Below are 288,358 nucleotides of genomic sequence, written 5' to 3'. Positions count from 1 at the left end.
TATGCTTTTAAACCCCTTAGTCATTGCTACAGGCTTCCGCAATGGATGTGCAACTTTCCAGGCATATTTGACTGTGTGTGGAGGCCAAGGACACCAGCTGCCCACCTAAGAGGAGGCACAGAGACAGGGGCAGGAAGCAACGCTTGGGACCTTGACCGATGGGGAGATACACTGGCATCCCCGCAGGGCAGCCACATTTAGCAACTAAAAATACAGAGCACGTGTTTATTTAACAAGAACCAGGTATAGGGCTTCCCAGGTGGCGATAGTGGTAAAGAACCCGCTTGCCAATGCAGGTAGATTTAAGAGAGATGGGTTCGATCCCTGGGTCAGGAAGATCCCCTAGAGGAGGACATGGCAACCCACTCTAGTAATCTTGCCGGGAGAATCCTATGGAAAGAGGAGACTGGCGGGCTACAGTCCATGGGGTTGCAAACAGTCAGACATGACTGAAGTGACTTAGCACGCGCCCAGGTTCTATGCCATGTGTATTGGTCAAAGATGATGTCATTTTAATGTTCCCCTGGCGGCCTGGGCCTGTGAGGGGACATCCCCAGTACTGAGGCTAGAGCTGAGTGTTTGGAGCAGGATCATTGCAGAGGACCTGCTTCGAGCCCGAGCCTTGCTTCTTGCTCACCTGTGGCCTTGCCTGAGTTCCTTGGCCTCAGTTTCTTTATTAAAAAAAAATGGGTGGGGAGAATAGTATCACTGTATTTAATTAGGTGAAGATTAAATGAAGTGAGGATGGTTCTGAGCTGAATTCACTATTTGGCATGTATTAAGTGCCCAGTGAATAAAAGATATGCTTATTACTTGCGTTAAAAGATTTTTTTAAAACAGTATTTTGAATGTGAGACAGGAAAGTAAACAGTGATAGAAGTTTGAGGAGTGAAGGAAAGGTAAGAAATAGTTCTTGCAGTGGTGAAAGAATAATTTTATATTTGCAGTTGGGTGGACCTTGTGCTGGTCCGCCCCAAAATATTTTGCACAAGGAGGAGAGGCAGGCAAGTAGGTGTATCCTGGGTGTGGCCCTCTGGATGAGTATCAAGGAGGGAGAGGCCCCGGTAGGGTCCTGGTGATCCTGGTGTGGGGGAAGGAGGCAACCCTGATAGAAACAGTGGGTGGGGCGTGTGTGTTGTTGAAATGGAGCTTTTCCAGTGGGAATGTTGGAGCAAGTAGGCAGGGGAGGGGAGGCTGTTTGGCTGAAGGGAAGGAGAGGAGAGGAAGTGCTCTAGAGATTTTGAGATTGGGAAACGCGAGAGCCAGCTGGGTTGTCTGCTTCGGGCCTGCGGGCCCTGCATCAACACTTCCTCCTGTTTTCCTCTCACTCAGGATTCATCAGATGTTGGGAAAAAATTACTGATACCTTTTTTTTTGGTTAAAAAATTAGAAAAAAAAAAAAAAAAAAACAACTGCATCACCTGTTGACTGAAAAAAGAAAACAAAAACTCAACCTAAGAGTTGAAAATGATGTTTTATTCACTGGTCTTACTGAAGACAGTAGCCCAGGAGACAGGCTCTCAGTTAGCTCTGAGGAACTGCTCCAAGGAGGTAAAGAGGGAACCAGGATATACAGAAATTTTTGCCTCAAAAGCCAAAAAACACCTACATAGTTGAATATCAAAAGATTACTGTGATTCACAAAAACCAGACATCTCAAGTTAATGAATCTAAGGCTTTTCTATCTATGCAATTCGAAATTCTGGGCCTTTTATAATCAGTCCTTCAGTATGCATCTTGACTATCTAGGGCCAGTATCCTGTTTTTCTGTTCTGAATTCCCCTCAGGTAGGGAGTGGCTGTAATGGCTGATGGCTTTATGGCCATTCTGTTTACTGAAATGACAGGTGACATTCTTACATTCTCAAGCCTGGCCTCTAGCCCAATCTCTTCAGCCTCAATCTCCTCTTTTTACCATGCTGCATATGCATTTTTGAAGCCAAAATGCATATCTATTTTTAAAATCTCTCCTGTGCGTTATCTCCCCACTTGACCTCTCCCATATTTGGTGAAGTACCTACAGTGCCCACTCCATTACCTATCTATATTCCCGTAATACAGGGGTTCTGGGTTGTATCCCTGGTCAGAGAACTAAGATCCCACATGCCTCGGAGCGACTAAGCCTGCATGCCACAACTGGGGAGTCTGTGTGCTGCAATGAAAGATCCTACACGACCCAACCAAGATCCTCTGTGACAACAAAGACCTGATGCAGCCAAAAATAAACAAATAAAAATAAATGACTTTTTAAAAAGATACCTTGTGTGTGTGTTAGTCGCTCAGTCATGTCTGACTCTTTGCGACCTCATGGACTGTAGCCCACCAGGCTTCTCTGTCCATGGAATTCCCACGCAAAAATACTGGAGTGGGTTACCATTCCCTTCTCCAGGGGTTCTTCCCAAGCCAGGGATCTAAACCATGTCTCCCGCATTTGCAGGTAGATTCTTTCCTGTCTGAGACACCAGAGAAGCCCTTAAATATACTAGATTTTCTTTAAAAAAAAATATGGACTGCAAGTAGATATCTGACTACCTAAGCAACACCTCTGAAGTTTAAACATTCAAACTGTTCACATTATTTTCTTCAAGATCTCACTGAGAAATCGGGAGATCATTCTCTATTTGGAGCTGTCTTATTGTTTAGCCTGGAGATAACTCAGAGCCTGGTGTGTGGCTTGGACTTATTTGCCTTTTCTGATGTGTTCCTTTTTAAGGCTATTCCTGCTGCTGCTGCTAAGTCACTTCAGTCGTGTCCGACTCTGTGTGACCCCATAGACGGCAACCCACCAGGCTCCTCCATCCATGGGATTTTCCAGGCAAGAGTACTGGAGTGGGGTGCCATTGCCTTCTCCCAAGGCTAATCCTAAGCCTGTCTATTTCATCTTCCATCCCAGACAATGACCTCTGAGAGCAAGCCTGTCCTCTTTTCTATTAGAACCCTCCTGATCGAGTTTTTCACTCCTGTTTCACTTCATTCGTTCATTTTCTCATTTTCTTTGTCTGCAAGGGTAAGACTGAATAAAATAGTCTGTAAGGATCCATACTGGCTTTCCTTTTTTTTCTCGAATTTTTGTTTTTTGACTTGCTGAATGTATGTGCTGCTTTTAAACAGCTTTTGCCCTTGGGTAGGGGTGGAAGGGGGTTGGGGATGGAAATCAGCAGAAGCTTTCACATTGGAGGTGGAGAAGAGGGCAGGTTTCTAACTTCCCATGGCGCTATGCAACTCTGGGTAAAACAGAATCTGAGACACACACTAAAAATTAAAAGAAATTCACTAATGAATTAAAAAGTCTGTTCTGTCTATACATTCATCCGGCTCTTTTTATAAACAAGATTTTTCAAGCACCTATAAATACCAAACACTACACTAGGTGCCAGAGATTTAGAGACAAGTAAGACAGGGACCCTGCCTCCAGGGGGTTCAGCTCCCTAGTCAGAGAGAGAGATAAACACTGGCATCGATCTGGTCTCAGGACACAGGAGGCCCTTAACTCCATGGGGAAGGAGAGAGGAAGAGAATGGAAAAGGTCTCACCCAGGAAGATATGTGTGAGGCTTTTATTGGTGAGTAGGTAAGAATTTTCCAGTTGAGCTACTTCAAATCCTAAAAGATGATGCTGTGAAAGTGCTGCACTCAATATGCCAGCACGTTTGGAAAGCTCAGCAGTGGCCACAGGACTGGAAAAGGTCAGTTTTCATTCCAATCCCAAAGAAAGGCAATGCCAAAGAATGCTCAGACTACCGCACAATTGCACTCATCTCACACACTAGTAAAGTAATGCTCAAAATTCTCCAAGCCAGGCTTGAACAGTATGTGAACCGTGAATTTCCAGGTTTTCAAGCTGGTTTTAGAAAAGACAGAAGAACCAGAGATCAAATTGCAAACATCCTCTGGATCATCAAAAAAGCAAGAGAGTTCCAGAAAAACATCTATTTCTGCTTTATTGACTATGCCAAAGCCTTTGACTGTGTGGATCACAACAAACTGTGGAAAATTCTGAAAGAGATGGGAATACCAGATCACCTGACCTGCCTTTTGAGAACTCTGTATGCAGGTCAGGAAGCAACAGTCAGAACTGGACATGGAACAACAGACTGGTTCCAAATAGGAAAAGGAGTACATCAAGGCTGTATATTGTCACCCTGCTTATTTAACTTATATGCAGAGTACATCATGAGAAATGCTGGGCTGGATGAAGTACAAGCTGGGATCAAGATTTCCGGGAGAAATATCAATAACCTCAGATATGCAGATGACACCACCCTTATGACAGAAAGTGAAGAACTAAAGAGGCTTTTGATGAAAGAGGAGAGTGAAAAAGTTGGGTTAAAACTCAACATTCAGAAAACTAAGATCATGGCATCTGATCCTATGGCAAATAGATGGGAAAACAGTGTCAGACTATTTTTTTGGGCTCCAAAATCACTGCAGATGGTGATTGCAGCCATGAAATTAAAAGACACTTGCTGCTTGGAAAGAAAATTAGGACTAGCCTGGACAGCATATTAAAAAGCAGAGACATTACTTTGCCAACAAAGGTCTGTCTAGTCAAGGCTATGGTTTTTCCAGTAGTCATGTATGGATGTGAGAGTCGGACTATAAAGAAAGCTGAGCACCAAAGAATTGATGCTTTTGAACTGTGGTGTTGGAGAAGACTCTTGAGAGTCCCTTGGACTGCAAGGAGATCCAACCAGTCCATCCTAAAGGAGATCAGTCCTGAATATTCATTGGAAGGATTGAAGCTGAAGCTGAAACTCCAATACTTTGGCCACCTGATGTGAAAAGTGGACTCATTTGAAAAGACCCTGATGCTGGGAAAGATCGAAGGTGGGAGGAGAAGGGGATGATGACAGAGGATGAGATGGTTGGATGGCATCACCAACTCAATGGACATGAGTTTGAGTGAACTCCGGGAATTGGTGATGGACAGGGAGGCCTGGCGTGCTTTAGTCCCTGGGGTCACAAAGAGTCGGACGCGACTGAGTGACTGAACTGAACTGAGGTAAGAATTTTCCAGCTGAGCTATGGATTGTGGCCAGGAGACCATTTTAGAAGAAATTATATGCATGGGCCAGGAGATAGGAAGAAACACAATAAGGTCTGGTAACTAGCGAGTGTATACCTGGAGAGGATGCTGTCTGAAGCTGGAAAAACAGGATCAGAAGATGAAGCCTGGAAAGCAAATGTCGACCTTTTGGTTTGAGCAGCAGTACTCTTGCCTGGCGAATCCCATGGGCAGAGGAGCCTGGTGGGCTGCAGTCCATGGGGTTGCTAGGAGTTGGACACGACTGAGGACTTCACTTTCACTTTTCACTTTCATGCATTGGAGAAGGAAATGGCAACCCACTCCAGTGTTCTTGCCTGGAGCATCCCAGGGATGGGGGAGCCTGGTGGGCTGCCATCTATGGGGTTGCACAGAGTTGGACAGGACTGAAGCGATTTAGAAGCAGCAGCAGCAGGACCTCAGTGGGCCCTTCCTGCTGCCAATGCTGCCCTCTAGTGGATTAGCTGGAGTTGGGCAGGTACAGCTGGAAAACCACTTTGAAAAAAAGGCCTCTGAAGAGGTCAGGCTGGGAGGCGGTACCTGTGCTTAGCAGCAGACACGTGAAGTTCATGGCAGAACCAACCAGCACAGGAGGAGTGTGATCCAAGCACTCAGGAAAAACGCCCTCCCCTAGATCTTTTGGTCACTGGCTGCAGTTGTCAGTTTCCACCGTTTAGAGTTGTTTTTTTTAATAAAGTAATGAGACTACTTGGGCTTTGCTGGTGGCTCAGATGGTAAAGAATCTACCTGCAATGTGGGAGACCTGGTTTTGATCCCTGGGTTGGGAAGATCTCCTGGAGGAGGGCATGGCAACCCACTCCAGTATTCTTGACTGCAGAATCCTTATGGACAGATGAGCCTGGTGGGCTACAGTCCATGCGGTCACCAAGAGTCGGACATGACTGAGAGACTAAGCACACACACAGTGAGAATGCGGAAGCTGTGTTAACAGGCATTGTGCTTGGGAAAGAGGGATGCCTTTACTTCTCTCTTAGGTCTTTCTACATGTGGCTAGAGCAAATGCGTGTGCTGAGGGTGATCTCCACAAGGCAGCCGTGAGCAGTGGTGTGAAGTGAGATCTTAATTCCCTGACCAGGAATTGAACTGAGGCAGCCTGAACATGAAAACCACAATCAGAGAAAGTGAACCAACATGATCACATGGATCACAGCCTTGTGTAGCTCAGTGAAGCTATGAGCCATGCCATGCAGGGCCACTGAAGATGGATGAGTCATGGTGGAGAGTTCTGACAGAACGTGGTCCACCGGAGAAAGGAATGGCAAGTGACTTCAGTATCCTTGCCTTGAGAACCTCATGAATAGTGCTAGGCTTCTCAGGCAGCACTAGTGGTAAAGAACCCACCCTGCCAATTCAGGAGACTTAAGAGAACGCAGGTCGGGGACTTAAGAGGATCCGTGGGTTGGGAAGATCCCCTGGAGAAGGAAATGGCAACCCACCCCAATATCTTGCCTGGAGAATCCCATGGAATGAAGAGCATTGTGGGCTCTTCCATAGTATCGCACAGAGTCAGACACGACTGAAGTGACTTAGCACAGCACAGCTCATCCTTGGCTCAATAACCCCATGAATAGTATGAAAAAGCAAAAAGATTTGATGCCAGAAGATGAGCTCCCCCAGCTTGGTAGTTGTCCAACATGCTACTGGGCAAGAGCTGAGAGATAGCTTCAGAAAGAATGAAGAGGCTGGTCCAAAGCAGAAATGACACCCAGTTCTGGATGTGTCTGGTAGTGAAAGTCCGATGCTGTACAGAACAATACTGCATAAGAACCTGGAATGTTAGGTCCATAAATCAAGGTAAATTGGAGGTTATCAAGCAGGTGATGGCAAGAGTAAACATTGACATTTTAGGAATCAGCAAACTAAAATGGACTGGAAATGGGTAAATTTAAATCAGATGGCCATTATATCTACTACTGTGGGCAAGAATCCCTTAGAAGAAATGGAATAGACCTCGTAGTCAAGAAGAGTCTGAAATGCAGTACTTGGGTGAAGTCTCAAAAATGACAGAATGATCTCGGTTCATTTCCAAGGCAAACCATTCAACATCACAGTAATCCAAGTCTATGCTCCAACCACTAATGCTAAAGAAGCTGAAGTTGAACAGTTCTATGAAGACCTCCAAGACCTTCTAGAACTAACACCAAAAAAAAAAAAAAAAATGTCCTTTTTATCATAGGGGATTGGAATGCAAATGTAGGAAGTCAAGAGATACCTGGAGTAATAGGTAAGTTTGGCCTTGGAGTACAAAGTGAGGCAGGGTAACAACTAACAGAGTTTTGCCAAGAGAACACACAGTCATAGCAAACACCCTTTTCCAACAACACAAGAGAAGACTCTACACATGGACATCAACAGATGGTCAATACTGAAATCAGATTGATTATATTCTTTGCAGTCAAAGATGGAGAAGCTCTATGCAGACAGCAAAAACAAGACCTGGAGCCGACTGTGGCTCTGATCATGAACTCCTTATTACAAAATTCAGGCTTAAATTGAATTAAGTAGTGTAAACCATAGGCCATTCAGGTATAACTAAATCGAATCCTTTATCATTATTCAGTGGAGGTGATAAATAGATTCAAGGATTAGATGTGGTAGACAGAATGCCTGAAGAACTATGGAAGAAGGCTCACAACACAGTACAGGAGGCAGTACCAAAACCATCAAAGAAATTCAAGAAGGCAAAAGGGGTCTGAAGAGGCCTTTGACTGAGAAGATAAATAGCTGAGAAAAGAAGAGAAGTGAAAGGCAATGGAGAAAGGTGAATATATACCCAACTGAATGCAGAGTTCCAGAGAACAGTCAAGAGAGATAAGAAACCCCTCTTAAGTGAACAATGCAAAGAAAGAGGAAAATAGTAGAATAGGAAGGACTAGAGATCTCTTCAAGAAAACTAGAGATACCAAAGAACATTTCATGCAAAGACATACAGAATAAAGGACAAGAATAGCAAGGACATAGCAGAAGCAGAAAATATTAAGAAGCGGTGGCAAGAATCCACAGAACTGTACAAAAAAGGTCTTCATAACCTGGATAACTATGATGGTGCAGTCAATCACCTACAGTCAGACAACCTGGAGTGTGAAGTCAAGTGGGCATTATGAAGCATTACTATGAACAAGGGCTTCCCTGGTGGCTCAGTTGGTAACAAATCCACCTGCAATGCAGAATACCTGGGTTCAACCCCTTGGGTTGGGAACATCCCCATTCCAGTATGCTTGCCTAGAGAATCCCCATGGACAGAGGAGGCTGGTGGGCTACAGTCCACGGGGTCACAAAGAGTCAGACATGACTGAGCAACAAAGTAGCTAGTGGAGGTGATGGAATTCCAGCTGAGCTATTTCAAATCCTAAAAGATGATGCTGTGAAAGTGCTGCACTCAAAATGTCAGCAAATTTGGAAAGCTCAGCAGTGGCCGCAGGACTGGAAAAGGACAGTTTTCATTCCAATCCCAAAGAAAGGCAATGTTCAAAGAATGTTCAAACTACTGCACAATTGCACTAATTTCACATGCTAGCAAGGTAATGCTCAAAATCTTTCAAGCTAGAGTTTAACAGTATGCGAACCAAGAACTTCCAGATGGAAGCTCTGGACTTAGAAAAGGCAGAGGAACCAGAGATCAAATTGGCAACATCTGATGGATCATAGTAAAAGCAAGGGAATTCCAGAAAAACATCTACTTCTGCTTCATTGACTACACTAAAATCTTTGTGTGGATCACAACAAACTGAGGAAAATTCTTAGAGATGGGAATAGTGCTGTGGACAGTGACTGCAGTCAAGAAATTCAGACACTTGCGCCTTGAAAGAAAAGTCATGACAAACCTAGACAGCATATTCAAAAGCACAGACATCACTTTGCCGACAAAATTTCGTATAATTGGAACTATGGTTTTTCCAGTAGTCACGTAGGGATGTGAGATTTGGATTCTAAAGAAGGCTAAATAGCGTCAGAATTGACGCTTTCAAACTGTGGTGCTGGAGTAGACTCTTGAGTGTTCCTTGGACAGCAAGGGACAAACCAGTCAATTTGTTGATCAAACCAGTCAATCCTGAAGGAAATCAATGCTGAATATTCATTGGAAGGACTAATGCTAAAGCTGAAGCTCCAATACTTTGGCCACTGATGTGAAGGGTCGACTCGTTGGAAATAACCCTGATGCTGGGAAAGATTGAGGGCAAGACGAGAAGGGGGTGACAGTGAGATGGTTATGTTAGGTAGTTAGAATAGGAAAAAGGAGTCCAAAATGGTGGTGTCTAAAAGAAGCAGAAAAGCCCTCGAAAAGGGAACAAAGGAAAAATCCACAGACTGGAGTGAGAACCTCAGATGAAACAAACATGCCCACTTCCTGGCTAGCCCTCATTTGCATAGCATGGGCGGGGGCAAAGGGGTGGGGGAGGAGGAAAAAACGTATAAAAAAATGGGGAGCCGAGATGGGTTGAGACCTCTCCTTTGGGGTCGGCCTGCCCTCATGCCTCAAGAGTGTACTATCCTTTGTTTATTGAATGAAACTCTGAGGTGTAACTGAGCTATCACACTGGTTCACCATTTCAAATCTTCGTTGAGGCAAGACAGAACCGAGGAAATTATACACTATTCCAACAGTTGGATGGCATCACTGACTCAATGGATCTAAGTTTGAGCAAACTCTGGGAGACAGTGAAGGACAGAGAAGCCTGGCATGCTGTGGTCCATGACATTGTAAAGAGTTGGACACGACTTAAGAGACTGAATAACAACGAAGCCTGGATGAAAACCAGGAATCCTAGCCGTCAGACCAATAAAAGCTAAAGGCTAGAAGCTGGTTTTCCCTGGATCTTTGGCCCCAGTGAAAAATGCATTTATCACTGAGGCAAAACTGTAAATGCAGATATTATACAAAGTTTATTTTTAGAAACAGCACAAGTGGGAGAGCACACAGAGAAATTAAGACAGGTAACGCAGAGATGCACACCCAGAGGGAAAGCATGTGAGTGTCCCCTCTGGTGAGAAGGAGCACAGAAAAGAGGCTGTGCTGTGCTCAGTCTCTCAGTCCTGTCTGACTCTCCAACTCCATGGACTTGCAGCCCTCAAGGCTCCCCTGTCCATGGGCATTCTCCAGGCAAGAATACTGCAGTGGGTTGCTATGCCCTCCTCCAGGGGATCTTCCCAACCCAGGGACTGAACCCAGGTCTTCCGCATTGCAGGTGAATTCTTTACTGTCTGAGCCCCCAGGGAAGCCCATTGACCTGGAATCACTACATGCTTCCCTTTGCTTCTCCACTTCTTTCTCTATCTCAGGTCTCCTTGCCTCCTTCTCTTCTGTACTCTGTTGAGTAGCCAGACCATGTTTATCTAGACTTAAACATGGAAATCTGGAAAACTCAGCAGTGGCCACAGGACTGGAAAATGTCAGTTTTCATTCCAATCCCAAAGAAAGGTAATACCAAAGAATGCTCAAACTACCACACAACTGCACTCATCTCACATGCTAGTAAAGTAATGCTCACAATTCTCCAAGCCAGGCTTCAGCAATATGTGAACCGTGAACATCCAAATGTTCAAGCTGGTTTTAGAAAACGCAGAGGAACCAGAGATTAAATTGCCAACATCCACTGGATCATGGACAAAGCAAGAGAGTTTCAGAAAAACATATATCTCTGCTTTATTGATTATGCCAAAGCCTTTGACTGTGTGGATCACAATAAACTGTAGAAAATTCTCAAAGAGATGGGAATACCAGACCCCTGACCTGCCTCTTGAGAAACCTGTATACAGGTCAGGAAGCAACAGTTAGAACTGGATATGGAACAACAGACTGGTTCCAAATAGGAAAAGGAGTACATCAAGGCTGTATATTGTCACCCTGCTTATTTAACTTACATGCAGAGTGCATCATGAGAAACGCTGGGCTGCAGGAAGCACAAGCTGGAATCAAAATTGCCAGGAGAAATATCAATAACCTCAGCCATGCAGATGACACCATCCTTATGGCAGAAAGTGAAGAACTAAAGAGCCTCTCTGAAAGTGAAAGAAGAGAGTGAAAAAGTTGGCTTAAAGCTCAACATTCAGAAAACTAAGATCATGGCATCCAATCCCATTACTTCATGGCAAATAGATGGGGAAACAGTGGAAACAGTGGCTGACTATTTTTCTCAACTCCAAAATCACTGGGGATGGTGACTGCAGCCATGAAATTAAAAGACGCTTGCTCCTTGGAAGGAAAGTTTTGACCAACCTAGACAGCATATTAAAAAGCAGAGACATTCCTTTGCCAACAAAGGTCCGTCTAGTCAAGACTATGGTTTTTCCTGTGGTCATGTATGGATGTGAGAGTTGGACTGTGAAGAAAGCTGAGCGCTGAAGAATTGATGCTTTTGAACTGTGGTGTTTTAGAAGACTCTTGAGAGTCCCTTGGACTGCAAGATCCAACCAGTCCATCCTAAAGGAGATCAGTCCTGGGCGTTCATTGGAGGGACTGATGCTGAAGCTGAAACTCCAATACTTTGGCCACCTGATGTGAAGAGCTGACTCATTTGAAAAGACCCCGATGCGGGGAAAGATTGAGGGCAGGAGGAGAAGGGGAATACAGAAGATGAGGTGGTTGGATGGCATCGCCGACACAACAGACATGGGTTTGGGTGGACTCCGGGAGTTGGTGACGGACAGGGAGGCCTGGTGTACTGTGATTCATGGGGTCGCAGAGTCAGACACGACTGAGCGACTGAACTGAACTGAAACATGGAAAAGACCCTAATGCTGGAAAAGACTGATGGCAGAGGGGGGTGACAAAGGATTAGATGGTTGGATGGCATCACCGACTCAATGAACTTGAGTTTAAGCAAACTCTAGGAGATGTAAAGGACAGGGAAGCCTGGTGTGCTGCAGCACATGGGGTTGCAGAGTTGGAAACGACTTAGCGACTCATCAATGAAACATGTATGTGGGCTTCCCAGGAGGCTCAGTGGTTAAAGAATCCGCCAGCAACACAGGAGACATGGGTTTGATCTCTGGGTCAGGAAGATCCCCTGGAAAAGGGAATGGCTACCCACTCTATTATTCTCGTCTGGAGACTCCCCATGGACAGAGGAGCCCCTAGGGCTACAGTCCATAGGGTCGCAAAGTGTTGGACATGACTAAGCACACATGCAATGCAGACGTATTTAAGAGCACAGTTTGTACTATTCTTGTTTGTATTTTGAGAGCATTGAAGGAAGGTTGTATATTAAGAAGAATAAAATTTAAAGCAGAAGTTAAAATTGTTTGTCTCTGGGCCAGGAAAACTGAATGCCTTTTTGGCAGTAGGATGGACTGGACCCATAATATAAATTAGGATAAGACAAGAAGTATCACAAAGAAGTCATGCTATAAGAGCCTGTAAGAGACCTAACCAAAGATTTACATGAACACATAGCCCCAGGCTGAGATGCTATTTCTACAACCTCTAGTATATGTATGAAAGGATGAAGTTAATTTGTGTGTGGATTTTTCACTCCCTGCATATTTAGATAAAACCACAATGTGAAGTTACAGAACTCTAGTCGTTCAGATTTCCTTCCAGGTGGAAGTAGTACTTTTATACACTATACCCAATAAGCTCAGGGGAGCAGTGGTGGGGCTGGATCAATCGGCTTCACGCCTCACAGTGACAAGACTCCAGGAGGGTGTGGGTACACACAGGCCACGAGGTGGCACAGCACCTCTGTACTTTTCACGGGCAACCAGGTGAAAAATATCCAATGAGGGGTGAGATTCTGGGATTCTAGAAATCATCTTGTAAATCCAGAAAACTCATAAATGAATTTGCCATCTCCAAGTCAATTCTATATTTATTAAGGCTGAGGTAGGGTGTTGATTTTCTTCTAAATCCTGATCCATTATGTTAAATGAGGAATTCAGAAGCCACAGAACCCTCCAAAAGCACCAAGCTTACACAAAGCCTCAACACCAATAATGATAAAATTACCTTAAATATTATGTGTAATGACATCAAATGGTAGTGACCACACCCAGAAAAAATTTGAGTAAGAATTTATTACATTTACTTAAAGGATTAGAGCTGATATATGATAGAACATTTAGTTATGTCAACATAAAAACAATAGCTGTGGTTACGATTTGCACATGCAATTCATTCTGCAAAAGTAAAAGTACACACTACTCTTTCTAGACAAGCCTTCTATATGAAGTTAGAGTAGGGCAAGGCAAAAGAGCAAGTGAACTTGAAAGGATTGCACTTGTAATTAAACGGGACACAGCCAGGGTATAAAGAGGAGACATACCTAATGCTAACCACTGTATTGCAGTACTAGCAAATTGCACACTTATTTTTAGAGTATACTATTCAACATATATATATATATATATATATACTAAGACTAAAGAAATTTCAAATATCCACCTTTAAATTATCCCTTTATTTCTGACATATCACATTTTGATATTCATGTAATAGCATTTGAAATATGTAGTTATCATTGTCAAAGCTTATGTTTAAGGGATAAAAGGTCTGTAACATCTACCACCATTGGCCTCAAATGCACTTTCATCATGATCTATGAAGTGTAAAGAAGAACTGGGTAATTAAGTTAAACTAACCTGCTTTAACAACAAAAAGCCTTTAAAAATTTAGGAACAAATATGTAACAAAAGGGCTCATCCAGAGCCACCTTTTCATTTTTAATGCAATGTATATTAGAATATCATGTGAATACACATACAAATAGAATATACAATGAAAAAAAAATAGATTAACTCCAAAGATCAGTATTTGGATTTGGAAAGTTTTGACTTGCATCTAAATTCTGCTTATAAATAGCCTGAAAGGAACTGCTATCAAGGACCAGTCTAAAGAACTAGGCTGTTAAGTCTGCTGGTTTAAAATTTCTTAAACCTAAATATCTTGCCATTGTATGGCTTCATATTCTTTTAGTTTACAAAAAAAGTGCAAAAAACTTTTTAAAGTAATCTTAGAGGGCAACAAAATCAAACAGAACCTACAACAAAGTTATCCCAATATTTTTAAACAACTGAACTTTTAAGTTTTATGTAGCTTATTATGTTGACATTTTACCCATTTCAACAAACAGAAGTATAAGGTATAGAAATTTGTTCTTGACACCAGAGGAAGAGATTGGTGTACAATAAAATGGAATTGAGGAAGAGCTTTCCTACTTGATTTATAGTTAGTCAATACATGCCAGTTAACAGAAATATTTTAGGGAATGCTACTATATAATTATTCTACTTCTAAATTTATGTCATGATTATTTAACTACTTAACTATGTGAGCAGAAAAAAGACATATTTTTAAAACTTGTTTGATTGATATTTATAGAGCTATTTTAGATGTTCCACTTCAAATGTGAATTTTCATAAATAAATGTTTTCACAATAAACTAGGGTCACTGGATGACTTCACATGTTAAAAAAAAATCTCTCATCAAAGAAAAAGGCTGAACTTAAACAACTAGGTGAAGAGCACACGTGAACACAACACATGTGAATGACTCTGCCTTTTCCCTTGTTTCTACTCATGTGTTGGGTATATTCCCCAGTGATGAATGATCCATGTTAAAAAAAAGGATTAAACTGTTAAGGTTTTAGTAGGTTTGAAATCTGATAGTTTTCCAAGAGTTATCTAGCATCGTGCCTTTATGAAGGATGAGGGTAAGATATCAAAGACACCAGTAATGAATAATCAAATTACAGTAACAACAAATGTAACATGTGCTTGATTATTATTTTAATCTTACAAGAGGGTAACTGCATCAAATTTTTGGATACTAGATATTTAATGAGTAATAAACCCACTATCTTAAACACAGTCTAATTTTCACATAAATTAACCTAATTTCTCTGCCAACCTAAAGTATAATTCACATGTATCAAAACAGATTATTCTATGACATGCCTTATGAAAGTAATTTTGTACTTAGATCAAGTTTCATGACTGCTTTTCTCTTTTGGGGCAAAGACGTATATAAATATTTCCTGAATGAATTTTTGCACAGTATCCAAACATCCATTTAATATGCCTAAAGTGTTTTTGTGGTTAGAGGGCATTCACTCACTGCACCATGGTGTATGTTAAGTTTCAACATCAAATCTACTTATGATGATGTCCTTTCTTAAATAACTGTTTGTTCTCATTCCTTTAGATCTTGAGTTCACATTTTATAACTTCCCTCCCGCCATGTATAATCATTACACTAAAATGTTCTTCACAACACTGCTATTTGTTAGGAGGAAGGTCAGAGCTAAACATGGTTATAACAACATGACTACTTATTTTGAGGAAATAAAATGTAGTAGATATAAATTTGTTGACATTTAGCAAGACCAATCCTTTCTGATATGGACCAGCCTTTGATGGTCAACTTAAATGGTGGTGGTGCTATTACCTTGTAGAGTGTGAGTTTGGGGTCTGTCCCTACTTTTCCTCATAATTCTGAGTCTACCAATCTCAGGTTGGTTTTGCCTAAAGAAGAACTGGATATTTCAGAATACAACATCTGCTCTGTCTCACAAAGAGCATATATGTGAAAGAACTCTGTGAAGTGTTAGGCAAGAATACAAAGGATAAAGCATAACAGGAAATCCACTGTGAACAATACTGATGAGAGAGTAATGAGTAGACTTACATCTCATCTGTAAATGTGCACTAAATTTCCTCAACCTTTTATTCTTCAATAACCTCTGCAAATATTTTAAGTTGCCCTGGCTTCTGTATCTTAAATATGGCAGAGAAACAAACTTACTTGATAGCAGTAGTCAATACATGATCTATTTCTTCTTACTTACTCAGCCCCTGGCTTTAGCCCTGCCTCCTTGTCAAAGATGGTGGGTAGAGGATAACGTGAATGTGAAAGTGAGTTTAGCACTAAACTCTGGAGGCTCAACTCACTTTCCCCCTGAAGAACAGAACATGTGGGAAGAGGTTTAAAATATTCCTAAATCATTGTGTGGAACTAAGTTCCACCTACCTCAGGACTGGCAGACATTAAATACTATCTCTTCATTAAGTGCCTCTACAATAAGGATATTTGCTAACTGTGATACTTACGAAGATCAATATGTATATTTTGGGGGTGGTGTTTTGTTTTGGTGAGTATCGCCCAAGTCCTATAACTTATTAGTCTGCTTCAGATACCTACTAGGAAAAAAAAACAAACTCAATCTTGGCCTACTGAAAATTAGCATATTAAGTCAAAACACATTTTAAGGTGAAGATATATTGTATAAAGTGCTTAATCAACCAAATTCTCTGATGTCTTAAAAAGAAGGGTCAATAAAGTTTATATCAGGTATAGAATGTTTGAGATAGTCTGTCAGATTCATTCCTAGCTCTTATCCGGACACTCTGCTGAGTTTGTGAAGTGTATCTTCAAAGGCTGTCAATAACAATAGAAAGCAAATGCTTGAAAACTTACTTAATTATTGATTGTCTAATATTCAAAAATTAATATTTTTAGTTTGCTGTGTTAAAACAGAATTCCCTTTCTCCAGCAACTGGCAGTGTCACTACCAATGGAAGAGGACTAATATCTTACATGTTGGTATGATTATAAATGACCTGAATTTTTTCTGGCAGACAACAAAAGCTGGGCTCATCTTAGCTGTATCATCTGGATTCTTTTTAAATCATGTTGTCAGCCAAAGTAGAGGGTCTAAGACCTTGCTCTTCTAATTTTTGTTAATTCTCTCCCTAAGATTTGATATTCAATGACTATTCTCATTAAAATCAGTATAGCTGTTTATGACTAGCTTTAATTTAAATACCCTCTGTTTTCTAGACAGCAAAACAAAAAGTTTCACTTTATAAATTTTAGACAAGCTTTGTTTTTCTTCAGTGCAAACATCCTGAAACAGCACAAAGTCATTCAGCTATTCAGAGGATGAAGTCAGTTTATGTAGTGCTTAAAACTGCATCCCAGATACACTGGGATGGAAAAAGCCCATGTGGCAGGACAGTACATTCTTGTCCTTAAGGGCAAATGATCATCTTCAGCGAGTGAAGATCTGAAATCACAGATAAAGTATTTTTAGCTTTACTTTACAGGTACTTCTGAAGATGTAACAGGAGCTGGTCTTTCACTGAGGCATGTAGCCACCTCGTCTCACAGTCTGTGGTAAGTAACTTTTAGGCATTCCTTCATCAACTGCATCCTCCATCCCAACTGTTTCAAATCTCTCTACTTGTCCCTCAATGCCTGGACCAAAAGCATCCACTGCAGGAACTTCCTGAAACATTTTCATTTTCCCAGATCCATAGGGTTGTGAAATATGATCTGAAATCTGCTGCTGTTTAAGTCTAACAAAATCTTCTTCATTGACTGAGGAAACTTGCTGTGACCTTTCAAAATGCGAAATATCTGGACTGGTTTCATGTTGACTGCAGTTCTGTTTGAAATACCGCTGCCTGGGCAGAATGCCATCACTGCCATCTACATTATCTACCAGCTGTAAATCTTCTGGCCGTTCTTCAGAATCTAACAAGGGCTGGGTGGACTCCGATCTTGAGAAGACTTGGACTGATGGTACCTGGTGTCTATAGCCACTGTGAACCACTGTGGAATATTGGACAGTGCTTGAAGTGTTCTGTGCAGATTCATTTTCATCACTGCTGGAAATGCTTGGCCTAGAAGATGACATGCACGAAGACCCTCCAATACCACTACTGTGTCCTTCAGTATTAACTTTTTCTTTCTTGAATAGGTCCAAAGACTTTAGATCCTCTGGGAAAGGCTTTTTGTCATTTGCTTCTATTTCCACAACACTTACATCAGTGAAATTGCCATCTGGATACATTTGATCTTTTGAATTAAAATGCTAAGAAAGACAGAAAATGAATTATTATCTATGGTACACATTCATTTAGAAAATCTGAAATAATTATATCTAACATATTAAAGTCATAAAATGCATCTCTAAAACTTCTCAGTAACTTAATAGTGCAAAGATAATCTATATCACTAAGTCACTGCTAACTATTTGAATCATGGATTTTGTGAAATTTGTCTAAAAGGCAAGAATTAGACTGTATTTCCTCAGAATTCCAAATCAATATTGTTGGGGTGTTACATTTTTATAAACTAACCAACTCAATGGACATAAATTTGAGCAAACTCCAGGAGATAGTGAAGGACAGGGAAGCCTAGTGTGCTGCAGTCCATGGGGTCGCAGAGAGTAGGATACGACTTAGGGACTGAACAACAGTAACAAAAGTCCAGAAGTAATATTTCATTCCTAGTCTAGGCAGCCTAGGATTAACTGGATAGAAAAATGAAGAAAACGTTAAGAAAAATCAAACTCAAGTTTCATAGGTTATGAAGGACTGTCAGAAGTAAAAAATACAAATAATCTTCCCTTTAAGGAAATTTAAGAAATTTATTATAGGCTTCCAGAAGTCATTGAATCATATTAAAATCATAGCCTTTAAATTTGATTTTAATATACAATCTAAAATGCTTACCTTACAACAGAATTATCACATAGCTGTATTAAAACACTAGGCTTTCAACTTACAAGTTCAGTCAAATATTTTTAATGTATACTAAATAGAATTAGGAATATAAAGACAAATATGCTATGGTGATAATAAACTCCTAGAATATGTAAGTACTATTTTTAATTTTGACTAAAATTCTAATTTACGTACTATTTTATTTTCATTTACTTTTCAATTCAGCCCGATTATTTTTTGCTTAAACTCTACAAATATATCCTAATATGTGCGTGTATTCTAAGTAGTCAGAAACATTTTATCTTACCCTTGGAGGTGTGTGAGGTGACCACTGGGCAATATGACTCTTTGAAGGATCTGGAACATTAGGCCAGATGTGTTTTTTAATTCTGGAGAGGAAAGAAATACTGCTTATGGAGAACTGCTTGTAATAAACGTGATCATCTAAATCTTAAGAATAAAACCAACTAAACAAAAAATACCTACTGTACTCCAAAGCTAACAAAAACATTTTTCCTGTAACCAATAGAATAAAATACTATTTAAAAATGCATAAGGATCTGAATCTTTATCCTTAAAGAAAAACTGTTTGTTTATGACTAAAGCTGGTAATCAGTATTCAATTTTTTAAAATCTCTGAAATCAAATTCTGCAATAAAAACCACTTAAAAACTTTAGCCAGGGGTACAAAACATTGTGGCACACCTCTGCAAAACAAAAACCCCAAAATGTTCAATTTCCAACCTAAATAATTCTGACAATGATAAATTATCACACTGGTACAAGATAAAATAATATGATTTTTCACAAGGAAGAAGAGGCTAACAAAAATAATTAATTCAAGATATCCTTCATCAAAAACCTATTTAAAATGTTTAATATAGTCCCTAGCACAACATGAGACGTTCACAAGTGTATGTAAGCACACAGGAAATGAGTCATCTTGAGAATAAGTTCAAATAAAAAATAAAGATGGGCAGTAAGATCCTAACAGATTGTCTAGCAGGAACAACTATGAAATCTGGACATAACAGAAAAAGCAATAGAGTTAACCACCTAAATAAACTGACCAACCAAAAAAAACGAATTCCTTGAAAGTCACCAATTACTGAAACAGACTGGAAAAGAAAACGTCAATAGCCCTATACTTATAAGAAATTCAATTTGTAATTAAAAATCTCCCTACAAAGAAAAGAGCAGCCCCAGACAGCTTCACTTGTGAATTCCATTAGACATTTAAAGAGGAAATAATACAAACCCTATACAAACTCTCCCAGAAAATTGAGATAATATGTACTGATTAAGAGGGCATTCATTTGATGAGATAATCAGTATTACCCTGAATCCAAAATTAAACAATGACACCACAAAAAAAGGACAAGTCAATGCCACTTTTTAACATAAAAATACAAAAACTGTTAACACACCGAATCTGGCAAATTCCAAGGAATGCAAGATATAACATCTGAAAATCAATGATAAAATTCACCATATTTATGAAAGGAAAAAAAAAATCATAAGCTCATCTCGACAGATGCAGAAAAAGCATTTGACAGAATTAAATACCCATTCATGACAAAAACTCTTAGCAAAACAGAAATATAAGAACTTCCTCAACTTAGAGCTAATATAACATACAATAGTGTTAAGAGTGAATGCTCTCTCCCCTAAGATTGGGAAGAATGGGAAGATGCTGGCTCTTAACACTTCTATTCAACATTGTACTTACTGAAGGTCTTAGCCAGTAGAATAAGAAAAATAACTAAAAGTATAAAGACTGGAATAACCATCTTTACTTGCAGGCAGCATGACTGTATATGCAGAAAGTCCTATGGAATCTAAAAAGTGACTACAATAAATTAATTTATCAAGATCTCAGTATATAAGATTAATATGCTTAAAAGGATCAATTTTCAATATACCAGCAATGAACAACTAGAAAACAAAAACATGTAAATTCCATTTATAATAGCATAAAAAAAATTTTAGGAAGGAATAAATTTAACACAGCCTGAACACTAAGCAACACTGCAAAAGGAAACAAGAAATGTACCATGTTCAGGTACTGAAAGATGTATGTAACTCATGAACATGTGAACTCATGTTCACACTGCATTTCCCCTTAAACTGATGTATATATTCAATAAAATTCCACTAAAAATTCTAACAGATTTTTAAGGGAAATTTATAAGCTGATAATTTTATATGAAAAGGCAAAGAACCTAGAAAAAATAATTTTGGGGGAAAAAAAAAAAAACTGGAGGAATTCTGCCACCCAGTCTTATTGCAGAGCTATAATAAATCAAGACCATGTGGTATCAGCACCAATAGACATATATAACAAAGGAACAGGCTTAAGAGTCCACAAATAGATTTAGACTTATACGAATAATTGATTTTGGTACAGGTTGAAGACAATTCAACAGGAAAAGACAGTCTTTTTAATAAATAATGCTGGAATGACTAGATATCCATGGAAAAAATTCTTTGACCCTGACTTCACACCATGCACAGACATTTATTCTAAAAAGATCACAGCATAGGGTTAAAATCATTAAATTTCTAGAGGAAAATATAGGAGAACATATTTGTGACACTTGGTTAAGCAAAGATTTCATAAAAAGGAGATAAAATCAACAACCATTAAAAAATAAAAACCCTAACAAAATGGACTTGATCAAAATTAAACACTTTTGCTTTTCTGAAGTCACAGTTAAGAAACCAAAAAGGCAAGCCACAGTCCAGAAATGCAAAACATTTGTGACAAAAAGTTTGTAACAAGATATATAAAGAACTCTTAAAGCACAATATGAACAAATCACCCAATTTAAAAATGGGCAGAAGATTTCAAGACATATCACAAAAGAAGATGTAAGGTAGCACATGAAAGTATCTATTACTAGTCCTCAGGGAAACAGAAGTTACAGTCACACTGAGATAGCACTATAAACCCCTGAGAAAGAATGGTTAAAATTAAAAACCTTGACAGTACCAAGAACTGGGGATGATATCGAGCAAATGGAACTTTTCACATTGCTGGTGGGAATACAAGATGATATGGCCACTTTGAAAAACAGTTTGACAGTTTCTTATAAAGTTAAATATGCATCCAGTAATCCTGGATTATAGGATCCAGCAATCCCACTGCTAAATATTGACTCAAGATAAATGATAATCTATGCCTACACAAAGATATGTATGTGAATGCTCATAATAGCTAAAAATCAAAGAAACAACTTAAATTTTCATAACAGATGTATGGGTAAACAAATTTTGATTCAGGAATAAAAAGAAGAAAAATATTAGTATATGCAACAGTATGGATGAATCTCAAAAAAGTCAAGTGAAAGACATCATACACAAAAAATTACATGCTACTTGATTCCTATATATGTGAAATCCTAGAAAAGGCAAAAATACGACCACAGATGATTGACGGCTGGGGCCAGGGGCTGAAGGAGAGGACAGACTACAAAACAGAAAGAGGAAGTTTCCAGGGTGATGGAAATGTTCTCCATCCTAAGTGTGGTGGTAGTTAAACATCTACTTACAGCTACAAAAATTCATCAAACTGTTCACTTCAAATGGATGAATTTCACTTAATGTAAATTATAGGTCAATAGAAGTGGGGGAAAAGGCAAAAATATGAACAAGGGTACTTACAGGTCTCGCTTATTAAAGCAGAATAAAACTCCCAAAAGGGTTGTCAATAGGAATGCTAAGCAAACAGGTACAACAATAGCTTCAATTTCTCCTTGAGCTAAAAAACAAAAAGCGGAAAGAAGGAAAATAAGCATTGTTGACACATATGCTACAGACAAATAATGCAACTTTCCAACCAGATTACTGTTGAAAAGATGAAATACCATCCTTTTTTTTTTTACAACCTTTTCAAACTTACAGGTGTTTCTCTCTCCCTACCCCTCACCCCTTGGTAAATCATATCCTAGTAGCTTACGCCTTAGGTCATGGTAACCTGACCACAAAGTATACATAAAATAGAAGTTGGCTGGGGGAATAAACGGATTAGTTCAGTTTATTGGATAGATAATATACCTGGTAAGAGCTTTCAAACCTAACTATTTATTACATTTATCATCTGCACTCAGCAGAATCTTAGCAAAACTTACTTTTGAGTTCTAGGAGCAGAATTGTAAAAGCTCTAAATGATTTCAATAACTGAACTACAAATGTAACTTTCTATAAGGAATAAAAATGTAAAATTCAGGTAAAATTTTTAATTTTTATTTACTGATATAGGGTAAGAATTTTAGGAGAACCTTAACAGGCACAAGGAGTGGCAGAAGTAGGAATAGTATCATCTAAAAAGCAGCAAGCCTCAGATTCCTAAATACCACATGAATCCCTCTCTGAATTTGAAAGACAGCTTAGTAATCAAATGAATCACTAATTGGGAGAATTTATATTAGAGATTTTTTAATGATTTGGTTGTTTCTGTAAACTCCTCCAACCCTCCTTCAATTAGTCTTTTACAGGAGAAATGTATCCAAGTAGTACGACAGCTACACGTTCCTCAGTCTTACCTTCCCACCACACATATCCCTTTGTAAGTAACGTTACCTCCTGTGAAGCATAACAGGAACTGAGCAACCAAAGGAATAAACTATAGGTTGGAGAATATTAATTCCTGAATGTGAAGATTCTCATGCACACAACACATCAAATCCAGGCAGACCTGTCCTTTACTGGTGCTGAACTTCCTTCTCAGCTGCCACGCCTTGGGCCTTTCGCTCACACTGCTCCAGGATGCCTCCTTCTTCCTATCTGTCCACATCTTAACTTCAAAGCTCAAGTACTGTCTTCTCCACAAAAATCTTTGAAGGTGAAACTTCCCACTACCAGTATCTTTAAATTCTTGCTCTATTTACTAGTAGCATGGCTCAAATGGCTCTCTGTATTGTTTACTTATACTTTATTTCTTCAACTAAGCTATATGGTCCTTGAGGGCAAAGTCAAAGCCATGTGAAGTAGGTATAATGGATCCATAAAACAATAAGTCAGAGGGAAAAGTGGATGAAGCAATATTAAGTATGATCTCAGTTTTGGGGAAAAATGTATGCATAGAAAAGACTAGGAGGATATATAAATATGTTAAAAGATTATTTTGGATGAGGGATTAGGAGTGATTTTTCTTCATCTTTGTATTTTACTTTACTGTCTAAATTCCTTATAATGAACATTACTTTTGTTAACAGCATAAATTTTTAAAGTTAATTACTTTTATTTTTCTAAAGATCATGGCACAAAATTTTATTTCAAATATTACAGGTATGCCCCCACTTTCAGAAAGTTCCCATTTTACCACTTCACTTTCACAAAAGACTTACACTTATATACTAAAAAGCATTTTTCATAAATTACATTGTCTGTTTTTGCTATCAAAAATAAATTTATAAAAAAAGCTTGTTACTGTATTAATGTAGGTCTTTCATGAAAATGAAGTGGCATAATGCAAACTTGCCAAAGGTGAGAGATACTCTGCTCTAAACCATTTTGGCTTATAAAAGGTTTTAGAGGAATGCTCAACTTTTGGTTAGAGATGGAAACCTGTATTTGTTACATATATATTCTACAAACATGTCACCACAAATCTTATCCCACAGACTACATTCATTATTGGCCATCACAGAAAAGCTCAGGATCTTTCAATATCTATCTTATGTAGTAGTCACTTATCCACTTATTTGCTCATGCAGCAAACATTCAACCAACAAGGAATATGGAGCTTACTATTTATCATTCACTGTGTTGGTGCTTGGATATGACAAAAACAATTATAATAAAATAAGGTAATTTAATAATGATTCAAAATGTAGCAGTTACAGGAAAGAATGCATTTTAAGTCTGCTGTAGGGAGGCCACTGCTGCTGCTGCTAAGTCGCTTCAGTCGTGTCCGACCCTGTGCAACCCCATAGATGGCAGCCCACCAGGCTCCGCCATCCCTGGGATTCTCCAGGCAAGAACACTGGAGTGGGTTGCCATTTCCTTCTCCAATGCATGAAAGTGAAAAGTGAAAGGAAGTCACTCAGTCATGTCCGACTCTTAGCGACCCCATGGACTGCAGTCCACCAGGCTCCTCTGTCCATGGGATTTTCCAGGCAAGAGTACTGGAGTGGGGTGCCATTGCTTTCTCCGAAGGAGGCCACAGGAATAGCCAAAACAAGAAAAGGTATAGGGGAATGTACTGGGAAAAGACATAAAGGCGGGGAAAATGAAGTTTAGGGTCAAAGAAAGAGATTATGAAAGGGCATGCACAAGCAGTAATTAGAAAGCATGAACAACTGAACTTTAGTTTATGTAAGTGAAAAAAGAGATGAAGACATTTACTACAACTAACCCTAAATTTCTGGGTTTGGCAAAGAGCTGTGACATAGAACAAAGAAACCTGTTTGGGAAGAGCAGAGAGGGTGGCTAAAGTCTTAAACAGGGACTCTGAAATGGAAGATAAGAGAACAGTGCCAGGAACAGAGCTCTGGAGAATACAGAACATTTAAAAGAGCAGAAAAGGAGACCAAGAAAAAAGTACCACACAAGGAGGAGACTCAGGAGACTGCTACTAGAAAAATAAACCAAGGGAAGAGACTGTTTCAAGGATGAACAGGCCAATAGGAAGGATCAAATGTTGGCAAGTGTAAGGAAAAAAGATGACTAAAAAAGCATGCACTGGACAGGACGAATAAGAGGTCTTCCACGTGTGACAGCAGAGAGGCTTCAGTGGAGTGGTGGGTGGGTGGGTGGGAATCTGGTTTCAGCAGGTTAAAAACTGAGCTGGAGGTACAGAAATGAGACTGCAAGCGTGGATTAGTCTTTACAGCCTGTGTGTGTTAGTTGCTCAGTCGTGTCCAAATCTTTGCCATGGACTGTAGCCTGCCAGGCTCCTCTGTCTGTGGAATTTTCCAGGCAACCTGCCCATTAAAGGAAGAACAAGAGAAGAGACTATACCCAAGTTTTTTAAAATAGTTGAAATACAACTTTATCCTGATTCTAAATGAAAAGGAATAAGAATGACAGTAACAAACAAGATTTCACCTCTCAATATAGTCACGTGACTACAGCAGTCTTATATTTGAAACTCAAGGAGGAAACAACTGTGTTCCAAAACGCCTAAATACGCAGGTCCAAAAAATGAAGCTTTTTTTTTAAACAGCCACATTCATTCCAAAGCCCATCCATCTCCTTCAGCAACAAAGATTAAGCACATGTTCTGCTTAGCTATGTAATAAAGTGGCAAACACGCTGCGCCAGTGACATCACAGGACAGTTGCCTATATAACTAGCCTTCCGACGCTGCGCCCAGCTTCACTTTCTCACAGGTCAGCATTTTCCTCTGGGAGAGCAGTCGTGTGAGCAGCCTCTAAATCATGCTTGTACTGTGCTGCCAAGGCTGGGTCCATGACCACCTCTGGCGGGGCAAGAGCAGGCATGGTGACATACTCCAAGTTAGGGTCTCCGATCAGTTTTCTAGCAAGCCAGAGGAAGGGCTTTTCAAAGTTGTAGTTACTTTTGGCAGAAATGTCATAGTACTGAAGATTCTTCTTTCGGTGGAAGACAATTGACTTTGCCTTAACCTTCTGTCCTTAATATCCAGTTTGTTGCCACACAACACAATAGGGATGTTCTCACACACACATACCAGATCTCTATGCCAGCTAGGCACATTCTTGTAAGTCACTCTTGATGTTACATCAAATGTTATAATGGCGCACTGACCTTGTATATAATAGCCATTTCTCAGTCCACCAAATTTCTGAACTTAATCAGTCCTCTGTTGGTATGGAACACAAGAGGATGGACCTCAACACCCAAGGTAGCTATATACATCTCAAATTCACCAGTCAGATGACGTTTCATGAATGTAGTTTTTCCAGTACCACCATCACCAACCAATACAGGTTTGAACTTGGGGCTCTCCTTGGGCAGCCAACTCGATGTTACTTCCAGAAGCGTCTCTGTGCCTGTCTGACTAAGTGAGACCATACCCAAGTTTTGCCAGTGAAAAAAATGAACCCATTTAGAAAGATAAACAAATTATTTTTGGATTTATAGAGTACAGGTGAAATTAGAAGCAGTTGAAGAACAACAGCAAAGTATGGAAAAAATTTTCTGTAGTTTAAAGAAATAACCAAACAACAAAACAAAAATTTTATGAACACATCATTTATATGAATCCAAAGAGAAGGCGATGGCACCCCACTCCAGTGCTCTTGCCTGGAAAATCCCATGGGCAGAGGAGCCTGGTGGGCTGCAGTCCATGGGGTCGCTAAGAGTCCGACACGACTGAGCGACTTCACTTTCACTTTTCCCTTTCATGCATTGGAGAAGGAAATGGCAACCCACTCCAGTGTTCTTGCCTGGAGAATCCCAGGTACGGGGAAGCCTGGTGGGCTGCCGTCTATGGGGTCGCACAGAGTCGGACACGACTGAAGTGACTTAGCAGCAAAGATGCACTTTAAACAAAATTTTGGCGTGTAAGTTAAGCCCATTTTTAGTCTGATTAAATTTTTAAAAGAAAAGAGAAAAAAGGAAAACTCAAGCATGATTATTCCTTACCAAACTTTGGTGTAGTAAAAGTGAATTCTGGACCATCCTTTCCACCTTCATCTGTGTAGGCTGCCATTCGTACCATGTACAGAGTGTCACTAGTCAAAGAGGACAGTGTGTATTCTGTGTGGGAAGAATCCACATTCACAGCTGGAAGAAAGCAGTAAGTGCACTTTAACCAACTACTCTTGCATGGTTTGGCCTATATTTGACATTGGGAGAGTACGAAAAAGGAATCAAACCATATTTCACTAGAAAACAATGTATTTTTAGTAGGATCATGAAGGCAACCATAAGGCATATTTTCACGTATCTCTTTTCTGAGCATAAAATGCTATATTAAGATGTAAAAAACACAAGACGACTTATATTAGTATTTAAAAGCCTAAGAAAAAACACCTGATTCTTAATAACTGATATAGCTTTATTACCGATTTCATTTCCAATGACGGTTCTATAAAATATAGTATAATTTCTGATAAATCCATTCTGAACATCAATAGGAAGGTGGTCCCACTCCAAGACAGCTTCATTTTTCCCCACTTTTTTTGTCCGAACAGTAGGTCCTCTGGAAGGTGCTGAAACAGAATAAGGTATTTACGAACTGAAAAGCATAAGAATTTAGTAAACCATTAGAACTTGGTAAAATTTCATTATCATGGAATTATTTGAACATAATGAGACATACCCTTATTTAAAAAGGAAAAATGTCTTTGTCAGTACAAAATGCAATGGTTTTTCAAAGAAAGTATGGCTGGACTTACCAGCTTGTTTAAGGTATGCCTTTATATGCTCAGGGCTTCCTGGTCCATCATCATATACTGGAGTAACTGTTATCAAGTAACATTTGCTCTCTACTAGGTTTCCTAAAGTAAGAATAGTAGATTAAGCATTTTCTTCCTTATAATGAAAAAAAAAAATAACTCTACTGCTTACTTTTACATTATAGTTTCATGACCACTGAATTTTCTTTTATTTATTCATTTATGTTTTTAAAATTGAAGTACAGTTGATATACAATGTTAATTTCAGGTATCAGATCAGATCAGATCAGTCGCTCAGTCGTGTCCGACTCTGCGACCCCATGAATCACAGCACGCCAGGCCTCCCTGTCCATCACCAACTCCCGGAGTTCACTGAGACTCACGTCCATCGAGTCAGTGATGCCATCCAGCCATCTCATTCTCTGTCGTCCCCTTCTCCTCCTGCCTCCAATCCCTCTCAGCATAAATTTGACATCTGCTTACATTATGAAATGATTACCACTGAACTTTCTTTTAAAACTACAACTTTTTAAGTAAACATTGCCTTTTGTGTACTAGATTCAAGTTTAACAGAGTAAATCTTTATGAAAATAAAAGGTTATTTTTATTGCCAGTAAGTGAATAAAAATATTTATACTGTCAATAAAAGTAACAAATGACTGCATTTATATTCAGGATTTATCAAATGGGTCTTTCTTATAGTTTGACAATTTTTGTACATTTTACCTAATTGAGAACTGCCTATGAGCAAGATGTCACTAATCAGAGCTAGGGAAAGCACAAATGGCTGTGGTTGGACCGGTGACTGGGGAAAAAGAGAATTAGGTATTATTTCCCACAACAACAGAATTTTAAAAGAAAAAATTATCTTAAATACTTCCTTTCTTTATAGTCTTTCCAAATTTACAAAGTACTCTGTCTTTAGCACACAACAACAAAAAATTTATTTTTGTTTATAAACTGCAGTTTACACCTTCAACAGGAACTTACATTTCCTTAACTGTTTATTCATGAAGTTATATATGCTTCTTTGTCTTCATAAACAGTCATTTTCTTAATGATTCAATATTATCAGGAAGATAATTTTTATATTCTGCTTATACAGTGATGTTTTACCAGGCCTACTGAGCTCTGTGGGAATACCTGCACAAACGGAAGGTCTCCAGAGCCTTTGCTCTATTGTCCAGCTATTGTCCAGCTAGGGCTTCCCAGGTGGCACCAGTGGTAAAGAATCTGCCTGCCAATGCAGGAGATGCAAGAGATGCGGGTTCAGTCCCAGGGTGGGGAAGAGCCGGAGGAGGAAATGGCAACCCACCCTGGAGAATTCCATGGATAGAGGAGCCTGGTGTGCTACAGTCCAGGAGGTCGCAAAGAGTCCGACATGACTGAGCATGTATGCCATCCATGGTCCAGTTATTAGCAATCTGTTTCCTCTCTAGCTCTACTTTGCTTTTACTTGGACAAGACTGATCAACTAGACAAGTGGGATTAGTAAAATTATATGTTAAATAATGGGCTGCTGCTGCTGCTGCTAAGTCGCTTCAGTCGTGTCCGACTCTGTGCGACCCCACAGACAGCAGCCCACCAGGCTCCCCCGTCCCTGGGATTCTCCAGGCAAGAACACTGGAGTGGGTTGCCATTTCCTTCTCCAATGCGTGAAAGTGAAAAGTGAAAGGAAGTCGCTCAGTCGTGTCGGACTCTTAGCGACCCCATGGACTACAGCCTACCAGGCTCCGCCGTCCATGGGATTTTCCAGGCAAGAGTACTGGAGTGGGGTGCCATTGCCTTCTTCAAAATAATGGGTTAATGAGGGCCAAACAGCCTATGTTATGAATAAAGCTCTTTATGGCTATATATAAACAGTATATTTTTAACACCTTTCCTGTGACTAATCATATTATTTATAGCTGAATGCAAATGGTAGCTAAATTCTAATGGTTATCCTCTTTACACACATACAAACTAAGTGCTTTGTTTTCTTTTTAAAGTTGTTCTATCACTTTAAAGCTACTTGAAAAGTAGTAACTTGCAATGAGAGCAATCCATACTGGAGCGCTTACTTTCTGTCCTTCATTAGTACTTCCAGTTTAAAAGACAAGAAAATCTAAGTTCTGATTCTGCTTCCCTTGTTCAACAGCTATAAAAAGTTAACAAGCCATCCAGATGCTCAGGGAAATTTTTCTCATTAAAGGATGAAGTTAAATCAGGTACAGAGAACATACTAGTTAGGAGCAGAGATTGGATTACCTTGTGTTTTTCTTACTTTACAGTTTTGTGAGCATTCCTTTGATGATCAAAACAACAGGAGAGTATTACAAGAAGATAGTATTAACCCCAATTAGCATTGGAGAAGGAAATGGCAACCCACTCCAGTGTTCTTGCCTGGAGAATCCCAGGGACGGGGGAGCCTGGTGGGCTTACGTCTATGGGGTCACGGACAGAGTCGGACACGACTGAAGAGATTAGTAGCAGCAGCAGTCCATAAACAGACCCTGCAGTTTAGTGAAGTTAATAAGTGTGACTTGCTGAGAGTCACAAATCTAGTAAACATGAGTTAACTAGTAAGTAACAATGATAAACTGGAAGTCTTTTCAGTGGACCACAAAGCCTACAAAGCAGAAAAGAATAAGTACAAGAAAAATCTGTCTAAAGAACTAGAAAAAGGACATCGACTTAAGTGTTTCTAGCAAGATATACCTCTTAAATAGGTGTGATGTACAATACCATCTTCTTGTTGCCAGTCTGGGATACAGGGCGATTTATCAGATAACACACACCACTCAAGTATGTATCTGTTTACAGATTCATTTGGAGCAGTCCATTCTACCCAAAGCACGTTATCTTTGGGAAATGCTTTAAGATCAGTTACGGGGTGAGTAGCTTTAAAAAAAAAAACAAAGTATGAACACTGATATGATAAATGAACATTTAAAACTCTGAAGTTCCAACATTTTACATTCATTTTCATAAGCATGTGATCTATCTTGCTCTCACGTTTTCGTAGCACATAAGATTAAACTGTATTTCCATGAATAAAAGCACTAATTTATAAACAGTCAATTTATTTTCAAACGTTAATTCCTTTCCCAAAATTCTGCAAGTATTTTGTGTATATAAGTTGCATTTTCTTCTTCTTTGAAAGCTACAGATAAAGCTATAGAAAAACAATATATTTAAGTTAAATGTATATAATAGGTTCCTCAAACCTAAAAAATATATTTTTTTAAAAAGACAAATAATCATAAAATGCTTAAACGAACTAAGTAGCTTAGTGCAAAGTTTAAGTGAACCACAAAATGATGGAACGGTTTGGCTGCTGATTGATTTCTAAAAATTTAACCACCGTAGATACTGAGAACATAGTCTTAGGATACTTATGTTTTTACAGGAGTCCTGTCCATACCTAACTACCCTTTACCATTCGTAAGTGAGGCTCCATCTTAGGGACAAACCTTGAAAATCCCAGGCAGGGATAGTTAAAACAGACGCATCTGATTTGCCAACAAGATTTCTTGCTGTCAGAGTTGCTACATAGCGATCATTTGTGAGGTTTACTGTCAGTTTTGTGTCTTTAACTGTGTAATTTTGTGAATGTGATTTCCATTTTGTGAGAGTCACTTCATAATCCAAAATTTTTCCATTAGCTTCGAAAGGAGGCAATGTCTGTAATAAAACAATTTACTTTTAAAACATATTTCATAAATCTTGAATAAAGGTAATGTTTTTCTTCATGTTCACAAATTCTATTACGTCAAATCTCTGAATATTTAATTGCAAGGGGCTGGCAACCTTACTTTGCACTCACTACTGAAGGGAAACTACTTCACACCGAATGAAGAGTAAAAGCATGGCTTCAACGAAGAGGCAAAGTAGCACCATTCTGTTAGCTATTAGTTCTCGATACAATTCTTCACTGATGGTATGCTGGCCTCAACTACTTTAAGTCTGAATATTTTTCTTTCTACCTTATTTTAGCATGATCCACTCATGACCATTTATGGAGTGCACAACAACTTTATTTCCTATTACCAGCATACATTCTGACTACCCCAAATGTTAATTATTTTTTATGAGGCACTGAGGAAAGTTTGATAAAACACAGGCCCCTTATAGAACTTTCACAGAATTATGCTGAAATATCTATGAGGTATCACTGGCAGTTTATGAACCATTTTTTTTAGTATACATAAAGCTTTGCATTTTTAATAAAGTTATCAAATACTATTTGATACCAAAAATTAAGTGCCACCCATGATACCATATAAAATATATTTATGAGATAAAAGGATATAGTCAATATTTTTTTCTTACCTTCCATTTGAGTTGTATAGATCTAGTGCCATGAGCATGAGATGGCTCTATCTTATACCAGAAATTTGGTGCCTTGGATGGTCCTAAAGAAATGATATAAAATTTTTAAAATAAAAGTTTCTATTATAACAAGATAAGCTAAAATCCTAGAAATTATTCTTACTTTGTTTCTAATATTCTTGCCCTTCAATGATATGGTGTCTCTATTTCTTTGTTTACACCAGCATTTTCCCACCTCAGCATATGTCTTGGACTTCACACCTTTAATCAGGGTAATAGCTAGGCAATTTAGATTATATTGCAACTCTTTAGTAATCTTAAAACTGTAAAGGTACAAATATATCCTAAGCAATAACCAAAGATGCATCACTTTCTTATTGCTAAAAGTCAAACTGAAATATATTTAAATACATGTGTACAATCCCTAAAAGAATATATTTAAGGATATAAGACAAAATAAATGGAGTAAGCCTAGTATTAAGTTTATTACCTTATAGTGGGAGTCAATGTAATGGAATATAATATAAATAAATTCACAGAATTGTTGTAATAATCACCAACCATGTGAAAAAGCACTTTACAAAACACCAAATCCGATTGCTAATTAGGTTTTAAAAATTCAAAAATTTTATAATTGCAAAATATGGCATTAAATAGAATAAAAAACAATCTGAGTAAAATCTAAGCAGTGTTGTGCTGACTATGAAGAAGTTAATTACAGGCGGACAAAACAAAGAGGAAAGGCACACCAGAAAGGCTGGGGGAAAGCTGCTGGTGCAGGGGGTCGAACAGACACATACATGAGTGCAGTGCAGTGCCCCGAGAGAATAAAGAACACAAAACTATAAAGGAAATGTTAGAGGCTAGAAATGGTCAAAAACTGATGTTTTTTAATATCAGATGTTAAAAAAACTCTGGCTTCTTTCACTAATTTGAAGAAATGCATAATCCAATTGTTCATAGCTTTCTGGACACCAGGAAATCTCTTTTGATTTGACAAAGGTTATGTGCCATCTCTTCAGAAAATGCACACAAGTATGAACCCCAATATTTCGTCTACATCTTAAAGTAGTTTAGGAACTCCTCCAAACTGATCAACGTACTTTTAAACTCTTCAAGAATACCAGTTTCAAAATACTTAGCCAAGACAAAGGTATCTGACTCCCAAACCAGCAAGAGTAGGATTACTTTCTTTCTTGGCATTTTTCAGAATAAGAGAAAATTTGTAGTGGAGAATGGTACTTTACTTTTCTGCGTTTGACATTCTCAATTCACATAACTTTCACGAAACCTTTGGCAGAGCTCTGTGGAAGTGAAGGCATTTAGGAGGTAGGGAAGGTTTCAAAGTCATAGCTGCTGCCACTCACACCTCAAGAGGGTGACCGTGACAAGAAAATGTTCAGAAAAAAATCTGTATTCCATAGAATTATTTTAATTGAAGGCTAACTGCTTTATAATATTGTGTTGGTTTCTGCCATGTAACAATCTGTATAAATCAGCCGTAAGTACACACATGTCCTTTCCCTCTGGTACCTTGCTCCCACCTCCCACCCCATCCCACTCTGGATTGTCACAGAGCACTGGTTTAAACTCCCTAAGTCATTCAGCCAATCCCCAGTGGCGATCTGTTTTCTACATGGTAGCATATATATTTCCATGCTACTCTCTCCATTCGTCCAGCCCTCTCCTTCTCCCTGGTGGCCACAAGCCTGTTCTCTTATGTCTGCATCTCCATTGCTGCCCTGCAGATAGATTCATCAGTACCATCTTTCTAGATTCCATATATATGTGTTAATATACAACATTTATTTTTCTCTGACTTATTTCATTCTGTATAATAGGCTCTAGGTTCATTCACCTCATTAGAACTGACTCAAATGTGTTCCTTTTTATGGCCGAGTAGTATTCCATTGTATACATGTACCACAGCTTCTTTATCCATTCATCGATGGACATCTAGGTTGCTTCCATGTCCTTGCTACTGTAAATCATGCTGCAATGAACACTGGGGTACATGTGTCTTTTTCAATAATGGTCTTCTCAGGGTATATGCCAGTAATGGGACAGTTGGGTCATACGGTAGTTTTATTCCTAGTTTTTAAAGGAATCCCCATATTGTCCTCCATAGTGGGCTGTATCAATTTGCATTCCCATCAACAGTGCAAGAGGGTTCCCTTTTCTCCACACCCTCTCCAGCATTTACTGTTTGTAGATTTTTTTGATGATGGCAATTCTGACTGGTATAAGGTGATTTCTCATCGTAATTTTAAATTTTGATTTACATTCCTCTAATAATGAGTGATGTTAAGCATCTTTGCGTGTATTTATCAGCCATCTGTACGTCTTTGGTGAAATGTCTGCTTAGGTCTTCTGCCCACTTTCTGATTGGGTTGTTTTCCTGGTATTAAGTTGCATGAGCTTCTTGTTTATTTTTGAGATTAATCCTTTGTCAGTTGTTTCATTTGCTATTATTTTCCCCCATTCTGAGGGTTGCCTTTTTGCCATGTTTTTAGTTTCTTTTGCTGTACAAAAACTTTTAATTAGGTCCCACTTGTTTTTATTTCCATTATTTAAGGAGGTAGGTCATAGAGGATCTTGCTGTGATTTATGTTAAAAGAGTGTTTTGCCTATGTTTTCCTCTAAGAGTTTCATAGTTTCTGGTCTTACATTTAGGTCTTTAATCCATTCTGAGTTTATTTTTCTGTATGGTGTTAGGAAGTGTTCCAATTTCATTCTTTTTCAGGTAGCTGTCTAGTTTTCCCAGCACCACTTACTGAAGAGACTATCTTTTCTCCATTGTATATCTTTGCCTCCTTTGTCAAAGATAAGGTGCCCATAGGTGCGTGTGTTTATCTCTAGGCTTTTTATCTTCTTTCATCAGTCTGTATTTTTGTTTTTGTGCCAGTACCATACTGTCATGACATCTGTGTTTGAGTCTCCTTTTCCCAGCCTTTATAAAGGGTTGTATTCCTTCTTCCTTTTGGTTTCTGCCCTTTGTGGGTGAGGTTGTTCCAGTGGTAGGCTTTATGTTGGGAAGGACTTGTGCCTGCCTTCTGAGGGGAGGAGGTGAGTTTTTTTCCCTCTGATGGGCAGGGCTGTGTAAGGTGGTATTCTCAGGTGTCTGTGGGGAGCTGGTCTGCCGATGACTGGGTTTGTCTTTGTTTTGCTTGTTCTTTGGGTGAAGAATCCTGCACTGGGTGCTGCTGGGTCCTGGATACAGGTGGAAGTCTTCATGGGAATTCTCACTGATTAATACTTCATGGGGTCAGGAGTTCTTTGGCAGTCTAGGGTCCTGGATGCAACCCTCTCACTCCAAAGGCTCAGGGCCTGATATCTGGCCAGGGAATCAAGACTCCATAAGCCATTTGTTATGGCATTAAAGAGGACTGAAACAAACACAGGGCTTCCCAGGTGGCTCAGATAGTAAAGAATTCGCCTTCAATGTAGGAGACCCAGGTTCTATCCCTGGGTCGGGAAGATCCCCTGGAGAAGAGCACGGCAACCCACTCCAGTATTCTTTCCTGGAGAATCCTATGGACAGAAGAGTCTGGCAGGCTGCAGTTTCATGGGGTCACACAGAATCGGACATGACTGAGTGACTTTCACTTTCACAACACACACACAAAACAGAAAACAAAACAAGAAACAAAAAATGAATCCCAAATAGTAAATACAAAATCAGACAAATGTCAAAAACAAAGGTGCGCACACACACACACACGCAGAACAGTCCAAAGAAAAGAAAAGAAAATATAAGAGAGTGACCTGGTGGTGAACAAAGGAAACCAAAAATGGTATCAACCAATTAAAAACAAAACACAAATCAGAAAACAAGACAAAAGCAGACTGCCAACTGGGGAATAAAGCAAAAAAAAAAAAAAACCAAAACAGACTAATGAACAGGGTGAAAGAAAAGGAAGGCAAAAGAGAAGTATATTTTTAAAAAGGTTTATATATATTAAAGAATATACCAGGAAAAGAACAATAAGAAAAATAAACAAGCAAAACAATTTTTAAAAGAAAAAACCCATAAAACTGCAAAAAGACAACACAGACATAGAAGTATATAAAGGAAATATAAAGTGTGATTAAAAAAAAAGTTCTCCAAAGCTTAGAGTTAATAAAATGAACCACTGCAGCAATAGGGAAAAAAAAATCCAGAACCAACTACAGAATCAATCAGAATAATAATGTTTTTCTCTGATCTCAACTGTCAGCATCCTTCCCCTCACTATGAATCACCTCTGCCTCCCTAGGATGCCCTCCAATATCGGGCTGGTCTCTGGACCTGCTGTGGGGACAGCTCAGACTCTATAATCTGGCCCTATTCCTGAATGTTCTTGCCTCCAATGTCCACAGCTGCCAGAGTGAGGCATTTTCTTTTGTGGGAATTCTCATTCTCCTTTTATATATTCCGTACACACAGAGTCTGCCTACTTGACTGTGTAGGTTTAATCTGCAGCTTGTACAGCTGGTGGAAAGGTGAAAGGTTTTCAATCCTCTTCCTTAGCCACACTGCCCCCACAGTTCAATTGTGGTTTTATCCCCTCCTCTGAATGTGAGTTGTCCACAGGAGTCTGCTCCTGAGGCTGCCTTGGAGGACTTGGGTCTGCCTCAGTGAGGTCAGGGTGTAGAGGTGCTTCGATTATGGGGACCCTGGCAGTGCCAGGAACGTAGGGGAGCTGGTAGTCACGGGTACAGGAGATATAGTGCTCTTAGGGTTTTTCTAGCCTCTGGCCACTCTGCCCCAGAGAGGATAAAGCATGGAGGTGGTGAGGCTACTTGGATCATGGGGACCTTGGCAGCACAGGGGAGCCTGTGGCCATGGACACAGGAGGTTTGTTAGGGTTTTTTCTAGCCTCGGGCAGCTCTGCCCCAGTAGGGATCAAGTGTGGAGGTAGCATAGTTGCTTGGATTGTGAGGACCCTTGAAAGGTTGTTGCTGGGCCATGAAAGACGCAAGGATTCTTGGCCTCCAGAGGAGAGGAATTCAACCCAGGGCCAGTAACGAGGCTTGATCGCTCAGAGCTTTTGTATAATAAAGTTTTATTAAAGTATAAAAGAGACAGAAGACTTCTGACATAGACATCAGAAGGGGGCAGAAACAGTGCTCCCTTGCTGGTCTTCAGCAGGAAGTTCTATATATATACACCTACTAGCAGGCTGCTAATTAGAGAAAGGAAATGTCTCAAAACTTCAGAGAATGGCACCAGACCCCTCACCCACAACATTCATTCTGAGATAACACTGGCACAAGGTGAGTCATCCTGGGCCTTAAAATGATTGACACGAGTCTTGAAGCAAGGCAGGTTTCCAAAAAAATACATAGTCTCATTAACATAGATTAGGAGAACAATTGTATGAGTAAAACATACCGGTTTGTTGAGCCAGTATCGGTTGTGTGTGTGTGTGTGTGTGTGTGTGTGCGCGTGCGCGCGCGTGCTTAGTCGCTCAGTCATTTCCGACTCTTGCAACCCCATAGACTAGCCTGCCAGGCTCCTTTGTCCATGGGCTTCTCCAGGCAATACTGGAGTGGGTTGCCATTTCCTTCTCCAGGTGATCTTCCCAACCCAGGAATCGAACCCAAGTCTCCTTCATTGCAGGTAGATTCTCTACCAACTAAGCTGTGAGGGAAGCCATATATATATATATATGGGTATATATATACACAAAATGTATAATTTTGTATAGAGAAGAGAAAAAAAATCTTGTCACTTGTAGTTTGTTTCCTCCTGCCACTTGAGAGAAAAAATGTCTGACTCTTGCAGCCTATTTCCTCCGTCTGGAGACCCCTAGCCTTCCTGCCTGTTACCCTCTCACCCTGGAGGCACAAAGTGTGCAGAGATGCCAGATGCAGGAGCTGTGGCACTATTAAGAGTTTTTTTCTAACCTCTCGTGGCCTGTAGCCTCAAAGGGCCTCCCTGGCTGGTCCTTTCCTTGTTTCTTGGCAAAGAAGGCACTCAGAGGTCCCCCCAGGGTGGTGATGAAGTGTGAAAGTGTTAGTCGCTCAGTCATGTCTGACTCTACAATCCATGGACAGTAGCCCACTGGGTTCCTCTATCCATGGAATTCTCCAGGCAAGCATACTGGAGGGGCTTGTCATTCCCTTCTTCAGGCAATCTTCCCAACCCTGGAATTGAACCCAGGTCTCCAGCATAACAGGCAGATACTTTACTGTCTGAGCCACCAGGGAAGCTGGCTGGGGTGCTTCTCTGTTGCTCAGTGTGTCAGGCACTCAAAGGGCCACCCTCTCTGGGTTCTTTCTCTGTTAATCAGCTGGCATGTGGGGAGAGAGACTACAGTGATGGCTGCATCCCCTGCATGTGACTCAGCAGTATCACCTTACCTCCATGACTACCTGACTTTCCTCCAAAGGCAATCCCCTCTGCAATCTCCTCCCTCACGTCCCCAGGGGCCATCTCCCTGCAGTCAACAGCAGACCTCACCCTGGGATTGCTCCCCAATCCCTACATTTCAGCTCCCAGCCACCATGCATTCCAGAGGACTTGCACTCCTGTCTGGGATACATATGGATGTGTCGAGGATCATCTGTGTGGTTCTCACTCCATTCAGACTGTCACAGATCAATTGCTGCACTCTCTAACAGCCTCAAATGCTTCCCTGCATCCCAAACAATGCCCCAAATGTGGTGATCTGACCCCTGCTTCAGTTCCCTCACCCTCCAAGTACAGGTCCAGCCCTGCTTACTCTCCTCTTTCTCACTTCCTTCTTTCATCTTGCCAAGTTTTGTGTGGATCTATACATTCCTTTCCAGGGATCAGGGACTCCTGCCTGCTCTCAGCTGGTGTTCTGAAAGATCTTCTGAATCTGAAGATGTATTCCTGAAACATTTGTGGAGGTGTACTCCATGTCTACTACTCCTCTGCCATCTTGTCTTCCCCCCTCCATAGGATTATTTCTTGATTGTTATAGATGAAATTAGTAACATCAGATGCTTTGGGGAAGGAATCTTACTTCATATTGTGTATCCTTTTATGCCTTTTGGATTCTACCTATATGCATTGTATTATCATGAAAAACAAAGGGAAAATGAAAATAAACCAACTGATCAAAATGCAATGATGCTTTTTCAGGGGCTTATTAAGTACTGATAAAAAAATGAATAAAAACTACAGTACAGCTATCTTTTTGATAGTGAAGGTCTAATGCACATTTTGGTAGGTAGTATGATTTTAAAGACTCAGGATATGATCCTCTAGTTAGAGATATTTCGAGACTCCTCTCCTTTAATAAAATGTTCTGGATTTACCAACTATTAATGGTTTTCTCATTGTAGCTAAGATACCATTTCACAATTTCCTTTAATTATATTAAACAGATTTGTACTATCAATAATGTATATTAAATTTTACATCTTGAGGTCCTTTAAAAAGTATAAAATATCAGTTTGAATAAAATGATCACAAAAGATGCAATGAAGTCTATATTATTAAAAGTAGATAAAATTTATAGTCAAAATTTTTTTTCTTCATATATTTATTTACTTACTATCTTCATATGTGATACCACTTGCTTCTTCACTCCAGTCACTCCAATATCCTTTACCATCTTCCTTCATACAACGAATCCTAAACACATATTCTGTAAAAGGTTTAAGGTCCTGAACAGTGAATGAAGATCGGGTAGATGATGTATCTTCAGGAGGAACCTGAAAACAAAGCAAATTGACCAACAAAAAATCCAGAGGTATTTATTACAGATCTTCTAAGTTGCCTAATATTTAGAAGCTAATTAATGAAACAAGCCTAATAACTAATGAAAAAAGACTAATTTGACTCAAGCTCTGCAGAGAAATAAATTCAAGTGAAAAAAGCAGTCAAAATTAGTAAAACTTAATAGGTTTGGGAAATATGGAAACAAGTATTATTAATCTTTTTATCCTTTTTTTATTTCTTTCTTCTATGCTCCTATAACACTCATGGTCTTAACAGGAAAAAGAGAAATTCCAATTAAAATTTAATTCAAGGAGGGCTTACTAAAGGAAATATGAGCAGAGTGTAGGAAACCTTATTAGACAGTACAGGCAGTACTCTGGGGCTTAGTGGTGTTACCACCTTTAGAATCAAAGGGAAGAGGGGTGGTACCAGAACCTGGAAGAACAGCGTCACAAAGGGTTAACTTGAGAGAAGTAGTGACTTTAGGTTGAGACAGGAAAGCTTTAGGGAGGAAGCAGCACAAAAAATATGATCTCACTTCTCTCTCTCCTCCCTCTTGCCAAGACCCCTCCACAACCAACAGATAAAATCCATACAGGTCTGCATCCCAAGACAAAGAGTAGGTGAAGAAAGGTAGAATATAAATCTAGACGGGCAAAAGGAAGATAACCAGCCCAATTACGAAAAACAAAAGCTATCTTTGTAGATAAACTTGATTTTCAGAACAAAAAAGAGTAGACTAAACACAGATGTAGTGATTTGCCTGGTGGCTCAGGCAGTAAAGCGTCTGCCTACAATGCAGGAGACCCAGGTTCGATCCCTAGGTCAGGAGGATCCCCTGGAGAAGGAAATGGCAACCTACTCCAGTATTCTTGCCTGGAGAATTTCATGGACAGAGGATCCTGGCAGGCCCCAGTCCATGGGCTCGCAAAGAGTAGGACACAACTGAGCAACTTCACTTCACTTCAAACATAAATAACAGGTTCTTTCTACCACTCTGAGATTTCAATATTGAATACAAAATGTGTCAGTCTTTTTTCTACAAGTGGATTAAGATTCTATGATATTGAAAAAATTTTGAAGAACTTCTGGTATGTATCTTCTCTGTACAATTCTCATGTACAACATGAAGCATTAATCCACTTTAGTTTGTTGCTTTTTCTGATTGTATTCTGAGTCCATGTGGAATGGAGGACAGAAGCAGGAAGGTCACGGGCTCAATTCCCTTCGGAGCTCATTATTGCAACCAGAGAAACAAAGCAAAGGCATACTGTTAATGTTAAATGGAGTTACAGCAGAGAGTAGTATGCAGATCTCAATGCTATGATGATAACCTTTTAAATTAAAAGCTCCTAGTATTTCTTCTGCTTGTAACATCATCTGTTATAAGATGGGTGGTGGTGGTGGTATTCAGTCACTAAGTCGAATCCGACTCTGCAACCCCATGGGCTGCAGTATACCAGGCTTCCCTGTCCTTCACTATCTCCCGAAGTTTGCTCAAATTCACGTCCACGAAGTCAATGATGCCATCCAATCATCTCATCCTCTGTTACCGCCTTCTCTTCCTGCTCTCAATCTTTCCTAGCATCAGGGTATTTTCCAGTGAGTTGGCTCTTCACATCAAGGTGGCCAAAATACTGGAGCTTCAGCTTCAGCATCAGTCCTTCCAATGAATATTCAGGGTTGATTTCCTTTAGGATTGACTGGTTTGATCTCCTTGCAGTTCAAGGGACTCTCAAGAGTCTTCTCCAGCACCACAGTTTGAAAGGATCAATACTTTGGTGCTCAGCCTTCTTTTATGGTCCAACTCTTACATCTGTATGTGACTAGTGGAAAAACTATAGCTTTGACTAGATGGACCTTTGTTAGCAAAATGATGTCTCTGCTTTTTAATACACTGTCTAGGTTTGTGATAGCTTTTCTTCCAAAGAGCAAGTGTCTTCTAATTTCATGGCTGCAGTCACCATCCACAGTGATTTTGGAGCCCAAGAAAATAAAATCTGCTACTGTTTCCATTTTTTCCCTATCTATTTGCCATGAAGTTACGTGACCAGATGCCATGATCTTAGATTTATGAATGCTGAGTTTTAAGCCAGCTTGTTCATTCTTCTTTTTCACCTTCATCAACAGGTTCTTAAGTTCCTCTTCAAATTTCTGCCATTAGGGTGGTATTATCTGCATTTCTCCCAGCAATCTTGATTTCAGTTGGTGACGCATTCAGTCCAGCATTTCACATGATGTGAAAGAAAGTTAAAATTACTGTGTTAGTTGCTCAGTCGTGTCCAGCTTTGCGACCCCACGGACTGTAGCCTATCAGGCCCTTCTGTCTATGGAATTCTCCAGGCAAGAATACTGGAGTGGGTGGCCATTCCCTTCTCCAAGGGATCTTCCCAACCCAGGGACTGAACCTGAGTCTGCCATACTGCAAGCAGATTCTTTACCATCTGAGCCACCAGGGAAGCTCAAATGATGTACTCTGCATGTAAGTTAAATAAGAAGGGTGACAATATATAGTCTTGACGTAGTCCTTTCCCAATTTTGAACCAGTCCATTATTCCATGTTCAGTTCTAACTGCTGCTTCTTGACCTGCATATAGGCTTCTCAGGAGGCAGGTAAGGTATTCCCATCTCTTTTAAGAATTTTCCACAGTTTGTTGTAATTTTGGGTATACAGTCCTTTTATTTTTCAATCTTATAATCCCTCTATTTCATGGGTTGGCAAACTTTCTATAAAGGGCTAGACTGTAAATACTTTAGGCTGTGGGCCAGATGGTCTCTGTTGCAGTTATTCAATTCTTTCTATGTAGCACAAAAATCATCAGAAAGAATATGTAAACAAATGTTTGTGGCTGTGTTTCAATAAAACTTTATTTACAAAAACAGATGACAGGCTGAATTTGGCCTGCAGATTTAGTTTGTTAATGCCTGCTCTACCTTACCCATATAATCTCTTCATTCTTACTCCTCTACCTAATCTGCTTCCTCTTATCTGTGGTCCTTTCACCTCTCACTAGAAATGCTACTCCTTCTCATTCTGCATCACTTCCATATTTCACTTAAAATCTACTGTGCTGAGCAAAATTGTATTCTCTGTCTGGATGTCTTCCTATTGGTCCTTGCTTGAAATACAGATCTAGAAATGTCAAGCAAACTACTTCACATAACCAGAAATTTAAGACATTCAGAAAATGACTGAGACTTTTAGGTTAGTGGGTTAAAGAAAAGACTATTTGAATAAACAGTAACTTTCTATTTACCTGGTTCCAAGTTGAGGCATCTTTGGTCCTATATTGAATGTCATATTTCAGCGTTATAAAACTCTTAAAACGTGAATCAGTCCATGTCAATTTTAAAATACTAGACAGTTCCTTTGAACTGTTGACTGATAAAATATGTGGTGGATTGAGCTTCACTGAAAAATAAAAAAGATCCTAATGTTTACCATGGTTTACTTTTACAACTTCTTACAAAGTCCAATATACTCTTTATATTTTATTTCATAATATGCTATGCATTTATTCTCACCAAATGAACAAATTTGTCTAAAAAAATGCTATACCATACTACAATAATGGAAGGAAAAGGTTCCTAAAGAAATTCTAGTTCTTTTCCTTGTCAATTTATTACATTTGTTAATATTTTCAGGTTCAGACATTAAGTTAAATAGTGATGACATATGGAATTTTTAAAAAGTATAAAAATGAAGCATATACACTATGACTATAATGCTGTAAGATGTTTGATATCTGAATAGATATAAGAGATAATATTAAAAGTAAAAACAGCTGTCAGTGTGGTTGGATTATGGATATTTTTCTTTTCCCAAAGTATTTTTAATGTTGATAAAGTTAGTTTGTAGAAGTCACTAAGAAAATAAATGCTTATTATTTATATATTAAACTCAAAACTAATTTATAAGACACTGTATATTCTAATGAATTCTCAAATTTAGGTTTATAAATACCTTTATCTATAGGATCAAAATTGATATGATCTGAGGCAACCTTCCCAAGGGCGTTCTCTGCTTCTACCCAGACTTCAATGTTGACAAAATACACAGGAGGATAGTCAACAGTGCATGAGGTGGGGGTGTCACGTTTTGCTTTACAATCATCAAACTTCTCTGTTGCCCTAAATACAAAAATGGTAAAATCAGTAATTAAAAATGGATTTGAATAAATTAGAGTGAAAAACTTACTTGAAAAGAGTTTGATGAGACCCAGATTATCATAGCTTAGAATAAATAAGTTAATTTCAATACATTTAAAACAAACTATTGAACACTAGAAACAAAATCTGTTAAAAATTCACCTGTTTTTCTTTAAAACTGAGTTTGATCTATATCTTAAAACACAAGATTATTTTCAAAATTTTACTCCAAGAATATCATATTTAGAATCTTATGCTCTAACCCAATGACTGTTCTTCAAAACTTATTAGTGATATTAGTCCAGTTTTTTTCCTTTCCTTGAACAGAATCTTTACAGTATCAGCAATGTTTTTCTTTAAGCAGAGTATGCTTTTTCAAAACACAATATGCTAGGAGGTGATAGAGCAGGGATAGAATTTCTATCCTTCCAGAAAATTCCCTCAGCCCCTTTCCAACCACTCAACCACTTTCTAATTTCTATTACCATAGAAAGTTTAAAGTGATATGACTAAATTTACTCACATACGTTTAAATCATGCATCAATTAAGAATATATATGCATACGTATGCATATATATATTAAATCAAAACCAAACCAAAACAGGTAACCTTTGGAAGGAGCGGGTAAATAAGGTAAAGGAACAGGGAACGGAGACTTCTATAAACATACTTTGTCTTAGAAATTTGTGTGGATTAATTTATTACGTTATACAATGAAGAAAATTCTTAAAAACCACAAGCAAAATGAAACAGCTCGAAGAAAGGAGATATAGATGTTAGATAGATAAATTAACTAAAAACCTATAGTCTGGATTTTAAATTGGAAATACCAGTACGAGTTCATGATGTATTTTATCTTAAAAACATTTTTAGTTCTTTCCACTAAAAAAGCCTAGAAATAACAACCCAGTAATTAATTGTATTCCACACTAAGTGGAACCATGACTACTTGGGAATTGGTTGATTCTAGGTCTGGAACAGAAAACATATTAAGATGAACCTGGAACACCTTGTCACTTCAGAAATCAGGAAGGTATCAAAGAACTCATGAAGTTGTGTTAAAAGGATAAGCCAATCTGAAAAGTTCCCACTAACCAAAGATGGGACAATTTAAGTATTAAGAAGAATAACTGTAATGGATTAAAACACATCAAATCAGGAATTCCCAATGGTCCAGTAGCTAAGACTCTGCACTCCCAATGCAGGTGGTCAGGGTTCCACCCCTGATCTGGGAACTAAATCCCACATGCCGCAACTAAGAGTTTGCATGTTGCAACTAAAGAACCTGAATGATGCAAAGATGATCAAAGATCCTGCATGCTGCAACTAAGACCTGGTGCAGCCAATAAATAACAAGACATCAAATGTTTAAATATGAATTCAGAATGAGGAGAAAAATCCCTTACATCTACCTTTGGAATTTGGAAGATGCTGCTGCTGCTAAGTCGCTTCAGTTGTGTCTGACTCTGTGCGACCCCATAGACTGCAGCCCACCAGGCTCCCCCGTCCCTGGGATTCTCCAGGCAAGAACACTGGAGTGGGTTGCCATTTCCTTCTCCAATGCATGAAAAGTGAAAAGTGAAAGTGAAGTCGCTCAGTCATGTAGGGATTAATTAATCTAATTAATGATGTAAATGCTCAAGTGATTAAGGGTGGAAGTATATGGATGTCTCTCACTCTGAAATTCATTAAAACAAGATGGGTTGGTAGATGGAGACAAGTACAATAAAATGTTAACTGTAGAATCTATGTAATGAGTATGTATAAATGTTCACTGTAAAATTCTTTCAACTTTTCTTTATATTTGAAGAAAAAAAACTAAAGGGAAATTCTGTAATACCTGAAACCATTGCTTAAATTTTAATATAAGAAAAACAAAAACAAACATTATATGGTAGTTCCTAATGAAAATATATATAACTACTATGAATTATTTTTTTGGGGGAAAAAACTGATTAAATGTATAGATCTAATGGAAAGTTATAGTAAATAAAGGGACAGAAGAATGTGTTAAATAATGTAAACCATTATTTTAACAACTGAACTGCAAAGAAAGAAGGTAGAACCTATGGTTAAGACAGACAAGATATATGAATTGGCAATATACGGTGATTACTTAAATCTTGATTTGACAAGTATAAAAATATATACATACGTTCATGAGACAACTGGGAAAATTTGAACACTAATTAAAAATGTAACAATATGAGAGTATTTTCAATTATATTTGGATTTTTTTTAAAGTGTCCTTATCTTTTCCATAAAAGTACTAAAATATTTATGGATGAGATGATGTCTATTTCTTTAAAACAATTTAAGTGTGGGGTATATATAAAGTAAGACTGGTAATGGGCTGATAATTACTGAAGCTCGGTGATGAGTGTGAGGATTTCTTACACTATTCTTTCTACTTTCATGTTTCAGGTGTTCTAAAATAAAAAGTTAAATAAAACATTTAAAACTTTGCATTTAATAATACTACGTCACAAGATAAAAATTCTACCACAAAGGCAAACTTAATAAATTGAATGTACAACAAATTTAAAATAACTTGCCACTCGGATTTTAAAGTGTAGTTTGTTTCCAGGTGTGTTTCCCTTCCAGGATCCCACTGACACATCATTTTCTTTCCTTCATTCACAATGCAACTCAAATTTTTAGGTTTTTCAGGAGGCACTAAAAGGGAAAAATTAGCAATTTTCAAAAAGCTTCATATTCACAAAAAGCATGCAATTTATATACTCCTCTAGACATTTAAGATAACCAAAATCAGACAGAAAAAAACAAAACCAAGAAAAGACATCATGAAAAACTGGTGACTAAAAAACTAATTTCTTTTCTAAGTAAATTCAAACATTTTAGATAGTAACATACATTTTCTATCATACTTGTCATTAATAGCTATGTTTCAAATTAACTTTCTACACAAAGTCAACTTTCATTTATAGCTGGAAAGCATTATCAACTGACTTCTCAAGTGTATTTTAGAAACTAATACTTGAATGTTAGTAAGAGGCAAGTAAATAGAAGCAAAAATGATTCATTTATATCTCTCCCTTCCCAAACTCTGCTGGAGAGAAAGCAAATGCTAAAATTATAGTGTTAGATGATCCACAAATTTGGCAATACATTCTTGGATCATAGTAAATTTATTTGTCTACTTCAATGTAAAAGGATTCTCCAGTATTGATTCACTTTCTTCAGATAGTTGCTTTACACTGTGTTTTCTCCACAACTAAGGGATATTGAAAGTTACTATGAGCTCAGTCACAGATTTCAACTCAACATTTTTGGTGGGTATATCTTGTCAAAGTATTTTTCTAGAAAGCTGACAGATGCTTGACTTTCAGGAGAAATATTAAACTTGTGTTACTCCTTAGGCTTTTATATATTTGTAATGCAAATGCAGTTCTACTTCTAAGCTTATTTTTTTTAAAACATTAAAAAGAAAAAACAGTTCAAAACTCACTGAGCTGAGAGTTACTGCATTTCAAAAAGACCAAAAGAAAATGGACATTAAAGATATAATTCAACAGTCATGACAAAGTCTGAAATAAACAAAGTAAAACAAAACTTACAGCCTGAAATGATTCTGATTCCATAAACACTCCGATTAATCTGTCCAAACATACGAATGTTGCAAGTGAGCAGAGCATTTATTAAAGTTATATTTGGAAATGTGACACTAGATGCTGTTCTGTTTATGACACTATATTGTTCATAAGGAATAGGTACACGGCCTGTTTTCCAGAAAATGTCATTAGCAGTCACATGATAATCATCCATACATTTTTCCTTTAGCACACAAACTGCCGTGAAATTCGAACCAAGTTGTACAACTGAAGATTCAGGGTGGATATGAGCACATGGAACTATAAGTTCACCTGGAAAGGAATAATAACAGAAAATGTAAGAATAGACTGCATTTTTCTGGTACAAAATGACATTCTATATCAGTACAGTTCCTCAATCATCATTAAAATATCTCTAAAGACACAGAAAAAGAAGAAACACAGTGAAAGTTAGTATCACCAGAATTTAATGTCTAAATTTGAAAATAATTATATCAATTACGTGGCAGATGGAACTGGATTTTACCAAAAAAAAGAAAAAAAACCTATGCAAATTTCAGCCCTTTTTATAACATTCTACCTTGCTTTAGGAAATAAGTTTGCCTGCAGGGGGATTCATATTTGCTCTGCCACCAATTCTGTTTTTCAACTCACACTAAATAGACCCACCAGAAGACAGGCAATGATCTCTGCTTCTCACCAGCCCTGAATGCTTTGAGGGTGCAGATGGGGGCATGCAAAGACAGTATATGTTGTTCATACATCAAAATCAGACAAAAAGTAAAGAGCAAGGGTGTAGCAAAATAAAAACAGGAAGAGTAAAATAATATGACCAAATACACTGGTTTTAACAATAAGTATATGGGATATAATCTCATATTAAAAAACAAAGAACCAAATTATATAAAAAAATTAATTCCTATGACCTACTCCATGTTGATGACATATAAACCCCTCTTTCTGACTCTAATTTCCTGTTTTCAGTGGCTTACAAGATATTTCCTAAGTACTTTAAAATGAACATGTCTAAAATTATATGTATCATAGTTCAGTTCAGTCACTCAGTCATGTCCAACTCTTTGTGACCCCATGGACTGCAGCACGCCAGGCCTCCCTGTGCATCACCAACTTCCGGAGTTGACTCAAACTCATGTCAGTTGTGTTGGTGATGCCATCCAACCATCTGATCCTCTGTCATCCCCTTCTCCTGCCCTCAATCTTTCTCAGCATCAGGGTCTTTTCAAATGAGTCAGTTCTTGGCATCAGGTGGCCAAAGTACTGGAGTTTCAGCTTCAGCATCATTCCTTCCAATGAATACTGAGGCCTGATTTCCTTTTGGATGGACTGGTTGGATCTCCTTGCAGTTCATGGGACTCTCAAGAGTCTTCTCCAACACCACAGTTCAAAAGCATCAATTCTTTGGCACTCAGCTTTCTTTATAGTCCAACTCTCATATCCATACATGAATACTGGAAAAACCACAGCTTTGACTAGATGGATCTTTGTTGGCAAAGTAACGTCTCTGCTTATTAATAAGCTGTCTAGGTTGGTCATAGCTTTTCTTCCAAGGAGCAAGCATCTTTTAATTTCATGGCTGCAGTCACCATTGTAGTGATTTTGGAGCCCCTGAAAAGAAAGTCTGTCACTGTTTCCACTGTTTCCCCATCTATTTGCCCTGAAGTGATGGAACCGGATGCCATGATCTTAGTTTTCTGAATGTTGAGCTTTAAGACAACTTCTTCACTCTCCTCTTTCACTTTCATCAAGAGGCTCTTTAGTTCCTCTTCATTTTCTGCAGTATCTGAGATTATTGGTATTTCTCCTGGCAATCTTGATTCTAGCTTGTGCTTCATCCAGCCTAAGCAGGGTGACAGTATACAGCCCTGACGTACTCCTTTCCCGATCTGTAACCAGTCTGTTGTCCATGTCCAGTTCTGACTGTTGCTTCTTGACCTGCATACAGATTGGTCAGGAGGCAGGTTAGGTGGTTTGGTATACCCTTCTCTTGAAGAATTTTTCACAATTTGTTGTGATCCACATAGTCAAAGGCTTTGGCATAGTCAATAAAGCAGAAATAAATGTTTTTCTGAAACTCTCTTGCCTTTTCAATGATCCAGCAGATGCTGGCAATCTGATCTCTGGTTCCTCTGCCTTTTCTAAATCCAGCTTGAACATTTGGAAGTTCTCAGTTCCAAATGGTGAAGCCTGGCTTGGAGAATTTTGAGCATTACTTTGCTAACATGTGAGATGAGTGCAATTGTGCAGTAGTTTGAGCATTCTTTGGCATTGCCTTTCTTTGGGACTGGAATGAAAACTGACCTTTTCCAGTCCTGTGGCCACTGCTGAGTTTTCCAAATTTGCTGGCATATAGAGTGCAGCACTTTCACAGCATCATCTTTCAGGATTTGAAATAGCTCAACTGGAATTCTGTCACCTCCACTAGCTTTGTTTGTAGTGATGCTTCCTAAGGCCCACTTGACTTCGCATTTCAGGATGTCTGGCTCTAAGTGAGTGATTGCATCATCATGATTATCTGGGTCGTGAAGATCTTTTTTGTACAGTTCTTCTGTGTGTTCTTGCCACCTCTTCTTAGTATCTTCTACTTCTGTTAGGTCCATACCATTTCTGTCCTTTATTGTGCCCATCTTTGCCTGAAAATTTCCTTAGTATCTCTAATTTTTTTGAAGAAATCTCTAGTCTTTTTCATTCTATTGTTTTCCTGTATTTCTTTGCATTGATCACTGAGGAAGGCTTTCTTATCTCTCCTTGATATTCTTTGAAACTCTGCATTCAAATGGGTATATCTTTCCTTTCCTCCTTTGCCTTTCACTTCTCTTCTTTTCATACCTGTTTGTAAGGCCTCTTCAGACAACCATTTTGCCTTTTTGCATTTCTTTTTCTTGGGGATAGTCTTGATCAATGCCTTCTGTACCATGTCATGAACCTCCATCCATAGTTCATCAGGCACTCTATCAGATCTAATCCCTTGAATCTATTTGTCACTTCCACTGTATAATCTTAAGGGATTTGATTTAGGTCATACCTGAAGGGTCTAGTGGTGTTCCATATTTTCTTCAATTTAAGTCTGAATTGGACAATAAGGAGTTCATGATCTTAGCCACAGTCAGCTCCCAGTCTTGTTTTTGCTGACTGTATAGAGCTTCTCCATGTTTGGCTGCAAAGAATATAATCAATCTGATTTCACTATTGACCCATCTGGTGATGTCCATGTGTAGAGTCTTCTCTTGTGTTGTTAGAAGAGGGTGTTTGCTATGATCAGGGCGTTCTCTTGGCAAAACTGTTAGCCTTTGCCCTGCTTCATTCTGTACTGCAAGGCCAAATTTGCCTGTTACTCCAGGTGTTTCTTGACTTCCTCCTTTTGCATTCTAGTCCCCTATAATGAAAAGGGCATCTTTTTCTGGTGTTAGTTCTAGAAGGTCTTGTAGGTCTTCATAGAACTGTTCAACTTCAGCTTCTTCAGTATTACTGGTCAGGCATAGACTATGTATCACAGTCCCTTCCAAACTTATTTTTTCTTCTTCTCACTTTATTGCTGCTGAGACACTACTCCCATCCGGTCGCCTAGGCCAGATAACCTTGCAGTCCTCACTCTCTAATTAGCCCCCTCCCACACTCCCTGGGTCTTTTTGTTTCTATATTCTTAGTATGTATAGCAACCTCTTCTCATCAACCCTATTTTGGCTGCTGGCACTCAGGCTATCGTATTACACCACAATCTGACCTCCTTCTAGTTTATCTTAAACATACAGCTCCCAAAGTTAACTGTTCAAAAATGATTATGCCATTTACCTATTTTAAATTATTTAGTGCCTACCTATTACCATCAAGATAAAATGCTCAATACCTGACATGATTCTATGCTCCTTCTCTATTCTCACTATCTAGAAACTTAAGGCAGTTTTCTTGAGTGAATCTCATTTGCCAATGGAATTTGAAATTCTAACAGCTTTAATTTATTCACTTGGAAAATGAAGATAATAATGGCTATCTTGAGAGTTTACTGAGATCAGATATTAGTTATGGAAAGAACCTACTACAGTGCCTGGTCTTCAAAAGGCCTCCAGTAAATGGCAGCCTGTCACCACTGCTTGGCTTCCCTGCTGTCTCAGTGGTGAAGAATCTACCTGCCAGTGCAGGAGATGCAGCTTTGCTCCCTGGGTCGGGAGGATCCCCTGGAGAAGGAAATGGCAACCCCTAGTATTCTTGCCCAGGAAATCCCATGGACAGAAGAGCCTGGTGGGCTACCGTCCCTGGCGTTGCAAAAGAGTCGGATATGACTTAGCGACTAAACAACAACAAATCATCATTACTACCACTATCCAGAGACAAGTAATTTAGTCACACTGACTCTGGAAAGGCCTCTCAGAGGTGACTGGTTCTAGCAGTTAAGGTAAAAGATGTATAGAACCAGAGAATCAAAAAACTGACAAAAACCTTAGAGAGAATTTACTTCAATTGTTTATTTTATAAAGAACGCTGAGATACTTCTATGGAGTAAATCTCAAATATCAAACAGATTCTTCCAATTCTCAACTTGGTCCCAGGCTAGACTGCACAAAGGATAAAAGTACTTTTAAAAACTAAACAATTAACTTCTTATTCCATATCTGTCATTAAGCTCATAAGGCCCAGAGTTAAAATGTTTATTTCAAAGCTTATGCTGCAGCCTGTCTGAGTGGCCTTCCATTACTGATGCATGGCTGTGGCAAGTCCTAGCGCACAAGCTCCTTCAATGTCCATCCTGTGACAGACTAGTAAGTTACCCTGTGACAATGAGCAAGTCCTTAAAACTCCTCCAATTGCACTTTGTTCCTTGGTAAAATCATTCCTGTTTGACTTTCTCTTTAATAATGAGAAGGAACCTTACCTAGGAAATATACTTCAGAGTACTAAAGAACATGAGATATAGCCAGAGACTAAATAACAGTTTTTTATCACACAGAATAAGAAATACTAGAAACAGGCAAATGTTCCAGTTTTCGAAATGAAGCACAGGCTCACTGAAACCATCCTGTGCCAAATGAAACCTACTTTTACAGGGTTACTAGGCTGATTTTTTTACTACTCTTGATCTATAAAAACAGATATTTTGTAACTTCAAACTAAAACATTTTCACTTGATTGATTACCTACATATAAAAAAAATCACTGACTAAAATAAGTCAATGAGAGGGAAGCTAAAGGAGTATGCTGAAGTGCCTCCCCTCAAACCTTGGGGCAGACTGTACTTTCCAAAGGTCATACTTATAAATGTATCCCATTCAACATGCTCATCTTACAAAGTGACTAATACTCCTCCAAAGAAATGGGATCTAGGTTTCCCTTTTGCTCTCAGATCTTTAAGGGTGCTTATGCCTGCCCCAGCCAACAGAGTGTGCTAAGTGACTTCCAAAGCTAGATCATAAAAAAATGCAACTACTGACTAGCTCTCTTTTTCTCTTGCGACATTTGCCATGGAACCCAGCCACATGTAAGGAAGCCAAGGCCGCAAGGACAGACCACATGTGGTGTTGTAGCCAAGAGCCCCAAAGCCCTGAATCTACAGCCAGCATCAACACCAGACATAATAAGTGAAAGAGACTTCAGATGACTCCAGCTCCTCATCTCTGAATATTCTAGCTGAGGGCCCAAATATCACAGAGAAAAGAAGAATCTGTGTGTCTGACTGAGCCTGTCACACATAAACCATGAGAAATAATAAGTAATGCCATTTTAAGGCATGAAGCTTTAGAGTAATCTGTCTGGCAGCAACAGATAATATAGTCCTGTTATTTTCAACCTTTTTATCAACAACGTAGGGGAAAAACAGACACACACACTTATCAAATCAGCAAAAGATTATAATGGATTGCCCACAATTTGGATAATGTCAGGATTCAAAATTATGCTTAAGGACTAGACTGATAGGCTAATAAATTTGGCAAAATCATCTTCTATTTAGGTTGATAAATAAATATAGAGTGAAGGGGAAATGGCTTAAAAGTAATTGACGTGAAAACAATCTGAGAATTTTCAGTGACTGGTAGATGGCTTAACATAAAACTACAGTGTATCTTAACTGGCAAAAAATTATGCTGCTTTAATAAAAATGATCCTTCAAAAGTAAATAATAAAATCACTATACTCAGAATATGTCGAGTTCTGATATATTTTTTCCTTAAGTGCATTTTATTCAAACCTTAATAATAAATATATTATTACATTCCTTTTTATAAAGCATACTATGGGCCAGGTACTGCTCAAATGCCTTCTGTGTATCAACTCATTTAAATCTCACAATAACCCTAGAAGTTAGAGACATTACTATCCCCATCTTACAGATCATGAAACCGAGACACAGATTAAGTGATGGCTAAAGTTTCATTGTTGTTAACTAGAATTAAGTGGGATGGTATTATATGTTAAATATGATATGGAAAATCAAGGGAAGAGTCAGGAGGGTAATCAGTGCATACAGACTGGAAGTCAAGTCCTACAAAGAATAATTAGGATAACTAGGTAAATTTAATTTGGGCAAGAGAGAGGTTAGAAAGCATTCCTTCAATACTTGAAGACTTGAACAGTGGAAAAGGAAAGTGGACCTACAATAGAAGCATTTTTAAGATTAATGAGAAAAGTTACAAGGAAGAAAATTTGGGTTTAAGACTAAGGAAAGACTTTTAAATGAGAAAAAATTTTACCTTAAGGTTTGTATCATTTCCAGTGTTTAAAAAGAGGCTGCATTCTTGAATTTGAAGAGGGTTTGACTTAGAGCAATGCTTCTCAAATTATCTGGGGTGAAGGATCAGTTTAGGTTTTCTTCACCCAATCCTTTACAGACATACACTTTTGTTTTATATTATGTTTGATGAGGCAAGTCCATTGATCACATAGCCATAGATATCATGGCTATGTCAAATTGTTAAAAGTGTTTCTAAACCTTTATTCTTAATTTCTGTACTCAACTCATTATGGACCAATAATAACCAGTTCTCAGGCTGTGGACCAGTTGGAGCAGTATTGCTCTAAGTGATCTTTCTTCTGATATCACAATCTCACTGCTGCTCAGTGACATCTTTGGCTATTAAGGAGTGAAGTGCTAAAAGTTAACAAACCTGATTCTGTTTCTTTATTTAAAAAAATAAACAAAATCCTCTTTTTTCCTTCTCAATATTAAACTTACTATTAGTACAGCTGAACAAGATTTAAGATTACTGACTGCTTCAACTCAAATTATACAAATTATAATTTGTCAAGAGCATTTTAACTTGAGTCCATTTTTAAGGCAACATCGTTCTTTCAATAATGATCCTAAAGAATAAATATGTAAGCATAATTATATAATTATTCAGCAATACACAAACCTAATTTGTGGGATTGGGAGGTAGGATATCTCATGAACCTTACCTATAGATTCAGTGGTGAAGAAAATAAACAAGGCTTGCACTATCCAAGTTTGCAATGTGAACATCTTGCATAGATATTTCTGTAAAAGACACATGCAATATTATTTTAAATATTTTTACTCTTACTATGCATAATAAAGACACAAGTTCTAAAGCTCTTTTGTTTCCATTGTATAGTTGTTTTCTAAAAGGTGGTAAAATTCTTGTGAGAATGCAGAAAACAAACTGAACTCTTCAGAATATTTTTCTTTATTCCCCCTAATGTTATGGCTACATAAAATACAGCTGGGAAACATACTTTATACTTTGGTGGTTTTAGTCACTAAGTCATGTCCAACTCTTGTGACCCCATGGACTGGAGCCCACCAGGCTGCTGTGTCCATGAGATTTCCCAGGCAAGAATACTGGAGTAGGTTGCCATTTCCTTCTCCAGGGGATCTTCTGGACCCAGGGATTAAACCCAGGTCTGCACTGCAGGCATGTTCTTTACTGACTAAGCCACCAGGGAAGCCCAATTTATACTTTAAGGTCAATTAAAAGAGCAATCCTGTTTCTATATTATGAAGTCTTACATTGCTAGTAAATACTCTGTGAGACTCAAGAGTTCAGAGAGACAAATTTCTACATGGCAAAACCTCTCCATTGGCAAGTTCAAAAGATAATAGCCAAATAAGAAAAAAGAAGCTTGTAATTCATAGCCTGACCAAAATTATCCCAATATATGAAGAATGCCTACAAATCATTACAAAAATTCCAACACCTCACCTTCCCTGTTTAGAAGAAAACATGCAAGATGAGCCAAACAGGCAATTTATAGAGAAGGAAACACAAGTAACTCAAACATATGAAATGATACTTTCAATCTCACTCATAATGAGATACAAATTAAAACAAGCCAGACAGGAATGTAAGATGATACAAACACTTTGGAAAACAATTTGGCAGTTCTTTAAGAATTAAAAGCACATCATAAGACTTAGCATTTCCACTCCTAATAATGTATCCAAGAGAAATAAAAATAAATGTCCACATGAAGACTTATATCCAAACCTACAGCAGTTTTGCTTATAATAGCCCCAAACTAGAAACAATCCAAATGTCAATCAACTGGTGAAAGGATAAACAAATATTCAAACAGTAGTATATCCATACAATAGAATACTACTCAGCAATAAAAGGGGACGAACTAGTGATACAGGCAAGAGCATGAACAAATCTCAAAAGCACTATGTTGAATGAAACAAGCCATACAAAACAGGCTATATTCCAAATAGGGAAAGGAGTACATCAAGGCTATATATTGTCACCCTGCTTATTTAACTTATATGCAGAGTACATCATGAGAAACGCTGGGCTGGATGAAGTACAAGCTGGGATCAAGATTGCCAGGAAAAATATCAATAACTTCAGATATACAGATGACACCACCTTTATGACAGAAAGCAAAGAAGAACTAAAGAGCCTCTTGATGAAAGTGGAAAAGGAGAGTGAAAAAGTTGGCTTAAAGCTCAACATTCAGAAAATTACGATCATGGCATCCAGTCCCATCACTTCATGGCAAACAGATGTGGAAACAGTGACAGATGTTTATTTTGGGGGGCTCCAAAATCACTGCAGATGGTGACTGCAGCCATGAAATTAAAAGACGCTTGCTCCTTGGAAGAAAAGCTATGACAAACCTAGATGGCATAGTAAAAAGCAGAGACATTACTTTGCCAACAAAGGTCCATCTAGTCAAGGCTATGGTTTTTTCAGTAGTCATGTATGGATGTGTGAGTTGGACTATAAAGAAAGCTGAGTGCCAAAGAAGTAATGCTTTTGAACTGTGGTGTTGAAGAAGAGTCTTTGGAGTCCCTTGGACTGCAAGGAGATCAAACCAGCCCATCCTACAGGAAATAAGTACTGAACAGTCATTGGAAGGACTGATGCTGAAGCTGAAACTCCAGTACTTTGGCCACCTGATGCCAAGAACTGACTCATTCGAAAAGACCCTGATGCTGAGAAAGATTGAGGGCAGGAGAAGGGGATGACAGAGGATCAGATGGTTGGATGGCATCACCGACACAACTGACATGAGTTTGAGTCAACTCCGGAAGTTGGTGATGCACAGAGAGGCCTGGCGTGCTGCAGTCCATGGGGTCACAAAGAGTTGGACATGAGTAAGCAAGTGAACTGAACTGATATAATGTAAAATTCTATGTATGAGAAATTCAACAAATGGCAAAACTAGAGAAAGGGGAATAGATATAAAGGGGCACAAAGGAGCTTGTGGGGACAGAAATGTGCTATGAATTGACTACGGTGGTGATAAGACTTTATACATTTGTCAAAATTTACCAAATTGTGTCAAGAATTGTGAAGGCTCTGAGATTTGATCCTGCTTACAAGTTAACCTGCTAGTTCCATGGACACTGGCAGAAGACACGAGACTCTTGAGTCAGCTACATACGATTTTATTACCCATACCAGGAACACCAGTCAGAATTAACAGCATTTTCCTGTGCCAGTTGCCCAAACCCCAATTCACAGAACACTGTGAAAAGTGTCATGGAACACCTGTACACGCAGAGGGTTGTGTTCCAGGAGAGGAAGACTAAGCTTATTGGAAACCTGAATCTTTTAAAATGGCAGGAAGCACACCTGCTGGAGAAGGAAATGGCAACCCACTCCAGTATTCTTGCATGGAAAATCCCATGGATGGAGAAGTCTGGCAGGCTACAGTCCATGGGGTTGCCGAGAGTCAGACACGGCTGAGCAACTAACACACACACACAAGTACACCTGCCCTCTACTTTGGAGGGAAACATGGCATCTGTTTTCCACGGCTGTCAGACACCTGCTCTTTGCTTTATGAAGAGATACCATTTCTGTCTTTCAATATCCTTGAAAAGATAAGTCTGGAAGAAAAGGCAGTTAGAGCTATTGCTCATAAGACATGCAGAAATTCAAGAGACCCAAGGGAAATTGCTTTCTAAATAACTGTACACTAAAAGTTAGTGAATTTTATTGTTTATAAATTGACCTCAATTAAAAACAAACAAAACCTATGCAGAAAACATGTCCAGGCAAAAGAAATGAGTGCTAAATTTCTTCAAGAAATGTACAAGAATTTTCACAGAAGTTGTATTCATAAAAGTTGAAAAGTAGAAGGAACCAAACCAAAAATCCACAAGCAGTAGAATAAATTGCAGTATATTCAACTAACTAAATCACAGCAATGAAAAAGGATAAATTAAAGGTACTCACAGAAACATAACTAAATTTCACATATAATACAGAAGAATCCAAATGCAATAAAAGTAGGGTCTATATGATTTCCTTTATATTAAGTTCAAAAACAGGCTACCTTAAATCTAAGGGGCTAGGTCCTGACAGTGGTCACTTCTGTGGGGAGGGCAGTGCAAGGGCAGAGAGGACGCGCTGGGTTAGTGGCCATGGGCTCTATTCTATGATCTGTGGGCTTCACTGTGTGCGGACTTCATTGTGTATAAGTTGTATTTCGTAAAAACAGTAAACAAACAAAATTACTGCAATATTCTCACCTTGAGTACTGGCAAAAAAATTAAAAACTAAAAAGTAATTAAGTGTTGTGAAATATGACATAAAAGCATTCTTATACACTGATAGTTACAGTGTAAACTAGCATAGCCTTCCCCTCACATCCTACACCTAAAATTATGAATTTCATTGTTTGTACATTAGACCTCAGTTAAAAACAAAAACCCTACCTACACAAGGTGTATGGCCAGTGTTGCTCTATCAATCAAAATTAAAGTACACATGTTTGAATCTAATTATTTTACTTCTACTACAGTATCCTATGGATATAAGCAAAACAACACATATACAAAGTTATTCACTAAAGCATTCAATTTAACAGTAAAAGGCAGGAGCAACCTAAATGTTTGTGAATAAGGGACTAGGTACACTATGACATATACAAATATAGTATGCTGTAGTCATAAAAAATGTACAGATATAGAAGTGCACAGATAGAAGTGTATCTAAAATACACTGCTAAAGTATAAACAGTGTATTTATTATTCATGGACAAAGACACAGCAAAAAAGACAAAACACATACTAATTTAAATATGTGCATAACATATCTCAGGAAGGATAAAAATTCAAATACTAGCTGCCACGGGCTGTTTGAGACACTAGACTGGGAGGGAACCTCTATACAGTACAGTCTTTGTACCTTTCCAACTTAGTACCCTGTGGCTTCAGTACTAGAAAGTAAATAAAATTTAAATTAAAAACCACTTAATGTGTTTTTTAAAACTGGGAAGTTTTATCTCTCCCAGATAAAACTACTAACTTCTTGATGAGAACTTCACAGTACTACACATGAAACACAGTATTATTTTATGAAATATTAATACTAACTGCACTTTTATATTCCCTAACCAGGTAATAGTCAATCTATAACAAAGCAATTTCATAGTGAACTCTTTAGACTGTCTCAGGTAAAGCTATAAAAAAGAACTAGTTGCAGGATCCCTTTTTTCTACCTGTTTTACTCCTTCACTTCCCAACTTTGAATAGTCCTAGAATAGAAAAATCTACCATGTCATTCAACTGTTCATCAAAGCAACAGAACAAAAAATACATATATATGAGCATGTTGGTAGAGTACTATGAGGGGATTCCCAGGTGGCTCAGTGGCAAAGAATCTGCCTGCCAGTGTGGGAGACATGGGTTCAATCCCTGGGCTGGGAAGATGCTCTGGAGGAGGAAATGGCAACCCACTCCAGTATTCTTGCCTGGATAATCCCATGGACAGAGAAGCCTCTGGGCTATAATACACAGGGTCACAAAGAGTCGGACACCACAGCAACTGAGTTTGCATGCAGAGTACTATGTGGTCATGTCATCTTGACCCACTACCCTAGCAAGTACCTTGTTCACACTGTAGAGAGGTTCTCTATAGTTTTGAAAAAGGGCAATCTTTCTATTTATGCACTATAGTCTCATAACAAAACTCTGAAACAAGAAGTCCCAGTTCATTGTTCTATGTCGGGTTCTAACTATTGCTTCTTGACCTACATACAGATTTCTCAGGAGGAAGGTAAGTGGTCTCGTATTCCCATCTCTTGAAGAATTTTCCACAGTTTGTTGTGATCCACAGAGTTAAAGGCTTCGGCTTAATCAATAAAGCACAAGTAGATGTTTTTCTCGAATTCTCTTGCTTTTTTGATTTGAGGGCTTATCCTGTTTTAAAACCGACAGAATGGTTCAGTTTAGTTGTCGCTCAGTCACGTCTGACTCTTTCTGACCCCATGGACTGCAGCAAGCCAGGTTTCCCTGTCCATCACCAACCCTCAGAGCTTACTCAAAACTCATGTCCATCGAGTTGGTGATGCCATCCAACCATCTCATCGTCTGTCGTCCCCTTCTCCTCCTTCCTTCAATCTTTCCCAGCATCAGGGTCTTTTCCAGTGATTCAGTTCTTCACATCAGGTGCCCAAATTATTGGAGCTTCAGCTTCAGCATCAGTCCTTTCAATGAATATTTAGGATTGATTTCCTTTAGGATTGACTGGTTGGATCTCCTTGCTGTCCAAAGGACACTGAAGAATCCTCCAACACCACAGTTCAAAAGCCATCAATCCTTCGGCACTCAGCTTTCTTTATGGTCCAACTCTCACATCCATACATGACTACTGGAAAAACCATGACTAGACCTTTGTCAGTAAAGTAATGTCTCTACTTTCTAATATGCTGTCTAGGTTTGTCATAGCTTTTCTTCCTAGGAGTAAGTGTCTTAATTTCATGGCTGAGGTCACCATATGTAGTGATTTTGGAGCTCAAGAAAATAACTGTTTCCATTGTTTCCACATCTATTTGCCATGAAGTGATGGCACTGGATGCCATGATCTTCATTTTTTGATGCTGAGCTTGCTTTAAGCCAACTTTTTCACTCTCTTCTTTCACTTTCATAAAGAGGCTCTTTAGTTCTTCTTTGCTTTCTGCCATAAGGGGTGGTGTCATCTGCATATCTGAGGTTATTGATATTTCTCCTGGCAATCTTGATTTCAGCTGGTGCTTCATCCGGTCCAGAATTTTGCATGAAGTACTCTGCATATAAGTTAAAAAGCAGGGTGACAATATACAGCCTGGATGTACTCCCATCACAATTTGGAACCTGTTCGTTGTTCCATGTCTGGTTCTAACTGTTGCTTCTTAACCTGCATACAGATTTCTCATGAGGCAGGTAAGGTGGTCCAGTATTCCCATCTCTTGAAGACTTTTCCAGTTTGTTGTGATCCACACAGTCAAAGGCTTTAGCATAGTCAATGAAGATGTTTAGTCACTAAGCCATGTCCAACTCTGCCACCTCATCAGGCTCCTCTGTCCATGGGATTTCCCAGGCAAGAATACTGGAATGGGTTGCCATTCTCTTCTCCAGGGGATCTTCCTGACCCAGGGATCAAAATCATGTCTCCTGCATTAGCAGGAGGATTCTTGTACCACTGAGCCACCAGGGAAGCCCCGAATTAAAGTATATGTATATTATTACAGCAGTATATGTTATGCACCTGCTTCAAAAATGAACTCAGTTTATTCATTCAACAAATAAATGATGGACAGGGAGGCTCGGCATACTGTGATTCATGGGGTCGCAAAGAGTCGGACACGACTGAGCGACTGAACTGAACTGATGCTGAATATGATTCTAGATACTAGGAATATAGAATGGAGCAAAACATACAAGATCCTGCCTCATTTGCTTACACTCTATTTTGCGGACACCAAGAAAGTATTAGTTTCCTAGGGCAGTTGTAACAAAGTACCACAAACTTAAACTTATTCTCTTAAAATTCTGGAGATCAAAAGTCCTTCTGAGACTCTAGATAGATTTCTTCTTCGCCTATTCAAAACTTCTGGTGGCAGCTGATAGTTCTTGACATATCTCAGCTTTTTACCTACAGTGCCACAGAGTAAATATTTTGGCTTTTTTGGCACTATTGATAGACGTCTCTTTCCCCATTCTTTATGTTTAGACTGTTTATCTCTTCATATTTAGAGTACTATCTTCTTTGTTGCTGGTGTTTGTTTTGCTTTGGTTTTGTAAGCAGCATGTATTTGTTTCCTGGTTTTTGTTCTCTTTTTTTTTTTTTTTTTTTGCTGCAGGGTGCAGTATGCAGGATCTTAATTCCCTGACCAGGGATGGAACCTGTACTTCCTGCAGTGGAAGCACAGAGTCTTAACCACTGGACCACCAAGGAAGTCCTGTCATTTTTGTTAACTGAGCTTTTTTGTGTGTTTTTCACTTGTCACCTTTGGTTGACTTATAATCTATAATTCTTTGTTTTGTTATTTTAGAGGTTGCTTCATGGTTTATAATATACATTGTTCCACGGGATCACAGAGACAGATTAAGCGATTAACATTTTCACTTTCATACATCTTAAACATATCACAATCTTTCAGCATGTGATACTGTTATCACCTCATGTAAAGTAAACTCTTAAGAGTAAACATACATTTCTCCTCTCTTGACTTTGTGCTATTTTGGAATGTAACTTTTGTATGTTACAAACTCCCCATGCATATTTTGTTTGAACAATTATTTTAAGAGAGACTTAAACAATAGGAAAATTTTATGTATTTACCCACGTAGTTACCATTCTCAGAGTGTCTAACTTCTTTGTAAAGAGCCACATGTCCATATGATACTTCCCTTCTGTTTGAAGGACTCCTTTAACATTCTTTTCAGAATATGGGTCAACTGGTGATAAATTTTTAGAATTTTTGTATATCTAAAATATCTTTCATTATCATTTTTTTAAAAAGACGTTAATAGATTTGTTACAATATTGCTTCTATATTGTGTCTTGGCTTTTGGCTTGGAGGCATGTGGGATTTAAGCTCCCCAACCAGGTATAGAACATGCACCCCTGGCACTGGAAGGCAAAGTCTTAACTATTGGACTGCCAGGGAAGTTCCAGCAGTTTCCTTATATGCATCCACTGGTCAGTACTTGGCTCAATAGTTGAAGGGGGGAGCTGAAGCATTCAAGAATGCTCTTACTTCAAGAGCTCTCCAATATTCTCTTCTATGAACTCCACCCATCTTGGGGTCCCTAGTCGTCATCTTCAACTCAAAGAGTATCCACTGGGCTTAGCCTAGACCTGGATTTCCCCTACCTTTGACGTGATTTGGAAACTCAATGTAGTGTGTGTGTGTTCACGTGTACACGCTCAGTCATTCAGTTGTCTCACTCTTTGCAACCCCATGGACAGTACAAGCTCCCCAGTCCATGGAATTTTTCAGGAAAGAATACTGGAGTGGGATGCCATTTACTTCTCCAGGGGATCTCAAACCTGCATGTCTTGCATCTCCTGCATTGGCAGGTGGATTATTTACCACTGCACCACCAGGGAAGCCCTCTCAAGGTGGTAAGCCAGTTCAATCACAGGCTCACTTGTTTCCCATCTTGCAAGATCATTGCTTTTCACCACCAAGTGTTGAGTCTCTCGATTATGACTATTCTTTGTATGCTAACAATTACAGAAAACTAACCAAACTGATCACTTGGACCACAGCCTTGTCTAACTCAATGAAACTATGAGCCATGCCGTGTAGGGCCATCCAAGACAGATGGGTCACGATGGATAGTTCTGACAAAATGTGGTCCACTGGAGAAGGGAATGGCAAACCACTTAAGCATTCTTGCCTTGAGAACCCCATGAACAGTATGAAAAGGCAAAAAGATAGGACACTGAAAGATGAATGCCCCAGGTCAGTAGATGCCCAATTATGCTACTGGAGAAGAGAGGAAAAATAACTCCAGAAAGAATGAAGAGACGGAGCCAAAGCAAAAACAATGCCCAACTGTGAATGCGACTGGTGATGGAAGGAAAGTCCGATGCTGTGAAGAACAGTATTACATAGGAACCTGGAATCTTCGGTTCATGAATCAAGGTACACTGATAGTGATCAAACAGGAGATGGCAAGAGTGAACATCGACATTTTAGGAATCAGTGAACAAAAATGGACTGGAATGGGTGAATTTAATTCAGATGGCCATTATATCTACTACTGTGGGCAAGAATCCCTTAGAAGAAATGGAGTAGCCCTCAGAGTCAACAAAAGAGTCTGAAATGCAGTAGTTGGGTGCAATCTCAAAAATGACAGAATGATCTTGGTTCATTTCCAAGGCAAACCATTCAACATCACAGTAATCCAAGTCTATGCCTCAATCACTAATGCCGAAGAAACTGAAGTTAAACAGTTCTGCTGCTGCTGCTGCTGCTAAGTCGCTTCAGTCGTCTCCGACTCTGCGCGACCCCATAGATGGCAGCCCACCAGGCTCCGCCATCCCTGGGATTCTCTAGGCAAGAACACTGGAGTGGGTTGCCATTTCCTTCTCCAATGCAGGAAAGTGAAAAGGGGAAGTGAAGTCGCTCAGTGGTGTCCAACTCTTCGCGACCCCATGGACTGCAGCCTACCAGGCTCCTCTGTCCATGGGATTTTCCAGGCAAGAGTACTGGAGTGGGGTGCCATTACCTTCTATGAAGACCTAAAAGACCTTCTTAGAACTAACACCAAAAAAAGATGTCTTTTTCATCATAGTGGACTGGAATGCAAAAGTAGAAAATCAAGAAAAACCTGGAATAACAGGCAAATTTGGCCTTGGAGTACAAAATGAAGCAGGGCAAACACTAACAGAGTTCTGTCAAGAGAAGACACAGGTCATAGCAAACACTCTCTTCCAACAACACAAGAAACAACTCTACACATGGACATCACCAGATGGTAAATACCGAAATCAGACTGATTATATTCTTTGCAGCCAAAGATGGAGAAGCTCTATACAGTGAGCAAAGACAAGACCAGGAGCTGACTGTAGCTCAGATCATGAACCCCTTATTGCCAAATTCAGACTTAAATTGAAGAAAGTAGGGAAAACCACTACACCATTCACGTATGACTTAAATCATATCCCTTACTATTATACAGTGGAAGTGACAAATAGATTCAAGGGATTAGGTCTGATAGAGCACCTGAAGAACTATGGACGGAGGTTCATGACATTGTATAGGAAGCGTTGATCAAAACCATCCCCAAGAAGAATAAATGCAAAAAGGCACAATGGTTGCCTGAGGAGGCCTTACAAAAAGATGAGTAAAGAAGAGAAGTGAAAGGCAAAAGAGAAAAGGAAAGGTATACCCATTTGAATGCAGAGTTCCAAAGCAAGGAGAGATAAGAAAGCCTTCCTTAGTGATCAATGCAAAGAAATAGAGGAAAACAACAGAATGGGAAAGACTAGAGATCCCCTTCAAAAGAATTAGAGATACCAAGGGAACATTTCATGCAAAGATGGGCATAATAAAGGACAGAAATGGTATGGACCTAACAGAAGCAGAAGATATTAAGAAGAGATGGTGAGAATACACAGAACTATACAAAAAAAAAAATCTTAATGACCTAGAAACCACGATGGTGTGATCACTCACCTCAACTAGAGCCAGACATCCTGGAATGCAAAGTCAAGTGGGCCTTACAACGCATCACTATGAACAAAGCTAGTGGAAGTGATGGAATTCCAGTTGAGCTATTTCAAATCCTAAAAAATGATTCTGTGAAAGTGCCGTACTCAATATGCCAGCAAATCTGGAAAACTCAGCAGTGGCCACAGGACTGGAAAAGCTCAGTTTTCATTCGAGTCCCAAAAAAGGCAATGCCAAAGAATGTTCAAACTACCACTCAATTGCACTCATCTCACATGCTAGCAAAGTAATGCTCAAAATTCTCCAAGTCAGGCTTCACCAGTACGTGAACTGAGAACTTCCAGATGTTCAAGCTGGATTTAGAAAAGGCAGAGAAACCAGAGATCAAATTGCTAACATCCGCTGGATCATATAAAAAGCAAGAGCATTCCAGAAAAACAGCTATTTTTGCTTCATTGACTATGTTAAAGCCTTTGTCTGTGTGGATCACAACAAATTGTGAAAAATTCTTCAAGAGATGGGAATACCAGACCACCTTATCTGCCTCCTGAACAATCTGTATGCAGGTCAAGCCAAGAGGCAATAGTTAGAACCGGATATAGAACAACAAATTGGTTCCAAATTGAGAAAGGAGTACGTCAAGCCTGTACACTGTCACCCTGGTCATTTAACTTATATGCGGATTACATCATGCAAAATGCCACACAAATGAAGCACTGGCTGGAATCAAGATTGCTGGAAGAAATATCAGTAACCTCAGATAAGCAGATGACACCACCTTTATGGCAGAAAGCAAAGAGGAACTTAAGAGCCTCTTGAGGAAAGTGAAAGAGGAGAGTGAAAAGCTGGTTTAAAACTCAACATTCAAAAAAAAAGATCATATCTGGTCCCTTCACTTAATGGCCAACAGATGTGGAAACAATGTAAACAGTGACAGATTTTATTTTGTTGGGCTCCAAAATCACTGTTGATGGTGACCTCAGCCATGAAATTAAAGGATGCTTGCTCCTTGGAAGAAAAGCTATGACAAATCTAGACAGCATATTAAAAAGCAGAAACATTACCTTACTGACAAAGGTCTCTCTAGTCATGGTTTTTCCAATAGTCATGTATGGATGTAAGAGTCGGACAATAAAGAAAACTGAGCAGCAAAGGATTGATGCTTTTGAACTGTGGTGTTGGAGAAGACTCTATGAGTTCCTTGGACAGCAAGGAGATCAGTCCATCCTAAAGGAAATCAATCCTGAATATTTATTGGAAGGACTGATGCTAAAGCCAAAGCTCAAACACTTTGGCCATCTGATCTGAAGAACTGACTCACTAGAAAAGACCCTGATGCTGGGAAAGACTGAAGGGAGGAGGAGAAGGAGATGACAGATGATGAGATGGTTGGATGGCATCACCAACTCCATGGATATAAGTTTGTGTAAGCTCTGGGAGTTGGTGATGGACAGGGAAACCTGGCATGCTGCAGTCCATGGGGTCACAAAGAGTCGGACATGACTGAGTGACTGAACTGAAGAAGTATTCTGCCTAAACAACACAAGTATCTTTCAGCACAAGAAAATACGCCAATGCTATCCCCTAGATTTATTAAAAGATTAAAAAGAAAACACCACAATCATTGCACTAGATGCCTGAAAAGCAACTCATACTATTCAACAACTGTTCACTTAAGATTTTTAAATAACAATAAAGTATTGAAAACTAAAACTTAAAGAGATGGATATTTATCTTGATGAAATAGATAAGAGGATGGACTCTATAATCAGACTGCCTGTATTAAAATTCTAGATCCTCTATTTTTTTGTAAAACATCTTAATCAAGTTATTTATTAGCTCTAAATTTCATTTTCCCTACCTATAAAAATGAGGATAATACCACCACCTACTGAAATGTCAGGAGTAAATAAGTCAGCACACACAGACTGCTTAGAATCCATTTGCCTCATACTCAATAAACAGTAACAGCTGTTAGCAGTGCTGCTCTTGCTGTTTCTGCCACAGTACTTTATCAGAAACCTATAGTAAACATTATATTTAAAGATAAAAAGAAGCATTTATTAAGGTCAGGCTTCAAACAAAATGCTTTGAGTCATCATTTATTCAACATTGTTCTAGCAGACTTAAAAAATAATAAACTGATAAGATATAAAGATGGAAAAAGAAAAACTTGCAGATGATATGAAAACAAAGGGAATCAATTAACAAACTACTAGGACCACTGAGAGCATAACAGAACAGTTGAACAAAAAGATAATGAAAAAAAACCTCTCCCATACACTGGCAATATCCAGTTAGAAAATGTAATAGAAAACCAAAATCCTATTAACAAGAGCATTTAAAATAATAAAATATATCTAAGCAAAACAGTAAAATCAGAGCAATGCAAGAAGTTTATGGAGAAAACTACAAAACTTTACTAAAAATTGTTCATTAGTAAGACCTAAACACCATGGAAAGAAAAATTATATATACACACATATAGACACATCAGTTCTTCACAAACATATTAATACAATACAATTTTAACTCGCAATGTGGTTTACTTTACAAACCAACTTAAAATTTTACATAAAATATTAGAGAACAGCCAGAAGCCAATTTTCAAAAAGAATAAACAGAAACTTGATGTTACATCTATTAAGACATACTATAAAGTTATAGTAATTAAAACATGGCATTGGCATAGAAACAAAAAGTCCAGAAACAGACACAAGTGTGTATGTGTATGTCTCTGTGTATATAAGAATTTAATATTTTATGGGAAAAAAAGCTACTGATATCACTGGAGAAATAGAGGAATACTCAACAAATAGCATTGAGACAACTGGTTCCACAAGCAAAAAAACAAAGAGCATATATCCCAGATTGATTAAGGATCTAAATGCAAAACCAAAATTGTAGGACTACTGAAGAAAATACAGAGTATATTTTTGACCTGAGAGTTGGAGAAAGCCTTTTACAAGTTATTACTATAGGGGAACACAGACCACAGAACATCCAAACAAAAACAGACTGCTAAGAAGACCAATATGAAATGCATTATTCAGAAGTAATGATAAAACCAATCTATCTTAGAGCAAATGGTGAAACTAGTTAATTTGGGTCAAAAACAAATGAGAATTTACAAGCAGAATTTTCAAATTTTCACAGGGCAACAGATTCATTGTGCTGAAAGGAATGAAGCTCCTTCTATGGATATATATACATTCAGCTTTAAAACAATAATCCATAATGTACCACATTTCAAGGGATGGAGCTCTCTTACTCATGTCAATTGGCTAATATTTCTCATGAAATTGCACTAAGATATGATAAATAGAATAAAAAAGAGACTATGGCCATTTTAACAATATCATAAACATTCTGAAGCATTTCACATTATCTCTGCTTCCTGAATTTTCATATCTCTCAGTTTCTATGTAACCATATCAGTGGTTGAATTCTTTCCTTTATTCACTTTACTGTCTCATTCACAGCATTCTCTGCTAGGTCTTATCTTCTGGCTATGAATGTACCCAAAAGTATTTGACATCTATTCTTCTTTTAAAATACCAACTTCTTTGAAAATGTATGACTTCACCTGCTACCTTCACACAAAATAATTTCAAATATTCTGAGATCTTCCTTCTAAGTTCAGTTATATATCATCATCTTGGATATTCTGCCTGTAACTCAAATAAGTTTAATAGGTCTAAAAATACATATTCAACACACACATAAATATATAAATGCACCCACTTAAAAAAAAAAAATCAGCTTTCTGAAAGTCACCCAGTCCTGTCCGACTCTTTGCAACCCCATGGACTATACATACAGTCCATGGAATTCTCCAGGCCAGAATACTGGAGTGAGTAGTAGCCTTTCCCTTCTCCAGGGGATCTTTCCAACCCAGGGATTGAACCCAGGTCTCCCGCATCGCAGGCAGATTCTTAACCAGCTGAGCCACAAGGGAAGCCCAAGAATACTGGAGTGGGTAGCCTATCCCTTCTCCAAGGAATCAAACCAGGGTGTCCACTATTGCAAGTGGATTCTTTACCAACTGAGCTATCAGGGACTCCTCATCTAAAAACACATCCTTCTTGAATTTTCTACAGTAGGATCCCTCATTGTCTCTTGCCTACCCATTACATTCTGGCTATTCTCAGTTACAAATCTTATTCAATCTTCTTTCATAATCTTTTCCACTTGTTTTTTCTTTTCTACCCTCTTCCATGACCAACTAATTCAGGCACTGATCACCTCAGTTCTTACAAACTGCCTTCCTCCTTCTGGTCTCTTTCTTCCCTCCAACTCATTCTGAATATTATTACTGATGGGTGAAATATCTCTAAACATATTTCAAACTTGTCACTCTTTTCCTCATAGCTTTTTAAAGGGTAAATAATAATGCCCAATATTTTAGCTATTTAAGAACTTGAAAATTTGGTTTCAGTGTGCTTGTCCAATTTCTCTTTTTTAATATTTAAATCTATTCTTCAGTTCAGTTCAGTTGCTCAGTCGTGTCTGACTCTTTGCGACCCCATGAATCGCAGCACTCCAAGCCTCCCTGTCCATCACCATCTCCCGGAATTCACCCAAACTCACGTCCATCTTATGAAAAATCAAAACCCTCTACTCAGATTTTGCCCTCAAGCTCTATGTTTTTCAGAGTGTGCTTCCACAAATGCTATCCTTGACTCTAGAAATGTCTTTCCCCAAACTCTGCTTTGTACTAATTGTTTATAACTCAGAAGAAACATTATCTCTTCTGTGGAATTCCTCCCCACTCCCATAAACATCTTTGCTCCCAAAGCACTTGTATACAGTTCCCTAACAGGATCCACAGCATTTGCATTGTAATTTGTTTATATTTTTTATATCCTGAGAATCTAACATACTTTAAAGCACAGACTGTTGCTGTTTAGCTGCCAAGTCATGTATGATTCTTTTGCAACCTCATGGACTGCAGCCTGCCAGGTTCCTCTGTCCATGGGATATCCCAGACAAGCAGACTGGAGTGGGTTGCCATTTCCTTCTCCAGCAGATCTTCGAGACCCAGGGATTGAACTCACATCTCCTACATTGGCAAGTGGACTCTTCACCACTGAGCCAAGAGGGAAGCCCTCTGAAGCACACAGTGGACAATTAAGAGTGGGTTTTAAAAGACCTCCTGGAATGGCCATATTATTCCAGCTGTCACTCAAGTATACTATATGAAGAGGCAGTATACTTACCAGTTTTAGGAGCTCAGATTCTGAAGTCAGGATGTCTAGGTATAAATTCTGGATATACCTCAGAAGATATCACTTCAATGGCAGAAAGAGAAGAGGAACTAAAGAGCCTCCTGATGAAGGTGAGAGTGAAAAAGCTGGCTTAAAACTCAACATTCAAAAACTAAGACCATGGCATCCAGTCCCATCACTTCATGGCAAATAGATGGGGAAAAAGTGGAAACGGTGACGGATTTTATTTTCTTGGGCTCCAAAATCACTACAGACAGTGACTGAAGACATGAAAGTAAATGACACTTGCTCCTTGGAAGAAAAGCCATGACAAACCTCGGCAGTGTATTAAAAAGCAAAGACATCACTTTGTTAACAAAGGTCCATCTAGTCAAAGCCATGGTTTTTCCAGAAGTCATATATGGATGTGAGAGTTGGACCATAAAGAAGGCTGAGCACTGAAGAATTGATCCTTTCCAACTGTGGTGTTGGAGAAGACTCTTGAGAGTCTCTTGGACAGTAAGGAGATCAAACCAGTCCATCCTAAAGGAAATTAACCCTTAATATTCATTGTAAGGACTGATGCTGAAGCAGAAGCTCCAATACTTAGGCCACCTGATGTGAAGAGCTGACTCACTGGAAAAGACCCTGCGGCTAGGAAAGATTGAAGGCAAGAGGAGAAAGAGGTGACAGGGGATGAGATGGTTGGATGGCATCATTGACTCAATGGATACGAGTTTGAGCAAACTCTAGAAGATAGTGAAGGACAGGGAAGCCTGGCTTGCTGCAGTTTACGAGTCTGCAAAGAGTCAAAACCGAGTTAGCAAATAAACAATAACAACCACCACTTAATAGCCCTGTGGCACCGGATGAGTTAATTAAGCTCTCTATGCCTTAGCTTCTTTCTGTATTAAAGGAAAATAATAAGATCTACTTTATAAGGTTATGAAGATTAAATGAATTAATATAAGCAAAGTGTTCAAAACAGTGACTGACACAAAATAAGGATTACACACACATTGTACTACTATGATTACTATACCTGGATTATTTTTGACCCTTTCCACATTGACCCCTATTTGGAATGGGCTCCTTTCATTTTTCCCTTTATCCAAATCTTACCCAGGTTTCACCCACTCCAGTATTCTTGCCTGGAAAATCCCTTGGACAAAAGAGCCTGGCAAGCTACAGTTCACGGGGTTGAAAGAGTCGGACTTAGCAACTAAACCACCACCTACTCAGGTTTCAAGGTTGATGACCTCTGGTAAATCCTTTGATCATTTCAACCCATAAATGATTACTTCCTAATCTGGATATTTATACCATCTTCTGTATCACTCTGCATTTAATTAAAACTACCTTGCATCCTTGTTGTTTTTCACAAAATGTCTACCCAATTGCTGTAAACTCTTTGAAGGTCCTAAGGACAATTCATGCACCTTTCTGAGTTTTTACAGTAACTAAGTGCTTAGTACTTGTTATGCAAAATAATAAAGCTCAGTAGAAACTTCAACTCTGATCAAAATGTCTTTGCAATCAAAGAAATGGAGAAGACTGGGAGAACATTCCATGCTTCTCTAAGAGCCAAACTGCAAATGTATTAGCGCCAGGGAATTCTGAGTCCCATTAAAATAAGCCGCTCTCAAATAGCTTCTGGGAGGAAAAAAACCCTCCCTGCAGAGGAATTTTGGGGAGTTCTTCCCAAACCAAATTGTAGCAGTGGACCCTCCACGAGAAACGTGTTAGCATGACAAAATGACTGATTGCGAGTGCAGGATTTGGAATTACAGATCTAGGTTTCAAAGGGACACTGAGCTTTAGTTTCCTTCTTTATAAAGCGTGTACTGTAACATCAATTTCACGGGTATAGGACAATTGACATCCACCCTAACATTTAACTGAAATGTAAATTCCCTTGGAAAAATTTTAAATAAATTGAAAATATGGTAATTCATAAATAACTGAACACATTTTTCAGTACGTAAGAAAATGTATTAAATTAGCCATGTATATTCTAAATTACCTATGAGAAAATTAAACACGTAGAGTCAATAACACAGAATTGGGATGAAGGAAAAATTCTACCACAAAATTCATCTTTTATGACACTTTCTCCATCCAGTAATTTTTTCTTCCACTTGTGATTAAAAACAAGTATTCAAAATTGTCCCCAAAGAGAAATATTTGGAAAGCACAATTTAACCTAATAGCAAGTTGGTTCTATAATTGTAGTATTCCAGTTTACAGTGCAAAAATACTTCCAAATAGGAATTAACATGAATTTAAGAAATTATGATAATGGCGAATAGCTCATATGATGATCTGAGTCAGTAATTTCAAATTAAGAGTTGTTCCAACTTGAAGCTGGCAGTCACACAGTCTAAAGGGTTTGTTTACAGTACTGACTAAACCAAACACTCCAATCTTTTAGAATTTCATCCTGGCATCCTAACAATTATTTTAAAGCAGTATAATCACTGAAATGCCCAATACTACACAAATTAAACCGAAATGGGAAGAAGAACAAAAGTGGCAGGTCTTGTCTTTAAGCTGAGATTTTGTTCTTTTTCAGTTCGAAAAAATACTGAAAAACAGAACTCTGCTGCTTGGAATGATCTTTAAACTTGGGGGAGGGGGTGATAGAATTTTTTTAAAATCCGGCGCCTTTAGGATACAGTGATATGTGGGGTTCATTAGGGCCTGGCTCTGTAAGCAATCAAAAGATGAAAAGAGGCATTAGTGAAGACTTTTAGTACACGGTGTAACTTTCAGCAATGCTGAAGCGTTACAATGATGAAAAGGAAATTAATCTCCGAGATGAAAATGAAGGGTCAAGTGCGGGGCTAATGGAATTTAAGGGAGATAGAAGAGGAACCGAAGGAAACCGGGGACTTGGTAGCCAAAAGGGGTAGAGTCAAGAAAGGCGTTGGAAACTAGAGGCTTAAGAAGGGGTGTGTGTGTGTGTGTGTTTGTGTGTAAGTGAGGCTTTTTTTAGCGTTGGGAAATCTAGGTGATAAACTTGTGGAGATCAAATTCGGAGATGTGGGAACAGGGAGAGAAAGGAATGTGGGGATTTCCAGGCTGGGGTAACAAGAAGTTTGGGGCGCGCGCTGTCGGGGCGCCCCACTCCTGGAGAAGTACGGCCCCCTCGAGTCCCCCGACCCGGCCGCCCCCACGCAGCCCTCACCCTCCGGCTACACGGCCCTTCAACCCGGCCAAGGCCCCTCCTCACCTCAGGCCGCGGTGACTCGCTCCTCCGCGTCTCCACAGAGCACGTCCCACTCGGCGCCCGGCCCGGCCGACTCCGTCGGCCAGCAGCCCCGGCCCCAAGCTCAGCTGCGCCCGGGCCTTCCCCGCGCGGCTCCGCGGGCCTGTCGGCTCCTCGCCCCAAGCTCCGGCTAGCTCCCCAGACCTTCCAGCAGACGCGGCACGCGTCCCTCCTCCCGCTGCGGGGCAAGGCGCCCCCTGACCCCGCCCCGCGGCGCCCCGTAACGCCCCGCCCCCGGACTTGGTCCTGGACTCTGTAAGCTGATTGGCCTCTGTGATACCCGGCGCGCTCCGGCATTGGCTCAGCTGTAGCCCGAAGGCGAGGAGGCGGTACTCCGAGCGGCTGCTATTCCCGTAACGCGGTTCCTGGCGTCCCGGATTCCGGTGGCTGCGCCCGCGTCGCCTCTCCCAGACTAGATCGAAGGGTTCCCCCACCTCCCCTCTGCGGGCGGAAGGAGCGGAATGTTCCATTTTTCCGTGGAATAACGGGGTCGTGAACTAAAGCTCGGGTGCTACCCGCGCCGTCCGTCCTCACTTCTTGCCGCGGCTCTTTTGGCCTGCGTTCAGTGCCTTCCCCAGGGACCTCGGAGCCGCGAGGGACCGCCGGCTGTCCTTGGGGACTGGGGAAGCGTAGGAGTTCCTCAGGGAACGTGAAGGGCTCGGTGACAATAATTCCATGTGAGATTACCGCAGATAGTGGCGGCTTCGGTCCAAGTCTTACATAAAAGAACCTTGCCATGATATATATTTTTAAGTTAATAAATATGTTTGGGTGTGATCGATCAGAGAACCTCAGAGTTGGTGACATGCTAAAAAACTAGTTTTTCTTGCAATTTGTACCTCCCAATCTGTGACAAAAATACCAAATAAAAACAAATTTCATTACAACCTTTCTCTTTCCCACTAGTGGTCTGGAAAATGAACCTTTAGGCTCACTTTGATAAATATTTTTTCAAAGTAAGATGAGAAGCTTAAAAGATAAATGGTGTGTGTATCAAGAAACACACCCAAGGCCAGCGCCTTTTGTGGAAGAATGGCAGGCTATTGGAGGGCAATAATGATTTAATAGACTTGAACACATTATACCCATAAATTAACAATTGTAAGGTTCTTCATTATATTGAGGATTCAGATACAGTAAAACACAAAGCAAATTATGATCTCCTAGTTGATTAGATAATTTTTAAAACAGGAAAGTGGGCCTGTTTTGTGTCTAGCTAAGGGAGTGAGTCCCAGGCCAGCTCGGGGGTTGTGCTGCAGAAGAGACAAAGCTCCATTGTGTGTTTGGTTCTTGCTGCTTCCTGTCATCCTGTATCTAACCTCCAGAGAGTGACTGGATTGTATTCTAGCTCAGCCTTTTATGGGTGTATTTATTTTAAAACAAAATTATAAAATGTTAAATGAGGGGGGATAAATTAGGAGTTTTATATGCACACTACTATATATAAATCAGATAACCAAGGACCTACTGTATAGCACAGGGAACTACAGTCAATATCAACAACCTCAGATATGCAGATGATACCACCCTAAAGGCAGAAAGTTAAGAGGAACTAAAGAGTCTCTTGATGAAAGTGAAAGAGGAGAGTGAAAAAGCTGGCTTAAATAAAACTCAACATTCAAAAACTAAGATCATGGAAAAAAAAAAAAAAAACCACTAAAATCATGGCACCCGGTTTCATCACTCCATGGCAAATAGATGGGGGAAAAAGTGGAAACAGTGACAGATTTTATTTTCTTGGGGTCCAAAATCACTGTGGATGGTGACTGCAGCCATGAAATTAAAAGACACTTGCTCCTTGGAAGAAAAGCTATGACCAACCTAGACAACATATTAAAAAGCAGAGACATTACTTTGCCAACAAAGGTCCGTCTAGTCAAAGCTATGTTTTTTCCAGTATTCATGTATGGATGTGAGAGATGGACTATAAAGAAGGCTGAGCGCCAAACTGATGCTGTCAAACTGTGGTGCTGGAGAAGACTCTTGAGAGTTCCTTGGACTGCAAGGAGATCAAACCAGTCAATTCAAAAGGAAATCAGTCCTGAATATTCATTGGAAGGGCTGAAGCTGAAGCTCCAATACTTTTACCACATGATTTGAAGAGCCAACTCATTGGAAAATACTTTCATGCTGGGAAAGATTGAGGGCAAGAGGAGAGCGGGCAACAGAGGATGAGATGGTTGGATTGTATTACCGACTCAACAGACATGAATTTGAGCAAACTCAGGGAGATAGTGGAGGACAGGGAAGCCTGGTGTGCTTCTGTCCATGGAGTTTCAAAGAGTTGAACACGAGTTAGTGACTGAACACCAACAATAAGGGAAAATAATCTGAAAAAAATAGTATATGTAACTGAATCACTTTGCTATACTCTTGAATCTAACACAACATTGTAAATAAAGTATTATTCAATTAAAAAAATTAAAATTAAAAAATACTTGGGGCTTAATGGCAACCCACTCCAGTACTCTTGCCTGGAAAATCCCATGGACGGAGGAACCTGGTAGGCTGCAGTCCATGGGGTCGAGAAGAGTCGGATACAACTGAGCGACTTCACTTTCACTTTCCACTTTCATGCATTGGAGAAAGAAATGGGAACCCACTTCAGTGTTCTTGCCTGGAGAATCCCAGGGATGGGGGAGCCTGGTGGGCTGCTGTCCGTGGGGTCACACAGAGTCAGACACGACTGAAGCGACTTGGCAGCAGCAGCACCAGCTGGTGGGTCAGTGGTAAAGAATTCGCCTGCCAATGCAGGATACACAGGTTTGATCCCTAATCTGGGATCATCCCAGGTACTGCAGAGCAACTGAGTCCGTGTGCCACAACTATTGAGCCTGTGCTCTAGAGCTGGGGAGCCACAATTACTGAGCTCATGTGCTGCAACTACTGAACCCTGCACTCCTTAGAGCCTGTGCTCTGCAACAAGAGAAGCCACCATAATGAGAAGCCTGCGAACTGCAACTAGAGAGCTACAGAGTAGCCCCTGCTCGCCACAGCTGGAGAAAAACCCATGTAGCAGCAAAGACCCAACATAGCCAAAAAAAAAAACTTAAAAATTTCATTTAGATCTAATGGACATTTATTTAGGAGCAATATATACCAGTTACGTGTATTTTCTGTTTTCAAATTGCATGGGTTTGAATACTGGTGCTGCTACCTTCCATGTCTATGAACTTGGGCAGGTCTTCTCAGATTCTTCAATCAAATGAGAAGAAAACAGTACTGTCAACTTTAAAAAAGTGTAAAATGTGAGAGTTGCAAGTTAAGTTTAATTTGGGGCAAAATGAAGACAATTGCACTGGAGAAGGCAATGGCAACCCACTCCAGTACTCTCGCCTGGAAAATCCCATGGATGGAGGAGCCTGGTCGGCGGCTGTCTATACGGTCACACAGAGTCGGACACGACTCTGCAGCAGCAGAAGACAATAGCACAGGAGACAGCACCTCAGATACCTCCGAGAAACTGCTTCAAAGAGGTAGGGGAAAGATCCATATATCCGGGATTTTGGTGAAAGGGAAGTATGTGCACTAAAGCACTTTTTTTTTTTTTTTTTTTTTGCAGGTTTCTGCTAGTCACAAGGAGCAGTCATCACCAGAAAGGATTTTAGTGCTTTTCTAGCTATGAAGAGATACAAGAATTGGGCTCTTGAAATCAGCTCCTAAAAATACCTAACCATCTGAAGACCTGTCCTGCCAATTTTTCCCAGAGCACAGAATGCCTCATTTCTGCTCTGACCTCCTGAACTCCTTTCAGGAGGCATTGAAAATCAGCAGCTGCAGCCATAAATGATTTAATCTGTGTAGAGATAGATGGCAAATGCCAATTTGTAGTTGACAGTACCAACCTAACAGAATTGCTACCAAGGTTAAATGAACTGAAATACATGAAATGTTTGGCACATAGTAGATGCTCAATAAACATCTGCTATTAACTTTCTTGAATGTCTACTATGAAAGTGCTTCCTCAACCTTTTTGTTTGTATTGCAGTGTATACTGAAAATGACAGTACTTCTCTGGCATAGAAGTAGATAGAGGGAATCAATATCTCACAGCACACTAGCCTGTATTGTACACTAGGCAGGAAAACAAAGAACTGAGTTAGTTCTTTTGTGGATATCTTTATATTGGCTAACACTAACCCATAAAAAAACTCACATTTTGTGGGGAATGGTTAATTTGTGCGCTTCACTCCATGGTGTCTGACTCTGCAACCCCACGGACTATAGCCTGCCAGGCTCTTCTGTCCATGGAGTTTTCCAGGCAAGAATACTGGAGTGGGTTGCCATTTCCTCCTCTGGGGGATCTTCCTGACCCAAGGGTCAAACCGCATCTCCTGCATTGCAGGAGAATTCTTTACTGCCAAGCCATCGTGGAAGCCCTGGGAATGGTTAAAGTCCTTGGCTAAAACAATAAATCAATATTGGAGATAGATTTTTCAGCACAGCAAGAGCACATCTGCCCTGGGGTGGAATGACATGACTTTGCAAAACCTGTGTACGGTACTGGTCCTGAAACAACCACTTTCAGGATAAGGATTTGTCATTAGAATGCCCTGTAAAATGCAAAGAAAAGTGGGAAAAAGTGATATAACAATTGAGAACTTTCCATTTGTGCTTTGAGACTTATTCAGGATTTTAGATATATCAGAAGCAGAGGGGGAACCTGTACAGTGAGAGGACAACCTGAGAACTTGGAGGCTACTTGAGAATAAATGAACAAAACTAAGGGATAATGCTACAGAACAAACAAAGGTGATAAATTTCAAAGACCAACTGCCTGCCTTTCTATTTGCATAAATCTGGCCCTGCCCAGGTTGGCCATCCACTTCCCTGCCTGTGCCCAACTGTGTTTCTGAAACTCTGTGTCAGCCTTGAACTATCCCCAAGTCCTTCATCGACCCAACAATTTCAGCATCCACAAAAATGACTCATTAGCACCCTGACCTCACAATTTCTCATCTTTCTTTTTTTTCAGTCATCTTCAACTTCACTCTATATCTGGAACCCACACATGTAGCCACACCTTGAGGCCAGTCATCAGATGAAAGTACACTACCTGCAAAATTTTGGATTGTGAGTTTCCCTCTCTACCCACAGCCACCCACCTTCTGCCTCTCTTACTTACTCCCACTGAGTCTGTCATTTGTCCTTAGTGTGACCTCCAATCTTTTTTCTCATAGTTTATCAGTTACTTCCCACCTTCTCTTATCTTCCTAAATTCTGAGAACCCTTTTATCAACCATTTTAGTTGCACTCTCACTAGTATCTTTAATTCTCTTGACCTTCAGCCATGGCACCTTTTCAGCGTTATATCCTAGTTCCCTGAACTGGCAGCTCTGCTGCTGCTGCTGCTAAGTCGCTTCAGTCATGTCCGATTCTGTGCGACCCCGTAGACGGTAGCCCACCAGGCTCCCCCATCCCTGGGATTCTCCAGGCAAGAACACTGGAGTGGGTTGCCATTTCCTTCTCCAATGCATGAAAGTGAAAAGTGAAAGTGAAGTCGCTCAGTCGTGTCTGACTCTTAGCGACCCCATGGACTGCAGCCCACCAGGCTCCTCCATCCATGGGATTTTCCAGGCAAGAGTACTGGAGTGGGGTGCCATTGCCTTCTCCAGAACTGGCAGCTCTATCCCAACACTATTGCAGAGCCTTGTTTCATTTTCCCCTGGAAAAACCAGGACCATCATTTTTGAGTATCTTTTTTTGCCTCTCTTCTGAATGCCCAAGAAGAACAATCTTATTCTTTTAAAAGTTTCCCCTCTTCTAAGTTTTTGGTCTTGCTTTTACTAGGTTCAGTCCCCTCAATTCAGTTCAGTCGCTCAGTCGTGTCCGACTCTTTGCAACCCCATAAATTGCAGCACACCAGGCCTCCCTGTCCATCACCAACTCCCGGAGTTCACCCAGACTCACGTCCATCGAGTCGGTGATGCCATCCAGCCATCTCATCCTCTGTTGTCCCTTTCTTCTCCTGCCCTCAATCCCTCCCAGCATCAGGGTCTTTTCCAATGAGTCAACTCTTTGCAAGAGGTGGCCCAAGTATTGGAGCTTCAGCATCAGTGCTTCCAGTGAACACCCAGGACTGATCTCCTTTAGGATAGACTGGTTGGACCTCTTTGCAGTCCAAGAGACTCCCAAGAGTCTTCTCCAACACCACAGTTCAGAAGCATCAATTCTTCGGTGCTCAGTTTTCTTCACAGTCCAACTCTCACATCCATACATGACCATAGGAAAAACCGTAGCCTTGACTAGACGGACCTTTGTTGGCAAAGTAATATCTCTGCTTTTCAATATGCAATCTAGGTTGGTCATAACTTTTCTTCCAAGGAGTAAGCGTCTTTTAATTTCATGGCTGCAGTCACCATCTGCAGTGATTTTGGAGCCCCCAAAAATAAAGTCTGACACTGTTTCCACTGTTTCCCCATCTATTTGCCATGAAGTGATGGGACCAGATGCCATGATCTTCGTTTTCTGAATGTTGAGCTTTAAGCCAACTTTTTCACTCTCCTCTTTCACTTTCATCAAGAGGCTCTTTAGTTCCTCTTCACTTTCTGCCATAAGGGTGGTGTCATCTGCATATCTGAGGTTATTGATATTTCTCCCGGCAATCTTGATTCCAGCTTGTGCTTCTTCCAGCCCAGCGTTTCTCATGATGTATTCTGCATATAAGTTAAATAAGCAGGGTGACAATATACAGCCTTGATGTATTTTCCTATTTGGAACCAGTCTGTTGTTCCATGTCCAGTTCTAACTGTTGCTTCCTGACCTGCATATAGGTTTCTCAAGAGGCAGGTCAGGTGGTCTGGTATTCACATCTCTTTCAGAATTTTCCACAGTTTATTGTGATCTATACAGTCAAAGGCTTTGGCATAGTCAATAAAGCAGAAATAGATGCTTTTCTGGAACTCTCTTGCTTTTTCAATGATCCAGTGGATGTTGGCAATTTGATCTCTGGTTCCTCTGCCTTTTCTTTTTTTTCTTTTTTTATTTTATTTTATTTTTTAACTTTACAATATTGTATTGGTTTTGCCATATATCAAAATGAATCCGCCACAAGTATACATGTTGCCTTTTCTAAAACCAGCTTGAACATCTGGAAGTTCACGGTTCATGTATGGCTGAAGCCTGGCTTGGAGAATTTTGAGCTTTACTTTACTAGCATGTGAGATGAGTGCAATTGTGCAGTAGTTTGAGCATTCTTTTGCATTGCCTTTCTTTGGGATTGGAATGAAAACTGACCTTTTCCAGTCCTGTGGCCACTGCTGAGTTTCCAAATTTGCTGGCATACTGAGTGCAGCACTTTCACAGCATCATCTTCCAGGATTTGAAATAGCTCAACTGGAATTCCATCACCTCCACTAGCTTTGTTCATAGTTTTATATTTTTCATTATTAGCATAAAATACCTTGGAAAATTTAAAAAATTAAACATCAGCTCAAAGAACTGGAGACAGTATTGCTGTATGTGTTAAAATCTTTGGAACCTAATAGCATCTAATTCACTGAAAAGAATTAAAAGTAATTAATTCAATATATGTTTCAAAATGAAGCTATTTAAGGCACATTGTAATCCACTTAATAAAAGAAGTTTGTAATGAAATATGAACTTAAATCAAGTTTAGGTAAATTTCTAAGCTGGAAAACAGGAAAAATTCATTTTATGGCAACAAAAGTTAGCAACATTACATCTCCATTTCAAAAATGCTACTGAATACAAAGCTACTGTAATGAAAACAGCATGCTATTGGCATAAAAACAGACATATGGATCACTGGAACAGAATAGAGAGTCCAGAAATAAACCCACACACCTACAGTCAATTAATCTTTGGCAAAAGAGGCCAGAATATATTAATACAATGAAGATGAGACTGTCTCTTCAGCAAGTGGTACTGGGAAAGTCTAGGCTTCGATAGTGGCTCAGACAGTAAAGTTGAACAGCTACATGTAAATCAATGAAGTTAGAACACATCCTCACACTGTACACAAAGATCAACTCAAAATCGCTTAAACACTTAAAATATTACTTAAGGATAATATATATTCAGAAAAATGAGCATACTATAAGAGTACAGTTTGAAAAATGTTCACAAACTGAACACAGCCACATAACCTGCATCTAGATCAAGAATCAGAACATGACCAGAACCTCAAAATGCCCCTCCTCCTCCCTTCTAGTTACTGGAAGGCCACTCATATTATTGGTGACCATATTCAGACTTGTAATACCTGAGTTTTATGACTGTCATTTTAAATTGAAATGTTAGCAGAAATGTCTTAATGTTATTTCTTATTTGATTTCATTTTAATGAATAACTATAGTAAAGCAAGAGAGTTTGAAATGAAATAAGTACTACTCTGTCGAAGGTCAAACAACACAAATTGAAGCAGAGGGAGTCTAGCTTCTTGTAACTCTGGACTTCTGGGAAACCCTGTCAAATGGCCCTGCGCTGGTTAATAATGTTGTATTACCTTTTTCACAGGGAGCTTGGCTCCAGAGAAGGAAAGGCTAATGCAGGAATGAGTAGCAGTTAGGTTCATACTGTTCCTAGGCAGACATATAGGATAAAGAAGTCAGGTATTGGGACCATAGCTTTGGGATGGCCCAGACTGCTTTAGGAACACCATCCTGAGGAGTTGGAGCAGATTTTCTTTTTGCTTACTCTGACAACTCCTACAGAAGAAAGGGCTCTCCTATGTTGGCCCTTGTTTGAAGGAATCCTCCTCAGTTACAAAATACATTCCTTAGCTCCAAGTCTGATACTTATACTAAAACCAGATAGGTGAGAAAGTACCAACATGAATGTTTAAAAATATGTGCTTTGTGGGCTTGTATGGGTAAGAATTCCCAGCCCATTGGTTAGGAGTTGGATAAAGATATGGTACTAATTGCATTAAATGGTGGCTTACGCAAATGCACGTCTGTCTCCTCAAGGGAAGATGGCAGTGCCTGATGAAAAGGCAAAAATTAAATAACACTACTTTCTGAGATAACTGGAATGTTCTGAAAACTGTCCGTCCTGACTTTTCTTTAGAATTTTAGGGGTTGATCATTTTCTATGATCAACAAATAACAAATGGAATTCTGTTTCAGAGTCCAATTACACTGGAGAGAAAGCTAATCTACCTCATATTTAATTTTATGAGAATCATAATGTTGCTATAAGCAGCATGGTAAGCAGACTCGTAGGGTGAACTCTCTGACCCCCTGCTTTCCAGTGCTCTTGGTGTGATTTTCTTCCCAGGAGTTTAAAGGGATATGTGTGACTATGTTGCATAGATTTTAGTGCCGTCTTACTAGTCTCTTCATTGTGGCTTTGAAAAGTCAAATTTCTATGTCATGGCCTCTATATTACTTGAGATTATAGTGCTCATCTTGTGAAGAGACTCTTTATTTCTCCCTTGCCAGCTTTGATGAACAAGCTACCACATAGAGAGATCCGTGTGTCAAGGAACAGAGGGTGGCTTCTGGCCAAATGCTAGTATAAAACTGAAGCCTTCAGTCTCACAACCTCAAGGAACTGAGTTCTGCCAACAAAAGCAGATCCTGCCCCAGTCAAACCCCAAATGAAGCAGCATCCCCAGCCGACAACTTGATCACCACCTTTGGAGATCGAAGGGAGAGAATCCAGTCAAGCTGTGCTTGGAATCCAGACCCATAGAAACTGTGAGATAAATGTGTGTTGTTTGAAGGTGTTAAGTTTTTAGTAGAATTCTGTGCGGGCCTGTACTTATGGGCTCCTGGGACACTTGCTCCAACATGGTATGGCCCTGTGTGGGGCCCTGCTGAGCCAGGAAGGACTGCTCAACCTTCTGCTGCTGGCACTTGGAGACAAGGACCCTGCTGTGTGGCGTGGTGACACTTTGGCTATGGGCAATGCAACCTACCAATCTGGTCCCCAGGGACCTGCCCTGGTGGCCGTGATACTCAGTGTGACTCAGTTACTTGGAGATCCTCAGGTTGGTATCCTGCAATCAGGATGCAATGCTCCAAGGATGCAGCTGGTATCCTGCAATCAACGCTGCATCAGCTGTGGGCAACTTGGGGCCTGAAGGTTTGGGGGAGGAGTTGTTAAGTACCAAGTACCCCCGAGGTTCCTAGAGAAGGCATGTGGAGACTCCCAGGTAAATGTGAAGGAGGCCACTCTCCCGCCCTTCTTTTCCTCCAGAGCCTCTGACAAGAGCCCTGCCTCCATTAGAGGCTGGTGTTATCCCACATTAGAAGACTAATACAGCCAGCAAAAGCTGAACGTTCTTCATGTAAATGTTCATAGTGAGTGTTATTTTTATACATTCAATTCAAGCAGTTCTTAAGTCAATTAGAAGATCTGTATCTGGTGAAGGAAATTATATCAAACAGGAGGCTGCTCTGGTGCCCTAAAGACCCAGAAATTAAGGGGCTCTCACCATTTCAATTTATCCAGTTTATTTTTTCCATTTAAATTTTTCCAAATTAAATGTTTATTGAGTATCAACTATGTATCAGACACTTAGATTTGGATCTAAACAAGATACATATTTTTCTTCCCTTAAAATTTAATGAGAGAAAGAGGGATTAAATAAATCGTCAATTATAATAAAGTAAGAGAGCTTTCTATATAAAAGCATTCTGGGAATATGTGCACATCAAGTTGCTTCAGTCTTGTCCGACTCTTTGCGACCTGAGTCCATGGACTGTAGCCTACCAGGCTCCTCTGTCCATGGAATTCTCTAGGCAAGAATACTGCAGTGGGTTGCCATGCCCTCCTCCAGGGGATCTTTCCAACCCAGGGACTGAACCCGTGTCTCCTGTGGCTCCTGCATTGCAGGCGGATTCTTTACGACTGAGCTATGAGGGAAGCCCATTCTAGGAATATTCCTGCACAATACTTCAGGAACTGGGGATTATAGGGACTCTGTACTCTTCTCTACCTCCAATCTCACATCCTCAGACTGTGGTGGGTTAAAGATGGCCACAAATTTTTTTGTGATGAGGTCTATTCCCCTCCTCTCTCACTGACATAGGCTTGAGTACTGCACTGATTATTCAATAGAGTGCAGAGAAACTGACAGTATGCCAGTTGGGGTGGGCTAGCCTTTTAGAGGAGCTTTCACTTTGGTCTCTGGAAATCCTAAGCTATCTTTATAAGTCCCCCTGCCTTGTTAAACCATATGGAGAGGATTGACCTGACACGGAGAGGGACCAGGCTCCAGGCACATGTCCTGGCAAGAGGCATGTGAATAAAGCCACCTTAGAACCTTCAAACTGTATCAGCTGCCAGGCGAATATTACAGTGATGCCAATCAGGGCCACATAGAGCAGAAAATCTGCCTTACTGAGTCTTGCTCAAATTTCTCACCCATGAAATTGTGAGACATAGTAAAATGTTTGTTATTTTCAGTCACTAAGTTTTGTTAGGAAGCAGTAAATATCCAGAATGAAACCCTCACATCCAAATGCACAGTGCTGAAAATCTGACCATCTCACTCCCTGAGGGTCTGTCAATGCCTTCCTATTATCTTAGCCCTTTTTCTAAGTCATAAAAGTCCCCCTTCACCTGACCTCTACTCACTTCTCTAGCCTTATCTCTAATATAACTCCTGGCCATCACATTACCAATTTGCTAATGGTGCCCAGGCCAGCCTCCAGCATACAATTTCCTGCTTCCATGCCAAGCAAAGATAGCTTATGCTGCTCCCTTGGCCTATCCCTGCCTTCCTCATTCTCTTTATCTAACCTGATCACTTTCCTTCAATATCTTGGGAGTTATATCCTCCTTCCAGAAGTCTTTTCTGACTTCTCCCAGCTCTAGGCCCTGAGAAACTCACAGAAAAAGAATGCAAATAATTCTAGGCATTATCCACTATCGCCTTTTTGCCAGAATAAGCTGACTTCTGCGTCAGTAGGAGAGGTCTTCTGTCCTCAGTCTTGACATGCCCTGGCATCTGTTGAGATAAGCAAATAGCCCTGTGCTTAGGTGTCATCACCCCCACATTAGGCATCTATAGAGATGTCTTTGGCCCAACTGGACTCTTGATGTACACTCCATGCCACTTTCCACTTTCATGACTCGTTGTCTCAATTACGTAGCCTCTTGGGCCTCCTGTCAGCTAAATTCTGTGCCCTTTTTGGGCGAAGAGGGGCAATTTAACTCTTTGCCTCTGCCTCTCTGGGGCTGCTAGAGATTTAGAAAAGCTGTCTCAGGCTTTCCCTACCTGCAGCACGCTATGTGGTCATCTTTAACTCACCACTCTCACAACCTTGTGCATGAAGAAACATCTACTAGGCTCTTGCCTCCCAGGATTTCATACAGTAACAGATTCCTGACAGCATCATGAGCCTTCATCATCTTTCCCCATCTTGGAGCCAACCTCAAGGTAAGAGGCATAGCGAAGGACACTTTTTTACACCTTCAGTACCTTGAATTCTCTTGCTTACCCTCATTTATCCACTTCTGTGATCCTCAACTTAGAAAGTCTTTATCTAGTCTGAAGATGAGGATGGATGGGAGCTTGATGTTAGTAGAGGGGCAGTTAAAACTGATCAGCACACACTTTTCCCAAGTCCCTCTGTCTTATACCTGGATCAAATCTTCTGAACTTGGATGTTAAGAGTCTGACAACTTGATTATCTGCTAATGATGAACTAATTTTTCTAAAGCAATGGGGAAAATTTAGTAAAAGGGGAGGTCAGAGAGAAAAAGCATAATTTGGAATGAATACTAAAATATTGTAACATACCAGAATAAAGCTTTTAGCTCTTCCAAATCTAGGCTTCCTCATCTCACATTGGCCAACACAGTCATAGGTGTTGACCTGAATGAAGTCATACTGAATTCACACTGGAATGAAGAGTGTCTACTTCTTTAGTCCGATATCTGCTGTGTGGGTTAAAAGAGGGGAAAGATCAACTAGATGAAAACTTGCTTTCAAGTACCTGCTCCAGGGGCTTCCCTGGTGGCTCAGCGATAAAGAACCTGCCTGTCAATGCAGGAGACATGGGTTTGATCCCTGAGTTGGGAAGATCCCCTGGAGCAGGAAGTAGCAACTCACTCTAGTCCACGAGGTCTACAGTCCATGGAGTTGCAAACGAGTTGGATACGACTTAGCAACTAAACACCACCACCACCTAGGCCAGAGCTTAGAACGGGATATTTTCCCAGGGGTTGATTGACTTGGGACTGAGCCTCAGAGGTCATGTAGAAAATTTCCCAGTGACATTCAAGGTAGGCCACACTCTCTATTGTGGTAAATAAAGGGAAACTGAAAAAGCTGCCTGGCACCAGACTTCTTTTGTGGCTCAACCAGTTGTGCATTGTGCAGCTGTGGGAGCAAGGATCCCTGTCACACATCTCTCCCCCTTTGGCTTTCTTCATGCGTTCCTTTCTCCACACTCGCTTACCTCTTAACATCATAATCACAAATGTTTTTCCATATCCTGTCTTTTGCTGCATGTGTGAAGGCAGAAAAAGCAATGAAAGAATGAGCAATAGCTCTGAAGTGTTTACCTGGCAGGAGGTGATAAGAAAGCTGTTGTTTGTTATTTAGTCTTCCAGTCATGCCTGACTCTTTTGCAACCCCATGGATTGGTATTTTTCAGGCAAGAATACTGGAATGGATTGCCATTTCCTCTTCCAGGGTGTCTTCCTGAGTTAGAGATTGAACCTGCATCTCCTGCTCGCATCTCCTGCATTGCAGGCAGATTCTTCACCTCTGAGCCACCAGGGAATATCTTTAAATCTCTCTAAAGACTAGCTTGTTTTTTTGTTTAGTCACTAAGTTGTGTCTGACTCTTTTTCGAGATGAAAAAGTACAGATAAACTAAATAACCCAACCTGAAATGCAGAAAGCTATTCTAAACCATTTAGACTGTGATTTTGATTTTTTTTTTTTGAAAAAGATAATTTTTTTCTAGGTAGAAATACATTATGCTGCGTTCTCTAACTGATCAGAGACAAATTTTCAATGCCTGAATAACAAGGGTAATCATAACAATGACCATTTTCTTGAGCATAGCTATGTGACAGGAACTCACCGTATTAGGTACTTTATGTCCCAATGAATCTTTGCAATAAACCAATGTGGAAACTGTTGTCATTTCCATTTTATATATCAGAAAGCAAAAGCTCTAAGAGTTCAAACAACTGGCCGTGGACACACAGAACTTTGTTTGTGGAGACTGAAACCTAAGTCTGTTTTGCTGAAAGTCTATTATTTCCTGATGCTGCATTGTCACCTCACTACATGTCTCACAAATGCTTTCTAATGATTTTCATTATTTTGAGCTGCTGTGCGTGCTCTGTCATTTCAGTCACGTCCGACTGTTTGTGACCCCGTGGACTGTAGCCCCCCAGGCTCCTCTGTCCAAGGGATTCTCCAGGCAAGAATACTGGAGTGGCTTGCCATTTCCTCCTTCAGAGGATCTTCCTGACCCAGGGATGGAACCCGTGTCTCCTGCACAGCAGGCAGATTTTTACCACTGAGCCACTAGGGAAGACCACTTTGAACTTATCAAATTGTATTGAGAGAGGCTTCGGAGAAAAGTCTTTTCTAGCCACAAAGTTTTGTCATGTTGCTCCTTCTGATTCAGGGATGTCATGGCACTAATTTCTATGAGTAAGGTTTACTGTGTGTGAAAATCAAAGTGATAATAACAAACATTTAGTGCTTACTATGCACTAGACATTTTCCTAAGTGCTTTATATCTTAATTCTCAATTCTCATGACAGTTCTATGAAATTGGTATAGTTATTGTCTCTGTTTTAGAAATGGGAAAACCGAGGGACTTCCCTGGTGGTCTGGTGGCTAAGACTCCATGCTCCCAGTGCAGGGGGCCAGGGTTCCATTCCTGGCCAGGGAACTAGATCCCAAATCCCACAACTAAGAGTTTGCATGCTACAACTAAGACCTGGGGCAGCCATTAAATAAATATTTAAAAAAAGAAAAAGACTGAGTCTCAGTGGTGAAGCAATTTTCCCAAGATCTCACTGCTGCTAAATGGAGAATCTGGGACTTGAATCCTGAGACTGTGCACTCTGGAAACAGCTATTTATAAATTATAGTGTATAAAGTTATTTAAGTGAAGTCACTCAGTCGTGTCCGACTCTTTGCGACCCTGTGGACTGTAGCCCACCAGGCTCCTCTGTCCATGGGATCCTCCAGGCAAGAATACCGGAAGTGGGTTGCCATTTCCTTCTCCAGGGGATCTTCCCGACCCAGGAATCGAACCCAGGTCTCCTGCATTGCAGGCAGACGCTTTAACCTCTGAGCCACCAGGGAAGCCCTTAAAATATGTAGTCAGCATCAATGTCTAGATCAGCTAGGGCACCTTATGCTGTAAATAACAGAATAACCCAGTACTACTTCTGAGAGAAGCCCAGAGGCTCCAGGAAAACTTTGATCCAATGGCTCAAATGTTGGCACCACGGATGTGTCTTCTCTCTTATCTCGCTACTCTGCTTCCATGGTATAGATAGAGCCTTGGGCTCTACAAAGCGGTCACCTGAGACATTACATGTTTTCATCCTGTGGTGACACAGTACGTGCAAAAGTTTGAAAGTTAACATTACTACACCATTTTAATGGGAGAAGAGTGAAAGCTTGCCTTTCCCCAAAGCTCTGGCCAACATCTCCTCATGTCTCATTGGTGCTAATTAGGTTGCATGTCCACACATAAACCATGACCAAGAGAATGAGCTAAACTGATTAGCTTCAGTTTGCTGGGTTCCACTTATGTAGTTCACACAAGAGACATGTCTAAGAATGAGAGGATGGTTCCCCAAAGCAAACACAGGGGGTTATTTCATGGAGGGAGAACATATGCTGGGCAGGAAATGGCAATTGCCAATGACACCCATGCTCCTACGGCTGCGAATTATTCATATTTTCTAAGAATATTTTTTACTTCCATATACTTTTTGTTTCTTCATCCTACCATTATAGCCAAAACAATTTCCCATACTGTTAGAAGCTCATTCTACTGACTACACTCATCATGTGTTTATTAGCTCTAAGAGATCTTCAAATAAATCCCTCTAATATAGATACTAACAATAGACATAGCTCGAGGGTATATGTATGTAGTCAGTCATGTCTAACTCTTTGTGACTTCATGGACTGTAGTCCGCCAGGCTCCACTGTCCATGGGATTCTCCAGACAAGAATACTGGAGTTGGTTGCCATGCCCTCCTCCCCGGAATCTACCTGACCCAGGGATCGAATTAAAATCTCCTGCATCTCCTGCATTGCTGGTGGATTTTTTATCACTAGTGCCAGTTGGGAAGCCCACCTGGAAGGTATCAGTTCAGTTCAGTTCAGTCGCTCAGATGTGTCCAACTCTCTGCGACCCCATGAATCGCAGTATGCCAGGCCTCCCTGTCCATCACTAACTCCCAGAGTTCACTCAGACTCACGTCCATCGAGTCAGTGATGCCATCCAGCCATCTCATCCTCTGCCGTCCCCTTCTCCTCCTGCCCCCAATCCCTCCCAGCATCAGAGTCTTTTCTAATGAGTTAACTCTTCGCATGAGGCGGCCAAAGTACTGGAGTTTCAGCTTTAGCATCATTCCTTCCAAAGAAATCCCAGGGCTGATCTCCTTCAGAATGGACTGGTTGGATCTCCTTGCAGGCCAAGGGACTCTCAAGAGTCTTCTCCAACACCACAGTTCAAAGGCATCAATTCTTCAGTGCTCAGCCTTCTTCACAGTCCCACTCTCACATCCATACATGACCACTGGAAAAACCATAGCCGTGACTAGACGGACTTTTGTTGGCAAAGTAATGTCTCTGCTTTTCAATATGCTATCTAGGTTGGTCATAACTTTTCTTCCAAGGAGTAAGCGTCTTTTAATTTCATGGCTGCAGTCACCATCTGCAGTGATTTTGGATCCCCCAAAAATAAAGTCTGACGCTGTTTCCACTGTTTCCCCATCTATTTGCCATGAAGTGATGGGACCAGATGCCATGATCTTCGTTTTCTGAATGTTGAGCTTCAAGCCAACTTTTTCACTCTCCTCTTTCACCTTCATCAAGAGGCTTTTTAGTTCCTCTTCACTTTCTGCCATAAGGGTGGTGTCATCTGCATATCTGAGGTTATTGATATTTCTCCCGGCAATCTTGATTCCAGCTTGTGCTTCTTCCAGCCCAGCGTTTCTCATGATGTACTCTGCATATAAGTTAAATAAGCAGTGTGAATATAGTAATTTCAAATTAGCCTGGGTGTGGTCTTGGAAAGAGGCAGCTGCCTGGCTGCTCCCAACTACTCTTTTTTTTTTTTTTTTTTTAACTGAAGTACAGTTGATTTACAATGTCGTTCCAGTCTCTGTTATACAGCAAAGTGACTCAGTTTTACACACACACATATATTTTTAACTATTCTTTTCAATTATAAGTTATCCCAGGAGGTTGGATATGGTTCCCTGTGGTAGTAGGACCTTGTTGATATACATTGTAAATGTAATAGTTTGCATTTATTAACTCCGATTCCCAGTTCATCTCTCTCCCTCTCCCCCGCCTTGGCAACCACAAGTTTCTATGTCTGTGAGCCTGTTTCTCTTTCATAGATAGGTTCATCTGTGCCATATTTTAGATTCTACATATGAGTGATATCATATGGTATTTGTCTTTCTCTTTCTGACTTACTTCATTTAGTATGATAATCTCTAGTTGCATGCATATTGTTGCAAATGGCATTGTTTTTCTTTTTTATGACTGAGTAGTATTCCACTGTATATATGTACTGCATCTTCTTTATCCCCTCATCTGTCAATGGACATTTAGGTTGTTTCTGTTGGCTATTGTGAATAGTGCTGCTATGAACACACTAGGGTGCATGACTTTTTTTGAATTATAGTTTTGCCTGTGTATATACCCAAGAGTGGGATTATTGGATCATATGGTAATTCTATTTTTAGTTTTCTGAGGCAACTCCGTACTGTTTTCCATAGTGGCTGCACCAATTTACATTCCTTCCTACAGGGTAGGAAGCTTTCCTTTTCTCCACACCCTCTCCAGCATTTGCATTTGTAGACTTTTTAATGATGGCCATTCTGACTGGTATGAGTTGGTACCTCATTGCAGTTTTTATTAGTATTTCTCTAATAATTCGTGATGTCAAGTATCTTTTCATGTGACTACTACCATCTGTATGTCTTCTTTTGCTCCCCACTACTCTTGCCTCTCCTACAGCCAAGCTTCAAGTCCCTCTTTGCATGGCTTTTGGGGTTTGGTTTGTGAGGGGAGAGGATGAGGAGAATGTAGGTTCTAACTTCCCAGCAGTATTCAGCCTCTTTTGCTTCGTCACCATTATCCCCAATGGAAGAAACTGTAGACACCAACATGTGCTCCTTCATGACCTGAGAAACTCTATAGCTTGAGTGAAAAGACCAAACAGTGTGGAGAAATTAATTAGAATTATGGCAAATTATGGGTGGAAGGAGCTTCCACTGCATGACTCTGAAAACCCCCAGCATGGCCCTGGCATCAGTCTCTGAAGACATACAGTATCGCCTCTGTGTGAGGTGTTTTTCACTTTGGTTGGATTTTCACTTGCAAGAGGGCCAATTTCTCTTGGATTTGGACAGAATATTTTAGATCCTGAATTTGTGGGTCCATACTCATTTGTGCTTTTCACAAGTAGAATAGGCAGGTTGAACTTGTGGATTAACAGTCAGTATGTGCCAAACAAAATATTTTCTTCTTTGAGGCATGTAACAAGTTCCAATATTCTACTTGGACCTTTCACACATAAGGAAATAGGTCACATCATTAACACTGCCTTGGCAGGGGTTGGGGGTGGGTTATATGATAGTATTTATAAAGCTAACATTCTAGAAGAGTGGGAACTATACAAATATGGAGAACTATTAATCAGTGTTTTGTGCTCTCAGATGACTTGACGCTTTGTGTGTTAGTCTCTAAGCGAACTTCATGGTGATCACATTATGTGTGATGGTGCAAGGTACTGGCCAAGCAGTGGGCAGCTATTGGCTCTGATTTCTGTTCTGCTGGGCCTGGATGGAAGCAACCAGTTAGGTGAATAGAGGTAGACAAACGCCTTTCACATGAGGGGCAATTAGTAATGATTTGGTGTTTATATTATGGGTCTGAGAAGAGACAGAAGACCAAACAGCTCTACCACTTCTCAGATCTAGTAACTTTAGGCAGGTCACTAACTTTAGGAAGGTCTCATCTGAACCTCCATTTCCTCATCTGTAAAATAGGAATATAGTCTCTTTCTATAAGTTATTATGGCCATATAGAGAACAGTATGGAGGTTCCTTAAAAAACTATAAATAGAAATACCATGTGATCCAACAATCATACTCTTGGGTGTATATCTGGAGAAAACCATAATTCAAAAAGATATGTGCAACATTCATCGCAACACTCTTTACAGTAGCCCAGACATGGAAGCAACCTAAATGTCCATCAATAGAGGAATGAATTGAGAAGATGTGGTACATATGTACAATGGAATTTTACTCAGCCATAAAAAAGAATGAAATAATGCCATTTGCAGCACCATGGATGGGTTTAGGGAGTATCATACTAAGTGAACTATGTCAGACAGAGAAAGACAAATATCATATGATATCACTTATGTGTGAAATCTGGGCTTCCCTAGTAGCTCAGCTGGTAAAGAATCCGCCTGCCATGAAGGAGACCCTGGTTTGATTCCTGGGTCAGAAAGATCCACTGCAGAAGGGACAGGCTACCCACTCCAGTATTCTTGGGCTTCCCTGGTGGCTCAGCTGGTAAAGAATCCACCTGCAATGTGGGAGACCTGGGTTCGATCCTTGAGTTGGGAAGATCCCCTGGAGAAGAGAATGGCTACCCTCTCTAGTATTCTGGCCTGGAGAATTCCATGGACTATATAGTCCATGGGGTCACAAAGAGTTGGACACAACTGAGCAACTTTCACTTTCACTTCATATGTGAAATGTGAAAAATGATACAGATGAACTTATTTACAAGCCAGAAACTGACTCGGAGATCTCCAAATCAAATTTATGGTTGCCAAAAGGGAAACTTTGGGAGAAGTGATAATTTAGGAGATCAGGATTAACATATCAGATCAGATCAGATCAGATCGGTCGCTCAGTCATGTCCGACGCTTTGCGACCCCATGAATCGCAGCACGCCAGGCCTCCCTGTCCATCACCAACTCCCGGAGTTCACTCAGACTCATGTCCATCGAGTCAGTGATGCCATCCAGCCATTTCATCCTCTGTCGTCCCCTTCTGCTCCTGCCCCCAATCCCTCCCAGCATCAGAGTCTTTTCCAATGAGTCAACTCTTCGAATGAGGTGGTCAAAGTACTGGAGTTTCAGCTTTAACATCATTCCTTTCAAAGAACACCCAGGGCTGATCTCCTTCAGAATGGACTGGTTGGATCTCCTTGCAGTCCAAGGGACTTGCAAGAGTCTTCTCCAATACCACGGTTCAAAAGCATCAATTCTTCGGCGCTCAGCCTTCTTCACAGTCTAACTCTCACATCCATACATGACCACAGGAAAAACCATAGCCTTAACTAGACGAACCTTTGTTGGCAAAGTAATGTCTCTGCTTTTGAATATGCTATCTAGGTTGGTCATAACCTTCCTTCCAAGGAGTAAGCGTCTTTTAATTTCATGGCTGCAGTCACCATCTGTAGTGATTTTGGAGCCCAGAAAAATAAAGTCTGACACTGTTTCCACTGTATCCCCATCTATTTCCCATGAAGTGGTGGGACCGGATGCCATGATCTTCGTTATACACACTACTATGTATAAAATAGATAACTAGTAAGAACCTTGGAGAAGGCAATGGCACCCCACTCCAGTACTCTTGCCTGGAGAATTCCATGGACGCAGGAGCCTGGTAGACTGCAGTCCATGGGGTCGCTAAGAGTCGGACACGACTGAGTGACTTCACTTTCACTTTTCACTTTCATGCATTGGAGAAGGAAATGGCAACCCACTCCAGTGTTCTTGCCTGGAGAATCCCAGGGATGGGGGAGCCTGGTGGGCTGCTGTCTATGGGGTCGCACAGAGTTGGACACGACTGAAGTGACTTAGCAGCAACAGCAGTAAGAACCTACTGCAGAGCACAGGAAACTACTCAGTATTTTCTAATAACTTCTATGAGAAAAGAATCTGAAGAAGAATGAGTTTGCATATATATGGGGCTTCCCTGGTGGCTCAGACAGTAAAGAATCTGCCTGCAATGTGGGAGACATGGGTTCAATCCCTGGGTTGGGAAGATCCCCTGGAGTAGGGCATGGCTACCCACTCCACTATTTTTGTCTGGAGAATTCCATGGACAGAGGAGCCTGGTAGGCCAAAGTCTATGGGGTCACAAAGAGTTGGACATGATTGAGCGACTAACATTTTCACTTTTTTCACCATATTTTATATATATATATATATACATAATTTGCTTTGCTGCATACCTGAAACTAACACATTGCAAATCAACCATATTAAAAAAATTATAAAAGTACTAGTTATTATGACATCTAAATCAGATAGTATATGTAAAGTTGATTTATGTGGAAAAATATAAATGTTAAGGTATGTTATTACTGTCATTAAAATTATTATTAAGTTTAACCATTCAAGCATTGAATAGTGAACTGTGATAGCTTGGTAGAGATCTGTGGCTTAGGGTCTCAAAATAACAACAAAAACATAAATGTTGGTAACAGTCTCTCATTTTATAAAAACAAACATAAATATCTATCCTGATTTTACACATAGACACACAGACAGACACATATACACACACACACACTGCAATTGGTTTACTTGGTGCCCTTGGTAATGATGTGGTAGTGTAGTTTTTTTTTTTTTATGTTTCTAGTTTTTGCCACCCATTTGCAAAGTAGTCAAGGCAGGATTCTTTCAGATTCCAGGATCATTCACTTTTAAGAATTGGTAAATATCCCAGAAATTTGACTGTACATCCAACCTTATTTCACAAATGAGAAAATTGGGACCTGCTCTGCTTCTAATTAGACCGTGGTTCAAATAAATCGTTAATGGCAGAATTGAGATGATAACCCACAGTCTTAGGCTCTTTCCATTGTCCCAGGTAGGTAAGATACAGGACCCAGTGACACAGAGCAGCCTGGGTCTGATGTTAAACCCTCAAGTGATCCCATTACATGGAGATACAGAGTCTTTTGTCTATAAATAATTGAGAGTTTTGAGTAACTGGCTGAGCCTGATAGAGGTCAGAGATAGATTGTTCTGATATCATACATTATATCATCTTAAGGATATTGTTTAGGAAACACTGCTGTGTCTATGGGGTCGCAGAGTCGGACACGATTGAAGCGACTTAGCAGCAGCAGCAGCCATAGCATAATTCTTGTTAATTGCTTAGGATAAGAAATTATGCCCACCATTATGAGTTAACCATGCACTATGTGACAGATATTCTACTTAAGGTAACTTTATCTTTCCACCAATCTGGAAAGTTGATACTAGTTTCCCATTTTACTGAAATCAAAGCTCAGAGAGACTAGGGAGCTTATTCAAGGTGACAGATCTAGTAAATGTCAGACCCAGGATTCTAAGCCAAGTCGGTAAGGCCATGAAACCTAGGTTCTTTATACCACTTAGTATGGACGACTCAGGGACAAAGACTGATCGTCTCATTGATGGCCATATCTTTAGTTCCTAGCTAATTTGAAAACAAAACTTCTGCCCCCAAAATTAGTTGTCCTAAAGCAGAGTTTCTTGCTTAACACAATTCACACTGTCAAAATTCCCTACTTCAAATAAGTGCTTGGAATGGTCCTTGTTACAGTGAATTCACACTGTGCTGACCCCAACTCTCCAAGTCTTTCCAAACACTTCACGTTCCTGCCTGGAATTTGAAGGGAAGGAAAAGAATCATTATACCTAGTCACATATGGAAACTTTGGTTTGAATAAACACAAGAAGTAGCGATTTGGGCAAACACTCAAGTTAAATAGGATTTGATTACAGCTTAGGGTTAAAACACAACACAGACTATACAGTCCATGGAGTTCTCCAGGCCAGAATACTGGAGTGGGTAGCCATTCCCTTCTCCAGGGGATCTTCCCAACCCAGGGGTTGAACTCAGAGTTCTTACATTGCAGGTGGATTCTTTACCAACTGAGCCACAAGGGAAGCCCTAAAACACCACATTAGACACTTTTTGGATAACTAACTGAAGAACAGACCTGACCCTTGTGTTTCCTGGGAGCAGTACACATACTTGAGTACTGAGCAAAAGATCCTGGAGAGGAAGGTAAGAAAGCTTTTACTATTCTACAATTTGACTTCGATTATCTTACATGTAGAACATACACATTATGCTTTCTTTTGGAAAACCTCATTCCATGTGACAGGCATATGGGCCGTGAAGTGGGTGGGCAAATGACCGAGGGTCAGAACATCTCTGAGTCCTGGCTCTGTAACTTCCAGATTGTTCAGCTTTTGGAAGAGAAATTCACATAATCTCTCTGAATTTCACTTTCCTAATGGGTAACATGGGACTAACAAAGGCTGTGCCTGGGTACTGCACAGGCATGGTGTGACGGCCAAATGAGACAAAGACCACAAAGAGCTATGGAGATGTAGGGAGTTAGTAGCAACTGCAGAACTTCCTTGCTTTGTGCATGGCTTCTGTGAGAGGGTAGTGGGTGGGGAGGTGGGGAGGGGGTGGAAGTGTGGTGCTAAGGAGGACATTGGTAGTGTTTACATTCAGATGTTAAACCACAGCCAAGCCTGCTCTCTCTACTGCATGTGAGACTCCAGTTCCTCTCTGCACTGTTCACTCACTGCCTTGTCTGTAAACAGGGAAGTACTAGACCCTTCACATCCCACAACCACAAAGAGCAGGGAAGCCAGCGCTGAGCCACAGAGAGGTTGGGTTCCTAACAATAACTGCTATCTACTATGTGTCAGGCATGATGCCAAGGATTTTACGTACATGATCTTATTTATTTTGCATGTCAGAACATGAGATAGGTATGAGTATTATCCCATTTTATAGACGAGGAAACTGAGAGTCAGAGCAGTCAAGTGACTTGCCCAAGATTATAAGTAAACAGCGGTCTTCATTGAGAGTCTAATCCAGGTAGTCTGACTCTAAAACCCACATCCTCAAACACTGAGATGTACTGTCTTCTTAGAAGCCCGAGTAATCTCTACCTTCTCACACCCTTAGCTTCCTGCCACCAAACAAAACCCCACTGGTGGGATCCAGATTCTGAAGAAAGCAAAAGCAGAGAAGGGGGTTGGGTGCTAATGATGATCTAGAAACTGCATTTCTTACTCACCATGTAGAGCTGCATCAGCGCAGTGAAGTCCTGTCCTGGAAGGGTGACCAAGCATTTATCTGGTTACCTGTGTCTTTTTGCTGCTGGAGATCCTGGCTAATAGGCGTCATAAAGTTGTCTAACTCTAGTTTTGGGCCACCACAGGATTAGCATTGTAATTAAGTCAGGGTTTTTCTTTTTTTGGCTGTGCTGGGTCTTGTGGTGCACACGGGCTTCTCTTGGTGTGGAGCATGGCTCTAGAGTGCCAGGGCTGAATAGTGTGCAGGCCTCTCCAGTTGTGGCTTATGGGCTTAGATACAGCATGTGGGATCTTGGTTCCCCGACCAGGGATAGAACCCATGACGCCTGCATTGGATGGTGGATTCTCAACCATTGGACCACTAGGGAAGTCGCAAGGCAGGGTTTGATGAGGTGGTCATAAACCAAGGAATGTCTGTGACCTGGAGATGGGGAACAGTTGCTAAGAACAACAACTGTGGCAGCAACTGGTGCACACCAACTCTTACCTCCACGGGCCAATGGAATCACCATCCGTAGGAAATATTTCCTAAGCATGGCTGGAATGCCACACACAAAGCCAGGTGCCAGGGACTTATAGATAATAAGGCACTTAAACCTGAAAGAAAGTGATAGAAGATAGCATATGATGAAAACAAATCAGTGGCTCAGAAAGTAAGTGGATTCTAAAGACAATTTGGGGCGGGGAAGTCAGGATGAACTTTATGAAGGAGGGAGTGAATTGGACTTTGAAAGAGGAATGAAATTTGACTATGTGAAAATGGGTGGGGATTGAAGGGAGAAAGGTGAGAAAGGATGGCATTGTGGGAGAAGGTTTAGTGCCAAGGTAGGTTCAAGAAAAGTGGGAATGAGCGCTAGTGTGTAAGGATGCTTTCTGCTCATTGGGCCAGAAATGGCTTCCACACATTAATTCTTTAACATAGTCCAGAAGTTGGAGGGGCTTCTGGATGGCTTCATCCAGCAACTAAAGTGCCAGATTTTCATGTCTCTGCTCTGCAGTTCCCAGTGTCACATTTAACAGTCAGGCAATATATTCCCTTGTTCATATCCAACAGAAGAATGATTGATTTATCTTTACCAAAAATCTCAAACTAACCTGTCTATGTATTTCATTGGCTCAAACTGGCTTTAGGCCTGCCTGTTCCTAAACCCATCATTGAAGGAAATTGAATATTATGAATGGCTTGTATCGTGGATCTCAAACCTCAGTCTGCATTGGACTCACCTGGAGGGCTCATACAAACACGTATTGCCACCCTGTTCTCCCTCAGAGTTTCTGGCTCAGTAGGTCTTGGGTTGGAATTTACATTTCTAACAATGTAAATGTTGTATGATTAGTACTACTTGGTCTGGAATTTACATTTCTAACAATGTAAATGCTGTATGATTAGTACTACTTGGTCTGGAACCACACTTTGGGGAGCACTATCTTAGAATGATTATTCATATTGGGGGTGAAGTGGAGGTTGGGGCCTCGATCACAATGTCTCCTATGGATACGGCCACTAAATGCACTCGTTTATCTGGCATACAGTTCCTGTTTCTGTCTGTTAAGCTAGTGTGATTATGTCTCCTTTACTCTCAAAAGTGCCCTGGTCACTTTCACATATAAATTGTATGATTATCTGACTATAAGATATAGTCAGATATATCTGACTGGCACTGTTTAGTTGCTGGATGAAGCCATTATCTGAAGACAGAGACCTTTCCCTACAAGTGAGCCCAGGCTAGGATCTATCAGGAAAGTATGTATTCCAACTGGGAAATCTCTTCTTTGTCCTGTGTCCAAGGATGTAAAGGAGGGGGAAAATCCAACAGTATCAACCATATTTTATACTGTTGGGTCCTGACTGATGTGTGGTAGGAGCATTGCTCTTAATTTATTAGGAAACTATCCTCTATTCATAAAATAAATATAGCTTTTGATACCCTTTTTGCTTAATGTTTTTAACAGTATAACTCATTTTATTAAGCTACATGCTTCAGTTGTGTCCGACTCTTTGCAGCCTATGGACTGAGGCCCACCAGGCTCCTCTGTCTATGGGGATTCTCCAGGCAAGAATATTGGAGTAGGTTGCCATGCCCTCCTCTAGGGGATCTTCCCAACCCAAGAATCAAACCTGAGTCTCTTTATGTCTGCTGCATTGGCAGGTGGATTCTTTACCACTTTACTAAGCTGTAAGGCATCAATTGCAAATAACTCATTTAATGTCTCATGTTTATTGACTTTTAATTTTTATGAAAATATGAAACATGTATATTAATCTAAAATATTCTATTTTAAAAACTTTGACCATAATGCAGTTCACAGTAAAACAGAGTTCAGAATCAATAGTGTTAGTTGCCAAGTACTTCTGATTCATCCAGAACTAAAAATTTTTGTTGAAAATTTATTACATCTGGCAGTCATAGTAGGAGGCCATGTAATTTCTGGAAGAAAAGCAGTGAAAGAATATTTCTGTTTTTCTTTCTTAATCTAGTACACTTTTCTTAGTTTTTTTCTACCTAAAGGTTGCCAAGACTAGGTTTGGAATGATCTTGCATATCAGATAGCTCCCACCTTATTCATAAAATCAGATTTAACCTCGTGAGTTTCTTAAGAAACTGATAGCAAGCAGTGTTTGGGGTGCAGCTTAAGAGTTTACTTAAACCACTTCCTCCCAACCCCACACAAAATCATAAATTCAAGCAAAATCTAGATGAGACTCATAGATATCTCATTGCTCTTTGCAAAACCAAGAATTGTGAAATTTTACTTAATTCAAAATTGTTTGAATTGTGTTGTTCCAAGCCTTTTACTAAACTTTTCTTCTTATGCCAATGTAGCCACTTATGGTTTCAATTCTTTGAGAGAAGACAACTTGGGGTGGAACTAGTAAAACGGCAATATTATAAAAGTTTAAAGAAGGTAGAAGTTTTGGGTTGGAGAGAGCCTAGCAGTCTTCTTCTCTAAACTGCTGATCGTTAGGAGTCCCCTCTCTAACATCACTGGGAAAATGGTTCTTTAAACTGAGTTACTGCTTCCAGTGATAGGAAGGCCACAGTCTCAAAGGGTGGGGGATTGGTTTCACTGTTGAAAAGTTTTGCTAGAAAGTTTTCTTACAGTGAGTTACAACTGTGCTGTGCTGTGCTTAGTCGCTCAGTCATATCTGACTCTTTTGACCCCATGGACTGCAGCCCTCCAGGCTCCTCTATACATGGGAATTCTCTAGACAAGAATACTAGAGTGGGTTGCCATGCCCTCCTCCAAGGGATCTTCCCAACCCAGGTCTCCCGCATAACAGGTGGATTCTTTATTACCTGAGCCACCAGGGAAGCCCAAGAATACTGGAATGGGTATCTTATCCCTTTCTCCAGGGCATCTTCCCAACCTAGGAATCGAACTGGGGTCTCCTGAATTGCAGGTGGACTCTTTACCAGCTGAGCTACCAGTGAAGCCCCAAATGGGGTGATAAGGGTGGCATCCTAATCTAATAGGACTAGTGGTCTTATAAGGAGAGAGGAAGAAAGAGCTCTTTCTCTCCATTGCATGCATTGAGTGAGAAAAGGCCATGTGGGGACTCAGTGAGAAGACAGCCATCTGCAAGCCACAAGGAGAGCTCTCAACAGAAACTGAATAGACTGGCACTTTGATCTTGAACTTCTAGCCTCCAGAACTGTAAGAAATAAATTTCTGCATTTAAGTCACTCAGTCTACAGTATTTTGTGGCTTCCCAGGTAGCACTAGTGGTAAAGAACCAGTGAAAGAGACATAAGAGACACAGGTTCAATCCCTAGGTCGGGAAGACCCCCCTGGAGGAGGAAATGGTAACTCACTCCAGTATTCTTGCTTGGAGAATCTGATGCCAGAGGTGCCTGTTGGGCTAGAGTCCATAGGATCCCAAAGAGTCAAACACAACTGAAGCGACTTAGCACACACACACTACACTATTTTGTTATAGTGACCTGAGCTGACGAAGATATGCTGTACGGACTGCCTTTTCAATACCAGAGGTCTCAGCTACCCTAACACAGTCTTTAAAATGAAGATTCACCGTGAGTTCTATTTTACCTAATTTCTGTGCAGCTTGGGTCTGTCTCATCAAAATAAAGTTGTCTAAAAATGAATATAGAATATTCTAAATTCATTCTGACCAGTGAAGTATACATTAAAACATTATTTTCTTTATGCTAGAGTGCATGTATTACTGTGGGCCATACAAACGTTGGTTTTGGGTTTTCAGGAACACATTATTTACAACTTAAATTTGTGGCCACCTAAAATCTGCATATTTTTAAAAGTGAGCTTCTTTCTGGGTCCTGTAATCGAATAGGCTCATACCAAGTATGAGATCATATGAAGAAAAATGTAGAAGTTTAAAGAAAAGTGACACAGTTGACCCTTAAACAACACAGGTTTAAACTTAAACATTTCCACCCCTCCCACAATAAATAGCACTACATGATCTTCAGTTGATTGAATCTGTGAATATGGAAATTTGGATGTGGAAGGCTGACTAGAAAGGTAAACTCAGATATCTGAGTGCAAGGGTGTCCCTAACCTCCTCATTTTTCAATGGTCAATGGGATTTCACCATATAGCTGTGAATTCCAAGAGCCAATTGGTTTACATAACATGTAAGTCAGTTATACAGTATGTTGGAAAGGGCTAAATTCTATGGAAAACAAGAGAAAGGAAAGCAGAGTAGGAGTTCTGGGGATTACATTCTTCTGGTCAGAGCACAGCAAGAAGCACATGTTCATTAACATGGTTGTTAACTTTTTCTGTTTCTGTTGCCTCAAACTCAGCCATGAATAAATTGATCACTTTGGAAATTTATTATGTATTTCACATATTTAATATCTCTAATGCAGGTTTGTTGTAGACTCTGGTAATTAATTCAGCTTAGGAAATAGTCACTGAGTTATTCACTTAGAGTAACAACTTGTGATTTTATTTATTAGTGATATATCTGATTTTGAAATGCCTTCATTTAGTCAATTGACCCATCATCCATCATTTAGTCAACAAATATTTATGGACTGCTTGTTATGCAGAAGGTTGAATTATATGTACATGTATTAAAGTTATAATTAAAGAATTACAAACTCTAGAATTCCTGGATATTTATAAAGGTAGAATTAGGTGTCTAGAAATATTGTGAAACTAAAAAATGGAAGTATGTTCCAATGCAAAGAATATAGCTGAGGGATGTGAAAGTTGGACTGTGAAGAAAGCTGAGCACTGAAGAATTGATGCTTTTGAACTGTAGTGCTGGAGAAGACTCTTGACCCTTGGACTGCAAGGAGATCCAACCAGTCCATCCTAAAGGAGATCAGTCCTGGGTGTTCATTGGAAGGACTGATGCTAAAGCTGAAACTCCAATACTTTGGCCCCCTCATGTGAAGAATTGACTCATTGGAAAAGACTCTGATGCTGGGAGGGATTGTGGGCAGGAGGAGTAGGGGACGACAGAGGATGAGATGGCTGGATGGCATCACTGACTCGATGGACAAGAGTTTGGGTGAACTCTGGGAGTTGGTGATGGACAGGGAGGCCTGGCGTGCTGCAATTCATGGGGTTGCAAAGAGTCGGACACGACTGAGCAAATGAACTGAACTGATGAGTATTTTTCATTTTTTTGTTTTTACCATTGTGTAAGTCCAGTGTTCTTGCCTGGAGAATCCCAGGGACAGAGGAGCCTGGTCGGAGGCCATCTATGGGGTCGCATAGAGTCGGACATGACTGAACCGACTTAGCAGCAGCAGCAGTAAGAACATGTTGGTTGGTCTTAAAATACGTCCTCTGGTAGATAGATTAGCATGCTTTCCTCATTGTATATGTGGGGAAACTTGAAACACCATGAAGATAGATATCTTGCACTTAGTCACTCAGGCTAAATGTTAGAATGGCGATGGGAAACTGTAGATTTCAGGGTCACTGTCTAGCAACATCTGATTTTGAGTCAGTTAGTGTAAGAGGTCACGTAGCTTTGCCTCCAAGTGTCTCTGGGAGCCAGGGGCCTTTCACTGTAACACTCATTCTGACCTCCCCTGTTTCTGGGGTCCACATTCTCAGTGTCAAAAGGCCTCAGGTAGCAGCAGTTCTCCGGATGCTCCAGGTCATCTCTTTTAGTCAATGGGGCCCAGCCTTCCCTCTAGTCCAGATATCAGCAGATACAGAAGGAGGGTGTAGGGGTGAAAGTGGGGCAGGAGAAAAGGCCAGAAGAAGGAAGCAATCATGTTTATTCCAGTTCCTTTATCTTACTGCTACTCCCAGCTTGTAACTTATCCTTCTCCTAATCAATTAAAGGAAAAACAACAACAAAGGAAAATGACAATCATAAAAGAATCTAGACAAGTGCCACTGACCATTTAGCTTTTGGGAACGGCATGTTGTTAGGCTGCACCCACAGACCTGCAAGCCTTGTAGTTGCCCAGGCTGGAGGCCGAATAGAGTGTGTAGACAGTGACAGAGACCGCAATGATTTACTGAGGAGGGGATCTTACATGTCTGCAGCAAAAAGTGCTGGAGCAACATGCCACTATACAGCAGACAGAAGGTAGAATGTGGCAGCAATCTTCGCTCTTGGTGTGGTGGAGGGCGGCAGGGAGCAGGCTACTATTTCTAGGAGAAATTGACCTCGGATGGACTCATCAGCTACCCAGGAAACAAGCAGCTGAACAACATCCCTCCCAGCCCCTCAGGTTAATGACCATCACGAGGGCAGATGTTTTCCTTTAATAAATTAGCAGGTGGAGTCATTCTGGCCTAAGGGTTAGAACAGTCACTCACTGAGGCAGGGGGCACGCATGTTCACATGAGTAGGGTGTCGGTAAGGCAGGGCTGGCTGAGCAGGGGATGGACAAAGAGCAAGAGAACTTTTGGAGTGGCCTGACCCTGCACATGTTCACACCTTAACTTTTGAACATTGTTATCTGATGATTTTCAATCTGGTTACAAAATGGACAGAAGGCATATTACCCCATGAAAATGTATTAAAAATACCTGAGAAAGAAATAAAGTGAAAGTGTTAGTTGCTCAATCGTGTCTGACTCTTCAAGACTCCATGGACTGTAACCAATCAGGTTCCTCTTTCCAGGCAAAAATATCGGCTGCTGCTGCTGCTGCTGCTAAGTCACTTTAGTCGTGTCCGACTCTGTGCGACCCCATAGACGGCAGCACACCAGGCTCCCCCGTCCCTGGGATTCTCCAGGCAAGAACACTTGAGTGGGTTGCCATTTCCTTCTCCAATGCTTGAAAGTGAAAAGTGAAAGTGAAGTCGCTCAGTCGTGTCCAACTCATAGCGACCCCATGGACTCTAGCAGCCCACCAGGCTCCTCTGTCCATGGGATTCTCTAGGCAAGAGTACTGGAGCAGGTTGCTATTCCCTTCTCCAGGGGATCTTCCTGACCCAGGGATCCAACCTGTGTCTCCTGCATTGCAAGCAGATTCTTTACCATCTGAGCTACCACGGAAGTCCAAAAATACCCGATGGAGTGGTGTTAAACTGGGAATCTCTGCCTCAGACCCTTCCAAGAGGATCTCATGCTAGTGAAGATTCTCAACCCTGGTTGCACTTTATAATTACCTGGGGAATTAAAAACAAAATTTCCCGGCCTGAGGCCCACTTCCAGGTGTTCTGAGTTCTTTGGTCTACGGTACAATCCTGAATGACATTTTTCAAAAGCGCCAGTGTGCTTTTAATGCACAGCCAGGATCACTGCCCTGGTGATCCCCTGTGGCTGACAGGAGAGCAACCCATCCTCCATGTCCCAAGCCCAGGTGTATGAGTGTGGAGAAAAAAACCTTGGGGACCATCAGCCCAGTGACTCTTCAACTATAGTTCACACACCAGCAGCATCAGGATCACCTGGGAGCCTTTTGAAAATGCATGTTCTCAGGCTTAACTCCAGACTTCCTAAATTAGAGACTCTCAGGGTGAGGTCCAGAAATCTATGTTTTAAAAAACCCTGCAGATGATTGTGATCTATAGTAAAATTTGAGATCCACTGTCCTAACTTAACCTATAGTATGCTGAACTTGTAATTTGAATATAATTGGGTTGCCTGCATGCATGCTAAGTCGCTTCAGTCCTGTCACACTTTTTGCAACCCCATGAACTGTAGCCCTCCAGGCTCCTCTGCCTATGGGATTCTCCAGGCAAGAATATTGGAGTGGGTTGACATGCCCTCCTCCAGGGAATCTTCCCGACCCAGGGATTGAACCCCTGTTTCCTGCAGCTCCTGCATTGCAGGTAGTCTTTACTGCTGAGCCACTGGGGAAGCCCGTAATTGGGTTAGATACCTATTTTTTTCTGATAGGACATTTTGGTTATAAACGAGACTATAGATAAGGCTTTGCTTGGCTAAATAAAGTGTGTTTGTAGAAATCTAAGACAGTAACTGAAGAGGACTCTGCTTTGAGGTATAGGTTCTTTCCCCAAGAAATCACACTGCATAGGCTGACATCTTCTCCACTGAGCTAAGCTCTTTTTGTATTGACTATGAGCTTATATTTTAACCTATTCAATGTAGGCCCTTCCCTATAATCAAACAATGTTTTCAAAGACAATGAAGATCAGCAAACAAAACCCTGCGCTTGACAAAAGGTCTGAAAACACTCAAAGTCACGCTGAGCCAAGACGTGTCCCTGGGAATCCACCGGGGCCTTGACTACAGCCGTCGCATGATTCGGTCATGCCAGAGAGCTGTGTCATCCCAGTTGGAGCTGAAGAATGATATTTTCTGACCCATTTTGTCCCTCAGTGATCCTGTTGGCTCTGAGGGAACCTTTAGATATGAAACTTTGGAGGTGGGAAGTTGTGTGTTTTCACACATGCTTCATGTTCTGTTTCCAGCTTTTGATATCAGTGAGGACTTCAGCAGTGCCCTAAGCAGGAAAACCGTGATATCATTGGAAAAGCCTCCCCACTGACAAACTTTCAGATTTCTTTGTTGTGGAGGAATGTATTATAGACTGAAACAGGTCTAAGGGATAGGCTGCTTTAGATCGCACCTGCTTCATATAGCTTATAAATTCTCGAGAAATAGATCACTCTTACAGGGACTGAAGACATGTTTAAAGTCAGAGTCTAATGATTCACTCTGAGATTTCATATCAAGCCACAGGAACTAAAAATGCAACTATATTTCCTAATGCGAAACACCACCTGTAATCTTAATCCATTTAACTTCCTCAAATTGCCATATTACTCAAAACAGCCTATTTCTTCATTGAGCATAGATGAATTTCCTCTGTGGTAACTGTCACAATCTGACCCAGTGATCATGCTCCCCTGGCCACTTGCGTCTTCTCCTTCAAGGAAGGACATTGAGCAAACAGAAACGGTCTAGTTAAGGGCATGTGCTTGGAATCAGATTAGCCTTGTTCAAATCTACCAGCATGGCTTGAAAACGGTGTACCTTCGGGTAGTTTCTTAGTCTTTTTAAAGTACAGTTTCCCCACCTATAAAATGAGGAAATAATAGTACCAACCTCATAGTATTAGCAATATCACAGAGTCTGTTACACAGGAAGTGCTCAATAAATATTACCTCTTATTTGAGTGGTACAGCAAAGTGGTTAAGAACAGGATCTTGAGGCCAAACTGTTTAGTTCAAATCTGAGCTTTGCCACTTACTAGCTGGGTGATCTTGGATATGTTTCCTAACTTCTCTGTGTTTCTATCTCCTTATTTATAAAATAGGAATAGTAATAATGTTATTTCACAGGTTGCTGGAGGATCAAATGAATCACAGCATGTAAAGGGCTTATAACATCAATTGGCATATAGCTGAATTAAGTATTGGCATAAATTTGAATTAAGTATTAGTCCTGTGATACAGGAATCTTGACATAGAATTTTTCTCAGGATATAGTAGGGATGAGTCAAGAACCTGCTCTCGGGTAGAATCAGACTAGTATTTTTCTCCTTAACTTCCTTACCTGATGAAGGCTGGCTCATTCATCAGAGAGAGAAGTGAGAAGGGAGTCCAGAGGGAACCTGGACAGCAAGGCCATCAGGTTTGCCCCTCACATCTGTAGGGCATCAGACAGAGTGTTAATCAGCCCTGCCTGCCATATTTTAACTGCTTTAATGTTATAGATCAAGCAAACCATACCTCATAAATAAACAGATTAGTTTTGGGGATGTAAGGTATAGCATGGTGACTATTGTTAATAATACTATATTACATATTTGGAAGTTAAGAGAGTCAATAGTAAGGTTCTTATCACAAGAAAAAAGCTGTACGTATAGGAGGTAATGGATGTTAACTAAGCTTATTGCATTAATCATTTCACAGTATATACATACATCAAATCATTAAGTTGTAGACCTTAAACTTAAACAATGTCATGTGTCAATTATATCTCAATAAAAATGTAAAAATGTTATAGATCAAGCTAGAAAGCTGTTAAGTAAGACATTAACAAAATTCTCCTATCTTGAGAAATATTTCTTTACAACCACTCCTCAGAGTTCCGTGTCAGAACTTGGAGGTAGAAATGGAGCCAGAGTCTAGCCGCTGGCCCCGAGCCTCTTCCATTGCCCAGCTTCTTCCTGTGCCCTGCTTCAGTGTTGAAGATGTACCCTCCTCATCCCCACTACCACACACAGCTCAGTGTTGAAAGTGTGCTACCTAGAAGTCTTGAGGGAAGTCCCAGGTGGAGTCCTGGATACTAGGAACTCCTTCTAAGGGGAATGTTATACACTAAACATTGTGTCCCCCCACCCCCGAATTTATATTTTGAAGTCCTGACTTCTAGTATGGCTATATTTGGAGATAGGGCCTCTAAGGAAGTGTGTGTGAGTGCTCAGTCACCCAGTGGTATCTGATTCTTTGTAACCCCATGGACTGTAGCCTGCCAGACTCCTCTGGCAAGAATACAGAGTGGGTTGCCATTTCCTCCTCCAGGGGATCTTTTTCAACCCAGGGATCACACCCATGTTTTCTGTGTCTCTTGAATTGGCAGGCAGATTCTTTACCACTGAGCCACCTGGGAAACCTGTAACACCTATGCTGTGATAAAATACATTTCGATTATTTAAGCCCCCAGTCTGTAGTATTTTATTATGACAGCTGGAGTTGACTAATACAGGGAGTGTGGGGCAGGCTCTTGTTGGGCACATCGCTTGGCCCTGCAGGGTCTTTGATCTGTGTGGAGGAAAAGCTCCAGAGGAGAGCTCTCCAAAAGAGTTCCTCTAAAGAGAGGGCCTCAGGGCAGGAATCCTTTTGAGCCCTAAGCATGGTCCTTCTCAGGGAGAAGTGGAGAATCTATGAATTTCATTTGTACTTAGTCTAGGGAGAGAGACTGAGCCTGGGAGTTTAGGCCAAAATCCAACTCTTTTCGATCCTTTATACTGTAGCCCAGAAGCTCCTCTGTCCAGGGGACTTTTCAGGCAAGAACACTGGAATGAGTTGCCATTTCCTCCTCCAGGGGATCTTCCTGACTCAGGGATCAAACTCATGTCTCCTGCATTGCATGCAGATTCTTTACTGCTGGAGTCACTGGAGAAACCCAAGAACTAAATGGACCTTGGCAATTATGGTCATGGACTTTTCAGCTAGAAATCACCTTAGGGGTCATTTGGCCTTGGTTTTACAATTGGAGAAACTGAGGTCTACAGACTTTCCAGAGTTTGCAGAGAACCTTGCTGAGACTTTGGCTCTCTAAAATCTTGGGCAGACACTCTTTTTAATTATTAGCTCAAGTTTCCTAATTTTTGGATTAACTTCCAGAGGCCTACTAAATTTGCTAGGAGAAGAACTTTGGAGAATGCTTTAAGAGTTCTTGGGCTTCCCTGGTGGCTCAGTGGTGAATCTGCTTGCCTATGTAGGAGACACAGGTTCAATTCCTGATCCGGGAGGATCCCACATGCCGCAGAGCAACTAAGCCTGTATACCACAACTATTGAGCCTGCCTGCTAGAGCCTGGGAGCCACAACTACTGAGCCCACGTATCACAACTACTGAAGCTTTCTCGCCCTAGAGCTTCTGTCGTGCAACAAAAGAAGCTACGCAAAGAGTACACTACAACTAGAGAGTAGCCCCGGCTCACTGCAGCTAGAGAAGAGCCCTTACAGCAACAAAGACTCAGCACAGCCAAAAACAAATAAATAAAATTATTAAAAAAAAAAAAAAGAATCCTTGCTTCATTGTAGGCCAGAGCTACTCATGTCTGCTTGACCCAGGGTTGATGAGACAAAAGCATTTGGTTAAAAAACATACATAGCTGCTATGTAATTATTTGCATTTTTCTTTATACTTATTAACTTAGGAAAAAGTGCTTAATAAGTTTTTAGGGCAAGACTTTGAATATTTACAGACTGTTATTCACCCGCATTAAGACAAACATATGACTATAGCAAATATGGCCCTTTGAGATTCAAAGGAAATGTTTGTTTACATTAAAAGTCTATTGAGGTCACATGAAGGAAGCACTTTTGAAGCTGGGTAGAGGAGGCCAAGATGTAGTTCAGTAAAGGAGCTCATGTTCTCTCTCATTCCTGAGGGCCTGGGGGCATTGAGAGGGGAGCAGGTAGGACCTCAGAAGATCGAGGTTTAGAGAAATATGGTCCAGCACATCTGGAGTTTTATGCAGCTTCTGTCCTTTTTTTGGTGATAGGTAACCTGTTCCATTGATGATAATGACAGTCTTTTTGGGTATGGAGAAAGGCATAATTATAATAATAATTTTCATTTACCTAGGGAATTTTTTATATCCAAATGACTCCTACACATTTGAAGGCATTTAAGCTGATTGGCCCTGCACTCTTAGTATTCCTAGTTGGGAAATGACATTATTAAGATTCAGAGACAATAATAAAATGATTGGCCCATAGTCATGCAGCTGAGAAATTTAGAGCTGAGTTCATGTCTTCTGGCATCAACTCTTCTGTAGGGTGCTATAAAAATACAACGGCCAGAGAGTATGGACATTTCTTATTCAGACCTTAACTGTGCTTATCAAAGGAAATTGTTTTAAGAAGGTATGCTGATGTATTTTGTTTCCTCCCACTAAGGCTGTAGGGCTTTCCAGGTGGCACAGTGGTAAAGAATCCACCTGCCAACGCAAGAGATACAGGAGACGCAAGAGATGCGGGTTCAATCACTGGTTCGGGAAGATCCCCTAGAGAAGGAAATGACAACTTGCTCCAGTATTCTTGCTGGGAACATCTCATGGACAGAGGAGCCTGGCAGGCTACAGTCCATGGGGTCACGAAGAGACAGACGTGACTGAGCACAAGCACACCAACAAAAACTGAGGCTGTAAGTTGGTGAGCATCCTTTGCTCACATCTTGGGCAGTTCAGGTGGTTCCTCTTCTGACTCCAGGAGGAAAGAGTTGTGGCCTTCTCTCTGCAGCTCTGCTTTTGACAGAAATAATCACTCTGCTGCTGTTTTTAGTTTTGGGTGGATAAGATTGGGAGATACCTCTAACTGGTATGCAGTTTATCTCCTGAAAAGGAGTAAAAGTCATTCATAATGTGCCAAATAATTCTGTTAAAGCACAATCTAATGTTCATTGGCTTTTTACTGATTACAGAAAAAAAAATCTCATAGATTCTTTGTAGAAAGTTTGCAAGGCACAGAAGAGTATTAAGAGGAAACAGTTCACCTGTAATTCTACCTCTTCGAGATAAACACTGTGAACACCTTGATGTGTTTGCTCAAGTCTTTCTGTTCTGTATTAAAATACCTAGACCATACTATATACACATTATATCTTGCTTTTTAAAATTTAGTATTTTATATTATTGCATTTCCTCATATCATTAAATGTATTTTAAAATCCATATTTATTTTAGTAGATGCTTTCCTGTTGTTGAACACTTTGGCTTGTATCTAAATTTTTCAGTCTTATACATAATTCTATAATAAATATTCTTCACACAATTCTCTATTTCTAACATCCTTAGAATGTGAATCTTGGAAATGAAATTATTGGAATCAAGAACCACAAATCCTTTTGAGATCCCTGATACTTTGAGTCAAACTGCTTTTCAAAGAGGCATTACCAACTTATTCCACCACCAGTAGCACAGAAGAGTGTTTGTTTCATGATTTCCTCCCAACACTAACTCTTGCCTCATAGGTTAGCACTGGGATCAGGCTCCGGAATCAAACTGTCTAAAACTGAATCTTGACCACATCTTCGCTGTGTGGACTAGGAAGAGTTGCTTAGCTGGGAGGAGCTGCTTAGCTGTTCTGTGTCTTAGTTTCTCTTCTATTAAGTGGGCTTAGCAATATGGCTTACTTTGTAGAGTTATTATGACATTTAAATGACATATTATACATAAACACTCAGAAGAGTACCTAGTACATAGTGAATAACCAATAAATGCTGGTCTATGATCATCAGTAAAATTCCCTTCCAATCTGATATATGAAAACTATCTCATGGTTAAATTGCATTCTTTGATTACTAGTGATGATAAATATTTTCCATGCTTCTTGGCCAATGTGTATGTCTGTCAATTACTATTCCTGTCCACTGACTACTCTCAATTGGGGTTGCAGTTTTCTTGTTACAGATTTTTTTTGGACTTTTCCATGGTAAGGAGATTTACTTCATGCATGTCACTTATACTGCAAATATTTTTTCCCAGTTTGTGATTTCCTTTTAATCTTTATAAATTTTTTGTTATATAAAAGCTTAAATTTCTATGTGGTCAAATATAATGTCATTTTTGACATATTTTTCTATTGCTTTTATACTTAGAAATCCAGCCCTTTGCCCACATTAGTTTATCATACATTCTTTACCATTCATTCATAAATTGGATTTTTTTATATTCCAAAGTCTGTTTTGAGATTCACTAAAAGATTCCCTAACAGAAGCAGAAGATATTAAGAAGAGGTGGCAAGAATACACAGAAGAACTGTACAAAAAAGATCTTCACGACCCAGATAATCACGACGGTGTGATCACTCACCTAGAGCCAGATATCCTGGAATGTGAATTCAAGTGGGCCTTAGAAAGCATCACTACGAACAAAGCTAGTGGAGGTGATGGAATTCCAGTTGAGCTATTTCAAATCTTGAAAGATGATGCTGTGAAAGTGCTGCACTCAAATATGCCAGCAAATTTGGAAAACTCAGTGGCCACAGGACTGGAAAAGGTCAGTTTTCATTCCAATCCCAAAGAAAGGCAATGCCAAAGAATGCTCAAACTGCAGCACAATTGCGCTCATCTCACACGCTAGTAAAGTAATGCTCAAAACTCTCCAAGTCAGGCTTCAGCAATATGTGAACCGTGAACTTCCTGATGTTCAAGCCGGTTTTAGAAAAGGCAGAGGAACCAGAGATCAAATTGCCAACATCCACTGGATCATGGAAAAAGCAAGAGAGTTCCAGAAAAACATCTATTTCTGCTTTATTGACTATGCCAAAGCCTTTGACTGTGTGGATCACAATAAACTGTGGAAAATTCTGAAAGAGATGGGAATACCAGACCACCTACCTGCCTCTTGAGAAATTTGTATGCAGGTCAGGAAGCAACAGTTAGAACTGGACATGGAACAACAGACTGGTTCCAAATAGGAAAATACATCAAGGCTGTATATTGTCACCCTGCTTATTTAACTTATATGCAGTGTACATCATGAGAAATGCTGGACTGGAAGAAACACAAGCTGGAATCAAGATTGCCGGGAGAAATATCAATAACCTCAGATATGCAGATGACACCACCCTTATGGCAGAAAGTGAAGAGGAACTCAAAAGCCTCTTGATGAAAGTGAAAGTGGAGAGTGAAAAAGTTGGCTTAAAGCTCAACATTCAGAAAACGAAGATCATGGCATCTGGTCCCATCACTTCATGGGAAATAGATGAGGAAACAGTGTCAGACTTTATTTTTGGGGGCTCCAAAATCATTGCAGATGGTGATTGCAGCCATGAAATTAAAAGACACTTACTCCTTGGAAGGAAAGTTATGACCAACCTAGATAGCATATTGAAAAGCAGAGACATTACTTTGCCAGCACAGGTCCGTCTAGTCAAGGCTATGGGTTTTCCTGTGGTCATGTATGGATGTGAGAGTGGGACTGTGAAGAAGGCTGAGCGCCGAAGAATTGATGCTTTTGAACTGTGGTGCTGGAGAAGACTCTTGAGAGTCCCTTGGCCTGCAAGGAGATCCAACCAGTCCATTCTGAAGGAGATCAGCCCTGGGATTTCTTTGGAAGGAATGATGCTAAAGCTGAAACTCCAGTACTTTGGCCACCTCATGCAAGGAGTTGATTCATTGGAAAAGACCCTGATGCTGGGAGGAATTGGGGGCAGGAGGAGAAGGGGACGACAGAGGATGAGATGGCTGGATGGCATCACTGATTCAATGGACGTGGGTCTGAGTGAACTCCGGGAGTTGGTGATGGACAGGGAGGCCTGGCGTGCTGCAATTCATGGGGTCGCAAAGAGTTGGACACAACTGAGCAACTGAACTGAACTGAGGGCTGGCTCTTAACCTACTCTTGTCAGCGATCCTTTGTTTCCCATTTCTCTGCCTGGAACCTTGCTTTTCCCTCTTCTTCTTCCTTGAAGGGAGGATATGGCATGGGCTGTAGCCTTTGCATCCAGGAAAGAAGTTGCTGACATGCGTCTAGTTCTACTAGGAGCCAGTTCATCTTTGGCCAGGGATAGGACCTTGGACCAGCTCTAAAAGTCCTTCAGTTCAGTTCAGTTCAGTCGCTCAGTCATGTCCGACTCTTTTCGACTCCATGAATCGCAGCACACCAGGCCTCCCTGTCCATCACCAACTCCCGGAGTCCACCCAAACTCATGTGCATCGAGTTGGTGATGCCATCCAGCCCTCTCATCCTCTGTCGTCCCCTTCTCCTCCTGCCCCCAATTCCTCCCAGCATCAGAGTCTTTCCCAATGAGTCAACTCTTCGCATGAGGTGGCCAAAGTATTGGAGTTTCAGCCTCAGCATCAGTCCTTCCAGTGAACACCCAGGACTGGTCTCCTTTAGGATGGGCTGGTTGGATCTCCTTGCAGTCCAAAGGACTCTCAAGAATCTTCTAAAACACCACAGTTCAAAAGCATCAATTCTTCGGTGCTCAGCTTTCTTCACAGTCCAACTCTCACATCCATACATGACCACTGGAAAACCCATTGCCTTGACTAGACGGACTTTTGTTGGCAAAGTAATGTCTCTGCTTTTGAATATGCTATCTAGGTTGGTCATAACTTTCCTTCCAAGGAGTAAGCGTCTTTTAATTTCATGGCTGCAATCACCATCTGCAGTGATTTTGGAGCCCCCAAAAATAAAGTCTGACACTGTTTCCACTGTTTCCCCATCTATTTCCCATGAAATGATGGGACCAGATGCCATGATCTTCGTTTTCTGAATGTTGAGCTTTAAGCCAACTTTTTCACTCTCCTCTTTCACTTTCATCAAGAGGCTCTTTAGTTCTTCTTCACTTTCTGCCATAAGGGTGGTGTCATCTGCATATCTGAGGTTATTGATATTTCTCCCGGCAATCTTGATTCCAGCTTGTGCTTCTTCCAGCCCAGCATTTCTCATGATGTACTCTGCATGTAAGTTAAATAGGCAGGGTGACAATATACAGCGTTGATGTACTCCTTTTCCTATTTGGAACCAGTCTGTTGTTCCATGTCCAGTTCTAACTGTTGCTTCCTGACATAGGTTTCTCAAGAGGCAGGTCAGGTGGTCTGGTATTCCCAATATTTTGGAATTCTCCACAGTTTATTGTGATCCACACAGTCAAAGGCTTTGGCATAGTCAATAAAGCAGAAATAGATGTTTTTCTGGAATTCTCTTGCTTTTTCCATGATCCAGGCTTGTTGGCAATTTGATCTCTGGTTCCTCTGCCTTTTCTAAAACCAGCTTGAACATCTGGAAGTTCACGGTTCACGTATAGCTGAAGCCCAGCTTGGAGAATTTTGAGCATTACTTTACTAGCGTGTAAGATGAGTGCAATTATGCTCCTGAAAGTGAAAGTGTTAGTCACTCAGTCATGTCTGACTCATTGTAACCCCATGGGTTGTAGCCCACCAGGCTCCTCTGTCCATGGAATTCTCCAGGCAAGAATACTGGAATGGGTAGCCATTCCCTTCTCCAGGGGACCTTCCTGACACATGGATCAAGCCTGGGTCTCTTGTATCTCCTGCATTGGCAGGCAGATTCTTAACCACCTCACCACCTGGGAAGCTCCTGTCCTGATGCAATTCCTCCCTTCTCCCCATCTTCCCTGCTCCCGGCTTCTTATGAGCCACCAATTGCACTCACATTGACACTTGCTTTAGTTTTCTAAATGGTTCCTCTCCAATCCATTCTCCTCTCAGGGACGTATTTTTAAAACCAAAATCAGAAATGCACTCCCTTGTTAAAAACTTTCCAGTCCCCATTGTGAAATGGAGCAGGACACTACGGTCTTTGCCACCCCCAACCCCTGATCATGTCCCTATGTACTCTGCCTGCTTTTTGTCTGTGGAAAATTTTAATCAAAGCATAAGTTGAATCAGAGGAGTGAGAAATGCTGAAACAAAGTATAGCAGTCAAAGGAGATGAAATAATAATAATAATAATAATGTCATTAAGCATAGTCAAGGACCTTTAGTTCTCTCTCAAGGCTTTACAGAAAATATTCCTGTGAGCTGTCTTGTAGATACCAAAACCCCAGGTGGAGAAGTTAACTACATAATGACCAGACTATTCCTAGGACGTGAGCTGCCACAGTTCTGAGAATTGACAGCAAAGAAATGGGAAATGAATGGACCCTAGAACTGAAGATTAACTGTACCTAAAACAATCAAGATAATGCTGGTCAGACCACCAATGACCAATTTGAAGATGACTTAGAGACGACTATGCTGTTTCTATATGTAGCACCCCCCACCCCCCAGTTTGTCTACAAAAGGCCTTACCCTCTGCTTGTCAGTTGGGGCAGTTGGCCTTCGGACAGTTGTCTGCCACCCTTCTACCCCATAGTTGCCAGCAACTGAAATAAAGCAAACTTTGTTTTCCACCAACCTGGCCTGTTTATTGGCTTTTGAGCAGTGAGCAGCTGGATCCCATGCATATACTCTGTGGCTAACAATGGGGCTTAGAATGAAATGCAAACTCCTTAACATGGTGCCATGTGATTTGGACTATACAGTCCATGGAATTCTCTAGGCCAGAATACTGGAATGGGTAGTCTTTTCTTCTTCAGGGGATCTTCCCAACCCAAGGGTCCCAACCCAGGTCTACCGCATTACAGGTGAATTCTTTACCAGCTAAACTAAAAGGGAAGCCCTTTCTATCTCTGCCGCTGCTGCTGCTGCTAAGTCGCTTCAGTCGTGTTCGACTCTGTGCGACCCCATAGACGGCAGCCCACCAGGCTCCCCCATCCCTGGGATTCTCCAGGCAAGAACACTGGAGTGGGTTGCCATTTCCTTCTCCAATGTGTGAAAGTGAAAAGTGAAAGTGAAGTTGCTCACATGTCCGACTCGTAGTGACCCCACGGATTGCGGCCCACCAGGCTCCTCCAACCATGGATTCTCCAGGCAAGAGTACTGGAGTGGGGTGCCATCGCCTTCTCCTTTCTAACTCTAATAGCATCTAATACTCTCTCTTCCTGTTCTCTGGGCTCCTGTCACTCTGTTTTCTCTTTCTCTAGAGCGCACAAAGGGCATCTTCACCTCGGTTCCTTTGGACTCGCTACTCCTTCTGCCTGGAACATGTTTTTCACTCTAACCCTTGGCATATATTCACCTTCTTATGATTCAGGCCTCATGTGTCTTTGTTAGTCACCCAGTCGTGTCCAACTATTTGTGACCCCCTGGACTGTAGCCCACCAGGCTCCTCTGTCCACGAAATTCTCCAGGCAAGAATACTGGAGTAGGTTGCCATTCTCTTCTCCAGAGGATCTTCCCAACCCAGGGATCTAACCCAGGTTTCCTTCATTGCAGGCAGATTCTTTACCATCTGAACCACCAAGGAAGCCCCTCAGGGATCATATCCAATAACAATGTCCCCACACTTCCTGCTCTTAGAGCACCTGGTTTGTGTTCGTCAAGGCACTTATCACAATCTGTAATGATCTTGTTTATTTGTTCACTAATTAATCATGTGTTTGCCACCTGGATTTGGTTTGTTCTGATTACATCGGATTACGTCTGAATCCCTGGTATCCAGAACCATGGCATAGAAAGCACTTGGAAAACACTACTTTGGCTCATATTATTCCTAGAAAATGATGTCTGCTACCAGGGCTTGCGTGCATTTAGGGGAAGTGATTTCATGTAAGACTGGGGGTTGGGGAAGAAAAACAGTGAAGCAGGAGAGCCAATACAAATGTTTGTCCTCAAGCGACTACTCAGACAGGGGATCGTGGAGACAGGCTTTTGCTGTGGAGCCACGTAGAATGTGTCTCAGAACTGTCCATTCAAGGGACAGAGGAAGTGGGTATCTACCTACTGGATTCTGTTGCGGCTCTGACCAAGGGCTGTCATTTCAATGGGTACATCTGGGACCAGGTATAAAATTCATGAGGTCTAGTGCAAAATGAATTTATAGATCCTTGTTCAAAAAGTGGTAAGAAATTCAAGACAATGAATGATAGAAGAGTCTTAAATCAAGCCTGGGGCCCTTCTGAGCACAGAGCCTGGGACACTTCATAAGCCTCATGACCAAGCTCTCAGGCCCTAGGTGCTACCTGGGTGCTAAGCAGGTTCTGGCAGGCATCTTCCTGGATGTCAGAGAAGCCCCGGGGGCAGAAGAGTTAGAGAAATGAGGGGAAGCTGAAGGAAGGTGCTTCCAGGTTATACCTGCAAAAAGCAGATTTCCCAGCAGTGACTGGAGGAAAGTGTGGGCTGAGAGGATGTCAGGGCTGGCCACTAGAGGTATCAGATACCAAAAAGAATAAATGATTTTGTGTTACTATTGCTCATTGAAATGCACCTAAAATTCCAGAAAACCTAAATGATAATTTTGAGAGTAATCATTCTTATATTTTTGATGTTAATGAATACATTGCTTTTGTTTCACCCTTATGTATGATCTTGGTATTAGTTTAAATGAGATTATTATGTGAGCAAACAACCTATTCCTGGTATTCTGTACACTGATTATTAAAATATTAAGTAATAAAATAGTTTTGTTTTCTTCTGTTCTGATTATTTACTGCCGTGTCACAAAGAACCCCCAAATTTAGTGCCTGAAAACAGCTTTTTTTTTTTAAATAGTTTACGATTGTGTGTCAGAAATTTGGTCAGGGTGAGGTGTCAACTTAATCACAAAGGTCCGTCTAGTCAAGGCTATGGTTTTTCCAGTGGTCATGTATGGATGCGAGAGTTGGACTGTGAAGAAAGCTGAGCGCTGAAGAATTGATGCTTTTGAACCGTGGTGTTGGAGAAGACTCGTGACAGTTCCTTGGACTGCAAGGAGATCCAACCAGTCCATTCTGAAGGAGATCAGCCCTGGGTGTTCTTTGGAGGGAATGATGCTAAAGCTGAAACTCCAATACTTTGGCCACCTCATGCGAAGAGCTGACTCATTGGAAAAGACTATGATGCTGGGAGGGATTGGGGGCAGGAGAAGAAGGGGATGACAGAGGGTGAGATAGCTGGATGGCATCACTGACTCAATGGACGTGAGTTTGAGTGAACTCTGGGAGATGGTGATTGACAGGGAGGCCTGGCGTGCTGCGATTCATGGGGCTGCAAAGAGTCAGACACACCTGAGTGACTGGACTGAACTGAACTGACTGATTCAACTGTGGGGTGAGCTGGCCTGGAGGGCCCAGGATGGCTTTGCTTACATGTCTGATATCTCAGCAGGGTTGACTAGAAGTCTGGGCTCAGCAGGGATGGTCAACCAGGGCACCTCCATGTGTCCTCTCCAGCATGATGATCTCAGGATGCTCAGATTTCTTAGGGTAGTATTTCTTATCCTTAGATGCTCAGATTTCTTACCCTTAGAAAGGGTAGCATTTCTCAGATGCTACCCTTCTCAGGGCTTCTTGAGGGTTCAAATGACCCAGGTAACAGCTGCAAGGCTTTTTGTGCCTTAGTTAGCCTCAGAAATCACGGAATGTCGCTTTTGCCACATTATATTAATATTTGTCAAGAACATCTCTAAGGCTAGCCAGGATTCAAAAGGAGGGGAATAAACTGATCTTCTCAACTGGAGAAGTGGCAAAGAATTTGTGACCATCTTTAATTTACCACGTTCCTGTTAAGCTTTCCTATACATCACATGGTAGGACAACTGATCCCTTTGGTATGGAACCAGTGGTATCTTCAATTAGGGTTGCCAGATAAAACACATATTGCATGAGACATAGTTATACTAAAATTTATTTGTTGTTTATCTAGGGATCCTTTTTTCCTCCTAAATCTGACAAGTGTATCCTCATTACTTCTAAGTAAACTGCATGTGAGGGGCTTCCCAAGTTGTGCCAGTGTAAAGAACCTGCCTGCCAATGCAGGAGACACAAGAGACATGGGTTTGATCCCTGAGTCAGGAAGATCCCCTGGAGAAGGGCATGGCAATCCATCCCAGTATTCTTGCCTAGAGAATCCCATGGACAGAGGAGCATGGCAGGGTACAGTCCATGGGGCCGCAAAGAGTCGAACACGAGTGAAGCAACTTAGCACTCGTGCACAAACAGCATGTGTACTAAAGTATACAGTAGGTATGCCAGTGTGCCCTCAGAATAGCCAAGGGAGGTGAGCTGAAAATCAAAGAGTGGATCTGTAACATACAGCAAGGCCCAAGGAGCAAACCACATGGGAGGAAAAGCTGGTTTACTTTTATGATAAAATAAAAATTAGCTAGAAGCCTAACTGTTCTTAGACCTAGGTTTGACAAATTGTCTAAAGTATAAGAAAGAAAATATGCAGCAGTAGTACAAGGTCCAGGCTCCAAAGCTCTTAAAATGTGTTTTAAGCATTAACACAATTTTCTAAGGTGTCCTAGAGGCCAGCTCTGTCCAATAGAACTTTCTGAGATGATGAGAATATTTTAGGTCTATGCTGTCCGGTATGGTAGCCAATAGGCACATGTGGCTATTGAGTGCTGGAAAAGTGAGGAACTGTACTTTAAATTTCTTTTAATTTTAATTAGTTGACATCTACATTTAAATTGCCACATGTGGCTAGTGGCTCCTGTATTGTGCCGTGCAGCTATCTACAGTCAATGATATTTGGTCACTCCACCAACATTAACACAATACATCAAAAGTTCACTTCTGTTCTGTCTCTCTGTGAGCCTCATAAATTCAGAAAGTTAATCGAAGCTTGCTTACGTTTAAGGCAATAGATTCTAGATCCAAGAAAAGAAGTTCCATTTCCCCATCTTGTACCCCAGGTGACACAACTAATTGATCATGGCATTTTTTTCCCTTCTGAGCAGAAAAGTTTTATAATCTTTCCCTACAGTTAGGCTCTGTAAAGCCACTGCTCATTGAGAGGAAGGGCTAACAATGTGTTGAGCATTTTATAAAGCGTCACTTCAGAATTAAATCCTAGTCACTTCAGCCACACAGATCTGCAACTTCTTCTTTGTGTTAAAAACCAAGATATTATTTCACATGTGATTGGACATCAGCCTACTCTGAGACAGTCCAGTCATTTAAAGGACAAAGGCACTCCTTTCCCTCCTCACAGTATTTGCATGCATGGGTGCTCAGTCCCTCAGTTGTGTCTGGTCCTTTTGTGACCTCGTGGACTGTAGCCCACCAGGCTCCTCTGTCCATGGGATTCTCCAGGCAAGAATACAGAAGTGGGTTGCCATTTTCTCCTTCAGGGGATCTTCCTGACTCAGGGATTGAACCCGTGTCTCCTGTGTCTCTTGCATTGGCAGGCAGATTCTTCGCCACTGAGTCATCGGGGAAGTCCCTCACAATACTTGACAAAATTTTAAATATTGATCTTCTGATTTTCATTCCACTTTGTTAATCACATATACATAATGGAGGCTGGACATAGGAGAAGAAAAACAAAAGAACGTTTCCTAAGTGTCTGTGTCAGCACATTGCAAGTTGCTACAGATATTTGATGTCATTTAGCAGCTAGAAGAACCACACTGACAGCGTATAAGAAACATCTTTAATTTTCCTTTTCTGCTGTACCTCCCAAGAAGTGAATAATTTCTGGCAGAGAATATTTAATTCAATTTACTTATTCATTCATTCATTTATTCCTTCAGTGATATTATTTAAGTATCTATTAAGTGTAAAAGCCAGTGCTAGGGTGCAGCATACAAACAAGGTCCTGGCTTCGAAGGGCTCAGGTTCCTGGAGTACAAACTAAGAACGAAGAGCCACGGGAATACAGAGGAGAGTGTGTTTGAGGAGGCAAGAAAGGCTGCAAAGAGAAGGTGACCCTTTTACTGGGTGTTGATGGATGAAAAGGATTCATCAGGCAGCAAAGGAGAGTCTGTGTGCTCACTCACTCAGTCGTGTATGATTCTTTGTGACCCCATGGACTGTAGCCCTCCAGGCTCCTCTGCCCTTGGGGATTCTTTAGGCAAGAATACTGGAGTGGGTTGCCATGCCCGCCTCCAGGAGATCTTCCCAATCCAGGGATCAGACTCAGGTCTCCTGCATTGCAGGCAGATTCTTTACCATCTGAGCCACCAGGGAAGCTAGAGAATCTAGACTGGGGTAAAATCATTTATAATAGCATGGAGGTTTAACAAGATCATGTGACATATTTCAGAAACTGTGAGCGATTTACCATTACTAAAAGTTCTGCTCTGGAGGTGATGTGTAGTCACTTACAATGGTGTATTGTAAACTACTTTGCAATTTCATAATGAACTCAAAGTAATCATTTGGTATGTAAGTGAGGCTGTTGTGTTTGTGAAGATGCTGTCATGTGAAATATAAGTGTATTATAATATTGCAGTAAGGTCAGAGAGAAAATGACATGCTGCTAATTAGCTATCTGATGTCAAGCAAGTCAGCTTGGTTACTCTAGGTTTTAGTTGCTTCATCTGTAAAATGGAGAGCTCGATATAGAATTTAGACTTCATTGTTTTTCTACTATTCTAAGAAACTATAATTATCCCAAGGACTCATTCTCAGAATGAAGGAAAAAATAAGATCAATAGGTATTTATTCAATCTGTCTCCATAATCTTATAAGCAAACAACGGAAAGGAGATAAATATGTCTTCAGCATAAATTTGCACAAAATGATTAAAATCTGCTAAGACAGTGTTAAGGTGGAAGTTTGGACTCCTGGATGCCAATGGCTGGGGGAGGGGTAAAATATGGTGAGAAAGAACATAATTGTGAGTCTAAGCTGTCCTGTTTGAGGAAGATTTGCCAGACTTGTGCAAAGCAATCAGAAAAAAAGGATGCTGCTATGTTCTATCAATATCTCGTTCTTAAAAAACAAAAGTGATTATTCCTGGAACTCTGATAAGAAAGGTTCCAGTAGTCAGGTCAGCTGAGGTTCAGCCAGAAAGGCTATTTACTTAATATTGTTGCTGCCTTGATTGAAGAGAAAGAGACACTCTTAGCTTCAAACTCAGCCTAGGCTATAACACATGGAAAGAGGATTCATGTGTTTTCTAGGAAGAAGCAGATGTTATCAACAATAATAATAAAAATAATAATAACTCTATATATCTGTGCTGTTGTAAGATTCATGTATGAGAACCCATATCACATTCATGTGTGATAGATGTCATTTGTTCTTTAAATAAAGGTAGTAATGTATTTGCAAATGACCAGATAGTTTAAAAAAATATTTGATTTGTTAAACCTAAATTAGGAGGTGAATTCTCTAAGAACAACCAGGGACTATCTGAAGTTCACACACCTACAGATTTCATTTCATCCCAACAAATATTCATGATGTGTGTGCAGGTGCTGTGCTAGGCAATATGTATACATTGAGTGATGAAACGGATACAGACTGGTCCTCCTAGAGCTTAGCGTCTAATGGAGGAAACACAATAGAAACAAATGCAATAATAAATATCTCATTAATGCCTAAAGGAAAACAACAGCCTGTTACGAGAGACAAAAGTGAGGAGAATGTAATTTATGTTGAGGAGCCAGGGAAGTAGATGCTGGCTGCTCTTTTCCTTGCCTGTAAAACAGACTCCATTCAGCTATCAGGGATTTTTCAGAGCAAAATTCTTCTGTAAGCATCCAAGTGACTTAAGTATTAATTCAGGATTTTGTGGTTATCAGTTCAGTTCAGTTCAGTCGCTCAATCACGTCCGACTCTTTGTGACCCCATGAATCGCAGCACACCAGGCCTCCCTGTCCATCACCAACTCCCAGAGTTCACTCAAACTCATGTCCATCGAGTCGGTGATGCCATCCAGCCATCTCATCCTCTGTCGTCCCCTTCTCCTCCTGCCCCCAATTCCTCCCAGCATCAGAGTCTTTCCCAATGAGTCAACTCTTCGCATGAGGTGGCCAAAGTAATTGGAGTTTCAGCCTCAGCATCAGTCCTTCCAGTGAACACCCAGGACTGGTCTCCTTTAGGATGGGCTGGTTGGATCTCCTTGCAGTCCAAAGGACTCTCAAGAATCTTCTAAAACACCACAGTTCAAAAGCATCAATTCTTCGGTGCTCAGCTTTCTTCACGGTCCAACTCTCACATCCATACATGACCACTGGAAAACCCATTGCCTTGACTAGACGGACTTTTGTTGGCAAAGTAATGTCTCTGCTTTTGAATATGCTATCTAGGTTGGTCATAACTTTCCTTCCAAGGAGTAAGCGTCTTTTAATTTCATGGCTGCAATCACCATCTGCAGTGATTTTGGAGCCCCCAAAAATAAAGTCTGACACTGTTTCCACTGTTTCCCCATCTATTTCCCATGAAGTGATGGGACCAGATGCCATGATCTTCGTTTTCTGATTGTTGAGCTTTAAGCCAACTTTTTCACTCTCCTCTTTCACTTTCATCAAGAGGCTTTTTAGTTCCTCTTCAGTTTCTGCCATAAGGGTGGTGTCATCTGTATATCTGAGGTTATTGATATTTCTCCTGGCAATCATGATTCCAGCTTGTGCTTCATCCAGCCCAGCGTTTCTCATGATGTACTCCGCATATAAGTTTAATAAGCAGGGTGACAATATACAGCCTTGATGTATTTTCCTATTTGGAACCAGTCTGTTGTTCCATGTCCAGTTCTAACTGTTGCTTCCTGACCTGCATATAGGTTTCTCAAGAGGCAGGTCAGGTGGTTTTGTATTCCCATCTCTTTCAGAATCTTCCACAGTTTGTTGTGATCCACACAGTGAAAGGCTTTGGCATAGTAAATAAAGCAGAAATAGATGTTTTTCTGGAACTCTCTTGTTTTTTCAGTGATCCAGAGGATGTTGGCAATTTGATCTCTGGTTCCTCTGCCTTTTCTAAAACCAGCTTGAATATCTGGAAGTTGTAGTTTTAAGAATTACAAAATCTCCGCCCTTGACACGTTAGTCAAAAACTGTTTTAACTCATTGCATCTTGACCCACAATAAAAATAGCAACATAATCCATGTCATTCCCTTTAGATCTAGATAAAGTTTCATAAAACCTTCCTCATTCCATGCTCTGTAGAAGTCAAAGTGCATTTCAGTACTTCTGTAAAGCATTGAAAGAGTTTATGATCTCATGGTCATGGCTTGCCCTGAACTCCTACTTTTGTTGTTGTTGCTCAATTGCTAAGTCATGTCCAACTCTTTGCAGCCCTATGGATGGCAGCACACCAGGCTTATTTGTCCTTCGCTATCTCCTGGAGTTTGTTCAGACTCATGTCCACTGAGTTGGTGATGCTGTCCAACTATCTCATCCTGTATCACCCCTGCTTTTGTAGATGGATTTAGATCATGGAACATATTGCTTTCCTATAAATGCAATTTCTGTTCCATGCCATGTTAACTCAGATGTGAAACGCAGCCAGTCTCCTTTATGATCACCACAGAGCCACCATATTTGTATATATGGTAGACTTTTTAAAAAGTTTTGAAAGGGAATGAGATAAAGAAGTTTTAGTCAGGATGAGTCTGCTTAACCACTATAGCAAACCAGTCCCAACTGCAAGAAGTTAACAACAAAAGCAAAGAGGAAAAGCATGATCCCTTACCTAAGTCATAGTCCAGTGGTTATGGGAAGGGGCCTGATCTACCCAGTCCTTCATCTGGTGGCTCCAGCATCTCCTGGGGCCCTCGCTTCCTCCACCTGATCCTCTGCAGCCCAGGGCAAGGTGTGGAGGATAAGGTGGGAGTTATAGTAGCCAGGCCTGGAGATGGCCCACATCCCTCCTGCCCACATTCCATTGACTAGAACTAGTGCTGTGGCTGCACCTAACTGCCGGGATGGCTGGGAAATATAGTCTAGTTCTGAACCAAGGAAGAAAAGAAAATGGCTTTGTACAACACCAAATCTGTCTTGGTCAGAGGATTTACACCACGGAGATGCAAATTTTTTCACATTTAATGTTATAGCTCCTAAGTTTTAGAGATTCCTCAGCCTTCTAACTACTAGGGACTTTTAATGCAGTGCTCAGGCTCATGCAGACTTGTTCTCTCACTTGATTCTTTTCATCCATTTCTTTCTTTTAATAACCCAACATTCCTGCTCATTTTTTTTTCTGAAAAGGATTTTTAACTCTCTCTCACTGTCTTATCTCCAAAAGTTCCTGAGGCTCTCAGTGTCCATCTAAATGTCTTATCAAAGAACAGACAATGCTTCATTAGAGAAATCTTTACAGGACATGGATTTGAGGCCTTCTAAAGTACTGTATGACATATCTGTGCTTCTCACAATGACATCAATGTATTCTTAGGAATCTGAGGCTTTGTGCCTGGAAATATATGATGCCTTAAGATAAAAATAATCTCTTCTTGGTTCAGAACAGTTCTCCCAGGGACCACGTTTGTGTTGTCCTCTTCCTTTTGGACATTGTTTCCTTGCATCTCATTGCTCTAATATATAGACTAAATCTTTTAAATGTGACTGGTGAGTGTGTGTGTCCATCTCAATGTACACAAATGTGGTTTGCATCCTTTGTTCCTTCTCTTTCTCTCTTGCAGAGAAAAGCAGAAGAAAGAGGTAGAAAGGGAAACTGTATTAGTGGTCTCCAGCCCTTGGATTACGCTTTCCCTTACATTTGCTGATTATATGCGTAGTAGATGACCTTCTCCCTCTGAAAGTGAAAGTGTTAGTTGCTCAGTGGTGTCTGACTCTTTGCAAACACATGAACTATATAGCCCACCACTCTCCTCTATCCATGGGATTTCCCAGGCAAGAATATTGGAGTGGGTTGCCATTCCCTTCTCCAGGGTATTTTTCTGACCCAGGGATCGAACCTGGGCCTCCTGCATTCAGGCAGATTCTTTATCATCTGAGCTACAGGGAAGTCCTAATCTTTTCTGATTATATGAGCACTAGATGACCTTCCCTCTCTAAGCTAGTCTAAAAAGTCATTTTTACTATCAAATTTGTGCAAGTCCCCAGTATTATTTTTATTTTAAATCAAATCATTCAATAATAACCATATTATTGAATAGAATCCCTGGCTATACCCTCTAGTCCTGGTTCCCAGGACTGCTCACACTCCTCCCTACTTGGGTGCTCAGGTTGGAACTGTGGAGGAAGACTCACTACTTACAGTTTGGGGAGGGATTAAATGACTCTTTTGAAGAGAAGGAACTTTTGCCTGAGGACCTGTGAAATAATGAGCTTTTTATGCACTTTCTAGTTGGATGTACTTGGGGCATGGGGTAATAGAGGGAAAGATGTGCAATAGAGTAGTAACATCAGAAAAGTCTGCTGAGCCATCTGGCATCAGGAGAATTTGCCCAACTTGCTTTCTGGAGGTTGTGATAAAATTTATATATATATTTTATAACACAAGGGCTTCTAGTAAGGCTTATGGGAAAAGTCAGGGCTGTCTCAAAAGGCAGAGGAACCAGAGATCAAATCGCCAACATTTGTTGGATCATAGAGAAAGTAAGGGAATTCCAGAAAAACATCTATTCCTGCTTCACTGACTATGCTAAAACCTTTGACTGTGTGGATCACAACAAACTGGAAAATTCTTAAAGCGATGGAAATAGCGGACAACCTTACCTGTCTCCTGAGAAACCTGTTTGCAGGTCAAGAAGCAACAGTTAGAACTGGACAGGAAACAATGGACTAGTTCCAAATTGGGAAAGGAGTACGACAAGATTGTATGTTGTCAACCTGATTATTTGACTTTCTATGCAGAGTACATCATGTGAAATGCCAGGCTGGATGAATCACAAGCTGGAATCAAGACTGTCAGGAGAAATATCAACAACCTCAGATATGCAGATGATCTCACTCTCATGGCAGAAAGTGAAAAAGAACTAAAGAGACTCTTGAAGAGGGTGAAAGAGCAAAATGAAAAAGCTGGCTTAAAACATCATTAAAAAAAAAAAAAAACTAAGATCATGGCATCCAGTTCTATCATTTCATGATAAACAAAAAGGGAAAAGGTGGAAACAGTGACAGATTTTATTTTCTTGGGCTCCAAAATCACTGTGGATAATGACTGCAAACATGAAATTAAAAAATGCATGCTACTTGGAAGGAAAGCTGTGACAAATCTAGACAGAGTATTAAAAAGCAGAGACATCACTTTGCCGACAAAGGTCTAAATAGTCAAAGCTATAGCTTTTCTAGCAGTCATGTATGGATGTGAGAGTTGGACCATAAAGAAGGTTGAGTGCCAAAGAATTGATGCCTTCATATTGTGGTGCTGGAAAAAACTCTTGAGAGTCCCTCGGATTGCAAGAAGTTCTAACTTGTCAACTCTAAAGGAAATCAACCCTGAATATTCATTGGAAGGACTGATGCTAAAGCTGAAACTCCAATACTTTGGCCACTTGATGTGAAGAGCTTGTTTGTTAGAAAAGATCCTGATGCTGGGAAAGATTGAAGGCTGGAAGAGAAGGGGACGACAGAGGATGAGATGGTTGGATGGCATGAGTTTGAACCATCCAACCATCCAAACTAAAGGACATGAGTTTGAGCAAACCCAGGGAGACAGTGAATGACAGAGGAGCCTGGCATGCTGCAGTCCATAAGGTTGCAAAGAACTGGACATGACTTTAGCAACTAAACAATAAACAACAGTACTGTCTCAAACTGCTGGGACTAAGTTGTAAGTCCTCAGCTTCCTCCCCCAGTACAAAAAAGTTCCAGTTTTGAATGGAAAGGAAACACTTGTAGTTCCATTTCCTCCCGGGCACAAGCAGGTCTAAAAAAAGAAGCGAGGCGAACAGAATGCTTCGTTTGCAAAGCGATGAGGAAGCAGAGCAACAGTGGTAACAGAAAAGGTTTGAGGCTAGCGCAAGCAAAAAAGAATTGTAGATTTGGAAACGTACTCTAGTGAGATGGAAACATTAGATAAGTCTATCTAACTACACAGGGAGGGGTTTGGCATTATTTTCTTTCCTTTGAAATGAGCGTTATCTTCCAATCTAAGCATTGACTACTTCTCATTTCTCTTCCCTTATCTGGGAGCTTCCACTTGAATCTTATCCATTTTAAGTAGATGGTTAACTACAGCAGGATAGGGCTTTTTTCTTTTTTTGAACTTTCTGTTCTGTGTTAGTGTACAGCTGCTTGACAATGCTGTGATAGTTTCAGGTGAATAGCCAGGGATTCAGCCATACACATACTTGTATCCATTCTCCCCCAGACTCCCCTCCCATCCAGGCCGACACATAACATTGAGCAGAGTTCCACGTGTAGTAGGTCCTTGTTGGTTATCCATTTTAAATACAGCAGTGTGTACATGCCCATCTCAAACTCCTAACTCACATTTTTAAGAAAGGTTCTAAAGTCACTGCATTTGGTGTGATGATTTCAGTTTGACAAACACTGGAACTGAACAACTGCAGAGCCCACATCTGTGATCTGCTTCACCTGACAGCTTACTTTTATACTTGTCTGTGGAAAATGTCCAGATGCCACGATGACAAACAGAGAGATAGGAAAGTTAAGTTGGCAGGCCCCAGGTGTCCAAAGTATAACTTGACTGGGTTATAGAATAACCAGGTTGTCCAGTATTATTATGCACTTGTTCCCCAAACAGGCTGCACCCCATACACATCCAGAAAACTTTATAATGTTTTCCAATTTATTTTAAAATTTAAAGAGTAAAATTCACTTTTTGGTGTTAAGTTCTATGGGTTTTGACAAATGCTTTTTACCACCATCACAATCAAGAAGTAGAACCATTTCACCACCCCTCCCAAAATTCCCTCGTGTTATCTTTTTGTACTCAAAACCCATCCCCACTGTTAAACTCCGGAAAACACTCATCTGTTCTCCATCACTACAGTTTTACATTTTCCAGAAAGTCATATAAATGGAATTATAGTATAGAAAGGGAATTCCTTTACTTTGTACAATATACTGGAGATTCATCCTTGTTGTTGCTTTTATCAGAATTTTGTTCCTCTTAATTGCTGAGTCCTATTCTATTATACAGATATACCACAGTTTGTTTATATACCCTCAGCTCAGAAACATTTAGGTTATTCCCAAATGTGGATGATTACGAATAAAGCTGCTATAACCATTCATATGGAGCTCTTTGTGTGGACTTACATTTTTATTTCTCTTGGTTAAATATCTAGGAGTGAGATACCTGGTAAGTTCTGAAAAATATTCCTATGTCTGCTGAATTTCAATCCCTTGGGTTTGGGGCCATGGAATATGTACTTTTTTTTTTTTTTAAATGTACTTTTAAAATGCTCAGCAGATGTGACTTCTTAATGGGTATGGAATGTTCATTTAGGGTAAGGAAATGTCTTAAAAGAAATATAGATGCTTTTTGTACATAGTGAATGTACTAAATGCCATTGAATTGTATACTTAAAATGGTTAATTTACATTATATGACTTTTGCTTTAATTTAGAAGAAACTAAAAAAAATGATCCCTATGTGATTCTAATTTTTGAACTTTCTGATCTTGGGAGGCTGTATGTAGATAGCTTTCATTTTTAAGATGTTTGCACTTGTTCAAGGTTTGTCTCAGGAGAATGTAATTGGATCTTGGGTCCAGGCTTCAACGTGTGAGTCTGTAACAAACTGAATCTTCTTTAGAAAGTTCAACAAGTCTTAACAACTTCTGGTGGTTAGAAGGTAGACTGTAGCTTATGTGCCCTCTTGGAGTTTGCAACAAGTTTAATTGGACGCAGACTTCTGAGATCATCAGATTTCTGCTCCCGTCTAATCATAGCTCCAAGGAATTAGTATGGCCTCGAGCAAATTCACTTTCACTTTTCACTTTCATGCACTGGAAAAGGAAATGGCAGCCCACTCCAGTGTTCTTGCCTGGAGAATCCCAGGGACGGGGGAGCCTGTTCGGCTGCCGTCTATGGGGTCGCACAGAGTCAAACACAACTGAAGCAACTTAGCAGCAGGAGCAACATTCAAAAAACTAGATCATGGCATCCAGTCCCATCACTTCATGGCAAATAGATGGGGAGACAATGGAAACAGTGGCAGATTTTATTTTCTTGGGCTCCAAAATCACTGCAGATGGTTACTGCAGCCATGAAATTAAAAGACACTTGCTCCTTGGAAGAAAAGCTATGACCAACCTGCTGCTGCTAAGTCACTTCAGTCGTGTCCGACTTTGTGTGACCCCATGGGCAGCTCACCAGGGTCCCCCGTCCCTGGGATTCTCCAGGCAAGAACACTGGAGTGGGTTGCCATTTCCTTCTCCAATTCATTAAAGTGAAAAGTGAAAGTGAAGTCGCTCAGTTGTGTCTGACTCTTAGCTACCCCATGGACTGCAGCCTACCAGGCTCCTCCGTCCATGGGATTTTCCAGGCAAGAGTACTGGAATGGGGTGCCATTGCCTTCCCAGATGACCAGCCCAGACAGCACATTAAAAAGCAGAGACATTACTTTGGTAACAAGGGTCCGTCTAGTCAAAGCTATGGTTTTTCCAGTAGTCATGTATGGATGTGAGAGTTGGATCAAAAAGAAAGCTGAGTGCCGAAGAATTGATGCTTTTGAACTGTGGTGTTGGAGAAGACTTGAGAGTCCCTTGGACTGCAAGAAGACCCAGCCAGTAAATCCTAAAGGATATTAGTCCTGAATATTCACTGGAAGGACTGATTCTAAAGCTGAAGCTCCAATATTTAAGCCAGCTGATGTGAAGAACTGATTCATTGGAAAAAATCCTGATGGTGGGAAAGAGTGAAGGCAGGAGGAGAAGGGGATGACAGAGGATGAGATGGTTGGATGGCATCACCGACTCAATGGATATGAGTTTGAGCAAGCTCTGGGAGTTGGTGATGGACAGGAAAGCCTGGCATGCTGCAGTCCATGGGGTCGAAAAGAGTCGGACATGACTGAGGGACTAAATTTACTGGGTCTAGCTTGTACTGAAGTGGAGCAGTGTAGCTGAGATCTTTCTCACCAGAGACTTACCAAGGGGTTGGATCACAAGGATGTTACACTTTGGACTTGAACCAGTGAAGAAGATTCAGTGATTGAACTCCCCAGTGTTCAGATTGTATCTGACCATGAGCAAAAACAGGAAATTGTTGTGCTACCACATATACCTTGCCTTTCCTGCCTTCCCCTGCTTCCTCAGTCTGACTCAGGGCTGGAAGCATTCACTGCAGACTTGGTCATGGAGGTGAGGAATAATCAGCCAAAAAAACCAGCAGTGAAGATAATTTGTTTGGATCGGCTGTTTCTTTATCTCTCTTTTCTGGACTTCTTCCCTACAACTTGGTGCCTTTACAGACAGACTCCCAGGGTGGAGAGCTGTGTGGCTATCTAACCCAGCGGTCTTTATGTACTAGAACATTTTCTGACTACTTCTATCTCCTCACCCTTATTTTTCCTGTATTCTATCCTCCCTTCAAGTCTAGTGTGAAATTGGAATTAAGGTGTGGAGAGTGGTAGTTTCTGAACATATTTGCTCTTTCTCTGCTTCTACGTGATTGATATGTTATTCTTTCCTCATTATCACCTGAAGAAATGAGCAGGGCAGGAGTCAGAACACACAGTAGGACTGTTGGTGAAGAAATTTTTTTTGGTCAGGGAAACATTTACATGCATGTTACATAGGAAATTGATCTGAATGTATTCCTCTGTTTATATAAAAGGTCAAAATTCCAGAGTATTCTGTAGAAGCATAGTTAACTTGCTTATCCACCCATCCCTTCATCCATCCATCCATCCATCCATCTAATAAACAATTATGGACCCCTCCTATGTACATGCTACTGTGCTATATGATACATTATAATATACTTTGGGAAGGAATAGGGAAGAGACAAAGATAAGATAAATAGATGCCTTAAGGCAGTGATTGTCAGGGACTTATCATCTAAGAGAGAATTGGAAAATCTTGGCTGGTACACACAATGATGATCCCTAAGGAAAACAGCACAGCTGCTTCACAGGCTGTAAGGGAGACCAAAAAAGCACATAATGACATCTTGGCAAAATGTACCTCAAGGCACATTTCCCAGAGGGCTGTGGTTGCCTGGTCTGCACCCCTCCTTGGTTATAATAGTGGCTAGCAGGCCGTGTTCTGTCATTAGTAACAGCTCCCTTTGTGGGAATAGTGGTGTAATTGCGGACAGAAGTTCGTGCTGGGTTCTATTTATAGCCTCTGATGACTCATTAATATGTTACCTTAGCAAAGGCTAGTTCCAGAGCTAGCCGCCTGTTACCTTTCAGTCACAAACATTCTCACTGGAATATTCTGATGAAATAAAAAGCAAATTATCTGTAAAATACTCCTAGCAATTTGAACATCAGCCTTTTGATTGGTGTAATATTAGCCACGCTTATATTTGTATTGTAAACTACGTTTGTCAAAAGTACCTGCATCTCCTGGTGCTTACCAACAGGTAGATTTTGTGTTAAGGAGAAAAAAAAAATTCACGGGTGGTTTTCTAAAGAGTTTAACCAGCAGTTGATCTGGAAAATATGTTAACCAACCTTCAAAAGTATTTCCGTTCCCGGAAGTCTTTGCACCCTCTGTGACTAGGCCCTTTGTGACATTTCCACACACGTGACCTTCGTACTCATCACTTTGACTCCAGCAGAGAAGTCGTGGTTGAGGGTAACTCTAAGTTTGTTGAGATGTTAAAGTAAGACTTTGAAGCTGCAGTGCATTTATCAATTCTGTCTGAAAAACAACCTCTGTGGTTAAGCATGTTAAATCCCCCTGTGCTTTCATAGCAGCTTGGCTAAAGGTTATTACAATGAACACTGGAGGATGAGTGGGAGATAACTTAGATCAGAGCACTGTCACTGAAATGAGTTCAAAGAAGTTACTCATCTTCTATGCATTTTGGCAAAATCTCATAATCAGATGTTATTCTACACTTTGTTAAAAATACAGCCTATACCAAAGACTACTGAAGCCAAGTGCTAGCAAAAATGAAAGCAACTGGAAATTTCATACATTGCTGATGGAAATGCAAATGGTGAAGCCCCTTTGGAAAACAATTTGGCAGTTTCTCATGAAATGAAACACACACTTAGCCCATACAACGGTCTCAAACTCCTAGGTATTTACCGAAGACAAATGAAACGCTATGTCCTTGGCAGGTCCTGGTGCATGTGGGAGGAACAGAGTATTCAGGCTGAGCAAACAGCCTCTCCAAGAGCGTGACAAGGTGTAGGGACGGAGGATATGGAGCATGGAGGGTGGGAGAGGAAAGAAGATGAGCCTGGAGACAGCCAGTGTTGAGCTTGGTGGGTCTTTGATCTTTATCCTGAGATTGATGAGCGACTATTAAAATGTGTGAAGCAAGAGGATGACATAACCAGACATGCCTTTTGAAAAGATCAGTCCAGCTTCAGTGCAGAGAACAGGCTGGAGGGAGCTGCGGAGGACTGTGGGGAGGCAGGCCTTGTCTGGGATAGTTCACAGTGGGTTGGGTTGTGGCCTCGGGGATCTTCTCTTTAACCCTCCAAACCCCTGAGATAGTTTGCACTGATGTCTTTTCTATAACAATAGAAATATTTCTGTTTAGAAATAGCAATATTTCTAATAGAAAGAAGAATGATGAATTGCTTGCTTTAAAAATGTGTTTATTATAAAATATTCAACATATAAAAGAGAATTTATGTAAAATATTAAGGTAAACATAGAGAACATAATGAAAACTGTGCAAAGCCATCTGCCTGTTTCAGAACCAGAACATTATTGTTATGAAAATCTTCTTTAAACCAGACTCTGCTTAATTTTAAAAAGGGATTGGAAACTCTCCTTGGAATGTGGTGATATCAGGACTTTCTAACAATTAGAGCTTTTAGGCAATAGAAGAAGCTGCTTCAGGAGCCCGTGGGAGGTCGAGAGCAGTGTGTGTGAGAATGCAGAGGAAGGGTTCCCAGGAGCGGAGGGAGGTCGGGTGGATGGGTGCTAACGTGCTCGTCCTAAAATCCTCTGCCATGATGCCACAAAGAGAAGAAATAAATGGGAAGAGCAGAGCTTTACAGGGGCATTTAAAACCTTGAAGTACTGGCTTCTTAAAATTAAATGTGGAATTGTAGCTATTTTTTGACGTCCTTTGATTTTGGGAATACATAAGATAGAACCAGGTTTATACACATAGTCCTATACACAGAAATATATGTGGCTGTAATATTTTAAGTTCTTGAGCCCAGAAACAATGGGTTAGGAGCAACATGAGGGACAGGACAGAGTTTTTGAATACAGGGAAAGAGTTGCAGCTCTATTTTCTATCTGTAGCAGGAGGTGGCAGACCATGGCTTTGCGGCCAAATGATGTTTGTTTTTGTATGGCTCACAACCTAGGAAGGGTTTTTACATTTTATCTGATTGGTTGAACTTTTAAATTTAAGATAATTGCCGACTTACATGCAGTTACAGTATGTGCATCTATTATTACACAGAAAAAATTAGATATCCTGGATTCATCAAAATTAAAACTTGTGTGTCTCAGTGAAAAGGCAACCCACAGAACTGGTGAAAATAATTGCAAATCACATGTCTGATAAGTGATTAATATGCAGGAGATATAAAGAATTCTTACAAAGCGAAAACAAAAAAAACAATCTATCAAAAAAATGAGGAAAAGACTTAGACCGTTCTCCAGAGAAGATAAAAAATGACCAATAAGCACTTAAAAATATGCTCAATATCAATAATCAATTGCTTTATAATCCTAAACAGAATACCATAACCAGCCTAGATGAATCAGGATTCACCCCTGGAAGGGGGAAGAACCCGTGTTTGAGACACATGGTCACCTAATACTTGAACAAAACTAGAATTTTGTTAGCAAAGAAAAATGTGGGGGGATGAATGTTGGGAAGCAACAAAGAGTGTCTGCCATCCTCACAGTTTGGATGTCTGCAACCTCAGTTGTGGAGTCTGTGAGCCAGGATGTGGGCTTTCACCAGACACCAAATCTGCGGGCACCTTGATCTTGGACTTCCCAGCCTCAAGAACTGTGAGAAACAAAGTTACATTGTTTATAAGCCACCCAGTTTCTGATACTCTGCTATAGCAGCCCACGCTGACTAAGATGCCGTCCAGCGCCTCCTTCCATCTGGTCTTGAGGTATTTTTGAACGTTGACTTTCCTTTCCTAGGTGACATAACTCAGTAGTAGTCATCTCTCCATTTGTGGGTAGAAATAAAATATTCATGCAGAATCTCAAATTTACCCAGAGCCTACCTACCCCCTCTTTTTAGGAATAGGGGAAAAAGTCTGAGAAATGTACCTCTGACTGAAATAGAGAAAAGAGAGCAATGATATCAGTGAGAGAGCTTCTAGGAGAGTGAAGTCAGACAGGTGGATGATGCTAGAGCTGACACTCTTGGGACTGAATACTTACACAAGAGGGGCATATGGGGCAAAAAGGGGAAGGAAATGGCAACCCACTCCAGTATTCTTGCCTGGAGAATCCCAGGGATGGAGGAGCCTGGTGGGCTGCTGTCCGTGTGGTCGCACAGAGTCAGACACGACTGAAATGACTTAGCAGCAGCAGCAGCATGGGGGCAAAAAGACATGAGAACTAAAATTTTGCGTAATGGTGAGTGCCTTCCTGTTAGACTCTGTTCTCACTCTGACCTGAATCTGAAATTTTGAGTGATTAAAAGTTTGAATGGGGGCTATTAAATTCAGATTAGTCCAGAGGAAGACTGTCCCGACAAGAGTTAAAGCCCTGTCTCTGCTAATCGGCAGCTTTTCCCACCTTCAGGCCTCTCCATACATTGATCCTTGCCTGCGGCTTCCAGCAGGTCTAGTGTCTCCACAAAGATAACTGAAGTCTTGAGGCGGGTCCAGTGAGGTTGGGCCTCCTCCTCCGCCAATCAGATTTCTTTCCTGTCTGAATTATATGTAATGCCATCCCTAGGGTCAGAGCACCTTTCACACTCTTTTTCAGACTCTTAAGAATCTTCCCTAAAATTTCGTTTGTATCCATCTGCCCTGAGTGCATTTTATTGATCCCCTGAGCACAATCTGAATCTTGGTAAGCCTTCTCAGAGCATTCTGTATCAGGAATTGGAGTGGGGAGAGATCGAGGGTGGAATAAATTCTAAGAGGCACAGATGGGATAGAAACAGGTGTCACCGTTAGTGTTCCCTGAGGTTAAGTGACAGACTGCTGGGATAGTGGAAGAGGCACACTTGACACTCTTGGTAAGCAAGCAGAAGTGTGAGTGTGGAGAGAGTAAGTGGGAAGCATCAAGAAGGCTGCTTCACAGCTATGTATTCCTCCTTCAAAATCCTTTTAGTTTTTGATGTGATAAGTAGAGAATTTTTACTACAAATCCTTATGGCTATGATAAAACTATTAACAGAATATTTTGGAAATAATGTTTTATTAATTCATATTGCTATTCTTTTGAGAAAGGATACATAAACTGAACAGTACAGCATGAATAATAATTAGAAATAAAAGAAGAAGGACAACACAAAACAGAGCCAGGAATGTGACTAAAAATGCACACCAATTATTAGTCATGACCTGGGTGTAGATTTAACTTCAGGCTGACCAGCAACCAACTTAAAATGGGAGATGTGACTGGTTATACAGTTTGCATAGTTGATAAGATTAAAAAAAAGCCAGTGGCCCAAAATAAGTAAATCATTCTTGGTACTAAGACCAGACAAATTCTTTGGCGAGTCTCCTGGATAGGATGGTGTGAAATGCTGACATGGATTCTCCATGGAAAAATACTGGACTGGGTTGCCATTTCCTATTTCAGGGGATCTTCTGGACCCAGGATCAAACTCACGTCTCTTATATCTCCTGCATGGGCAGGTGGGTTCTTTACCACCAGTACCACTCGGGAAGCCCATATTTTTTAGGAGAGACAACGACAGAATCTTTTAGGCTAGCTAGTTGTACTCAGGGGAAAGATGGGTGGTGGTAGTGGGGGCTCTTTGAAATATCAGTACATGTTCACAAGTGTGAAAAGCCACCAAATACTGCCAGTATACGAAATTTCATTGTCTCAGTGAGGAAAAAACACTAATAGTCCATTTTTCTAGAAGAAGGAGAAAGTCCTGCCTTCAGAGCTCTAATATCATTGTTCTTTCTCCAATCTATGGTTTGCAATATGTGCACACACACACACACACACACACACACTTCTCAAATTCACATTCCATGCCTTGGCTGAATGAGGGAAAGGGTATCCTATACTTGTTGTAAAAATTAAAAAGAAACCACTAATTAAAATTACTGAAAACTGACACTAGGCAATAAATTATAATTAAATATTATCTATTCTTTTGCAACAGTGGAGTCAGATTCTGTGGATACTGAAGCTTATACAACTTTGGGCACTCTTGTTAAGGTAAAGAACATAAAATTATGAAAAAATGGGCATGAAAGTAAATAAAGAGAAAGAAATAAATCACAACAAATGACTAGAGCTGTGGAGATTTCAGTGCGTTCTTTCTGAAAGTAGGCAGTTTACCAGAAATGCTTACATAGAAATGTTTCCTCCCTTTTCACCGTCAAGTAACCCCCAGCACTCGCAGGGACCTTTGCAAGTAAAGCTTAACCGACATTAATTTATGGCTTGAGAGAAAATCCTGTTTTTGGTTCCCATCACTAAATCCATCATCTTTTCCTAGAAGATGAAGCTTCTTCCTTCCTCTGATAATGCAAACGTTGAACTGTTATTGACAAGACCCCAAAGAAATCAATGCCTTTATTTTTTTTTAAATGACTTCATATCCATCTGGAAAAAATAATAGCTCCCAGACTCATTCTTTTTAAAGTGATCCTTTGCCCTCACTCATAGTTCTAAATATGGCTCTTTGGCTGTCATGTGAGAGAATTTCCAGAGAAGTTTTTGGGGCCAAAGAGGAGGAATGTGAGATTGGCTCTGCTCTGTGAGGCAAACAGCAGGAAGCTGGGAAAGTCTTATATCTCTGAATGTGTTTTGTGTACATCTTGTCCTCTCTTCTAATCAATTTTACTTTTGTTTCTTGGATGAAAAGCTGTAAGTTGCCACTGACAAGCTGTGAGAGTGTTGACTTCAGTTTTGTAACAAATCAATTTGAATGTGGAAAACCAGATGGAAAAACAGTCTCCAATCTGAAAAGTGAAAAGTTAAATCTACTTCTAGAAAATTATTGCCTATGACTTGGAGAAAAACTAGAATTATTTTTAAAATGATGCCAGTTTTGCTGACTTTCCTCTCACTTCTTGTAATTTTACTCTGGGATTTAAGCAGTGTTAGCATATTTGCCACACAATAGATTTCCTGTAGTAAAGTCATAGGTTGAGTTTATCTGAAGGAAAGCAAGGCCCTCTGATGATTAACACAAAAATTAAATGTGGTCAGATATTTTTTAGAAGTCAGCAGTGCCTGTAGAATCCCAGGGATGGTGGACCTGGTGGGCTGCTGTCTATGGGGTCGCACAGAGTCGGACACGACTGAAGGGACTTAGCAGCAGTAGCAGCAGTCAGTTTAATACAGGAAGATCCCTCCTATATGGCCGGGGATCCTTGTGGTAACTGAGCCCCTGGCAGCTGCTTCATGGAAGTGATCTAGTTCAGGTTCCTGGGAAGTGGTGTGGGATGAGCAACTCCTCGGTGAGTGTGAGTACTCAGGGGAGGTAGGGCTCTGAGCTGGGGCTGGAAAGCAAAGCCTGAGGTTCTCAGGGCTGAGAGTTAATTTTCTGGTCCATGGGTCTCTGCACAAATTGGGGAACCCTTTTAGAACTGACACCTTTGATTAGGCAGCCACAGGGCTGCCAACTGGAACATGTCAAACTGACCAATGAGTTTTATAGGAGACTCTGAAAAGGAATGAAATGGGAAACAGTGTACATGAAGGAAAAAAAAAAGAAAAGAAAGAAAGCAGAAAGAAATTCAAGCTCAAAGTCTGGAGAAGAGACACAGACTGTTCTGAAGTATACAACCACATGAACTCTCAATATACACAGACTAGCGTCAAAGAGGTCTGATCTGGATAAAAACTTAAAGGATACATTCATTTTTAGAGTTAAAATAAATTTACTATTTTAAGACCTATTCCTTAACCATTACATAACTGAGAAAACAACTAGAAATCCTCCTGGGATGGCTTAAATGCCCAAAGGGAAAAAAAAAAATCAGTTCAGTGTAGTCACTCAGTTATGTCCGAGTCTTTGTGACCCTGTGGACTGCAGCACGCCTGGCATCCCTGTCCATCACCAACTCCCAGAGCCTTCACAAACTCATGTCCATTGTGTCGGTGATGCCATCCAACCATCTCATCCTCTGTTGTCCCCTTCTCCTCCCACCTTCAATCTTTCCCAGCATCAGAGTCTTTTCCAATGAGTCAATTCTTCACATGAGGGGGCCAAAGTATTGGAGTTTCAGCTTTAGCATCAGTCCTTCCAATGAACACCCAGGACTGATCTCCTTTAGGATGGACTGGTTGGATCTCCTTGCAGTCCAAGGGACTCTCAAGAGTCTTCTCCAACACCACACTTCAAAAGCATCAATTCTTCGGTGCTCAGCCTTCTCCTTAATAGGCTGTCTAGGTTGGTCATAGCTTTTCTTCCAAGGAGCAAGCATCTTTTAATTTCATGGCTACAGTCACCATTTGCAGTGATTTTGGAGCCCCCCTAAAATAAAGTCTCTCACTGTTTCCATTGTTTCCCCATCTATTTGCCATGAAGTGATGGAACCAGATGCCATGATCTTAGTTTTCTGAATATTGAGTTTTAAGCCAAACTTTTTCACTCTCCTCTTTCACTTTCATCAAGAAGCTCTTTAGTTCTTCACTTTCTGCCATAAGGGTGGTGTCATCTGTATATCTGAGGTTATTGATATTTCTCCTGGTAATCACAAAGTTGTGATGAGGGCAATTAATTGTTCTTATCTAAATGTAAGCCAAAATACTTTAAGTACTTGAAAACAGTTGTTTTCCTTTAGAAGTCTAAACATGATTTTGGCATTTGTTTTGTAAATCTTATTTTTCAAAATATTGTAGATTTAGAATATATCTTGAAATTATTCTGCACTTTTTCTTTTTAGCAGGATGAGCAAGAACATGGTCTTATTCCATGTGGAATACATGTAGCAATAACAACAATTATTATAGCAATAATAACATTGATTCCCCCCCCCTTTTTTTTTGTATTTACTATGTACCAGCCTCTGTACTGATTTATTTTTGCATATGCTTTTTTTAAAAATCAGGTTTTTTATTTTTATCACATCATGTGGGATCCTACTTCACTGACCAGGTATTGAATCTGTACCCCGTACAACAGAAGCATAGAATCTTAACCACTGGACTGCCAGGGAAATCCCTGTATATGCTTTTTGAGATTACATTGTTTTTTTAAATTGGTCATCTCCACCCACTAAAAAATGTACAAGAAATTGAAGAACATAGAGTGAGAAGTACCAAAAGTAATTCTGCTTTCTTGTTCCCTAATCTTTCCCCCAGAATCCAGCAGGCTCACCAGTCTCTTCTGTTTGCCTTCCAAGTTATTGTGCTGAGCATTTAAGATATATTATTTCATTTTATCCTCACCACAACCCTACGTAGTAACTATTATTATCATTTTTATTAATAGATGAGGAAACTGAAGCACAGTGCGAACTTGCCCCACATCACAAGAAAAGTAGGAGAACCAGGATCAGAATTCACAGCAGTTTCATCACTACTGTACTTCCTTCCGCTATCTTCACTCCAGATGGCCTCCAAGCCTGGACTCTACTGTCTCTCTCCTTTACCCTCTTCCTAAATCCTACTAATCCTTCAGGACCCTGGTCATACTACTATTCCTACTGGCATTTACTGAGTGCTTTCTGTATACCAGGCCCTTACACAAACACACACAATCTTATTTAATCCTCACTGAGCCCTGTGAGGCATGTGTTATTATTATCCTCACTTAACAGAAGTGAAACTGAGGCTTAGAAAGTCACACAGCTCAGAAGCGGCAGAGGCCAGAGTAACCCAGGACAGTCTGGTTGAGGCCCTTGCCTCCCAGCTCAGACTCGCCCACCCTCACAAAGCTCTCCCTGACCTGCTGTGTTTCACTCCTCTCAGAAAACCCCAACACTTCTCCTCACAAACCAACATGGTATCAGCTAGCAAATCATCCTGTATTATTCTCTGCAACTTAGTATTCTAGAATCTTCTCTTTTTGCTGTCCACCCCTGGAGAGCAAAGACTCTATTTTTAATGCTCAGTCAATTATGCTTAGCAAATGCCTGGTGAACGGTAAGCGCACAATACACAATTGGTGTTTTATTATTAAAAAATATCTTAGCTCCCTGTGAGTAGTTGTAGAAATCCTAATGAGATCTTACAAAATAGAAAATGGACTAATGAAAATGAGCTCTTTAAACTTCTGTCTGGAATTGTGTCAACAGCATATTTAACTTTTGAAAAATCAAATCAATGAGCACTAGAGAAAGTGAGATGAAAAAAGTCAGTTTAGAGAGTGCAGTGATTCTATCTGTGGGCGAGCAGCAGGACCCTGCAGCCTCCCTCTGCTGGATGGGTCTCCATTCTAAGGGCTTCTCAGAGTGTGGTGCATGGTACCTTCCCTCTGAATATGGTTCTATTGCTTCTACTGTGCTGTGCTGGGTTTTGTTTATTTTTGTGTGTGTTTTTAAATATTTATACAACACAGCCTTTAAATACAAGTTTATCTGGTGTTTAACTGAGGACACTGAACTGAGTTCAAACGCTAGAAGATAATCCAACTATATATCCTTCTTTTAGGAAAACTAAAGAGTTTCTACTTTTGGAACCCAACTGCAGTTTAAGATGCTACAACACTGTACTTTGTATCTAAGGACAAAGATGGTCCCTAGCCAGAAAAACTTCAGATCCTTTTAGTTTACTTGCTCCAATATTGGGCAAATAAATTTGAAAACTACTTTCCACAGTGAAAAAAGATCTCTGTGTGAAATGAGGTTGTTTTTGTTTTGTATTAGTTTGCCTTTTCTCTTTCCAGTGACATTGTCTCAACTTGCAAATTAACCCTCATCATGGGTGAGGCCTTTGCTTAAGAAACTGACACCACCACCCTCTGATAAGTCAACTTAGCATAAACTTCCAAGTAAAAGGAACCCCTGCTGGGTGGAATATTGGGTTAGAAGTTCTCCAAATTTCCTCCCAAACATCTCACTCTGTAATGATATTCCAGCAGCCCTAAATTTACTACAACAAAGTTTTCTGAATACTTGATGGTCTCTTTCCTTTAACCAAGCACATTAGCTGCTCTCCAGACCCTTCAGTTCCTTTGGTAGCTGGATCATCAGCTGCACTTTGGGCCACTTTGCAGGGCTGTGGGGACTACTGCTCAGACCTGCAGGGACATATTTAACTTGCTGATTTTGGGGTGTGCCCCTTTACTAACTGCTCTTGTCTGCCTTTTGTTAGATCAGTGTAACCACGAGTAGATAGTTAAATTTAAGGAAGATTAAGTGTTATTTGTGAATATTTGTATCCTGGAACCCCAGGCAGGGGTAGAGGTCTACTCTGGAGCCCTCTGAAAGCAGAACAGACTTCTAGACTTTGAGCACAGGGTCTCTAGTCAGAAAAGCAGGACACCAACACAGTTGTGGAGAAGGAAATGGCAACCCACTCCAGTACTCTTGCCTGGAAAATCCCATGGATGGAGGAGCCTGGTAGGCTACAGCCCATGGGGTCGCTAGAGTCAGACACAACTGAGCGACTTCACTTTCACTTTTCACTTTCATGCATTGGAGAAGGAAATGGCAACCCACTCCAGTGTTCTTGCCTGGAGAATCCCAGGGACGGGGGAACCTGGTGGGCTGTCGTCTATGGGGTCGCACAGAGTCGGACACGACTGAAGTGACTTAGCAGCAGCAGCAGAATGGTTGAGGAAAACTTGCAGGGGAAGGCTACCAGCCCTTGCCTCGATGTTTGGAGCTGCCTAACAGTCTCCGTGTCTCTTTAAAGCTGTTTTGCCTTGTTGTGACCCATTTCTAATTTTGTTGAAAAATGGTTTTCTTGACGCACTATCCAGAGACCCTCAGTTAAACTTTCATTCCCCTTCTCAGGGGCATATTACCATGAATGGGCTTAAAAAGCCATATCCTCTGACAGTTTACTTCCCCATACCTCGCTTTCCGCCCAGTCTCACAACTCTTGTCCCCCAAATCTGAATGTGCTTTCTTGATAAGCGAGGTGGGCCAGTTATAGGACTGCCCAGTCAGCCTTCCGTTTATCAAGCCTCAGCCCAAGCGTAGCTTCCTTTAGGAGGCCGCCACCCCCTCAAATGCCGATTCCCAATTCCCACCCACCTGAGACCATACTCCTCTCTTGCTCACATGGCACCTGCCTGATACATTGATCCGTGTGGGACCTGGTCTGTTTCCTTGTCTGCCTTTCACCCTGAGCTGTTACCTCAACAACTGGGTTTTATTCATCCTTCCCCACAGTTCCTGCAAGTAGTGTTTTGGGGGATAATTAACCTGCCTGGGGAGTTTTTCTCTTCTTATTTTCCTCAGCTCTCACATTTTTACACTTTCATACATTTTCATATAAACAGAAAAATAGAACAGTACACAGTGAATACTCATTTATCTAGATGTACCGTTTTACTAATTGCTTACACCTTGCCATATTTACTTCACTTGCTCTTTTTTGCTCAACTATTTCAAAGCGAATTTCAGATTTAATAACATTTAACCCCTAAATACTCATACGTCTCTGAAAATAATGACATTTTCTGACAGAACCATAATACCATTTTCACACATATTCATATTATCATACCTAAAAATACTTCCCAAATGTCACCATTGTCCCCAGAAGATTTCTTAGAATCCACTTCAGGTATACCTTGGTAGGTCCTTGACCAACCAGTTGGAGACATTCAGCTATTATGTTCCTAAATCTCTTTTAACTTTCAACAGTCCCTTCCCCTCTTTCCCATGTTTATGGACTTGTTGAAGAAATCCAGCCAATTCTATCAAAAGTCCTACTTTCTTGGTGGTGTTTAACTTTGCCAGACTTGCGAGGTGAGCTGACCGAAGGAAGAACCGCAGGCACCGCTGCCAGAGTCTCCCCCTTGTCAGGGGCCTCCCATTCTATCCTCTTCTTTGTTCTCATCGTCTCAGCACAAATCTTTGAGGCATCAAGACTGGAGACTTACCCTGTGCTCTCACGCCTTCTGCTTGGGTGTCCCTTTCCTGTCCTTGCTGTCAGCTAGTGTGAGCCTTCCAACCAAGCAGGGGTCTGCACAGCTCTCCCATCACTGCCAGCAACAACCACACGAGACCCTGGCACCCATAAAACACGCTGGGGAGAAAGTCTTTGAACCTAGGAATCTTGAATCCCCATGAATGAATCTTTTCATTATCAGTAGCAGCAACCAGCAGCCACCATTTTGAATGAAGTTAAATTCTCTCTTTTTATGCTATTCATGGGGTTCTCCAGACAAGAATACTGGAGTGGTTTGCCATTCTGTCCTTCAGTGGACCACATTCTGTCAGAACTCTCTGCTATGACCCATCCATCTTGGCTTGCCCTGAGTGGCATGGCTCATAGCTTTATTGAGTTACTCAAGCTCCTTCACCATGACAAGGCTATGATCCATGAAGGGGCTTCAACTGACTGGTTCAAAATTGGGAAGGGAGTATGACAAGGCTGTATATTGTCATCCTATTTATTTAACTTCTATATAGATCATGCAAAATGCCAGGCCGAATGAATCACAAGCTGGAGTCAAGATTGCCAGGAGAAATATCAACAATCTAAGATATGCAGATGATATTCTAATGGCAGAAAGTGAAGAGGAACTAAAGAGTCCTTTGATGAGGGTGAAAGAGGAGAGTGAAAAACCTGGCTTAAAACTCAACAGTCAAACAACTAAGATCATGGCATCTGATCCCATCATTTTATGGCAAACAGAAGGAGAAATAGTGGAAGGAGTGACAGATATTATTTTCTTTGGCTCCAAAATCACTGCAGACGGTGACTGCAGCCATGAAATTAAAAGACACTTGCTCGTTGGAAGAAAAATTATGACAAACCTAGACAGCATATTAAAAAGCAGAGAGTTGACATTGCTGACAAAGATCCATATAGTCAAAGCTATGACTTTTCCAATAGTCATGTACAGATGTGAGAGTTGGATTATAAAGAAAGCTGAACATTGAAGAACTGATGCTTTCAAATTGTGGTGCTGGAGAAAACTCTTGAGAGTCCCTTGGACTGCAAGGGAGATCAAACCAGTCAATCCTAAAGGAAATCAACCCTGATTATTTATTGGAAGGACTGATGCTGAAGCTCCAATACTTTGGCCATCTAATGGGAAGAGCCAAATTATTGGAAAAGACCCTGATGCTGGGAAAGATTTAAGGCAAAAGGAGAAGAGGGCAGCAGAGGATGAGATGGTTAGATAGCATGACTGTCTCATGCTAATGAGACATGAATTTGAGCAAACTCCAGGATATAGTGAAGGACAGGGAAGCCTGGTGTGCTGCAGTTCATGGGGTATCAAAGAGTCAGACACGACTGAGGGACTGAACAACAAGCTCTCCTTCAACTTCCATGAAGTCAATGCTGTTTAGTCACTAAGTCATGTCCAAATCTTATGACCCCACAAACTGTAGCCCTCCAGGCTCCTCTATCCATGGGGTTTCCCAGGCAAGAAAACTGGAATAGGTTGCCATTTCCTTTTCCATGAAGACATTAAACCTCTTAAATTCATCCCAGGAAAAGAGCCTGTTTTCTAAGTGATGTCAGGTCCAGTAGTGCGACCACCACTCTCTTGCCCCAAGATAGTCTATCTCCAGGCAGAAAATCATTCCCACTGACTCCTGCTGGCAACAAAGAGATTTCCACTGATTTGATGGAGAAACATGATGGGATTTAGTCTCTGCTGTAAAGTCAATAGACAATTGTCTTGGCTGAGATGCTCCAGCAAATCACCCGGGAAGAGCAGGACCTACTTTCCATTTCAGAGGGATGGGTGGAGGTGGGAGGTGGTGGGCAGCTTGGAGTGGGGAGAAAGAATGAAGTTGGTGGGGAGGCTGGGAATAGCTGTGAGTTTAAATTGGAAGTCCTAGGCCACAGGCAGTCAGAGAACATGAAAATTCAGGCATACAGAGGATTCCTGAAAGTGTTGATCCCTCTTTAGGGGAAGAGAGAAGTGGAGGAGGACAGTCATGGCAGCAGAGGGTGTGGGCTGGAACCCCTGGAGGGACAGTTCCAGTCGGCCTGATATGAATATCTGTTTACTTTGGCTCCATGGAATTTCTAGTTGTTTATTTTTTTAACCAGGAAAAAACTCTCCAACAACTCATGTCTAGTGGTGGAGTAGGTCCTGTTTTATTCTTCCTGAATGTGGTAAACTGCCTGATACCAAAGAGGAGAAACAAGAGGACTTTATAATTTCACAGGCTTCCCTGGGAGCTCAGCTGGTAAAGAACCCGCCTGCCAATGCAGGAGATGCAAGAGATCTGAGTTCGACCCCTGGGTCAGGAAGATTCCCCTGGGGAGGGAAATAGCAACCCACTCCAGTATTTTTGCCTGGAAAATTCCATTGACGGAGGAGCCTGGTGGGCTACAGTCCATGGGGTTGCAAAGAGCTATGCTTTTACACAAAATTCTCAACTGGGAGATTATGGTTAAACCTTTTCATTTCCTGGCTTTTCCTTTTCCTAACTCTGTTTCCTGTTTTCCCTTTTGCTGTGGTGCTCCCTTCCCTGCCCCCCTACACACAGACACATTCCACTCTCTGGCAAAATCAGAACATTATTTGGTTTTGAAATAGTCACTGCAGAAGTTTATGAAATCTTTTCTCTAGAGGTTTCATGAAGGCGGATCTGAGCCTGTCTCTTTTGCAACAGCTTAGGGAGAGCTGGGGGAGGGTGCTGGTGAGAGATCAGGTGACCCCTCAAGGACTCCCGTCTTTGTGGCACAATAGCAGCTTGATCCCCAGAGTAGGGAGAGAGGGCAGGAGTGGTAGAAACTTCTGTGTTCCCTCCTCAAGATCCAGTGGGAGGCCTGGGCTTTTTGGCAGGTCACTTGGCCTTCACTTTGCTACATGGTTGATTTGGAAAGCAGATTGCTGAGAACAGCAAGGAAAGCTGGAACCTTGAAAATCACTTTTATGTGAGGGCCTTCCTAACGCACAATCAGGGATGGATCTGGATCACATGGGCATGCAGAGGGCCCTACCACTTTCTGGTGTCAGCCATGTGGGGCAGAAATTCCCTTTCCTGTGTGAAGCCACGCTGGGAAGTGGGGCCTCAGAGTTTCAAACAGCTTCGGCTTTCTGGAAGTACATTAGGAAGCTGACTAAGTAACTGGAAATCATCACTTGAACTTTAAAGCAGATTAATACTTTATTTGAAGGCAATGAATACAGAAAATAGTCTAAAGATTTGGCAAAACAAAAAGGATGTTGGTGGGAGAGGGAGGGAGAGAGTGGTTGGAGTTTGTGTCTTCAAGTTCTAGATAATCTGCAGTGTGAGTTTCAGGAAGTTGACTTGGTTGTCTATGTGAATTGCACTTGCCCTTTCTGGACTTCTATCTTTAGATTCTTTCTTCCTGCTCTTTAGCCTCTGCTTCTCTGAGGTCAGCCCCCTACTTCTTCAGTAATTCTTTCCTGGGCCACCAGAGCTTCTTGGGCTTTAGAAAACCCTCCCTTCTCTGTCCTTCCCCAGTGTTCCAGTGACTGAAGGCTCACTGGGCGCACAGCAGTCATTCCTATGATCTGAGCTAGTGCCCAGGAGTCATCAATAGCTGTGCTGGTCCCCACGCTGCTCCCTGGAGCTTGGAAGGCATCTCCTGGGCCTACAGCTGTGGCTAGGACATAAGACCTACCTGTTAAAGGAAGGAAAGAGAAGCACTTAATGACAAGTTTTGTTTTGTCTTATTTTCTAGTTATAAGTGAAATCATTATCAGAGAAAAATTTTGACTGTAAAGTTGGCATCTTTCTCTCTCCCAATACACACACACACACACACACACACACACACACACACAAAGTTGTTGTTTAGTCACTAAGTGAAAGTTGCTCAGTAGTGTCCAACTCTATGTGACCCCATGGACTGTATGCTGCTGCTGCTGCTGCTGCTAAGTCACTTCAGTCGTGTCCGACTGTGTGCGACCCCTAGACAGCAGCCCACCAGGCTCCCCCGTCCCTGGGATTCTCCAGGCAAGAACACTGGAGTGGGTTGCCATTTCCTTCTCCAATGCATGAAAGTGAAAAGTGAAAGTGAAGTCACTCAGTCGTGTCCGACTCTTAGCGACCCCATGGACTGCAGCCTATCAGGCTCCTCCATCCATGGGATTTTCCAGGCAAGAGTACTAGAGTGGGGTGCCATTGCCTTCTCTGATGGACTGCATAGATCCATGGAATTATCCATGCCAGAATACTGGAGTGGGTAGCCTTTCCCTTCTCCAGGGGATCTTCCCAACCCAGGGATTGAACCCAGGTCTCCCGAATTGTAGGCAGACTCTTTACCAGCTGAGCCACAAGGGAAGCCCTAAGTCGCTAAGTCACGTCCAACTCTTTTTCAATCCTATGGACAGAGGAGCCTAGCGGGCTACATCCTGTAGCCCACTAGGCTCCTCTGTCCATGTGATTTCCCAGGCAAGAATACTGGAGTGGGTTGCCGTTTCCTTTTCCAGGGGATCTTCTGGACCCAGGAATTGAATTCAGCTCTCCTGCATTGGCAGACAGATTCTTTACCACTGAGTCACCAGGGAAGCCCTATGTATAATCTATTGGGGAATCTTTCTTTTACTTTGTAAGAGAAAATAAAAGCCACTAGAGAATAACTCCCTCAAAAATCTTGCCACACATCTGCAAGGATACTTATCTTCCTCCTTTCCTTCCATCATAGTTGAAGTGATTGCTCCTTGCCGAGGTCATTGTAAGGTTTTATACTTCTCTTGCAGTCTGATAGGCTTTGTTCCACTGCAGATCCCTCCTCTCTCCTGCTGCCTCACTTGCTACCGATTCCTTTCATCAGTATTTAAACAAGCCCAAGTTGTTTAAAGTTATTTCTCCTAGCCTAAAAATAATATCTTCCGCAGCTTCTACATTCCTTTCCAATGTATTAATGATATTTTCACAATTCTATATTCTTTTTTTTTTTGAGATCTAGATAAATTTATTGAAACATAAAGGGTGTTAGCAGAGAGGTCATTTGGTGGTATACTACATCATGCCAGATACTTCTATATTTTTGATACTCTGGCATTTGAAGCCTTGCTGACCAGGGAAGGCGTTACTTGCCCCTCCCCCACCCCCACAGGGATAACTAATTCCTAGAGATGTAACACTACTCACCTGAGAGTGTACTTTTTCTATGCAAAGAAACCAGTTCCAGAGCCCATACCCCAACCACCTCCTTTATTGGTTTTCACAGGGTCCTTACACTTGGCCCATTATCCTCCTGCCCTAATCACCCCAGGGCCAGATACCAGAGGACTGGAAACAGCCTCTATGAGAGCCTACTAAAATTTTTTCAACTAACCAATCCTAAACCTTCTTACCCTGTGTTGCTTTTCTTTCCTGTAAAAACCATAATCAAATCTCCTGTCTATGTTTTCCCTCTTTTTCTGCCTCCTGGGGCTTCCCTGTAAGACCCTGTGAGGTCTGGCGCCCTCCTGATCTGTTGGTCTCACATTACTAGAATAATAACAAAACCTATATTTTAAAACATTACCTACTTTCTTGTCATTTAATCGCTAAGTTGTATCCGACTCTTTTGAGACCCCATGGACTATAGCCTGCCAGGCTCCTTTGTCCATGGCGTTTCCCAGGCAAGGATATTGGAGTGGGTTGACATTTCCTTCTTCAGGGGATCTTCCTGACCCAGGGATCAAACCTGTATCTCCTACCTTGGCAGGCGGGTTCTTTACCACTGGGGAAGTTTACTTCCTTATCTGCTTCTCTCTGGCTGCAGTCAAGTGTATTGAAACACGTGTCTGTACTCACCATCACCACTTGCTTATCCTTCACTCTGAATTCTTGAAATCTAGCTTCTGTTCCAACATCCTCTGCTGCTTCTCCTACCCAGACAACTAATAACACTGTTGCTAAATTTTAAGGTTTTTTTTTCCCTGACATTATCTGATTTGAGCTTTAAGCATCATCGGACACTAGTGACCTCTATCTCCTTGAAACTGTCTTCCCTTGGTTTAGTGATATTCATCTTTTCCACTATAATTTCTTAGAATCCTTTGTGGGTTCTATTTCTGTTCATCATAGAAGCCACAGAAAATTCAGTAGTGTCCTGTCATCTCCACATGGATATCCTATTGGCATTTTAGATTGGGAACTTCCTAAACTGAGCTCATCATCTCCACCCTTGAGCCTGTCCCCAATGCCCCACCCCTCCCCACCCTGCCCTGTGCTCCCTTTCTTAGTAAATAGCAACATCATCTTTGAGTTGTCCTAGTAAGAATCCTGATGTCACCCTCAGCTCCTCCCTCCACGTACCTCAGATCCAGTCAATCACCAAGACCCATTCATTTTACGTCTTAAATATTTAAAATCCATTTATTTCTCTCTATCCCCAATGCCTCTGTGTTCATTTGAGTTACTATATCTCTCACCTGGTTAATGCAGCAAACTCCCAACTGGTCTCCCTGACTCCATTTTTGTCCTCTTCCTTTCGTTCTTCATATTGCAGCTGGAGCTCTTTCTGTGCATTCATATCAGGGCATGTACAACCTGCTCTCCCTACTTTACATCATTTTGATGATGCCTCACTATCCTGACGATGTTAGGACAAAGTCCAGATTTCCCTGCATGCCCTTCAAGGACCTTCATCTTGTGCTCTTTGTGAGCCTCCCTGGTCTCTTGCCTCATCATCCCTACCCCCACCCCATCATACTGAACTGTTTCCAGTATCCTGGATGCCCTTTCTCAACTCCTAGCCTTTGTGCAGTTCCTGGACTCCCTTTCCTTCTCCTGCTACTGCTACTGCTACTGCTAAATCACGTCAGTCATGTCCAACTCTGTGTGACCCACCAGGCTCCGTGGTCTCTGGGATCCTCTAGGCAAGAACACTGGAGTGGGTTGCCATGTCCTTCTCCAATGCATGAAAGTGAAAAGTGAAAGTGAAGTCACTCAGTCATGTTTGACTCAGCGACCCCATGGACTGAAGCCTACCAGGCTCCTCCATCCATGGGATTTTCCAGGCAAGAGTACTAGAGTGGGTTGCCATTGCCTTCTCTGTTCCTTCTCCTCTTCCTGGCTAACTCAAGCTTATTTCTTAGATCACAGGTTAGAGACGTAAGTCCCTAATTAAAGCCTTTTCTGAGTTTCAGGTACTCCGGAAGGCAATAGAGTCCCTCCACCAAAAATCTCACCGCACTCTATTGTCAGTGCCTGTCTTCTTGCTTGTTTCCCTAATTGTTCCAAGCACCTTGGGGACAGCCCCATGTCTCCTTAACTGGACCATTTCCAACACCTTGCCCAGTGCTGGCATAAATAGTTGCTAAATAAATGACTGTGATTCCAACCAGTGTTTGTGGACAAGAGTGCTTCAGTGAGGCTGTCTGTCCTGAGAACACTAAGATGATTGTCCTCATACTTCCTTCGTCATCAGGAATAGCATTCATTGAGCACTTATTGTGTGTCATGCAATTTTCCAGGGGTAAGGAAAGAAGCCAAACCACTTCCTTATTCTTTCATTGAAATGACATTTAAATAAACTCACTTTCATTTTTCTTTTCTTTTATTCCAGTGGTGATTAAAGCTGAGATCATTTTTGTAGAGATTGGTGCATAAAACCCCCAAGGACTAATCATTGGCTTGAAGCAACACTGACCTCAGGGTGATGGATTATCCATGATATATTTTGGCCACATGCATATAGCCATTCATTAGATGCCTGGGAATGTCAATGCCAAATCATCACCACTTAAAAATGTGCTTGTTTAGAGACTGTCTTTTAACTTGTAAGTTGGACCATGTGTTTCCCATCTCTAATAATCAAATGAATAGTGAGCTAATAATCTATCTTTTGGTTTGTTTGTAGGCATGCAATTGCTAATATGTACTAGGGAAAAGGAGGTCATTGTGGGGACTGATGATGTCATTACTTATGAGTGAGTGGAATTTTTGTTGGTTTACTAGAGCAAACAGATATTTACATGTCTGAGCTTTTGAGTATATCTGACAGAGGATGAAAAAAACAATGTATCTTGCATTTCTGAACTTGCAGTTGCCATCCCATGAGTCTACCCACATTTGTCATAGAACATTTTGCAAAGGCCTCATAGGAAGAGCCAGGCATTCCTGGACTAAGTTATTCCATTTCTTCTTCATAGATAAGAAATTGCATTATTTAATGCTTCCTTAAACCACCATTCAGACTAGGGAGAAAAGGTATCTTAGTTCACTTGGACTGCTGTAAAAAAGTACCAGAGGCAGGGTGGCTTATAACAATAGAAATTTGTTTCTCACGGGTCTGAGGCTGGGAAGTTCAAGATCAAGGTGCCAACAGTTTTGGTGTCTGGTGAGTGCCAGCTTCCTGGATCAGAGATGGCTGTCTTCTCCCTATGTTCTCACACAGTAGATGGTGAAAAGGAGCTCTCTGGGGTCCTTTTATAAGGACACTAATCCCATTCATGAGGGCTCTACTCCCATGACCTAGTCAGGGGTGATGGTATTAGTAAGTGGGGCCTTTTGGAGGTAATTAGTGATTAGGTTAGGAGAGTGAAGCCCTCATGCCTGGAATTAGTGCTCTTGTAAAAGAAACCCCACAGAGTTCCCTGGCCCCTTCCACCATGTGAAGTACCAGTGGGAAGTCACTACTCTGCAACCCAGAAGAGGGCCCTCACCCAACCATGCTGGCACCCTGATCTCAGATTTCCAGCCCCAGAATTGTGAGAAATATATTTTTGTTGTTTATAAGCCACCTTGTCTGTGATATTTTGCTATAGCAGCCTGAATGGAACAAGGTAAATGGATCCTGTCCAAGAGAGCTTCCTAGGGTAGAGAAAGGGCCCTAAGAGAAAGGCAGGTGATCAGAATCTTGGGGGTAGGTAGGGAGATACAGCAATGGAGACAGAGTGAGATAAGCTTTAAGAAGTCCCACTGGGGAAAGAGGCAGCGGCACCACGGCTAGCACCAGAGGGCAGAGGCCGGAGCGCAACTCTATCCATCTTCCTAGACTGTTTCTTTGTTCCTGCCTCCACTCTCTCTCCCTGACTCTGACCCCGAAGGGTCTAAAACTTTGCTAGGGAGTTGGAGAAAAGGTGGATAAAGGAGGAGAGAAGAAGCCAACAACACCTAGTTTTCGGTTGCAGGCTCTCAACCCTGAAGAAAACTTGATCTAGAAATTTAGATAAGAATTGGGTTGGAGTTTCGATGTTAAACTGTTCTGAACTTTTAAAATGACAGGCTGTTCTTGGGCCTGGAACACGTACGGGACCTGCTTGATTTTTTGTCTAGGGCCTGAAACAATGGTCCATGTTTACTATGGAGTGGTGGACAAGATGAAAAGTGCTTTCATGTTCGTACTCTGTTATGACGACTCCTTAGGAAAATGGGTTACATACACATTTAGAATGTTTGCTAAAAAAAATTTCAGCTCAATACTTTATGGCCTCTTTTCTTGTGTATGAACATATCACAGATACATAATCATAGACTTGTACAGTTGAAAGGATATTTAGAGATATTCTAGTCCAAAGCACTCTGTACATAGGAAAATTGTTTCATTAGGATCTCTTTCAGTTCCAAAGTTCTCTAAGATTTTTTGGTATTGATAATCACTCATAGAAGATGTTGAAACAACACCGCTCTCTTAAGGACATGCATTAGACTGTTGTAAAGCAGAATGAAGTAGCCTCTGGTGTTGGGGAGGCACTCGGGATACCAGTTGGTTCACTGTTTCTGAAAAGAACATAAGGCTGATTGCTTTTTTTTTTTTTTTAATATTGACTGGGGATCTGCCAGCTTAAATAACTGCAGTGCTTGACCAAGAGCCCAGCCTGGGAGGCCAAAGACAGAGTCCAAAGATTGCCCTTGTTTTAGACAAGATCATTCCTATTTACCTTCAGAGAATGTTTGGTTCAGAGATTTAGGCTTCCAAGATGTCAGCCTTTCTATAGCGTGTTGGTTCTGCATCCTCGGGTTTTTCTCTCCACTCTAGCAGCAGAGGCCAATCAGGGGTGGGGGGGTGGGGTCTTTCAAGGACTTTTAGGTAGGAAAAGAGAGCAGTAGGCTATGGCCACACTCCATTAGTCACATTTTCTTCTGAGTTCTCCATTTAACCTCACCAAATTACCTCTCCCTTACTACTCAGGAATCACTTATGTGTAGAATATGACTGGAAGGAGGTGGGAAGAGAAGGCATCTTCTATTGCAGTTTGGCGAGCATTCCGTGGTTGATAGAGCCCTAACGATGCTGGTAGCACTCCCTTTCTCTTCTTAGGCCCTCAGAGGTTTTGAAGTAGCAGCAGTGACTGAGTGGTTAGTCTCAGAGCAGAGAGGCCATTGTCTGGAGGTGGGTTGTGTGTCTGGGTCTTGCATATTCAGACAAACACTGAAAGCAGTAACAAGTGTGTGTGGAACTTCCCTGGAGAAATCCCTTGGGCGATATGAATTGATAGAACCCAGGAGTCCAGCATCTCAATGGCCTGGGGATTGAAGGAGAAGAAGGTTTGCGCAAAAGAGCTCTGTTTCAGCCTTGGGGATTCCCCAGCACAGTTTCAGGTTGACTGTACTAGGAGACTCAGCTTGTAGCAGCTCTGGGCTAATAAGCCTTCCTGGCCTGTAAGAACATGCAGGTTTCCCATTGCTTGGGTTGCTGGTTACCAAGAATTCTGAAGAAACATTAGTTCTAAAGCAAGGCCAATAACCACTCTGTTGTTTTGCTGATATTTTCCTTTATAGCTATAGATGACAAGGAACTTTTCCAGAAAAAAGAGATTTAACAACAAAAACCTTCCTGCCCTTAGAACAGAATATAATAAAATGACTGAAGTAATTGAATGACTACCCATCAGTTTATTCTCTCTTGGAGCCATTTGCTGGATGTGATCCGAATCCAAATGCAGTGACCACAGTTCTAGATCCAGGCCGTCTGCACCGGAATCCCAGCCCTGCCACTTGCGGCTGTGTCACCTTCTTTGTAAAACAGCCATAACAATGGTCCTTACCTTTTCAGGCTGTTGTGAGGGTTAAACAAGATGACTCCTGTAAGTATGTACTGAACTCAGAACAATGGTGGTACATGGTAAATGCCTGAGGAATATTCAGTGCTGATCATGAATGGGAACGCTTAGACCAGATCTGATAAGAGGATGCCAGAAAGCAGTAGCTGTATCATTTCTCCTTTCTTTTATTGTGACTTCAACTACAAATGTCATTTTTTTTTTTTTTTTTTTGGCTGCCCCATGCAGCATGCAGGATCTTAGTTCCCCAACCAGGGCTGGAACACATGTCCCTTACGGTGGAAGCACAGTCTTAACCCCTGGACCACCAAGGAAGTCCCCAACTGTAATTTTATAACATGTTCAGTGTCCTCCACTGACCTCCATCTGCTTCTTTTCTTTTTTGTTCTCTTCTTTGCTGAAATTTTGGATGGCTATTTCTGGCCCAGATTTTTATTCCTTTCTCCTCCACCATGTACCCTTCAGCTGTAAAAGTCTCCTTTATTTATGCCTGACTCTGGCCTCCAGTCCCCTGCCCGCCATCAAATACCTCCTGAAAAGTTCCTTCTAATGAAACCTTGTCTTTATTGCCCACTTAAAGAATCACTCTAAATTAGGTGGAGTGGTGCCCTCTGCTTTTCTATTTCCCCCTCCTTTTATTACTATATCAATTCTCAGAGGAAACTAGCAGAATCTGGGCTATTAGCAGCAGCAATGCCAGTAATTGGGAATCAGATTTTATGGACTTTCTGGGATATTGAAGGGATAAAATTAGAAAACAGAACCTAAGATAATTAACAGTTTTCATAATTTCTTTACCTGTATAAATGCAATCTGGAGAATTTGGGTTGGCACCCTCACAGACAATGAGAGTAGGCATTTTGTTTTTTTCATAGCTGTAGTTCCCTCACTGGAACAGTGCACCTAATGCGTTTTCACAACTTCTTTTTTCCGCTTAACTGTTAGCAGCAGAAGGGAACTGGTAAATGGTAAATAAGAACAAGATAGCATTTATTAAAGATTATTCTCTATCACCACTTTTTATGAATTTTTAATTAAAAGAGTAAAGTTATTTTAACAAGTTTTTTTTCATCCATCAAAGACACTAGCAAAGTTGGAAGGACTACCATATTTTATAAAAGCAAGTGTTTTGGGTGTAAATGGCCATTCTTCTTCATCATATTATTCATTTTCTTTTAAAAATTGTCAGGAAGACATATTCTTCAGATACAGTTTAATTGGAAAAAAGCAATTACTCACATATTCACATTGTTGTTTGTTGTTCAGCTGCTAAGTCATGTGCGATTCTTTGATATCTCATGGATTACAGCACACCAGGCTCCCTTGTCCTTCACAATCTCCTGGAGTTTGCTCAAATTCACGTCCACTGAGTCAGTAATGTTATCTAATCATCTCATCCTCTGCTACCTCCTTCTCCTTTTACCCTCAATCTTTCCCAACATCAGGGTCTTTCCCAATGAGTCGGCTCTTCACATCAGTTGGTCAAAGTATTGGAGCTTTATGTTCATGTTGGTGAAATTTTAAAGTAACTAAAATTAGAGCAAAGCATTACATTCTATTATATTATTATGATTTGTAAAATTACCTTTCAAATGTTGAAGATAAAACACATGAGAAGCTTCTTTATGTTTTAAATTTCATTTCTTGTAAGAACCAGCATTTAACTGAGAACCTGTCAAGAGGTGGCTTGTTTTTACCCAATGCTTCATGTCTGTGTGTGCGCATACATTGGTCTGAGCTACACACAGCCAGTTCTCCATCATCAGAAACTGAAAGTTGATGTGTCTAGGCCTCACCTCTTTCTTTCCTTCTCCCCCTTCCAGAGTCCAAGAGCCCAGGCACAGGATGGGTAAATGGTTAAGAGAAATGAGAACACAGAAATCAGTTTGTTTTGCTTCTTGTGAGCTGTGGGTGTTACAAGGTTTGAGAGAAGAGAGAGAAAGTAATGGATAACTCATTAAAACACTGCCTCTTGATGGAGTACCATCAACAGCTCTCACTTTCGACTAGTGTAATTCTTGTAAAGGAAAATTGGTGGATCGTGTTCTTCCTGCCCCTCCACCCTAAGAAACTCTAATCTCCATTCCTGACTGGGTTCAGGATTGGCTGGCAAAAGGATCAGCTTCATCACCTCCTACCCCAATCTTATTCTTCACTTCCCACAGAGTTTCTGAAGTTGACTCTCTTCCTGAATAGGTCTACTGATGAAGAAATGTGGTTAAATTAGCATAAAGTATCAGTTTGAGGAAGAAAAAGTCAGCAATGCCAACACTTTTGATATTGGTGCTGTTTTGTCAAATATGTTTTCTTTTCTGCCTAACCTGTAAGGTTACCACTTTATAAGAACCTGTCCAGATTTCTTCATACTCTGACCCCTTGTACCACCTACAAAAAGACTCTAGTTTTTACTCAAAAAAAAAAAGGATTCTGGTTTTTAGTGTCAGGATCTTAAAGCGGTACAATGTTGATACTATGAGTTATCATTTCAGTTTTTCCTTCAAATGTATTTACTCATGTCTAGAGTCTTTTTATTTATTTAGTTTTAGGCTCAGAGAGTGTGACTCTGGGAGGAATAAAAATAGTTAAATAATGTTGAGACAAGACGTGGTTTTATTAGAAGATAATTTACTGGCCTCAAATCACAAAAAGATAAACAATCAAAACAGAGAGTATATAGCTCAAATAATAACTGTGTTTTCTCTAAGAAATATAGGAAGATCCTTATCATTTAACCTCATATGAACTTGTTATATCTTTTATACTTTGTATGTTTTTTTTTTTTTCTGTAGCATCTACCCCAATGCAAGCATCAATGAATGTTTGTTGAAAGAATGAATGGCTACTGATTCACAACAAGCTAAGGCAAAGATGGGTAAACAATGGAAACAGTGACAGACTTTATTTTCTTGGGCTCCAAAATCACTGCAGGTGGTGACTGCAGCCATGAAATTAAAAGACTCTTGCTCCTTGGAAGAAAAGCTATGACCAACCTAGACAGCCTATTAAAAAGCAGAGACATTCCTTTGCCGAAAAAGGTCTGTCTAGTCAAAGCGATGGTTTTTCCAGTAGTCATGTATGGATGTGAGAGTTGGACTATAAAGAAAGCTGAGCACCAAAGAATTGATGCTTTTGAACTGTGGTGTTGGAGAAGACTCTTGAGAGTCTCTTGGACTGCAAGGAGATTCAACCAGTCAATCCTAAAGGAAACCAGTCCTGAATATTCATTGAAGGACTGAAGCTGAAGCTGAAACTCCAATACTCTGGCCACCTGATGAGAAGACTCATCGACTCATTGGAAAAGACCCTGATGCTGGGAAAGATCAAAGGTGGGAGGAGAAGGAGACGACAGAGGATGAGATGGTTGGATGGCATCACCAACGTGATGGACATGAGTTTGAGTAGGCTCCGGGAGTTGATGATGGACAGGGAAACCTGACGTGCTGCAGTCCATGGGGTTGCAAAGAGTCGGACATGACTGAGCAACCGAACTGAACTGAACCTGAACAGAAAAACTGACTAAATTCAGCTGTGAACTGTTAATTAGGCTCACAAGGCATCAGGGAGAGACAGCATTCATTGGAGAACACTCATTCAGATATGATTTGGCTCAGGATGAATCCTGAGGGGAATCCCATTCTGCTGTTGAGTAATTCATGCATGCATATATGACCTGAGTTTCATTAACACTTGGATTAAAGTATATCCTATTAAAGGTTATAATTTAATATAGTGAAACCTAGGCAAAATCACCAATTAAATGGGCATGCACTTGGGCAAACTCCGGGAAATGATGAGGAACAGGGAGGCCTGGCATGCTGCAGTCCAGGGATCACAAAGAGTCAAATGCAACTCGGTGACTAAACAACAACAGGTAAAATCAGTGTTAGCAAAGAGGTATCCCTGCAGTTCTGCATGCAATCTCTTGCTTCAACAGTGTTTGGACAGAACAGACCAGGGGATGTGTCTTCTCCTAGTCTCTGACCATCCTCCATCCTCTTTTCTAGACACAACCTTTGGAACCATCTTCTCGTCCATTGTCTGCCTCCATCATCACCTAACACTGGTTTTGAGCTTAGTTCCTTATTGCAGATCAACCATGAGCTACTAGGTGTGTCAGAATTATTCCCCCGAGGTGCAGGCCACACCAATGGCCTGGTCAACCTGCATCTGCAAGTCTCCTACATTTACCTCTCTCTAGGCATCTATTTTGACCTTGATGACATGGCTCTAGAATCACTTCTTCCATAATTTGGCTTAGGAGATGCTGAGGGCTCCACGAATCTCTTACAGATGCAAAACCAATGCCATAGTTGTGCCCTCTTCCAGGAGGTCCCAAGATGAGCAGGTAAAACTCTGAATTCTGTGGAAGCTGCCATGATCCTGGAGAAGAACCCAAACCAGGCCCTTTTGGATCTGCATGCCCAGGATCTTCCCAGGTGGCACAGTGTTAAAGAATCCTCCTGCCAATGGAGTAGACATAGGAGACTCAGGTTGGACCCCTGGGTGGGGAAGATACTCTGGAGTAGAAAATGCCAACCCACTCCAATATTCTTGCTTGGGCAATTCCATGGACAGAGGAGGCTGGTGGGCTACAATTCGTGAGGTCACAAAGAGTCAGACACAACTGAGCGACTGAGAACACATTCACATCCTGAGCACACATGCGCACTGCACACATGTGTGCATAGAGCCTGGCAGACTACAGTCCATGGGGTTGCAAAGAGTCAGACATGATTAAGCAACGGAGCATGCATGCACACTGCAGTCAGGAGGCACCTTTGAAACCACCTGAAGCTCTCTCCCAAGTTGGGGACCAAATAGAAACAATTAAGCACTTTGCAGAAGAAACATTTTCTTACGTGCTTTTAATTCTGAAAGATTTCCCCCCTTCCCCCAGATGTTATATCCAGTGGTGTACTGGTAAACCAGATTTCAAAAAAAAATGCATGCCCTGATTTGTAGTGCTTGCCAGTTTTCATGATGTAAATGTTCCCACCATGGCCAATTTCAAGCCACCAATAGTTGAAAAACCAGTTCACCAAATTCCTGAATGTTAAATTTAACATTCAAACCTTGCAAGCTGGTAAAAGCTAACTCTAGCACATTCATTGAAGCAAAATCTTACTTTGTAAGCCTTTATTAGAATCATACAAAGAGCTTTATGGAAGCTTGATCTTTGTTCATAGATGAAGACAGGATATGGCAAAGGGAAGGTGGTGCTTGCTAAGCTCCCTAAGATGGACATTTAATGGTCTAGCTCTCAAAGTTTGAGGGAAGATATCTTAAATCTCTTCAATTCATTTTTTCTTTGTAATACACCCCCCTCCCACCTTGCCCCAAGTCACTTGTTCAGAGAACGCTGGGATTGATTTTGTTGAGTGAACTATTTAGACACATGAGAACAGTGCCTTAGTTTTCAGCTTTTCTTGAATTCAAAGGTTTGCTTGGCTTTTTCATATAGATCTGACAAAACTCCTCTAATAGGCTCCTTCTAGCTCTAAACTATATCGCTGATTGGCTTCACCTTCTGTTTTCTGTTCTCTTACATACTTTGAGAAACCCTGCTTTTGTCATCTAGCTCAGCAGTTGAAGTTATACTTTCAATTGCAGTTGATGTTTGGCTCAATACAATACAAATGGCAGAGCAGGGCTTAGTAGTGAAGTGTCTCTAGTCCCATAGTCCACATACATAATTCCCCAACAAGTGTATTCCTGTTTCAGAAACTTCATAAGTGTGGCATACCTTTGGCATAGCCTCCTTTCTGAATTTATTTATTCAGCCTATCTGTCATTCAAGCAAAGTGGAGCTACAGTTAACACTTGTACAAAAAGCCCACCAACCCAGTAATTTTCGCTAAATTAGTTTTTGGAAGGTATAGTTCCCCACCCTCATTTTCCTTAGTTTCCTTCAGTAATTACCTGGTTTAACACAGATGTAATTTTTTCCAGTAAATACTTAATTCCAAGGCTCTCATCTCCCTAGAATTAAGCCAATATAAATAGATTTCTGTTACTCCAGCTTATTATCCCTTCCAAGTCTATTAGGTCACAGCTTGACACATAATACGATTTTAGAAAATCTCACTAAATGACTGATTAGAAATATAGCACTTCCTCCCAAAACAAACATAACCATTGATTTTGATTTTGCCCCTCTTTAAACTGTACTGATGCATGTCTTCAAGCAAGTGTACCCTTGTGCCTTAAAGATGGTCTTTTGAAAATAACCCTTTGGAATCCACCATAGGCTTAAATGAGGTAATTAAGATGGAACATATTTGACCGTGTGTGTGTGTGTGTGTGTGTGTGTTCAGTTGTTTAGTTGTGTCCAACTCTTTGTGACCTCATGGACCATAGCCTGCCAGGCTTCTGTGTCCATGGGATTTCCCAAGCAAGAATACTGGAGTGGGTTGCCATTTCCTCCTCCAGGGGATCTTGCTGGACCAGGCAGGGATCAAACCTTTGTCTCTTTTGGCTGATGATTTGGCAGGCGGATTCTTTACCACTGAGCCAACTGGGAAGCCCATCAGCATGAAATATAACACTCAAGCCAAACACTAAATTAAAGGAACATGATAACAGCTCTCACATGCAGTAGCTAGACTCATTGCTTTCAGGGCAAATTTTATTTTAGAATCAGAAAATTCTATCAGAATCACATACTTCCTAGACATTGAGATAAAAATATTAATACTGGTAGATGAATACTGTCAATAAACTGTAGGTCTCTATCAAAACTTGTTCTTCAGAGCAAATACATTCCCATTCTGACCTCCATTTTAGTCCAACCTTGGTCTTTTGGGCAGCTGAATGAGTTCCAGGATATTTCCAGAGGTCAAATCTAGGAGGTCAGTCAGTAAATTGTATGAAAATCTGAAGAGTTTCCTGTCAGCCATGTTATTCTGGCATAGTTGTTACTAGAAGGACAAAGGTAGCTCTAATATTAATATGTAAAAAACAGGAAATAGCTTGTTTTTAATTATTAATTATTTTAATTTAATAATTAAATTAAATTATATTATATTAATTAAATTAAATTAAAATAAATTAATTTAATAATTAATTTAATTATTAAATCTCTGGTGAATGGTAAATCATCTTGCAATTGCTGGTGGTCCACAGGCTAGGAAAAATGAGAGCAGTATTTACTCTATTGCAGAGCTGGATCTGCAATGTTGCCAAGATATGCTGGTATTAGCTCTGTGACTTTGAGCAAATTATTTAACTTCTCTGTGTTGGTACCTTGTCGGTACTTGGTAAATACAGGTTGTTGTAAGGATCCAAATGAAATAATGTGTGCAAAGTTACTATTTTTATGTGCTTTGCAATAAAGGGGAATATAAGTGGGAGAAGAACAAAAAATAATTTTAGAAGAAAAACTTGCTTGAAAAAAAATTAGGCACAAATTGGTGAATATCTCTATCTGATATGGTCAGTAAAATATTGGCTGAGGAATATCCTACACCAAGCAAGCAAATTTATCTAGAGGCAAAAGGATAGTTGCTCTATTTAAAGAGGTGGTAATAGGCAGCATGTTACTTCTTTTTAGCTAAGCAAAGATTCTTAAATCAACTTGGATGGAAAGGCCCAACATTAGAAGATTCCATGTGCATATATGTAAGTGCAAGTGTTGGGGGATGTTGGGTTTTATAAAGGGTGTTTTGTTTTCTTTTATTGTTTTGACCTCTTAACTCTCCACTTGGTGATCTCTTAGGGCCTGAGTTTTGGTTAGTGTGGTAATCTTTTGGATAATTCATAAAGAGTTGAATTTCTCCCTTCCTGACGCAAACAGAAGGATTGCATTTCTATATCTGTTTTGAAGTTAGGCATGTCCATATGACTTAATTTAGCAAATAAAATGTGGGAGGAAGTGCTGAGACTCACCTCGGATTTTCTCCATTTTGGTGACTAAGGAAGTGCAAGTTGAAGGGGAATCTACATCAGCCAACTCTGCCAGCTAGAAATGAGACATGTATTGTGAATGAGAAAAAAAAAATATTGTGTTACCCAGTGAGATTCTGGAGTTGCTTGTTACTGAAGCAGAGGCTAGACTGTCCTGGCTAGTTGAGGCAGTGTAGGGCCAAGGTATCCACTCATGGATTCACAAGTGGCTAAGTGACACAACTGAACAGCCTGATGTTTACAAAGAATGATTATTCAAAGACAAAAATAGCGCCCCCTCCACACACACACACAAAGAAAACCCTTCAGAATCTATGTCCTGGGAGCTCTTCCATTTGCACCAGAAACTGCTCTCCCTCTAGCTACTGTCTAGCTTGGGAGGTTGATAGGTTTATTCTTTTATAATCCCTGATATATATAACTATCATTAGCAAAATGAGACTATGGACTAGTAACTTCTTTCATTATCACTTCTTACATCTCTCTACCTTGCCAACTACCTCTCTATCTCTCTATTTTCTTCCCTTCCTTCTTTCCTAAAGAAAAAAAGATGATTGAGTGCCTAAGTATGTTCCAGTTACTGTACACATTTCTAGATGTGTAAAGCCAAGTTACTATGATTTGGCCTCAAAGGAGCTTCTATCTAGTTAATGGCACAGTCTGACCTCCCTAAATAAATATTAATAATACTAACAGAATAGTAAATGTACTACTACCAAGCCTGCTGAATAACAGGCAGGCTTGGTAATAACATGGAGTGAGTATGATCTTATATGGCTAAATTTTAAACTTTCAATTAATCCAAAGAATACACAAACCATTTAGTAGGGAGATCTGTAGTTAGTAATAGTCTTTTTGAAATTTGCTACATCATAAGTGGGAATATCTTGAGTAGACAGAGACCATTATTTTGAAACAGAAAAAAAAATGATTAAATATGTAGAGTGTTTGAGGAATGCATGAGAAATATCTATTTCATTCCATTAGGTCAAGATGGAGACCTTTCTAACTCACATAATCTTCTCTATTAGAACAAACAATCATATCTGAAAATGACAATAGGTGGAAATAATCTTATAACAAAGAAGATACATAAACATTGTTGAATGATTTGATCTCTAGCCAGGAACTGACAGTGTTGGAAAATATTTTGTAGATGATTGTACACTTAAAAGCCATAAACACTGACTGATGAAAGAAATTTACTGTTTTAATTTTAATTAAGTTTTGTTAACCCAAAGTGGAATTGCAATCAATGTAAATAACACATGTGGAATGTGCTTTCTTTTTTATTCAGCAAAGCATACATTTTTTAAAAACAGAAAATCATTAAAAAAAAAAATCAGCAAACATGCCACAAAACAAATCAAACATAACTAAGGTTCCCTGCTGATAATATACTGTGACTTTTTATTTAGGCTTGTAGAGGTCACAGAAACTCACAGACTTACAATATATACACAATCAAAGATTCTAAGTGCTTATGTGGAACAAAGAACTTTGAGTTATAAAACCATGAATGGCTTACAGAATGCAATTTACTAGATCAGTCTTTATTCTTACAAACTAGAGTAATCTTGTTCTTTGACAGTTGAAAATAGATCTTGTCTATATTTTCACAATCAGTGACCCACAGCTAGTTTTCATCATTGGTGGAACTGGCCGAGTTTTCACTCTCTTCAGCTGGTGGACTGTGTCCCCGCTGGCTTGGAATAGCAGGAAGCACTCGGTTGGTCCGTAGAGGTTCTCCAGACAGAACTGGGAGGAAAGAATAGAAGGAAAGACTTTCAGGGTTTTCTTCTCTTAGGAATGGAATAGTGATAGAAGAATTGTGTTATATCTGAAGGAATACAGGCGCTTCTAAGAAGTTTTTCTTGCAGAGAGCTAAACTTCAGGAGATAGTCATGTGTATCTACCTATCAAGCTTACACGTAGCCAGGGATGTTGTGTGTGCGTGCTAAGTTGCTTCAGTCGTGTCTGACTCTTTGTCAGCGTCCTCTGTCCATGGGATTCTCCAGGCAAGAATACTGGAGTGGGGTGCCATGCCCATCTCCAGGGGATCTTCCTGATCCAGGGATTGAATCTGTGTCTCTTACGTCTCCTGTATTGGCAGGCAGGTTTTTTTTTTTACCACTGGAGCAACCTAGGAAGCTCCAGTCAGGGAAGTCAAATATGTGCAATACGAGGTGGGGCTGAGTTTGATGAAAACATGATCAGACTGTGCGTGCCTGGCAAAGTTCTCTTTTCCTTGGGTGGAGCAGCCCTTGAAAGCCAAGTCAGCACAAGGCCCTAAATAAGCCCCAAGATGTTTGTACTGTGCTTTTATGCAAACCTCAAAAGGTTCTCAGGTTTCTTTCAGGACAGGCGCTGTACCTTTCCATTTCTTTTTCATAGAGCTACAGTTGATCAAAGATCTTTATCTTTCCCTGTCTCCTTAAATTTAATCATGAAAAGCAAAGCTGCTGGGCTCTGCCAAAGAAAATCCCCTCTCTTTGGCTTCTCTAGGCCATACTGGATTTAAGGCTAAGTGACTCTTTCCTTAGATGTCTTTGTGACTACATTTCTGCTTAAAGACAAGGTCAGACTTGAATTTCATTCAGTGATTAAATTCACACCATCCAAAACTCTCTCTTTAGGCAAATTAGTAAGGGCAAGGAAAATAATCTGTCAAGGAAGAGGTCTTGGTTTCTGCTACTAAGTCTGTGTGTGACTTTGGACAAATCTCCACTTCTCCCTTTCCTTATCTGAAAAAAAAAAGACAGCATTGTCCTAAGACCCCATGGTTCTTGGTTTTTAACTAAAGGGTTCTAGAACTCTTGACTTGTCCCATTTGAACTGCCGTCTGGGGCAAAAAAGATATATTGGGTATTTACTCTGTGCAAATGGTTGCCAAGGATTTTGCATGTGTCATCTCATTTAATCCTCTCAACAATCTTATCAGGTTGCACTACTCTTACAGGCTACAGGAAGGAATTGAAGTAAAGAAAGGGTTAGGGACTTGTCTTTAATAAAGCAGCTTCTAAATCATCTAATCTCTGCAATTAAGATGATGTAGAGAGTGTATGTGTACATGTGCATGCGAGTGCTTGCGCACGTGTTATAAACCAGTGCGTTGGGATAGGAAGAACAGGAAGAAAGGAAATTAGAGCCCAGTGAGTATTATTTGTTTCTTGAAGCAACTGACTCAGTATCCTGTACCTCTACAACTTACTGCCTAAATAATAATGGGTGACTCATGTGACCTCTCTGAATCAGTTTTCTAATCTACACTGTCTCAGAGTACAGATATAAGCATATACAAACTCAGAATTTCTGAGTGTGGGGCCCTGGAATCCATTTTATAACAAGCACCCCAGATAACACTTAGACACAGGCAAACTTGATCACTTGGTGAATGGAATATATTAACAGTTTATATTGTGAGAAGTGTTGTATAAAATAATGCCGAAAGTAAACCTGATGAACATTATACTTGATTGTTCCTTTCTGCCAATGACTGCAGAGCCTGTGAGTACAGAGGTAACACACATTTCTATCTGTCCAACATAGTAAGGAAAACAATGCCAGGAAGCCAGTCTTAGAATAATTTTTGAAGCATTAAAGACATTAAATAGTACATAGCAAAATAGACTTCTGTTATTGTTTTTATAGTCCAAACATAAAAATTCCTCAAGGAAGCGAGTATTTCTTTTAAATAAGCATTACCATTTTGGATGGAGCTTTAAAGACTGTCTCTAGTCTATTTTCCTATAATTTTCAAGTTTTGGTACTTGATGTTCTCTTGGAAAAATGAAAGTAAACCGAAATAACATTTAGTCCTAATAACAGCACTACTATTTGCAAAGGAAGCTGAGGAAGATTGAAAATACTTACATTTTTGGTCTGGTAGGGGAGCTAGGTTGTTCCGAGTATAAGGAAGATCCCTGATTTTGGGTCTGTTTGGGGAGAGATGCTGAAAATTTTGTCCTGGGGACAAACATAATTTGCATCAATCATTTGAGACTCAACAAAGTGCAAATTATAAAATCCAGTGGATTAGAGAATCATACAAGTTGTTATAGATCATGAAATTTATGATGTTAACAACAAAATAACTACACCATATTCAGTTTCTATCACATGCCAGTCACCATTTAAGTGAAAGGAAAAATGTATCCAAAATCATTTCTTGAGTAAACTAGCTTTAAAAAAAATTATAAACAAGCACAATTAGGGACTTCGCCTTGGCACAGTGGATAAGAATCCACCTGCTAATGCAGGGGACATGGGTTTGAATCCTGGTTAGGGAAGACTCCACATGCTCCGCAGCAATCAAGGCTGGGCGCCACAGCCACTGAGCCTGAGTTCTAGAGCAAACTGAGGCCACACACTCTATGGCCTGGGAGTCACAACTACTGAGCCTGTGTGCTGCAGCTACTGAAACCCACACAGCTACTGAAACTTAGAGCCTGTGCTCTGCAACAAGACAAGCCGCTGCAAAGAGAAGCACGTGCACTGCAATGAAGACTAGACCCCACTCGTGGCAACTAGAGAAAACTCCAACAAAGCAACAAAGACCCAGTGCAGCCAAAATAAATACAAATTAAAAAACAAAAAAACAAGCATAGTTGGTCAAATACTACACAAAACTTAAAAGTTTGAAAAATAAAATAGGGTATTAATGTATCGTGTATTCGTGGGTGATGAGTAGGACATATTCTTCAAGATCAGTATTTCTCAATCCTGGCTGCACTGAGAAATTATCTGAGGAGTTTAAAAAAAAAAAAAATGCTACTCTGACTAAACACCAACCACACCGATTAAATGAGTATCTCAGGGGCTGGATAGGATGCTAGATTTGTTTCAGCTCCCAGGTGATTCTAATAGGAATCCAGGATTGAGAATCATGAGATGGAAGATGAGAGGTGAATGAAAGCATTTTGGAGACCTTGAATATATCATTTAAATGACCAGAAGTGCTATGCTGGAGCTGTGCGTACCAATTTTCAGGAATTTTGTGAGATGGTTGACATCACACTTAGTGGCTTGACATCAGCAATGGTGGGAGTACTTACATCAGAGAAATCAACAAGCACTGATTTTTCTCTGAACATTAAACATTTATTAAACACATGTGGACTGGAATGCAAAAGTTAGGAGACTGGGATGCAAAAGTAGGAAGTCAAGAGATAACTGGAGTAACACGCAAATTTGGCCTTGAAGTACAAAATGAAGAAGGGCAAAGGCTAACAGAGATTTGCCAAGAGAACGTACTGGTCATAGCAAACACCTTCTTTCAACAACACAAGAGAAGACTCTACACATGGACATCACCAGATGGTCAACACCGAAATCAGATTGATTATATTCTTTGCAGCCAAAGATGGAGAAGCTCTATACGGTCAACAAAAACAAGACCAGGAGCTGACTGTGGCTCAGATCATGAACTCCTTATAGCCAAATTCAGACTTAAATTGAAGAAAGTAGGGGAAAACCACTAGACCATTTAGGTATGACCTAAATCAAATCCCTTACAATTATAGAGTGGAAGTGACAAATAGATTCAAGGGATTAGATCTAGAGTGCCTGAAGAACTATAGACGGAGGTTCATGACATTGTACAGAAGGCAGTGATCAAGATCATCCCCAAGAAAAAGAAACGCAAAAAGGCAAAATGGTTGCCTGAGGCAGGTAGCTGAGAAAAGAAAAGATGCAAAAGGCAAAGGAGAAAAAGAAAGATATACCCATTTGAATGCAGAGTTCCTAAGAAGAGCAAGGAGAGATAAGAAAGCCTTCCTCAGGGATCAATGCAAAGAAATAGAGGAAAACGTATAGAATGGGAAAGACTAGAGATCTCTTCAAGAAAGTTAGAGCTACCAAGGGAACATTTCATGCAAAGATGGACTCAATAAGGACAGAAATTGTATGGACCTAACAGAAGCAGAAGATATTAAGAAGAGGTGGCAAGAATACACAGAAGAACTGTACAAAAAAGATCTTCATTACCCAGATAACCATGATACTGTGACCACTCACCTAGAGCCAGACATCCTGGAATGTGAAGTCAAGTGGGCCTAGGAAGCATCACTACAAACAAAGTTAGTGGAGGTGATGGAATTCCAGTTGAGCAATTTCAAATCCTAAAAGATGATGCTATGAAAGGGCTGCAGTCAATATGCCAACAAATTTGGAAAACTCAGCAGTGGCCACAGGACTGGAAAAGGTCAGTTTTCATTCCAATCCCAAAGAAAGGCAATGCCAAAGAATGCTCAAACTACCACACAATTGCACTCATTGCACACGCTAGCAAAGTAATGCTCAAAATTCTCCAAGCCAGGCTTCAATAGTACATGAACCGTGAACTTCCAGATGTTCATGCTGGATTTAGAAAAGACAGAGGAACCAGAGATCAAATTGCCAATATCTGTTGGATCATAGAAAAAGCAAAAGAGTTACAGAAAAACATCTACTTCTGATCATTGACTATGCCAAAGCCTTTGACTCTGTGGATCACAACAAACTGGAGAATTCTTCAAGAGATGGGAATACCAGACCACCTGACCTGCCTCTTGAGAAATCTGTATGCAAGTCAAGTAGCAACAGTTAGCACTGGACATGGAAGAACAGACTGGTTCCAAATTGGAAAAGGAGTAAGTCAAGGCTGTATACTGTCACCCTGCTTATTTAACTTGTATGCAGAGTACATCATGAGAAATGCTGAGCTGGATTAAGCACAAGCTGGAATCAAGATTGCCGGGAGAAATATCAATAACCTCAGATATGCAGATGACACCACCCTTATGGCAGAAAACGAAGAAAAACTAAAGAGCCTCTTGATGAAAGTGAAAGAGGAGAATGAAAAAGTTGGCTTAAAACTCAACATTCAGGAAACTAAGATCATTGCATCCAGTCCTATCACTCCGTGCAAATAGATGCGGAAACAATGGAAACAGTGACAGACTTTATTTTTCTAGGCTCCAAAATCACCGCAGATGGTGACTGTAGCCATGAAATTAAAAGATGCTTGCTCCTTGGAAGAAAAGCTATGACCAACCTAGACAGCATATTAAAAAGCAGAGACATTACTTTGCCAACAAAGGTCTGTCTAGTCAAAGCTATGGTTTTTCCAGTAGACATGTATGGATAAGAGAGTTGGACCATAAAGCAGGCTGAGCACCAAAACTTGATGCTTTTGAACTGTGGTGTTGGAGAAGACTCTTGAGAGTGCCTTGGACTACAAGGATATCAAACCAGTCAATCCTAAAGGAAATCAGTCCTAAATATTCTTTGAAAGGACTGAGGCTGAAGCTGAAGCTCCAATACTTTGACCACCTGATGCAAAGAGCCTACTCATTGGAAAAGACCCTGATGCTGGGTAAGGTTGAAGGCAGGAGAAGGGGATGACAGGCGAGACGGTTGGGTAGCATCACTGACTCAATAGACATGAGTTTGAGCAAGGTCTGAGGGATGGTGAAGAACAGGGAAGCCTGGCATGCTGCAGTCCATGAGGTCTCAAAGAGTTGGACACAACTGAGTGAATGAACAAGAACAACAGGATCAGACAGGATTAGGCTTAATTCCCAACTTGAGCAAGTGATGTTCTCTCTCTAAATCTCAACTTCCTCATATGTAAAAAGTGGATAATAGCTTTCTCTGTCTTTTCCAGTTGTTATAAAGATTAACTAGGAGAACAAAGGTAAAGCATTTAGCTTATAAAGTAAACAATAAACATTAGCAATTATTACAGTGTTACTCTGTGGCAGTTTTAAATACGATCTCCTAGAGAGTGGGGCATGTATTCATTTGACCTTTTACTTAGCAGTCTAGTAGGAACCAGAGTCACTATAGTGAGGCCCATAGGGTTTAAGTCTTCTGTTTGGGTAAAGCAGTCCTTAGAACAGGGGGAAAATATCCACCCCCTATCTGCTTCGGTGAGTCCAGTGGTAGATTTTTAGGGGTGGTCATCTGAGCAGTGTCATTTGATGAATATTAAGCAAAATTTCCAGTCTCCTGGGTGTACATTTTGCCTTTATATTTTTATTCCTTTGAACTCTGAAGGTTAAATAACCTCATAAGTGAAAGTGAAATTGCTCAGTCCTGTCCGACCCCATGAACTGTAGCCTACGAGGCTCCTCCATCCATGGAATTTTCCAGGCAAGAGTACTGGAGTAGGTTGCCATTTCCTTCTCCAGAGGATCTTCCCTACCCAGGGATGGAACTGGGTCTCCTGCATTGCAAGCAGATGCTTTTACCATCTGAGCCATGAGGGAAGCTCATAAGCCATTGTTTAAAAAAAAAATTTCTGAGTAGAATTACAGTAAAACCTGTATCAACTCATATTCGATTATTTATCCAGGAACACTGGAGCAGAAATTTGAAAAACCAAAAATGAGATGATAATTACGGGTAACACTATTGAGCACTTACTGTGGTCAAGCACTGGACTAATTTCTATATATGTAATCTCATTTAATCCTAACAGTCACTTTCTCTTGTGAGAGAGGTACTATCATGCCCAGTTTCCAAATGAGGACACTGTGATTTGGAGGAGTTCTGAATGGAGCTCAAGGTCATATGACAGGAGGTGACAGAATCTGGACCCAACCCAGGTCTGTCTGGACCTAAAATCCACACCATGCTGCCTCCTTAGAGGCCACAATGGTATAGATAGGATGGGAGAAGTGGGAAAGACGGACTTCAGCAGTGATTTGGGAGGAGGTGGGAGGAGAGTTAAACTTTTTGCCACCCTGACATTTTGCTCAGTTTTGAAGAACAAGGTAGAATGTGCATAGTTCAAAGATCTCTTATCTGTGCTGCGGGAGCTTTCAAGGTGTGTCCAGCCTGTGGAGGATGACCACTGTCTTAGAATAAAAAGGAAGAAAAAATTTTCACAGTTAAATGAGGAAATAGAAGAGAATGAAGATCAATAATAATAACAAATACATTCAGCACTCATCTATTGCAAACTCTTTGCATTCCAGAGACTAGAGTATAAAGATAAGGCAAGGAGCTCAAAGTGGCTGATGGGAATAGAAACAGATAAAGCACTTTTGAAGGCCATGAGTAGTGCTGTGAAGATATCACAGAGGAAAGAAGGGCCCAGAGAGATCAGTGTGTCTTGAATCCCATAGACCTTGCTTAAACATCTGCTCTGCCACTTCCTAGCTACCTTATGACCTTAGGCGGGTGGGGTAACCACTCCAATCCTCCAATTTCTTCATCTCTAAAATGGGGATTAAAAACTCCTCTCCTGCAGTGCTGTTGAAGGGGAAGTCTGTGGTTCACTGCCCCCTAGAAGGCTTAACAAGGTGGAGGAGGGATTCTTTCATGATGGATAGTAAAAACGGGCCACACCTCCTACAGCAGTGAGGAGCCTTCTGCATAGGAGGCAAGTTTGGGCCGGTTCTTAAAAGATTGTAGGACTCTATCAAGCACTCAGTAGATGAAAGGTTAAAAGAAAAACAAAATGAAACACAGGCAAAGACGTCGTAGAGTAAAAGGTATGGGTTCCTCAAGAGCTTAGAGATATTCAAGGAACTGTTCAAGGGGATGGGGACAGGGGGAAAGATTGAAATGGAAGGTGCAGAAGTTGAGAAAGGTAAGTGAGGCCAGGCTACGTTGGGAGGACTTTGCCAGCTGAAGAATCTGGCCTTTGTCCTGTTGCTAAATTGCTTCAGTCGTGTCCAACTCTGTGCGAACCCATAGATGGCAGCCCATCAGGCTCCACCATCCCTGGGATTCTCCAGGCAAGAACACTGGAGTGGGTTGCCATTTCCTTCTCCAATGCATGAAAGTGAAAAGTGAAAGTGAAGTCGTTCAGTCGTGTCTGACTCTTAGCGACCTCATGGACTGCAGCCTACCAGGCTCCTCCATCCATGGGATTTTCCAGGCAAGAGTACTGGAGTGGGGTGCCATTGCTGATGGGTTTAAACAGTGGTGGTCATGACATCAGACCTATGCAGGGAGGAGAGAGAGTTGTTGCTGGGATAGTCTAGAAAATTCTGGAGAAGAAAGTTCTCTCTTGAGGGAGAAAGGAAGCAAGCACTTTCTTAGGTTCCTTGTGATGACTTGTAAATAACCAGGCTGGTAGAAAATACCACACAACTCTCTGTTCCATTTTCTCTGAAAGCTGCTTGCAATGAATTAAGCTGATGTGCTCCAAACCCTCATTTAGGTTAAGTGCCTTATCCCCCATCCTCTCCATCTAGCCCACTGACAGGTCTCAATAAATGTTAAGCAATAATCATTACAGCTAAATGTTCAGGGTTGCTGAAGTCAGCACAGGATATTAGCTTCCAGGAATTCAAATGGTAGTAATCACTGCTAGCCCATATTATTTCTACTAAACCCAGGGCAGGAAAGGAAAAAATCCAGGGGAGAGAGACGATCCAAGTTCAAGCCAGTGGTGCAGTGGTATGATTTATAGTACCCAATTGCTTTACCACATTAGGTTTTCACATCAAGTATGGGAGCTCAGTGCAGAAATCTGCTGAGTTTCAACCCGCCTAAACTAACAATTTAAACCACTTAAGTGAACTCTCCCAACTGTAGTCTGGAAGTTTCAGTAGTCATTAAAAAAAAACAAAAAACTCAAATTGGGTTAAAAATATTTGCAAAAATAAAATCCATAAGGCAGAAATATTTTTCTTTGGGGGAGGATGGTGTAGTTTCTAAGAAAATCACATCGTAAATAATTTGGTAAGCATGCTATCAACTGGACGTTGAGATTTAAAGACAGAAATAAGGGAAGCCCTTATTTTGTGGATTCGATCCCTGGGTCGGGAAGATCCCCTGGAGGAGGAAATAGCAACCCACTCCAGTATTCTTGCTTGGGAAATCCCATGGACAGAGGAGCCTGGCGGGCTACAGTCCATGGGGTTGCAGAGTCAGACATGACTTAGCGACTGAACCACTTCCACACCATTGTATATGTGCTCAGCCCGACTCTTCCTGACCCAATGGATGGTAACCCACCAGGCTCCCCTGTCCATGGTATTGTCCCTGGCAAGGATACTGAAGTGGGTGGCCATTTCCTCCTCCAGGGGATCTTCCCAACCTAGGGACTAAACCCACATCTACCTGCATTGCAGGTGGACTGTTAACTCTGAGCCACCAGGAGGCTGTGTGGTAACTTCTTAGGAGATCTGGGTTACAGTTCTGAATATGTCACTCATTAGTTGTTAAGACTGAACAAGTTGTTTTAACTTTTCTAGGCTATGTACATTATAACTGGAAAGGCCTTCATGAAACAAAATGGCCCCAGACTGTGTATCCAGAGAGTAGGAAAATTGTAGCTGAGAGAGATGACATGTCTTGCCTTATCAATCAGGGTTCATTCAGGAAAATGGAGACCTCTTTAGGCCTCTGAAAGAGAGGTAATTTCATATAGAAATTTCGTTATACTGGTGGTGGAAAAGCTGAGAAGCCAGATGACAAGGTTAAAGGACATCCAGAAATTAACCACAGAAGGAGGATGCAACCACTTCTAGTCTGGAGTATAAGAGAAAAAGCTGATATTACCAAGGTCCAGAAGCTAGTGGGAGCCAGAACCACAAGTGAGGGGCTGTGTGGAGGAAGTAGGAGGAGTGAAACCCCTACTGGAAATTCCATAGGAAGCAGAGGGACATTGAGGAGAACTACACTGGTTTTCCTCTTTCTCCTGCTCGTACTCTTGTCAATGCCTCCTGGCACTTTAGCAAAAGTACCTGGAAGCAGCTTCCAGGGAGCCTGGGAGGTATAGTTTCCAGACACACAGAATAGAGTCAGAAGTAAGAGATTAGATCTGAGAACAAAAATGCAGTTAAATGTCATCACCTATAGCTTGTGTCTAAGGCACTGGGCTTAGTGTAGGGCCTGGCACATAGTTTTAAAAAAAGCCCACAAATTTGTGTGTATTTGTATAGTACTATGTTAAAGTCACTATTTTAAGTATTGTAAATGTATCAATTTATTTAACCTTACTATCAATTCACAACCCTAAAAGTTGGGTATTTCGTCCCATTTTTGACACGAGGAAACAAAGGTTTAGAGAGATTCATTAACAGCAAGTAAAAGAGAGCCAGGGCTTATTGACAAAACAACAACAAAAATGTGACTTTAAAAGACCTCTCTTGGGGAATTCCCTGGTGGTCCAGTGGTTAGGACTCAGGTCTTTGATTGCTGTGGACCCAGGTTCAGTTCTTCTCTGGGAAACTAAGATCCTATAAGCCATGTGGTAGCCAAAAAAAGAAAAAAAAAAGATTTTATCTCTTAACCACTGGATATGCTGCCTCTTGATAAATTATAATAATAGACACTCAATAATCATTTAAAGAATGAGTGAAGACTAGAGTCCTTTCCATTTAAAACCCTTATGATTTTCATATGTAAACATGAGAAGAAAATCAATTTAAAGTGAGTTGTATAATCAACTTAGAAAAATCCATGTTCCTGAAAGTTCATTTATAGACTGAAGATTCTTGGGATATTTATCTTATCATGACTCAGTTACCTAGAACGGCTCCTAGTTATTATCAGCACTCAAAAACATTGGTTGAAAAAAATAAAAGCTTTGATCCAGGCACAGCTAATCATTTAACATTCCCTTGGAGAATTCTGCTAGCTCTTTTCTGCTTTCCTGCCCCTAGGGACTTTTCAAGTTACTTCATTGGAAAAGTGAAATCAATCCTAAAACCAACTTTATTGAATTTTCTTTTATTTTAAGTAATATGGAAAGTTTTAGATGGCACATGTGACAGAATCTATGAATTCTCTATTCAATATCTACTCCCTTCTTTCTCTTAGAAATGAAAATCCAGTTTTGGAGGTACAGTCATGTGATCAACTAAAAGACAACAATTCCCAGTCTCCCTTGCAGATAGGCAGTCATGTGACTAAAGTTCTGGCCAATGAGATGGAAGCAGACTCTAGGACTTATGGGCAATAACTTATTACACTTGATCTTAGCCAAAAGGCCTAGAAGCGATGGGAGATAACTTATTAATGGGAGATAATTCAGTCTGGGGACATCCATTTTCCTCTCCCCTCTCTTCCTTTCTCCCTGCCTCTCTCCTTTCTCCTGCTCTTTCTCCAAAGGAGGAAAGCCATAGGTTAAGTTGTAGAGAATACAAATGGAAGGATCATGGTTCACCAAGCACTGGGAACCATAACGTTCAACTTCTTTCATGTGTGAGGAATAAACTTCTATGTTGCTTAAACCACTGTTACTTTGGGTTTCTGTTACAACAGATGAACCAATTCTAACTGATAAAGAAAAAACAGCCCCAGGATGTCCTGGGAAAAGAAAAAGAACAAGACTCAAAATTTAAAAAAAAAAAAAAAAAAAAAATTTTTTTTTCCCTAAAAAGGAGATATTAGCCAGGACAGGACTAACTCCAGAAAGCAGGCTGAGTCAAGGCCCTGGAGGCCATCAAAGTGTTAAAAGACAACAAACCAATATCTTTGCTTCCTTACCCCTTCACAGAACACAAGGGAAACTACCCACACTCCAGTGCTCTGAGGAGGAAGTAAGACCTTGCGGGAAGTTCTTCTCAGGAAATAGCTGTCACGTATTTATTCAAATAAATACATTTAAATACAAATAAATATGTATGAGAGAAGTCTTATGCTGCCTCACAGGTTTTAGACACCAGGCACGTGTAAATGAGTGAGGACAGCCAGGCTCATGCTGCATATTAAATGGGGAGGAATAGTTCTTACCTCTAAAGATATATTGATCTCATCTAGTTCTTAAAATATACATACACCCTCTTGGTCTTTCACTTTTCTACTTTTGAAAGAAGCATGGGTTCAAGAAACATATCATTTTCCCTCTTAACCCCACTATAAGAAAAGCAACAGAAACTTATTGTTAAAGAACAACAGACATTCCATGGACAGAGACTAGAGAGTGGTGTGGACTGGGCTAAACTGGGGACAGTGATGTCCACGTCCACGTGGTGTCCATGTCCACGTGGTGTCCAGAGGGATACTGGTTACTCAGATCTAGCCAATTATTGCCAAATGGAATTTGTGTTTAGTGTTGCTGGATTTTTCAATTTCTCAAGAGAAGCTAGAAATTTAAACTTTTATGTAAAAACTTCATGATTTTTAAATGTTAGTGATTAATTCACTTGATGACAAAATAAGCTGTTATAGTAATGACCTGATTTTGGCAGCTGTTCTGAAGCCTGCGCTTTAGAACAATAGATCTTAGTCTCCACTGTACCTCAGAATTACCTGTGGGTGATTTTAAAAAACATAAATAAAAGTTTTAGTGTGATATGTTTGTTTAAACGGGTGAAAAGTAGACACATATATATTGCTTGTATGTGTACAAAAATATAGATTCTTTAGTGTGATGTGCTTATTTATTTAAAATGTATATATATATATGTATATATACAAATACTTAAATATGTATAAAATACTTTTGGAAGGACAAGCAAAAAATTAATAACATAGTTTGCTTCGGATGAGGGGCTACATAGCTGCGGGCAGACACAGGTAATCGGCCAGGTAATCAATCCTTTGATGTGTTTGGAGTCTTGATCCATAAATGAGTGATGTGTTCCCTTTCTACACATACACGTGGAAGGCATTACTCTTTTCCCCTCTGCCTCACCAAAATTTTGGTTCAGTGGGCCCAGAGTGGTCATTGAACACCAGATTTAAAAGCAAACAGTCACACAAACAAATCAACCCCTTGTAGGTGATATCGGCAAGGATCCCTGCTTAAGAATCCTTGCTGGTGGAAATAATAACATTCCTGCTCCAACCTGCCAGTCACCACACATATTTGGTGGGATGGGATAAGATGAGAAGGCACATGCTTCTACTTGATGACTGTCCTCAGGTTGGAAAAGCAGACTGTTTACATAGCCTGCTGCTGCTGCTGCTGCTAAGTCGCTTCAGTCGTGTCTGACTCTGTGCGACCCCATGGACTGCAGCCTACCAGGCTTCTCCGTCCATGGGATTCTCCAGGCAAGAACACTGGAGTGGGTTGCCATTTCCTTCTCCTTACATAGCCTAGATATCCTGAATCCAGTGGACTAAAGGGAAGTCCTCCAAGCTATCTACTCTCCCTCCTCACTCAGGACTGTATGACATGTTTCTTGTACAGAATCTGTCAGGAATGAGGAAGGACATTACCTGATGAAGGATTATGTAGATGAGGAAGATGTGGGGGCCCTGATACTTCCTGGTGGCCAGATCTGCTGGTGAGCAACCTGTCTAGCAGCTTGTCAGATGAAGACATAGTCCAGGCTTTATAGAACACCGGGTGAGAATCACCTTTCCAAGGGTTATCTAGCAATGCCTGGCAGCCAGTTCTGTTATTCAACAAATCTTGCTCACTTCGGCTTTTCTGAGATCGCTGAGCCGCATGATGAGTACCAGAGCTCAGGCCAGCATGGGAAGTGGCCCCCTGGGAGGCTGTCAGGAAGTTATGGCCCAGGGTGATGGGTGGGAGGCTCTGTGTTCTGATTGGTGGAAGCCCTTTACGGGCCAGAGGCTTCTTTTCTGGCAAGTGATATTTTGAGTTTTCTGAGGTCCTCTTCTTAAAGTCAACCATAGCCACCTGCTCACCAGGCTGCTCTTGGCAGTTGGTGTCCACGTTGCTGTCAAAGGTGGTGATGATGTCATCGACTTCCGAGGTGTGCTCCCCCCTGTGCCAGTCCCTGCTGGGGTCCTTCTGATAGGCCCTCTGCTCTTCCTTTCTGTTCTTGCAGAAGATTTGATTGAGCATGCCGAATCGTCCCTCCTTCTTCTGGGGTCTACTGTTCTGGGCAGGAAGGGGTCTAGGAGGCTCTGTTCTATAGGATATAAAACAAGGATGCTCTGTGAGAACAGGAAGTGGCGCACCAACAGTCATCAAACAAAATACCTCCCTCTATTCCATCTCCAGGAAGGAGATCATTCAAAGTCATTCAGCGCCCTCTCAAGTTAAAGGTGATGTGCAAAACTACTCACATGCCACCCCCTTCCTTGGCATGGTCAGTCTGCTATCCATAATTAGAATATTTCTTAGTTAGATTTTGCTTGTTCCCTTAGGAACTATCCTTTCAAAATTTGTTTTTGCCAGGGGATCAAGTAAGCTGAAAACACCAAATACCTTCAGGGGTTACTGTTTACTCACTTCTTAAGGCCAGTCAGTAGGAGCGCCAGCTGTAAGTCAAAGAAATACAGGCCACATGTTGCGTTCAAGCTTTAGCTAGCAGCTGGGTGGAGGCTGCAGAGCTGGGGTAGGGGAGTCTGATTTTTTCAGGTGTTCTCTGTAAAGGCTCCCCGGAGATAAGGGCAGAGCTCTGACATTATCCACCTCAGGAAGCCTGCCTATTTTACACTGTTTGTGTGTTATTTGTTTCCTGTTGAGTTTTTACTAAATTTCCTATTGAAAAACACTTAAAATAAAACATACTAAAAGAAGCCAAGGAGAGAAGCTTTTGTCTGGGCTTGGGCTGCAGAACAGGAAGTGTGTATGCCAGAATTTGGGCGTGGCAGCAGAATAAAAGTGAGCAATGTCCAATGGGCAGGCAAATTCTGCAGGGGAAAAAGATCTGCAGCTGTCCGGCTGGCTCTTCTTGTGTGGAGTTTCCCTGAGGCACTATGCTGTTTTTTTTGCTTGGAAATTTCTGTATTATTCTCTTTTGAGGCCACAATTGATTAGTGCTTTCTGCGGTATGAGTTAATGATGAAACCGGACCTGTGTGCATGCCCTAAAAGCAATATTGCAACATTTCTCTTTGCAGTGAGATATTGTAACCTGTGGTTTGGAAAGTATCACTCCTCATTTTGGCCACATATAATGAAATTTTTTCTTTTTCCTGTAGGTCACACAGTGTATAATTGAATCTTTATTCCTGTGATTAATTTTTATCTTCCTCCTTTCACCTTCCAAAAGGCTTTATGAAATATGAAACACAGATTTTGCACTCCTGACACTACCAGAGAGAGAACCCCACATCTCTAGCATTCCTGCAAGTTTTCCCATATAGAATATGTCCCTGTGCTAACTAAATTAACTAAATGCTAATGCTACTTTAGCATCTTCTACAAGCAATTTCCTTTTCCTAGTAAGGTTGTGATTTTGGCCAGTGGGTCTCAAAGTGTGGTCCATTGAACCCTGGAGGTGAGGTCTCCGACAGGCCTCATGAAGTTAAAACCATATTCATAATAATATCAAGATGTTGTCTTTTTCACTGGACTGCTTTTTACACCAAGCATGCAAGAGAGCAAATGGGCAAAACAATGGGCTCCTTGGCACAAATCAAGGTAGCAGTAACAATGCTGCTGCTGCTGTCGCTTCAGTCGTGTCCGACTCTGTGCAACCCCAGAGACGGCAGCCCACCAGGCTCCGCCGTCCCTGGGATTCTCCAGGCAAGAACACTGGAGTGGGTTGCCATTTCCTTCTCCAATGCATGAAAGTGAAAAGTGAAAGTGAAGTCGCTCAGTCGTGTCCGACTCTTTGAGACCACATGGACTGCAGCCTACCAGGCTCCTCGGCCCATGGGATTTACCAGGCAAGAGTACTGGAGTGGGTTACCATTGCCTTCTCCAGTAGTAACAATAGACTTTCATTAAAACAAAACTGCCATTTAATTTAATAATGCCCAGTAAAACTTCTTCATTTTACTAAATATTGATTCTTGAGATGCTTTTTTTTTTTCTGGACAAAATAGAAAGTACTCATAAGCAATTCTGCTATATATTGGCATCACCAACTCAATGGACATGAGTCTGAGCAAACTCGGGGAGATGGTGAACTACAGGGGAGCCTGGAGTGCTGCAGTGCATAGGTTCACAAAGAGTTGGACATGACTGAGCGACTAAACAACAACTCTATACTAATATATGATGGATTTTTTGAGGTAAAATATTTGTGGAATTGTTTGAGCTGAACTAGATACTTTTTTCCCCCATGAACCATCATTTCAATGGCTTCTAGGCAAGCTATGGTTATTTGGAGTAGGGCATTTGATTTTTCAAAAATGAACACAGTGAGTCTGTCATTTCAAGGTAAACAATTGACAGTAATTGTTGCCAATGACAAAAATCTAGCTTTCATGCAAAAATGAGAAATTTTGGAAAATTTGTATGCATACTTTGAGCTTGATAGCTTCCTGATACATAAAACCTTTTCTGATGAGATCATTGGTGACATTAATAAATGTGATTTTTTCTAATGTTGTAAAATGAAATGTATTATTTAATGGAAGATCTTCATAACTAAGCAAACCAATGTTTTTCAAATGACCAATGCAAGATATAAAATCATGCATAGGTATAAGACACATTAAAGGTGCTAGAGAGATGAATGGATTTTAATGTAATAGAATTCAAAAAGTTCACTGATAAGGTGACAAAGTCCACACTGCAACTGATCTTTGGGAAACTATTAGATTGATACAAAAATAATTGTGGTTTCAGACCATAAATTTTAAGTCATTATAACTAGGCTCAAACCCATCATTATTAATCAAAATAACAACCATTAAAATCAACACATTTTTGCCAACGAGAAATAAGTTTGTTTATTCCTGTAGCATAAAAATCCATGCTTTGGGATTCAATGAAGCGTTGGAAAGCATCTTCTGCCTCCTGCTGGCTGTGGAATCATTTCCCCTAGAAAAAGTTGAGATGCTTGAAGTCATAGTAGGTTGGCAAGAGGTCGGGTGTATACTGCAGATGAGGCTAAACTTTGTAGCCCAGTTCGTTCAACTTTTGAAGTGGTGGTTGTGTGACATGTGGTCGGGCATTGTCATAGAGAAAAACTGGGCTCTTTCTGTTGATCAGTGTCGGCTGTAGGCATTACCGTTTTCAGTGAATCTCATTGATTTCCTGAGCGTACGTCTCAGATGTAATGGTTTTGTTGGGATTCAGAAAGCTGTAGTGGATCACTAGAGCAGCAGACCACCAAACGGTGACCATGACCCTTTTTTAGTGCATATTTGGGTTTGGGAAGCTGGGATTTCTTTGGAAGGAATGATGCTAAAGCTAAAACTCCAGTACTTTGGCCACCTCATGTGAAGAGTTGAGTCATTGGAAAGACTCTGATGCCGGGAGGGATTGGGGGCAGGAGGAGAAGGGGACGACAGAGGATGAGATGGCTGGATGGCATCACTGACTCGATGGACGTGAGTCTGAGTGAACTCCAGGAGATGGTGATGGACAGGGAGGCCTGGCGAGCTGCGATTCATGGGGTCGCAAAGAGTTGGACACGACTGAGTGGCTGATCTGATCTTGGAGCTTCTTCTTGGTCCAACCACTGAGCTGGTCACCACTGGTTGTCATCTGAAATTCACTTTTCTTGCATGTCATAATCTGATCAAGAAATGGTTTCTTGTTGTTGCATAGAATAAGAGAAGATGACACTTCAAGATGACAATTTTTTTCTTTAAATTTCCGGTCAGCTCATGAGGCATCCACTTATCGAGCTTTTTCGCTTTTCCAATTTGCTTCAAATGCCAAATAGCCGTAGAACGGTCAATACTGAATTCTTTGTAACCTCTCATGTAGTTGTAAGAGAATCAGTTTTGATGATGGTTCTCAGTTGCTCATTGTCAACTTCTGATGGTCGACCACTGTGTTCCTTATCTTCAAGGCTCTCATCTCCTTTGCAAAACTTCTTGAACTGCCACTGCACTATACATTCATTAGCTGTTCCTAGCCCAGATGTGTTGTTGATGTTGCAAGTTGTTTCTGTTTCTTTGCAACCCATTTTTAACTCGAATAAAAAAATTATTCGAATTTGCTTTTTGTCTAACAACATTTCTATAGTCAAAATAAATATAAAAGAAACAGCAAATAATAAGTCATTAGAAAAAAGACATAAAGTGAGAAATGCACATTAAAATGTTGTATAACATAACCACATTTATTTAAGAATGTATCCCAATATCAAATGGCAAAGTTCAACAGTGTAAAACTGCAATTACTTTTGTACCAACCTAATACTACTTGTCAAGTTTTGGTGTACTATCAGAGGAAAAGTATCCATAGTTATCTGAAAAGTCTATTGAAATACACCTCCCTTTTTTACCTATGTGTCTATGTGAGGCCAGATTATTTTCATACACTTTAGTCAAAACAGTCATGTTGCAATAGATTGAATGCAGATGCAGATGTGGGAATCCCGCTGTATTCTATTTAACTTCTATAAAGTTATCAAGAAGACTTGAAGGGAAAAGTAAAATAAAGCTGCTCTTTTCATTACACTTTTTCTGGTTGGTTTTGAAGAATAGTTTATTTTTAACTAAAAATATGGTATTAATCTTAACTTGTAATGGATTATTATCACTTTAAATTACTAACTAAAATATTTTATCAAAAGTGTCTCAGTTTTAGTTTCATGCCATAAATATTGATAGGTGTAACTCACATAAACAAAAGCTTTTTTGGGTCCTCCATAATTTTTGAGTATAAACGGGTCCTGAGAACAAAGAGTTGGAGAAATGCTGATTAGGCAAAAGCGCAATTAGCATATTGCTTAAATGGATGTGGAAAGGGAGAAAACAGAAGAGATTAGAGTTCAGTAAATGTTAGGCTGATACATTCAGGCTTACTACTACCATTTTGCTCCACAGATTCAAGGACATATCATTGTTAGATAATGGTGTCAACTGAAAAAACATGCACAACATGAGAGTTGTGAGTCACTATTTATTTGGGGGAAAATGAGGACTATAGCCCAGGAGACATCATTTCTGATCACTCTGAGAAACTGCTCAGAGTGGTGAGCAGAGGTGGCTGGGAAGGTTTTGGTGAAGGGGAAGTACATGCAATCAAGCACATACTTTTTGCAGGAGCTTACTACCAGACCACCTGATCTGCCTCTTGAGAAACCTATACGCAGGTTAGGAAGCAACAGTTAGAACTGGATATGGAACAACAGACTGGTTCCAAATAGGAAAAGGAGTACGTTAAGGCTGTGTATTGTCACCCTGCTTATTTAACTTATATGCAGAGTATATCATGAGAAATGCTGGGCTGGATGAAGCACAAGCTGGAATCAAGATTGTCGGGAAAAATATCAATAACCTCAGATATGTAGATGACACCACCCTTATGGCAGAAAGTGAAGAGGAACTAAAAAACCTCTTGATGAAAGTGAAAGTGGAGAGTGAAAAAGTTGGCTTAAAGCTCAACATTTAGAAAACTAAGATCATAGCATCTGGTCCCACCACTTCATGGCAAATAGATGGGGAAACAGTGGAAAACTTTATTTTGGGGGGCTCCAAAATCACTGCAGATGGTGATTGCAGCCATGAAATTAAAAGACGCTTACTCCTTGGAAGGAAAGTTATGACCAACCTAGACAGCATATTGAATAGCAGAGACATTACTTTGCCAACAAAGGTCTGTCTAGTCAAGGCTATGGTTTTTCCAGTGGTCATATATGGATGTGAGAGTTGGACTGTGAAGAAGGCTGAGCACCGAAGAATTGATGCTTTTGAAGTGTGGTGTTGGAGAAGACTCTTGAAAGTCCCTTGGCCTGCAAGGAGATCCAACCAGTCCATTCTGAAGGAGATCAGCCCTGGGATTTCTTTGGAAGGAATGATGCTAAAGCTGAAACTCCAGTACTTTGGCCACCTCATGCGAAGAGTTGACTCATTGGAAAAGACTCTGACGCTGGGAGGGATTGGGGGCAGGAGGAGAAGGGGACGACAGAGGATGAGATGGCTGGATGGCATCACCAACTCGATGGATGTGAGTTTGAGTGAACTCCGGGAGTTGGTGATGGACAGGGAGGCCTGGCGAGCTGCGATTCATGGGGTCGCAGAGAGTCAGACATGACTGAGCGACTGGACTGAACTGAACTGAACTGAACTGACTGAACTGAACTGAACTGAACTGAGCTGAACGGAACTGACTGAACTGCTAGTCATGAGGAACAGTTGTCACCATGCAAGATTTTTGTGCTTTTCTAGATACAAGGAGATGCAAGAATTGGGCTCATAAAATTGGTTCCTGAAAACATCTAACTATCTAGAGACCTGTTCTGTCAGTTATTCCAGAGCACAGAGAGCTTCATTTCTGCTCTCCACCTTGAGCGCCTTTCAGTGGGGGGGCTGCTGAAAGTCAGCAGCTGCAGCAGCACGGTTTAATCCTTGTAGAGGTAGATGGCAAGTACCAGTTTGTAGTTGGCAATGGCAAACACAATTATTAAGTTATAGATCGTTTTGTGCTGGTTTTGGCAGTTTAGACAATTGCATCCAATTTTATAAATCTTTGAGACGAAGAAAAAAATGAGTGCCTCCTGGTGCGCTCACCTGCTCTCCTGGGAGAGGAGCTTGACACAGTCCGTGTGGCCACAGTACAGGGCATAGGCCAGAGGTGTGCTCTCATTGATGTCGCGCAGGTTGCTGTCCATTCCCAGCTCCAGCAGTGACTGCACACAGTCTGCTTTCCCTGCAGCTGCAGCCCAGTGCAGAGGTGTCCTGGGGGGCCACGGGGGGACAGCACAAGTGTCTGAGTACATGAATGATACAGGTTACCTAGCTGACAACAGCTCCTGCTCAAAGTTGGGTCCTGGCAGGACAGACCTGTTGCTACTTACAGTGTGGAAATGGTATGCACTAAATGGGGTTTCAGGGGGATGGTGTATGTGTGTAGAGGCCTCTCCTCTAATTCTGATACTCTGTGGCCTTTCCCCTTCTTTGGTCTTTCTGCGAATTTCCTCAAAAAGGAAGTAGTGGGTCAAAGGGTATGAACAATTTGAAGGCTCTTTATACATAGTGCCAGGATTGCCTTCCAAGAAAACTGACTCAATTTTTCCTCCTACCAGCTGCGTTCCTACTCCTTCCTAATATGAAGTGTTATCAACATCTTTAAAAATCTTTGCCAACTTGGTAGGCAAAATTAGTACTTCAGTGTTGTTTGAATCTGCATTTCTTTAAATAGCATGAGGAAGAACCTTGCAAATACATTTTATTTGACATTTTAGTTTCTTCATTGAAATGAGCCTTAATGCCCTATGTCCATTTTCTATTAGGTTGTTAGCTTTTCTTACTAACTCACATAAGCTTTTAAAACATTTAAGGTATTGGGTTTTTTCTAGTTAGGTTTATGAAAACATTTCCTCTAATTTGTTACCTAGCTTTTAATTTTTTTTTAGAGGTTTTCCATAAAAATTTTAAGAAATTACCACATTTATTTACCTCTTCATTTTTTATTTGTTTCATGCTTTTACATTTTAGAAAGTTCTTCATTAGCCATAAGGTAGATACATACTCACCAGTTTTTAAACCTTTGATAAGTGGCAAAACCATCATTTTCTTAAAAAAAAAAAAAAAGCCAGAGACTGGGAGAAAATATTTGCAAATTACACATCCAACAAAGAGAGTATGTAAAGTATTTAAAAACTGAACAATAAAAAATATATATACAAATCGATTTAAAAAACAAGCAAAAGATTGAAGACTTTATCAAAGAAAGTGTATAATTGGTAAACAAGCACATGAAAAGATGCTCAGTAACATTTTTCATTCAGAGAAATGCAAATTAAAACTACATGGGATACCACTACATACTTATTTAAATGGCTAAATATTTTTTTAAAAAAGGCTTTATATATGTGTATAACTGAGTCACTTTGCTGGATAGCAGAGATGGACACAACACTGTAAATCAACTATACTTCAATGAAAAAAAAAAGTTAAAAAAAAAAAAACCAAAAACCTGGCAATACATGTATGGATGAAGATTCAGGGCAACTTGAACTTTTATACATTTTTTAGAAGCAGCCACACCAGAAAATAGTTTGTCAATTGCTTCTACAGTTAAGCATACTTACCATATTGCCAAGCAATCTCATGTCTATATCTATAGCTAGAGAAATGAAAACTTACATTTACACAAAAACTTGTACACAAATGTTTATAGCTGTACTGTTTGTAATCATCCAAAAGTATAAACAACCCAATATTCTTCAATGGGTGGATGGACAAACTATAATTTATCCACAAGATAGAATACTACTTAGCAGTAAAAAGAATAGCCCACTGGTATATGGAACATAGATGAATCTCAAGTGCCTTCTACCAGGTGAAATAAAGCAATCTCAAAAGATTACATATTGTATATTTCCATTTGCATGACATTCTGGAAAAGGCAAAACCCAAAAGAGAGAACTAGTCCATGGCTGCCAGAGCTTGGAGATGGGGGAAGCCTTGACTATAAAAGGACAACCTGAGTTGGTGTTGGGACTGATGCATTGTTTTGGATCTGCCTTGTGGTGATTGCATGAATCTATGTATGTGTTAAAATTCATCGAACTATACATCCAAAAAAAGTAAATTTACTGAATGTAAATAAATAGGAAACCAATATTTTATTCTAGATTTATTTGGATTTAAACAAAACTTCACATGTATCTGAAAGTGTATTCTGATATGTGTGGTGAAGTGTGGAGCCAATCTGACCATTTTTCCAGTTACATAGCCAGCTTTTCTCAACACCATTTATTAATGCAGTGGGATCAAATTTTAAGATCCTGAACTGTATACATACTTTTCTACCTGTTCCCTTTCCTCCATATAAGGATATGGTTGACTTTATGCCCAACTTGAAGGGAGGGATATAGCAGGGTAGATAAGAGAAATAGTGTCTTCCTGTTTCCAAAAGCCAAGCCCAGAACTGACAGCAGATGTGGAGCAAAACAGTTCCGCAGCTGTAGAAAGAACTATCAAGGCAAATGGGACAAGAAGGTGATAAGAGCATAAAGGACCACTGGACTCAAGAACAAAGGGGACCTGAACCTTGCTTCTTTGGCAGAGATACTGGCAAGTAGGTGGTTGGGGATGTCTGTGTGGTATGTCTGGACAGTGGGACCCTGGAGGGCTAAAGAGGGGAATGGTGATAGATGACATTCCTGTGAATGGGGTTTCCCATGAAGAGAAGGGCTTTTCTTCCTATCAGTCAGCCTGGGAGAGGATCAATCCTGGGAGGAAAAGAAGGCATGGGAGGCCTCTCCTTGGCTTCTTTCGGGGGCTTGACCCCTGGCAGATGACCACCCCTGGAGAGCCAAGAAGTCTCTCAGACATGGAGGCAGTCTGTGGGTGAGACAGAGAAGGACTCAGTTGGGTCTATCTGTCTGAAGGGGCTCAGGACTTAGTATTGGGAGTGTGGCCATGTTCACTTTTCACTTTCATGCACTGGAGAAGGAAATGGCAACCCACTCCAGTGTTCTTGCCTGGAGAATCCCAGGGACGGGGGAGCCTGGTAGGAGGCCGTCTATGGGGTCACACAGAGTTGGATATGACTGAAGCGACTCAGCAGCAGCAGCAGCAGCCATGTCCACAGTATGACCAGAGTCCCCATGGGTGACTGTGTCCTGTGTCAATCAAGCATCCTCTTCATGTTATGATATGGATAGCAATTTGAGGACACTTAATATAGGACCATATATTTTTTCAACATAGTCATCAATTGCACTGCCTATTTGAGCTTGTACAAGATATGATTCATTCCATTCTATTTGAGAGGTCTCCAGACAATATTTATTATGAAACAAGATGAGGCACCAGCCATATTATACCCTCCTGATTAGAGAATATATTGCCAATAAATTCAATAGATGGAGGGTTGAATATCAATGCAGTCAGGTTTATCAACACGTGACAACGCTCTTTGGCCTTTATGACAGTTGCTGAGTGACTGTACTAATGGTCCCATGACTTCATGGCCAATAGAAGGGGAAACAATTTAAACAGTGAAATACTTTATTTTGGGGGGGGGGCTCCAAAATCACTGCAGATGGTGACTGCAGTCGTGAAATTAAAAGATGCTTTCTCCTTGGAAGAAAAGCTATCACCAACCTAGACAGCATATGAAAAAGCAGAAACATTACTTTGCCAACAAAGGTCCGTCTAGTCAAAGTGATGGTTTTTCCAGTAGTCATGTATGGATGTGAGAGCTGGACTATGAAGAAAGCTGAGCACCGAAGAATTGATGCTTTTGAACTGTGGTGTTGCAGAAGACTCTTGAGAGTTCCTTGGACTTCAAGGAAATCCAACCAGTCAATCCTAAAGGAAATCAGTCCTGAATATTCATTGGAAGGACTGATGCTGAAGCTGAAATTCCAATACTTTGGCTACCTGATGAGAAGAAGTGATTCATTGGAAAAGTCCCTGTTGTTGGGAAAGATTGAAAGCAGGAGAAGGGGATGACAAAGGATGAGACGGTTGGATGGTATCATTGAGTCTATGGACAGGAGTTTGAGCAAGCTCTGGGAGTTGGTGATGGACAGGGAAGCCTGGCGTGCTGCAGTCCATGGTGATGCAAAGAGTCGGACACAACTGAGTGACTGAACTGAACTGAAGAGTGACTATTAATTTCTCTTGAGGCAGGAGGTAGATGGTCCCCAGGGTAAAGTTTAGAGAGTCATTCCCTGTGGACAGAAACTACAAACTATCAATATCAGAACAACTGAGAGAGGGCCCAGCCCTGCCCACACAGAAGATAAGAGCCCACATATTTCTCATTTTTTGAAGTCAGGAGACCTCCCAACTGCACGTGCAAAGAAAGGTTTCTTGGAGGTCAAAACGGGAGTGATGCTGATGCCACCCACCCACAGACCTCTTTCATCTTGGCTAAGAGATGTGTGTGTGCACATGGGAGGATCCTGAGATATAACAGATATGAACTCTGAACCAGGCAAATTAAAATGATTGGCCAAGGAAACCTGGAGGAAATGCTCCATATAAGTAACTTAAACTGCCCTGAGGGTGCAATTCTTCCTCTGAGTCCGCCTGTGTGTCTATCCTCATATACTGTACTCTTTTTCCTCCTAATAAATACTTTACCTATTCCACTACTTTCTGTCTTTGTGGGAATTATTTTTCTGCACGTTGAAGGGCCAGGGCCTTGTCCCTGATCTTTGGTCTAGTGGCTAGGATTCAGCTCTCTCACTGCTGCAACCTGACCTCAATCTCTAGCCAGGAACTGAAGCCCTGCTTCAAGCGAGGCAGGCTGAGGCAACCCGAGATCATTCTGAACATCAACATGGAAGAAGAGGTCCAGAAGGACACAGGGAAAAATTATTTTGCAGAAACAAGAGAAGCATAGATAACTTCTAACCAATACACATAAAGCCTTTGCAGGCAATATGTAGTATCCAGTTTCAAGTTATGTAAGCTGGAGTCCCTTTCTTATCTCTACGCTTCAGGATAGTTTTCAAACATAGCAGATTGGACTCAGTTATCACAGTAAGGAGCTGGAGAACAAGGGACCATGATTCAGAAGAAATTCATCAGAGACAAGCAGTGGGCTGAGGAGGCAGTCTCTGAATGACAGGAGATGATAGGTACAAGAATGCAGTGTTGGTAAGTTGTCAGAAGCCAAGGAACCCCTTATGGAACATGCAAACATTCCCTAGATAATTCCCAGAAGTATGTAGGGAGGAGAGTTTGATTAAAGACGCTCCTTCCTGAAGATAAATGACTTGGGTGCTAAAAGAAAGCATGACTTCATAGACTGATGAAATTTCGGCTCTTTAAGCTATACAAGCTATTTATGAGTTATGTGTTCTGTACCATCAATCTTAGGCTAGGACCAACATGTTTTAAAATGTCATAGATTTATGATGTGTTTTAATAATCTAGGAGGACTAGTTCCCTCATATTTTCCCTCATCCTCTTTTTTTTTATTTTTTAAAATCATTGCCTTATTTTTCTTCCCTTTTCTCAAAAACTTTCTATCTGGAAAAAAAAGATGGGAAGTGAAGCCACAATTGTTGCAAATGCTTCAATACTTAAACCTATGAACATTTTGAAAAATTCTTTACTGACACAAGCTTACAGTGTCAATGTGAAGGCAGAGCTATCCAGTGCAGGATGCAGAAACTGAAACAAAATGCAGAGCAGGCTGAGCTGAGCTCCGAAGCAGAAACTAGACCCTTCTTGAGATTTTACTTCACTTTGAACCCTTGTAGGGCCCCATCTTTTGCACTTTCTTACTCCCTTCGGATATACTTTCTGCCCTGAGACTGGGGGAACTAAATTTTCTCTCCTAAGCATGGGAGAAATATCAATAACCACAGATAAGCAGATAATACCACCCTTATGGCAGAAAGTGAAGAACTAAAGAGCCCCTTGATGAAAGTGAAAGAGGAGAGTGAAAAAGTTGGCTTAAAGCTCAACATTCCGAAAACTAAGATCATGGCATCCGGTCCCATCACTTCAGGGCAAATTGATAGGGAAACAGTGGAAACAATGGCTGACTTTATTTTTGTGGGCTCCAAAATCCCTGCAGATGGTGACTGCAGCCATGAAATTAAGACACTTACTCCTTGGAAGGAAAGTTATGACCAACTTAAACAGCATATTAAAAAGCAGAGACATTACTTTGCCAACAAAGGTCCGTCTAGTCAAGGCTATGGTTTTTCCAGTGGTCATGTATGGATGTGAAAGTTGGACTGTGAAGAAAGCTGAGCACCAAAGAATTGATGCTTTTGAACTGTGGTGTTGGAGAAGACTCTTGAGGGTCCCTGGGACTGCAAGGAAATCCAACCAGTCCATCCTAAAGGAGATCAGTCCTGGGTGTTCATTGGAAGGACTGATGTTGAAGCTGAAACTCCAATACTTTGGCCACCTGATGCAAAGAGCCGACTCATTTGAAAAGACCCTGATGCTGGGAAAGATTGAGGGCTGGTGGAGAAGGGGACGACAGAGGATGAAATGGTTGGATGGCATCACCGACTCAATGGACATGAGTTTGAGTAAACTCTGAAAGTTGGCGATGGACAGGGAGGCTTGGTGTGCTGTGGTCCATGAGGTCACAAAGAGTCGGACACGACTGAGCAACTAAACTGAACTGAACTGAAGCATGTAATAATTCAAGTGGGAAATACTGTATTAGAGCTGCTTCTAGAAGTATTTTGAAGTAGGCAAACTTTTTTCTAGCCCTCTTTTCCTAAATGTATGCCTTAAAAATGTATATATTTTTCTACTTTTATTTATTTGGCCACATGGCATGTATTCCTTGACCAAAGTTCAACCCCCCACCCCCTGCATTGGAAACAAGGTATCCTAACTACTGGACCACCAGGAAAGTCCCCTTGCTGCTGCTGCTTCTGCTAAGTTGCTTCAGTCGTGTCCGACTCTGTGCGACCCCATAGACGGCAGCCTACCAGGCTCCCCCATCCCTGGGATTCTCCAGGCAAGAACACTGGAGAGGGTTGCCATTTCCCCTTCCAATGCATGAAAGTGAAAAGTGACATCGCTCAGTGGTGTCCAACTGTTAGCAACCCCATGGACTGCAGCCCACCAGGCTCCTCTGCCCATGGGATTTTCCAGGCAAGAGTACTGGAGTGGGGTGCCATTGCCTTACATGTGTTCTTTTCTTCTCTTTTTGGATCATTCACCTTTTCTCTTCATGTAACAAAATCCTTCTACTTTTGTACCTGCTCAAGTTCAATATCTACTCTTCAGAAAAGGTCTATTTTCAATGATTTATATATTAATTTTAATTAAAGTCATCCTGTTAACTGTCTCCAGCTTCTGAGACTTACATGGAACCCAAGATTTCTTTCTCCTGTGTTATAAGGGTTTCAGGTATCAGGAAGTAGTAGGAAGTGCTTCTTGGGGAATCTAAAATGGAAGTAGGTGGCTAAATTGCTCTTCAATAGAAAAAGGTTAAAAAAAAACTATATATAATGTACAAGCCTTATACTTGTTTTCAACAGTCTTATTTGTTTTTATATTATTCTTATATTTTCATTGAGTCGATGCCTAACTGAAGCAAAGGTTAGATAAGCATTGTAATTGAAAAATTCTAATAGTTGATTATGGATGAAGGGCCAGTAGGTGAAAAGCTCTACATTTAAAAGACAAGGGTACACGTTTTCTTTGAGTTACACAAGGCTGTGATCCATGTGATCATTTTGGTTAGTTTTCTGTTATTGGGTTTTCATTTTGGAGGCCATGGGATTGTTGTTCTCACTTCTTCTGTCAGCATATTAAAAAGCAAAGACATCACTTTGCCAACAAAGGTCTGTCTAGTCAAAGCTGTGGTTTTTCCCGTAGTCATGTATGGATGTGAGAGTTGGACCATCAAGAAGTATGAGCACCAAAGAATTGATACTTTCCAACTGTGGTGCTGGAAAAGACTCTTAAGAGTCCCTTGGACAGAAAGGAGATCAAACCAGACAATCCTAAAGGAAATTAACCCTGAATACTCAGTGGAAGGACTGATGCTGAAGCTGAAGCTCTAACACTTTGGCCACCAGATGCGAAGAGCTGACTCAGTGGAAAAGACCATGATGCTGGGAAAAGTTGAGGGCAGGAAGAGAAGGGGACAACAGAGGATGAGATGGCTGAATAGCATCACCAACACAATGGACATAAATTTGAGAAAACTGTGGGAAATAGTGAAGGATAGAGAAGCCTGGCATGCTGAAATCCATGGGGTCACAAAGAGCTAGACTCAGATTGAACAACAAGTTTTCACTTAGTTGCTAATTACCTCTTAGGCAAGTCTCTTCACCTTTCTGGACTCAGCTTCCTTATCTATGTAAATACATCTTTAATGACTAAAGAAAACCAAAACAGAACCCTGATAAGGTCACATCTAGTTCTGAACACAAAGCCTATATTGTGCTCTTCTCTGGATAACAAGAGCTTGTTGATTTTATGACATAATCCAGGAATGAAGGAAAAAAAATAAGACTTACTGTTAAGAACAAAAAGCGCATATAGCAGGAAGCTGATATACAGAAAGCCTTCTGAGAACAGTTAGCAAAAAGTGGAAAGTCTGACAATACAGTCCCAGCGTTTCTCTTCATAACAATGGTTTTTCCTGTCCTGACTAATATAGAGCAGTTTTTATTGTCACAAGCCCAGGTATAAATATTAATATTACTGGCAGTAAGGATATAGTCATATAAGATAACTCCTTAAACATATTCTTTGTTTTGAGATTAAAATTTGGAAAAGGTGACAGAGCGGCCATGGATACCTGTCGTCCACATCCAGAGCCTGCAGGTTGCACTCAGGGACTCTTGCCAGCTCATTGATGATGTCGCAGAAACCTGCTGCTGCGGCGATGTGCACGCATGTCTTGCCACTCTCATCGTCGTAGTTGATTATGGATGGACCCTGGTGATGGCTCAGAATGATGGAACACAGAATTCTATTTCCACTCTGGAAAAACAGAGTCAAAAAAAGCTCATTATGTATGATCCAGTGCTCTTCCCTGTCTATGTAAATTAAGATAAAAATTCAAAGCAAAAAAAAAAAATTCAAAACTAACACACACTAAAATAAAATGCATTTTATCAAACCCACCAACAAATTTCCACTTGTCTCAAGTCCCGGCAGGGGTTTTTGTCTCCTGTAAGAGCTAAATTGTCTTCCATAATTAGTGAACTAAGGAGGACTTAAGGTATGTGGGTGCTTAGTCGGGTCTGACTCTTTGGATCCTATGGACTGTAGCCCACTAGGCTCCTCTGTCCATGGGATTCTCCAGGCAAGAATACTTGAGTGGGTTGCCATTTCCTCCTCCAGGGGGTCTTCCCCACCCAGGGATCGAACCAGTGTCTCCTGAGTCTCCTGCACTGGCAGACAGATTCTTTTCCATTGATCACCTGGGAAGTCCAGGGAGGAAAGTCTACAAGCAATAAATGCTGGAGAGGGTGTGGAGAAAAGGGAACCCTCGTACACTGTTGGTGGGAATGCAAACTAGTACAGCCACTATGGAGAACAGTGTGGAGATTCCTTAAAAAACTGGAAATAGAACTGCCATACGACCCAGCATCCCACTGCTGGGCATACACACCGAGGAAATCAGAATTGAAAGAGACACATGTACCCCAATGTTCATCGCAGCACTATTTATAATAGCCAGGACATGGAAGCAACCTAGATGTCCATCAGCAGACGAATGGATAAGAAAGCTGTGTTACATATACACAATGGAGTATTACTCAGCCATTAAAAAGAATACATTTGAATCAGTTCTAATGAGGTGGATGAAACTGGAGCCTATTAAACAGAGTGAAGTAAGCCAGAAAGAAAAGAAAAAACACCAATACAGTATACTAACATATATATATGGAATTTAGAAAGATGGTAACAATAACCCTGTATGCAAGATAGCAAAAGAGACACAGATGTATAGAACAGTATTTCGGACTCTGTGGGAAAGGGCAAGGGTGGGATGATTTGGGAGAATGGCATTGAAATATGTATATTATCATATGTGAAACGAATCACCAGTCCAGGTTCAATGCATAATACAGGATGCTCGGGGCTGGTGCACTGGGATGACCCAGAGGGATGGGATGGGGAGGGAGGTGGGAGGGAGGTTCAGGATGGGGAACACATGTACAGCTGTGGCAAATTCATGTCAATGTATGGCAAAACCAATACAATATTGTAAAGTAATCAGCCTCCAATTAAAATAAATAAATTTATATTAAAAAAAATAAATATGTGTGTAATTGACTGACATCAGAGCTAGCATGATGGGTGGGCCACCTAGATAACTTCCTCATTAAATATATGCTTCTTGTTTCCTGCTTGCTATAGAGATTGACCCCTGAGAAGCTGGCAGAATTAATTTTAATATTAACAAAATGACAATGATGAATACTGACTAGTGGCATAATGATGACCAAAATGATCTGGTAATAGTCAAATTGCTAGAAGTTGCATGTAATTTAATTGTCAAAAATCCTTTTTAAACAGAAGTGGGTCATAATTTAGTAGCTAATCAATAAAGAAATAAAATGTATGAAAAGGAAAGAGCTTCAGGAAACCGTTTAAATCGGATCCCTCTCTCTGTGTAGATCTATAAGTTTTTATCTTATCTTTGGAATGAGATTGCTCTATAGTTTTTTTAGCAACCTGTCCCAACCTTAAAGATCACCAGCTGTTTCTGGAGAGTGTCCTATATCTCTTTAGCTTGAATAAACAAGTAAGTAAATATTGTGCATGTTATTTTTCACTGGACTGAAAAATACAAAAAAGCACTACGTAAGCACTTCCCAGGTGGTTCTAGTGGTAAAGAAACTGCTTGCAGATTCGGGAGATGCAGGAGACTAGGATTCAATCCCTGGGTCGGGAAGATCCTGGGTACAGCAACCCACTCCAGTATTCTTGCCTGGAGAATCTTATGGACAAAGGAGCCTGGCAGGCCACGTAGTCCGTGGGATCGCAAAGAGTTGGACATGACTGAAGCAGTTTAGCATGCCTGCACTACATAAGCATTTGCAATTTAAGATAACAATAAATCCTCAAAGGCCAATAAAATAGTCATTCTGTCTCACACTGTGGAAAGTCTTATCTTTCAGTTTTCTACTGATATTTGAGTAAAGATTATAATAATAATAATTCATCTGCATTTTCTCAATGAATCCACAGACACCCTGAATCTCTAGGCGGCAGGTCTTATGGGTAGAATGGAGGTTCCTAGGAGGCATGCTGCTGCTGCTGCTAGGTCGCTTCAGTCGTGTCCAATTCTGTGCTACCCCATAGACAGCAGCCCACCAGGCTCCGCAGTCTCTGGGATTCTCCAGGCAAGAAAATGGGTTGCCATTTCCTTCTCCTATGCATGAAAGTGAAAAGTGAAAGTGAAGTTGCTCAGTCATGTCCCACTCTTCGAGACCCCATCGACTGCAGCCTACCAGGCTCCTCTGTCCATGGGATTTTCCAGGCAAGAATAGTGGAGTGGGGTGCCATTGCCTTCTCCCCTAGGAGGCATGAGGAGTTTTAAGAACTCCTTATGAACAGTTTAAAGAAATGGGAGAGGTAGGCTGTAGTTCTGGGGGAAAGGAGCCAGGTCACATGCCAAACTCAGGGTCCCTGGGCTGAAAGGGAGTACTGAACTTTTTAAAAGCTGCAATTCTAATACACTCCAAATGCTGTTCAACAGCCATCTCATAATAAATTTTCCAAGTATGTAACATTTCTTTTGGCATTCTTCCCACTTGATTATTTGACCCCAGGGTTGTGTTTTAGAACCTCTGAGTCAGTTTGCACAATTCCGTGGAACAGAACCCATTCATTTTGGCTTTTCCTCTTCCTTTCCCTCCCCTCTCCCTGTTTGCACCAAGAACTCTCCGGATATCCTGTGACTCAGCATGGCTTCTCAGAGAACCACTACACAGCGAACCCTGGAGTGTTTGCCGCCTGTACTGGGGACAGCTGCTGACACCATTTCTGAAAGCTCTTGTGGAACAAAGGCTGAGGGCAGCAAAACTCTCAACTTTGAGCCCCAGGAAGAGTGCTGAGTGGGTTTTAAATGCTATAACCATGGCCAGCTACATAATCTGTGGGGCCCAGGAAAAATGTGGAGCCCTCTGCTCACATGCCAGAGGAATGACGTGTTCCTTTCTTCTGTGGTATCTCTTTTGACCTGTCATGGAGATTTTTATTTGCTATTTAGTGTCACACTCGGTCCCCGGAGGAGGGCATGGCAGTTTACTCCTGGGTTGCCTGGAGAATCCCATGGACACAAGAGCCTGGTGGGCTACAGTCCTTAGGGTTGCAGAGTGGAACATTACTGAAGTGACTGAGCAGGCTCACACATCACACTCCCTTGGGCTGGGCATTCTCATCATGAGTGCAAGCCCTCCCAGGTGCCTAGGGCTCTGGTTTGCCATCCGAATCCTTTCTGAGTCTATCCCCAGAGCCCTGCCAGGGGACTGAGGACACATCCATAACGTAGTCCCTGCCTGCCACCTTTAGCCTTCCCTCCGTCTCACCTTCCCCCTTACATCCTCCCTCTGTCCTTCCTTTGTCTCACAATGATTTTTAAATAATTTGGATCAATGAGTTCAGTTCCATGGCATGCCTGTCATCAAAAGGTTGCTACAGTGAACACATCTAAGCTTTCATGCCTGCTTTATCAGCTTTTCTAAGATTCTTTCACCTAATGTTACTTAAACATATTTTGAGGTGTCTGACATATGTATATTTAAGACAATCAAGAAGCCCCTCTCCCCTTTTAAGAAGCACTAGCCACTGGAGAAGCAAAATAGAAGCAAAAAAGAGTGTCCACTCAATGAATTGATTTTGTTTACAGTTTCCTGGAAGAGCAAAGGAATTCAGCTTGCCAAAGTGTTTTAAACAGCAAAACAGCCTGTCACGGGTTCTCCTTCTGTGTGGGATGGAGCGTCAAGCACAGACGGAAAAAACAGAACCCGGATCTTACATACTGTCTTCCTCCCTCCTTGCCTGACCCATGCAGGAGCCATTTTGGAAGCAGCCAGCTTAGATGCGGGGTGGGGGTGGGCTGTAGTCTGGCACATCTGAGTTGGCCCCTTCTGACTTCCTGAGCAGACAGTCCCAATCAGCATTTCCCTTGCGAGCTGGACTCTTACATGGCTTTTCTGGATAAGAGAAATTTCACCCGCTTACCCCTTTCCTCCAAAATGCCTTTGTCCTGAATCTTTCAGACAATTCCTTTGTCTCCAAATCCCACCCTCATTTACATCACCATTGTTTTTATAATAATATCCTCCCAAGAATAATGGTGATAGTGATGTTTACCAAGTGACTGTTCTGTGCCCAGCACGGCCTGTTCTCACTTGTTTAATCCTGACAACAACTCCGTGGGTGTCAGGACTAAACGAGTAGCATAAGATAGGTGCTCTTGTCAGCCTCATATTATAGAGGAGAAATTGGAGGCACAGAGGGATTCTGTCTGTCAGTGAGTCGCTCGGTCGTGTCTGACTCTTTGCGACCCCATGGACTGTAGCCTGCCAGGCTCCTCTGCCCATGGGATTTCCCAGTCTAGAGTACTGGAATGGGTTGCTGTTTCTTTCTCCAGGGCATCTTCCCAACCCAGGGATCGAACCCAGGTCTTCTGCATCACAGGCAGATTCATTGTCCAATGTCACAGCCATGAGGTGGCAAGGCTGGGACTGACTGCAGAGCCCTGGCACTTCACTGTTACACTATTTTGTCTTCAGTTAAAGAAATGGTTTATTTATTTGATCCTGCATGTTCACCTGGGAAGAATTAAAGAGAAAACTGCTGTTGGTATCAGCAACATCAGTAGCAGGAAGTGTGTCTTACCAACTGAGACCTTCTTTCCACATTTGGTGCTTTAATTTTTTTTTTATTATACTAAATTAATTGATTTTATTATAGGTGTTTTAATATTTAAATATATTTTGAAATGAAATTCAGAGCAAACATTTACTCCTCTCCTAGGACGGTTGCCATGGTGCATTCTCATAAGAATTTGAGAGAGCCCTAGAGAGGTCCCTAGGGCTTCCCTGGTGGCTCAGTGGTAAAGAATCTGCCTGCAATACAGGAGATGCAGGAGACGCGGGTTTGATCCCTGGGTCGAGAAGATTCCCTGGAGAAGGGCATGGCAACCCACTCCAGTATTTTTGCCTGGGAAATCTCATGAACAGAGGAGCCTGGCAGGTTATAGTCCATGGGGTTTCGGAAGAGTTGGACATTACTGAACGACTAAACAACAACAACAAAGAGAGGTCCCTAATGTATGACTAGAGGCCCCGGCTCGGTGGTCTCCTGCCAACAACATTCTCTTCTTGGCAAACTGAGCTGAACCTCCATCAGGTGGAATCTCCAGGCCTGGGAAGCCTCGGTCACAGACACCAGGAAGCACCAGGAGAGAAGAAATGGGTGTTGCCCACAACAGGCCCTGGAAAATTGGAGAGTAAGTTTCCATTTGGTGGGAATATTGTTCAACAGGGGAAGAATATTGTATAGATCTTATGGAGCTCTAGGATTCTGCATTCGGAGAAGGCAATGGCACCCCACTCCAGCACTCTTGCCTGGAAAATCCCATGGATGGAGGAGCCTGGAAGGCTGCACTTTCATGCACTGGAGAAGGAAATGGCAACCCACTCCAGTGTTCTTGCCTGGAGAATCCCAGGGATGGGGGAGCCTGGTGGGCTGCCGTCTATGGGGTCGCACAGAGTCGGACACGACTGAAGTGACTTAGCAGCAGTAGCAGCAGCAGGATTCTGCATTGGGTGGCCAAATGAGATTGTGGGTTTCTTTCTTTTTCTTTTATTGTGTTGTTTTTGTCTGTGGGTAATCCATGAAATTGCCTTCATGTAACCTAAAGGCTGCTGGGAACCACTGAGTCCTAGTCATTTTCTCTTTACACCTCATGAAGGAGAAGAATTCATAAGAAGCCTTGCCAAGAAGAAAGTTAGATTAACGTACAGGAATTTTGTTATCAGAGACTGATAAAAAACAAGATTTCAATATCCTTATTGTAGACCCTTTTTATTCTAGTGACTTCCCGAGAAATCTTAGTGCAAGATTTAGGATTAGTTGTTTATCTGTTAACGTGTTGGGGAAATTAGTTCTATGGTGGGTTCTTCGGGAAGGGAACCCCGATCTCTGTCCTTCTCTTGGAAGTAGGAGTCTGTTTGTCACATGACAGTGACCGCAGAAAGGCGAGGAAAGGGTTTTAGGTCATGTGGCCCTTTTAAAGGGCTAGGTGGTTTTGTGCTGTGAGAAGAATGCTGGCCCTTAAGTTCATCTGGAGCCAAATGTGTTAGACTGGAATGGAGTTGGAGGGGAAAACCTACTGGCTTGTGAACTAGTGGACTGTGAACACATGAGAGTTGAGGGTTTGTGGCTGACTAGAAGGGAAGTGAAGTGAAAGTTGCTTAGTTGTGTCCAACTCTTTGCAACCCCCATGGACTATACAGTCCATGGAATTTTCTAGGTCAGAATACTGAAGTGGGTAGACTTTCCCTTCTCCAGGGGATCTTCCCAACCCAGGGTTCAAACCCAGGTCTACCACATTGCAGGCAGACTCTTTACCAGCTGAGCCACAAAAGAAGCCCAAGAATACTGGAGTGGGTAGCCTATCCCTTCTCCAGCAGATCTTCCCGACCCAGGAATCGAACTGGGGTATCCTGCATTGCAGGTGGATTCTTTACCAACTGAGCTGTCAGGGAAGCCTGACTAGAAGAGAAAGGTGCCCAATATCCTAGCTTGGAGTCAGGACCCTCTTCATAGTTAGCCCGTTTGGACCCAGGCTTTCTGCTTGGCCTGATACCAGAGTCTGCTGTATCCCAAAACTTGGGGCTGACCCCCCTGGAGGGCTACTGTGAGATAGAAATGGCGGGGGAGGGGCAGTGAGGAACTGTGACCCTCAGCTGCTGAACTACATCATTTCACAGGTGTTCTAATGATTAATATGGAAAACACCCCCACGAAACTTCCTTCCTTGCTGTGGTCATGTGTAGAAACACTGTCTTTCTGCTGAAATGGAGCCTAATAAAGAGTAACTTGTAATAAATATTGGCTGAACATAGCATAAATAAATAAATAAATAAAACAAGCCTTACAAACCATGGGCAAAGCCAAACTAGAATTATACCCGTTCTTTTCTTAGCTTTCCTCTCTTTTTCTCACTATCTCCCACCTTTCACTATCTTTTCACTTCTTTCTTTACTTGTGTTTACTCCTAGGTGAGTTCCTATTTTTTGGCTGTCTACCCATCTCCTTCCCTCTCTGCAGCCAAGCCCTGGGGAGCTGACATATGCAGGCCACTTTAATTTAGGCTATCCTTTAAGATAACTCCATCTTTGCTTCCAAGGTAATGGGAGTTGATTTAGTACATTTGACTTTCCCTTTGATTATTCTGGGCTTATGTCCTTTAGTCAAGCACTGGGAGTTGTGTGGTCTGGGCACCTGTGGGTGGAGGGTGAGCCTGGACAATGGTAACCTCCCTGCGCACTGTGAACAGAGGGGTTGCATTAAATGACTTTGTGTGGTCCCTCCCAGCTCTAAGGTTCTTTCATCTATGGTCTGGATCCACTGGCCTATGACATTTATAATTATCCTTTGGCATTCTGAATATATTTAAAGTATATTTATAGAATTTTGACACAATTCAAACAGTGATCACATATCTTGGCCACCACAGGAAGGAGGAGAATTTCATGCTGGACCAAATCAGTCTCAGACACTGGCGGCTTCATGGTTACATTCAAGAGCTCCAAGGGTGTGTGTATAATTTCCTTAATCACATACTGAATGAACAAACATGAAATAGTTGCTTTACATTAGGGCAGTTCTTTCCTTTCTACCCACCCTTGAAAAATGCACTGCAAGAAGACTACTACTGAGGAAGCTTCTAAACACATTAACTAGGATTAGGAGGAAGGAGCTAGAGGTGAGATTTTAGGGGCAGTAGATACTTGGCCCTCTCGCTGACCTGTCATCATAGCTATCCTAGATTACATATCATTAGGAAAAACTCTTTGATACTAAGGCAATGCATTCCTGGAGGTCTCGGTTAAGCTGAAAATGGTATATCACAGAAAGAACCCAATAAAGCACTAATTCCAATTCCAGTGGCTTGCGATGGATAAGCCTGTTGAACTGAATTCAGTGAAAACTTTTTTGGTGTTCACAAAGATTCACAAAGGTCTGCTTTGGGTCTTGAGAGACATCTGGATGAGTAAGGCATGTTTACTTAAGCATGTGGTCTAGAAGAGGAGATGTAGGCAACCCACTGATAGTAACACCAGCAATAGAAGGAAGGAAGTGCTAGACAGAGGGGAAAATTCTAAAAGGGAGTTCAGCAAAGAGGGTAAACTTAGTTGAGCCTTGAGAAATAAAGAGGAACAAGTATAAATTCTGCAGTTAGAAGGGATGAGGCAGGGAAGGCAAGAAGAAAAAAGTATTGGGACTTTCTTGATGGTCCAGTGGTTAAGAATCTGCCTTCTAATGCAGGGGATTCGGGTTTAATCCCTGACAGAGGAACTAAGATCCCACATGTGGCGGGGCAAATTAACCTTTGAGCCTCAACTGCTGAGCCAGAACACCGTAAGGAAAGATTCTGCATACCACAGCTAAGAGCTGATGCGGCCAAATAAATCAATAAGATTACTGTTAAGTATATACCATTTAAAGTAGAAAGAAATGTTTCACCAAAGGGGAAGACGATGACCAAGGGGAAGGTTGGATGAATCTTTCTCATGTATTGAGGGGATTATCAATATTCTAGTATGATTGGATTGATGTCAATACAGATTGAAGAGGAAAGGCAGGGAGTAGGGTGGGGTGGGGAGCGGCTGCTCACAGCAGTCGGTGCAAATCAAAGAGTTTGCTCTCTACCTAAAAACAGCACTTGCTGCAGGTTTTTGAGCCAAGAACCAAGGGTGACCATAATTGTTTTGGTGCGGTAACGGTTATGTGAGTACATTCCTTTGTGATTTGTAGAAAGAGCACCTGGCGGCAATGTGAGAACAGAGTAGAGAAAGAAAGCGCTGAAGTAGAAATACAGAGACTGAAACTGTTCCCATGAGAGACAGGGGAGGCTTGACCTAAGGCACTGATGGTGGGTGTACTTCATCATCTCCATTTGTTCTTCCTGGTCAACTCCCTTTTTTCAACCTGCTCTCAGCATGTATGAGTTGCATTAAATGGGCTCCTTGGCCCTTTGGCTTCTAGTTGGGATTGGCTAGTGAGTGGCACTGACAGAAGATGGACAGAGGAGGAAATATTGACTGGGGCATTTATCGCCCAGTTCTCTCCCTGCTAGATCACAGGTTGATTATTCCATCCAGGGCTACAGTTTCTGTCCTGGGCCCTCTCCTACAGCTACAACTTTTGCTGTGTCTTAGTAACCTCTGCCTCCCAGGCTCTTTTAAGCCCAGATTCCCTAATGGCAACCTGTGGATGTGTGTAAATAGCATTTTTATGAATCTATGCTCAATTAATCCCATCCGAGTGGGCTGCTTCGTGCTAGGACCCTGATCTATACAGTGGGAATAGAAAAGAGGCAATTGGGAGACCTGAGGAGTGGAAGGAAGAGGTCTTGACAACCACCTGGACGTGAATGATGATAAGAAAGGAGTGTTCATGGGCCACCTGGAGGCCTTTGTCTTGGACTGCTGGGAAGATGGAAATGTGATGGGAAGGAGAGACTGTGGATTCAGTTTGAACACATTGACTGATGCATCCATGGGAAATGATGGGAAGATGCCTGGTAGAGCTGGAAATGTGAGCCTAGTGTCAAGAGAGAGGTCACTGCTGGATTTTGACCTGAGAAAATTCTGAGTAGATTGGTAGCTGAAGTCGTTGGAACCGATGGGCTTTCTGAGGAAAAGAGAATGAAAAAAAGATCTATGATTTCTGCAGTGTTGAGGAGTGAGAGGGAGATGAAGCTGAGAGAGACCTGTGTAGACTCCTGATAAGTGAGTCCCATCACAAACAGGTGAGAACATGCCCCAAAGCGACTGAGATTTCATCAGGGCAGACTGGATGCAGACAGGGACAGGGTTCTGCTCAGTGTTAGCCCAGAGACAGCCAAGCAGTGGAGTCTCCTGGGCAGATGGGGAAGGTGAATGAGGGCAATGGGCCCACAGGAGGGCCCCACCAGCGACCAAGGGACCTGAGAAACGGGGGCAGAAGTCAAACATTCTGGGAGTGCGTGCTTGCAAGACAGTGTTAGTCGTTCTGTTGTGTCTGACTCTTTGCGATCCCGTGGACTGAGCCCACCAGGCTCCTCTGTCCATGGGGATTCTCCAGGCCAGAATACTGGAGTGGGTTGCTATTTCATTCTCCAGGGGATCTTCCAGAGCCAGGGATCGAACCCATAACTCTTATGTTTCCTGTATTGGCAGGCGGGTTCTTTACCACTAGCTCCACCTGGGAAGGCCTTACTTTCTGGGCCCAGTGTTTCAAATCTTTACTGCTTTGATTACCTGGGTCAAATATAGAGGCTTTATTAACTCAAAGTCCTGTCACTTTAAGTATGGTCTCATATAGTCCCAGAGAAAAGCCCTACGTTCAAATGAAAGGAATAAATGACAGCAGGAAATAGACCTATTCATATGGAAAAACTTCAAGAGGAGCAGGGTGCTGTCCCCGTGTTATAAATGAAGAAGGTGGCTAAAGGAGGCACGTGTAATCCTGGTTTTGGCTGACATTTGGAATTACCCTTGGTCTTCTCTGAAGAGTAAAGGTCATAGCACATCACTTCTGAATTTTAGTACTAACCACAGGGAGTGAGAGGGTGCATGGTTCCTCCAGAGTAAGATTCTAAATCTTTTGGAGTCTGGTTACAGATCCTCATTGAAGAGTTGAAGAAATAGTGGACACCTTCCTCAGAAAAACGTATGCTAACATCCTCACAGACCCACCCATGCAATATCACATGTGATTATGGGGGTCCTAGAAGGGATCTGTCATGTTAATCTCTCCCCCTTCCCATGCCACATACAAAGTAGGTGCTCGCTAAGCATTTATTAAGTTATTGAGTATGAACACGTGTGAGGCATTATACTTAGTTTACAAAATCACGGGTCAGAATGCAAGTATCTTAGGTAGGAGTAGCTAAGAGGAAATGGCAACCCACTCCAGTGTTCTTGCCTGGAGAATCCCAGGGATGGGGGAGCCTGGTGGGCTGCCATCTATGGGGTCGCATGGAGTCAGATACGACTGAAGTGACTCAGCAGCAGAAGCAGCAGCATATGAATTCATTTATTAGTGGTTTTCAACCCTAGCTGGGCATTACAAGCTCCTAGAGGAAGGGATAAACGTTACAAAAATACTAACACCTGGGTTGCACCCCAGAATAATTGACTGAAAATAGGTGTGGGGCTTGAGTATCAGTATTGCTTAAAAGCTCTTCAGTTGATTCTAATGTGCAAGTGAAGTGAAGTGAAGATGCTCAGTCGTGTCCGACTCTTTACGACTCCTTGGACTGTAGCCTACCAGGCTCCTCTGTCCATGGGATTTTCCAGGCAATAGTACTGGAGTGGGTTGCTATTTCCTTCTCCAGGGCATCTTCCCGACCCAGGGACGAACCCGGGTCTCCTGCATTGCAGACAGACGCTTTACCTTCTGAGCCATCAGGGAAGTCCTGATATGCAAGGAAGTTCTAATGTGCAGGCAGGATTAAAATCAATGTAGCAGGTAAAAGCCACACCATTTAGTAGAGAAAAAGACTATCTAGATAGTATGTTAACTAAGCTTTCATAGAGGAAATTGGGAACCATAATAAAAACTATAATTCTTCCAATTACATAGAATGTTACATATCACTGTCATGTACACAGTCTCATTCATATCCCAAAGATACACCAATAGTTAAACCAAGCAGGCATCGGTGACTTTTCTCAGAACAAATCCGGTTCTGTTAACGCAAACTCAGATCCTCTGAGCTGAGGACATTTTTCTTTTGATTTTGCAAAATTGCCTCTTGGAGGATAAAAACAGGGGTTCCCACCCACAAAGAGCCCAACTCATTAGATCTGGAGCGGGGTCTGGGAATTTGTCATTTTACAAGCACTGCTGATTCAATTGCAAGCCTGCATCCCAAGGAGTAGCTCTAAACTGTGGGTGCAGTGGACGCAGGTGGAGCAGAGGAGGCGTACAGGTAAGAATTCCTTGGGGAGATTTTGTCAACTGCACATACTGGAGCCCTATCCTAGGTCAATGGAATCAGAGAACAGGGGTGATGAGAGTAAAGATACAGAAAATGCTTGATTCTGATACCACTGTCACCCCAGCTGAGAACCAACACACGTGGGATGTTTCTTGCTTGCCCAGCCATATTGCCCTGGGGCTAGCGCTGCAATGGTGACCCCTGGGCGGAGGACTGGGTGCTGGGCAGGGACTGGCATGGGGGGGCAAGGCAGCTGATTAAATACTGAAAGTATGTAGGAGGGTGCTAAGGGCAGGTGGGGATGACAAAAACAAGCTTTGTTCATTTCAGAGTTTTGTCAGGGCTGGCCCTGCTACAGGGTAACTGAAGCCAAGCTTGCAAGAACAAAAACAGAGTAGTTTCCAAATCACTTCTATTTCCCCTTGATCTCAGGCCCACATGTCAACCCTGAAAGTGCCAGGTGCCCTTCTCTGCCATGTGTGGCACGTGAAAACACCTAAGTGAAACCACTGTCAGGGCGCATAGAATCAGGGGGATGCTGACCGCAGTTCAGCAAGGGTCCCTTTATAGGGCTGATGGAAATAAACAGTGGGGATGTCTACATCAGGCATCAAAAGACAGAACAGGCTGGCAGTTTTGTTCAAAGGATGCTGTATTGCTCTTAAGGACAGAACAGATAACTCTTAGTTAATCAATCCCTTTGAAAGATTTCCCTAGACAACACCTCAATAAATGTTACTAATGGTCATTCTTTCACCTCAGTCTCAGTTTTCCTCACTTTGGGCTGTAGATTTCTGATTTCTCCAGTTATATGTACTGATACAGACTCCCTTTTGGGATAGCAAGGTAGGGTGCCATGAGCCTCTGTTTTCAGGGTTCAGAGTAGAACTCAGGGTCACCTGGAATTATTCTGCTTCAGAGGATTTGGAAGGAAGAAGAGATTCATGGTCCAAAGACTCTGAAGGGACTTCCTGGTAATTCTTTGAAGAATTATCATGAAGCACTGTGAGCCCTTAGCAAGCACTGCTGGAGAGAGTGAGGTATGTATATATGTGTATTTTGTGTGTGTAATAGCCAAGGTAGGCTCTGCCTGATATTCTGTAACTCCTCCCCCTCTTTACCTTGGCAGGATTTCGTCTCAGCAACTGATGTACCCAAATGCTCCAAAGTGACAGGTCTGCTGTTGCCCCTCTGGGTATGGATGGAGGGAGGAGGGCAGCATGCATATATCCTGCTTGCTCTGTCATACATACAAGTGAAGTGAAGTGAAAGTCACTTAGTCGTGTCCAACTCATTGCAACCCCATGGACTATACAGTCCATGGAATTCTCCAGGCTAGAATACTGGAGTGGGTAGCCTTTCCCTTCTCCAGGGGATCTTCCCAACCCAGGGATCAAACCCAGGTCTCCCTCATTGCAGGAAAATTTCTTACCAGCTGAGCCACAAGGGAAGTCCATCATACATACAAAGCCCACATCAATGCTGGGACTGTGCCTTACCGGTCTGACCTACTCAGAACTGTTAACATTGCTTTACACCATTTACACTTGAGACAAGCCTACTGGCTAATTTCTCACCTGGACTGCCCAGTGGAGAGCTGTTTTAAAGTCTTTATCCACAAGGGTGGGGTCTGCCCCCTTCTTCAGCAGCATTTGGGTGTGCTGAGGCCGGTTGTGGAAAGCTGCCCAGTGGAGTGCCGTCATCCCCTGCAAAACCACAGTCAGAGGGGCCGAGATGAGCACAGGCTATCAGGAAGGAAAGTGGAGTACACACTTTCTCCCCAGGCCCGAAGGCATCAGCAGATGCGTTGGTTGCTGTCAGTTCACTTGTTCCTTGAATCATTCATTCAACTCCCTGGGTTCCTACTTGATGTCAGGCAAACAGGTGTCAAGGATACTATAGGGAATAAGATCAATGAGATCCATGTCCTCGTGGGAACTCCACTGTGGTAGAGGAAGATAGATAATAAATGCAAATAATAACACAAACACAAATAATAGTAACACAAACAAGCCAAAGGATTTTCAGGATTGTTGAATGCTATAAAGAATGCACCTGGGGTGCCATGACAGAGTAACCACCCCAGAGGTAGGGACTGTTCTACATGGGCCTCTGGGAGTCGAGGTAAACTGAAGGTAGAGACCAGCGAGCAACAAGTCACAGAGGCAGACACTTGTGATCAGAGTACGCTGGGATGCCATCTCCCACCACCAGACCAGAACACTGTCTGTTTACTAAAGTATCCCCAGAGACTGACCCAGGCTAGATGAAAAGCCGTTGGATGAATGAATGAATGAATGAATAGGGAGAGGAGGAGAGCCATGCAAGATGCAGTTGGAGAAAGAGGCAGGGCTGATCCTTGGAGGGTGGGATGGGGAATAACCTATATAAGGCATTTGGATTTTATTCTGAAGTCAATAGAAAGACAGGAAGGATTTTAAGCAGGTGTTGACATGACCTGATTTACACTGTTTAGAAGAAATCACTCGGTGGCAGCCTGGAAATCAGATCCAGATGAGCCAATCTGGTGAATTCCACCTTCTTTCCTAGCTTAAGGTCACACGTTAGGTATGGTTTCATAATAAAATGAACTTCTGCTGGGAAACATTTGCCAAAAAGAACCAGTAGTATTTGAGAGTGGACTATGAAAAGATGGCCTTTTCTCTTGTGTATAGCTCACAATTACATGAAATACATCTAAGATGATTCTAGATTAAGATGCCTGGTAAAGGGAGCAAAGGAAGTGGAGAGCTTTCTCTTTTTGCAGTTGTCTCTGCATATAACACAGTGTTACCACCTTGCCCTTCTCTGCCTATCCAAGATGAGCCGAGTGGAGGAGCCTAGCTAGAAGGGCAGAGCTATTATTTTTCCAGATAATACATTAATAATGTTCCAGATAATACATTCCCTGGAGAAGTGAATGGCAACCCACTCCAGTATTCTTGCCTGGAGAATCCAATGGACAGAGGAGCCTGGCAGTCTATAGTCCATGGGGTCACAAAGAGTCAGACACGACTGAGTGACTGACACACACAGATAATACATGAATATGTATTGCTCTAGAGTTGGTGATTGACAGGGAGGCCTGGCGTGCTGCGATTCATGGGGTTGCAAAGAGTCGGACACGATTGAGCGACTGAACTGAATTGAACTGAGAGAGCTTTATGAGTTCTTCTGTATATCATCTCAATCCTCCAAATAACCTTTTGGATTAAATATTGTGGTGAAGTCTGTGGTGCTCACCAAATTCTATTTCCTCTTACTCCAGGGCAGATACTCAGTTTACATGCCCCAATTTCCCGGCAGATACGTGCTGCCATGAGACTGAGTCCTGACCATTGCCGTGTGAATAGAAAGGATGGAAGAATGGAAGCCTCCACTGCTCCAAGGCCTGCCTAGAAAATAAAAACTGTGTAGTCTTTTATATATTTCCTTTCCTCACCTGGCAACTGAATAGAGGGGAGGCTAAGTCTCAAGAAGATGCTGGAATCGAGTGATTAAAAAGTCCAGGTCCCTGGTTGATGAGACAGGACAGGGTCACCTCATCAACCAGCACTGAACAATGAAGCGAGCAGGAAAAAGCTTTTATTATGTTGGGCACTGAGGTTTCGAGTTTTTGCTATAGCAGTTGGTCAACTCTGAGAGGTGTCACTGTCCTTCCCATTTTATGCAAGAGGAAGTTGAGTTCTAGGGAAGTTCTCCAGCCTGTGACTGAGCACAAAACTGAATCTAGGGTTTGAGGTTTGTGGGGCAGTGAGATTAGAATGTAAGTCCCCTTGACCAGTTCCACATTCTAAATCATTACATTATGGCCTGCTTTCAAGTTTCAAGTGTCATATAAAACTGAGCCTCCAGATACTCTTAAAGATATTTCAAGAAATTGGTTCCATATGGAAAATAATGACCGTCTAACAACAGTGGAGCTTCTTGTTCTTATTCCTGCAGCTGAATATTTACTTGGGGTTCAGAATAGCTCAAAGCATTTCAGTGGGTCCTCTTTATTTTTAATTTGGCCCACTGGAATTAGAAATTTGGACTCCAGGGAATCAGATTCTTTTTATTGTGCAGTGATTACCCCTTTCCCAGAGCTGAGTGCCGTTTGCTTTAGAATCATGGGCTTCATTATGAAGTGCCACCAGCTCCAGGACTACAGACATCGGAGACGACTCTGAGCTACTGGAGTATAAGCTCATGAAGGCAGGGCCCTTTTCCTCCCTGGAACCTAGAACAGTGCCAGGCACATTGTAAACGCTCAGCAAAAGCTTATTAAATGAATGAGCAACTTCTTATTCTTCTTGATGGATTTTTTTGCTTTTGTAAAATTTGGCTTTGCTTTCTAAAATCATTCACACAAGAAAGACAGAACATGACTTCATTATAGAAAATGAACTTGTCTGCTATAATCATTGTTATCAACTGTTCAGTTGAAACCTGTTAGAATTCTTGATGAGTCGTCCCAATGAGGTAGATGGCAATCACTATATGCAGAGAGACTGATTTAGCCAGGTGAGAATTCAGCATGAAATTGTGAATTAATTTAATCCTTGTTAGGACACTGTTAATCCTTGTCTCCTAAAGAGTTTCTAGGCTTTAAGAGTTTTTCTCTTAAAGCAACCACCACCCGTCCTTAACTCCCTGTTGAAAAACCAAACAACAACCACAAAAATGAAAACAAAAAACATCAGCTCCTGCATATTTTGAAAAACAGTGCAAGGGGCTACTACTATTTTTCATATACCTACTTGCTGCCAAGTTCATTCACTTCACTGAATCTTTACAACCATCCTGAGAGACAGATATTTTTAGACTCATTTTACAGGTGAGGAAACTGAAACACAGGGTAAATGATTTCCCTAAGGTCACTGACTGGGTATAAGACAGGTTGGGATTCAAATTGGGGTCCCTCCCACTCTGGAGGAAATTGCTTGTTCCACACATCAAGCGAGTAGATTTCATTTTGGAAATGAGCTCAGATACTGGAAAATTTTTTTTCTTTATGATTTTAGCTGGATTTGGGATCTTCTCACTTTTTAGAATGGTGATTCTCAAGCATAAGGGTTGCCACCCTGTATTATTATTTATTTCATTTGGCATCACTTCTAGTTTTCTTCTGAAAGTGCAGCTGGCAAATATTTAGTTTAATAAGCTATTGAAAAAAAATATATATATATTATATATATTTTATATATTTATATATATATAAAATCCCTCCCACCCATCCTCTACCTTGGAATTTGGGATCAGTGTTATAAATCACTGTTGATCCTCTGAGTGGCCCCAAGTCAAGACTTGAATTACTCCATTAGTCTGTAAATAATAATACATTATAATATATAATATAAATATGTTGTATATTTATATTACAATACAAACAGCCTTCAAACATTCATTCAAGTTGAGAGAAATTTCCTGTTGCTATTGTTTTCAGTTGGGCTAATGAGAAATAAAAATACACCCTCTTAGAGTTAGTAATATGAAAACCAAAACTTTCAAAATCAGCTCAAATGCAACTCTTTGTATTGCACAACACACTTTGTTCAGGAACTGTTTTCTACAACTGTGTCCTCCTTCTTTCAGCTTTTTTAACACTGCTAGCACATCATAGTTGTGTTATGTTAAGACTGGTGGCCATTTAAGGGGCAGACTTCCAGCTTGGCAATTTGTGTCTGCCCTGAGCTGTGACAAGAATTAAGATTTAGCTGTGATGCACTTTAATGGCAGAGGCTGTGGCTTATTCACTACTGATATACCCAAGCACATGGTATGTATTTGAGAAATGTTCACAGGAAGAGTTAATCAGTGAATCGCAGGTTATCCATGTTTCCTTGGATTCACAGGGAGTATAAAACACCAGAGTCTGTTTAATGCAAGCCAGCCACCTGTGTCTAAAGCATGGCACCCCTCATTGAGGACCCAACTGGGCCTTCAAAGAATCTGAGAGCTGAAAGTCTAGGAGTCTCTGGAAGATATGTTGCAACACATACCCAGATGGCCCTGGTGACAGTAGAATTCTACTTCTTTGAAAAAGAAGGTATGCTGGCTCTGAGTGAAGAATAACTTACGTTCATTTAAGAACATAGCTCTCTAGAAAGTTTTGGAGGGAGATGTGAAGTTTTTGTTGACTTAGGAGCCATTTAGAGATTGTTGATAGAAACAGCTGTGTGTGATAGCTGTTGTGTGCATGGCAGGCTGGCTTTGGAACACACTCTGGTGCACATGAGTAATTCTGTGCCTTGAGCTTGTGCCACCAACATTTCAGTTAAGGGCTTTTAAGTCCTATCATCTTCTCAGAACTTTTTTCTTTTTTTCCAAAACCACTGTAACTTTTGTGCTTTATGAAGCAGAAATCTGATTCAGTGTTTAGTAGTTTTCTGTTTCAGAACTGCACTTTTAGACCAGCTCTTGCAGATGCTAAAAGGCACAGAGAGAGAAACGTGTGATGTGGCTGGCTGCTTTGTTCATCCCGCATCTTGGTGCACCGGGCAATAGAATTCTAGCAGATGTTTGCAAGATCAGCAAAACAATTCTAGGTCATTTGAAGGATCTAGAAGTTCACAGAAGTCCAGTTTAGCTCTGTTTGACATTTTTATATTCACATACTATTAATTTTGTGACTACCCCTCACAAAAGTTACAGAGGGTCTTCTGTGTACAAAAAACTGGAATAAAGGATATAATTTAAAAGAGTCTAAAAGAACTTCTAAAACAAGATAAGAAATGCAGTAATGAAAGCAGTTTTCTTCAAATTTATGTGGGTAAAAACTTACAATTATAGATCACAAAGATTAGTAAGGCATTAGCAAAAAAAGCTTGCATGTAAATATTGGAAATTTCTTCTTTAAAATATTTTGGTATCTGTTTTTCAATATAATTTTTTGTAATGCTATGTATTTTATATTATGTAACTTCAAACATTTTTCTGAGAAGGGATCCTCAGCCTTCTCCAGTATGCCAGATGTGTCCATGTCGTGAAAATGGACAAGGACTCCTGCCCTAAAATCTACAATACATTTTTGAAGCTCTCAAATGATATAAAATCTTATTTTTTTGAGAGTAGATTTGGAAATAATGAAAAGTCACAGGGAGTCAAATCTGGTAAATAAAATGAGTCATTCATTGAGTTGAGTCAACACAACAGAGGGAAAGGACAATAAAATAAAATCATATGCCTATTTCTTGAATTTAATAATTTAATTCTTTATCTAAATATATATTTTAGGGACACTCTACTATGTGCAAGTTACTGAACTAGATTCTAGGGATATAGAGATAAAAAAAATGCATGATCTGCCTCTAGGACCTTATGGGGAAAGGAGGGTCTGAGGAGAGAGGAAGTGAGAGCTCCTAAGTAGCACCGGCCTCTGTTTGTTAAGGTGTTCATTTTTAGAATAAAAATTCTGGTGCATTAAATTTTTTTGACTTTATTATTTTACCTTCTGCCAGCTGTAGAGCAAAAAGATTTCTAAAATCAGGGACTGTTTCTATTGATTTTGCCTTTTTTAACAAACAGTCCCTGCTTGTGCTTGAATCCTGGGAATGTTGTAATTAGATTTTATTGCTAAGAATTATATCCAAAGATTCACATCTGTTTTTGCAACTTGGATTTATTTTCTGCGAGTGCTATTGTAATGTAAGTTTGGATTGTCAGGCCATTCATAAAAATCTACTTATACCAGAATGTGCATTAATATAGGATCAACTATCTATTTTAAATACCATACATAACAATGCTTTTCTGGATAAACGCATTCAAAATTCTAATGCAGATGCCAATATTTTATAGTCCCTCTTCATGGGGTGCTCTTCCTGTCAGAGCTAAAACGAAAGCAGGAGAGGTTAGATTCCAGGAATTTAGCAACTTAATTCTCTGTGGCTGCAACAGACAAGCCCCTCTCTTTGTCAGAGATTCCCCTGAGGTCCCAAAGAACAAAGGCACAGGACATCTGGCCATCTGACCCAGGGTGCCTTTCCCACAGTGTTAAATCCTGCAGTGTGGATAGCTTCCAAACAAGTCACTTTATAATTAAGCAGTGTGGTTAATGAAACAAGAAAAACAAATAGATCGTTGGAATGAGAACAGAGTTCAGAAATGAAACCACATATTAAAAAAAAAAATCTCGTAACAAACTAAAAGAAAATTTAGCATGATGTAGTTATGTCCCTAGGGGTAGGAAAGGCCTTTAAAAAGGATACCAAAAACAAAAACAATAATGGACAAGAACGATCATCTTGATTATATCATATTTTAAAATTTATGCAGAGGAGAAGACATCACAAACAGTTCTAAAATAAAGAATAGACTATGAAAAAACATTTCAATTCAATAGCAGACAAAGGATTGGTCAGAATATAAAATAAACTCCTATGGGAACTTCCTCGGCAGTCCAAAGGTTAAGACTCTGCGCTTCCACTGCTGAGGGTACAGGTTTGATCCCTGGTCGGTAAACTAAGATCCTGAAAACCGTGTGGTGTGGTCAAAAAAAAAAATACTCCTATGAATATGTAAGAAAAGGGGAATGGACAAAGGATCTAAATAAACAGGCAATTCACAGAAGATCTAAAAATGCCCACTGTACCTATGAAATTATGCTCATTTTCATTGGCTATTAGGGAAATGCAAATTAAAACAATAATAAGAAAATCCAACAAAAGAAAACAGTGGTAAGCACGTTTTACACTATGAGTGGAGCTATAAATTGATGCAGTTGTTTTGAAGAACAACCACACATGCATACTAAAAATTAAAATAGGGAACCCTCGTACACTGTTGGTGGGAGTGTAAATTGGTGCAGCTACTACAGAAAACAGTATGGAGGGTCCTTAAAAAACTAATAATAGAACTACCATATGATCCAGTAGCTCCATTCCTGGGTATATATATCCAGAAAAAACGAAAACACTTATTTGAAATGACACATGCACCCCAATGTTCATAGCAGTATTTTTTTACAATAGCCAAGACATGGAAGTAACTGAGTTCCTATCAATAGATGACTGGATTAAGAAGATGTGGTAATACATACAAAAGATTGAGAAAGCATGTATATACATACTATATATATATATACACACACAAAAGAACAATTACCTGGGGGCCAAGGTGGTAGGGTAGAAGTAATCAAGGACTTCTAGTATTACTTGTAATATTTAACTTTTTAAGAAGCAAATGTGTTCACGTATTACTTATTCAAGTAAAAACTAATAGTACAAAAAATGTTTCAATTCACTGAGCTCAGAACAGGATAGCCTCTAGAGTGACCGTCATCTCTGATATAAAGTGGTACATACTATGTTTTGTTTTACATGAGCAATTAGAGGATGGCTACAGAAAACATTTTTGTTTTCCTTCTCTCCCTCTCTCCATTCTTTAGTTTCAGTTAACAGTCTGTCTCAATTAAGTTAGATTTCTATTAATTGATCATTTAATCTTTAAGCATTATTGTGACAAGCTTGGGAGTCCTTTAGTTATTCTTGGGAAATAATTTTATTCAAACTCCGTAGGGGATATGTCTTGCTCTTTCCTCTTGTCATCAGGAAGCCATAATGCTTCGCCAGCACTAGCTTACCTTTTCCCTGATTTCTTTTGCCTCTGCTGTTTCACTTCCTGCTGTTTAACAGATGTAGAGTGTGTGTGTTTTAACTGTTATTCCTTCATATATAATGGAGACTGTACTTGGAACTCAGTGGAAAAGTGATTATGGGGTGGGGGTGGGGCCGAAGGTGACTGTTTATTCAGAACACTGAGAAGCCAAATGCAGGAACTCTACCAAGGTAATAAATGGAAAGGAAAGCCTGGGCTGTGTTCCTTATTTCCCAATGGCAAAGAGCAAATTAGCCCTTGCAAATTTATATGGATTGGCTCACACCAGCAATATATATGGGCTTCCCTGGTGGCTCAGATAATAAAGCCTGCAATGCAGGAGACCCACGTTTGATTCCTGGGTCGGGAAGATCCCTTGGAGAAGGGAGTGGCAACCCACTCCAGTATTCTTGCCTGGAGAATTCCATAGACAGAGAAGCATGGAGGGCTACAGTCCATAGGATCATAAACAGTTAGACATGACTGAGCAACTAACATGCACACACAGCAATATATATACTAAAGAAAAACACAGGCAAGCATTAGTAGTTGGATTCAGATGGGTTTCAGACACGCTGTGATATGGTGTGAAGAGGAAGCTATGACACGGAAGGCAAGTGTCCTTGTTGAGGCATCTGCTCAAAAAAGCCAATAGGTCCAATGCTGGTGAAAGACCAAGAGGAGTCTTCTCTGAGAGGTTGCTTTGCACAAAAAGGAACTACAGACTTTTCCAATATTAACCACATATTGTCTGAAAAGTGTTACAACTACCACTGTTAGAAAGATCTCTGTCTCCTTTCATTCTCACCAACCAGCCAGGGGCCTCCCAGGGTGGGGAAAAATAGGGAACTGTCACTTTGCTAGGGGATGTTCAGCTCCATTGAGTTGGGGACACAGTTGGATATCTTTAAGAGAAATTTAACTTTAGGGTGTAAATGACTGAATTTGCCCCCTTTCATTTAATAAGTCCCAGTGTGGGGTGGGGGTGAAGGAAGAAGCTGAAGGTGTAAGAAGTGGTTGGCAAGTTGCCCCAAGTCTAGAAGTTCTTAATCAGCTGACACAGACTGCAAGCCCCCAGGCTCCCTGCTTTCTCACGAAGGGCACTTTCTCATCTCTGGTTCTCGTTTTTAAAGCAGAAGTTTAAAACAGTGCAATATTCTCTCATGTGGGGTTTTGTTTTAAACTACTGAAGACAAGGGGTAGGTGAAAGCAGCATGTGACCACCAAGTCAGAGAGGTGTCCATCCTCAGACCCAGACTGTGAAGTAGGGACTTTTGATGTGCTCATTAATGCCAAGCCAGTTGGAAGGAGGCATTTGATTCAAAGGCTCAAGGAAGACAAGAGGTACAGCCCAGGAGAAATATGAGGTAGGGGCCCAGTCCCTGTTAGGGAGCTCCCTCCCACTCTGTCTATAGCCAGCCAGTCTCCTTGAAAACAGAGTTATTTCACATTTTGGGGCATATACGTTTTCAATACTATCAGGCTTTCTTAAAGTTATCAGACATTCTTAGTAAAGTCAAATTAAGTTTACATTTAAAAATTCCATTAAAAATCAGATATTTAAATCCATTTTAATAAGCTGGTTAAAGAAATTAACCTGGCTAATAAAAACCAGCCCTGTTTTTTTTTTTTAAAGAGTTAAATAGATACAAGCCCCTCAGTGTCTCTAGGGCAGCTCTGCCTGGTCTGATGTACCCTCCCTCAGGAACTTTGTTGAGAGTGTTGCTCTGTCTTCTTGGACACCTGGCACAGGCTTGCCTTGCGACGTAAAGGAAACAGCAGTTGTGATCATTGGCATTAATAGTGTGGCTTCTGGATCAGGGAGCCTAGAGTTATTATCTATCTGTCGTCTTCCACTCAAAGAGACAGCATCAGCAGCCATCGAAATTTTTGGTTCTCGAGAAGACAGGAAAGAGCAATATTTATTTTTCAATGTCCAAAGGGAAATTACAAAATCTCAGTGGTAGATAAATGCTTAAATACTTAATGCAATAAATCCTACCCGATTAAAAGCTATCCGCAGTGGGATAAATTTCTGCCTGAGAATTAATAATAGAGACACAGGCTTCCTTCTCAGGGTAGAAACACAAATCTACTCCATCTCCTCCTTGCACCTTTAAGAGAGGAAGCTCTGTGGTTCAGAAAACCCTTCTTCCTACTCTAACCTGCACAATGTCCAATCATTCCTTGCAAGGGCAGGCTCACCTCATTGTCCTGGTGATTAATCTCATTGAGGTTTGACTGTTGCACCAGGACTGTTAGGAGCCTGTAAAGAAAAACAGAAGTGGCTTTAAAGAACAGAACCTGTATGAGAACATGACACTAGAAATACAATCTGCTGAAGCCCTCCAAATGACCAGACGCTCTTTGCATTTACCAGGGGAGAGATCTATAGGAAAGAAGCCAGGGTGATAGGTAAGAAGGCCCAGGAAGGCAGGTAGGAGGAAAACCTCTGTCTCTTCTCTCCCTTCCTCCCTATCTTAGTGCTTCTGAAGAGTGAAAGGGAATGCAGAAAGCAAATCCTCAGGCTTACCTTATTCACCAGACCTGTATCCCTTTGTGTTCACTCTAAGAAGCAAAGTTCTCTAGTGCTTATTCTTTATTCATTTTGCATAAACTTCAAGTGCTTTCAAATTGCTTCACCACTTGGAACCTGTGTCATACCTTCTAAATGTATAGGTTATACCTGGAGGCAGTCAGCATTTACAATTTTGCTTATTCTTTCTAAAACACAAAATATCTAAGCATGCAGTCGTAGTTATCAGTGTGAAACAACTGCTGATGATTCCCGAGTTCAAATTCTTATCCCATTTGGGCCACATACTCGGTTGACTGAGGTTAACACTCCATCTGTGGGAGAGAAGCAATTGAGTTTAGTACTTAGGAGCCCAGACTCTGGAGCCAGACTGCCTGGGTTCACATTCCAGTTCTGACACTGACCAACTCTGTGACCACAGGCAAGTAACTTAACTTCTCTGTGCTTATGCATCCTCATCTGTAAAATGGGGGGAATGAAAGTGCCTACATTATAGCTCAGGGTGAGGATTAAATGAGTTAATATGCAGACAGCATTTTAGGCATGCCTGGAGCACAATGTTATTTCTAGAATACTTAACCCTGGAAGTTTTAGCCCAGGCTCCATCTCAGAATTCCCTGAGGAGATTTTTTAAAAACCACAAATACCTGGGTTGTATATTCAAGGTTTCTGACTCAGTAGGTCTGGAGAGAAGCCCGGCTTCTACTGTTTAAATAAACTGTTCAGGAAATTCTTGTAAACAATGAAATTTGGAAACTACTGAGGAAGATGCTGAACGAATTAATCAATGAATATTCATTGTCATAGAGTTGTGTCCCCAGCCCCCCAATTTATATGTTAAAGCTCTAACCTAGTGTGTGTGCATGCTCAGCTGCCTTAGTTGTGTCCGACTCTTTGTCACCCTATGGACTGTAGCCCACCAGGCTCCCCAGTCCATGGAATTGTCCAGGCAAGAATACTGGAGTGGGTTGCCATGCCCTCCTCCAGGGGATCTTCCTGACCCAGGGATGGAACCTGAGTCTGTTGTGTCTCTTGCATAGGCAGGCAGGTTCTTTACCACTAGTGCTATTTGGGAAGCCCCTCCACGGCCCCCAGTACTCTAAAATGTGACTGTATTTGGAGACAGAGCCTTTAAAGAGGTAGCTAAAATGGGGGCTTCCCCGGTGGCTCAGATGGTAAAGAATCCACCTGCAATGCAGGAGACCTGGGTTCAGTCCTTGGTTCAGGAAGATCCTCTGCAGGAGAAAATGGGAATCCACTCCAGTACTCTCGCCTGGTGAATTCCATATAGTCCACGGGTTCAAAAGAGTCAGACACAGCTGAGCAACTAACACACACATACACACACACACACATACAAGTTAAAACGAAGGATGATTCCAGTGGGCCCTAATCCCATTTGATTAGTGGTGGGCTTCCCTGGTGGCTTAGATGGTAAAGAATCTGCCTGCAATGCAAGAGACCCAGGTTTGATCCCTGGCTTGGGAGGATCCTCTGGAGAAGGGAATGGTCACCCACTCCAGTATTTTTGCCTGGAATCCTATGGACAGAGCAGCCTGGCAGGCTACAGTCCATAGGGTCCCAAAGAATTGGACATGACTGAGTGACTAACACTTTCACTTCACTTTTGCAGTGGAATGACCATTTGGAGAGACAGCAAGAGGATGGTAATTGAAAGCCAAGGAGAGAGTCTCAGAGGAAACCAAACCTATTGGCACTTTGATATTGGACTACCAGTCTTCAGAGCTGTGAAAAAATAAATTTCTGTTGTTTAAGCCACCCAGCCTGTGGTACTTTGTTACGATCATCCCAACAGCAAACCAAACTCACCAAGACAATAAACAGTTGTCTCTGTGGAAACAATTAAAAAATTCAGTAATTATTTTGGAAGAATTATTTGAAGAATAAAATGGCTTGTTTTTCTGCTGAATCAGATTTTCATTGTTGCTCAGCTTAGGTTACACCTAAGGTCCTAAGTATTAAATTGCTTAATACGGATCAGAGGGATTGATCATGCTACATTCATGACAAAGAGTACTTACATGGGGATAGACTTCTTCAGTGAGGGTGATATAAACAGGAAGCTTAAGTGGTGGTTGGCTTTTTTTCTTTTTTAATTTTTACAGTGTTGTGTTGGTTTCTGCTCTAAAACAATGTAAATCAGCCATAATTATACATATATTCCCTCCCTTTTGAGTCTCCTTCCCTCCCCCCACCCACCCCTCTAGGTCATCACAGAGCAACGGACTGGGCTCCTTGTGTTAAATCTAGTCTTATCACTGTTTTGGGGGAGCCAGGACAATGCTGCGATTTAAATCTGGTTTCACCACTCTATGACCTTTCTGAGCTTCTGGTCCTCACTGCTGTAAAAAGGATAATAACAGTGATGGTGGTGGTGAGAGTTAAATAATGCAACAGGTGTAAAGTATACAGATTTTAAAGTATACAGATCCTAGTACAGATTTTAAAGGAACAGTGGCTATGACTGAAAATGGCACATTTATTTTTATTATTTTTTTTATGAGTGAATATATCTGTAGCTTTATTATTATTATTATTTTACTTTACTATATTGATAAAATAAATGTGCCATATCCTTTCTGAATTCTAGAATTCTTCCATCAGGTGGGAAGATGCTACAAAAATAATTGCATTATGGTTAACATTGTTTTTTATGTTTTCCTTTACAGCTTCTTTATGAGGGGAGGGTAACTGGTGACTATCTTTCTTTCTCTCTTTCTTTTTCTCTTTCTCTCTCCTCCTTTCTCCTCCCCTCCCTTGCTCTCTCTTCTCTTCCCTTCCTCTCTCTTCTCTTCCCTTCCTCTCTCTCTCTGTGTCTCATTGATGGCCCTGGTCTGATGTCTAGGGTACATCTGGTGTAAGTGCTGAGTGAAGGAGAGTGAGAGGGAACAGGAGGTCAGTTGTGTCCAGTCTGGTTATCCTTGGCTGACCCTAAGCAGACTGAGATCATCTGCAGTGAGACAGGCTTTTCTGGGGCTGCTCCAGAGCAGTGTGATCACATTGGGGGAAGTGAACTCTGATGGGAATGGGGGTGGGGAGATCAAGAACTCTTCTCACATCCTGGGTGAGCCTCCAAAGATCATGGGGTGAGCCCTATTCTGGATATTTCTGTTTGCCTGTCAGATCCAGCCTCTGCCCTGCAGATTCCTGCTTTGAAGGCTGACCTCCAACAATGTCATCATGCAGGTCTCCTGCCCTCTGACTTCCATTGGGTTTGGTCAGTGGGAGAACCTGCAGGAGGAAGGAGAGGAGCCACTTCCCTTTCTGACAAGGACTGCTTTTCCTCTACAAAAGGCCTGGGCTCCTGCCAGGTGGCCCCTCTCCTGCACTCCAATTACAACCACAGCACAGTTTCCAGTAAGAGCTTCCTTCCTCACCTCTTGTGAGCTCAGGATGAAAAATTTTCCTGCGTTAGGAGGAGAGAGGGGTGGAGATTGTCACCATCTCTTGTTAGTTGATTTCAAATGTGTTACTCACTCAGTCGTGTCCAGCCAGGCTCCTCTGTTCATGGAATTCTCCAGGCAAGAATACACCATTCGCTTCTCCAAGGGATCTTCCCAACCCAAGGATTGAACCTGGGTTTCCTGCATTGCAGGCAGATTCTTTATCATCTGAGTCACTAGGGAAGCCCTAATTTCAAATAGCCTTTCATTAAACTTTCTTAGTCATCCCTATTTCATGTTTTCCCTGTCATGACTCTGAGTGATATATGCAAATGTATTCTGCTTGCTTCCATTTGATTCCTAAGTCACTACGACTCATCAGTCTTAAAGCTGGTACAAATTTATAGATGAGTATTCTCTCTCTCTCTCCCATTTTATGAGAACAAATGACCCAGTGCACTACATTGCTTGCCAAGGCCAGCACACATTGCCTTGGTTATCCAGCTTGGACAGAACCCAGGTGTCTGGTTTCAGCCTGGTGCTTCTATACTGTTCCGTGGTTCAGAGGCAGTCTGCAAGACACTTGTCCCACATCTGTCTTAATGACCAGTGGGCTTGCAGACCTCTTAGTTTTGTTTTCTTAGCGCTCCTGTTATGTGCAAAGCTGACCCAGGAGTATTTATCCCATAACCCCCAAGTCCATCTATTACCACTAGCTAAAACTCTGTCCATCTCTCAGATCTCCAGCCACAGCATCAGGCCCACCTCCTCCCAGCTGTCAGGACAGCAGACCCAGGTCCCAGCAGACAGGCAGAGTGGGGGTGACGAGAGAACAGAGGCTGGGGCCAGACTGCCTCTGTGAGATCCCCTGCTCCCTCACCAATCAGCCAGACCTTGGACTCGTTAGGAAACTCTCAGTGCGCACATTTTCCTACCTGCAAAATAAACATAACACCTCTTTTCTAAAGATCTGTTGTAACTGTAAATGAGTCAATGCCCATAAGGCTCTTAGAATGGACTTTATATACTATAATAAATTCTATATAATGATTGATTTCTTATTACAAAAAGGTCCTACCCCTTATATCTTGGGGTCCCCTGATTGCCATGAGGTGATTGGTTGGCCAGGGAGAGCTCAGTAGGAAGTATCCTGAAAAGAAGGGAGGCTTGTCTCCTGGAGCTTCTCTGTTTTGCTGGCCCTTGGGCTCACAGTCCTGAAGCTGGCTCAGCCTGGGGATGACTGAGGAAAAGGGTCCCCAAGGCTGCCGTCTGCTCTCCTGTCTGGGAATCTGCCCAGTGGTGGGAGTAAGCTGCCGTGAAATAGCCACTGCAGATTAGGATGCATCATCTCGAAACTAGAGAGCAGGACCCCAAAGAAATGATTTCCTTCCTCCCTCTAGCTGCAATCAAGAGAATAAAAAGAGGCAGAGCTGCCGGCACTTTGGCAAGAAAAAAAAAAAAAAAAAATCTGCTGGTAACCATGGAGACGATGAAAATAACTTTCAGAGAGCCCTGTGACTGCTTTCAGAGGAAATCGCTGCTTGCCTTCCAACTCTAGCATGCACAACGTTGTACAAACAGAACTGCATGCTCTTTGCAGCTTTGTTAATGATCATGGCCCTTCTTTCACGTCGGCGCCCTCTGAATGTCCTAGCCAAGGAAGCAAGAAGAGCCATGGGGAGCTGAAAGGGAGAAAATTCAGACCTGCTGAGAAGTGGAGTATTCAAAGCAGGAAGGGGACTCATGAGATGAAACTTGTGCTCCTTTGCTTTTGTCCATCCAGCGTGCCCTCGTGTTCTTAATTATAGGTCCTTCCTTCCTGCAGGAGCTTAGATTCCCCACTGAGCTATCGCTTAGCTAAGGCTGCACATTGACTGGTTGGTTTGCTAGCGAGTTGGTTCCATCAGAGAACCAAAATCTCTCTGGAGGCAAAGGGCTAATTGAAGTGTCCCCTTGGCTAGTTTACAAGCTGCTTCAGTTTGAGACTTCACCCTAAATAGTCTCCAGCAAGCACCGAGTGGAAGGAGTGTGTGCTGTTTGGAAATCTAGGGGTGAGTAGATTTTAAAAGGAGTCTGAGTACCTGAGTACAAGTCCACAATGTGGCCAGCACATATGCTTATGATTAGAGGGAAAATATGCATTCATGTACACTGACAAAGGCAGAGAAGGGAGTTTCACAGGAGCTAATGGTTGAGTTTAATGTCCACTGGGTTCTGAAATCTTGCAATGCTCTACGTCCCAAGGTGAAAACAAACGGGAGTGCTGTTCATACCCTGATGAACTTCACAGGAAACGTGTGCTCATGTCAGTGAGTACAGGACTGTGTGTACATGTACCTGTGTGGTTGTATTTTTTGTGGACCTGTGTGTGCTAAGGTGGAAAAGGCCAGGGTGAAGGCTGGTAAGTGGCGGTATCAGGATTTCATGTTTTAGTGCTATCAATTACACCTTTTTATTTCTGTCTTCCATCATCATCATCAATATCCTCACCCTCATCATCGTCGCTAACGCTCAGTGAACACTGACAGTTGATGCTGCTCAGTGCTTTCTCACATATTTTCTCATTTACTTCTGCCTCCTTACCTAGGAGGTAAGTACTGTATTACTCCTACTTTCTAAAACAGAAAGCTGGACCTTAATATGTTAACTTGCCCAAGATAATAGTGTCTGTGAAATGGAGCCAGATTCATCCTCAGCCAGTCTGATGCCTGGGCTGGCACTCCTGCCCACCCTTTACCTCCATCCAAAAAAAGGATTGTAGGTGGTTTTCAGATACATATAGTAAGACAAGATCACGAGAAGAAAGTAGGCAGAGAGAAAACGAGGGCAGGATAAAGCACACATAATTATGGTCCTATGTGCATGCCAGAGGTGAGACACAAATTGGGTTTTGAGTTTTCTAAATATATAAAGAGAGAAACCTGATCGTAAGTCACAGTGTCCACATAGTAAAAATAATTCATCGGAAGAAGCACAGGAATTCCTCCTTTAGTAGAAATTTTTCTTGTGTGGTTTTTCAGAAAAGATTGTTTTTGGACACTGTAATGAACAAAATATTTCCTGACAATCAGACAATAAGGAGTTCTGTAAGGCTGTTTCTTTTTTTTGTTTTGACTACATGGTATGCAGAACTTTTTGTACCGAGGATTGAACCTGTGTCTCCTGCACTGGAAGAGTGGAGTCTTATTTACTGGACTACCAGGGAAATCCCATAAGACTATTTCGCATAAGGCTTCTGGGGTAGACTGAGGGCTTAATGACAAAGTGTGGCCATTAAAATGAATTCAACAGGATCCACAGCAGTGGACTCCAGGAGCACGGCAGACCCACTGGGCAGGTTACTTATCTTCACACATGCACTAGGCAATTAGTTGTCTTCTTGATGCCTTAGTTTTCTCTGTAAAATGGGGATAGAAATATTACCTATCACATAGAGGTGTGGTAATGGAGAAGGCAATCACACCCCACTCCAGTACTTTTGCCTGGAAAATCCCATGGGTGGAGGAGCCTGGTAGGCTGCAGTCCATGGGGTTGCTAAGAGTCGGACACGACTGAGCGACTTCACTTAGACTTTTCACTTTCATGCATTGGAGAAGGAAATGGCAACCCACTCCAGTGTTCTTGCCTGGAGAATCCCAGGGATGGGGGAGCCTGGTAGGCTGCCGTCTATGGGGTCGCACAGAGTCAGACACAACTGAAGTGACTTAGCAGCAGCAGCAGCAGAGGTGTGGTAAAGGTTCGATGAGATAGCACATAGAAAGTGCTCAGAATTTTGCTCAGAACATGATAAATAATCAGTGCTGCTTGTCATCATTATGCTTGTTATAACTATAGACCTCTATGCTTCAATGGTCAGACAAGCTGGCCTAAAGCTGTGTCCATTTAGAAAATTAAATAGTTGAATAGATTTATATGACTTAATGGAAGGTCACTCCCTTCTGCATTATGATTTTAGAATTAAAAGATGCCTGTAAGGCAGACTAAGATTTTTTCTTAGAAAGTGATTCTGAGTTCAAGCAGACACATAAATGGGCTATGTTCTTGGGCTATGTTCAAGCCCAAGTTCTTTGGCTTGGTTAGTTTTGCCTTGAAACATTTAAAGCAGATGTTATCAAACTCTGCCACAGCCATAAGATTTCTCAATAAAACAATGATAAAAGTATCTAGTTTTAAGTAATGTAATTCCATAAGAAATCCTTTCAATCAAGCTAGTTTTGAAATGTTCTCTAGGTAACAAAGTCAGCTGATTTGTTATATCAGTTGTACAAAACTAAAGGTTGGCCCTTGGCCATCTTCCTCTACAAAGATTCAGTCCAAACTGCTGAGAATGCTGACTTAACCCCCTGAAAGGGGTTCAGGGTGGAGATCAGGAATGAGCCACCCCGTGCTCTGGGAAAAAAAAAAAAAAAAACTGGCAGAACAGGGCTTCATGGAGTTAGATATTTTCAGAAGAAGGTTTTATGAGCTCAATTCTTACATCTCTTCATATCTAGAAAAGCACTAAAATCTTTCATGGTAACAACTGCTTCTCGTGACTTGCAGTAACCTTCTACAAAAATACGTAGTTAATGTATATACTCCCCCTTCACCAAAATCACATAGACACTGACCTTCCCTCTACCTCTTTGCAGTAGTATCTCAGAGCTATCTGAAATGCTATCTCCTGGGCTATAGTCCTCATTTTGCCCCAAATAAAACTTAATTCACAACTCTTACATTGTAAAATTTTCTTCTCTCAACAGTTGTTAAGTTTTAACCCAATTCATTTTTGGATAACATTTATCAGAAATGCTAATTTTGGTTTTGGAACATTTAATCTTACCCTTTGGGTTTTACTACTTACAGCAGCTAGCATTACCATAATTAAAGCAGATTTTATCTTCCAGAATCAGCAAACTGCCCATCTAGGACAATAAAACTATATCATTAGTACAAAGAGAATTTTATTTTTTTGGCTTCAGCTCTTCCAAAAGTGGTGACTGGGTCATTTGGGACAGTTTCATGAGAAGGGGAAACCACAGCTCTGTGTTCTCCCAATTACAGTGATGTAATGTAAGTCCTAGAGAGTCTAGAGGCATAATAAGAACTAGTCTGACAAATCCACAAAAGAGGAAGTATGCTTAGATTGTATTTGAATATATTATTGCAGTGATTTCAGATGATAAGCCTACTCTATTGACCAAATTGAGGATTTTGATGCAAAGGCTTAGTTCACGCATCAGGTGCAATAGTTAAATGGCAGAGCCAGCTTCTCACCAAAATTCTTGTCCCCCTTTCTTGGATTGGAGTCATTGCCAGGATGTGGATTCTTTCTTGGTCAGGGACTATGTTCCCTAGCGCTCCTTCTGGCCGAATGACTCATCCTTATTAATGGAATGTGAGCAGAAGTGAACTGTGTCATTTACAGACTGAGATTTTAAAGAAATAAGTGAGGCTTGTCTACTCTCCTCTTACCCTGTCTGCAGGCTGAACAAAAGGATTCTGTGATCCTAGGAAATAATGAAGCCACAAGCTGGCATCTCTGAATCATCTGTGGAGGGGAGCCACCTCCCCTGCTCCCAGTCCAGGAAACCTACATTGGAATAAACTTATATTATGTTAAAATGCTTTCACTTTTTACTTTCATGCATTGGAGAAGGAAATGGCAACCCACTCCAGTGTTCTTGCCTGGAGAATCCCAGGGACGGAGGAGCCTGGTTGGCTTCCGTCTATGGAGTTGTACAGAGTCGGACACGACTGAAGCGACTTAGCAGCAGCAGCAGCAAGGCTTCTATGGTGGCTCAGATGGTAAAGAATCTGCCTATAATATAGGAGTCCCAGGTTCAATCCCTGGGTCAGGAAGATCCCCCGGAGTAGGAAATGGCAACCCACTCCAGTATGCTTGCCTGGAGAATTCCATGGACAGAGGAGCCTGGTGGGCTGCAGTCCATGGAGTCGCAAAGAATTGGACACAACTGAGCCACCAACACTTTCCCTTTCCCTTTCCCTGGTGGTCTAGCGGTTAAGAATCCACCTGCCAAAGCAGGGGACATGGGTTCGATCTCTGGTCCAGGAACATTCCACATATCGCAGAGCAACTAAGCCCATGAGCCACAACTACTGAGCCTATATCTTAGAGCTTATCCTCCGAAACAAGAGGAACCACTATGACAACAAGCCCTGAACCGCAACTAGAGTGTAGTCCCTGCTCACCTCAACTAGAGAAAGTTTATGTGCAACAATAGAGACCCAGCACAGCCAAAAAAAAAAAAAAAAAAACCAAAAACTGAAGACTTGGGTTTTATTTTTTACAACAGCTATGATTACCATAACTAAAGCAGATGTTCATTTTCCAAAATTAGTTATGCAGATTTTGAAATGACTGCTCTGAGTGAGGTAGGTAAAAGGCACCTAAGTGGAGTAAATCAATGCAGAGTAGTCCTTAAAATGATGGCTCAGATGGTAAAGAATCTGCTTGCAATGCAGGAGACCCGGGGTTCGATCCCTGTTTGGGAAATATCCCCTGGAGAAGGGAATGGCTACACAATCCAGTATTCTTGCCTGAAAAATCCCATTGACAGAGGAGCCTGGCGGTCTACAGTCCATGGGGTCGCAGAGTCAGATGTGATTAACACACACACTCTTGGGAAAACAGTTTTTTTGTGACTAAATATTTTTGTGGGTTGTCTGGAAAAGTCATTCTTTTTTCATCAAAAGGTAGTCATCTTTTTCTGATGTCCACAGATTGTTAGCTCTGGGCTTGCTGTTTCTTCTCTAAACTTCCTTGTTTTGTTGGGCTTTGAGTAAATCTTAGTTTTTTATTATTGCTGGATATGATCCAATGATAATAAGAGGCAAGACTTGATTGGGAATAGTCCTGGAATTTCCCAAGTCCTCTTACTTTAGTGTAAACCAGACTGAAATGAAGAAACCCTATCACCTCTCAACCTGGAAGGGGCCTTGGTCTCCTCAACCCCCACAGGCTTCAGTTTACTTCTGGACACGGGGTGTGGAGGAGGCAGCAGAAGGCAGCCCCTGCGATGCTGGCCACTGCCTAGCTCTGGGATAAGAAATTCCTGTCAGAGGTCTGCTCTGTCAGCAAAGGTTCAGGAACTGCCTGGAGTGTTGCTGATTCCATACTGGGAAACTTTGTTATCAAGCTGCTAGGAGGGGCTTTTGAAGGATTGGGGATCCAGGCCACTCAGTACAGAGGACTGTCCGGCAAAGCTTTTTCCTTTGTTGCACAATCATCTTACAAGAAAGTAACTATTTGAGGACTTTCCTTTGCATGGCCTCCAGGATCACACACTCCTGGTTTTCCTGCTAACCCACTGGTTCCCCCCTGCCCTCTCAGTCTCCTTTCCTGGATCTTTGCCTCCTTCCAGCTGTTGACTTAAAAAAATGCACAACATGAGACTTGTGAATTAAGTTTTATTTGGGGGCCAAATGAGGACTGCAGCTGGGGAGAACTCAGGTAGCTCTGAGAAACTACTCCAGAAAAGAAGCGGGGAAGGTCAGCGTATATACAAGATTTTGGGGAGGGGGGAATATATGCAGTCCAGTGCTCATTTTTCCAGAAGGTTTATTCCAGTCTCATGAAGCTTTTGCTAGTCACAAGGAGCAGTCATCACCATGGAGGATTTTAGTGCTTTTCTAGATATGAGGAGATATAAGAACTGGGCTCATAACATTGGCTCCTGAAAATATCTAACCATCTGAAGACCTGTTCTGCCAGTTTTCCCCTGAGCACAACATGTCTCATTTCTGCTCTGGACTCCTGAACTCCTTTCCTGGTTGTGGGGAGGTAAGGGGTGGGTGGGAGAGGGGTGGGGGTGGGATTTGAAAATCAGCAGCTATAGCAGCACATGATTTAATCTTTATAGAGGTAGATGTGTGCTCAATTGCTCAGTCATGTCCAACTCTTTGTGACCCCATGGACTGTAGCCCACCAGGCCCCTCTGTCCATGGAATTTTCTAGGCAAGAATACTGAAGCGAGTTCCCATTTCCTACTCCAGGGGATCTTCCTGACCCAGGGATAAAACCCTCATCTTTTGCATCTCCTACATTGGCAGGTGGATTCTTTATCACTAGTGCCAGTTGGGAAATACCCAGAGATAGATGGCAAGTCCCAGTGACAAGTGCCAATTTGTAGCTGACACCGCCCTTAAATGTTGGCATGACTCTGAGTTCAGGCAGTAACGTTCTCTTACCTTGTTTGATTTCCGTCATAGCCCTCATCACTACTTGAAATTATACTATTTATTTGTTTGCTAGTGTGTCACTTAACTCCTTCACCCAAAAGTAAGATCTGTGAAGCCAGAGCCACTGTCTTGCTCAAGTGGAAATCTAGGGCCTAGAGCAATGCTTGGTCCATAATAAGCACTCTAAGCATGCAATAAATATTGAATTAATCATTGGCTGACTGAGTGAATGAATATACAAATTCAGATGGTAACACATAGCATTTCTTATTAAATCAGAGACTAGGAGAAAAGGGTTTTATCGAAGTCAAATTGAGAGTGATATTAGAGTTGAGATTATTCCAGGCTATTTTGATTCACTGAGATGTGGTCCTGTGTGCTGCAAATACCAAAGAAATGGATAGATTTTGTTTTTATTTGCTACAAGGGTTGGATTAGGTGAGCTTCTAATCCAACTTGGATGCATCCCGATTTGAATGTCGTGTGAACCTGGCTACAGACGTACCTCACATCGGGCTCAGCGGTGGCAGCGTGCAGTGGCAGACGGCCATTTTTATCTGGGATATTGTGCTTGGCACCATTTCTGAGTAGACTCACACAGCCCTCCAACCATCCCTGGAAGAGCAAAAGCAATGTTATATAACACAATCCCGCATGACATAGTAACAGAGTCCAACAAACTTTCTCCAGTTTTCTTTCCCTCTCTTCTTTTGGTTTGGCTAAAAACATATTCTATTTGACCTGAAGTGGTTGGTTAAGGCCCATACCTCCCATTCAGACAGCAGAGGACTGAAGGTCTTGAGGTGTGGATTCTTGAGTTTTCTGGAGGACATTTTCCTGTCAGGGGCAGATGGACCCTAGAGTCTTCTGCCTCTGTCTCCCCAATTCTAGGGCCACTCGCTGAGATTCATTCCCCTTTTATACTCAGTTTCCAGAGCCAAAGGTGGCAAGTGATGAGGATGATTAGTCAACTCTAGACCCTTTTGGGCTTAACTCCAAATCATGCTAATTCCAAAACTGGATGCCATTGTCCGATTTCAAAACTGGGCTCCTATGTCATTATTTAATTTAATGTATTTATTTTTGGCTTCCCTAGGTCTCTGTTGCTGCACAAGGGCTTCTCTAGTTGCAGCGAGTGGGGCTACTCTCTAGCTACAGTGTGCAGGCTTCTCAGTGAGGTGGCTTCTCTTGCTGTGGAGCATGGGGTCCAGAGTGGGAGGGCTTCAGCAGTGGTGGTGGAGCTTGGACTCAGCAGTTGTGGTTCATGGGCTTAGTTGCCCATCAGCACGTGGAATCTTCCCACACCAGGGATTGAATCTGTGTCCCCTGATTTGGCAGGAGGATTCTTAACCACTGGACCACCACAGAAGTCCCTAAGTCTTTATGTCCCAGACTTCACTCTATGCCTCAGTTCACCTATATCTGAAATATGGCCCTTCATCCTCTTTTCCAAGTTCTCTTTCTAGAAACCCCAAAGATAATATCTTTGTTACTCTAGTCAGTCTCTTTTCTGATCCCTAGAATTCTAAACTGAGCTCTACTCCAATGGCTGGGGCCCTGCCAGCCACTGACTGCCCTTTCTGCTCTTGAATATGGATCTATTACAGCACCCTCTTATGTGGTGTTCCCTATTGTTGTTTTATCCACCTCTGAATTCCCTGAGACCCATCCTGTGAACTCTGTTGCCTACAAATTCACCAGATTGAGACCTGATATTGCCACATCTGATGCGTGATTCCTCCTTGGTTAGCACTTAAAATTGGGTCATTTCTCCACTCTCCCTCTGATTTCAAAGGGAAAATATAACTGCAGGCTAGTCCTTCCTTTCTGTTCATTAATACTTTAAGTAACTGACCCAACCCTGCTGATAACTGAGCTTGGCTCACATGCCAAGGAGACTACCTCCAACATTCATCCAGAATCACTTGGGTTTCCCACCTAATTATAAATAAGCTTATAAGTAAATTCAGTTATGATTATGAATAATAATATAATAAAACTCTATTTCTTTCCCTGCTTTATTCCATTCTTGTATAGTTAAGCCTCAAGATTACCCAGTAACAAGAGAAAGATTACTGAATATTTTCCCTTGCAATACTGGTAGTAATAAAAATGTTACTAAATGCATGGAAAAGAAAGAAAGATAATGATAAGACCTTTCAGTTCTGAAAAGTCTAGAAAAAAAAAAACTTTCAACAAAACACAGTAAAATTCATAGGTTCTAAGATTGAATATGGCTTTGTAGAGCTGACCAATAATATCTGAGTGTTAAATAGAGGCAAATAGTTTTCAGCCTTGAGTCATAGTTTACTAAGATATTAAATCTGGTTTTAATTCCTAATGCCTAAATCATCAAGTTCTCTGATTAAAAGGAAAAATATGAGCAGGAGACCAAAAGAAAAGCATACTGGACAAATTTCAGGGTTGCCAAATTTTAGAGTTGCTAAAGTTTTATAGCTTTTGAAAAACAAATCTTCTGATGGAGGAGGCTTTTAAGCATTTTTATCATTTTGCAACATTTCGTGGAACTATGTATGTGGTTTTCTTTTTTTCTTCCTCAGAAAAGAAATCAGAAAACTATTGACTACATCTGAATCTCACGGTCATTATTTAGAACCAAAAAACTGGGTTTTGTACTACTATGTGCTGGGTGACTGCATGTGGTTCTCCTTCAATTGTGACCAACTTAGGGTATTATTTTTACTACATTTTACAAATGAGGAAAGAGGCATAAAGAGGTGAAGAAATTTGCCTAGGACTACACCTCTATGGTAAGTTTATTTGTATATCGAGTTTGACTCTGTGACTGAGACAATTTCTGAATGTTCCCTTTGTCAAATTTCTCTTTAATACTTTAATTCAAACATTGCCAGAGAGAGCGGCGGGCTTCACAGTGTAATCGCTAAGACGCTGTCTATTCTCACCTCCAGGGAAACTCAGAAGAGCCAGTGAGGGGCCCTGCCTTGGGCTTCCAACAGAGGTGGTGTCAACAGTAGAGGGTAATGCCGTGCTGTCATGCAGGCATACTTTCCCATGCAACCCCGTAGAATGTGTTCCCAGAAAGAGTAGTATGCAACGGTGGCAACTCGCTAAGCTCACTGCTCACCTCACCGTGATCTAGAGAACTTCTTCCCTGTCTCTTAAGTGGCTATCTAGCCCAAGAAATGTGAAATTTTGAATTTTAGAAGTGTGCCTTGATTTCAGTGTATTCTGTTTGCTTGTTGTCTGTTGTTGTTTAGTTGCTTAGTCACGTCTGACTCTTTTGCAACCCCATGGACTATAGCCTGTCACCCGTCAGGCTCCTCTGTCCATGGGATTCTCTAGGCAAGAGTACTGGAGTGGGTTGCCATTTGCTTCTCCCTACCCATGGATCAATCCTGCATCTCCTGCATTGACAGGCGGATTTTTTTTTTTTTTTTTTTTTTTTTTTTAACCACTGAGCCACCAGGGAAGCTCCTAAAGGCTTATTAGGAAGATCCAAAATGACTTAAATCCATGCTACCAATTCTAAGTGATTATATAAATGCTGGAGATGATTAAGGCAAAATTTCTTAACTTCTATGTCTATTGACCAGCTGCACAAATTGAAGATCGCTCTTCTGCAAGTGGGGGCCCCGTAACAATACATCTAGTCCACCCCACTCCTTCACACCCGCCACAGATACAGCTGGTACCAGATAGGTTGCCAGGCAGAGACTCGTGCGGCCATAAGCGTCCTGCGTGTTAATATTGGCTCCCATCTTCAACAGCAGCTTCACTGTGTCCACTTGACGTCCAGAAACCGCATGCATTAAGGGTGTACATCCTGGAATGAGACATTTCAACAGCTTTTAAAAATGTTTGACTTGTGAAATTTATGAGTCAACTTTATTTGCCTGTTCATTTATTATGCTCTTTGCAGATGAACTACCCTCAACACAAATTCAGTTGAAGAGAGATGATGATTCTTGCTGCATTTATACTGGGTTGGCCAAAAGTTTTTGTTTTTTTTTTCTATAAGCTGTCTCTAGTAGTGCTTACTTGTTTCTAACTTCATTCTAAACAAATTGTTTGGTTGTACTGTGATAGCTGTCACATCAGCGTGCATTTAAAAAAATTATCAAAATTGGTGAATTTTTGTAGCTATTTTAATATTGAAGATGGAAGAAAAAAACAACATTTTCGGCATATTATGCTTTATTATTTCAACAAAGATAAAAGCGCAACTGAAACTCAAAAAAAGATTTGTGCAGTGTATGGGAAAGGTGCTGTGACTGATCAAACATGTCAAAAGTATTTTGTGAAGTTTCATGCTGGAGATTTCTTGCTGGATGATATTCCACAGTTGGGTAGACCAGCTGAAGCTGATAACGATGAAACCAAGACATTAACTGAGAACTATCAACATTATATACCACACAGAAGGTAGCTGATATATCAAAATATCCAAATCAAGTATGGAAAATCATTTGCACCTGCTTGGTTATGTTAATCACTTTGATGTTTGGATTCCACATAAGTTAAGCAAAAAAACACTTTTGACCATATTTCTGCATGTGATTCTCTACTTAAACATAACAAAAACATTTTGTTTTTGAAGCAAATTGTGATGGGTAATGACAAGTGGATTCTGTACAATAATGTGGGAGCATAAAAGATTGTGGGACAAGTGAAATGAACCACCACCAACCACACCACAGGCTGGTCTTCTTCCAAAGAAGGTGACATGTATATGGTGGGATAGGAAGGACGTCCTCTATTATGAGCTCCTGGAAAAACCAAACAATTAATTCCAACTAATGCTCCCAGGGCTTCCCTGGTGGCTCAGATGGTAAAGTGTCTGCCTGCAATATGGGAGATCTGGGTTTGATCCCTGGGTTGGCAAGATCTCCTGGAGAAGGAAATGGCAACCCACTCCAGTACTCTTGCCTGGAAAATTCCATGGACTGAGGAGCCTGGTAGGCTACAGTCCATGGAGTTGCAAAGAGTCGGACATGACTGAGTGACTTGACTTTCGCTTTCTATTGCTCTCAAATAGACCGACTGAAAACAGCACTAGATGAAAAGTGTCTGGAATTAGTCAGCAGAAAATACATAAGAGAGTTTTTATTTAAAAACCGAAGGAACTTTTTAGCCAGCCTAATATAAATTATGTATTTTTAGACCCTATTAAATCTTTTGTAATCTTGCTGTAATTGCTTGATTAAAACATTTTGTGCAGATGGTAAAGTTTGTTTATTACTACCTTGGGAATCAGCATAATTTGGGACATAACAGGCAGGGTTAAGCCTGAGTTGGTTTGAACAATGCAGAATCTGGAAGTATCTTTAGAAAGCAATGCCAACTAGGCAGACAGGTACAGCACACTTATTGGAGGTGATTAGTGATACAAAATCACTGCAGATGGTGACTGCAGTCACAAAATTAAAAGATGCTTGCTCCTTGGAAGAAAAGTTATGATGAACCTAGGCAGCATATTAAAAAGCAGAGACATTACTTCTCCAACAAAGGTCCGTCTAGTCAAAGACATGGTTTTTCCAGTGGTCATGTATGGATGAGAGAGTTGGACTATAAAGAAAGCTGAGCACCGAAAAATTGATGCCTTTGAACTGTGGTGTTGGAGAAAATGCTTGAGTATCCCTTGGACTGAAAGGAGATCCAACCAGTCCATTCTAAAGCAGATCAGTCTGGGTGTTCATTGGAAGGACTGATATTGAAGCTGAAACTCCAAAGCTTTGGCCACCTGATGCAAAGAACTGACTTATTTGAAAATACTCTGATGCTGGGAAAGATTGAGGGCAGGAGGAGAAGGGGACGACAGAAGATGAGATGATTGGATGGCATCACCGACTCAATGGACATGAGTCTGAGTAAGCTCCAGGAGTTGGTGATGGACAGGGAAGCCTGGCATGCTGCAGTCCATGGGGTCGCAAAGAGTCAGATACAACTGAGCGACTGAACTGAATACTCCCCTACTTCATTCTTCTTTTTCAAAATTGTTTTAACTCTCTTAGTTTCTTTGCTTTCTATATAAATTTTAGATAATCTTGTCTATATCCACAAAAGATGTCTTACTTGAGTTTGATAGAAATTGCATTAAACTTGTATATGAATTTGGGGAGCATTTCATGTTTACTATATTGAATCTTCTAATCCATGAACACGATCTCTCCATTTATTTTAGATCTTTGATTTCTTTCACAAGCATTTTATAGTCTTGAATGTATTTTGTTTTATTCACACCTAAATATTTTTTATTGAGTGATTTTACTTGGTATTGTGGTTTTAATGTTGATGTCCATGTGTTCATTTCTAGTATATATTAATAGAAATAAATTTGGTTTTGTACATTGATTTTGTATCCTGGGACCTTGCTCAACTCATTAGTTTGAGTTGTTGATAGGTTTTTTAGTATTTTCTATGTAGACAATCAAGTTGTGCAAAGAAAGGAACAGTTTTCTTTTTCAATATGTATGCTTTTTTTTTTTTTTTTCTTTTCTTGCTTTTTTGCACTGGCTAGAACTCCCAGGGCTATGTTGAATAAGAGAAAGAATGAACTTTTTTGCTTTGTTGCCCATCTCAGGGGCAAAGCATTCAGTCTTTCACCAGTAAGTAAAATGTTAGCTCTAGGGTTTTTTGTAGATACTATCTATCAAATTGAGGAAGATCCCCTCCACTCCTATCTTTCTGAGAGTTTTTAATAATGAATGTGTGCTAAATTTTGTCAAATGCTTTTTCTGCATCAATTGATATGATCATGTGGGTTTTCTTCTTAGCTGGTTAAAATGATACATTGCTTAATTTTTCAAGTTTTTTGTTTTTTTTTTTTTAAGGTCAGGAAGCAACAGTTAGAACTGGACATGGAACAACAGACTGGTTCCAAATAGGAAAAGGAGTTCGTCAAGGCTGTATATTGTCACCCTGCTTATTTAACTTCTATGCAAGAGTACATCATAAGAAATGCTGGGCTGGAAGAAGCACAAGCTGGAATCAAGATTGCCGGGAGAAATATCAATAACCTCAGATATGCAGATGACACCACCCTTATGGCAGAAAGTGAAGAGGAACTAAAAAACCTCTTGATGAAAGTGAAAGTGGAGAGTGAAAAAGTTGGCTTAAAGCTCAACATTCAGAAAACGAAGATCATGGCATCTGGTCCCATCACTTCATGGGAAATAGATGGGGAAACAGTGTCAGACTTTATTTTTGGGGGCTCCAAAATCATTGCAGGTGGTGATTACAGCCATGAAATTAAGAGACGCTTACTACTTGGAAGGAAAGTTATGACCAACCTAGATAGCATATTCAAAAGCAGAGACATTACTTTGCCAGCACAGGTCCGTCTAGTCAAGGCTATGGTTTTTCCTGTGGTCATGTATGGATGTGGGAGTTGGACTGTGAAGAAGGCTGAGTGCCGAAGAATTGATGCTTTTGAACTGTGGTGTTGGAGAAGACTCTTGAGAGTCCCTTGGACTGCAAGGAGATCCAACCAGTCCATTCTGAAGGAGATCAGCCCTGGGATTTCTTTGGAAGGAATGATGCTAAAGCTGAAACTCCAGTACTTTGGCCACCCCATGCGAAGAGTTGACTCATTGGAAAAGACTCTGATGCTGGGAGGGATAGAGGGCAGAAGGCGACAGAGGATGAGATGGCTGGATGGCATCACTGACTCGATGGACGTGAGTCTGAGTGAACTCCGGGAGTTGGTGATGAACAGGGAGGCCTGGCGTGCTGTGATTCATGGGGTCGCAAAGAGTCGGACATGACTGATCGACTGAACTGAACTGATTTTTGACTATGCTGGGTCTTCACTGCTGCATGGGCTTTTCTCCAGTTGTGGCAAGAGGGGGCTATTCTCTAGGTGGAGTGCACTGGCTTCTCATTGCAGTGGCTTCTCTTGCTGCTGCTCTAGAGCACAGGCTCAATAGTTGTGGTGCATGGGCTTAGTTGTTCCATAGCATGTGGGATCTTCTTGGACCAGGGATCGAACCCATGTCTCCTGCACTGGCAGGCAGATTCTTTACTACTGAGCCACCAGGAAAGCCTAAATTTTCAAGGGTTGAAATGGACTTACATTCCTAGAACAAGCCACATTTGGTCATGGTATATAATTCTTTTTTATATATTACTGAATTCTGTTTGCTGGTTTTTAAAATTTTTTATTTACTTTTTATTTTTTGGCTGTACCTCACTGCATGTAGAATCTTAGTTCCCCAATCAGGGATTGAACTTGAGCCCCCTGCATTGGAAGTGCAGAGTCTTAACCACTGGACCATTAGAAAAATCCCTATTTGCTGATATTTTGCTAAGGATGTCTGTCTATACCTGTATTCATGTGGAGTATTGGTCTATAGGTTTATGTTTTATATCATCTTTGTCATATGTTGATATCTGAGTAATATTAGTTTCATAATCATAACTCAGAAAAATTTCCTCCTCTTCTGAAGAGACTGTGTAGAGTTGGTGTTAATTTTATTTAAAAGTTTCTCAAAGTCCCCAGTGAAATCATCTGGCCTGATGATGTCTTTTTCTGGGAATTTTAAAATTATGAATTTAAGTTCCTTCATAGTTATAGAACTATTCAAATAATGTCCTATTGGGCAAACTGTGGTCATTTATCTTTTTGAGGAATTGCTCCATTTCATATAAATAGTCAAATTACATGTGTAGAGCTGTTTGCTGTATTTTCTTATTATCCTTTAAATGTCTGCAGGGTTATTCTTTTTTTTTTTTTTTTTTGCAGGGTTATTCCTGATAGTGATAACTTGGATCTCTTTCATTTTCTTTTTTGTCCTTATTGGTAGAGGTTTATAAGCTTTATTGACCTCTTCAAAGAATTAGTTTCTTGGTTCATTGATTTTCTCTATTTTCTCTCATTTCCAACTTCTAACCCCAAAGCAGATGTATAAGTAATTCTTCTTTAAAAAACAAATGAATGAAAAAACTACCATGGATAAATTAGGGAGCAACCACACATTTTACAAAACATTTTATTGTCATGATAAGGGAATTCTAAGCTCCTCTTAGGACAAGTCAACTGTAAGGGAATTCTAAGCTCCTCTTAGGACAAGTCAACTGTAAGGGAATTCTAAGCTCCTCTTAGGACAAGTCAACTGGTTAAAAAGGATTAATTACTTCCCAGAAATACTAGGATAGAGAAACCAATGATAAATTCTTTGTTATGGTTCTATAGGTCCTTGAGGCTGCCACCTCTTCCTCTCCTCCTCCTTTTTGTTTTTCTTCCCTTCCTCTTTCTTCTTCTTAGTCTTCCTCTTCATCTTTTAACTCTTTTTTCTTTCAGTTGTTCAGATTGCCTCATTGCTATTGTTCTATTTTCAACTTCACTGATCCTTTCCTCTGCTTCCTCATTCTGCTGCTGAGCTTAGCCGTTGACTTTTTAATTGTAATTATTGTATTTTTCAGTTTAAAAATTTTCCATTTGATTCTTCTTTATATCTGTTATTTCTTTGCTGAGCCTTTCTATTTTTTGTTTATTTGTTTGTTTCAAGCATACTTGTAATTGCTTGTTAAAGCATTTTTCCATGGTTACTTGAAAATCTTTGCCAGATAATTCTAACATCTGTCATCTCAGTGTTGGCATCTATTGATTGTTTTTTTTCCATTTAGTTTGAGGTCTTATTGATACTTGGTATGTCAAGTGATTTTCTTTGAAACTTGGACATTTGGAGTATTGCATTATGAGTTGCCTAAGTCTTGCTTAAATCCTCTATTTTAGCTGTTTTTTTCTGATACTGCTCCAGAGGGGAAATGAAGGGGGGGACACCACCTCAGTAGTGCCAGGTAAGATTAGAGGTCTAAGTCCCTTACTTAGCCTTCATTGGCATCTAAGGGAGAAGACTCTTCATTACTGGGTGGTGGTGAGAGTCCTAATTCTGAAGAAGGAATCCCCTGACACTGCCTCAGTGTTGGCAATGTGGGGACTTCATTACCAGGTGAAGGTGGAGGTGCAGGCTCCCAGCTTGGTCTTTGCTAGAATTAATGGGGTTGAGGTTGGTGGGAGTGTTTGGTGGAGTAGACTCATTATTGTCTAAAAGTTTTCTGTCTTGCTATGTGATCCCTTTCTTGGTTCTTTGACTAGAGGGCAGACTTTTGTTGGGGGCTTTTTTGCTCTCTGTCCATTGACATTTCTACATTGTCAGCTTCTTCAGTTCTAAGTCTTGGAAATTTGGGGCAAAAAGGAAGCCCAGGAAACTCACCACTATGTCATTCCTTGGGTCTCAAGGTCCTAGCTAGTCTGTCATTTTCTCTCTACCTTCCAGAGTGTTCTTATGTTTATACTATATACAATATTCAGGATTTTTAGTTGTATTTAGCAGAAGGAATAAAAAAAAAGTCCTACTTCTGCCCTGTCTTCCCAGAAGCAGAAGTCCTAGCTCTCTGGCTTTAATAATCACACTTTCCCTAACATCCACTGCTACCAAAAATAGCCTCTTCTTTTCATATACTTCTTCTAATGTCATCTACTTGGCCTATCTACTTTTGTCACTCATACAAAGAAGTTGAAAACAAACTCAGACTGAACAGCTTTATGAGAAGAGGTGATATAAAAGAGTTTGAAGATTTGTGTTCATGATTCTCATTAAATGAAATACTGAGGGAACTGTACATGGTTACAGGCAGGATATTCCTTGACCCTTCAGTATCAAAGTAGCCGTTCAAATATCATTTTATTAACATTGCTCACCTCGGGAGGCCATTTCTGAAAGGACAGATCAGGATATCCTGTAGGATCCAAAATGAATAAATAGCTCACCTTCACCGTCACAGCATTCTAGGATGGAAGGGTCTTCCCGAATCACGGCAGTCAGAGCACTGACATCTCCATTAGACGCTGCCTGATAAACCATGGTCAGGTCAACTTCTTCAGATGAATCACCTTCATGAATCAAACAGAGACAAACTTAGTATGTGGAGAGAATTCACTGAAAGAGTAACAACACCCAGGGGGTCACCCACACAAGTGATTCATGAAAATCTCTCTGGCGAATCTAGGCAGAAGCCTGAGTCATACTGATCACACACAACTTCACTACTTCTGAAGAATAGTGGGCCCGGGTGGGCTGCCTTGTAACGTCATCATATATGGGGGAGGAGCGTGAGGGAATAGCTGTCCTCTGAGATTTAATGCTTCTCTCCAAGCATTCAGACGACTTGAAACCAGTGAGAACAGATTGGAAAGTGGAGCCTTTATCTTGGGTCTGGGTTTCCCTTTTTGATCTGAAATATGTTACTTTCCCTTTCAGTGATTCAGTTTACCCACCTTTGAAGGAGATAATGTGCTCCTTATTCTCTGCCCTCTAGATGGGCTGTCTACCCTTTCCTCTTGCTCTGAATCCTGTGGGCTAACACTACTGAGCACATCACCCAGGCCTCCTGGCCCTCAGTGTCCAGGGGCGGCAATGGCAGGAGAAGAGGAGGAGAAAGAGATGGGGCATTTCCTCTTGCCTTCCCCTAGTACAGAGTCCAGCAGCAGCTGCTTCTCTTTCTGCAGGAGGGTCCTTTCCCCAGAACCAGACCTCACTGGGCTCCCAGTGGTAACAAACATTGTCCTTTCTATCCTGCCTCATCTCTGCATGCAGTCCCTTCACAAAAGCCCTTCATTTGAACCATCTGGGGTTTCATGACATGGTGAATCCAAAAGAAACAGAGCTGCATCACACAAACATAGGGAGCAAATGTACAGACACCAATGGGGAGAGGGGGTGGAAGATGAATGGGGAGATTGAGATTCACACGTATACACTATTGATGCTATGTATAAAATGGATAACTAATGAGATGAGAACCTACTGTAGAGCACAGGGAACTGTACTCAGTGCTCTGTGGTGACCTAAATGGGGAGGGAATCCACAAAAGAGGGGATATATGTAGACATATAGCTGATTCACTCTGCTGTATAGAAGAAACTTACACAACATTGTAAAGCAATTGTATTCTAATAGAAGTTTTTTAATTAACAGAAACAGAGCTATATGCATCTCCTTTGAATTTGATGTGTGCTCAGTTGCCCTGTTGTGTCCAATTCTTTGTGGTCCCATGGACTGTAGCCTGCCAGGCTCCTCTCTCCAGGGAATTTTCCAGGCAAGAATACTGGAGTAGGTTGTCACTTCGTCCTCCAAAGGATCTTCCTGATTCAGGGACTGAACCTCATCTCTTGCATCCCCTGAGCTAGCAGGCAGATTCTTTACCTGTGAGCCCAGTGAAGTCTGGTTCTGGGGAAAGGACCCTCCTGCTGAAAGAGAAGCAGCTGCTGCTGGACTCTGTACTAGGGGAAGGCAAGAGGAAAGGCCCCATCTCTTTCTCCTCCTCTTCTTAGCCACTTGGATTATACCTTTTTGCATGTTTGAACCAACTAATAGTATTGCCAAAAGTGACAAGAGAACTGTGGGTCAAGTGACCCCAGGGAAGCAATGGAAGGGCTGAGAGAGAAGTTTGTTTATGAGGACACCTCTTGTGAAGTGCTGTGCCGAGGCCCCCTACTTAAAATCTCCCACACGTGGTCATGGTTCAGGGAAAATATGCATGTACAAGAAAAGTTCTTAAAATTGTGTTTTTCTACTAATGTGGACGTTATGCTAGAGACACTTTATAGTTCTAATGGATCTTTAGCTGGCAGTGGTCCTAAACCTTTGGCTTGGTTTCCTTGTCCCAGTACTTCTGGGAAGTCACTAATGACTTTTTAACCAGCTGACCTGTTCCAGGAGAAGCTTGTCACTGAAAATGATTCGCTTGCGACAACAAACTGCCTTGTGAAGTGAGTAGCTGCTCCCTAATTTAACCGTGGCAGGCTTGTTACTGTAGGAGCTGCTTTCAAAGCCAACTCGCATTTGACTGAAGCCTAGGACTGAGTGGTGACGGATGTGAAAGGCAAGTGCCACTTCTGTGTAAGTGTAAGGACTCTGGAGCTGCAACAGTGGGGTTCAGTTCCTGGTTTGTACCAACCAGCTGTGTAAATTTGGGCCAGTTACACTCTCTGGGTCTTAGTTTCCTTGTCTTCAAGATGGAGATGATGATGATAATAACCATGTACCTCATAAGGTTGCTGTGAGGAATAAATGAGTTAATATTTAACCCTATATGCTTTTAGAACAGGGCATGCTGCTAAGTCACTTCAGTCGTGTCCAACTCTGTGTGACCCCATAGACGGCAGCCCACCAGGCTCCCCCATCCCTGGGATTCTCCAGGCAAGAACACTGGAGTGGGTTGCCATTTCCTCCTCCAATGCATGAAAGTGAAAAGTGAAAGTGAAGTCGTGACCCCATGGATTGCAGCCTACCAGGCTCCTCTGTCCATGGGATTTTCCGGGCAATGGTACTGGAGTGGGTTGCCATTGCCTTCTCCAAAAACAGGGCATAGTGTGTTGTAAATGCTGTATATACTCGGCTACTACTACCGTTACTGCTTTTTCTTGAGAGTGTGAATGTTTCAAGAACATTTGGAATCTGGGGGATGTAAAGAAAAAGGTCTTTCTGATGATGGCTAGATGAAGGATGCATAGATTGCATAGAACATTCACTGTCTACTAGAAGCCCTCCCAGGAGCACAGACATTATGTGAGGATCGTTCATAATATCTTTGGACACAAGAAACAGGGCCAACACTTAAGCATTAAGATGGGCCTGGTGTCAGGTTGTATGACTTGATACCAAAGATGCTGGAGATGTCACTTCAAAAGGAAGGTCATGGTGGTGGCCTGAGATACATGGTGTTTATAACCTGTTTATATCATGTGTATAAATGTGATACATAAATGTGTACTCATCACAGAGTGTAATAAAATCTGTAAGGCACATTCATCACACTGTTATGTACACACAGCTGAGAGAAACAAGGAATGCATTGCCTGATAGAATAGAATTCCAAATAATTTACCAGAAGGATTCTAAGAACATTGTATTTAATAGAGATAAACTAAAGGTAATATCTTTTAGTCCATAAAATATTTGGTTGAACTAACCGAATGGTGGTTGAACCTGTCTGGTGGCTCAGATAGTAAAGAATCTGCCTGCAATTTGGGAGACCGGGGTTCGATCCCTGGGTCGGGAAGATCCCCTGGAGAAGGAAATGGCAACCCATTTCAGTATTCTTGCCTGGAAAATCCCAAGGATGGAGGAGCCTGGTGGGCTACAGTCCATGGGGTTGCAAAGAGTCTGACACTACTGAGTGACTAACACTTTCACTTTGAGCCTGGGGTGTTTTTTTGTTGTTGTTGTTAATTTTTGGCTGCCCTGGGTCTTCACTGCCATGCGAGGGCTTTCTCTAGTTGCAGAGAGCAGGGGCTACTCTCTAGTTGTAGTGCGTGGGCGTCTCATTGCAGTGGATTCTCTCGTTGTGCAGTACGGGCTCTAGCCATGCGGGTTTCAGTTAGTTGCTGCCTGGGGGCTCAGCGTTTGCAGCTTGTGGGTTCTAGAGTGCAGGTTCGGTAGTTGTGGCACATGGGCCCAGTTGTCCCAAAGCATGTGGTATCTTCCCAGACAAGGGAACAAATCCATCTTCCCTGTATTCCAAGGGGGATTCTTAACCAGCAGACTTCAAGGGAAGCCCGAACTTGTAATTTTTGTTCCTCAACATACCCTGCTGGTGACCTTAACCTTATTATCCTCTATGGACTATCTCCTCTCCTTTTTCAGCCCATGGAGTTAACCAGTTGCTCAGGGCTGGCACATGGGACTAGAACTAAGCCAATCAACACCAGCACTATCCTGGCCACAGAGATTGGTTCAGGGATGTGCCCCAATAAGAGCCCGTGAAAGCCCGTGGGATATTTTGGGATTGCTGGGAGCAAGTTTTGTTCTACCACCCCTGAAGCCAGGAGTTATGGGGGACATCTCATGGATGGAGGGCCTAAGAATGAAGACAAGAGAAGAAGAGCAGAACTCTAAGAGAAGAAAATAATTGAGACCTGGTGACATTGTTTAAATCCCTGAATCAAGCCATATCTTAAGCCAGCACCAATTTGGGAACATTTACATGAACCAATACATTTCTTGTTTTTGCTTAAGTTTTTTGCACAGATTTCATGTATTTGTTTTTCTTTCTAATCACTGAAAGAGTTTTAACTGACAAAAGGTTTTTAGTGGTGGCACATTAGAAAAGCTCATAGTAAGCTTTTAGTTGGGCTTTAGTAGTTGGGCAGTTAACGCTATAGGAATTAACAACATGACAATCAACTAGTAGGTCTCTGGCTGTAGTAATAATAGTCTAGTAACAGAAGTATAGGAGATAATAGGTTTTTTCCTTTTTTTCACCATGCTGAGCCTTACTTGTAGCACTCAGAATCTTCGTTGCTGCATGCGGGATCTTTTCTGTGGTATGTGGGACCTAGTTCCTGGACCAGGGGTCAAACTCGGCCCCCCTGCATTGGGAGCACAGAGTCTTAACCACTGGACCACCAGGGAAGTCTTGGCTTTTTCTCTTCTTAACCAACTGGTCATTGTCATGCCGAGGTCTATGGCCCATGGACTAAATGGGTTATAGGCAGGTAGCTGAAGGATATTCAGAGGAGAGTGACCTGAGGATGACTGGACTTTATGTAATAGGATGAGCAGCAGAAGGTGAAGGCTGTGAGATTCCTTTGTGAGGCCATGTTGGTGGCCTTCATTTATTTGAGGATTTTTTTCAAGTAAAAAAATTGTGGTGAATATAACATAAAGTTTGCATTTTAACCATTTTTAAGTGTAGAGTTCAGGAGGATGACATATATTACCACTATCCATCTCCACAATTCTTTTAATCTTCCAAAACTCAAAATTGGTATCCATTAGACAAAAACTCCCCACTCTTCCTTCTCCTCCATCTCCTGGAAACCATTCCATTTTCTGTCTCTATGAATTTGATCACTCTAGATATCTCATTTAAGTGGAATCAACATTGTCTGTCCTTTTGTTACTGGCTTATTCACTTAACAGAATGTCCTGGAGATTCACTCACATTGTGGCATGTCTCAGAATTTCCTTCTTTTTAAAGGCTGAATAATCTGTTGTGTGTATGTAACACATTCTGTTTATTCATTCATCTATTGGTGGGCACTTGGGTTGTTTCCACATTTTGCCTATTGTGAGTAATGCTGCTGCAAACTTTGGTATACAAATAATTTTTTCAGATTCTGCTTTCAATTCTTTCAAGTATATACTTAGAAGTGAAATTGCAGGATTACATGATAATTCTATTTTTAATTTTTTTAAGGAAACACTGTACTGTTTTCCAATGTGGCTCCTACAGTTTATATTCTTACCAACAGTGCTCAAAGGTTCCAATTTCCCTCGTCTTTACCAACACTTGTTATTTCCTGTTTTTTGCTTCTTGTGTTGGTTTGTTTTAATAATAGCTAGCCTGATGGGTGTGAAGTAATGTTTTGTGGTTTTGATTTGCATTTCCCTATGATTAGTGATGCGGAGCATCTTTTCTTTTCTTTTTTTTTTCATGTTTTTTTGGTGTTTGTATATCTTCTCTGGAGTAATATCTAAGTCCTTTGTCCATTTTTCATTGTTTTTTTTTTTTTTTCTGTTCAGTTGTAGAAATTCTTTTTTATGTTCTTAATATTAACTCCTTATCAGGTATATAATTTGTATACATTTTCTCCTATTGTGTGGGTTGCCTTACCACTGTTGATAGTGTCTTAATTAAAGCATTTAACTTTAATGTAGTTCAAATTGTCTGTCTTTCATTGTCTGGGCTTTTGTCATTACATCTGAGAAATTATTGCCAAATTCAACATCATTTTCCCTCTACATTTTCTTCTAAGAGTTTTATAGGTTTAGGTCTCATGTTTAGGTCTTTGATCCATTTTAAGGTATTTGTTGTAGATGGTGTTAAGGGTCTGACTTCATCATTTTGCACTTGTCTGTCCAGTTGTTTCTGAATCATTTGTTGAAAAGACAATTCTTCCCTCCACTGAATGGTCTTGGCACCCGTGTTGACTCCTCAGTTGCCTCCTAAGTTGATCACAGATGTATGAGATTATTTCTAGACTCAGTTCTGTTCCACAGATCCGTATGTCTGTCTCCATGCCAGTACTATACTGTTTTGATTGCTGCAGCTTTACAGTATGGTTTGAAATCAGGAGGTGTGAGACCTCCAACTTTGCTCTTCTTTTGTAAGTTTTGTTTTTTTTTTTTCCTTTTGGTCATTTGGGGTCCTTTGAAATTCCACATGAATTGTAGGATGGATTTTTATATTTCTACAAAAACATCACCAGGATTTGGTTAGGGACTGCATCAAATCCGTAAATCTCTGGGTAGTATTGACATCTTAACAACATTGTCTTTTAATCCATGAAACACAAGACATGTTTCCATTTATTGGTGTCTAATTTCTTTCAACAGTGTTTTATAGTTTTCAATGTGTAAGTCTTTTGCCTTCTTGATTTTTATCCTAAGTGTTTTATTCTTCTTGATGCTACTATAAACAGAATTATTTTTCAAAGAGCTTTTAGGCAGAGAAGTTTATGGTTAAACTTTCCTGGGAAATTCCAGCAGTTAGAAAGAGCAATGGTGAGAATGACGGAGGGTATTTTAATTGTCAGAGCACGGTACAAATGTCCTGGGTCACCTCAAGAGGTAGTCGTGAACTTTTGTTGTTAAAGATGTCTATCTTGGCTAGGTGTTCACCAAGGGGGTGTGTTTCAGAAGGAATTCAGACACAGAGAGATGCACAAGGTATGGGGAAGGGAAGACGTGTGAGGCAAAACAGAATGTATTTCAGAATTTCTTCTAGCCCTGAGATGCTATGTGTGTGCTCAGTCATGTCTAACTCTTACGACCTCACGTACTACAGCCCACCAGGCTCCTCTGTCCATGGGATATTTTAGGCAAGAATACTGGAGTGGGTTGCCATTTCCTCTTCCGAGGGATCTTCCCGACCCAGGGATTGAAACTGTGCCTCCTGAATCTCTTGCTTGGCAGGTGGATTCTTTACCAGTGGGTCATAAGATAATGTACTAAATTACAAAATGATTAGAAAATTGGAAAGGAATGAACTTCCATGGAACTTGTGTAGAAACAGTCAATTTAAATTGCAGTCAATGCAAATAATTATGCCTGAACCTGAGATAGTACAAAGAATTTCTGAAGATATGAGGAAGGGTGATTTAGAAATAACAAGTATGACAAGAACAACTGATGGTCCTGATGGAATCTAAAACAGAGGCAAGAAAAATTCTTTTCTATCAGAAGTCACAAAGCCATTTAAGATATGCAGAAGATCTACATAAACAAACGATACATACATTCTTCCTTCTCTCCTTCCTTCTTTCTTTATCCTCTTGTTACCTACTATCTATTTTTTTTGTCTGTTTATCTATTAATCAGCTATTTATCATCTGTTTATCTTTTTTTCCATTTAACTTTAGAGGAGGAGCATGGTTTGAATGGCTTTTGTCTCTCCAACTGTGTGAGAGTTAAACAGATGTATATATGGATGCATAAATAAAAACTCTATAATTCACAGAGGGAAAGAGACTGAAATAGAGAAAATGGAAAACAGACATTAAAGAATAGAAAGAATGAAGTATGTGAACAGATGTGGTTTAGTCGCTAAGTCGTGTTTGACTCTTGTGACCCCATGGACTGTAGCCCACCAAGTTCCTCTGTCCATAGGATTTTCCAGGCAGGAATACTGGAGTAGCTGCCATTTCCTTCTCCAGGGAGTCTTCCTGACACAGGGATCAAACCCGGGTCTTCTGCGCTGCAGGCAGATTCTTTACCAACTGAGCTACCATGAACAGATGTAGATTATATTTTTACAAAAAATTATCTGTATATATGTATATAAATGAAAAATATAAGACAAGAATATGCATCAAAAATAGAGATAATTTCTTACATATTATTCAGTACTTTCTATATTTTACCAATTCTCCACAATGAATTTATATATATTGTTGTTGTTTAGTCGTTAAGTCATGTCTGATTCTTTTGAGATCCCATGGACTGTAGCCCTCCAGTCTCCTCTGTCTGTGGGATTTTTCAGGCAAGAATACTGGATTGGGTTGCCATTTCCTTCTCCAGTGGGTCTTCCTGAGCCAGGGATCGAACCCACATCTCTTGAATTGGCAGGCATTGGAAGGTTGATTCTTTACCCCCAAGCCACCTGGGAAGCCCTTAGATATTTTTAATAATCATCAAAATAAACCAAATTTTAAATGATGAGAGAGGAGAGAGTCTTACTAGCTTTATATTAATATTTATATTAATTATATTATAAATATATTTATATTAATATTTATATTAATGTGTTACTACTAGAAGGGTAGACACGGCCTGAGTGACTGCCTGAGTGAGAAAACAAGTCCTTGATATTTAACAAAGTGCTGAGAAAGGAAAGACATACATGTATTTTAAAAATTCCAACCTTTATAAATACCCTAGCAAATTTTTAAAAAAATAGGAAAATATTTAAAATTTTATTAATTTTTACTTAAAATTAAAAGGCTAGATTAAAAAAAAATCATCTGTTTCCCTCATTTTTCATGGTTAAAACCTTGTAACAGTTTTTTGCATGTGTCATACATTATCTACCGAATTTCAAGGGCCCAGCTTTTTAATAATAGGATTGTAGACATACGACAGTCTGCTAGAAATGTTTTGGATTAGGGGGAAAAAACAAAAAATCAAAGCTTCTCAGATTTTACACAAATGTGGGTTCTTTCACATAAAGGCTCTGTCCCTGGTTTCTTGTGGACTTCCTTGGAAAAGTCCTTGATGGCATCAGTTACTGAACCTACTTTGTGGGAATTACCCCAAGGTCAGCTTGGCATTTGTTCTGCTTAAATTGAGACTGTTTTGTGGAACAAGGTCAATGTAAAGACAGATCAGGTACTGCAGTTTCAAGTGTCCAGACCAGAGGGCGTTGGGAGGATTTCTTGGGTTCATTCTTTTCTGAAGATCCTTGGATGCCTAAACCTAGCTTAGAGTCACCAGTGAAGTCAGGCTTCATTTTAGGCAACTATAGAGGCTTCCACAGTTATTTCTTAAATTGTTTTTTTAGAGTGGAATTGATTGCATCTGGAGAACTGAGAGTTATTAATTCATCCATTTACTTAACATCTACCCTAGGTTAGTGAAATTGCAGGTACACAGATTTTAGAGTCACTGCTCCTAAGGAACCAGGAGGAAGACATGCTCTAATGCGAAAAGGAGTGTGTTGTTTATGATTGAGATACACCAGGCATATTATGGCAGGACTGAGGAAAAATGATTTGAATGAATAGTTTCCTGGGCCTTCTCATAATCCAGACCCATCTATCCTCCTGGAGGATTATCCTAGGTGCTTTGGGGACAGTTGAGACATTGTCTTTGGGGGGCTACCTGGAGTGATCTGTCCATAAAGTGGTGAGGCCTTTCCACTTTTAGGGAAGATGTCAGGCCTTCATCGCACCCCAGTGGCTCCATGTAACAATATTGCCACCCACTGGTGATAAGAGTCTCTCTAGGCCTTGACCTGGGCTCTGAGCCAGGATGGTACCAGTTCTGCTGGATAGAATTAAAAGCCAGCTGGGAATACTCTGGCCATGCAGGAACAAGTTTAAGGTCACTGATAAAGTTGCTGGCATTGAATTCAAATGAGTCTCATGTGACTCATCTTATACATCATGTGACACACAGCATATAGATATGGAAGTGATATAGAAAAATAGTAAGAACCCAGCCTCCAGATTTTGAATCCTAGCACTGCCAGTTTCCTGCTAGCTGTATGATCTTGGGTGAGTTACTTAACTTCTTTATTCCCATTCTTCACTTGTCAAATGGGTAAAAACAATATTTACTTCACAGGGTTGTTTTTGGGAGCTAAATGGGTTCATCTACATAAAGAACAATGCCTGGCACAAAGTATTCAAATTATGTCGATAATCATGTGCTATTACTATTACTACTTTAAAAAGTATGTATTTACTCATTTGACTGTGGTGGGTCTTTGCTGCTGTGCAGGCTTTCTCTGGCTGCGGGGAGCAGGGGCTTTCTCTAGTTGTGGTGCGCGTGTTTCCCATTGTGGTGGCTTCTCTCGTTGCAGAGCACAGGCTCTAGGGTGTATGGGCTCAGTAGTTGTGGTGCATAGGCTTAGTTGCCCTACAGCACGTGGGATCTTCCCAGACCAGGGATCGAACTCATGTCTCCTGCATTAGCAGGCAAATTCTTAATCACTGAGCCACCAAGGAAGCCCTCACTATTACTACTTTGATAGGGAGAGGAACCTCTGTCTTCTTTCCCCATAATGAGTCTTGCTCAACAGACTGTAGAGATTTTGTCAGCTGAAACATTTTGCTATTTTGCCTGTTTTCTCCTTTAGTCCCTCGGGGTGTATTGGCTGAGGTTTTAAGAGTGTTTTATAAAGTGCCAGTCATATGGGAGTACAAAAAAAGAGTTTCTTTCTAACATTTTAAAGAGAAAAATAGCTCCAAGCTTTCTGCATGTACCAGCTGAGAAAAGATATTCAAAGCAACCTTCTTGCCGTGGGAGTGGAAAAGAAGGGATTTCATTCTGTGGGAAGAAAGTCTTGCAACAATATTATCTCAAGGGTAAATATCTGGCCACAATCAGACCTTTCTTCATAACCAAACTTGTGATGCAACACATGTTGTGAATCTCAAAATCACTGTGTTTCTCTGGGTGATTCCTCTGACCTGCGAATTCCATTCCACAGTTAGCATCTCTACTGGACATGGGGTGGCGGGTAGTGCTGGGAAATGGAATTTGCTGTTCTAAGAAGCATGTCTGTGTTGAACTTCAGTAATGATGAATATCTAGAAAGCATTTTCATAAAGGGAACCTTCATTTTAATAATGTGCTCAATTGCTCCAATCGTGTCCGACTCTTTGCAACCCCATGGACTGTAGCCTACCAAGCCACTCTGCCCATGGGGTTCTCCAGGCAAAAATATGCAGTGGGTTGCCATTTCCTTCTCCAGGGGAGTCTTCCCAACCCAAGGATTGAACCTGGGTCTCTTACGTCTCTTGCATTGGCAGGTGAGATTTTTACCACTAGCACCACTTGGGAAGACCCTATTTTGATAATACTAGTTCTTAAAAAGATCTCAATTTTTAACACATAGGACCTTTAGTATATGTACAATGAATGAATTGATTGATTGGCATAGTTCTCATGTTCAATGGGCTTTCTCACCCATTAGAGCCTTATGTAAATCTCACTGATGTTAACAATGTTGTATCAAGAAGTTCTTTGTAAGTAGGCAAGTATAAGTCTTAAATGACTTTTATGAAGGATTGTGTTAGCCTAGCTGGTTCTGGAAACTGAAGAATAATCCACATGTTACTTTGACCACTGTACTTTCAGTCCTCCTCACTTTCGCCTGGATCAAACGTATGACACCACTCACCTCTCTTACTTTCAAGAAATGGGAGATGTTCATGTCAGGAATTTGCCATTTTAACCTGGGACTTTGAAAGGTGAGGAATAGGTGAAGAAGCAGAGTTTGTTCAGTTTGGGGAAGAGAAGACTCAGTTGGACAAGACAGCTGTTTTCAAACATCGGAAAAGCTAGAGGAGAGTTTAGATTTGTTTTCTGCAGATCCAGTAAAAGTTGATCCAGTCACTGAGTTGTGTCTGACTCTTTGTGACCCCATGGACTGTAACCCACCAGGTTCCTCTGTCCATGAACTTATCCAGGCAATAATACTGGTGGATAGCCATTCCCTTCTCCAAGGGATCTTCTTGACCCAGGGATCAAACCTGGGTCTCTGGCATTGCAGGTGGATTCTTTAACAGCTGAGCCACCATGGAAGCCCAGAGGGCAGAGCTAGTTATAGTGGATAGAAATTGGCAAAATCAAGACTTTTAATGACTAGAGCTGTTCATAATTGGAAAGAATTATCTTGTGCTGTGTGTGTTCTTTCTCGCTACCCATGTCTAAGGAGGTTCTTATCAAGCATATCTTGGGATGCACTTGAGGAGATGTCTGTATTGACTAGAAGGTTGAGCTCTAAGGTTCCCTCTGTGATTGAGATTCTATGTGTCTTTCTCACATCTGTGTAGAACCAAATAATGAATCACTTACTCTTGATGGACAGTGACAATTAGGCTGTAAAGGATTTGGAGAAGTGGGTCTTCCTTGGGTCCTTTAAAATGCATCCTCCTATTGGCCCTCCACTGTGGTCACTTGTAAAACTGCCCCAAGAGCCTTGATAGCCTGAAAATATTTTAAGAAAACAAATGCAGTTTGGGTGATTGGTCCAAGTTTAGAGATTGAATCAATCTCTCTGCAGTCCTTGAGATTCCATGGCTCCTGAAGCCCTGATACAGTTCCCTTCTGTCATCTGGGCTCCTGTGGCTGTCTTCATTGTCTGGACTCTGCTTTCTCCCTCCTCACGATAATCTCATGGATTCCTTAATGTAGTTGAAATGGAATCAAGAATCACTCACTATATTGGGCTTGTCGCTTTATAAAAGGCACAGAATAAAACCCAAACTGGTGAATAATCACCCTTCATGTGACCTCACTAGAATATTGTCAGTATGGCTTTCCTCTTATTGCAGAAAAAATTATCTTGAACGTTAGATAGCAGAAGTAGACAGAGAGTGTTGGATACATTGAGTCTGTGTTTATGGGTTAGTCACTCAGTTGTGCCTGACGCTTTGTGACTCCATGAACTCTAGCCTGCCAGGCTCCTCTGTCGGAATTCTCCAGGCAAGTGTACTGGAGTGGGTTGCCATACCCTTCTCCAATATTGTATATATTGATAAATTGATTTAATTATCATATTATTTTCCAATCGACAAATTGAAGAGAAGTAGATATAGGAAATGAAGTCTCATCCTTCACAATCCTTAGAAATAGAATTAGGAAAAGAGTCTTCTGCTCCTTTAAATAATTGTATAAAGCATATCACTAGCATTTCAGGTAGAGTTGAACTAAATAAGTAGCTTTCTCCAGCTCTCATATATTATGGGTATATGATTACCTAAGGCTGATTCAAACTGTGTCATCTAGCTGTGAGTATATAATATTGTGAAGTCTAAAAAAAGCGACAACACGGCAAAGGAAACCATAAACAAAACAAAAACACAACCTATGGAAAGGGAGAAATGTTTGCAAATGATGCAACTGGCATTTCCAAAATATACAAACAGTTCATACAACTCAACAACAACAAAATAAACAATCAAAAAGGGACCAGATCAAGAGTAATATTAAAAGGATGCAATGACTGGCTTGTCAGGTCCCATATCAGACTGGAGGCAGGCCTAACAGCTGAAGAAGGGTTGATAACTTTTTAAGCTGCTGTATGGTGGCTTGTGTGTATTTCTGGGGAATGATTAATATAATCTCTATTGATCTGAGGATATAGAGATATATTAAGATTGTAACACCCAGTGACTAATAGTCCTTAGCATAGTGCCAGAGTTACATTTTACAAAGAAAATAGAGATCATGCTGATTTTTCATTTGATGTTTTCTCTTTTTTAAACATTTAACGTGTGCTCAGTTGCTCGCTCAGACGTGTCTGACTGTTTGTGGCCCCATGGACCATAGTCCACCAGACTTGTCTGCCCATGGAATTTTCCAGGCAAGAATGCTGGAGTGGGGTGCCATTTCCCATTTTAGGGGATCGTCCTGACCTAGGGATTGAACCTGTGTCTCTTGTGTTAACTGTGTGGCTGGCAGATTTTTTTTACCACTAGTGCTACCTAGGAAGCCCAAACATTTAGTTATTGGATCATAAATATTTTCCCATGCTATAAGGTAAGATTTGAAAATGTTATTTGTAAAATGTGGCATAAAATTCCATTGATTGGACTTAACACTATTGATTTAATCATTCTCTTAATATTAAACATTTAAATCCTTTCACTTTTGGAGGGAATTATTAATTCTGTGGCTATTCCAAATAATACTATTATGTTCTTGCACATATGTCTTTCTGTGAATCTTTGATTATTTGCTTTGGACACATTTCTAGAAGTGAACTTATGAAGCAATGAATTTTTGACTCTTTGTCAAATTGCCCTCCTGAAAGGTTGACCCAACTCATCCTCCCCAAGCAGGACATGACAGCAAACATTTCACTTCATTCTTTTTTTACTATTTATTTTTTAACTGCACGGGGCTTCATTTCTGTATGTGTGCTTTATCTAGCTGTGGAGAATACGGGCTACTCTCTCGTTGTGGTATGCGGGCTTTTCATCACCGGACCTTCTTTTTTGCAGGGCACAGACTGTAGGGCGCGGGCTTCAGTGGTTGCTGCAAGTGGGCTCAGTAGTTTGAGCACTCGAGCTTAGTAGCCCGGCAATATGTGGGATCTTCCTGGACCAGCAGGGATTGAAACAGCGTCCTCTGCATTGCAAGATTCTTAATCTCTGGACCACCAGGGAAGCCCTCGCCTCATTCTTAATGACACTGCATTATTTTATTTTATTTTTTTTCAGTGCTGGTCTGAAAGAAGGAAACGGGTACATAATTTCCAAAGGTCATTTCTTTTATTGTTCCTGAGAGAGTAGTTTTTCATATATTTATGGCCATTGCATGAATTACTCATAGGTGTCCTTTATATATTATTTTAAGGCATTTGTCTTTATCTGATTGATTTGAAAGAGCTCTGTTTACAGTAAGGATATTAACTCTTCATCTGTTATCTAGGCTGCAGTTACTTTTCCCTGTTAGCCACTGAAGTCCTCAGTTTGTTTTGTTGGGTTTTGAAAAATACATTGTCAAAACCTATGGATATTGCATTGATCATTCATTGTTTTTATGATTAGAAAGGTCATAACCCACGGAACCTTATACCTAAGTGTTAACATTCAGTCGTGTCTGACTCTTTGTGACCCCATGGACTATACAGTCCATGGAATTTTTTAGGCCAGAATATTGGAGTAGGTAGCCTTTCCCTTCTCCAGGGGATCTCCCCAGCCCAGGAATCAAGCCCAGGTATCCCACATTGCAGGCAGATTCTTTATCAGCTGAGCCACAAGGGAAGCCCCAGAAAACTGGAGTGGGTAACATATCCCTTCTCCAGCAGATCTTCCTGACCCAGGAATCAAACCGGGCTCTCCTGCATTGCAGGAGGATTCTATACCAACTGAACTATCAGGGAAACCCTCTGTTAACATTTAAGCATAATTCATATGAAACCTTTTTTTAAATCCTCAAGTGTTTTATATTTTTTTAAGTTTAAAAAAATTTATTTATTTTTACATATGGAACTTTTAAACTGTATTTTTGTGTGCCATAATTATCCTTTTCCCCCAACATCAGGTAATTCTCCTTTTCCTCACTTGTTTGTAAGGGCAACCTTACATCTAGTTAACACATAGTTAACACCTTGGAGGAGGCGCCTCCTACAACCCACTCATTGGAACTGAAGCCTGGAACGCAGGGATCCAAGAGCCATTTCTCTGCAGTGGTACACGCATGAATGTGGAAAAGTGGCCAAAGTGCTCATCACTCCCATTCCATAGAGTCTTGTCGTCTGCCTATAGTCACGGTTCTTAGCTTGTTTAGTGTTTCCTGTAGGGTTTTGAGTTCTAGAATTTTTGCTAGCCTATTTGAAGGAATTAAACTCAGAACAATCCTAAAATTAGCAAAAACATCAATACAATCACTTCCATGGCACAACAACGTCCACCAGCAACTGTGAAAGCATCCACTGTTATTTGCCTGTCCCCAAGGGGTCTCTGTCACTGTCTGAATAGCAATCATAATGATGGTCAATGATTATACCAAGCTTATTATTACCAGGCACTGTGCTAAGCCTTTTGTAGAAATCGACTCATTTAATGCTTTGTGGCCCAGCTGCATGGGTCACCTGCAATGCGAGAGAGATCTGGGTTTGATCCCTGGGTTGGGAAGATCCCCTGGAGAAGGGAAAGGCTACCCACTCCAGTATTCTGGCCTAGAGAATTCCATGGACTGTATAGTCCATGGGGGAGCAAAGAGTCAGACACAACTGAGAGATTTTCACTTTCACTTATGAGAATGATTCCCATTTTATGGATGAGGAAACTGAGGCACCAAGCAGGAAAGTAACTTCCCCAAAGTCACACAGGTAGTAGTGAGCAGTGAAGCTCAGATAAGCCTGCAGGCTGTCAGGCCTGAGACTGGATCCTCTGACCAATGTGCCCTATTGTCTGCCACTGCCTGTTGACTCAGGAGGCAAAGCCTTCATGTGTTTCAGTGAACTCATGATCTTCCCTGGCGCTGGACAATATTCCACATGCCATTCTCTCTTACTCACAGCAGCCTATACCAAACTGTTCACAAGCAGTTCACAAGTTCACCAAACTGTTCATAAGCTCAGCAGTCTCCTTGACAGGCATTATTGTACTGGAGTTTATATTTATTTGTAGCAAAAAATAAAATCTACACATTAACTGAAAATCAGTAATGCATCTACAAAGAGCTGCTTCTATACCCAAGAGAGAAAGAATTAACATTAGTGATAACAGCATAAAGATTCTAAAATGAGGATTAGTGAATTCTCTTTAAAACATTAAGATAAATGTAATATGACCAAGGAACAAATAACTTTCATACTGAAACTCAGAAAGAGAGTGAAATTTTTCTAATTTATTTTCTAAGGCTAGCATACACTGCTCAAGACACATGCATACAAGCACCTATGTGGACCCAATTTGTAAATTCTGAATTCTAGGGTTTAAATTAAATTCTGTCAGATTAGATTCAGTTGGATGTTGAAAGAATAATACACCATGACTGGACAGAGTTTATTCTAGAATATAGATGTTTTAAGTTTTCCAGTGCCTATTAATAAGTTATATCACATCAGTAGAACAAAGGGGAAATACAGGATTACATAAATAAAGAATAGAAAGGCATTTAACAAAATTTGATATCTTCTTTAAAACTGCTTAACAACTAGGAATAAAAGATTTCATTCTCAACATGAGTACATCTATTTCTAACCAATTACAAACATCACCCCTAATAGTGAAACAATAGAGAAAGAAAGAAGACAAGCTTTATCTAATGCAGTAATGTTGTTGTTCAGTTTCTCAGTTGTGTCTGATTCTTTTGTGACCCCATGAACAATAGGTTGCCAAGCTCTGTCCATGAGACTTCTCAGGCAAAAATATTGGAGTGGGTTGCTATTTCCTTCTCCAGGGATAAAACTCGCATCTCCTGCATTGGCAGGTGGATTCTTTACCACTGAGCCACCTGGAAAACTCAGTAATATATGAAACAAAAAGAAATGAGATGACAGTCATAAAGAAAGAAGACAATTATCAGAATTTAATCAAGGCTAACTTTTAAAGATGACTCATGTTCTGTGCGCTGTCCTAACAGCTTCCTTTGAATTAAGTTATTATTTGTTTCAACAACTTTATGATGTAGGTAGTATCCTTACCCCTGTTAACAGATGAGACAACTGAAGCAGAGAGAAATTTAATAATTTCCCCAAAGTTGTACCACTATTAAATGTCAGAGCAGGATTTGAAACCAGTCAATCTGGTTTCATCATGTTTAGAATTAATGTTAGCCAGATTTTAAAATAAATATGAAACTAAATAGTTCTTCTCTATTAAATATGAGGAAACTAACTCCTTTCATTGAAAATAACTCATTAAAATGAAAATATAAAATGCCCATTAATAAATATTCAGAATCTAAATAAGGAAAACTACAGAATTAAAAAAGAGTTGGATTCATGAAGATACATGCCATGCTTCCAGACGGGTGATCTAAATAGCATAACCAATTTTAATTTTTACACAGATCCATTTTTAAGTTTAATGTCATTTCAATAAAAGTTCCAACAGTTCTTTGCAGGGGGCAGGTGCAGGAAAATGATATTAACTTTCATTTGTGAAAACAAATGGATAACGTTGTGTTTTAAAGAAGGGAAAAAACAATATACTTAAGTATTTGCTTACCTTACAGAATCTCTCTGTCAGGATGCATAAGAAACTGCTTACAATGTTTTGCTTCCAGTAGGGCATCTGGATGGCTGGAGGGGTTGGTGTGAGGGGAGATTTTTCGCTATATATTGTTTTATACCTTGAAATCATGTGAATGTATTATTATACCAAGAGAAGAAACAAGCAAAAAGAGGAACCACCCTCACCAAATTGTAAAAAACCAACAAAATTTTTTGAAAAAAGTATTGAGGGAGGATTCCTCTATCAAATAAAAAAATGTTATGAAACTGTAATAGTTTAAAAAGTAAGATTATGCTTTAAGACTAGATCGGTCCCTAGAACAACATAGAAAGTCTAGAAACCTGCCTGTCACCAGCATGGAAAGTAGAAGCTCACACATAGACTGGCTTATAAGCAATGGAATGAGTTATGTCTAAAAAGCAAGTCTCAGATTGAGAAGATAGAATCCCAGAAAAAGAGGAAAGGGAAAGTAAAAGTACTCCAAGACCTGTGAGCTTTCCTGGTGAATTATTTTCCTTCTGATGTGGTTTTCCTGCTAGGCAAATTCTGCCTTTTCCAATTTCCAAGTAAAAAGGGGTGCTATCAAAAATAGACTCTTAGACCAATGGAATAGAATAGAAAGCCCAGAAATAAACCCACACACTTACAGTCAGTTAATCCATGACAAAGGAGAAAAGAATATACATTGGAGAAAAGACAGTCTTTTCAATAAGTGGTGCTGGGAAAACTGGACAGATACATGTAAAATAGTGAAATTGGAACTTTCTCTAACACCATATACAAAAAACAAACAAACAAACAAAAAAACCCTCAAAGTGAATTAAGGATCTGAATGTAAGACCGGATACTATAAAATTTCTAGCAGAAAATATAGGCAGAACACTCTTTGCATAAATTGCAGCAATAATTTTTTGGGTCTGTCTCCTAAAGTAAAGGAAATAAGAGCAAAAATTAAACAAATGGGACCTAATTAAACTTAAAAGCTTTTGCACAGCAAAGGAAACCATCAACAAAGTGAAGACAACCTACTGAATGGGAGAAAATATTTGAAAATGACATGACTGATGAGGGATTTGTATCCCTCATCATATATATATATATGATATATATATATACATATATATAAACATATACTACAGTTCATACAATTCAAAGTCAAAAAAAGAAAAAAAAACTGGTTAAAAAATAGGCTGAAGAACTGAGTAGACATTATTCCAAAGAATAAATGCAGATGGCCAACAAGTACATGAAAAGATGCATGAAGGTACATGAAGGTTTCTATAATTCTGGGCCAGGATTAAAGGAAGTCTGCCATGCCATGACGGTTTTTCAGAGCCACTTTGGCCTGTACTGGCCCGTCTCTGGTCCTCACCATCCCATTTTGCTTCTTCAACCAATGTTGCCAGGGCCACTTCAGTTAGTACTAATGCATTCTCTTATCCTAAATATGAATGTAGGGCCCAATTACCAACATGCTATTGGAATTAGGAACATAGTCAGTGCACAATAAGGAGCAAAGAAAAAGGAATGATAATAAAGAAGATAATCACCATTCTCTCCAGCCCAAAAGGAGTAAGAGAAACTATCTTCCAGGAATCTCAGTGTGCAATGAAAAACAAAAGGAAGGCCAACTAAGAAGAACCAGAGTGTGTGCATCTTCAAGCAGTGCCAATAACAGGAACAGCAGTGTTAATTCCCCAGACAGAATAATTGGTTCAGAAAGCAGCTTAAACCAGATCATTGTTGAGCGGAGCATGAGTACCCCTCAGTCCTTATATGAGATGGATGCACTATGCCAAGATCATTACTCCCACATCAACCAGATGTTGAGGGAGGCACACTTCAACAGCCTATCGGAGTGAGGACAATCTCCAACATGATGAACTAGGAGCTCCTTATTCCAGCCTAAAATTTGTTTATAAAAGCAATCGCACACATACACACACAAAAGAAAAGATATTCAGTATCATTAATCATCAGAGAAATCCAAACTAGAACCACAATGAGGTATCACTTCACACCATCACAATCGCCATCATAAAAAAGCACACAAGTAACAAATGTTGTCAGGGATGTAGAGAAAAGGGAACCCTCCTACACTGTTGGTGGGAATGTAAATTGGTGCAGCCACTATGGAAAACAATATGGAAGTTTCTCAAAAAACTAAAAACAGAGCCATATGATCCAGGAATCCCACTCCTGAGTTTATATTCAAATATAACAAAAACACTAATTCAAAAAGATACATGTACTGAGATAGTCATAGCAGCATTATTTACAATTTCAAACACCTGAAAGCAACCTAAGTGTCCATCAACAAATGAATGGATAAAAAGATGTGGTGTATACATTCAATGGAACACTACTCTGCCACAAAAAGGAATGCAATTTTGCCATTTGTAGCAACATCGATGGACTTGGAGGGCATTAGGCTAAATGAAATAAGTCAGACAGAGAAAGACAAATAGTGTATGATATCATTTACGTGTGGGATCTAAAAGACACAACAAACTAGTGAGTATGATGAAAAAGCAGCAGACTCATAGATACAGAGAGCAAACTAGTGGTTACCAGTGTGAGGGAGGAGAAATAGCGGAGTCGGAGGTACAAACTATTACATATATGATAGGCTCAAGGACGGAGAAGGCAATGGCACCCCACTCCAGTACTCTTGCCTGGAGAATCCCATGGACGGAGGAGCCTGGTGGGCTGCAGTCCATGGGGTTGCTGAGTCAGACACGACTGAGCGACTTCACTTTCACTTTTCATTTTCATGCATTGGAGCAGGAAATGGCAACCCACTCCAGTGTTCTTGCCTGGAGAATCCCAGGGACGGCGGAGCCTGGTGGGCTGCCGTCTATGGGGTCGCACAGAGTTGGACACGACTGAAGCGACTTAGCAGCAGCAGCAGCAGCAGGCTCAAGGATGTACTATACAACATGGGGAATATTGCCAATATTTTGTAATAATGGTGTGTTAGTTGTTCAGTCACGTCCGACTCTTTGTGACTCCATGAACTGTAGCCCGTCAGGCTCCTCTGTTCACGGAATTCTCCAGGCAAGAATATTGGAGTGGGTAGCCATTCCCTTCTCCAGCAGATCTTCTCGACTCAGGGTTTGAACACAGGTCTCCTGCATTGCAGGCAGATTCTTTACTGTCTGAGCCACCATGGAAATTAACCTTTAAAATTGTATAAAAATTAAAAAATAATTTTTAAAAAGGAGCACTAGGCTATGAATTCATTATAGAGGGGAAGATAACTTGACCGATGGATGGTCTCTTGAACAGGGAAGACCAGTTGTCCATGTGACCTTAGGGAGATCATTTGTAAGAATCACTAGCATTTACTAAATGATTACTTTGGACCAGGCATGGTTCCAAGTGCTTTGTATGTACTATGCCATTAAATCTTTATAACCATGCTCTGAAGATTGTTATAACCATCTTTATAACAACCCTATAACCACTTCTAGCAGTTGCTGAGTGATTACTATGGGCCAGCAGTGGTTGCAGGAGCATTGCATGTACTCATTAATCCCGTCTCTATAAACAGTCCTTTGTGGTAGCACTATCTTAATCTACAAGTAGGAAAGTGAGGTATAGAGACGTTAAGCCGCTAGGTCATGCGGTAAGCAGCAGCAGCAGCCGTGCCCATTACCAATTTACAGAAGGATAGAATTTGGGTAATGAAGTCTAACTGTTTTTATTTTTCCTTTGTGCTTGGTCTGTTTTCACTTGATCGCAGTGGGCCTTGCACAGAGGCCTCATACTGGTACTTGGCACTTCAGACCAGAGTTCCTCCTCCCGCCCCTGAGCACAACAGCTCAATTCAAGATGGCAGCAGTGGGCCCTGTGCAGAGACACTGCTCCCGGCACTGTGATCTGGAGCCTGAGCCATGCAGCTGAATGGCTCCCCTGGGAGGGCTCCGCCCGCTGCCTGCTGCTGAGATCCCTATAACGCAGCCCTGCCTATGGCCTGTGGGGAGAACATGTCCTCCAGAGCGGGGGTCCCCAACCTCTGGAATCTAATGCCTGATGATCCGAGGTGGAGCTGATTAATGATAATAGAAATAAAGTGCACAATAAATGTAATGCACTTGAATCATCCCCCAACTGTCCCCTGTCTCCTGTGGGTGGAAAAACTGTCTTCTGTGACATTGGTCCTTGGTGCCAAAAATGTTGGGACTGCTGCTCTACAGCCTGAGCTTGCACCTCTCCATTCTTTGATCAAAGAATCAAATTCTCCTTTACTTCTGAACTAAAGTTAGTCTCATTCTGTTGGCTCCAATGGCATTGGTCAAGAAGGACCCTTGCTGGAGCCTGACAGGAAAGGGTCGGTAACAAGAGTGGCCGCACTGGGATTTGAACTGTTTGGTTTGACCCCAGTGGCCATTACAGTTCGCTCTACTGCACCATAGCTAATCCTTCTGTTTCTGTTTTCACATAGAATTATACGTTCATTGAGTTTCTTTCAGTTCCACAAGTGACTACTATTCTAAACAAAACACTTCCAGGATCCTCTCTTCAACTGGTTTTGGCAGTGACCACCTGAAAGTAGACAGGTCTAAGCCACCTCTAGGCCTCTCCATAGTGGTCATGCTGAGTCAGCCGACTTGCTGCCAAAACTCTAGGACATCATTTTTGAAGAGCACCTCCCTGGTGGCTCAGACGGTAAAGCATCTGCCTGCACTGCGGGAGACCCCGGTTTGATTCCTGGGTTGGGAAGATCCCCTGGAGAAGGAAATGGCAATCCACTGCAGCACTTTTGCCTGGAAAATCCCATGGACGGAGGAGCCTGATAGGCTACAGTCCATGGGGTAGCAAAGAGTCAAACACGACTGAGCAACTTCACTTTCACTTTCAGGTAAGAAGGACAAAAATATCAATTCAGATGAATTTCAGATATACATCTCACGGTTCTTAAAAAAGTAAGACTCTTTGTTCCCCAAAGTTGTTTGGGGAGTTGTTTTTTAAAAACAAACACCAGATTGTGTTCTGATTTACTGTTGTGAATTTGAGAACAGAGAAATGATCTCAGGGTCCCCCAGGATCAAAGCTTAAGATGTCAAGGTTAAAATAATTATTTTTCCTCTTTATCAACTGCTATCTGTGACCTTGATTATAGGATCAGGGTTTACTGAGCTATGTCTTGGAGAAATGTTAACCTGTTTTGCACAGAATAAACATGTTGAATAGGAAAATGATAAAGAACCTGATTTCAAAAGTTTCTGTGATCCAAGCCAAGCCCTGACCTTGCAAATTCCCAATTCTTATCACATCAGTTCCACAGCTCATATTCCAGGGTAATTCTCTGCACCTCCTCCTCCTAGGAGGCTGGTATCTTTCTTTGCTCTAAGGGCAGACTGCCATGGATCCACTCTTACCATGGAGGAGGTCAACCTGTCACTAAGCTGAACTCACTGTGCAGAGCTCATTTCAAATGAAAGCCCAGCCCTGGGGAAACTTGAGCAAATTTAGCCACCATCACCTATATTTTCCTTCATACTAAGAGTCATGAAGGGGTTGATGGGGTGTGTTATAAGAATGCAGAGAGTATAATTTCATGGTAAATAGGAGTGTGAAGAGGGCTTGAGGGTCAGAAACTAGAATTAAAATTGCAACTTTGTTTTTGTCATGTGTGGCCTTGGATAAGTCATATAACCTCAGATGGACTAGAAACTGAATCTCTCTCAAGGGCTGTGTTGAGGATCAAGCAAGATAATAGGCATGAAAGTTTCACACAGTGTCCGGATGAATAAATGGGAGCTGCTTAATAAGCCAGTTATTGTTCTTCTTCTGATTATCACTACTGGTTAATATTCTTGTCCTGATCTCTGTTTCCCTATAGAAGCTATTCTCCATACCCACATGGAAGATGAATTGCTAGGGTCCATACTGGCAGCTGAGAAGCTGGGAACAGGCTGGGGCCAAGAGAACCTCTGAAGAACAGAGCTCTGTGCCAGTTAAGAGAATACAGCACTTTGTATACTGAACTCTTTTTTGTATTGTTGGAATATTTTGAAGAAGGTGACACTAGTTTTATATATAGAAAGAAACCTGAGTATTTAAAGAATTCCATAAGAACCGACTGATATCTAACAGCGCAACACCATTAACCTCAAATAACCTTCTAAAAGAATTTAAATCACCCATGTGGTGTTCTGTCTGCAGATGCATAATCTAATCTAGTTGTGAGGAAGTGTTGACAAACCCACAAGAAGGAACTTGGTATTAAGAAAGAGAGAGAGACTGTAAGTCAAAAATGTCAATGTCATAAAAGACAAAGTCTATAGCAGTATTCTAGACTGGATCTGGCACTGGGTTGGGGCTGGGAGGGGGGCATGCTGTAAAAGACATTATTGGATCAATAGACAAAATTGGAATGCAGGCAGATGAGACAAAAGAGCATACACTCACGTACACACACAAATTCTCATATACATACATACATATAGAGAAAGAGGCAGAGAGAGAGTCAGAAACAGAGAGAGAAACACACAAAGACTGAGAGATGTAGAGACAGACAGAGAAAGAGCTAACAATAAAGTAAATGGGGGTAAAATGTTAATATTAGGTAAATCTGGTTAAAAGATATACAGTTTTCTTTCTACCATTCTTACAATGTTTAAGTTTAAAATTGTTTTCAAACAAAAGGTTAGAAAAGCATCAGAATGTTATTAAATATTACATGTGTATATTTTTAAATTCTGAGGCTACTTTTAGAAATGGAAATATTTCCCATGTAAACTGGAACATTTCTCTTCATTTCCTCCCCCAATGAACCCAATAAAATAAGAGTGGCCTCATCAACAAGCAAATGATATTTAAAGTTTTTACATAGAGAAAACAAACTTGAGGGCCCTTACTAAGCACACAAACCTGTGTATTAGGCTTGTATGTACTTAGTCGTTCAGACATGTCTGACTCTTTGCAACCCCAAGGACTGTAGCCCGCCAGGCTCCTCTGTCCATGGAGATTCTCCAGACAAGAATACTGGAGTGGGTTGCCATGCCCTTTCAGAGATATATTAGGCTGATAAGTATGGTTGGATGTGGTCTTCGTGCAAGACAGTATAGAGCCCACACCCATTTTTTACATCAATCTTGGGTCTCAGTGTATCTAGACCCTTACCTTCTCACCTTATCCCATATTTGGGGATGACTGAAATGTTCATTATTCTATTATTTTTGTAATAAAACTAGTGACAACTTTGGTGGATTTTCCTTCAGTCTCCTTTAAAATATGCTTGCATCCAAATGGTTACCTCAGCGGGAAAATCCACAGAAATCAGTTGCTCAACACAGCTGTAACTAATGAAATGTGAAGTTAATGAACAGAGATGATGAAGATTTTGAATAATATAATGAATGTTAATGAATAGTAGGAAAAGCTCGGTGTGGTGACCCAGCTGACTTCCAGACAAGGGGCTAAGTTGAGGGTTTGCCTTCTGAAGCTGATCTAGCCAAGCTGTGGGACACGGTATCAGGGTTGATTCAGGAGATCTGGCTCACCAGGGGGGCCTTTATTCCCTCTGCATACCAGTCCCAGATTCTCCTTCTTGCGATGCATACTCAGGCAGAGGCCCTATCCTGGAGGGCACTGCGGCTGTCCTGTGGTAGAGAATGCTGACAGTGACAACGCTGCCCTCAGCCACTGAATCACTGTCGGTTTCCTGGCTCGCTAAGGCTGTGAATAGTAACTGTTTGGATAAGATCAGTCAGGGGCTTCCCTCCAGCTGGGATTCCTTGGTGGCTCAGCTGGTAAAGAATCTGCCTGCAGTGTGGGAGACCTGGGTTTTATCCCTGGGTTGGGAAGATCCTCTGGAGAAGGGAATGGCTACCCACTCCAGTATTCTGGCCTGGAGAATTCCATGGACTGTATAGTTCATGGGGTCGCAAAGAGTTGGACATGACTGAGCAACTTTCACTTTCCCTCTAGCTAGGTCCAGCAAAGGAGCCAGGAGTGGACTGATGTATCACATCATTTCCCAGGAGTTGGTGGGTGGGAAAGAGGCTCCTGTGTACTGCAGAGAGACTGCACAAAGGAGGCAGAGGAGGGAGAGGGGCAGGCCTCCTGTTAATATGTTTGCCTGGGTTAGGTCTTGAATGGGCAAGAAGATTGGAAAAAGGATTCTTCTTCCATCTCTTCTTCCCTAGGCTCCTCTTTCTTGACCAAGAGAGGGAGAAGGTTGAGTATTTTCCCAAAGATGACAGATAATCTCCTTTTAAAACTCTGGAATGGTCATTTGCCATCAAATCTTCCTTTGTCTGGACCATCAATCTGAAAACCTATCACAAAATTCAGCTCACTGTTCCCGGTTTCATCTCGTTCAAGGTCTGTGATGAGCCTAAACTGTCCCCTCTCTCTCCAGTCTCCTCTGACTGCCTTTTCTCTATTCCCTCCCCAAGTCGCTGGGAAAATTTGCTTATTCTTCCTTTGGAGGCATCTGATTGTCACAGCAGAATTTTAACTTTTGCTTTTCCAGCAAAGCGCATTATCTAGGCACTCTAAGTTCATTTTGTTTCGAGTTCCCATTTTGGATGAAAAGTTGGAAATTAAAACCAGACATCTGTACGTGGGAGCATAAAATTCCACAAAACAATGGGATAATAGCTTGCTTGTAAAAACATAGGCTTCATTCATTTTAATTTTTGTTAATGTCTTATTTCTTCATTAAAATATATGGTTGATCAAGGAAGAGTACTGCAGTAGAAAGAAGATGGGTTTTGAAGTATGCAGGTTTAGGTTTGGATCTCAATTTTGCCACTTTATCTCATACTCTTTCCACCCCATCTCCCAAATGCCAAACTTCCTTCTAGCTTAAATAGGAGTGGATTTTACCAAAAACCCAGTGAGGAGGCTGCATACATCTGAGAAGGAACTTGAAATCTGACCTCTTTTCATGCCATAAAGCAGGCTGATTGGGGGCCCTAAAGGTATCTCCATGTCTCAGTCCCTGGGACCAGTGAATATTATTACCTTAGAAGGCAAAAGAGGGGCTATGACCTCACATGTTGAAAGCCTGAGTTCAGGATCTTGAGAGTAGATGTTTATCCTGGCATATCTGGGTGGGCCCTAAATGCAATCACATGTGTTGTTATAAGAGCCAGGCAGAGAGAGCTCTGAGATGCACACACAGAGGAAAAGGCCACGTGAAGACCAGAGGCAGAAGTGATGAGGTGACGTGGCTGCATCACTTCAGCCACACTGTGATGAAGCCACCACTGTGGCTGCAGTGATGAAGCCACAAACGCTTAGAAGCTGGAAGGGACGGGGAAGGAGTCTTCCCTGGAGCCTCCAGAAGGAGCACACCGCCTGCTGACATCTTGATTTCACACTTCTGGCCTCCAGGACTGGGAGAGATTACATGTCAGTTGTTTGGAGCTGCCCAGTTTGTGGTAATTTGTTACAGCAGCCCGAGAACATGGACACTCTGCACTAATCTGGGCTGGAGGGCTGAGCTCCTCCCCACATTCTCTAGCAACCCTACCAGAGAGAAACCTGGGAGGGTGGGGCAGTGCCCCGACAGGCCCCTGTGAACACTGTGCTCAGACATTTCTCATAGAGCCAGGAAGGGCTGGGCTGGGCTGGGCTGGGCTGGGCTGTGTGAGGCCCTTGGGAGCACCCTTCTCAATTTGATTTTCTCTCGGAGCCCTGGGTTCCTCCTCATGCAAACGTCTTCAGTTATTTAACTGAAGTCTCAGCTTCAGTAGGAGCCTCTGCGTTCTGTAGTAAATGATTTTACTACAGGTCCTTCCCTGCGTGTGGGCTCTGAGAGGGAAGACAGCTGGGAGCATGTGGGACCAGAGAGATGTTGCCATGGTGAGAGCAAGAAGCACAAAGCCAGAGTGGAGAGCTGTGAAGACCCAGGCTTCCTCCTCACAGCTTCACAGAGAAAGCCAGAGATGTGGCTTGAACCCCCTTGGTCAGACAGATAACACAATCTTTGAGCCTCTCAGTTACCCTGTGAATGTAGAACACTACCCACATTTTACAGACCAGAAGATCATCAGTGTGTCCAAGTTCAAGCAACTGGGATGAGGATTGAGACTGGACTAGAGCAAATATCCATCTGTTCCCAGACCCTGGCATAAGGTTGTCTTATTTACCTCTACCAATGAGAAAAATAGAAAAATGCAGTTGGAAGGACTCCAGATCTACCTGATTTTGATTTGAGCTCTGAAGGTCATTGTGCATGTGTGTGTGCTAAGTTGCTCCAGTCATGTCCAACTCTTTGTGACCCTATGGACTGTAACCTGCCCAGCTCCTTTGTCCATGGGATTCTCCAGGCAGGAATACTGAAGTAGGTTGCCATTTCCTTCTCCAGGAGATCTTCCCCAGTGAGGGATCAAATCCAGGTCTCTTACATCTCCTGCATTGGCGGTCAGGTTCTTTACCACGAGAGCCAACTGGAAAGCCCAAAGGTCATTATGCATTAGTATATTCCAGGTGCTCATTGCTGACCATTCTCTGGGCAACCATAGGCCAAAGCTACCTGAGCCCAACCCCCACCTCAAAGTAGCTATTAAGACCAGAGATTGCCTGGAAAAGAAACCTCGTAGTCTGTTGTCTGGATAGTGAACACCTGGGTCTCAGTCCCCTCTGTTACTAATTGTTCAGGTGCTCAGTCGTGTCCTGGAGAAGCCAATGGAAACCCACTCCAGCATTCTTGCCTGGAGAATTCCATGGGCAAAGGAGCCTGGAGGGTGACAGTCCATGGGGTCGCAAAGAATTGGACATGACCGAGTGACTATCACTCACTCACTTAGTCGTGTCCAACTCTTTGCAACCCTATAGACTGTCGCCTGCCAGGCTCCTCTGTCCATGGGATTCTCCAGGCAAGAATACTGGAGTGGATTGCCATTTTCTCCTCCGGGGATCTTCCTGACCCAGGGATTGAACCTGTGTCTCCTGCATCTCCAACACTGCAGGGGGAATCTTTACCACTGAGCCACTGGGGAAGCCCCCAATTACTACTTAGCTGTGTGCCATTCTCATAAGCGGGCCCACATTTTAACCTCTCTGTGCTTCACTTTTCCCATCTGAGAAGTTAGGAGGATAGATGGAATGAGTGCTTCTCCATATTTGTTGTACATTAGAACTTCCTGGGGGGTTTTGTCAGGCCATGTCCCTCACCAGTTAAACTGGAATATCCAGTGATGGGATCCAGGCATAAGCATTTTCAAAAACTGGCTAGGTGATTTTTATATGTGACCAAGTTTTTTTTTTTTTTTCTTCAATGTTACATTTCATTTAGATAGATCTCTAATCTCATTGTGATGAGAAAAGAAAGTCAGGTCTTTAATAATCATAATAAAAAATAATAAAAAAGCAATACAGCAATGCAACAAACAGCAATGCACTATTTCCTCCCCAGCTCCTTGCCCCGTTGATGGTTAACAGCTGAAAGAAGATGCAATGACTCAAAATCAAAAATAAAAACAAAATAAAAAAGCAAGCCAACCCCAGGAACAATCCACACGTCAATGAGTTTCCATATGTAATTCAAACAAGCAGTCAAATGTCACCACTTGTGGAGAACACCATGGATTTCCTTGGTTTTTAATATGTTTCTCTTTTGAAGGTAAAATAAAACAGGACACAAAGTTTATACATTAGTGCCAGTTCCATAACGGCACTGTTGTTGCAGCAGCCTTACATGACTTCTAAGATCTTTCCAGATGTAATGTCCTTTGCCCACATCTGCATGTAAAGCCAGTGGCCACTAGCGTTTTGATTCCCCAGATATCAGGAATTCCAAGAAAATCCTCTACTAAAGCACCAACCACACTCAGCTTTTCAAGAGAAAATCATTTCACCATGGTTTTACCCAACAATATAATATTTAGAATCTATGCAATCGTCTAAATCTGTTATGACCTTTCATGTTTTTAACATGATAACAGAATTATATGATAACAGGATATATATTTTTATAACAGGATATATATTTTTAACATGATAACAGGATTAACATGATAACAGAACTATTCAGCTATCATTCAGTTAACTGTAATTCTGCGGGTTGCTGTAAATGGTACCCTGGAGTTCTAAAAAAAAAAAAAATTAATGTAATCTAGTCAACTGGTCATAACTAAATCTTCATTTGTCCTGAAGACTGCTAAATTTGAGCCAGAGTTAGAGAGGTGAGTTCAGGGTTTAATAATTATAAATATTAATTATAATATTAATAATCATGACAAAAACAGCCACAATTTGAAAGTACTTAATGCACATCACCTGGAGAAGGAAATGGCACCCCACTCTAGTACTCTTGCCTGGAAAATCCCATGGATGGAGGAGCCTGGTGGGCTACAGTCCATGGGGTTGCAAAGAGTCAGACATGAATGATCAACTTCAATTTTTTCCTAATGTACATCAGGCAAAGTGACAGATGCTTTTCATACGTTATTTTAGATTCTTACAACAACCTGGCTAGGTAAGCATCATTTCTTCTATTTTACTGCTGAGGCAATTAAGGCCCAGAGAGGTCAGGTAACTTGCTAAGGTCACACAGTAAGAAGTAGTTGTTCTACAGTTCCAACCTATTCTGCCTGTGCTATTTCCACCATACCACAACACCTCTGGAGAGAAATGATTGAGAAATAAAGATGGAAGTCACAGGGAAAGAGTTAGCTTACAAGGGGGAGAATCAGGTCTACGGTGGAGAAATAGTCACGAGTTGCTCACATGAAAGGTGCTATAAGAAAATAAATATTATAAATTAACACTTTAACTGTGTTCTGGGCTCAGACTTGTTAGGAGCCACAATACTGGAATAGATGAATTCATTATGAAGGGTTAGTTCTTCATACTCAGTTCTAGCTCCCTCAAATTAGTCTTAATAAATAAACCTATTGTGTTCGTGTTTGGATTACGTAATTCAATAATGTCATTTTTTAGCCAGTTTGAGGTCTTTGGATTTCAGCGTATTTTCGCTCTTGCTGATTGCCATCAGTAGTACAAAGAAAGGGGAAGGCTGCAGTGGGCACAGCTGTAACAATCACTTTGTCTACAGTGCTTATATCCAAATTCTGTGTGCATCGGCACATTCTGAAGATACACACAAGCATATGCATAAGGTAATTACTCAGAAATCTAAATGTAAATCTGTAACTTGACAAAGCACTGAACTAAAATAATTCAGCCATGAAACCAGATGTAGCTTGAAGAATAGGTAGTAAACACACTATGGCCTAGAGCAGGAAAAGGGGGAAAAAAGAATTTTCTTAATGAGTCTTTCATGGACCACCATTTTCACTGTATAGCCAAAACAATTAAATAATCAAAGGATCTTAGCATTCTCAGGAATACTCAGATGTTATTGCAAGTGGTTTAGGTATCATTTATTTTTAAAAAATCTTCTAAAAATATTTATTACACTTAGAGAATGGAAATTTTCTGTACTTACAGAGAGAAGGTGCATGATTACACATAGGTATATATATATATATATGTACACATATATACACACAAACTTCATATGCAGAATGTACATGTATAAACTGTATGGCTGAATACATGTGGTTTTTTTTATAAGAATAGGTGAATTTCACAGTAATTTTTTTCCTGTGGAAAATTACCTCCACATTGGAAATTGGGAATCAGAAAAATATATCCTTTCACTGCAAATAATAACATAGTGATAAGTCATTACACAACCTCAGAGGAGATAATGCATCAGCAGCAAGATAAATGTGGGCAACATCTATTCCTGGAGGGAATTAAGAGATATTTACAAAACTATAGCAATGCGATATTGGGTTAGTAGATTGAAATATATATATATATATTTTTTTATGTTACTTATTAAATGTATGTATTTTTAAAGATCTGAACAAAAAGCTAATGAGAATAAAGATGGTACTATCTGAAATAACTGGGGCGCTTATAACCCAATTTTTAAAATTTGTAGGTAGGAGCACTTTAACAAAACTAACAGACCATAAGCTTGTTTTTCCCTTGCAAATGCTTATCAAATGAGAAGTGAACATTTAGAACAGGTTTGTTTCCTATGTGAAATCCTCTTTCCACATCACACACACACACACACTCTCCCTGTAAACTGCAAATCCCTACATTGAACTAAAGATGCAAAGAACCAAAGGATGAGTTAAAGCAGCGTTTTTACCTTTTTGTTGATCAAACACAGATGGAGTACTGAAATCCATGGTTGCCTGTCTCATCATCTACCATCAGAATGGCAAAAAGGATCCAGGTCTCTAGAGAGGAAAAAACACCGTCTCACACATTACAGTCAACACAACAGTCAGATACAGCAGCCCCTGCCAAGCCCTCTGTTTGAGAATTCAGTGTGCATTAGAGCTGCAGGTCGTTGTCAAGGCGAATAATGAAAATAGGTAAATGTTATTCCTCTAATACCTGACAGGAAAAAGACTTACTTATGGTCTCACTCATCAGCTATCCCCGTGTGTAAGTTATTAAACACTCTCCAGCCCCCAACAAAGAGAGAGAGAAGAAAAGCTCAAACCCTGAAAAATGGTGTTCATGGAGGGCCACCTGCCTTAGATCTGGGCCAGGAAAATACTGGAGGTCACGGAGATTCAGCAGCTGGTGTGTTGCTTTAAACCAAAAGAAATCTCAATGGGTGAGTGAGGATTCACAGGGCCAAACAGAGCATGTGCAGAGCTGCCAATGCAGTCTGGATTCGGCTGTGTTCTTGGGGGAGTGAGAACTGCATTTGGGTCATGTGAGCAGAGTGCCATCTCAATTTCCATTGAAGCACGTAAATATTGTAGCAGGAGGCTGCTGCCCATGTGCTGTATGGAGTCGTTACAGGCTTTCCCTACTCATCTCTAGTCTCCCTTCAACTCTGTTCTCCAAATGACAGGGAGGATGGGGGAAGGAAGCGGCGTTTGAAAGGTTGCATTTCAGGGCTCAGATATCCATAACGATAAAATTAAAACAGTGTGCAATCGCAAGGGTGTTTAGAGCAGTATTATACGTGGTGGGGAAAAAAGCCTCAAAATCACCTGAATGTGTATCAATTGAGGAGCAGCTTGAATAAATGGTAGCAAATTCATACTCTAGATTTAAAACTCTGAAGTAAATCTATATGAATTTATTTGGTAGGATGATTCTATTAACAAATGGAAAAAGTTATATATTTCATTTGTTTACATTTTTATTAAACCAGCAACCACCTAATGTATATATAAATATGTTTATGTATGTTCATAGGAACAGAGGAAGGTGTATGAAGATATATCATTAATATTGGTTCCCTCAGGGGCTTCCCTGGTAGCTTAGCTGGTAAAGAATCCACCTGCAATGTAGGAGACCCTGGTTCAATTCCTGAGTCAGGAAGATCCCCTGGAGAAGGGATAGGCTACCCACTGCAGTATTCTTGGGCTTCCCTGGTGGCTCAGCTGGTAAAGAATCCGCCTGCAATGTGGGAGACCTGGGTTCAATCTCTGGGTTGGGAAGATCTCCTGGAGAGGGCAACGGCTATTCACTCCCGTATTCTGGCCTGGAGAATTCCACGGACTATATAGTCCGTAGGATCACAAAGAGTCAAACACGACTGAGTGAATTTCACTTTCAGGGGATTGCAATTGCAGTAGGAGATTTCTAACTTGTTCTTTTTCTACCTCTGTATTTTTAGGCTTATCATAATAAGCCTATTATTTTATATTTGTTATTAAAAATCTGATATAATAAATTCAAAACAAAGCTCTACATTCAAGACAATCAGATATTTGGAGAAGTCCAACAGTCACATAGAAGATGCTCTCGTAAATGCTGTTGATAATGATAATAATTTAAAATTTTTAATTAGTGTGTGACTATAAAAATAAAAGCAGAAACCAACAGTGTTCTTCAATACACAAACTTCTTTCTTATCTCTTGCCTCTCATGTTTTCCCCATCAACACAGTGTCTGGCCTCAGTTCCCTGTGACAATACTATGACTTACTCACCTTCCTCATATCAGCCTTCCCCCCACAAATGCCCTGTGTTCATCTTACTTAAAATGCAGGCAAAACCTACTTCTTATAAATCATTACCCAAAATGTGCTCCATAGATGCACTTCTTAAATTTCCCAGTGCTCTGTATCTTTTTTTTTTTTTTTTTGCATTAAATGTGAAAGTCAGACTTTGGGGACTGAAGAGTGAATTGGTGAAGACATTTTGGCGTAAGCTGGTGGATATTCTGCTAAGGAGAGATGATCTAAACTCACCCAACTGACTGAGGTAAAAGGAGTTGTGGCTGCTTGGTCCCAAACACTAGAAAGATTAAGGACTTAGATTAACTTCCTTTTAATTCATTTGTTCATTAACTCATCAATGTTTATGGAAAGATTACTACGCTCCAGTTATTTTGACAGGCACTGATGATGCAGCTGTAAGCAAGATAGGAAAGTTTTCCAGGCTCAATGAACTTCACTTTGGGTGAAGCTTCTGCTTCTGGCTACACTGCAGGAACAGGGATTGGATTTACTCTCCAGTTCAAAGAATTAGAAAACTAAGCAAAATATTTGAAATGATATTTTTCAGACAGCAGGCAATGTAGACCAGAGATCTCTGGGAGAAGAGAAGTGAACTGAGTCTGATGAGTCTCACTGGCTGCTTGGCGAGAATTTTCAGGCTGAGGCTCAGGGAGGGTGCAGTGGGTTCAACGGTGCCCCCACCACAAAAATGCATTTGCTTCTTAATTTTCAGAACCTGTGAATGTGACCTTATTTGAAAAAGGGGTCTTTGCCTATGTAATCAAGTTAAGGAGCTCAAGGTGAACTCATCTTAGATTATCTGTGTATGCTAAGTCACTTCAGTTGTGTCCAATTCTTTGTGACCCTATGGATTGCAGCCTGCCAGGCTCCTCTGTCCATGAGATTCTTCAGGCAAGAATGCTGGAGTGGGTTGCCGAGCCTTCCTCCAGGGAACCTTCCCGACCCTGGGATCGAACCCTTGTCTCTTACATCTCCTGCATTGGCAGGTGGGTTCTTTATCACTAGCACCACCTGGGAACTCCTAGATTATCTGAGTGGGCCCTGAATTCAACGACAGTTGTCCTTAGAAGAGACAAACGTAGTGAAGTCATGTGACCAGCGATTGCAATGATGCAGCCACAGGCCAAGAAGGTACAGTTGAAGTCACTAGAACCTGAAAGAGGCAGGAACAGATTGCCCCCTAGAGATGTCAGAGATAGTATGGTGCTGTTGACACCTTGATTTTGAACTTCTGGTCTCTAGACCTGTGAGAAAATAAATTTCTATATTCTCAGCCACCAAGTTTGTGTCAATTTATTACAGCAGCTTCAAGAAACTAACACAGAAGAGGGCTTCCCAAAATGGGTGCAAGTCTCTATAACGTGATATTTCTGTGCCCATTTATATCATTACCAAAACCAAAAGAAAATACAGACAATTCCATGTTTGTAAAAGGGCTATTTGGGGCTCATTTTGAAGAAAAGTATCAGAGTAGATAGGACACGAGTTTGTTTTTTTGTTAGCTGTGGGATTTGGGCAAATTATATAACTTTTTGAGCCTGTCTTAATCTGTGGTGTGGGTACCCCACCCCCTAGCTTCCTGTGAGAGTTCTTATTGCTCAGTCCACTTCTCAGGCTGCAGACATAGAGATGATTTTTTTCTGTACAACCAGAGCCAAGTGTAAGATAACATTTGGTTGTTTTTTGTCAAGTGTGTTTTGAATAAGGCCATTATTCAGACATATTCACACACTTTTCACAGATATCGGGTGCCTGTGATTCACTAACTCTTATCTGTAACGTAGGAGGGAAGAGAGGAGGTCTGTGTGACTGTGCAAAATCTGGCTCTGTGCCCCCTCTCCAGATCATCTCTCACCACCCTCCCTCTGTTCTCACATCCGGCCACACTGGTCTCCTTTCCGTTCCTGGGTCATGCCATGCCCTTTCCCAAACTCCCAAAACTTTGCTACTTTTTCCCTTCACTTGGAATGCTTTTTCCCCAGTTCAAATGTCACTGTTACATCAAGGCTTCCTCTGACCACATTTTCTAAAATAGTCTTTCATTCCTTCACCCCATTTGTCACTTCCTTCTTCAGCATGCCACTTGGTGGATTAACAATGAGGAATACCCTCACCAGGAAGACAGGACTTTGCCCATGTACAATATCTCTCTAGTTCAGAGCTTCTCTGACTACTACTAAAGGTTGCTGTTGTTCAGTAGCTAAGTCATGTCCAACTTTGCTATCCCATGGACGGCCGCACGCCAGTCTCTCTTCACTATCTTCCAGAGTTTGCTCAAACTCTTGCCCAGTGAGTCAGAGATGCTGTCTAACCATCTTATCCTCTGTTTCCCCCTTCTCCTTTTGCCTTCAATCTTTCCTAGCATCAGAGTCTTTTCAGATGAGTTGGCTCTTTGCATTAGGTGGCCAAAAGAGCTTCAGCTTGAGCATCAGTCCTTCCAATGAATATTCAGGGTTAATTTCCTTTAGGATTGACTGTTTGATCTCCTTGCAGTCCAAGGGACTTTTTTTGGTCAGAACTCTTCACTATGACCTGTCTGTCTTGGGTGGTCCTGCATAGCATGGCTTATAGCTTCACTGAGTTACTCAAGCCCCTTCACCATGATAAGTTGGTGACCTATGAAGGGGTGTGGTAAAGAACCAGGTTTTTAAATTTTTCAAAGCATCATGAAACTGATGCATTAATAAAATATAAAAATAATTTAAAAAGAAAAAATGATTTATAGAAGGCAAGCCCCAATCTTTATTATTAGATTCAACAGGCATTAAGTTTTATCAATAAATGTAATCCAAACAAGGAATAATAAAAGAATTTTTTTAATGTACACATTGTTCACTGAAAGTACAGTTAGTCATTAATATGCTGTGCCATCCAATATGGTAGTCACTAGCTGCATATGACTTTTTAAGTTTGATTAAAATTAAATGAAATTTTAAAAAATCATTTCCTCAATCACAGCAGCCACAGTGATTAAATTTTGTCATAATTAAAAACTTTTGTTCTTTAAAAGATGCAGGTCAGAAAATGAAAAGACAAAACACAAACAGGAAGAAAATATTTATAAAACATATCTAATAAAGGATTTGTGTCCAGAATATGGGCTTCCCTAGTAGCTCAGTGGGTAAAGAATCTGCCTGAAATGCAGGAGACTTGGGTTCAATTCTTGGGTCAGGAAGATTCCATGGAGAATGGAATGGCAACCCACTCTAGTATTCTTGCCTGGAGAATCCCATGGACGGAGGAGCCTAGTGGGTTATACTCCATGCAGTTGCAAAGAGTCAGACAAGACTGAACGACTAACACTTCACTTCACTTCATCCAGAATATACAAAGAATCTTCAAGAACAAAGATGTGAACAAAGATGTCACCAAAGAAAATATATAAATGGCAAGTAAGTATATGAAAACATGCTCAGCCTTATTGCTCATTCAGTTCAGTTCAGTTCAGTCACTCAGTCGTGTCCGACTCTGCAACCTCATGAATCGCAGCACACCAGGCCTCCCTGTCCATCACTAACTCCCGGAGTTCACTCAGACTCACGTCCATCGAGTCAGTGATGCCATCCAGCCATCTCATCCTCTGTTGTCCCCTTCTCCTCCTGCCCCCAATCCCTCCCAGCATCAGAGTCTTTTCCAATGAGTCAACTCTTCGCATGAGGTGGCCAAAGTACTGGAGTTTCAGCTTTAGCATCATTCCTTCCAAAGAAATCCCAGGGCTGATCTCCTTCAGAATGGACTGGTTGGATCTCCTTGCAGTCCAAGGGACTCTCAAGAGTCTTCTCCAACACCACACTTCAAAAGCATCAATTCTTCGGTGCTCAGCCTTCTTCACAGTCCAACTCTCACATCCATACATGACCACAGGAAAAACCATAGCCTTGACTAGACAGACCTTTGTTGGCAAAGTGATGTCTCTGCTTTTGAATATGCTGTCTAGGTTGGTCATAACTTTCCTTCCAAGGAGTAAGCGTCTTTTAATTTCATGGCTGCAATCACCATCTGCAATGATTTTGGAGTCCCCACTGTTTTCCGATCTATTTCCCATGAAGTGATGGGACCAGATGCCATGATCTTCGTTTTCTGAATGCTGAGCTTCAAGCCAACTTTTTCACTCTCCTCTTTCACTTTCATCAAAAGGCTTTTTAGTTCCTCTTCACTTTCTGCCATAAGGGTGGTGTCATCTGCATATCTGAGGTTATTGATATTTCTCCCGGCAATCTTGATTCCAGCTTGTGTTTCTTCTAGTCCAGCGTTTTTCATGATGTACTCTGCATATAAGTTAAATAAGCAGGGTGACAATATACAGCCTTGATGTACTCCTTTTCCTATTTGGAACCAGTCTGTTGTTCCATGTCCAGTTCTAACTGTTGCTTCCTGACCTGCATACAGATTTCTCAAGAGGCAGGTCAGGTGGTCTGGTATTCCCATCTCTTTCAGAATTTCACACAGTTTATTGTGATCCACACAGTCAAAGGCTTTGGCATAGTCAATAAAGCAGAAATAGATGTTTTTCTGGAACTCTCTTGCTTTTTCCATGATCCAGCAGATGTTGGCAATTTGATCTCTGGTTCCTCTGCATTTTCTAAAATCAGGGAGTTCACGGTTCATATAGCTCATTAGGAAAGGCTAAATCAAAATCACAATGAAATACTACTACACACTTACTGGAATGTCTTTGAAAAGCTAAAAACTTACTGTTTGCTGGTGAGGATGCTAGAACTGTGACACATTGCTGATGGGAATGCAAAATAACCCAGCCATTTTAGAAAGCAGTTTGACTGTTTCTTAAAAAGTAAAGATAAATATGGCCCAGAAATTCAAGTCCCTGGCATTTACTTAAGAAAAATGAAAACATATGTTTTCACAAATACCTATATGTGAATGTTTATAGCATTTTATTTTCACCCCAAACTGGAAACAGCTCAAACATTCAACAACCAGTAAATGAATGAACAAGCTGTGGTATACCTATATCCTGGAATACTACTCAGCAATGAAAAGGAATTAAGTCCTTATACATCAAAGAATGAGGGAATATTAAAAATGCACTTGACTGAGTGAATGAAGCCTGATTCAAAACACTACATTCTGCATATCTCCACTTATAAGGAATCCTTGTAAAAGACACAGAGAAAATAGAAATCAGAGGAGTGTTTTCCATATGGGAGGGAAAAAAGTACAAAGGGACCAGAAAGAACTTCTGCAGTGATAGAATACTCTCTATCTTAATTATGGTGATGGTTATACACTCTCTATTCACTTCACAAACTCAGAGAAATAAACATTTCAATAAACATTGCTAAATCATATCTCAACAAACCTCAAAGAATAATATAAAATACATTTCTGTAATTTAAATAATAATGTTATCCTAAAATGTTTTAAAACACACTTGAAAAAATTCAAATTAACAAAAATAGCAAGTTTTAAAGATAAATAAGTGTGAAGAAAACATAGGTAGTACTCTCTTTGATAAAGGTCATTGTAATACTTTTTTAGCTCTCTCTCTTCAGGCAAAGGAAACCAAAGTAAAATCAAACAAATGGGAGTATCCAAACTAAAAATCTTTTGCACAGTGAAGGAAACTATCAAAAAAGGAAAAGGTTATCCCACTGTATGGGAGAAAATACTTGCAAAAAATATATCTAAGTGATTAATTTCCAAAATATTCAAAGAACTCATACAACTTAACATAAAAAAAAAATCAAATAACTTGACTTAAAAATGGCAGAGGATCTGAACAGACATTTTTCCAAAGAAGACATACAGATAGCCAACTGTCACATGAAGGTATTTAATATAACTAATCATCTGCTACTGCTGCTAAGTCACTTCAGTTGTGTCCGACTCTGTGTGACCCCATAGACGTCAGCCCACCAGGCTCCCCCATCCCTGGGATTCTCCAGGCAAGAACACTGGAGTGGGTTGCCATTTCCTTCTCCAATGCATGAAAGTGAAAAGTGAAAGTGAAGTTGCTCAGTCATGTCCAACTCTTAGTGACCCCATGGACTGCAGCCTACCAGGCTCCTCCATCCACGGGATTTTCCAGGCAAGAGTACTGGAGTGGGGTGCCATAGCCTTCTCCGAACTAATCATCAGAGAAATGCAAATGAAAACCACAATGAGATATCACCTCATATCTGTCAGAATGCTGCTGCTGCTGCTGTTGCTAAGTTGCTTCAGTCGTGTCTGACCCTGTGCAACCCCATAGACGTGAGCCCACCAGGCTCCCCCGTCCCTGGGATGCTCCATGCAAGAACACTGGAGTGGGTTGCCATTTCCTTCTCCAATGCATGAAAGTGAAAAGTGAAAGGGAAGTCGCTCAGTCGTGTCCGACTGTTAGCGACCTCATGGACTGCAGCCTACCAGGCTCCTCCGTCCATGGGATTTTCCAGGCATGAGTACTGGAGTGGGTTGCCATTGCCTTCTCCGTCTGTCAGAATGACTACTAGCCAAAGGGCAGTAAGTAACAAATGTTGGTGAGTATGTGTAAAAAAGGAAAATCTTGTGCACTATTGGTGGGAAGGTTAATTGATATAGCCACTGTGGAAAACAGTATGGAGATTCCTTGAAAATTAAAAATAGAGTGACCATCAGTTCAGTTCAGTCACTCAGTCATGTCCAGCTCTTTGCAACCCCATGGACTGCCATATAATCTAGCAATTTCACTCTTGAGTATTTATCTGAAGGAAAAAACCTCACTAATTTGAAAAGATACATACACCCCTGTGTTCATTGCATAGCCAAGATATAGAACTACCTAAGTGTCCATCAATAGGTGGATGGGTAAAGAAGATATAGATGCAGAATGAAATATTACTTAGCCATAGAAAATGAACTCTTGTCATTTGAGAGAGCGTGATGGACTGGGAGGGTACTGTGCTAAGTTAAATAAGTCATACAGAAGTAGACAAATACTGTATTGATTTCACTTACAAGTGGGATCTAAAAAACAAAACAAATGAACAAACATAATAAAACAGAGACTCATAGACACAGAAAACAAATAGATGGTTGCCAGAGAAGAAAGAAAGAAAAATAAATAAGTGCTTATTTTTCTTAGATTTGTGTACACATTTAGATTGTAGTTAACAAACTAAGCTTAAAATATCATGTATTTACCACTACCCTACTGTGAGTGACTTTCCATACCAGTGTGAGAGCACCCAAAATGGTCTACACCACGACTGTGGAGACAAGCCCCTTACCACAGGCTTGAAGGTGTGGAATGCTTAATTACTGCAGCTATTTCTAAATGGTTATTTTTTTTTAGCATATCTTGTATTGAACTGGTGACAAGCCAAGCTCGCATCAGTGGTGGCTTACACTTTGCATAAGTTTGGTTTAAATTTCTCTTCCTTTGACTCTTACCACGATGGTTTCTTCCTACCATCCAGGTCTCAGCTCAGAGGGGCCTTACCCAAACTCTGAATTCTGTGTAAGCTGACTCCTTGCCCAACTCCAATTAATAAAATGTCTTCATTTTCCCTTCTGTGACTGTCACTATCTGTAATTACTGTGCATTTCATTATGTCTTCATTATCTGTATCCCCGCGCTGTCTTTCCCCAGACTTCTCAGAGTGCTTCAGTGGACTTTCAAATGCCTGAGTCTACATCCTGGCCTGAGGGCATTTTTCCAGAATGCTGAAGGCCACTTTGCCAGCTCTGGGGGTTAGGCCAGAAATGCCAGGGAGCTCTTCATTCCCTCCCCCAGCCCACAGCTGCCCTCAACCAGTGACTCTTGGGAGCTGGTCTATAAGCTCTAACTGCTTTGCTTTTAGATGTAATGATTCTGACATGTGCTGTTTCACACCATTTCCCAACATGTCCCTTTACGGATTAAGCTCTGCTGCCACCTGCAATAACTGATTTAATAACATTCTTTTTATGGGCTGCCATTCCCCTCCTGTATGACATCCACCCATCCACCTTTCCTTCTCATATTTCTTGTATTTCTCAATAAGTCACTTGCACTGGAATCATTGTCCCAGGATCTTCTTCTGGGAAAACTCAGATTAAGACATTTCTCCAGTAGAGGATAAACTTCATAAATACCCTTGTCTACTCTGTCCACTGTGTGACCCCAGTCCAGATGAGCGAGGCACAAAGGGAGTGCTAATGAATATTTAGTGAATGAAGGACTTCATTGGTGGACTTCCCTTGCCAAAGTCGATGACTTGTTGTTCATTGACAATGTTGCATTAGAACTCAATTAACCATTGCATATTGGAGTACTTTCTTCCTAAGAACTTTCTGGTGAGTTCTTCTGATAAACCTTGACATTTTCCTGTGTAAACAAAAACCCATGTATTTGTGAATTTCAGACGTGCTGCCATTTTTCAATAATATTCTGATAGCGCTGTAAACTGAGGGTGAACTTCCAGAGAGGTTTCAGGTATTACTACATTTTATTCAAGTGAAACCAGAGCCTTCACTGGGATGAGCTCACGTTAAGGAAGTGGGAGCTACAATGGCATCATGCAGGCAATGACGGGCCTGGGCATCAGACAGCCCTAAGTCTAAGTTCCCGCTCAGCACATTTCTAGCTTTGTGATACTGAGCAAATTACTTAACCACAGTGATGAATGAGGATAAAAAATATTTATCTCATAGGGCTGTTGTATGGATGACCCCAGGCTCCTCTGTCCTCCACTATCTCCCAGAGCTTGCTCAAATTCAAGTCCATTGAGTCAGTGATTAATTACATACTACGACAATAATATTTTAGACATATTGGGTTAAATACAATAAATCACTAAAATTAATTTTACCTTCTTTTTACTTTACGCATGTGTTTACTAGGAAAATTAATATTACACATATGGCCTGCACTTTATTTCTATTGGCCTGTGCTATTTTACAGGATCTTGGAAGAATCTTTAGGAAAGTCTAGTTAGCTGACTGGCTCAGCCATATTTCTTATTGTCAGCAGGACTAATGGGCCACAATTTGAAAGAGGGTAGAGAAGGAGGAAAGGAAACATGGCCATACTGAAGATCGTGGAAGACTGAAGAGCCCAGAGAAGCCAGTATCATCATTTTCATTGTTACCATCACTATTATGTAACCCAGGAGTCAATCACCCACTCTTCAAGCATCACCTTTCTTTTTTATCAATCTACGGGCTGCCTTGGGCTTCCCTGGTGGCTGAGTGGTAAAGAACTTGGGTTCAATCCCTGAGTTGGGAAGACCCCCTGGAGGAGAGCACAGCAACCCACTCCAGTATTCTTGCCTGGATAATCCCATGGACAGAGGAGCCTGGCGGGCTGCAGTCCATGGGGTTGTAAAGAGTCTGACATGACTGAAGTGACTGAGCATGCATGCATGCACGCACGCATGTACACACAGGCTGCCTTAGCTTAGGTCTCTGTGGAACTGGAGTTTCTTCTTGGTGATATATTTCTTCTTGCCACTTCTAGCCCCTCATCTCCTTCTCACCTTGAAGCTCCCTGACCTTGATTGAATGCTTCTACGACAATCACACAGTTGGGGATGAAGAAGCAGTGGCTGCTCAAGAATATTCTCAACTGTGGAGAAGAACAGTGGACCACATGATAAAGGAGTCCTTGATGCTGTCCTTGGAGTCAAGGACTTTATAAAGCACTTTTAAATCTGTTCCTTTAAAATCAGTGGATACTGTTCAAAAGCTAATTAAGGCCTATTCTATTAATAAGCAAGTCTATATGGGGTTCCCTGGTGGTGCAGTGGTAAAGAACCCACCTGTCAATGCAGGAGATGCAGGTTCAACCCCTGGGTCAGGAAGATCTCCTGGAGAAAGAAATGGCAACCCAATCCAGTACTCTTGCCTGGGAAATCCCATAGACAGAAGGAGCCTGGTGGGCTACAGCCCATAGGGTTGTAAAAGAGTCGGACACAACTTAAGTGACTAAACAACAACAACAAGAAAGCCCATATACTTAAGAATTCCACTGTTTTACTCTGAACTCTATTTTTTCTAAAATCCTGGAAGAACACTATTAAAAACTGAGGATGCCTATCACTTTAGATTTCCAACTATACCCAGTTCTCATAAACAACAGTATGAACTCTCTCCCTATAAAATATACTGCGTATAAAATATGAGTGTGTGTTATCCTTAGGACAATTCTCATATCGCTTTGGTCTTACTACTCCAAACAAACATTTAACACTTGCTATGTGTCAGGGACTCAACATATCAAGAACTCAAAATATTGTCTAATTACAAAGAGAGAATATTCTTTAATTACAAATAGGGTAAGGTTGAAATTGTCTGAGAAAAAGACTTGGAAAATTTCAGCCTTACCCTATTTAGCACTCAGTCATACATTACATATGGACACCTCTCTGACTGATATTTGCTTGTGATATAATCAGGTTAGTTTTACACTCTCAACCAAGTTCTACATTCCCAGAGGGCAGTTGAAAGACAGATCTTCTCTCACAGCGCCAAAACAATGCTACACACACAGTCAGTAGTCAGTACCAGATACTGCTTTGCTAAACACTAAATGTTAAGTGCCCAAATGGACAAACCCAACTTTTGGCAAAATGGTGAAGTAGGTGATGGAAGCCTCTGTCTGCAGAGTCAGTATTTCTCTCTGTCCCCTATCCAGTCAGCACAGTCGTGTTCCTGGGTAGTGTAGACACCCCATCTCTGGCTTTGTCCTGTTTTCCTTTTATTTTTAGTTTCCAAACTACTATAACCTTTTCTTTCTCACGCACATCATGATGGGAATTTGGTGAGTACTGGGCATTTCTAGCATGCTCAAGTTAATCTGTAGCAATGAGTTTATTCATCAATTATATGATAAATATTTAATGAACACTAACTGTGTATCAGACAATGGTCTTGGTGCTAGGGACATGGTGGTGACCAAAATAGAGATGAAATCCCCATTTATGAGAAACTTTCAGTTCAGGGATGATTTAGGAGGGCCCTTCTGTGGCTTCCTGGCATTTCAGAGGGCTTGGGTGCTTTTCTTGGTCACCAGATGGCTGGGGAAGTATCTCTGAATGATTGACCCTCCCCATAACTGGGCATAAAGAATGCTCTTCCTTTTATCCCTCTTTCCTGTTGACTAATGCTGCTCCTCTGCTCTTTAAGAGACAGGTTTGCTAGCTTACCTTGCCCAGATGAAAAATGTAAAGGAGTTGCTCACCTTGTTATTCGAGCTGGATGTATTTAAGCTAAGGCTTTGGCCACCTCATGAGAAGAGTTGACTCACTGGAAAAGACCCTGATGCTGGGAGGGATTGGGGGCAGGAGGAGAAGGGGACGACAGAGGATGAGATGGCTGGATGGCATCACCGACTCGATGGACATGAGTTTGGGTGAACTATGGGAGTTGGTGACAGACAGGGAGGCCTGCTGCTGCTGCTAAGTTGCTTCAGTCGTGTCCAACTCTGTGCGACCCCAGAGACAGCAGCCCACCAGGCTCCCCCATCCCTGGTAATCTCCAGGCAAGAACACTGGAGTGGGTTGCCATTTCCTTCTCCAATGTATCAAAGTGAAAAGTGAAAGTGAAGTTGTTCAGTCGTGTCCGACTCTTCGCGACCCCATGGACTGCAGCCTACCAGGCTCCTCCATCCATGGGATTTTCCAGGCAAGAGTTCTGGAGTGGGATGCCATCGCCTTCTCAGGGAGGCCTGGTGTGCTGCAATTCATGGGGTCGCAAAGAGTCAGACACGACTGAGTGACTGAACTGAACTGAACTGAACTGAAGCTAGTACTGGCTGGTAGGCATTGCTATTATTACAGTAGGTGTTCACACATTAGAATAATTTTGGTCTTTTGAAATCTAGAATATATATTTTTGAAATGCTTCTTTCTCTGAATTGCATTTATTTCAATTTTAGATTCCATCTCAACTGGAAAGATTGAGGATTTACATTCAGTTGCATCTGGATTTTGGCTATTCCTCCATTAATGCAATGGATTTGGGAAAATACAGAAAATAAAATCTAATACAAACCCAACT

General features: G+C 41.1%; 2 protein-coding genes, 1 long non-coding RNA gene and 2 pseudogenes across 7 annotated transcripts; 1 reads left to right on the top strand and 4 right to left on the bottom strand.

Moving 5' to 3' along the window:
- Positions 1–13,057: 13,057 nt before the first annotated feature.
- On the bottom strand, positions 13,058–74,089 carry IL6ST (interleukin 6 cytokine family signal transducer). Its single transcript, XM_025270519.3, has 16 exons — positions 73,846–74,089; positions 54,949–55,027; positions 47,548–47,853; positions 46,525–46,645; positions 43,784–43,950; positions 43,077–43,231; positions 39,653–39,812; positions 32,145–32,227; positions 31,286–31,496; positions 30,531–30,713; positions 27,834–27,935; positions 27,501–27,647; positions 27,079–27,219; positions 22,171–22,267; positions 18,815–18,896; positions 13,058–17,873 (listed from the first exon to the last, which is right to left on the bottom strand). Exons 2-16 carry the CDS (start codon positions 55,010–55,012, stop codon positions 17,136–17,138), a joined length of 2,757 nt encoding a protein of 918 aa, XP_025126304.1. The 5' UTR covers positions 55,013–55,027; positions 73,846–74,089; the 3' UTR covers positions 13,058–17,135.
- LOC102412673 lies at positions 24,546–26,825 on the bottom strand (annotated as a pseudogene).
- Positions 74,090–148,850: 74,761 nt separating the features above from the next.
- On the bottom strand, positions 148,851–157,967 carry LOC112580622. Its single transcript, XR_003104948.3, has 3 exons — positions 157,929–157,967; positions 157,488–157,647; positions 148,851–149,368 (listed from the first exon to the last, which is right to left on the bottom strand). It is a non-coding gene; the product is annotated as an uncharacterized LOC112580622 (long non-coding RNA).
- A 7,898-nt stretch (positions 157,968–165,865) lies between these two features.
- On the bottom strand, positions 165,866–275,112 carry ANKRD55 (ankyrin repeat domain 55). 5 transcript variants are annotated; one of them, XM_044932425.2, is made up of 12 exons: positions 274,922–275,108; positions 274,562–274,652; positions 242,338–242,460; positions 235,259–235,389; positions 232,090–232,199; positions 219,669–219,729; positions 209,462–209,590; positions 195,501–195,685; positions 186,818–186,985; positions 179,700–180,361; positions 168,465–168,557; positions 165,866–166,349 (listed from the first exon to the last, which is right to left on the bottom strand). In XM_044932425.2, exons 2-12 carry the CDS (start codon positions 274,617–274,619, stop codon positions 166,228–166,230), a joined length of 1,842 nt encoding a protein of 613 aa, XP_044788360.1. In that variant the 5' UTR covers positions 274,620–274,652; positions 274,922–275,108; the 3' UTR covers positions 165,866–166,227. The 5 variants fall into 5 exon arrangements, with proteins under 5 accessions (XP_044788360.1, XP_044788359.1, XP_044788361.1 ...); XM_044932424.2 differs by having other exon boundaries at positions 274,955–275,108; XM_044932426.2 differs by lacking the exon at positions 274,922–275,108 and adding an exon at positions 254,594–254,725.
- LOC123330658 lies at positions 261,662–262,310 on the top strand (annotated as a pseudogene).
- Positions 275,113–288,358: the final 13,246 nt, after the last annotated feature.

This window comes from Bubalus bubalis, chromosome 19 (genome assembly GCF_019923935.1).
Source record: "Bubalus bubalis isolate 160015118507 breed Murrah chromosome 19, NDDB_SH_1, whole genome shotgun sequence".
NCBI lineage: Eukaryota > Metazoa > Chordata > Mammalia > Artiodactyla > Bovidae > Bubalus > Bubalus bubalis.
This window is presented reverse-complemented; position numbering and strand designations above follow the sequence as displayed.

Excerpts from the sequence above, each read along its gene's own strand:
- IL6ST (XM_025270519.3), bottom strand. The coding sequence starts at position 55,012 with ATGTTCACATTGCAAACTTGGATAGTGCAAGCCTTGTTTATTTTCTTC. Across the intron at positions 39,813-43,076 it reads ATGCCTCAACTTGGAACCAG|GTTCCTCCTGAAGATACATC; the intron begins GTAAATAGAAAG and ends CTTTGTTTTCAG. Across the intron at positions 30,714-31,285 it reads CCCTGCCTGGGATTTTCAAG|CTACTCACCCCGTAACTGAT; the intron begins GTTTGTCCCTAA and ends TTTTTTTTAAAG.
- ANKRD55 (XM_044932425.2), bottom strand. The coding sequence starts at position 274,619 with ATGATGAGACAGGCAACCATGGATTTCAGTACTCCATCTGTGTTTGAT. Across the intron at positions 235,390-242,337 it reads AGAATGCTGTGACGGTGAAG|GATGTACACCCTTAATGCAT; the intron begins GTGAGCTATTTA and ends GTCTCATTCCAG. Across the intron at positions 219,730-232,089 it reads ACCGCTGAGCCCGATGTGAG|GCTCCTAACAGTCCTGGTGC; the intron begins GTACGTCTGTAG and ends TTTTCTTTACAG.